The sequence below is a fragment of the Nomascus leucogenys genome, chromosome 10, assembly GCF_006542625.1.
Source record: "Nomascus leucogenys isolate Asia chromosome 10, Asia_NLE_v1, whole genome shotgun sequence".
NCBI lineage: Eukaryota > Metazoa > Chordata > Mammalia > Primates > Hylobatidae > Nomascus > Nomascus leucogenys.
In genome coordinates, this window is record NC_044390.1 from 76444986 (window position 1) to 76731345 (window position 286360).

The 286360-nt window shown below is 46.8% G+C and overlaps 5 protein-coding genes and 1 non-coding gene across 14 annotated transcripts; 3 read left to right on the top strand and 3 right to left on the bottom strand.

Annotated features, from left to right (window-relative positions):
- Window positions 1-51544: 51544 nt before the first annotated feature.
- On the top strand, window positions 51545-110588 carry MYO1H (myosin IH). Its single transcript, XM_030821337.1, has 31 exons — window positions 51545-51670; window positions 56160-56275; window positions 59176-59374; window positions 60490-60570; window positions 63842-64021; window positions 66653-66751; window positions 68588-68701; window positions 69424-69495; window positions 70428-70547; window positions 72129-72196; window positions 72534-72639; window positions 73230-73310; window positions 74738-74829; window positions 78361-78455; window positions 83571-83617; window positions 87313-87393; window positions 88494-88599; window positions 90001-90118; window positions 95148-95261; window positions 97301-97377; window positions 98751-98819; window positions 100812-100896; window positions 101931-102090; window positions 103040-103123; window positions 103911-104004; window positions 104804-104859; window positions 105734-105869; window positions 106436-106506; window positions 106655-106752; window positions 107739-107838; window positions 109369-110588. The coding sequence occupies exons 1-31, from the start codon at window positions 51545-51547 to the stop codon at window positions 109390-109392; spliced, it is 3069 nt and encodes a 1022-aa protein (XP_030677197.1). The 3' UTR covers window positions 109393-110588.
- A 286-nt stretch (window positions 110589-110874) lies between these two features.
- KCTD10 (potassium channel tetramerization domain containing 10) lies at window positions 110875-139624 on the bottom strand. Of its 2 annotated transcripts, none has more exons than XM_003279652.4 (7): window positions 139516-139624; window positions 131785-131998; window positions 122928-123097; window positions 120283-120369; window positions 119921-119973; window positions 118383-118578; window positions 110875-114054 (listed from the first exon to the last, which is right to left on the bottom strand). In XM_003279652.4, exons 1-7 carry the CDS (start codon window positions 139516-139518, stop codon window positions 113830-113832), a joined length of 948 nt encoding a protein of 315 aa, XP_003279700.1. In that variant the 5' UTR covers window positions 139519-139624; the 3' UTR covers window positions 110875-113829. The 2 variants fall into 2 exon arrangements, with proteins under 2 accessions (XP_003279700.1, XP_012365442.1); XM_012509988.2 differs by having other exon boundaries at window positions 112197-114054; window positions 120283-120372.
- A 260-nt stretch (window positions 139625-139884) lies between these two features.
- UBE3B (ubiquitin protein ligase E3B) lies at window positions 139885-200159 on the top strand. Of its 6 annotated transcripts, none has more exons than XM_030821338.1 (28): window positions 139885-140341; window positions 143888-143992; window positions 145758-145939; window positions 146086-146206; window positions 148219-148278; window positions 148678-148782; window positions 150768-150864; window positions 152116-152201; window positions 153240-153322; window positions 160003-160108; window positions 160419-160539; window positions 161824-162001; window positions 163557-163720; window positions 165199-165366; window positions 171182-171353; window positions 173202-173320; window positions 173955-174069; window positions 174818-174917; window positions 180722-180841; window positions 184959-185135; window positions 185252-185362; window positions 187798-187935; window positions 188257-188322; window positions 190121-190179; window positions 193327-193509; window positions 193983-194094; window positions 196896-196988; window positions 198041-200159. In XM_030821338.1, exons 3-28 carry the CDS (start codon window positions 145779-145781, stop codon window positions 198230-198232), a joined length of 3207 nt encoding a protein of 1068 aa, XP_030677198.1. In that variant the 5' UTR covers window positions 139885-140341; window positions 143888-143992; window positions 145758-145778; the 3' UTR covers window positions 198233-200159. The 6 variants fall into 6 exon arrangements, with proteins under 6 accessions (XP_030677198.1, XP_030677201.1, XP_030677200.1 ...); XM_030821341.1 differs by having other exon boundaries at window positions 197243-198134; XM_030821339.1 differs by having other exon boundaries at window positions 139904-140020; window positions 198041-198470.
- A 10881-nt stretch (window positions 200160-211040) lies between these two features.
- MMAB (metabolism of cobalamin associated B) lies at window positions 211041-230767 on the bottom strand. Its single transcript, XM_003279653.3, has 9 exons — window positions 230585-230767; window positions 228868-228929; window positions 225978-226071; window positions 222369-222426; window positions 219028-219100; window positions 218667-218764; window positions 218286-218350; window positions 216375-216434; window positions 211041-214421 (listed from the first exon to the last, which is right to left on the bottom strand). Exons 1-9 carry the CDS (start codon window positions 230698-230700, stop codon window positions 214313-214315), a joined length of 735 nt encoding a protein of 244 aa, XP_003279701.1. The 5' UTR covers window positions 230701-230767; the 3' UTR covers window positions 211041-214312.
- Window positions 225182-225322, bottom strand: LOC115837188. Its single transcript, XR_004032205.1, has one exon. It is a non-coding gene; the product is annotated as a U4 spliceosomal RNA (small nuclear RNA).
- A 147-nt stretch (window positions 230768-230914) lies between the features above and the next one.
- MVK (mevalonate kinase) lies at window positions 230915-252808 on the top strand. 3 transcript variants are annotated; one of them, XM_030821344.1, is made up of 11 exons: window positions 230915-231090; window positions 232018-232109; window positions 233198-233345; window positions 236996-237140; window positions 238599-238754; window positions 241552-241655; window positions 242289-242334; window positions 246294-246384; window positions 246764-246880; window positions 250577-250730; window positions 251974-252808. In XM_030821344.1, the coding sequence occupies exons 2-11, from the start codon at window positions 232032-232034 to the stop codon at window positions 252123-252125; spliced, it is 1191 nt and encodes a 396-aa protein (XP_030677204.1). In that variant the 5' UTR covers window positions 230915-231090; window positions 232018-232031; the 3' UTR covers window positions 252126-252808. The 3 variants fall into 3 exon arrangements, with proteins under 3 accessions (XP_030677204.1, XP_030677205.1, XP_030677203.1); XM_030821343.1 differs by having other exon boundaries at window positions 231017-231090; window positions 233198-233369; XM_030821345.1 differs by lacking the exon at window positions 238599-238754.
- The last annotated feature ends 33552 nt before the right edge of the window (window positions 252809-286360 follow it).

A 286360-nucleotide genomic window follows, 5' to 3' on the forward strand; every position in this document is an offset into this window, starting at 1 on the left:
TTCTAGGTACCCTGTACTCCACTGAAATCTAAACGTTGGCTGATTTTTCTACCAATTTTCTTTTCTTTTCCTTTCTTTCTTTCTTTCTTTCTTTCTTTCTTTCTTTCTTTCTTTCTTTCTTTTTCTTTTTCTTTCTTTCTTTCTTTTTCTCTCTTTCTTTCTCTTTCTCTTTCTTTCTTTTTCTCTCTTTCTCTTTCTCTTTCTTTCTTTCTTTCTGATGGAGTCTTGCTCTGTCGCCCATGCTGGAGTGCAGTGGCGTGATCTCGGCTCACTGCAAGCTCCGCCTCCCGGCTTCACGCCATTCACCTGCCTCAGCCTCCGGAGTAGCTGGAACTACAGGCGCCTGCCACCACGCCCGGCTAACTTTTTGTATTTTTAGTGGAGACGGGGTTTCACCATGTTAGCCAGGATGGTCTCGATCTCCTGACCTCGTGATCTGCCTGCCTTGGCCTCCCAAAGTGCTGAGATTACAGGCGTGAGCCACCGCGCCCGGCCTTCTGCCAATTTTCTAGTTCCCTTTGCCTCAAATCATTTCCTACCCCCGTCCTTCAGGGACCATCTCATATATCCCCTCCTGCATGAAAGCTTCAGATTGTTCTTGACCCTGACAGCCATTTTGCTCATCTCTTTCCCTTGCCCTGGTATGTTGGTGACTTGTATTCTTGCCTCACCCAATCATATTGCATTTTTATGCTCTTCTGTCGTGTTTCTGTATTTCCTGCCTCCTGTAGGGTAGTTGTTTAGTAAATGGGAGTAGCTGACATTGTCCCCACTTCCATTTAAATCAGTAGCAGTGTGTTTGTGATGAGCCAGGAATCATGCTACACTCATGGGTTAATTACCTCATTTAATCCAAAGACAACCCTGCACAGTAGGAAATATCATTTGCTCCCATTTCACAGACATAGAAACTGAGGCTTAGCATGATTCAAACACTTTCCAAAAGCCACTCAGGGAGGAAGTGGTGGAGAGAGACCTCACACCCACCCTGTTGGATTCCAGAATTCTTAGGCCTCTGACCCTAGAGCCTGCCCTTATTTCTTGAAGTGAATTGATAAAGTCTTGTCCTTTTGTGGGGAAGCAATAGGGTTCCTGTTACGATGCTCAAGCTTAGAGGAGGCTTTCAAAATCTTTATATTTTTCCATAAGAGAATAGTTTGTTCATAACACTATTGCTTCATATGTAAATTTTCAGGAGGAAAGAAGTGCTTCTCATTAATAAATAAACATTTCCGGCCAGGTGTGGTGGCTCATGCCTGTAATCCCAGCACTTTGGGAGGCCAAAGTGGGTGAATCACTTGAGATCAGGAGTTGGAGACCAGCCTGGCCAGCATGGTGAAACCCTGTCTCTACTAAAATTACAAAAATTAGCCAGAAGTGGTGGCAGGCACCTGTAATCCCAGCTATGCAGGAGACTGAGGCAGGAGAATTGCTTGAATGTGGAAGGTGGAGGTTGCAGTGAGCCAAGATAGTGCCATTGCACTGCACTCCAGCATGGGCGACAGAGTGAGCCTACTCCTCAAAAAAATAAAAATAAGTTAACATTTCCACTTTTAAGCTATTGTTATGCTTAAAAGACTACAGAGAATATTTGGAGTGGCAAAGTCCTTGACGAACAAAATTCTAACCTAGAAACCATTAAGAAAATACCTCTGACAAAATTTATGTACAAATTGAAAACAAATTTTGAAAAATCCTAAATAATGTTGAAGGGAAGAAACAAACTGGGATGATTATTTGCAGCACATGACAAATGACTAATTGCCTTAAGATATAAAGAGCTCTTGCAAATAAATGAGAAAAAGACCAACAATCCAAAAAAGTTGGGAAGAAGAGAGAAGACAAAAGCAGGGAGAGGAAGGCTTAAAGATAAATTCAGATGGCTTTGAAGCATAAGAAAAGAGGATCAGGCTTCCTTACAATTATGAAAATCCTGAAATAGGCAACAGTCAAGACTTGGTAATACAAAGTGATAGCCAGAGTATAGAAGACAAGTATCTTTGTGCACTGCTGGAAATGTCAATTCGTTCATCTTTGATGTAAGGCATTATGACAGTGTTTAGCAAAATAATAAATGTCATGTAAACTTTGACTCAGTAATTCAACTTATAGGAACTCCATATCCTACAGTTTTCCATATATGTATGTCTTAGAGTCAGATTACAGCATTGTTTATAGTATTAATAGCAAAACTTGAAACAATTTAAACACTAACCTCTGGGACCTAGTTCAATCTTCTGTGGAGAATCCACACAATATCCATTTAAAAGTACATTAGGCAATACAGTGGCATACCTACAGTATCACACACCTGTAAGAGTTCATTTTTTAAATTTATTTATTTTAGATGGAATCTTGCTCTGTCGCCCAGGCTGGAGTGCAGTGAGTGGCACGATTCTTGGCTCACTGCAACCTCCGCAACCCTGGTTCAAGCAATTCTCCTGCCTCAGCCTCCCAAGTAGCTGGGATTACAGGCGCCCGCCACCACTAATTACAGGCGCCCGGCTAATTTTTGTATTTTTAGTAGAGATGGGGTTTCACCATGTTGGCCAGGCTGGTCTCAAACTCCTGACCTTAGGTGATCCACCTGCCTCGGCCTCCCGAAGTGCTGAGATTATAGGCATGAGCCACCGTTCCTGGCAAGAGATCATTTTTAACACCCCCCTGTTCTCTACAACAAAATTGTTTTCAGCAATGGTCATGAAATGAAATAAGTAACACTAATACCCAGAAAAGAAGTAGAGACAGTGAGATGTTTCATTGAACTTTGGATATATAAAATCATGCAGTAAAAGAAACAAATTCAAAATTAAATATTGCAGTACAAAATGGGAGAAGTAGTAATGGATTAGTCTTTTTAAATTACATTCATGTATTTTTTTGACAAAAGATTAAAAAGTTGTATCTACGTATTCGTCATTAGTTTCTGTTTTCAATTCTGGCAAATCTGTCAATGATTTTTATCAATATTGATCCTTTTTGCATATGCATGTTCAGTAAATAGAAAGCAACAGATATATAAATGGTTGGGGGAAGTCTTAAGGATAGGTTGGTAGAGATTCATAAAAATTCCTGTTCATGGCCAGGCTCGGTGGCTCATGCCTGTAATCCCAGCACTTTTGGGAGGCAGAGGTGGGCGGATCACTTGAGGTCAGGAGTTCAAGACCATCGTGGTCAACATGGCGAAACCCCATCTCTATCAAAAATACAAAAAATTAGCCACGCGTGGTGGCAGGCACCTGTAATCCCAGCTACTCAGGAGGCTGAGGCAGGAGAATTGCTTGAATCCAGGAGGCGGAGGTTGCAGTGAGCTGAGATTGTGCCACTTGCACTCTAGCCTAGGTGACAAAGCAAGACTTCGTCTCAAAAAAAAAAAAAAATTTTTCACAGCACATTCCAGAAATGGTAATATCGTCTATGTCTTTGTTTCTTCAGATTAATTCTTGCAGTTTTCACATGCCTCCATTGTTGAAAATTTTCCACTAAGACATCTTCACTACAGAATTCATCATACATTTCTATTATATTTGCTAAGAATTTCTGCAAAAAATCAGATAAAATGGCTGAATGACAGCAATTGTGGAAATAAATGAAGACCAACAAAATGAGAATAAGCAAATATTCAGAGTTTGCTATAGCAAGGGAGTCAGCCATCATCGCATGCATTTGTGGCAGAGACTCAATGGCAGGCAGAAGAGTAGGAAAGTTTCATACTGGGAAAGAGGAAGGCTTCAGGTGTGCCCTAATTGGAGGCTGTTTGCAGGGAGGAAGCTGCAGGTGGACTAGCCAGAAGCAGGGCATCCTCTGTGATGGGTTAGGGGTGCATATTTGGGCTACTCCAGTTGATCCTAAGTAGAAAGCAGGGAAAAAAACTAGGGAAGTTGTCAGTGATGAATCAAGTACTGGCTACCTTGGGTTGATTGTTCTAAGGTTATTGTTTGACTCCCTGGGTTGTTACTAGAGTTAGTGGTCTGATTTCTTACAAGTGTAACGTGTAGTTTGCTGGCTTCCTGGATTGGTTGCTGTAGACAACAGGCTGGCTTTCTGGGTAGGTTGCTGCAGGCTGTGGGTCAGATTTCGGGTTTTATATATGGCCTGGTCATTGATAATCTGTATATTCAGTCCTTCATGGCATTAATATTATTTTGTCCTTTGTTTCAGAACATGTTTCAGAAATGATCAAAGCATTTAAATACTTCATTTCTTTCAGTAAAATCAGTATGTTTTGTTGTTTTTCTGCCATGCTGCTTTGAAATTTGATTTTTTTTTTTTTTTGAGATAGAGGCTCAAATCTCCATCTGGATGACTCTGTCACCCAGGCTGGAGTGCAGTGGCACTCTCTTGGCTCACTGCAACCTCCACCTCCTGGGTTCAAGCAGTTCTCCTTCCTCAGCCTCCCAAGCAGCTGGGACTACAGGCATGTGCCACCGTGCTCAGCTAATTTTTGTATTTTTAATACAGATGGGGTTTCACCATGTTGTCCAGGCTGGTCTTGAACTCCTGACCTCAAGTGATCTGCCCACCTTGGCCTCCTGAAGTGTTGGGATTGCAAGCGTGAGCCACTGCATCCAGCCCTGATTTTTTTTTTAATGTATATATTCATTTCCTTTTATTTTTCTGTTGGGTGGTTTATGGTTTTCTCTACAATTTCTGTGTGAGGATCTTCAGGAGACTTTTTTTATTTTTTCAGACAGGGTCATGCTCTGTCGCACAAGCTGGAGTGCAGTGGTGTGAACATGGCTCACTGCAGCCTTGATCTCCTGTGTTCAAGCGATCCTCCCACCTCAGCCTCCCAAGTATCTGGGATCACAGGTGCACACCACCATGTCTGGCTAATTTTAAAATTTTTTGTAGAGACAGGGCCTCTCTATGTTGCCCAGGCTGGTCTCGAACTCCTGGCTTCAAGTGATCCTTCCACCTTGGCCTCTGAAAGTGCTGAGGTTATAGGTGTGAGCCACTGTACCTGGCCCAGAGATAATTGCAAAGGTTGGTGGTCAGGCTAATTCTGCCTCTTCCCAAATATTTTTATGACTGATTAACCTCATTTAAAACATCACATAAGGACCAGGCATGATGTGCCTGGTTATCCCAGCACTTTGGGAGGCCAAGATGGGGAGGATCACTTGAAGCCAGGAGTTCAAGACCAGTCTGAGCCACAAACCAAGATCCCATCTCTTTAAAAAAAAAAAAAAAAATCACATAAGCAAAAATTAACTCAGAAAAAAAATTGCATCTAGCTATCATGATTTATTTCTAGTTTAGTGTATAAAGTCAAAAATATGTAGTATCACAGGGACTAGAAACACAAATCGTGCCTGAAGTAAGCTCAAACAATGCGAATTTGATAAGATCTTGCTCAGAAAATGAACACACATAGGTAAGTTTGTATGTGCCAGGGGATGTTAGCATAACTAGAAATTCTCCAGAAAAACTTCCGTGTAGAATGCAATGCTTTTTAAGGGATAATCAACAAAGTGAAATCATGTGAAGTTTATATGTCCATTATTATAACTCAACAGAAACCACAGCAATCATTCAATTCAAAACCACAGCAATGATTAATTCAATGATTAATCATTGAATTAATCATTCAATTAACAAAAAAATTCTTTTTAGGGAGGAATATTTTTATCACTGACATTGCTTAGAATTGCTAGTGCCTGGTGATAATAAAAAGCAGGCTGACTTAATTGTTTTATTATTATTTGTAAATTTTCTACAGACACCTAAGTACTCCTGCTATCCCCAACCCCCAACCCATATGCCACTGGAGATACTTTAACAGAATCGAATATCACAATGAGAGAGTAAGGAAAAAATTCAAAAGAAAGGACTAGAGTATGTGTATATTATATGCTCCCACTTGCATATGTTTTAAGCAATAAATGTACTTACATACATACATATTGATGAATGGAATGACTGAAAGAACATAGAAGACATTATTGAAGTGGTCACTTTTCAAGAGGAAGTGTGGGAAACAGAAGTGGGATGGGAGCTAGTCTGTGTCCTAGCTGACTCTCTGGGGACTTCTGTTCATTGAGCAATGTACAAGGCATTGCACTAGGTGTATTACATAAGCTATTTCTTTAGTTTGTACCTAATGTCCTTTTTCTGTTCCATGATCCCCTACAAGGTACATTCCATTTAGTCATCATGTCTCCTTTGGCTTCTCTTGGCTGTGACAGTTTCTCAGACTTTCCTTGTTATGGATGACCTTGACAATTTTGAGGAGTGCAAAGCAGGCGTTTTGTAGGTTGCCCCAATATTTAAATTTGTCTGATATTCTTCTCATCATTATATTGGTGTTATGGGTTATTGGGAAGACCACAGAGGCAGGGTGTTATTTTCATCACATCACATTAAGGGCACATACTGTCAACATTATATGTAACAGTTTATGTTGACCTGACCTCTTTTTAAACTCAAAAATATATTATGACACCAAGAAAACTGTTACAGCTAATAAATGATTTCAGCAAGGTTGCAGGATACAAGATCAATACACAAAAGTCAATTATATTTTTGTATGCTGGCAATGAACAATCTGAAAATGCAATAAATCTACTTACAAAAACATCAAGAAGAATAAAATACTTAGGAATAAAGTTAGCAAAAGACGTGTAAGACTTAACACTGAAAACTATAAAGTGTCATTGAAAGAAATTGAAGAAGACCTAAATAAATGGAAAGATATCCTATGCTCACAGATTGGAAGACTTAATATCATTAAGATGTCAGTACTCCCCAAATTGACCTACACATTCAACGCCATCCTTATCAAAATACTATCTGGCTTATTTGCAGAAATTGATAGACTGACCCTAAAATTTATGGAAATGCAAGGGACACAGAATGGCCAAAACTATCTTTAAAAAAGGAAATGAAATTGGATGTTTTACATTTCCTGATTTTGAAACTGACTACAAAGCTACAGTGATCAAGACTGTGTGGTACGGCTATAAGGACAGACATGTAGATCAATGGAATAGAATTAAAAGTTCAGGTGTAAACTACTATGTTTATGGTCAGTTGATTTTCAACAAGGGAGCCAAGATGATTCAATGGGGGAAAGAATAATTTTTCAACATGCCACATGCAATGTTATAAAGTTAGATGTCTCCTTCACATAATGTACAAAAATTTACTCCAAATGAATTAACTATAAAACTATTAGAAGAAAACACAGGTGTCCATCTTTGTGACCTTGAATTATGCAATGGTTTCTTAGATATTATACTTAAAACACAAGAAACCAAAGGGCAAAAATAGATAAATTAGGCTTCATCAAAGTTTAAGTCTTTTGTGTTTCAAAGGATACTATCAAGAAAGTGAAAAGACAACCTGCAGAATGAGAAAATATTTGCAAATCATATACAGTGTCAGATAAAGGTCTAGTATCCAGAATATATAAGGAGCTTCTGCAACTCAACAACAAAAAGACAACCCATCTTGAAAATGGGCAAAGGATTTGCATAGACAGTTCTCCAAAGAAGGTATAGAAATTGTAAATACACATGAAAAGATGCTTAGCATCATTATCATCAGTGAAATGTAAATAAAAACCACAAGGAGATACCACTGCACATCAACTAGCTTGGCCAGAATAAAAAAGGTGAACAACAATAACAGGTGTTGGCAAGAATTCGGAGAAACTGGAAACCTCATACATTGTTGGTGGGAATGTAAAATGACGTGACCAGTTTGGAAAACAGTTTGGCAGGTCCTTAAAAAGTTAAACATAGAATTAACACGTAACCCAGCAATTCTACTCCTAGGCATATACCCAAGATAAATGAAAGCAAGTCCACACAAAAATTTGCATGTGAATGTTCATAGCATTATTTGCAATAGTCAAAAAGTGGAAAAAACCCAAATGTCCATCAACTGATGGATAAACAAAATGTGGTATATCCATACCAGAGACATTATGTGGCGATAAAAATGAAGTGTACTGGTTCATGCTACAACATGGATGAAACTTGAAGACACAATGCTAAGTGAAAGAAGCCAGTCATGAAAGGTCACGTATTGTATGATTGTGTTCATATGAAACGTCCATGATAGGCAAATCTATAGAGACAGCAGATTAGTGGTTTCCAGGTGCTAGGGTGGGGAAAAGGGAGATCATAGATAATGGATATAGGATTTCTTTTGGGGGTCATGAAAATGTTCTTGAATTAGATAGTGATGATGATTGCACAACACTGTGAATCTATAATAGTCCCTCCATATTTATGGGTTCCAATTCCATGAATTCAATCAACCTTGGATCAAAAGTATTCGGGGAAAAATTTTCATCTGTATGAAGATGTACAGATATATTTTGTCATTATTGCCTAGACAATATAGTATAACAACTATTTACATAGCATTTACATTCTATTAGGTATCATAAGTTATCTGACAATGATTTAAAGTGTACAGGAGGATGTGTATAGGTTATATGCAAATACTATGCCATTTTATGTCAGGCAATTGAGCATCCATGGATTTCGAAGGTCCTAGAACCAATCCCCCACAGACACTGAGGTACAACTGTACTTCAAAAACAATGAATTGTATACTTTAAATAAGTGAATGTTATATGTGATTTATATTTCAATTAAAAATATATTTCAGACATGCAAAAATGTATAAAGAATCAAATAGGCCAGGCGCGATGACCCACACCTGTAACTCCAGCACTTTGGGAGGCTGAGGCGGGTGGATCACTTGAAGTCAGGAGTTCAAGACCAGCCTGGTCAACTTGATGAAACCTTATCTTTACTAAAAATACAAAAGTTAGCTGGGCATTGTGGCGGATGCCTTGTAATCCCAGCTACTCAGGAGGCTGAGGCAGGAGAATCACTTGAACCTGGGAGGCAGAGGTTGCACTGAGCTGAGATCCTGCCACTGTGCTCCAGCCTGGGCAACAGAGCAAGACTCCATCTCAAGAAAAAAAAATTAAAAAATTAAAAATATATATATATATAATTATATATTTTTAAAAAAACATTTTTAGTATACTATTTCTGGTTGTCCCTTTGTAACCAAATCAAGGATATGCTATATTACCTATTCAATTACAAAAATGGAATCATTTCTTTAAAAAAGTCGATTGATCAAAAATTAGAGTGTCCAAAGAATTATTAGCATGTTTCTGCTCTTGTCAGGGCTTGTGTTAGGGGTTCTCCAATAGGATATATATACAGAGAGAGAGATACATGAAATGGGATCAATAAATCAAATCCTGAGGTCAGTCGCTGGCCCACAGTCCTCCATCCAACAGGGGGTGCTATTTAGGTTTGAGTGAACCCAGCACTGAATCCACTGTCCATACTCTTAGCCATGATCCTGTTGCAGTAGCAGGCTCAAGTTTGGGGGCCCGAGGCATACAATGTGGTGAGTAATGGGTGGGGTTGTCTGAAAGAACAAGAATAGAACTTTATAAACATACGATGAGGTCCAGACCAGGAAGGGGTGAACTCTGAGCTTCATGGTAAACCCATCTGTAACTGAACAGCCTCCAGTATAAGCAACCTTGTGATTTTTTACAAGATGATAGTACCCCTGTATCACTTTAGCATCTGAAAATAATAATAAAATGAAAGTAAAGTCCAGGGTCTCCGTATTATGAAACCTTGAAGTTACCCAGTCAACTTGATTCCCTGAAGTTTAAGGATGTAAAGTTTTTCAAACAGAGCTAACAGGTACTTCCAGCAGGGGTTCCCTGGAGCTGGATCCTAGGCTAAGAGATTGGGAGAATTTTCTTTTCTTTCTTTTTTCTTTTTTTTTTAAGCATAGCTCACCGAGGGTCCTGCCATTATTTCAATAGTCAGCAACTGGTCAGGAACATAAGCAACTAATCAAAGATCAGCAGTGTCTGTAACGTAAACTCAAGGGAGGTCGGGTTTCCAGTTCTTATCTCCCTGGAGCAGCCCTGTGTGCCTACAGGCAGATGGCCATAAGATGCATTCTCTTCCTCCCACTGTAAATTATTAACTTAGCTCCACCCCGCAAGCTAGAATAGCCTCATACCTTGTTGCTGGGTGTCCAGCATCACAGAATCATAAGTCAGTGGGAAGCAAGTTTTGAGTGGCTCAAGAGGAATAGTTGTTAACAACCTGTTCTCCCTCTGTGCGTGATGGAATCCAAGGTAATGTGACTTGAACACTTGAAGGTGGTCACACCTGGTGACCTCTTTTCTACCAAGAACTTTCCAAATGACTATAATGCTGGGCCTCTGCCAGGCCTGGAGAGAACTGGGCTTGTGAATAAGATTCTCAATTTATTTGATGAAAAATTGTATGTAAGATGATCATGTAGGTATCTCCCTTCTGTTGGTGGGGGCAAGTATGATGATTTAGAACCAAAGCATGGGAGAGTTAGTGATTCATTTCACATTGGTCTAGAACAGCGTGCTGTGAAATAAAGACAGAAATGGTCTCTGTTAGCACTGCCTAATGCAAGAGCCATTGGCTATGTGTGACTACTGAGTGGTTGAACTGTGGCTGGTGCCTGGGGAACTGAATTGTAAATTTGACTGAATTTTCATTAATTTAAATAGCCACATGTGGCTAGTGGCTACTGCATTAGCATGGTTGGGTCTTAAATAATAGATGGTGACCTCATGTTGAAGGAAATTGTAGATGATAATTGGCCTTACATGTAAGACTATTGGTACATTTTCTTCATTACCCTAGATACTTTGTGTTTCCTTTTAAATGCGATAAGCCCAAATTGTCCCAGGTAATGATCATGTTAAGAAGCTAAAACAGCTGTTTTTATTATCAGATAGACAATGGTAAAGCTCTCCTGGGAAGATGGAAGACAGAACTTGAGTGTCAAACCTATTGCCTCTTCCCAGGAGTTAATTATAAGCATAAAGACTTCCAAGGACAGGTTTTCTGGGTTTCGATAGCATAATCATCTCATGTGTTCTCTGTTTAGAAAACATTATCTGCTGAAGGATTGTTTCTCCTCTTGCCTAGACAGCCAAAAAGCTTACAGAAACATTTATGGATGTAGTTAGAATAATTTAGTAGCTGTTCACAGAAGCCTCAGGCACCATGAAGAAACCCTAGCTACAGCTTGTCATTGATCCATTCAGTCGATTACCCATTTCTATAGCACTGAATACTGTCACCTTGGCAACTGGTAACTCAAAATGGCACTGTCCTTGACCGAAAATGTATCTGAATGCCCAGAACAAAGTCCTGGTTTTAGTTGCCATTCTTGCATGATATCTCAAAGTGGTAACTCTAGGAAGCGTGATTCATAGGGAGAAAATAATTTAGTTGATGGACAGAGAGGAGTATTTGCTGTAGGTCTTGCAGTGAAACACAACAGATAGGTCTGTCCTCAAGGTCACATGTGCCTTTTTTTTAATTGTCATGGCTTTACAAAATGCATGTAGAAGTAACCATGCAGATTGACTTATACACAGTTACACTTTTTTGAAAAATGGAGGAAGCTCTTCCTTCTTTTGAATTAATTCCCAGATTCCTTTGGTGAAACATTGTTTGGATGGAGTTTACTCCAGATTAAAAAAGAGCAAACTGGGCTGGGCATGGTGGCTTGTGCCTATAATCCCAGCACTTTGGAAGGCCAAGGTGGGAGGATCCCTTGAGACTAGGAGTTCGAGAGCAGCCTGAGCAACGTGGTGTGACCCGCCCCCCTACAAAAAAATTAAAAAGTAGCTGGATGTGGTAGCACATGCCTGTGGTCCCAGCTACTCCAGAGGCTAAGGTGGGAGGATCACTTGAGCTAGGGAGGTCAAGGTTGCAGTGAGCTGTGATCATGCCATATGCACTCAGCCTGGGTGACGGTGTGAAACCCTGTCTCAAAAAAAAAAAAAAAAAAAAAAAAGGCTGGGTGCGGTGGCTCATGCCTGTAATCCCAGCACTTTGGGAGGTCGAGGCAGGCAGATCACGAGGTCAGGAGATCGAGACCATCCTGGCTAACACGGTGAAACCCCATCTCTACTAAAAATACAAAAAAATTAGCCAGGAGTGGTAGGGGGCGCCTGTAGTCCCAGCTACTTGGGAGGCTGAGGCAGGAGAATGGCGTGAACCCGGGAGGCAGAGCTTGCAGTGAGCGGAGATTGCGCCACTGCACTCCAGCCTGGGCAACAGAGCAAGACTCTGTCTCAAAAAAAAAAAAAAAAACCCATGTTAATATTATTATATTATTATATAATATTATATTAAATATTAGAGATGGAGACATTTAGAAATGACCTCGGAAGGAGCTGAGTTTGATGAACAAAGCGAAATGAAGAACTGAAGCACCATGAATAACAATGCTGATTTTAGCCAGCATTTGCTTCATGCTGTTGATTGCTATTGATTGCCATTGCCCACGTGGTAGCATATTTAGTTCACAGGTGATTCATTCAAAAGTTCACTTTATGCAAATCATCTGGGCAGTTGCCTCTTCTCTCCAAGTTAGTTGGGGTGTAGGGAATCCATAAACTCCTGATATGGTTTGACTTTGTCCCCACCCAAATCTCATCTTGAATTGTAGCTCCCATAATTCCCTTGTGTTGTGGGAGGGACCCGTGGGAGATTATTCAATCATGGGGGCAATTTCCCCCATACTGTTCTCGTGGTAGAGAATAAGTCTCATGAGATCTGATGGTCTTATAAGGGGAAATCTCTTTCGCTTGGCTCTCATTCTCTTCTCTGCCGCCATGTGAGACATGGCTTTCACCTTCCACTGTGGTTGTAAGGCCTCCCCAGCCACATGGAACTGTGAGTCCATGAAACCTCTTTCCTTTGTAAATTGCCCAGTCTCAAGTATGTCTTTATTAGCTGTGTGAAAACGAACTAATACAGCTCCCTGTCAGATAATGAGGAAGAGACTCATGGCTTATATCCATGTTCATTCAATGTTTATAGAAGGTGGCTTCTACTGTTTCAGATGAGCACTTTTCCATGGTTCAAATATATTTTCATGACTTTATAACACATCAAAGAATCAAAGTGATATAATTTTTTTAAAATTTTTATTTTAAAATAATGATAGACTCACAAGAAGTAACAAAAATAATACAGAGAGGTCTCAAATATCCCTCAATGGTTACGTCTTACCTAATTAGAGCACAATATCTAAACCAGGACAAATAATGCTGGTCCAATGTGCATATACAGTTACATGCCATTTTGTTACATCTGTAGATTTATGGAGCAACCACAGTCAGTAGTAATTATTTTTACCCTGAGTGTCTTAAGTGCTAATTAATTAAGCTCATTAAGCCTTGAATAGACTCATTCTCATGTTCCATTAGTAGGCAGGTTCACTAGAAGATGGGTGAAGTGGTGTACAAGTAATATGTTGGGTTTAGCACATAACTGGGTTAGATAAATTGCTTCTTGGATCTTATTTCAGAGACCTTTATTTTTAATTTTGCAACTGATCTTACTATCGCTGATTTTCACATCAAAGCTTGAATTTAAACCTGGCCAGGATGTTTTTATATTATTACTGTAAAGACTCTTATGCCAGGTAAAAATATGAACACTTTCCTCCCATCAACCTCTACCATCTTACCTTATCTTTTGACTAACAAAATAAACATTTTATATCAAAACTGTGAGGGGAAAAAGCCAAATCACACATTTTCACCACAGACACTTATGACAATATTTTAAGTAACTTCCTAATTAACCATCTTTTTACTGGTATCTGCTTAAAAGCCATCTAAAAGATTAGACATTGTGTCCAGAACTGGTGCCTTGTTCACTGCTCCTGTAATTGCATTATATTTCTAAAGAGATTGTAAATTCCTGGGGACCAGGTACCTCCTATAATGCCTTGCACACAGTAGATACTCAGAAAATATTTGCTGATTGGTTGTTCAGCTGCTGGGTTCATTTGAAAAATAAGAAGAAAGCCCCCATGGCTAGGATGATTGCAATCACATTCATGTCCCTATTAGAGTCACTCAGATTTCCAGTGTGATCATTTGCTTCTTAAGCTGAAAACACAGATTCTGGGGTAAACGTTTCTAATAGTAGTTTTTGCAGATGCCACAAAATTATTTCATTTAGTCTCTGCTTGGTAAAAGCACCATCTAATGTGGAAGATTCCATGGTGGTTGGAGATGCTGCTTCAAATTACTGCATGCTTTTACTCATCACTGTCATATGTAGAAAAGGAAACTATTTTCCCTTCCATGTTATTTTCTAGACATTCAGGATTCCATAAGATATGCTTTGCTCTCTTTGCTTCAGAATGTAACTTTTACTAGTGAGTGGGACAAGAAGTTTCTCTCAATACAGTCCGGAAGATGAGGCCTTTTTTCTCTTTTGGGGAATAGATTCCTTGTCGTCATATAAGCCTGGCTCTGTTCATAATACCACTTTTATTTTTTTCCATAAAGATTGCTTTTTAATTACATAAATGATAAATGACCATTGTAGAGAGGATCTTTTAAACGGTATAGGAAATTGTAAGAAAATGACAATGATTTGAAATTCTGCCAGCCCTGGCTAACAACGGCATGTTGAGGCCCATGCATCTTGCATTTCTTCATGTGCATGAGCATATTCAGTCCTCACCTCTCACCTCCCACTCTCCACCTCCTTCCCCCAGAGACTTTATGTAATTGTCTTCATGGTATAGAAACATATGGGGCTATTTGGGTAGCTACCCACATACATATATGAATGTATTTTCATCATTGTTTATTCTACAAAACTAGAATCCTTATTACACACACTTTTGCTACCTCTTGCATGTCTCATTATAGACATCCCTTGAGCCTTTTAGCATAGATCTAACAGATTATTTTTCTCCCTGACACTGTATGATGAAGCGTGTTAAACATACAGAAAAGAAGAAATTGTACAGAAAACACCCACTACCTAGATTCTACCATTAACCTATTATGCTTACTTTTCATCTATCTATCCCTGTAACCACTATTCTATCTTATTTTGGGGGGATAGATTTCAAAGAAAGTTGTAGACATCAGCATACTTCCCCCTAAATGCTTTGCACACCTGCCATTAGCTAGTGTTCAACGTTTTTTCTTTCGAGGTAAATGGTATATACAATCTAAAGCATTAACCTTGGATATATCATTTGCTAAGTTTTGATGAAGGTATATACCTGTGTGACCCAAATCCCTGTTGAGCCACAGAGCACCACTATTACCTCAAAAGGTGTTCTCATGCCCCAACCCAATATAATATGACTTTTAATAGAGCCTTTAAGTGGTAACATTTGTTGATGAAAATAATTTTAGTCCTTAACATTAATACTATAATCAAGGGTACTTGCCCCAAATACTCATAAACAATATTATTGTGAGGCTGGGCACAGTGGCTCATCATGCCTGTAATCCTGGCACTTTGGGAGGCCGAGGTGGGTGGATCACCTGAGGTCAGGAGTTTGAGACTAGCCTGGCCAACACGGTGAAACTTCATCACTACTAAAGACAAAAATTAGCCGGGTATGGTGGTACACACCTGTAATCCCAGCTACTCAGGAGGCTGAGGCAGGAGAATCACTTGAACCCGGGAGGCGGAGGTTGCGGTGAGCCAATATTGCGCCATTGCATTCCAGCCTGGGTGTAAATAAATAAAGTAATTAATTAATTTAAAAAATTATTGTGGTTATAGAACTTATCGGGAAATAAACTGTTGCTTGAATTTTGATTCCTAAACTTGTAATTCTAGATGTTTCAAATCTAAATGATGTGATATTTGAAATATATTTAGGTGTGTCGTTCTTAATTTATGAAGATGAATCACGTTATTTTTAAAATGATCTAAAACCATATATAAAATGTTATCCCAGTATTATTTATACACACACACACATGCATAGGGGTGGGGAGAACTAGAAGGAATATTCCACAATAAGCAGTCTTGGTCTGTCACCCAGGCTGGAGTGCAGTGGCGCCATCTCAGCTCACTGCAACCTCCGCCTCCCAGGTTCAAGTGATTCTCCTGCCTCAGCCTCTTGAGTAGCTGGTATTACAGGCACCCACCACCACACTTGGCTAATTTTTTTTTATTTTTAGTAGAGACGGGGTTTCGCCATGTTGGCCAGGCTGGTCTCTCAAACTCCTGACCTCAGGTGATCTGCCTGCCTTAGCCTTCAAAGTGCTGGGATTCAGGCATGAGCCACTGTGCCTGGCCAGCAGTGGTAATTTCCGAGCAGTGGGATTATGAATGATTTTTATTCTCTTTGTTGCATTTTTTCCAGAATGTCTAAAATAAAGGTGTAGTTCTTTTGTAATCAAACAAAAAGATCCCATTTTAAAGAGCTTTAGGGGCTTTTAATAGCTGTTTATTTAATAAGTATATTTTTCATCCCCATCTGTCTTATCACAAATCATTCAGTGCAATAGCAAAATTCAGAAAAGTAAAATTGTAAGAATTGTACACATTTATCTTTATTTCTTGCATATTTGTCACACAAGGGGTGACTATGTATGCTCTTTCCTCTTCTTTTATTCTCTGTCTCCTCCCTTGCCATAATAAACTATAAAAATCCCAGCCTGAAGCCAGGCACGGTGGCTCAAGCCTGTAATCCCAGCACTTTGGGAGGCTGAGGCGGGCGGATCACGAAGTCAGGAGATCGAGACCATCCTGGTTAACACAGTGAAATCTCTTGTCTCTACAAAAAAAAAAAAGAAAGAAAGAAAGAAAAAAATACAAAAAATTAGCTGGGCGTGGTGGCACGCACCTGTAGTACCAGCTACTAAGGAGGCTGAGGCAGGAGAATCACTTTAACCCAGGAGGTGGAGGTTGCAGTGAGCCGAGATCGCGCCATTACACTCCAGCCTGGGTGACAGAGCGAGACTCTGTCTAAAAAAAAAAAAGAAAGAAAAAAGAAAAGAAAGAAATCCCAGCCCGCAATTCCCAGATTACCACATGCCCAGGATAAGTGCCCAAGATGTCTACCCTTTAGGGAATGAATGTTTCCAGTAAACATAGCCAGTTTCTGGCTAAAGAGCTTGTATATTTTGCTTTTTATTTAAAAATTGGGACAGAAAAAAATATGTTTCTTCAAGAAGAGGAATCTTAGGGACTAGCAGTATCTTTTTGGTTTTGGTGTCTGCCTAGCCTTAACTTTTACAGATTTGAGATTAGACCTTTTTGGCCCAACTCTCCAGAAGGAAGAGAAGAGAATAGGGGGCCTGTCCTCCCTGGCAAGTTTAGTATTACAAAAGAGAAATAGCCTGACTTGCATTTGATGTGGAGGAAAAGGGGATGGACAAATTCTAATAAGGTCTAGTTGTGGGAAAAGAAGGAAAAGCTGGCCTTGCCATCCGCAGTCAACAGGCCCTGAGTTCCTGGTAGCCAGAGCTAGCAGAAGTCTGTCCTGGTGGTTTGGTTCCTTCGTCCCTCCTCTGTGAGCCCCATTTTCCACCCCACAGTGTTTGGTGGAGTTTTCTGTCTCTGGTGGTCTTCAACTTCAATATGAATGTTTCTGTATTCACACGACTTCAAGGGAATAACAATTCTCCTTACATTCAATCTTCCTTAACTTAATCTTTAAATTTTCCCTAGATCACTGGGGAAATGTATGACTGGGTCGTATTCACACCCATGTAATTTAAACAGCAAAGTGCACCCGAATCACCTTGGGGAACTTGTTAAAATGCAGATTCTGACTCAAGCAGGACCTGAGGTTTTGTTCTATGGATGCTCGAACTGCATCCATGGACCACAATTTAAGGGCTTATGGCTATGGGCCTGGGATACCCTTATAGAAATGATCTACGATACCTGTCAAGCATGCAGCTTCCTGGCCCCTCTCTTGTGGGTTTCCTAGATCCACCAGGATGCTAAAGTTTGCATCCTGCATGTAAAATTCCTGCATGCTGAGGTTTGAGAACCACAGCCTTAGGTTTTTGGTTTTTTTGGTTTGTTTTTGTTTTTGTTTTGCTGTTTGGTTTTTGTTTGTTTGGTTTTTGGTTTTTCTTTTTTTTTTTTTTTTTTTTTTTTGAGATGAAGTCTCAACCTGTCACCCAGGCTGGAGTGCAGTGGCCTGATTTGGCTCACTGCAACCTCTGCCTCCCCAGTTCAAGTGATTCTCCTGCCTCAGCCTCCCAAGTAGCTGGGATTACAGGTGTGTGCTGCCACGCCCAGCTATTTTTTTTTTTTTTTTTTTTTTGTATTTTTAGTAGAGATAGGGTTTCATCATTTGGCCAGGCTGATCTTAAACTCCTGACCTCAAGTGATCTGCCCATCTCGGCCTCCCAAAGTGCTTGGATTACAGGCGTGAGCCACCACTCCTGGCCACAGCCTTAGCTTTAAGTGGTTTCCAAATGTGCCTCAAGTCACAACCACTTTTAACCAAGTATTATTTAAACTCCCCTTTTTGGGTGATGAATAATTTAAAAGCCATGTTGAAAGCTGTCTACTGTGTGAAGTCTACTAATTTTCTTACTAACCCAAGGGACTCAGACTGAGATGAAAAAACAAAACCCTGAAAAAAATTTGCATTTGATGGTCCAAACAGGTTTTAACATAATCCATTGTCGATATCCAATTTCTACTGAGTGTTTGCAAGGCTCCCAGACCATGAAATGTCTTTTGTTCCAGGGAAAGATAGCTGTGGATACCAGGAGGATTCTCCTTAAGGCAAGAAAAGCCCTTTTTGTTTTTTTGTTTTTTACAAGATCAGCCACAAACTGTTTTAGGTAAGCAACTTCAAAGAACTTCATGGGCTCTGGGAAAGCTTAAATGTGATCAGAACATATATCCTCTATTTAAAACTGCTATAAACTTCCAACAATCTTTTTTTTCTAATATTTATCAGTAGGAAGTAGTACAAGAAGACTAGGCTTTGCATTTAATGTTTTTTAACCCTCTATTTATGCTGAAAATGATGGTCATGTAATGGCATGTTTTTTTTCCCCTCCACCTCTAACTGCCATGGACCAATTAAGACTATGAACTGCTCTCATTTTTACTAGGAGACTATTTAATCCCTAAGGTAATTTAGAAGCACTATTCTGTTTGCTGATATTCATAATTATACGCATTCAGTGGTGATTAAGAGACTGCAACTGGATAATAAAACACCAACAGTCTCCTTGTTGTTAGATAAAAAGATAATCCTTCATTTCAACTGTAGAGCTGTCAGTGTTGGGTAAGTCAAACACATAAAAACTTGCAATATTATCATTCTCAGATTTGATTCTTGTAAATTCCATAGCTAAGACCTCTTGAATCAAAGCATCAGACCGTGCTTCTTTCTTGATGTGTGTTTGGTTTACATTTTATTGGGGACAGCACCTTTTGAGAGGCTTCCTAGAGAGCAGCCCTCTCCGTCTGATCATTGAACAAAAATGCATTCAGTTATATGAGGAAACTACTGCCTGCTCTTTGCAGCATTAATTTCTGGTTCGTGTTTAGTGAGCCAGGAAGCAGTCATGGGTCTGGAAAGATGATGTCTCAACTCGGGTTTTAAATAACATTCTTTTTCAGCACTGTTAGGTGCTGTGAACACAGAGCTGCTGGAAATAAAAAAAGGTCCTAATTTAGAAGTATCCCAACTTGAGGGATGTATTACAAACCATTAAACATTGATTGGAAAAGGGTTATATTTGAAATTCCACTTTGCTTCTCTTGGTGTGTGCAGTTTTTTGTTTTTTTTTTTTTTTTTTTTTTTTTTTTGAGACGGAGTCTCTCTCTGTCGCCCAGGCTGGAGTGCAGTGGTGCAATCTCGGCTCACTGCAAGCTCCGCCTCCCGGGTTCACGCCATTCTCCTGCCTCAGCCTCTCCGAGTAGCTGGGACTACAGGCGCCCGCCACCACGCCCGGCTAATTTTTTTTTTATATTTTTAGTAGAGACGGGGTTTCACCGTGGTCTCGATCTCCTGACCTCGTGATCTGCCCGCCTCGGCCTCCCAAAGTGCTGGGATTACAAGCGTGAGCCACCGCGCCCGGCCGGTGTGTGCAGTTTTAAAATACCATTGATTCAGAAACATGGTTCCTAAAGAAGGATGTGTGCTAAACAGGACATTGAACAGGGTTGGCAAACTTTTTCTGTAAAGGGCCAGATAGTAAGTATCTTAGGCTCACCTCTTTTTAGCATAAAAGCAGCCACAGGCAAACATAAATGTGTCTGAGTTCCAATAAAACTTTATGGATACTGAAATTTGAATTTCATATAATTTTGTCATGCCATGAAATACTATTCTCTTGATTTTTTTTCTCCCAACCATTTCTCATGCCATGAAATACTATTCTCTTGATTTTTTTCTCCCAACCATTTAAAAATGTAAAAGCCATTCCTAGCTCAAGGGTCATTCTAAAACAGGCAGTGGGCTGGATTGGGGCCATGAGCCATCATTTGCTGATTTTTCATGCAGAGCAGCAAAACTGTGTTTGCTTTTTGAATTTCCTTGACCACTCACTGAGTTTCTACAATTGGCATCATTATGAATATTGCTTTCTACTTAAGCATCCACTGATACCTAGTATGTTCTTAGGTTTGGCTCAATGATCAGAGGCAGTTTTCAATAACACATCATGACAATTACCAGAAGCAAATGTAATGTGCAAATATCAGGATTGCTGTCATAAAAATAACAACACAGTGATACAAGTCATTTTTTTAGAAATGTGAAAAGGTATACAAGACTGTAAACCTGAAGTCCTGGTTGGTTTTTAAGCTTTAGACATGAGGCAACCACAGGATTCTGTGTTAGGGGAGAAATAGAAACAATAATCTACCCTTTTTGACGGTATAATCAAGTTGATCTCTTTTGGTTTTGCTATTTCCCTGCTATCTCCACAAGGCTAACTAATTTTCCAGATAAAACAAGGCTTCTCACCTACTTAGCTTCCCCAACTGTAATTTTATAAAGAGTAAATTGAAAATGAAAGTGTGGACTTCGTCTCCGGGGCTGTTGTCCTAATTCTTTTCTTTGAGGGAAAATACAACCGAATTTTACCATGCAGTGTTTTTGAAAGGCTTTTTATGAAAGCCAGTTCCTATTCTGACTCACTGGTTTCCTCTCAGTGCATTCTGCAAGCATCACGAGATAGTGTGTTCTCTGCAGTATGCAGAGTGAAAGCGATACCATGAGCGTTTTAGGTCTGTACATATTCCTGTATGGTTAGTTACATCAGATAATCTGGCGAGGCTTTAAGATTTTTTTTTTTTTCCTCCACCACTTCTGGGGGAAGTATCCTGTGGTGTTTTTTTTTTTTTTTTAAATGGCTCTAAGATAAATATTTCCCAACCTTTCCAACAGGGTTTTGGGCCTTTGAGTATGAGTTTTTAGTAAAATTTTTAAACACAGGCATTCAAGGAATATACACCCAGCCCATCAGGAGCTGGCATGTGGTCCCTCGCTGATGTATAGCAAGTGTTTCAAACTGTTGTTAGCAAAGATGGTTTTCGGTGTCTGTGCCCGGGAGATGGCCTTCCGCTACGGGAGGGCAGGAGGTGGCCGGGGAGCTGTCCCCGCTCACTAACCTAACCGTGGTTCGGATTTCTGGCCTAAACCCAGACATTTGAGCGCCTCATAGCTCATGGGGAACCTGACAGGCAATTGTATTATGAAAGCTGACATGCTGAATGGACCCTTCTTAACGATATTCTTTACCTGTCTCTTTGTGTTAAAGTGGGGACAAGCAAAGTAGCAGAGGAGAGAGTCGACCGAGGCGGGAGGGAGGTGGCAGGTGGAATGAAATATCGGGCAGTTTCATGTGTGGAGCTGATGTCGCCGGCATAACAAGAAAGGGTTGCACAGAACAAATCTCTATTGTTCCCTGTCATCTTTAAATGAGTGTCAAAGTAGGCAGGGGGGCTTTGACCGTTAACCGCACAATTTAGCCTGCCTGTTGTGTCCCGCGGGCCCCACCTCCTTGGAGTTTCTCAGATTAGAAAAGAAGGCCCCAGCCCCTTATAAATGGGCCATCTCTTGTTCTTTGTGTCCGGACTGCCTAGTGTGAAATCCACAGTGACGTTAAATGTTTTCTAATGAATAATTACTGAAAGGAAATGGAGGGCTATATGTGTAATGGATTGTAGCGCATTAAAATGTTTTATTTTGCGCACAAAAATGTTGTCCTTCACAAGCACCATGATTGTTGCGAAAAGGCCTTTGTGCGGACCTGTTTCAATGGATTATCTGCAAGCGTTTCCATCCCAAATGGGAATCAAAGGGCGTCTTTGGCAAACTAATGTTTTTCAAGATGGCAGCCATGAAACGCAGTTAGTATTTAAAGTTGCGGGGTTTAAAGGAATGTTTGAACTCGGGAGATTTTCTCACTTACTTTCCCCCCTTTTGATTCGGGAAAGTGAAGCGACTCCCCCCCGCCCTCTGTCCTGTTCCGGCGGCCGGACGGTCAGCCCTTTACAAGATTCTTGGAGCCTATTTCTTAGGAACAAGCAAGAGGTCCCAGGAATGGGTAGCTGGCACTTTCTCTTGGCTACTCTTCTTTTTTCTTTTTCTTCTTTCTTTTTTTTAATTTCCTGCATGTATGTGGATAAATATGAGACTGCAGGGAATTTCAAATGTCACCTCGTTGTAAACTTATTCAGAGTTTCCCAGTGGGTTTTACTGGGGAAAGTATTGGGATTTGGGTGGCTATTCATTGCCTCTCTAAATACTGAGACTCTTGAGTTTGTGTACCAGCTCTAATCGGTTTATGACAAAATTAATGGGAGTTTCTGGTGCCTCATGAATCAACGCAAAGATGTGAACTTCAGAGTTTCAATGGTGTTTTGTTGCCAATTAGGCGACCACCATAGCCAGGGTCTAGCCTGCCCCTATCTCTCTTCTCTGTCTCTGTCTCTCTCTCTTCACTAATAACATTGAGGACTGAAGACAAGAATAGCTGTTGTTTTCTGATGACTGGAGGCTAAATGTTTTGTGGAACACAGTTTTCTAACTTCTCAAGCTTCTGCCTTCGTGAGGGTAGAGAGTAGGTGTGTTTGTTCCGTGAAAAATATTTCCTTAGTCCTTATGGAAGATGTGTGAACTGGAGTCAAAAAAATCTATAGTCTTGCTCTTTCTCCATGAGAATAATCATACTGAACTCCATAAAGAAAAAAACAAATGAGCATTTCTCAATTGTGAATTAGAGAGGTTAACAGAAATAGGTCTTGTTTACAAGACTGCCTAAAATCTTGGTTGGTTTTTACGTTTTAGACATGAGACAACCACAGAATTCTATGTTAGGGGAGAAATAGAAACAATAATCAACACTTTTTGAAGGTATAACGGAGTACTGATAGAGTCTCCTTCCCAACCTATGAACACAACTCACGCCTGTCAAGTTGTTCTCCTTCCCTTTTGCTATTTCCCTGCTATCTCCACAAGTCTAATTTTCTAGATAAAATAAGGCTTCTCACCTACTTGGCTTCCCCACCTGTAATTTTATAAAGAATAAGTAAAAAATCAAAGTGTGGCCTTTCTCTGACCATTGGAACTGTTGTCCCAATTCTTTTCTTTGAAGGAAAATACAACAGAATTTTGCCATGTAATGTTTTTAAAAGGCTTATTATTGTAGGACATAATCCACACACTGAAAAGTGCATAAAATAAATGTGCAACTTAATTATTATAAAGCGTACACCCATGTAGTAACCATCCAGGTAAAGAAATAGAAGGTTCTAGCACCCCAGAAGCCCCTCATATACCTCCTCCATTTAACTCCCTTCATACCCACTAAAGATAACCACTATTCGGATTTTCATGACTCGTTTTTGAGTCATTTGCTGAGGATTTACCCCCCAAAAAGCTTAAAAAAATCAAACTAGTTTCACAAAGTGAAAGTATCTAGATGATTCTAACTGGCATAGAGATGAGCACAATTATGTCTTAATATGTGTCATGAAAACTAGCAGGCCAGGTGCAGTGGCTCATGCCTGTAATCCCAGCACTTTGGGAGGCCAAGGCAGGCAGATCACTTGAGCTCAGGAGTTCATGACCAGCTTGGCCAACATGGCAAAACTCTGTCTCTATGAAAATTTTTTAAAAATTAGCCAGGTGAGGTGGGACGTGCCTGCATGGTCCCAGCTACTTGGAGGCTGAGGCAGGAGGATCACTTGAGGTCAGGAGGTCGAGGCTGCAGTGAGCTGTGATTGTGCCACTGCACTCCAGTAGCCTGGGTGACAGAGCAAGACCTTGTCTCACAAAAAAAAAAAAAAAAAAAAAAAAAAAAAAAGAAGAAAGAAGAACTACTAACCAGCAAACCCAATGCTTTGCTGTGCAGACACTATTACATAGAACAAGATGAAGGGAGGCCCTGTTGTTGTTAATCTTGCATCAATGCAAAGAAAACAATTGAGTCAGTAACAGAAAAGATGAGATTTGGACAGGGCAAAAATCGGAAGTGAATCACGCAGCCATGGGAGTCATTAATAATTGTCTTTGGATTGGGGCAGATTGCCTTCTGTTTAAGTTTGGAAAAAGAAAGCAGACAGCCAATATCATTTATTGCTCAGCCACCCAAAGGTTTAGTAATTATGTCAGCAAAAATGAGAGCTCTTCCCTATAAACCACAAGTCACCAAACGATTGTTGGGTGACATAAACGTGAGCTGTGTGTCCTTGATTATTTTGTTGAGAGAAGGCAGGACTCCGTTGACTGTGAGATGTATTGAAAGGACATCTTTCTGTATTCAGCCTTCTAGTTTTGATTTGATTTGAAGTCTGGTTTGAGCCAAAACATAATCTGTTTTTCTTCTGCATTTAAATTTTATTATTGAAAATTATGTCATACACTATGTTTTGTTTTGTAGGGGAGAAAAGATACTATCTTTTTTAACTTTGCAGGTTAATGACTGAGAAACCAATTACAAAAGACAGATTAACAAGAGAAAAGTATATAAATTTATTGAATTTGTTTAACACATCACAGGTGCCTTCAGAAATGAAGACCCACAGAAAACTGTATATTTATGCTTAGGTTTGATGAAGAGGGGACAGTCATGTAGAAGTAGGATTGGACAAAAGAGGATGGGTTTGATCTAATGGTAATAAACCAGGAGAAACTCAGCAAGGCCTGTTTGTCTACATTCTTCTTGGTATTTCCGTGTCTTCACAGATGAGGACATTCCTTTCCTCTATGTATAGTAAAGACCTCTCTGGAATGAGGGTCTTAATCACCGACTTTTTAAGGCAAGGTCACCCAGTTTCTATGGCCTGCTTTGGCTCCTCTTTCAAGTGCCAACGTGCCATATTTTGCCATAGCATATCTTGAAGTCCATCAGTTCCATTGGTTGCTAGCGATAGAAACAACCTAACTTATGCCAAGAAGGAATAAGTTGTTTTCTTTTGGCCTTAGATGCAGGGAGTGACGTTGGAGAGTCCCTCGTTCATAGCACACAGCCGTTTTGCTTTTTGCAAAGCCTCTCTCCCAATTTCTTTTCCTTCTTTCATCTCCCTCATAGTTATCTCCGCAATTAGGGACTCTCTTCCTCACCAGCACATTTGATATGCATCCTTTAATATGCCCATATTGGCATGCAGCATGTTGCTTTGTTTGACACACAAAAAATTACGTGCTAGTTAAATGGTAAATTGTTTCTTTTTTCTTCATAATGCATTTATTATCTTTCCTAGATGTTGTGAGTACATTTCGTTTGTTGCCCCTGACCACGGGAGAGTATTCCCTAGGGTGCTTCTCCCACTTACCTAGTCCCAGTGGCAGGTGTCTTCTTTCTCCATGCCCCTGAAATGCAGATCTAGGTTCCTGAAGAGAGGAATCCAGAAGTCTAGCTGTGTTTTCCACCTTCCTCGTGGCTACAAAAGAGGGAGCGTTGGCTGGGTGCAGTGGCTCACGCCTGTAATCCAGCACTTTGGGAGGCTGAGGCGGGTGGATCAGTTGAGGTCAGGAGTTTGAGACCAGCCTGACCAACATGGTGAAACCCCGACTCTACTAAAAATACAAAATTAGCCAGGTACGGTGGTGCATGCCTGTAATCCCAGCTACTCGGTAGGCTGAGGCAGGAGAATCGCTTGAACCCGGGAGGCAGAGCTTGCAGTGAGCTAAGATCACGCCATTGCACTCCAGCCAGGGCAACAAGAGAGAAACTCCGTCTCAAAAAAAAAGAAGAAGAAGAGGGCGCGTCTTGCTGGCCAGTCCCACCTGCGAGAAGACGCACCTCTGGGAGAAGTCAGAGGAGGAGGTGTAGATGCTGGTGGAGGAAAAACAGATAGGTAACATAGCAAGACAAAAAAGAAATAAAATACTCTTGGACCCAGTGTCTGACAAGTCAGTGGGGAAAACAGACAGACATCAGAAGTGGGTCAGGCTGGGTGCAGTGGCTCAAGCCTGTAATCCCAGCACTTTGGGAGGCTGAGGTGGGTGGATCACTTGAGGTCTGGAGTTTGAGACCAGCTTTGCCAACATGGTGAAACCCCATCTCTATCAAAAAATACAAAAAAAAAAAAAAAAAATTAGCCGGGAAGTCTGAGGCAGGAGAATTGTTTGAACCTGGGAGGCAGAGGTTGCAGTGAGCCAAGGTCACGCCACTGCACTCCAGACTGGGCAACAGAGAGAGACCATGTCTTAAAAAAAAAAAAAAAAAAAAAAAAAAGAAGAAGAAGTGGGAACAGCATGGGCAATCCAGTACCTGTACCTCCTGCCTCATGTAACTGTCTGTCCAGTCCAATCTGTGTGGATAAGCATACACATACATACATATTTAATAATCATAGTGTCCATATACATTGTATTCTGCTGTTCTTTTTGAGCAGGGTCTCACTTTTTTGCCCAGGCCTGGAGTGTGGTGGCGTGAACACTGCTCACTGCAGCCTCGACCTCCTTGGCTCAATCCTCCCACCTCAGGTCCCCAAGTACCTGGGACTACTGGGCATGCACCACTATGCCAGGCCAATTTTTGTATTTTTTGTAGAGATGGGGTTTCTCCATATTGCCCAGGCTGGGCTTGAACTCCTGAGCTCAAGCAATCCACCTGCCTCGGCTTCCCAAGTTCTTTTTTAAAAGGCAGAAAATATTGGTTACGTAATGTTCGTAGGTATTACTATTATGTCTTATTGTTGTAAATTTAATGTAAATCACCATTTTAGATAACACCAAAGAAACACAGATAATTTTTGTAATTGCCTAAAATATTTCCCTAGTCGAAGTCCTAAGGAATAGCAATACATTTTTTTTCCATATGATAATGTTACCTTTCAAAGGGATAATCAAAATTTACAATGCTATTTCCAGTGTGTTTGGGTTATAATTTCACTTCAACCTTGTCAGGATTAATTAATGGGCAAGTATTATTCTTTCCCTTACTTGTCACCTTATGGTAATAACTTGGTACCGCTGATTTAATTTGCATACCTTTAATTATTACTGATGTTGAGCGTCAAAAGGCAATCTTCAGGCAGGGTGTGGTGGTTCACAACTATAATCCCAGTGCTTTGGGAGGCCGAGGCGGGAGGATCACTTGAGGCTAGGAGATCAAGTCCAGCCTGGGCAACATAGTAAGACATTGTCTCTACAAAAAATTAAAAGCAAGACAGCTTGATGTGGTAGTGTGTACTTGTAGTCCCAGCTACTCGAGAGGCTGAGGCAGGAGGATCACTTAAATCCCAGAGTTCAAGGCTGCAGTGAGCTATGATTGTGCCACTACACTCCAGCCTGGGCAACAGAGCAAGATCCCGTCTTTTAAAATAAATAAATAAACAAGGTAATCTTTGAACAGGAACCAGCAACTGAGCTAACAGTAACATAGCTCAGCATGGGCCAATTCCATCCCTGTCATGAAACTGAAAATACTTCCCAGGCAGATGGCTGTATCTAGGTAAAACTGAAGTAGATCAAGCATCTATTTAGAATTATGGCTTTGGGGCTTTCTTCTCAGTCTCTTTCTTCTGGTACTTTTCCCCTCCCTCGGACACTTGGAGCCTCAGTAGAGGTGGTGAGCTTGGTTGGAGGCTGGTTGGGAGCACAGGCTCTGGAGTTCAGCTGTTAATTTTGAATCCTGCCTTCCTTGCTTACCATCTGTGGGTCTTAGATAGTTAAGCCTTAGTTTGCTCTTTTGAAAAATCGAGATGATAATACCTATTTCACAGGGGGTTTGTGAGGATTAAATAAGATGATGAGATGATCAACGTAAGACCATGGCCCAGAGCCAACATGCAGGCTGCATGATGGAACGGGAGGCCTAGATGCTTCTATGAGCTCCTACCATTTACACCAGGGGTACCCAACCCCTGGGCAGTGGACTGGTACCAGTGGTGGGTGAGCTAGCATTACTGCCGACGCTCCAGCTCCTGTTAGATCCGTGGCAGCATTAGACTCTCATAGGAGTGTGAAGCCTGTGGTGAACTGCACATTTGAAGGATCTAGATTGAACACTCATGAGGATCTAATGCCTGGTGATCTCAGGTGGAACAGGAGTTTCAACCTGAAACCATTCCCTCCCTCTTCTCCCGTCCATGAAAAAATTGTCTTCCATGAAACCAGTCCCTGGTGACAAAAAGGTTGGGGACAACTGACCACTGACCTAGACCACCCAGATGTGCCTTCTTCAGAACTTCTTATGCCTTTTCTTTCCAATCATTTCTTTTTGCAAAATATCCCAAACCCGTGTTCCATCAACTTTAATCTGTGTACCAATGTCCCATTAACTTCAATCTAAGTCCTGTCAACTTCAGTCTGTGTACCAATGGCCCATCAACTTTTAAATGCCTGAAGTAAAGGGATCCAGGGGTGAATTGTTAGCCAATGCTATAGTTTATTCAAGGTGGGGGCAGGCTTGGAGAAGTCAGGGGCCTCTCAGTAACCCTCAAGGCTAACCATGTAAGAATCCTTGAAACAAATGTGGAACTGGCTTGAGACCACATAGCTGTGGGGTTTGTTTCACGGTTTATGAGGACAAGAAACCATACTCAGGTGCCTCCTTCTGAACTTCCAGAACAATCTCCTTGCCAAAGAACGGGAAGCTCCCTGTGCCAGACTAATCAGTGACTCTCCTTCAGATGCAGAAAAACTTAATTATAGATGCAAAGCAACAAAGTGCAAAATTGAGCAGTGAACAGATGTAGACAAAATATTTGCATTTGATATATAAAAGGCCAAACTGAGTAGAGGCAAGAAGGATGAGCAAGAAGCGTGATGGATGTGGGTTGAATCTCAGCTCTGCCACTTACCAGCTGTAGAAACATTGTCACTTATTATTACAGATTGAACTTCCCAGATCCAAAAATCCAAAATGCCCGCAAATCCGAAACTTTATGAGTGCCCACTTGATGCTCAAAGGAAACGGTCATTGGAGAATTTTGGATTTCAGATTTTCAGATGTGAGATGCTCAACCAGCAACTATAATGCAAATATTCCAAAATCAGAAAAAAGTTCAAAATCTCATGTATTTCTGGTCCCAAGCACTTCAGATAAGGGATACTCAACCTGTACATCAATTTTTATTTTATTATCTGCTACTTCCAGGGGAGGAAAAACTTACTTTTACGTAGTTACCTTCATCACATATTTCTCTGCAGGCAAAGTTTCATAAGCAAAGTCAAAAGACAAACGGGAAAATGGGGAAAAAATATTCACAGTGCACAGGAAAAGGCTAATTTCCTAACTTTACAAAGAGACTGTACAAATGAAAGACAAAAATAAGTTCTCATTAGACCCTTAGGAAGGATATGAGTAGGTGGATCATAGAAAAAGAGATACAAAAGCCCATTATCTATACAAAAATATGTTCTCTCCCGCTTGCAATTCAGGGAATGCTTCCATCTCCAGCTACGTTGCTGGAGAAAATTTTTTAAAAGACCCATAACACGAGTACTAAAGAGATTTGGGGGAAAATTGCATTTTCATACCCAGTTTGTGGAAGGGGAAGTTGCGGCAATCTTATTTATTTATTTATTCATTTATTTATTTATTTCGAGACAGAGTCTTGCTCTGTCGTCCAGGCTGGAGTACAATGACACAATCTTGGCTCACTGCAAGCTCCACCTCCCAGGTTCACCCCATTCTCCTTCCTCAGCCTCCTGAGTAGCTGGGGCTACAGGCGCTCGCCACCACGCCCAGCTAATTTTTTTGTATTTTTAGTAGAGACGGGGTTTCACCGTGTTAGCCAGGATGGTCTCGATCTCCTGACCTCATGATCCGCCCGCCTCAGCCTCCCAAAGTGCTGGGATTACAGGCGTGAGCTACCGTGCCTGGCCTATTTTTAAATTATTTTTTAAAGACAAGGTCTTGCTCTGTCACCCAGGCTGGAGTGCAGTGGCACAATCATGGCCCACTGCAACCTCAAACTCCTGGGCTCATGTGATGCTCCCGCTTCAGCCTCCTGGGTTGCTGGGACTACAGGTGTTGCACCACCATTCATGGCCAGCAGCAATCTTTTTGATGAATATTTGCTAAGTAAGTTCTCCATTGTCTTGACCTAGCAATTCCTCCTCTGCAAGTATCTCCTACTGGTTCTCTCAAAGAAGAGGCCAAATAATAAGCAGTAAGATACCCATTACAAGACGGTTTGTGACACGCAAAACTAAAAACACATTAAAGTTTGTTTATAGGACTGTCCGCTCCTCAAGGACAGGAATATCTTTCTGGCTTGTTCACTGAAATATCCCAAGCAAGTGCCTAAAGCAGGGCTTGAGATATAAAAAGAGCTCAATAGATGTTTGGCAGATGATTGAAGATAATAAACAATGGGACAATGTACAGTCATTAAAAAGAATAAGATAGGCTGGGTGTGGTGGCTCATGCCTGTAATCCCAGCACTTTGGGAGGCCAAGGCAGGCGGATCACCTGAGGTCAGGAGTTTGAGACCATCCTGGGCAACGTGGCGAAACCCAACCTCTACTAAAAATATAAAAATTAGCCAGGTGCAGTGGCACACACCTGTAATCCCAGCTACTTGGGAGGCTGAGGCAGGAGAATGCTTGAACCCGAGAGGTGGAGGTTACAGTGAGCTGAGATCAGCCTGGGCAACACAGCAAGACTCCATCTAAAAAAAAAAAAAAAAAAGAATAAGAGAGTTCTTGCTGATAGGAAAAGATGTTAAGGATATATTGGGGTTTTTCCAGCTTTTATTTTAGATTCAGGGGGTACACGTGCAGGTTTGTTACCTGGGCTTATTTTGTGATGCACAGTACCCAATAGTTAGTTTTTCAACCCTTTCCCCCTCTCTCCCTTCCCCCCCCAGTAGTCCCCAGTTTCTGTTATTGCCATCTTTATGTCCATGAGTACCCAGTGTTTAGCTCCCACTTGTAAGTGAGAACATGCCATATTTGGTTTTCTGTTCCTGCATTAATTCACTTAGGGTAATGGCCAGTAGCTGCATCCATGTTGCTGCAAAGGACATGATTTCTCTTTTTTTTTTTTTTTTTGAGATTGAGTTTCACTGTTGTCACCCAGGCTGGAATATAGTGGTGTGATCTCAGCTCACTGCAAACTCTGCCTCCTGGGTTCAAGCAATTCTCCTGCCTCAGCCTCCCAAGTAGCTGGGATTACAGGCATGTGCCACCACACCCGGCTAATTTTTGTATTTTTACTAGAGACAGGGTTTCACCATGTTGGCCAGGTTAGTCTCAAACTCCTGACCTCAGGTGATCCACCCGCCTCAGCCTCCCAAAGTGCTGGGATTACAGGCATAAGCCACCATGCCTGGCTCATTCTTTTTTATGGCTGCACAGTATTCCATGGTGTATATGTACCAAATTTTCTCTATCCAAGAGAATACATTGTTAAGGAAGAAAAAAGCAAAATGCAGTATGCTGCATCTTATGTGATTTTGTCTGGGTAAATACAAAAACCAAATGATATCGAGGCATAAATTTTCAGGAAGGATGCACAAGGAAGGGTAGTAAACCTCTGGGGAGAGACTGAGGTTCAAAGAGATGAGAGTGGCTTTTGCTGTTCAGACTGTTTAATGCTTAAAAATTGGATGGGTATTAATGATAATATTTAAAAATCTCTCTCTCACGCACATACACCCATACACATGCATGTACATGTGTGCCATGTTACAGGACATATGGCCAGATCTCATGGGAACCAAGAAGTTACGAGGTTGTAAGAGTCTGTGTCTGTCTTTCTATCTCTGGGATTGCAAATTGATGTCTTTGCCTATGCATTGGCCAGTATGGTCAGCAGCATAGGTCGTCATAACCCTGTAATTCACTTCTCCATGACAAAATGAATTAAGCCTCACAGGATCCCCTGTATTAGTCCATTTTCTTGCTGCTGATAAAGACATACCTCAGATGGGGTAATTTATAATTATAAAGAAAAAGAGGTTTAATGGACTCACAGTTCCATGTGGCTGGGGAGGCCTCACAATTACGGCAGAAGGCGAAAGGCACGTCTTACATGGCAGCAGAAAATAGAGAACTTGTACAGGGAAACTCCCCTTTATAAAACTATCAGATCTTGTGAGATTTGTTCACTGTCATGAGAACAGCACAGGAAAGACCCGCCCCCATGATTCAATTACCTCCCACCGTGTCCCTCCCATGACACATGGGAATTGTGGGAGCTACAACTCAAGATGAGATTTGGGTGGGGCACAGCCAAACCATATCACTCCCTGACCCAGATTCCCAGGCCCATTTCTGTCTTGCCAATGTAGGTCTATTCCCCTCCCTGGCTGAAGCCAGGGTAGTGCCATGCCCTTGTCTACATGTGACCAGCTCAGCTCACCCCTTCAACAGGACTGAGCAGGGGAAGGATTCTCTTGGAAGAGGATGTAGGTGGGAAGGTAGTTCCTGGCATCTCTATCATGCCAAGGTCCAAAGGAGGCAGTGACATTGGTCAAAGTCACATGTCTACCCAGCAGTGGGATGAGGCTGAAATTCTGATCCCTTCCACAGCCTCCCCCATCACTTAGCTTCCCTGTTTCTACTTTCATAAAGAGGAAAATACCATCTGGCTATGGAGTTGTTGTGGGTAATACATGAGACAGAGATTTGTAAACTGCCCAGTTACTGGGCTCTGTGCACAGTAGAAACTCAATAAATAGGGCTACTACCCATTTTAATATTACATTTGATTGGCAGGGAGGTACATTTGGGTAAATCAATGTTGATTTTCCTTCTTTAACCTGTGCTCACTCTCAGACCAGTGGCTTTAGTTAGAATGCTTCCTCTTCGAATTCTCTAGATTATTTCAAATCTATACATGGCACGGAACTTATTCACTCATTTGACAAATCTGCTGAGCACCAATTATGTGGCAAGACTTGAGCTAGAAGCTGGGGACACACAATGAACAAGACTTACCCCTGAGAGGCTTCTAGAAGGGCTCAGCCTAAGATCAAGGAATCAAGTAATTAGAATCGCTGTCAGCAGCAGTTATTAGGATAATGGCAGTTTCATAACTGTAAGTTGTACAAAATGCTATAAAGAAATAGGGTGAAGAGATATTTAATAATGGAGGAATTTGCTTATTTTATAAATGTTTCAAAAACAAGTTACAAAATTTAGAAAGAGCTGGCAGGTATATATAACAAAGCTTAAGCCTTCTTTTCCAGAAGCAACTACTGTTTTCAATTCCTTGGGCATGCTTTTAGGGAGATGTTGTGACTTTATAAGCATCTATGTATGCACACGTACGTTGGTTTTCTTTTTTGTCTTTCTTTCTTTTTCTTTTTCTTTTCTTTTCTTTTTTTTTTTTGAAATAGGGTCTCACTCTGCTACCCAGGCTGGAGTACAGTGGTGCAGTTATGACTCACTGCAGCCTCTACCTCCCCAGGCTCAGATGATCTTCCTACCTTGGTCTCCTAAGTAGCTGGGACTTCAGGTGTGTGCCATCGCACCTGGCTAATTTTTGTATTTTTTTGTAGAGATGGGGTTTGGCCATGTTGCCCAGGCTGATCTCAGACTCCTGAGCTAAAGCGATCTGCCTGCCTCCGCCTTCCAAAGCTCTGGGATTACAGGTGTGAGCTACCATGCCCAGCCTTGTTTTTCTTACAAATGGTAGCATTCTATTTAGGAGGTTCTATAGCTCTATGGTCTTTCATTGGATGTATGAACCATAATTTAATTTACCTATTTGTTTCCTATTGATGGCTATTGAGGTTACTTATTATTTTGTTCACATGAGAGCATATCTAGAGGATAAATATCTACAAATGAAATTATTGTGTCAAAGAATATATGTCTAATTTTTGAAATATACTTTCAAATTACATTTCATAAAGATTCTATAATATACATACCTTCTCACCTGTAGTAGATGCTAGTAATTCCTTTCCACACTCACTGAGAGTGTATTCTCAAACTTAGCTATCATAGTGCCAAAAATGAAAATGGTATCTCAGTATATTTGAATAGCATTCTTCTTTTGAGTGAAATGGAGTATCTTCTACATATATTTAAAACACAAAGTTGTATTTTCTATGAATTATTGTTTACATCCTTCATTTTTGGTGTATTTGTATGGGGTGTTTGGCTTTTATTGATTTATGGAAGCTTTTTATATATTAAGAAAACTAATGATTTATCTGAGCTATAAATTGTAAATATTTTTCCCAAAATTGATTTGTCTTTTAACTCTGCTTATAATGTTTTTTTCTAGGGAGAAATATTTTCTTTTTTTTTTTTTTTTTTTTTTTTTTTGAGACGGAGTCTCGCTGTCGCCCGGGCTGGAGTGCAGTGGCGCGATCTCAGCTGACTGCAAGCTCCGCCTCCCGGGTTCACGCCATTCTCCTGCCTCAGCCTCCTGAGTAGCTGGGACTACAGGCGCCCGCCACCGCGCCCAGCTAATTTTTTGTATTTTTAGTAGAGACAGGGTTTCACCGTGGTCTCGATCTCCTGACCTCATGATCCACTTGCCTCGGCCTCCCAAAGTGCTGGGATTACAGGCGTGAGCCACCGCGCCCGGCCTAGGGAGAAATATTTTCTACGTAGTTGAATGAACAGTCTGTTCTTCTGTGGCTTCTGGTTGTTTTTAGTCATACTTAGGCCTGTCTTGCTTCATTCATATTTTCTTCTAGTACTTTCCTTTCATTATTTTTTAGTGTTTAAATCTTTGATCCTTCTGAAATTGTTTTGGTGTAAAATATGACATAGATGTCCAGCCTTCCTTTTATAGAACTATCCATTGTTTCCAACATTAATTTTGAAAATTAGGTTGATAAATGTATAATTTACATTCAGTAAAATTCACACTTTTAGATGACATTTCTCTGAGTTTTTACAATTGCATAATGCCATTTATTGAATAACTCATTTTCTTACCATGAATTTGAAATGCTACCTTAACCATTTAATAAATCCCCCTGTATGTTTGGGATAAATTCTATTCTTTCCATTTAGCAACATTGAATTGCTTGTCGATTCATGTGCAAGGATATGTTATTGAATTTATGTCTTAATTAAAGACATATGTCATTATGTCTTAATTTATGTCTTAACATTGAATTTATGTCGTAATATCTCCTAAGGCTGGTACCTTCTCATTAATCTTTTTGTTTCTTTCAGAAATTTCCTGGATATTCTTACTTATTTTTCTATATGAGCTTTAGACTCAATTTGTTTAGCATGCAATAAATCATGGCAGTATTTTAAATGGGACTTTATGGTTGAACTTAGGTAAATTAATAACTATATGATATTGAATCTCCCTATCCAAGAACATAGTGTATCTTTCCATTTGTTTGAATTTTTTGTGTGTTCCTCAAGAGTGTGTTAAAATTATTTTTATAGAAATCTGGCACATTTGGTGATAAGCTTATTCTATACTTTATCTCTTTAGTCAATATCTTAAGGGGAGTTATTTCTACCATTGCATATTTGAACTAATAATTATTTGGTTACATTAGAGCTATTGATTTTTGTTTATTAACTTTGTATATGGCCTGAATTTACATATCATATATAATGTTTGGATTTTCCTTGTAAATAGTAATCGGCAGATGCTTTTCTTCTCCAATGTTTCTATTTTTATTTCCTTCTCTTATCTAATTGCATTGGCCAGTACTTCCAATTAGGATGATAAAGAAAACTTACGTCCTTTTCTTGACTTTAAGAGGCGTGCTTTTATGTTTATTAAGTATAGTGCTAGCTTTTGAGACATAGCTGTATTTTTATAATGTTAAATAAGTGTCTACTGTTTTTGTAATTATCGAGAATGTAATATAATTATAATTATCAAGAATGAAAATTGAGTTGATCAAATGCTTTTTTAAAATTTATAGAGATGTATAATTTTTCACATCATCTATTGATTTGGTAAATCTATTATTAATAGGTTTTCTAATATTGTATCCCTAGAATAATCTATTTTATTACTAGATTTTCTGATATAACATTCCTGGAATAAATCCCATTTGGTCATATTTTATTATTTCTTTATGTTTTGTTGAATTCAACTTGCTAATCACTTATTGAGGAATTTGGTTTTGACATTCCTAAGATGAGGTTGGTCTAGTTTCTTTTATATTTTTATTACAAAATATCACACACAGAAAAGTATATATGAGTATGTATAACTTAAAGAATAACAAACACTCATATGCCTCCACCCAGTGAAAGATACAAAACCCACCCTTGGTTTTCTTTGTTGTTTTACCACCTGTAAAAGTATTCTCTAGCCAGAATGGTGGCACATACCTGTAATCCCAGCTACTTGGGAGGCTGAGGCAGGAGAATCACTTGAATCTGGGAGGTGGAGGCTGCAGTGAGCTGAGATCACACCACTGCACTCCAGCCTGGGCGACAGAGTGAGACTGTGTCTCAAAGAAAGCAATAGATTGCTTAATTTTGCTTATTTGGGGCCCTTGTTATAATAGAATTAAACTACATATACTCTTACATAACTAGCTTTCTTTGAACAATGCTATTCTTTGAGACTGAACCATGTTTATCAGCACATGATGCATTCACTTCCACAATTGTACACAGCATGATTGAATTAAACATTTTTGTTGAATCCCAAATTGGCCCGTTTTTCCATTTCTATAAGTCATCTTTTGTGTCCTTCTGGAGTGTGTTAAAAAGAATATGGATTCTGGAGTCAGGCTGTTTAGTGTCCATCTCAGTTGACATGTACTAGCTATGTGGCAAGTTATTTAACCTCTCTGGGTCTCAGTTTCCCCATCTGTAAAATGGGAGCTAAAATACCTACTACCTCATTAGGGTTATTGAAAGGTTTCAAATGAATTCATATATAAGAAGCACTTGGGGCAGTGCCTGGCAGGCTGTAAGTTCTATATAATTGTGATATGACTATACCACTGTGCAGTCGTAATAGTAACATATTCTTTTATTGGTGGAAGTTGAGTGTGTTTCTTGTTTTGGAGTTGTTATAAATAATGCTGCCATGTAACTTCCTATGCTTGTCTGCCACAGCACATAAACAAGAGGAATTAAGTGGCTTGGTCAGAGGATATGTGTCTTCAACTTTTCTAGGCTATACTAAATTGTTTTCCAAAGTAATTGTACCAATTTACATTCCCATCCATATAGTATAAGAGTTTCTCTTGCTCCACATCCTTCCCAGCTTGTCTTGTTAGGCTTTAAAATTTTTGTCACTTTGGTAAGTATAAAATTGTATTCCGGTGCATATTAATTTGCACATTTCATATTTGTATTGGCCATTTGATTTTTTTTCTTTTGAGACAAAGTCTGGCTCTGTTGCCCAGGCTGGAGTGTAGTGGCATGATCTTGGCTCACTGCAACCTCCACCTCCTGGGTTCAAGCGATTCTCCTGCCTCAGCCTCCTGAGTAGCTGGATTACACGTGCCTGCCACTGTGCCCAGCGAATTTTTGTATTTTTAGTAGAGACGGGGTTTCGCCATGTTGGCCAGGCTGGTCTCAAACTCCTGACCTAAGGTGATCCACCCGCCTTGGCCTCCCAAAGTGCTGATATTACAGGTCTGAGCCACCGTGCTCGGCGGATTTTTTTGTTTTTTTTTGACAAGGTCTGGCTCTATTGCCCAGGCTGGAGTGCAGTGGCACAGTCTTGGCTCACTGCAGCCTCCACCTCCCAGGCTGAAGCCACCCTCCCACCTCAGCCTCCTGAGTTGCTGGGGTTGCAAGCGTGTACCACCACACCCAGCTAATTTTCATATCTTTTATAGAGATGGGGTTTTGCCGTGTTGCCCACGCTGGTCTCAAACTCATGGCCTCAAGCGATCTGCCCACCTCGGCCTCCCAAAATGTTAAGATTACAAGTGGGAGCCACCACACCTGGCCAGCCATTCAATTTTTATATAAAATGCCTGTTTGCCACCATTCTATTTTTAGATTGGACTGTTTGATTTTTCTTATTCATTTCTAGATCCTTTTTATGTATTGGAAATAGCTTCCCCAACTCCATAGCTTTGTGCTTCACTCTTTCTATATCTTTTAATAAACAAAATATATTGATTTTAATGTAATCAAGAGTGTACATCATTCCCTTTATGGCTAATGCTTTTTCATGTGAATTATGAAGAAATCCTGGCTGGGCATAGTGGCTTATGCCTGTAATCTCAGCACTTTGGAAGGCCGAGGCAGATGGATCACTTGAGCCTAGGAGTTTGAGACCAGCCTGGGCAATATGGCAAAACCCTTTCTCTACAAAAAAATACAAAAATTAGCAGGGTGTGATGGTGAGTGCCTGTGGTCTCACCTACTTGGGAAGCTGAGGCAAGAGGATCATTTGAGCCCAGAAGTTTGAGGCTACAGTAATCTATAATAGCACCACTACACTCCAGCCTGGGCGACAGAGCAAGACCCTGTCTCAATCAATCAATCAATGGAAAGAAACAAATTATTTCCTACCCCAGGGCCATGAAGATATCTTCTATATTCTCTTCTAAAGCTTTATAGTTTTGCCTTTCACATTTAGATTTTTTTTGGTAACCATCTTACTGAAATACAATTCATACACCATACAATTTAGAGTAGATAACCTCAAGGTTTTTAGTTTATTCACAGAGTTACACAACCATCAACACAATCAATTTTAGAACATTTCAGCACCTTGAAAAGAAATCTCATGCCCTTTAGCAGTCACCTCCAACTGCCTAGCACTTGGTAACGACTGATCCACTTTCCATGTCTATAGATTTCACTGTTCTGGATATTTCATATAAATGAAGTCATATAGTAGTTGTCCTTTTGTAACTGCTTCTTTCACTTAGCATAATGTTTTCAAGGTTCATCCATGTTGTAACATGCATTAGTACTCCTTTTTATTGCCACATTTAGGTCTTTAATCCACTGAAAATTACTTTTCTGTATGGTATGAGGTAGGCATACAGTTTTTTTTTTTTTTTGCGCACACCTCCTAGTGTCCCAGGATGATATCTGGAAAAGGCTGCCCTTTTCTCACTGCTTTTGCTCTGCTACCTTTGTCAACATAAAGTGTTCATTGATTTGTAGGTCTGATCCTGGGCGCTCTATTCTGTTACACTGGTGTCTTTATATCCCCATACCAATATCATACTATTTGGATTAATGTAGTTTTACAGTATGGCTTGGTAACTTAGTAGAGCAAGTCATCAGACAACAATAAGCTGTTCTGCATACAGATTATCTTGGCTATTCTTGGTCCTTTGCAATTTCACAAAAGTTTCAGAAACAGCTTGTCGAGTTTTACTTAAACTTGTTGGGATTTCGATTGCGATAGTATTGAATCTAAGGACCAGTGTGGCAGAACATAACATCTTTAGAATACTGAGTCTTTCCATTCATGAATATGGTATACCCTTTTATTGTTCTTTAATTTCTTCTAATTGTTTTCCTTTAAAATGTATTGAGGTGAAATTCACATAATGTAAAATTAACTATTTTAAAGTAATCAGATTCAGTGGCATTTTGTAAACTCACAATATCGTGCAGTTTCAATATGTTTGAAATAGTTTCAAAACATTTCCATCACTCCAAAGTAAAATATCTTCCCATTAAGCAGTTTCCACTCATGTTCCCTCCCACTATCTCTTGCTGTCTTAGTCCATTTTGTGCTGCTATAAAGGAATACTTGAGGCTGAATAGTTTATAAAGAAAGAAAGGTTTATTTGGCTTACAATTCTGATGGCTGGAAAGTTCAAGATTGGGCATCTGCATGTGGTGAGGGCCTCATAGTGGAAGATAAAGGGAAACTAGCATGTGCAGAGATCACACGGTGAGTGAGGAAGCAAGAGAGAGGAGGTGGAGTTATCACCTCATGGGCTCTCTCTTTTTAAATAACCAGCTCTTGCAGGAACAAATAGAGTGAAAACTCACTCACCCTGAGGGAGGGCATTAATTTATTCATGAGGGATCCATGGGATGGAGCCTATGACCCAAGCACCTCCTAGAAGGCCCCACCTCCAACACTGGGGATCAAATTTCAACATGAGACTTGGTGGGAACAAACCATATCTAAACCAAAGCATTTGGCAACAACCAATCTGCATTCTGCCTCTATGGCTTTATCAATTCTGTTTATCCAATAATGTCTTATCATTTTCTCCTATAGCAGTCTTATGTATCTTCTGTTAGATTTATTCCTAAAGAATCTTTAACTTTATTGTGAAACATTTTAAATACGTATTATGAAAAATAAACATTCTATATGTCGTGCAACCAATAAGCTTTGTATAAAAGTAGAAAGAATAGTATAATGAATCTCCTAGTAACTGTCACCACCAGAATAATAATCAGCTCATGGCCAATGATGTCTTACCTCCTTCCCCACTTATTTCCCATAGCCAGGTTACTCTGATACAATTCCAGACACAATGTCATTTCCTCCCTATTTCAGTATTTATTTCTAAGTGATACAGAATCTTTTAAAAACATAACCACTATGCCATACATTGTGATTATTGATAACCCTTTGTCATCTCTTTTTTAAAATAACAGCTTTATTGAGATCTAATTCATAGGCTATACAATTCATCTATTTAAAGTGTACAATTCACTTGTTTTTAGTATATTTGCAGGGTTGTGCAATCATCACCACATCATGGACATGTTTCCATTTATCTTGGGTAGATACCTAAGAGTGGAACTGCTGGGTCATATGGTAGCTCTGTTTAATCTTTGGAGGAACTACCAGAATGTTTTCGAAAGTGGCTGCACCATTTTCTTTTGTTTTTCTTTTTCTTTTTTTTTTGAGATAAGGTCTCACTCTTTTGCCTAGGCTGGAGTCCAGTGGTGTGATCACGGCTTACTGCGGCCTTGACCTCCCAGACTTAAGCAATTCTCCCACCTCAGCCTCCAAAACAGATGGTACCACAGGTGTGCACCACCATACCCAGCTAATTTTTTTTTTCATTTTTTTGTAGAGATGGGGTCTCGCTATGCTACCCAGGCTAGTCTCAAACTCCTGAGCTCAGGCCCCCGCCTGGGCCTCCCAAAAGGCTGGGATTGCAGGCATGCGCCACTGTGCCCAACCTGCACCATTTTATATTCCCACCAACAATGGATGAGGGTTCTAATTTTTTTACTTCCTTGCCGACACTTCTTATCTGATATTTTCCCTGGTGACGGCCTCAGGCTGCTTCTACTCGTAGTGGAAGGTAAAGGGAAGCTAGCATGTAGAGAGATTACATGGTGTGAGATGAAGCAAGAGAGGGAGGGAGGGAGGGAGGGATGGGGATGAGTGTGAAGTGGTATCTCATTGTGGTTTTGAGTTGCATTTTCTACTTTTATCTCTTTTAAAATATAGGTTTCCTTGTAGTTTTCTTCAACAAGTATTGAAGAAACTAACTAGATTTTCCTGCAGCATCTCCCAGTCTGGATTTAGGTGATGGTATACTACAGCATTGTTTAATGTCGTTTCCATTCCTTACTGTCCTTTGAATTGGAAGTTAGATCTGAACCTGTGCTCCCTGAGTACTAGGCACTGGTCACCGATGGCTATGTAAATTTAAATAAATTAAAATTAAATACAAATTTCAGTTCCTCAGCCTCACCACATTTCAAGTGCTAAAAGGCCACGCATGTGGCTAGTGGCTGCTGTACTGAACAGTGAAGCTATCAAACATTTTCATCATGTCAGAAGATTCTATTTGACAGCGCTGACTTAGGGGCTAGATCAGATTCAGCTCTATAGGATTTCAATCTTTTGAAACTTGAGATTTACTTTATGGCTGGGAATAATGTCCATTTTTAAAAAGTTCTATGTGCTTTTGAACTAAAATGTATACGCTCCAGTTGTTGGGTGCAGTGGTCTACATGTGTTAGTCGATTGTGGTGTTTGATTTTCTATGTGCTATTGAGGGCTTTTTGCCATTGGTTTCTGTCAGTTTCTATCAGAGAGAGGCTAGTTACGATCCCTCACTATGGGATTGTTTTGGTAAACTGCAATATAGTAAGCACAAACAGTGAAATACTTTGCAGTTCTAAAAAAAAAATGAGGAATATCTCTCTAAACAACTCCCAAGGGAGCTCCAAAAAAGACAAGATTGAAAAATAGCATATATAGTTTGCAAACATTTGCCTAAGAAAGGAGGAAAACAAATCTACATGTAAATTGCTTATATTTAAAAAAGAAACTTTTAGCAATTTTAATCTTTTTTTTTTTTTTTTTTTTTTTTTTGAGATGGAGTCTCACTCTGTTGCCAGGCTGGAGTGCAGTGGCGCAATCTCGGCTCACTGCAACCTCCGCTTCCCAGGTTCAGGTGATTCTTTTGCCTCAGCTTCCCAAGTAGCTGAGACTACAGGCACTCACCACCACACCCAGCTAATTTTTGTATTTTCAGTACAGATGGAGTTTCACCATGTTGGCCAGCATGGTGTCAATGTCTTGACCTCGTGATCCACCCACCTCAGCCTCCCAAAGTGCTGGGATTACAGGCATAAGCCACCACGCCCGGCCAGCAATTTTAACTTTTTAAAATTTTTATTTCATTTTTTACTTTTTGTAGAGATAGGGTTTCGCTTTGTTGCCCACGCTGGTTTCAAACTCCTGGCCTCAAGTGATCCTCCTGCCTCAGCCTCCCAAAGTGCTGGGATTACACATGAGAGCCACCACACCCGGACCAATTTTAACATTTAAAAAATAGTTGTTTACAGGAGGAGGAAGAGAATGGAGAGGAAAGGGTAAGAACAGGAGCTAGTTCTCTGAATATGCCCTATTTTATTCCTTGGCATCATTAAATATTCTACATACTTATAAAACAAAATTAAATTTAAAAATCAATCCCCTGACATAAACAGTAAAATGAAAAAAAAAATGTATATCTGGTTGCTAGCATAGAAAGAGAGATTGACTATTTCAAGGGAACCTAAAAAACACAGTAATGTGTCTCTACAATTCCGGTGAGGTTTACCCTGAGGACAAAGAATTCAAAAAGTTTTAGATGGTTTTCAGTAATCCCATTGGTGACAGTGTTGGTATTATTATTTTGAGACTGTTGTGTGTATATTGTTAATAAAGCCAATGAAACATTGCTCATGTCATTGAACTAGAATTTTTGGATGGGAGAAAAGAGAAGAGATAGAAAACTAAGGTTAAGGCTGGGTGTGATGGTTCACACTGGTAATTCCAGAATTTGGAAGGCCAAGGTGGGCAGATCACTTCAGGTCAGGAGTTCGAGACCAGCCTGGCCAACATGGTGAAACCCCATCTTTGCTAAAAATACAAAAATTAGCCAGGCATGGTGGCCCACACCAGTAGTCCCAACTACTTGGGAGGCTGAGGCAGGAGAATCACTTGAACCCAGGAGGCAGAGGTTGCAGAGAGGTGAGATCATGTCACTGCACTCCAGCCTGGGCAACAGAGCGAGACTCTGTCTCAGAAAACTGAGGTTAAGTTCAAACCTCTTCATTCTATATTAAATTGATAGAATCAGAATAAACTCATAATATATTTTATTTTAAAAATACTTTCTTGTGCTATTGAAAAGGTCTAGAAACAATGATCAACCCTGCAACAATGGCCACTCGTAGGGTATGAATGTGGTATCTACCATCTACCCACGCAAAGAAACTAGAGCTCATTGGAGAAATGAAAGATTCAAGCTCTAGGTTGAAAATAAATAAGCTTTGAAACAACTCGGCATCCTGATAAGCAAGAAAGCTCATAAAAACAAGGCCATGTCAGAAGGACTCAAATCACTCAGGTGTGACAGCATGCACCTGTAATCCCAGCTACTTGGGAAGCTGAGGAGAGAAGATGGCTTGAGCTCAGGAGTTCAAGATTACAGTGAGCTATGACTGCACTTCCGCAGTCCAGGCTGGATGACAGAGTAAAAATCCTATCTCCAAAATAACAATAATAAATTAAACTAAAAATTATTCAAGAGCCTACTTGATAGGTTCCCACTGGCCAAATTTGGGATAAATAGAGCATCAATAAGGTTAACTGTGGGCTGGGCGCAGTGGCTCATACCTGTAATCCCAGCACTTTGGGAGGCCAAGGGAGGCAGATCACTTGAGGTAAGGAGTTCGAGACCAGCCTGGCCAACATGGTGAAACCCCATCTCTACTAAAAATACAAAAACTTAGCTGGGTGTGGTACTGTGTGCCTATAATCCCACCTACTTGGGAGGCTGAGGGACAAGAATTGCTTTAACCTGGAAGGCGGAGGTTGCAGTGAGCCAATATCATGCCACTGAACTCCAGCCTGGGCAACAGAGCAAGACTCTGTCTCAAAAAAAAAAAATCTTGGCATGAAACATAACCAATACATATAAACCTTTAATTTGTAATGATATTAAAAACTGATTGTCACCTTGGGAGGTTGCAGGGGAACCAACTCATTATTCTGAAAACTAGCAAATCAAACATTTATCCTGCCTTTCCCTTACAAACTGTACCACAGGGCAACCAAATAGTTAATAAGGGAAATTTCTGTTTATATAACAGTCTTATCTAATAAATGAAGAAGGTTTGATAGAACTGGAATATCAAACTCCTAAGAAAATGTGGATTTGGGCAGTGTGTATCAGAGAACACTGACATCCTGAAAAGACAGCCAGCCCTCATGTGTCTCCTTCTGGAAGTATAATATGCTGCCTATGAAGTCTTTTTTTGCCAAAACCAATCAATCTTGTATCTGATTGGACCTCTAATTCAAACGACCAGTTTGCAGGAAATGCAGGAGAAAGTCATGTTAAATGACTCCTTAAGAATGCAATTAACAAAACCCAGAATGTGGGAAATTCTACAGGACAAATTGTCCAATTTTCTCTATGAATAGATTGCAAGAAACAAATGGAGGGAACCTATGGAACAAAAGAGACTTGAGAGACACGTTGGCCAGATGCAGTGTGTGGACCTTGTTTGGATCCTGATTTGAGTAAACCAATTGTAAAAGATACATAATTAGAGAAATTTGAACACTGGGTATTATAATTTGTATTAAGGAATTATCATGGTGCTTTATGATAATGGTGTTGTGATTACATAAAGGTATGTAAGTGCATGTATATTTTTAGAGTTCCTATGTTTTAGAGATACCTACTAAAATATTTACACATAAAGCGATATAATGTTTTGTGATTTACCTCGAAATAATCGAGTGCTGGGAGAGCAGTGAAACACAGCTGGAATAGGGGAACGCATACGTTCATTGTTGAAGCTGTGTATATTAAGTTTGTTGTACTTTTGTTAGTTTTGTGTATGAGAACTTTTCAAAATATCTTTATATATATATTTACAGGAAAAATATATTTTAAAAATATGAATTAAAATAATGATATATATAAGTAAATATATAAATACATAAAAAATAAATATAAAGAAAAGATGAAGTAAAAAATAGTACTGGCAGTACACAGACAATGACAGTACATGTGAAGGAAGTGCCCAAATGATGGTGCTTGGGCAATAAAGGCTCAGGGGCTATGCAGTGGTTTGCAAACTCTCCTCTGCCCTAGGCTTTCCCGAGAACCTCTCCCATGTTTCTGTGGGGCAACCCAGTGAAACTCTCACCCCCTACTTCAATCAGAAAGGTCTGCTTTCCTCAATTTTACATATTAAGGTTTCTTATAACATTTCCCTTGAACAAACGATTTTGACATTTCAAATAAAATTCAAAAATGACAGCTTCAGGGCTTATCGTCCACCCTCTTCTCCCCTTAAAAAATAGCCCTTACTCTTCCTCCAGAACTTTAGGGTAGTAGCCAAAACAGCTGGCCAAGTTTAACTTGCAAGAACTGTGGCTCACATTCAAACTGCTGTCCTCCCAGTGGAAAAGTTCTGTTCTGCATGTGTATTAGTCAAGATAAGCAGTCTTCAACTACAATAACAAACAGCCCCAAAACTCAGAAGTTTCCCATAACAGGAGTTTATTTCTTGCGTACACAAACTCTACTGTGGGTCTGGATGACTCTTCAGGACATCTCTCCTCCATGTGGTGGCTCAGGAATCCAGGCTGTTTTGATCTTGTGGCTTGTCCATTCAGCAAAAGAAATTGTCAGTCATTGCAGTATCAAAGAAGTTCTAATAACACTGGAAGGGTCTTGCACAAATGTCACTTCTATTTACAGCCAGTTGGCCAGAAGTAGTCAAGCAACTCCACCTAACTGCAAGGGAGTTTGTAAATGTGGGGAAGTCCACGGAATGGCTGGCAGGCATTTCTGCCTCTACCATGGCATCTCACCACCTTTCCACATATTGTGGCCTCCCTGTCATCTCCCCACCACAACTCCACATACTGGGTCAAGCATTAGATTATGTAGAAGTGATCAGATCATCACTGAGTACATGATACTTCCAAAATAATGATGCTGGTTTGAGTTTTTCCTTGAATCCCTTGCTTTTAGATGAGTGACAGGTCTAAATCATCCAAGACAAAGAGTGGCTTGCTGCAGAGGCTACAAAATAGTGTCCTGCAAGGGTAAATTGTACGACAGGACTGGGTATGTAATTCCAAACTTCTGACTTAAATAATCGGAAGTTCTGGCAACACACGCTCTATATTTCTGCCTGATGTCGACCAGCTGGAGCCAGACCGTAGCTACACACCAGAGATGGCCATTGATTCCCAGGTCTAACCCAGTCCCCATCACCTGGCAGCTTGACTTAGTCATGGTACCTGCTTGGAACCCTGTAACAGGCAGAATCTGTGATCCCTGCACCATGGGTATGCACAGTTAGGATCCTCCACAGTTTTATCACCCCAAAGATAGAGTTCTTTCTTAGATGTAACTTAACTTGATTTGATTTAATTTAATTTTCTTAGGTGTAATTGAAGATCTCTTTAATTTCTTCCCTCTTATTTAATCTGGATTTAATGCTCTCTTTATAAATCTCTTAGTCATCTTTTTGGTCAAGGCTGAATCACTAACTTCTTGATTACCCTTCTCCCTTATGTCCCAATATTCATCCCTTTGACGGTCTATGCCAATCTTATTGGGACACTCTCATTTTCCCACGCCCTTTAAAAGGTAACTGGAAATCAACAAACAAAGGAATCGAGGTGTTAGAACTGAAATACTGCAATAAGCAAAACTCTAGTCTGAAGTGAATGGAGTGTGCTTTGACCCTTTCAAGTTAAAAATCATTGTCATGTTCCTTAATCTACAAGCTTTTGTCAAATTTCTTTGGGCTTCAAGTCACATCAGTTCCTAGGCTGACTGCAGGAGTACACCACCCTCCTATCCTTAGGACCAGGCTAAGAGAGAAACTTGGTTAATCTCCGCATCCTCTGCCTGCAGCAACCTGACTGCAGTAATATTTCTGGGTGCAGCTCCAGACATTATTTCAGACACCAACCCACCTCCAATTTAACAGAGGCTCATTGACTCCTAATCAGCAGACTTGCTTTACTATGTTTCTATTTCTAATAATCGTGATTATTGATACTAATGATGACAAAAGCAAGCACTCACTGAATTTAAATTGTACCTGGCATGGTTCCATGTGCTTTCCATGGTTCTGGTGAAACTGACAACCCTATGAGGTAAGTACAATTATAATTCCATTTTATAGCGATGAAACAGAGACTTGGGACTCTCCCAAGATTATACTGCCAGGAAGCAACAGAGATAGGATTTGAACTTGGAAATGCTCGTGTACCAAAGTCTTAATCATTATGCTCTGCTATATGTGGTAGAGCATGGGAATATTTGGGATTACTAAAATATTTCTTTTTTTTTTTTTTTTTTTTTTTTTTTTTTTTAGACAATGTCTCACTCTGTTGCCTAGGCTGGAATGTAGCAGTGCAGTCATGGCTCATTGCAGCCTCAGCCTCCTGAGGTTCATGCGATCCTCCCACTTCAGCCTCACAAGCAGCTGGGACTACAGGCATGCACCACCACACCCAGCTAGTTTTTGTATTTTTAGTAGAGACAGTTTCAACATGTTGCTCAGGCTGGTTTCAAACCCCTGGGCTCAAGTGATCCGCCTGCCTTGGCCTCCCAAAGTGCCGGGATTACAAACATGAGCTACCACACCCAGCCTGAAATCATTTAAATATTGTTTGATCTAAATGCATTGTTTTGAACGTTAGGTTGCTAGTGATTAGGCCTCTTCTAGCTCCATTTGGCTAGTGTAGGGAGACATCTGGTGGCCATTCTAGTTCTTAAAACTTTTTTTAATGGAAAACTTCAAATTTATACAAAGTAAACAGACTTCATAGTATCATAAACCCCCCTCTACCCACCACCTAGCTTTAACAATTAACATTCTGCCATTTGGTTTACATTCATACCTCCAGCCAATCCCTACCTCTTCCCCACTTATTTTTTACGATTCTTTTCCAAAAATAAAATTTACATATAGTGAAATGCACACAATTTTAACAATTTATCTTGACCAATAGATACACCCATGTAACCCACAGCCCTATCATGATATAGAACGTTTCCATCACTCCAAAAATGTCCTTTGCCTCACAGCTCCTCAACTAGGCAACAATTGTTCTGATTTTTCACTGTGGATTAGTTTTGCTTGTCCCAGATTGCCATATCAATGGAATCCTACAGTATGACTCTTTTGTGTCTGGGCTCTTTCACTCAGCATAATGTCTGTGAGAGTCATCCATGCTCTTGCGTGTACCCGTTTTTTCTCTTTTATTGCTGTCCTCCTTCTATTGTACAGATGGGCCACAGCCATTCTCCAGTTGATGGGGATTTGGATTGTTTCCAGTTAGGGGCCATTCTGAATAAAGTTGAGCAGGAGTTGAACTTCATGTTCAAGTCTTTTTGTAGACATATGTTTACATTTCTCTTGTGTAAATACTTAGGAGTGGAATCGTGGATCAAAGAATAGAGGCATGGTTAACTTCATTAGAAACTGCCAGATCTTTTTCCCAAAGTGATTCTCTTTGCATTCCTACCAGCAGTGTGAGAGAATTCTGTCTGCTCCGCATCCTCACCAGTATTTGGTGTTGTCAGTGTTTCTAATTTTAACTATTCTGGTGGTATCTCATTGTGGTTTTAATTTGTTTCCCTGATGACTAACAATGTTGACCATTTTTCTATGTGTGTATTGCCAATTTGTCTATCTTCCTTTGTGAAGTGTCTGTTCAAGTCTTTTGCCAAGTTTTCATTGGGTTTCTCTTTTTGTTATTGGACTATAGGTGTCTTTTATTCTAGATACAAATTCTTGTGGCTATATATTTTGTGAATATTTTCTGCTGTTCTGTGACTTGCCTATTTTCTAAACAGTGTCTTCTAATGAGAAGCTTTATATTTGGTGAAGTCTGATTTCTTATTTTGTGTCTTTTATTATTATTTCTTCCTGGCTCTCATCTAAGAAAACTTTGCCTTCCCCTAGTTACAAAGATGGTCCCCTTGTTTACTTCCAGTAGTTTTATATAGATTTTAAATTTGCATTTAGGTGTAAGACACATCTCAAGTTCATATGTGTGTGTGTGTGTGTGTAGTGTTGTGTAATGTAATACAGGGACTGAAATGCATTTTTACTTTCTTTTTCTATTTGTATATTTTTAAGCAGAGATGGGAGTCTCCCTGTGTTGCCCAGGCTGGTCTCCAACTCCTGGCTTTAGGCAGTCCTCCTGCCTCAGCATCCCAGTGGGCTGGGATCACAGCTGTGAGCCACCACACACAACTGAAATTTTTTTTTTTATAAATATCTAGTTCTGCACCATTGGATGGAAATGTTTTCCATTTCTGTGCTAAATTGTTTCAGGACCTCTACTAAAAATCAATCAACATGCAGTCTTATTAAACACAGTCTTATTCTAGCTTTGTTTTTCTTTTGCAAGGTTACTTTGGCTGTGCTAGGACCTTTGCATGTCTATATGTACCAGTTGTCAATTTATTGCCTCTCAGATCCAAATTCACCCTTCATTACCTGCTGAGCAATAACAAACTGCACGCTTTAGGCATTTCTCCTTAAAGTGAACACGATGTCACTTTTGTCACTAGAGGGCACTGGAGGGACATTGCAAAGGCAGGTGGCTTCTCTTCTTGATGTCCTTTGCTATGTTTTGCTTTTTCTTGTTTTCAGGCTGTACATTCTGCTGCACGTGGTATGTGGGTGGGACACACACTAACTATATGTAAAATTTACATATAGTGAAATGCACACAATTTTAACAATCTATCTTGACCAATAGATACACCCATGTAACCCACAGCCCTATCGTGATATAGAACGTTTCCATCACTCCAAAAATGTCCTTTGCCTCACAGCTCCTCAACTAGGCAACAATTGTTCTGATTTTTCACTGTGGATTAGTTTTGCTTGTCCCAGAGTGCCATATCAATGGAATCCTACAGTATGACTCTTTTGTGTCTGGGCTCTTTCACTCAGCATAATGTCTGTGAGAGTCATCCTTGCTCTTGCGTGTACCCGTGTCACAGCCCTCCTGACGCAGACATCACACACTCCAGGCTTCATACCTACTCCTGTTCCCTCTCCCAACGCACACCTGCCCTCTGGCCGCAGCTTGCCTGAGCCCTGGAAGGTTGATTCCCTTGGCCCCCTCCATGGTCTCCCATCCAGCAGCGCCTGTGCTCAGGAAGGTCATGCCTGGTGCCTGCCCAGTGACCGAACCAGCTCTCTGGCCCTGGTATCCTGGTGAGATTCTTTGCCATCCAATGGGCTGTAGCCACACCTTCTCCAGTGACATCCGAAGCCCATCCTTGGAGAGGAACACTCCAAGTTTGTCCTTCCTTAAATACTCCTCTGTAGCAAGAATTTCCCTTTCTGTCCCAAACTCCTCACCACTCATGTGGGAATTACAAAGTGAGTTTACACAATTAACATTTATTGAAATAAAGAAAAATTAATTTTAAAAAAAGAAAAAATTCAAGCTTGACTAATCAACATAAAGGAAACATTAATTTTAAAAAAAATTTATTGAGTGCGTGGTTGTCAGGAAAGCAAGTCTGGGTATGATGTCTAGGTTCATTTTCTGGCTCCGTCTTTTGGCAGATTTTGGGCATGGCTTATGATATTCCTATGCCTCACTTTTCTCATCTGTAGAATGGGCATAATAATAGTATTTCATAGGGTCAGAATGAAGATCAAATGAAACAGTATAAGTCAAGTGTTTAGAATAGTACCTAACAGTAAATACTTGGTTCCTGTCAGCTGCTGCTATTCCTATTTTTTATGATTATGATCTTGTATCCCCAACCCCCTATTGTAAACTCTAAGTGAAGACGGCATAATTTAATGCTGGCTCTCTACTATCCCAAGGTTTAGCATCTTGTTATTTCCATGCATTAGACGTGTAATAGATATTACCAAATAGATGAGCTGCTGAAGAATGTTCTATTTCCCGTAGAAAGAAGACGTGAGGAGGAAACACATCCGTCTGCACATGGAAGGGGCACTGACTGCCCGGGACAAGGTCGGGGTTCAGGATTTTGTGCTATTGGACGCGTACACCAGCGAATCTGCCTTTGTCGACAACCTCCGCAAGCGTTTCAGCGAGAACCTCATATACGTAACGTGACCCACTTCTCAGCTGTGTTTCTAGGGTGGTTGTTCCCTTCTTGCCTTCACGACTTTGATGAGTGTGAATAATAGCACTCTATTAGGTTAGACATTAAAGGGAGATACTGAGGCGCCACTCTTAGATGCACTTCGATCCTTTGTGCTAAGACGTTTATGGCTGCCCGTGACAGAGACCCAACTTACACCAGCCTAAGTCACTAAAGGGAATCTGTCCATGTCTGTAACTGTAGGTCCCAGGACTAGATCTAGGGTTTCAGATGATGTCTGGCGACTCTTTCTCCATCTCTGCTCTGCTTTCTTAGGCATCCATTTCCTTCTCAGGTGCATGGCAGCAAGATGGTTGCCCTCAGATCCAGGCTGTCATTTTATCAGCTTAGGGTTGCCGCAGAGAAGCGAGCCCATCCTCTGGCGATAAGCTCTAGTAAATGGCCCAAGCTGACATTGATCAGCTCTGATTGGCCCACTTTCAGTCATGTGCCTGTCTCTGAACCAATCCCATGGCTAGAAATGAAGACTATTCTGATTGGCCAGGCTTTTACCAGGCCCACCCCTGAAGGTGAGGGGTGGAGTCGGAGCCCCAGATGGTATAGACAGAGAGCTTGTGAAGAGGGTTCCCCCAAGGACTCTGTTGGGAGAAAGGGGCAGAGATACCAAGCAGGCAGAAATAAGCTGTCCACCACACCTCACGAATAGTCAAGGGTCAAGAATGCAGCACTTACCAAACTCTTCTCAGATCTTGTCACATCTAGTTTTTATTCAAAAGCCAGTTTTTGTTAAATTCCCATTTATCACCACACTCTGATTTGAGGATCATTTTTCAGGTAAATTCCTCTAGGGTAAACTTCATAGTGTCCCTGTGTGTGTCGTGGGTGTTATTAAAGTTATTTAATTTTTTGAGATTTTATTAGCTTTTGCCAAGAGTAAATTAGACAGTCAGAAGCGGTTTAAATATAATTGCCTTATAGCTATTTTGTTTGTAATGGTGCCCGTGACTTAATCTATATGTTGAAACCAAGGATACCAGAAGAAATAAACAAGGTGTTTCTTAGAGTACATATCCCAGATCCTAACTTTCAGACTTATCACCCTTAATTGTAGAAATAGAAAAACTAATTTTATGTACAGGAAAAGGAAAAAATAGCATGGTACAGAGAAGTACAAATGACATGACAGGATCATTGTGATTAAGCTAAACATTTCTGATTTGAACTGATAAATTTCAGAAACTGTCTTCCACCCTGAATTTCTACTGATTGAAGTAATGTGGGGTTTTAGTGAAAATTCTCTGCTTTGGTTCTCTGTTTGATTTTTGTCCTGGAGATTGGAGAACGATTTTAGGGTAATTTTTTTTTTTTTTGAGTTGGGTCTTGCTAAGTTGCCCAGGCTAGTCTTGAATTTCTGGGTTCAAGCACTCCTCCTGCCTCAGCCTCCCATGTAGCTGGGATTACAGGCACACACCACCACACCCAGCTATTTTAGCATAATCTTAATATATACTTTAGTGCGTCCTGTATTTGAAACAGCTACACACTGAGAATCTGAGAATACCAGATGTATTTTCCAAGGAGTACATTAATTTTTTTCTATATAAGAGCTTGGAGCTCTTTGTTTATTCATAATTGTATTTCAAAAGCCTTATGTTAGTGGTTATATTATAAATATAAGTAAGTACTTGAAAAACTTGAATATGAGTAGAGTTTAATGTTGAAATCTAGGAATATAAGTGCCAGTAGCAGGAGTGTTTTGCCCAATTTTAGAAGATTTGTAGGTATACCCATCCTATTTTCTTGTTTGTTTGTTTTTTTCTTTTTCATATGGAGTCTCACTCTGTCGCCCAGGCTGGAGTGCAGTGGCCCGATCTTGGCTCACTGCAACCTCCACCACCTGGGTTCAAGCAATTCTCCTGCCTCAGCCTCCCGAGTATCTGGGACTACAGGTGCCCGCCACCACGCCTGGCTAATTTTTTTGTATTTTTAGTAGAGACGGGGTTTCATCATGTTGGCCAGGCTGGTCTCAAACTCCTGACCTTGGGTGATCCACCTGCCTCAGCCTCCCAGAGTCCTGGGATTACAGGTGTGAGCCACTGCGCCCGGCCCACCCATCCTACTTTCACTCAATGCCAGAGAGACCTTTAAGAACCATAAATCAGGTTACGTGCTCCCCTCTTAAAGTTATCCATTCATGTAATAGTTTAAGGAGGTATTTCTCTTTTTTTGTATCTTCAACTTTTATTTTAACTTCAGGGGTACATGTGCAGGATGTGCAGGTTTGTTACATAGGTAAATGTGCTGTGGTGGTTTGCTGCACAGATCAACCCATCACCAAGGTATTAAGACCAGCATGCATTAGCTATTCTTCCTGATGCTCTCTGTCCTCTGCAACAAGCCCCAGCGTGTGTTGTTCCCCCCTCCCCCACAAATGTGTCCATGTGTTCTCATCGTTTAGTTCCCACTTATTAGCAAGAACATGCAGTGTTTGGTTTTCTGTTCCTGCATTAGTTTGCTGAGGATAATGGCTTCTAGCTACTTCCACGTCCCAGCAAAGGACATGATCTCGTTCCTTTTTATGGCTACATAGTATTCCATAGTGTATATGCACTATATTTTCTTTATTCATTTTATCATTGATGGGCATTTGGGTTGATTCCATGTCTTTGATGTTGTGAATAGGGCTGCAGTGAACACATGTGTACATGTATCTTTATAATAGAATGATTTATATTTCTTTGGGATTGCTGGGTCAGATGGTATTTCTGCCTCTAGATCTTTGAGGAATTGCCACGCTGTTTTCCACAATGGTTGAACTAATTTACACTCCCACCAACAGTGTAAAAGCCTTCCTTTTTCTCCACTGCCTTGCCAGCATCTGTTGTTGTTTTACTTTTTAATAATCGCCATTCTGCCTGGTGTGAGATGATATCTCATTGTGGTTTGGATTTGCATTTCTGTAATGATCGGTGGTGTTGAGCTTTTTTTCATATGATTGTTGGCTGCATGTATGTCTTCTTTTTGCAAAGTGTCTGTTTATTTCCTTTGCTCACTTTTTGATGGGATTGTTTTTTCTTGTAAGTTTGTTTAAATTCCTTGTAGACTGGGTATTAGACCTTTGTCAGGTGGATAGGTTGCAGAACTTTTCTCCCATTCTGTAAGGTGCCTATTCACTCTGGTGATAGTTTCTTTTGCTGTGCAGAAGCTCTTTAGTTTTAATTAGATCCCATTTGTCAATTTTTGCTTTTGTTGCAGTTGCTTTTGGCATTTTCATCATGAAATCTTTGTAGGGCAGGTATTTCATTTCAGTAGAGGAGGGTGGTATCTCTGCCATCCACCGCATTTGGAATAAAACCCCAGTTCCTCGTGGGAGCCTACAGAGCCTGTATGATCTGAGCCTGCTCCATCTTCGACATCCTCTCTTGCTAGTCTCCATTCTGCCCTCACTCGGGCTTCAACCACAATGGCCTCTCGTGCCCCTAGCCTGCCTCATGTTTCCCTTCAGCCTGAAATGCCCTTCCTGCCTACTTTGTTCACAGCTGGCTCCTCATCCTTCAAGCTCTGCTCAGGTGTCACCTCCTTAAAGAAGTCTTCCTGGCCAGGCGCGGTGGCTCATGCCTGTAATCCCAGCACTTTGGGAGGCCAAGGCAGGCAGATCACCTGAGGTCAGGAGTTCAAGACCAGCCTGGCCAACATGGTGAAATCGCATCTCTACTAAAAATACAAAATTAGCTGGGTGTGGTGGCGCATGCCTGTAATCCCAGCTATGGGAGGCTGAGGAGAATCACTTGAACCCGGGAGGCAGAGGTTGCAATGAGCCGAGATCGAGCCACTGCACTCCAGCCTGGGCAGCAAAGTGAGACTCTGTCTCAAAAAAAGAAGAAGAAGAAGACTTCCCCATGCCTGCTAATATGGCCTGCCTTTATTGTTTGTACCCTCGTTATGCTATGTATACCTTTCTTTTTATTTATTTATTTAGTTAGTTTTTTGAGACGGAGTCTCGCTCTGTCACCCGGGCTGGAGTGCAGTGGCTGATCTCGGCTCACTGCAACCTCCGCCTCCTGGGTTCAAGAGATTCTCCTGCCTCCGCCCCCCGAGTAACTGGGACTACAGGCGTGCACCATCGCGCCTGGCTTATTTTTTGTATTTTTAGTAGAGATGGGGTTTTACTATGTTAGCCAGGATGGTCTCGATCTCCTGACCTATGATCCACCCGCCTCGGCCTCCCAAAGTGCTGGAATTACAGGCATGAGCCACCGCGCCTGGCCATGTACACCTTTCTTAACACTGATCTCTTCCTGCAGCTGTCTTCATTCCTCAGCTGTTTGTCTGCTGTCTCCCTCATACACCCTCCATGTAAGCTCCCAGCAGAGACCCCGCCTGATTTATCATTTTAAATCCTCCATGTGGAATGAACACATGGGGATCATCATGTGTGACAGTCTTTCGCACCCCAGAATTCCTCACTTGTGCTTTGGTCCATTTCTCTAGACATATATTGGCACCCTCCTTGTGTCCGTGAATCCATACCAGGAGCTCGGAATCTACACTGTGAGCCAGATGGAACTTTATCAAGGGGTCAATTTCTTTGAACTGCCACCACATGTGTAAGTAGCATCCACAGGATCATCACTAGGAGGATTTTTCTTTTTCCACTTTCTCTCTCTCCTTCCTTCTCACCATGCATCTGTCTGTCTATTCATCCATCTATCCATCTACCCACCCGTCCATTCATCCACCTATCCAACAACCTGTCTATCCATCCACCCACATATCCATCCATCCACCTATCCATGCATCCATTTACCTATCCATCCACCTACCTATCCATGGATACATCCATCCATCCATCTAAATCCTTGATGCATGTTTATTAGGTTCTGTACCTCATTTAAGCCCTTGCCTTCTTGTGAAGTAAGTCTTCCAAAGTACTAGAAAACTTTAGAGGGTCTTTATGGAATCTCAGCTTAAATATGAAAAGAGGTGCAACCTTTGTGTAACTGCTGAGAAATTTAAGAGTGTGGCTAGAGAGATGTCTTCTCCGGGAAGAGGGTTGCTATAGTGCCATCTACTGGTGCCTGAGTATCATAGCGGCTAAGAAGACTGCTCATTGGTAGAAACTTCCCAGGGCTGTGGAAGCTTAAGAGGTGCAAATTTCATCATTCCTCTCCCCAGTGTATAACCTATGGTAATAATAATTTGTAGAGGGTGATTATATTTTTAGTACATAACATTTTATTCTGTTTTATGCAAATTTTTGAAAATATATACTCGCCTGCAGTATGACCAGAATTTGTTTTTATGTAACACTATAAGCTGACAGGGTAGAATTATTCACCTGAACTCAGATCTCTTGTCTCCAAACACCATGTTTCCTTCTTAACACGTAACTGACTCTGTAAAAACAATCTGTTTAGATTTCTCATTTAATTCAGAAGTTAATTAAAAGGGATTGAAATAAAAATCTGCATGTAGTTAGAGATTACTGGTTAGTTATACTTTAATTCAGAGTTTCTGGAGCCATTTCACAGAAGCTAGAAAATATAACCACTTTGATATCAGTTTTCACAAACTTGAGGACATTTTTAGGCCTTAAAACCTTGCCATTTTAAATAATTTCCCTTGTATTTGAAAATAATATATAACCCATATTTTCTGCTAAATAATGCTGTTTGTTTGTCACTATGCCTAACTGGCCAAACTTTCTAAAAGTTATTTAACATTCAAAACAACAACTACCAAAAAGAAGGAAAGATGAGCAATTTTTTCTTGCCCAGGCTTTGCTGAATTTTCTAGTTTTTCTCTCTCTTGACTTCTAGGCTAATATTTAGATTCTGCCTCTGTTGTCTTGGTGACTCAGCTGTTCCACTTTCTAAGGCACTTATAAGCCTTTCTGCATCACCGCCATATATATGTTGAGACAGGGTCTCGCTTTGTCACCCAGACTGGAGAGCAGTGACACAATAATGGATCCCTGCAGTCCCCACCTCCCAGAGCTCAGGTGATCCTCCACCCTCAGCCTCCTAAGTAGCCAGGACTACAGGCACACACCACCACCCTGGCTAAGTTTTGTAATTTTTGTAGAGACAGGGTCTCAGTGTGTTGCTCATGCTGGCCTCGAACTCCTGGGCTCAAGCGATCTGCCTGCCTCAGCCTCCCAAAGTGCTGGGATTACAGGTGTGAGCCAGCATGGCCACCACCATGTATTAAAAGCCGAAATGGCTTTGGAACTCTGCCTCCGTATTCAGGTTATATTCCTGGGGTACCTTCATGCTTTGGTGTCTGATCTTGAAGATAAAGTGCTTCTCATAGTTTTACCTCTTGTCCTAAAGATATCACTGAAGTTTGTTAATCTCTTTGGTTTCCTGCCACTCCACTTTTAGTATTTTAGGTTTTGAGGGAAAAAATACATGAGATCTTATTCTATTTATTGAATTGAATTATTTAGTATTTAGACAAGATTGTTATTTTCACCTACAGTTAATAGAACGTCTCTTAGAGATGTAACTTCGTAGCTGGCTTATTCTTATAAAACATGTTGATGGATTAAAAACATAAATTTGGTGAACTTTAAAAAATATTTTCAGGCCAGGCACAGTGGCTCACGCCTGTAATCCCAGCACTTTTTGGGGCTGAGGCAGGTGGATCACGAGGTCAGGAGTTCCAGACCAGCCTGACCAACATGGTGAAACCCGGTCTCTACTAAAAATACAAAAATTAGCCGGGCGTGGTAGTGTGCACCTATAATCCTAGCTACTCGGGAGGCTGAGGCATGAGAATTGCTTGAACTTGGGAGGCAGAGGTTGCAATGAGCCCAGATCATGCCACTGCACTCTGGGCTGGGCGACAGAGCGAGACTCCATCTAAAAAAAAAAAAAAATTATTACTGCTCAAATTCTTCCTTTTAACTCTTCTACTATTTGAGTTTTGATATCTAGTACACTTTATATTTGATTAGTCAGTGGGTCGTGGTAGAGGATTTTTTGTTTTTTTTGTTTTTCTGGTTTGGGTTTTTTGTTTTTGTTTGTTTGTTTTGTTTTGTTGTTGTTTTTGTTTTTTTGAGACAGAGTCTTGCTCTGTCGCCCAGGCTGGAGTGCAATGGCGCAATCTCGGCTCACTGCAACCTCTGCCTCCCGGGTTCAAGCAATTCTCCTGCCTCAGCCTCCCGAGTAGCTGGGATTACAAGCGTGCACCACCATACCTGGCTAATTTTTGTATCTTTTTTTAGTACAGAGGGGGTTTCATCATGTTGGCCAGGCTAGTCTCGAACTCCTGACCTCAGGTGATCCACCCGCCTCAGCTTCCCAGAGTGCTGGGATTACAAGAATGAGCCACTGTGCCCCGCCTATGGAAAGGGTTTGATATGTGTTTGAGCTCATTGTCCTTGTACCACAGTCTGGATGTGGCTTCCCGGAGATGGAGCACCTCATTTTTCTTCTTTGGTGGGTGTCAGAGTCAAGGGAAGTACCATTAAAACCAATTTGTTTCTGTCTCACTCCTCCTCCAGCTACGCTATAGCCGACAATGCTTACCGAATGATGTGCTCTGAACTAAAGAACCATCTCATCCTCATTTCTGGAGAGAGTGGGGCAGGGAAAACAGAGGCCTCCAAGAAAATTCTCCAGTATTTTGCAGTGACCTGCCCAATGACCCAGTCACTACAAATAGCCCGTGACAGACTGCTGCTCTCCAACCCAGTGCTGGAGGTAAGCGATCTCTGGGAACCAATCGAAGGGAGTTCCAGGGAGGTCACTAAGTGAGACAAATCCTGTCTGGACAGGTCAGTCAAAATGGGCAGGTCACTGTTAAGAAAAGGGCTCACACAGATAGTGTCATAGTTAAGGGTGTGACCTGGAACTAAGCCCATTTCCCCATTTGTTGAATGGGTCTGCTTATGGTACCTACCTTTTAAGACATTTGGTTTTTGTTTTGTTTTGAGACGGAGTCTCTCTCTGTCACCCAGGCCTGGAGTACAGTGGCACAATCTCGGCTCACAGAAACCTCCGCCTCCTGAGTTTAAGCGATTCTCCTGCTTCAGCTTCCCAAGTAGCTGGGACTACAGGCGTGTACCATCATTCCCAGCTAATTTTTGCATTTTTAGTAGAGATGGGGTTTTGCCATGTTGGCCAGGCTGGTCTCGAACTCCTGACCTCGTGATCCACCCACCTTGGCCTCCCAAAGTGCTGTAATTACAGGCGTGAGCCACCACACCCAGCCTAAGAAGTTATTATTTATTAAGTGAAACAGATGCACAAAAAGCACACAGCAGAATTAGGAAGCACCAAAAATAATGTATTATTTATTAATAGTTTTCTTATTATTGAGTTAAAATTATTTTGGTTATGATTACTTCCACTATTGCAATTCACTGACTTGCTGAACAAGTCATTTTCTCCTGTGTTTTTGTGGCCCTTTCTATAAATGAAGATGTTTATAGTTGAAGGAATTTTCCCAGTGGACCCTTTGAGCAGAACAATGTGATATAAAAAGAGGTCTGGTGATGGGAGCCGTCCACTGTACCTTCTAGAACAGCATGGGGCTAGGGTTCTATGTACCTCTCCTGAGACCATTTCCAATATATTCCTAGATTGGATTCTAGGAAGAAGATATTGTTCCCCTTTTCTCCCTGGGTCCAGATCTAGTATTTGGCATTAAATTCTCTGTAGTTAGTGATTCCTTCTTAGAAGATAAAGCATGCCTTTCCTCCCTGGCTCCTTCCGCTCTCTCTCCTCCATTTTCGTAATAAGTGTATTATTTGGGGTCAGGAATTTGACATGCATGGTGAGCTTAAATGACAGTGAATGACACTTTGTATTCCAAGGCTTTTGGAAATGCCAGAACGCTCCGGAATGACAACTCCAGCAGATTTGGGAAATACATGGATATACAATTTGATTTTCAGGTACACTGAAGCTCCTGTTACTGGTTCATGGGGACCCCTTATTTTGCCAGTGATGGAACCCAAGACAAGGCCCCTTAAAGGGAGAATGGCATTTTTTGGCTCAAGCCATTTAAAAAAATATCCAGGTTTAGTGCTAGTTTTAGGAAATGCAAATAAAGACCACAATGAGATAACATTTTAGACCATCTGGATGGGCAAAAACTAAAAAGTCTGATCTATACCAGGTGTTGATGAAGATATGGATCATAAGGAATTCTTACACATTGCTGGTGGGGTGTAAAATACTGGAAAATTATTGGAAAATAACGGGTTGTACCAGAGATATGATGCTATCTTAGGAAGCTGAAAAAACATAATCTAAGGTGCAACCATCCCGCTCCCAGGGATATCTCTACAGATGCGTAAGCATGTCCATAAGAGAACTGCTCATCATCATGGGCAAGTAAATGGACTGAATAGCACCAGCACATCTGGAGAGAACTGAAATGTCCATCGACAGGAGAATGACTACATCGTGGTGTGTTCACACCATCAGGCGTTACACTGCAGAGAGCAAATGAACCACAGCTACACCTCATGTGGATGGGTCTTGGGAACATACTGTATGCCAGCATGATATCATTTTTCCCATTAAGCTTAAAAACAAATCACCAGGGCCAGACGCAGTGGCTCATGCCTGTAATCCCAGCAATTTGGGAGGCCAAGGTGGGTGGATTACCTGAGGTCAGGAGTTCAAGACCAGCCTGGCCAACATTGTGAAACCCCATCTCTAAAAAACAAAAAATACAAAAAATTAGCCATGCATGGTGGTGTGCACCTGTAATCCCAGCTACTCGGAAGGCTGAGGCAGGAGAATTGCTTGAACCTGGAAGGTAGAGGTTGCAGTTGGCACCACTGCACTCCAGCCTGGGCAACAAGAGCGAAACTTCGTCTCAAAAAAAAGACACAAGTAAACGATATATTGTTTAGGCATGCCTGCTTACCTGGCAGGGGACAGCACTCTTTTTTGGATACAGCCAGATAGTAAATATTTTAGGCTTTGCGAGCCATTCAGCCACACAGTTGCAATGACCCAAGTCTACTCTTGTAGCATGAAAGCAGCCATGGACAATGCGTAAGTGAATGAGCGTGGCTGTGTTAGACACAGAAGTGGGGCTAAGACAAGCAGGAAAGGAAGGCAGAATTCTCAAGGGCTCATAATTCCAAGTGGTAAAATGACACAGGGGGGAGCAGCAGCTGTATGAGCATGGAGCTCAATGATGAGGACAAACTGGCTCAAGGATTTCCCAGAGGCTGGGATGTGGGCCTCTGGTGGAGTGGATTTGGAAAGAAATTTAATAGCTATGCGTATTTGAAATTTTTTTTTGGAACTTCAACACATATACGGAAAGGGCTGTAAAACATGAGGATAGCCCAGTAAATTTTTACGTATGTGTCCACCTCTGTAACCACCACCCAGATCAAGACATAAAAATTTCTAGCATCCGGGCCAGGCCTGGTGGCTCACACCTGTAATCCTAGCACTTTGGGAGGCCGAGGTGGGCAGATCACCTGAGGTCAGGAGTTCGAGACCAGCCTGGCCAACATGGTGAAACCCTGTCTCTAATAAAAATACAAAAATTAGTGAAGCGTGGTGGCGCACGCCTGTAGTCCCAGCTACCTGGGAGGCTGAGGCATGAGAATCACTTGAACTTGGGAGGCAGAGGTTGCAGTGAGCCCAGATTGCGCCACCGCACTCCAGCCTGAGCAAGAGAGTGAGACTCTGTCTCAAAAAAAAAAAAAAAAAAAAAAAAGGCTAGCATCTGAAGGCCAGGCATGGTGACTCACACCTGTAATCCCAGCACTTTGGGAGGTCGAGGTGGGAGGATTGCTTGAGTCCAGGAGTTCAAGACCAGCCTGGGCAACATAGTGAGACCTCGTCTTTACAAAAAACAAAAACAAAATAGCAAGGCACAGTGGTGCACACCTATAGTCCCAGTTACTTGGGAGGCTGAGGTGGGAGAATTGCTTGAGCTCAGGCATTTGAGGTTATAATGAGCCATGATCAGGCCACAGCACTCTAGCCTGGGCAACAGAGCAAGACCCTATCTCTTAAAAAAAAATTCTAATACCGAAAAGCTTTTCCTGCCCTTCCCCAACACACTCCCCGTTCCCACTGCCCACTGTTCTGACCTCTGTGATCACAGGTTCATTTCACTGGTCATTGGAGTGCATATGAATGAAATTACACAGTATGTTCTATTTTGTGCCTGGCTTCTTTCAATCAATGTATCTGTCAGATTCATCCATGCCCTTGCATGTAGCAGTTGTTCACTTTTTGATTATATGACTATGTCACAACTTATCCGTTCTACTTTTGATGGACATTTGGGCGGTTTGCAATTTGGGACCGTGACATATAGTGCTTTGAACATCCTTGCACATGCCCTTTAGTAGATTTATATTGGATTAAAGAAGTGGAATTGTGGGGTTCTTACCAGCAAAGCAGTGTTAGGATAATTAATGATGGTTCCAGTTGCTCCATACCCTTGCCAACATTTATATTTTTCATCCTTTTGAGAAATTCTGGTGGGATATAGTGGTTTTTCACTGTGATTTAAGTTTGTATCTCCCTAGTGATTAATGACATTTTGCTTCTTGGCCACTTAAAGGCTTTCTTTTTCATTCAAGTCTTTTGCCCATTTTTAATTGGGTTGTCAATTCTTTCCTATTGATTTGCAAGAATCTTTATATATTCTGGAACAAAAATCCTTTATTGGATTTATTATTGAAAATATGAATTAAGGCAGTGTGATATTGACACAAGGATAAAGAAGACAATGGATCAGAATAAAGTCCAGAAAGGATAGAGTTCACACGTACAGTCAGCTGACTTACAACGAAGCCATCACTATGATTCAGTAGAGAAAAGATCATCTTTCCAATAAATGGCACAGATCAACTGGATATCAACATGAATAAAAAGACCTTTGACCACTACCCCTCTCCATATACAAAAATTAAATAGTGAGGGATCATTATCCTAAACAATCATGCTTCTAGAAAAAGACATAGAAACTATCTTCGTGATAGTTTCTTGGGGTAAGCAAAAATTTTTGTAAACAGAACCCAGGAAATACTAATGATAGAAGACTGATAGGTCCAAAAAAAAAAGAAAGAAGATTGATAGATCAGACTTCATTCAAACTTAGAACTTCGGGCCATCAGGAGATGTCAGGAGGAGAGTGGCTTGATTGTTGTTGTCACTGCTGCAATTTTTCTTGTTCTGAAGGGCATCCCCGTAGGTGGGCATATCATCAGTTACTTGATAGAGAAGTCCCGAGTTGTCTACCAAAACGAAGGCGAGCGGAATTTCCACATCTTCTACCAGCTGCTGGCAGGTGGCGAAGAGGAGCGCCTGGCTTACCTGGGACTCGAGCGAGACCCCCAGCTGTATAAATACCTCTCACAGGTGGGACGGACCAGCACCTGGCTTTGGTGACTCTTTGGAGCAGGGGATCAGAGGTGTTTATACGGGCTGCTGTAGGATGTTTGAGACATTCTATTACCATCCTGCTATGTGTCCTATTGGCTGATTTCTCAATATTTATATCACAAGCAATCCATCTCCTCTTACACCTGGCAGCTGTATCACCTTGGTAAAGTAACCAATGTCTAGGCAAGTGGTTCTCATCCCTGGCTGAAACTAGAATCACCTGAAGAGCCCTTTAAAAACACAAATACCTGGGCCATACCCTCCAGAGATTCAGATTTCACTGGTCTGGGGTAGGACCTGTGCATCAGAATTATTTTAAATGTCCTTCTGGTGATTTAGTGTACAGCCAAAGTGAGGAGCGCTGATCTGGATGTGATAGAAACTCACTGTCCAACTATGTCTCAAACCTATGCTATCTCATTCTGCTTTCAAACTACTTTTTTTTTTTCTTTTTTTGGGACAGGTTCTCTCTCTGTCCTCCAGGCTGGAGTGCAGTAGCATAATAATGGCTCATTGCAGCCTTGACCTCTTGGGCTCAAGCGATCCTCCCATCTCAGCCTCCCAAGTAGCTAGGACTACAGGCGCGAGGTACCATGCCTCGCTAATTTTTGTAGTTTTTGTAGAGACGGGGTTTCTCCATGTTGTCCAGGCTGGTCTCAAACTCCTGAGCTCGAGAGATCTGCCTGCCTCAGCCTCCCGAAGTGCTGAGTTTACAGGCGTGAGCCACTGTGAACTACTTTTGAAAAGATCTTTTCCCGCATTCCTGCCTTCCACCTTGACAAATGTTTGCTGCCAAATGAACACACCACCTTACAGAAATAGTTCAAGCTATTCCTATAAGCAAGCCTAGGGTCTAGTGTTATAAAATTGACTGTCAGAATATAACCTTGCAATATTTGTTTTTCTGCAGCCTGCCCTAGCGTTCTACAACGCGCAGATTGTAAGGCACTTCTCAGTATTTGATGTCATTAACACCTTTTTAGTCCCAACATTTTTTTATTTTTCTCTTCTCACTTGGCCTGGCTTTGAATGGAGGCCACCTTGTAGAATGGAGATGAAGGCATCATTTAAGAGCGAAAACGAGGTCTTATAAAATGAATCTCATAAAATGACGATCAACACTTTCTAGAAATCATGGAAGAAAAGAAGCCTTGACAAAATTTCACCTTGAAAAATGAAGGCAGGCTGGGGCATGGTGGCTCACGCCTGTAATCCCAGCACTTTGGGAGGCCAAGGTAGGAGGATCACTTGAGTCCAGGAGTTTAAGACCGGCCTGGGCAATATAGCAAGACCCCATCTCTAAATGTATTTTAAAAACAGAAATAAAAAAGAAAAGTGAAGGTAAATAATGAAAAGAAAGAATCTCATAATCTAATTTTATACTAAGCAAACTCAACTAATTACTAGAACAAAGAATAAATCAAATGTGATGTTTTTTTCTTTTTGGAGGGCTTAATTTTCCCAACAAAGCTGTATGGTCACGTCATGTTTGTATTCCCATAGCATGATCAGAAAGGGTCAATTTGTAAAAATATTTGAGGGCTTAATCCGTTTTCCCAAGGGCTTCTCTAACCCTTTGATAAATCCTTCTCTCTTAGAATATATCATGTCTTTATTCCTGTAGATTTTTTTCTGGCCACATTAATTCAACTAGATCTTTACATCAGGGGCTTTGGAAATGGGTCTAGCAATTTGCCACTATTATTTTATAACCAATTTCATGATCTCTCATAACTTTGGTAAACTTCATGGCTTCACTTTGCAGTATATTTGCGCTGCTTTCAAACCAACAGGTTTTGGAGAGGGACTGATTTGCATAGACCCATCCCTTCGGGGGCAGGAGCAGATGTTGCTGGTTGTGCGGGAAGGTTTGTGAGGTTGCAAATTTTATATCGGCCACTTCACTAGGAAATATTTTCATAGTATGACACATCTGATCTCCCCCATGCAATGAAGAAATCTTTTAAGAAAACAGATCTCCAGATAATTAGGAAACTAGGAACACCCTGTACCACAAAAGCAAAATAATAAAAAACATTTGTCTAGAACATTTTCTCTTTAAATCAGTCTGTTATTTAAAAGACAACCTCTGGAGTTCATGGGGAACATCCCTGCTTGTGATCATTTTCACAAAACCTCTGTTTCTCTAAATGCTAGCCTTTGATTTCCTTGCGGGAAAGGCTTCTTTCATCTAGTCCTGCAGTGAAATTTTTGTTGGCAATCTCTAAGTGAGTCAGGAGTTTCTGATTTTAAGCACTTTAATATCCCTGCATATTTCAGCAGATATTTCTTGAGACAAACACCTTCAATTTATTTAGCAAAAATGATAAGAAAACTGTGTTTAAAAACACGTACAAAAAGATATACCACTTACATGTAACTTGGAATGTTTTCCCAGAACAGAGATTTTTAAACAAAATTCCAAATAAATTTGAAAAAAAGCAACAGTTGTCAAATCATTACATGCTAGACAATTAGAGTAAAATCTATTTTTTATTTGCAATTCAGTACATTATAGGACTAGCTTTTGCATCTTCAGAGAGGAATAGACATGCTTAATTGCCCCTATAAAAATGACATTAAGTGACTCAAACTTTTTATCAACAGGGTCATTGTGCCAAAGAGTCATCCATTAATGACAAGAATGACTGGAAAACTGTTTCCAATGCCTTTTCTGTCATTGATTTTACTGAAGCTGACCTCGAGGTATGTGCTTTTGCAGCAGAACTGATAATTCCCCCTGGGACTGAGGAAACATTCCTGATTTTTTGGTGTTTGCAGAATACAGTGGCCAGATTCAACAAATAAAAATACAGGATGCAGCCGGGTGCGGTGGCTCACACCTGTACTTCCAGCATTTTGAGAGGTCAAGGCGGGCGGATCATGTGAGGTCAGGAGTTTGAGACCAGCCTGGTCAACATGGTGAAACCCTGTCTCTACTAAAAAAGTACAAAAATTAACCAGGTGTGATGGCAGGCACCTGTAATCCCAGCTACTCCGGAGACTGAGGCAGGAGAATCGCTTGAATCCGGGAGGCAGAGGTTGCAGTGAGCTGAGATTGTGCCACTGCACTCCAGCCTGGGTGACAGAGCGAGACTGCGTCTCAAAAAAACAAAAACAAAAGTAAAAATACAGGATGCCCAGTTACATATGAATTTCAGATAAACAGTGAAGAATTTTTTAGTATAATCATGTTCCAATTATTGCATGTGGGCAAACTTATACTAAAAAAATTAATGTAAGTTTGAAATTCAAATATTAACTGTGGGTTCCTTTATCTGGCAACCCTAAGTTTTCCTAATATTGTGTGCAAGGAGGAGGAATCGGGTTTTTTTCTCCTGTTAAGTAAGTCCAGTCTCAACAATTTAGATGCCATAGAATTACAAGATTCTCATTTATTGAGGCTTCTGTTTTGGCACAAACTGGAACAAATTGTAGAATTTATAAACACTTTGTTTTTACATCTTTTAGTCTTTTTTTGTTTTGTTTTGATTGTTAAACTACCAGTCTTTCAAGGCCCAGAATGTAATTTAAAAACATCTATATTTGAGGCCGGGTGCAGTGGCTCACACCTGTAAATCCTGATGCTTTGGGAGGCTGAGGTGGAGAAATCACTTGAGACTAGGAGTTTGAGACTAGCCTGGGGGACATAGTGAGACCCTGCCTCTACGAAAAACTTTTAAAAATTAGCCAGGCATGGTGGTGCATGCCTGTAGTCCCAGCCACTCAGGAGGCTGAGGTGGGAGGATCGCTTGAGCCCAGGAGGTTGAGGCTGTAGTGAGCTATGATGGCACCATAGCATTCTAGCCTGAGTGACAGAGCAAGACCCTGTCTCTTAAAAAAAGGATAGATGGATGGATAGATAGATAATGTTATTTGAAAATTAAATGGGTTCATTAGTGAGGTTTACTTTAGAAAGTATTTTATAAATTTTTTTTTCTTCTTTTGAGACAGCCTTGCTCTGTCACCAGGCAGGAGTGCAATGGCGCTATCTCGGCTCACTGCAACCTCCGCCTCCCGGGTTCAAGCAATGCTCCTGCCTCAGCCTCCTAAGTAGCTGAGACTACAGGCACATGCCACCACGCCCAGCTAATTTTTGTGTTTTTAGTAGAGATGGGGTTTCACCATGTTGGCCAGATGGTCTCGATCTCTTGACCTCAAGTGATTCACCCGCCTCGGCCTCCCAAAGTGCTGGGATTACAGGCATGAGCCACCACGTCCGGCCATAAAATATTTTATAAAAGTGGTTTATTTTATTTTATGAAAATTCCATGTATGTATTTGTTGTTGTTATATGAAAATAAAGTGTTTCGTGCTGGACACTGAGTGAGGCTGTTTCCCTCTTCCCTTAGCACCTGAAGTGAATAACAGGGCCGATTTCTGGGGAAGGAGGAGGGCTTGGTTCTGTGAGCTCAGGTGTGGAATTGGGGTGGGGGTGTTTTTCCTTCAGGTGTCTCCACTAATGACATGTATCAATTAGGTGGCCACCATTGTCTTTCCCTGTCCTGATCTCCTGTCTCTGAACACTTCCCATGTTCCCAGAATCTCTTTGGAATTATTGCCAGCGTCTTACACCTGGGGAACGTTGGTTTTGAAGAAGACGACCAAGGCCGTGCCACTATCCCAGACACCCACGAGATCAAGTGGATAGCCAAGGTGATGTTCCTCTTTTGGAGAGGACAGAAGGAGGGGGAGGGGTGGGAAAGAAGAGCAAGGCAGCTGGGTGCCCACAGTTAGGCCAGATGTCTGGTGCCATGCTCTTTTGGCTGATATTGGTTAGGAGGTTTTAAGAGTGGGGGTTTGAAGGAGAAGGTGGGAGTAAAAGCCAGTTGGTTGAGGGAGCTATTGCGGCCTGTTTTGTACTAAAGCGCGATGATCAGACTGGGCAGATAACCTTGGGCCTGGATACTCCATGAACTCTTTATAAGTTAGTGAGTAGGCTGGGCGCAATGGCTCATGCCTGTGATCCCAGTGCTTTGGGAGACCAAGGCAGGAGGATCGCTTGAGGCCAGAAATTCAAGGCTGCAGTGAGCCATGATCATGCCACTGCACTCCAGCCTGGGCAATGTAGTGAGACCCCATCTCTAAAAAAAAAATAGTTATGAATGGTGGCACACACCTGTAGTCCTAGCTACTCAGGAGGCTAAGGTGGGAGGATCACTTCAGCCTGGGAGGCAGAGGTTGCAGTGAGCTGAGATTCTGCCACTGCACTCCAGCCTGGGCAACAGAGTGAGACCCTGTCTCAAAAAGTTACAATGAGCTATGATTGTGCCAAAACATTCCCACCTGGGCAACAGAGCCATACGTTGTCTCTTAAAAAATAATAAAAAGCAAGTAAAACTGTGTCGCTAAATAGCACTTTTTTCTTTTATATGCAGCTCCTGGGGGTCCACCCATCAGTTCTCCTGGAAGCTCTCACCCACAGAAAAATTGAAGCCAAAACTGAGGAGGTAAAAATGGCTCTAGGTGGAAATGTGCCAGCCCTCCCTGCTGCTGCCTCCCTCTGATAACAGCAGGGTGGTGGCCTCAGGGGAGCCCAAACCTTTGATCCTAGCTCACCAGGCCCTGTGTGGTCCAGCTCCTGCAGGGTCTCCTGCCTCATCCTCCCCAGTCACCATCACCACCACCACACTAATGCTAGCAATCCACGCCTCATACTGTCTATGTCCTCCCTCCACAGGAGTCTTTGCACATGCTGTTCCTTCTGCTGGAACACTGTTCCCAATGCTTTATCTAGTTAACTGCTCTTCATCCTTCATTTCCTGGGGGTCACTTCCTCAAAGGAGCCTTCTCTGATCCTCCTACCTCTACCTCAAAGCACCATGTGTATCTCCTTGTAGCCCTTTCAACATGACTGTGTGATTCTGTGAATGTTTCTCCATCCCTCCTTACCTCCAAATGAACTGTGAGCCCATGAAGGTCAGGACTGTGTGTCTGGGTTACAGCTGTATCTCGGCAGCCCAGCACAGTGCCTGGCACACATGGGCACTCAAGAAAGAGCCATCATATGAACCAAAGGCAAGAGTAGCATCTTCCCAGCATGTATCTGTTGCCAGTCATTATTAAACACTAGTTCAAGACTGTGTGTGATGGCTTATACCTGTAATCACTTTGGGAGGCTGCAGTGGGAGGATTGCTTGAGTCCAGGAGTTCAAGACCAGCCTGGGCAACATGGCTAGACCACATTTCTACAAAAAATTTTTTTAAAAAAAGTGGGGCATGGTGGTGGGCACCTGTAGTCCCAGCTACTGCATTCCAGGCTGGGCAGCAGAGCAAGACCCTGTCTCAATTTTTTTTTTTTTTTTAAGAAAAAAGACTTCTTTGAACACTCTGGGGGCTTCTTTTTTCCACCTATAGTGATGCACCTTGCTATTCTTTTCAGGTGATCTGCCCACTGACACTAGAACTCTCTGTCTATGCTAGAGATGCAATGGCGAAGGCTGTTTATGGACGAACGTTTACTTGGCTGGTCAACAAAATCAATTCCTCCTTAGTTAACAAGGTTGGTCAACACATTTTGGATACCTTGCTCTCGCTAACGTGGTGATGTTTTATAATCATCATCGTTTCTTTAAAGAATTTGGAAGGGAGAATGAACTGTGGGTGCCTCATGGGCAGAGATGGTGTCTTTCCCTATTCACATTGCCCGTGTCTAGCATACAGTATGAATGCATGCTGAATGGCTTATACGGTGTGTCCCAAAGCTTGCTATGCATAGCGCTTGTGGTATGCCGGATAGCTTCAAGTGTACACAGAAACTTTTTATGTTTTATTTTTATTTTTAGAGACAAGATCTTGCTCTGTCACTCAGGCTGGAGTGCAGTGGTGCAATCATAACTTGCAACTTCCAGCTCCTGAGCTCAAGCAACCCTCCTACCTCAGCCTCCCAAATAGCTGGAACTACAGTTGCATACCACCATGCCCGGCTAATTTTTAAAAAATTTTTTGTAGAGAGGAGGTCTTGCTATGTTGTCCAGGCTGGTCTCGAACTTCCAGGCCCAAGTCATCTTCCCACTGCTGCCTCCCAAAGTGCTGGGATTACAGGCATGAACCACCACAAATCTTTACATTTCAACAGTAATATATTCACCTGACATTTTTAAAATTTCAACAGAAGCATATTTTAACATATTTAAGAAAAAAAATATAGCCCTTCAAACTCACACTTCAGTCATGTTTCCTTTTCAAGTGGAATGATTTAAGTAAAAAAGGGATTTAATCCAAGCTAAAAATTAAGGAAATGATACATGGATGGGGAGGGGATATGTGGATGTGACAAAATTCATGGAGGTAGGACACAAAGATGATTTTGGAGGCAGTGACTTAGGACACTCATACAGAGTATTTAATTGTGTCCCTTTAAATCTAAATAAATACTTTTTTTTTTTTTTGAGACGGAGTCTTACTTTGTCATCCAGGCTGGAGTGCAGTGGCACAATCTTGACTCACTGCAACCTCCACCTCCGGGGTTCAAGCAATTCTTGTGCCTCAACCTCCCAAGTAGTGGGATTACAGGTGTACGCCACCATGCCTGGCTAATTTTTGTAATTTTTTAGTAGAGATGGGGTTTCACCATGTTGGCCAGGCTGGTCTGAAACTCCTGGCCACAAGTGATCTGCCTGCCTCAGCCTCCCAAAGTGCTGGGATTGCAGGCGTGAGCCACCACACCCGGCCTGAAATAAATACATTATCTTTAAATACCCACCCTGGCCTGAGGGTACTTGGTCCTCTTACTTGGATAGGCATCTTCTCCTTCTCCTCCTCATTTTTCTTCTTCTTCTTTTTTTTTTTTCTTTCTTTTGATTGTACATGGGCTTGGGAGGCTGAGGACACCTGAAGCAAAGAAGTGAATCAGAAGGGGAAGGTCTCACCACACAGGTGATGGCTATGGAAGCCGCAATGGGGTCTGAGCAGGCAGGAGCAGGCTGGGGAAATTACTTCCACCCAAAGGTTTTTCTGTTTGTTGGAGACAGAGGAGACATGAGCTTTAGTGCCAAGTCCCAGTTTGGGGGAGCAGCAACAAAGTTTTGAGTAGCACAAAGGAAAAGATCTAACTATGAATGGGATGTGTTATTTTGACCAGGATTTCACCAGGAAAACTGTAATTGGATTACTGGACATCTATGGGTTTGAAGTCTTTGACAAGAATGGGTATGTTTTGTCATTACCTACCTACCTGTCTTTTGCCCTTTTTTAAGGTTTCAGTTGAGATTTAAATCATTTGCTAATGTTGCTAGATTGATTTCCCTGTCCCCAGAAAGTCTCTAGATGTACATAGTTTCTAATTCACAGACCATCCTAGATGTGGACTAACCATAAAAATGCAAATATATTTTCACTTGACTCTTATGATCTATTTAGTAAATTATTTCATTAATAAGGACTTTGCTTTTTCTTTATTAAAAAGCATCCCTAAAAAGAATATAATTTTTTTAAAAAATTGTTCTCTTCATATAACTTTAGTTATTTAAATCTTTTGTATCTCTAGTTTTGAACAGTTCTGTATAAATTACTGCAATGAGAAACTCCAGCAACTGTTAATTGAGAGGACTCTAAAAGCAGAACAGGCAGAATATGAAATGGAAGGCATAGAGGTAAACATTTTGATGTTTTATCCTCATCTGATTTCTTAATCTAGCTAAAGACTTTTTTAAAATTTAATTAATTTTTTTTTTTTTGAGACAAGGGAGTGCAGTGGCACAATCATGGCTGGTTGCAACCTCCACCTCCTGGGCTCAAGTGATCCTCCTGCCTCAGCCTCCTAAGAAGCTGGGACCACAGGCACATGCCATCATGCCTGGCTAATTGTTTTATTTTTTGTAGAGACAGGGTCTGTCTATGTTGCCCAGGCTGGTCTCAAACTCCTGGACTCAAGTGATCTTCCTGCCTCAACCTCCCAAAGTACTGGGTTTACAGGTGTGAGCCACTGTGCCCAACCGCTATAGACATTTAACTGAAGTATTATTTCATTGGAGATTTTCCTGATTAGTACTGAGGATTAATTTTTAGGCCTTCTCTGCTTATTTCCTAAGAAATTATTTTGATATTCAGAAAATATAATTTGTTTAAGGTTGAATATAAAAACTAGATTTTGAAAAAAGATGTTTTAGAAAACCAATTTAAAACCAACTTTTATGCTCATCTAAATACTTCTTGGAGAATTCATTCCTCTTTGTCATTTTAGTGGGAGCCAATTAAATATTTCAACAACAAGATCATCTGTGATTTGGTAGAAGAGAGACATAAAGGAATCATATCCATTCTGGTGAGAAAAATTAATGTTGCATTAGAGCTATTCACCTGGCATTTACAATTCTTGGAAGAACTTTTTCCCAGGCTTAAAAAGGGTTGAGCCAGGCCAGGCGCGGTAGCTCACGCCCGTAATCCCAACACTTTCGGAGGCCAAGGCGGGTGGATCACCTGAGGTCAGGAGTTAGAAAGCAGCCTGAACAATATGGTGTAACCCTGTCTCTACTAAAAATATAAAAATTAGCCAGGCATGGTGGCATGTGCCTGTAGTCCCAGCTACTTGGGAGGCTGAAACAGGAGAATTGCTTGAACCCCGGAGGCAGATGTTGCAGTGAGCCGAGATCACACCACTGCGCTCCAGCCTGGGCAACAGAGGGAGACTCCATCTCAAAAAATAAAAATAAAAATAAAAAAAGGGTTGAGCCAGGGTGGTCTGTTAACTCCTGGGCTCAAGCAATCCTCCCACATCAGCCTCCTGAGTAGCTGGGACTACAAAGGTATACCACCACACCTGGCTAAATTTTAAAATTTTTGTAGAGACAGTGTTTCACCATGTGCCTATGCTGGTCTCCAACTCCTGGGCTCAAGACATCCTCCGACCTTTGCCTGCCAAAATGCCAGGATTATAGGTGTGAACCACTTCACCCAACCACACCTGTAATTTTTAAGACGCCAACTAAATGGTATCATTCTTGAGGGCGAAAAATAGGAAATAGAAAAATGAACTTAAGAAATATAAAAGCTTCGACTTGACTGGTTTTATACCTTTCTTTCATGAGGGCTTTTTTTTTTTGAGACGGAGTCTCACTCTGTTGCCCAGGCTGGAGTGCAGTGGCGCAATCTCGGCTCACTGCAAGCTCTGCCTCCCAGGTTCATGCCATTCTCCTGCCTCAGCCTCTCCGAGTAGCTGGGATTACAGGCGCCCGCCACCACGCCCGGCTAATTTTTTGTATTTTTAGTAGAGACGGGGTTTCACTGTGGTCTCGATCTCCTGACCTCGTGATCCGCCCGCCTCGGCCTCCCAAAGTGCTGGGATTACAAGCATGAGCCACCGCGCCCGGCCCCATGAGGGCTTTTCTTCTACAACAAGAGGCTGTACACATGGTAATCATGGTCAGTGATGACTGGTTTAGAGAAAATGAGGTTGGCATTAAGCTGGTCGTAGTAGCTGTGGAGTGTCCTTGGGAAGACTTTGAGTCAGATGGTCGGAGAGTTGCCTTTTCATGGGATATTCAGGCCCTCTGGTTCCATGGTCTCCTTATCAAATCTTAGAAGCCAAATACATGGATTAAGCCCCTTTCTTCCCCCAGAATGTTCACCTGCACTTAGATGAAATAACAGTCTTTAAGTCCAGTACTTTCTGTTCCAGCTGGTGAAAGCATTTAAACTTGGCATTGATGGAGTGTGGTGCTGTGGATTGAGGCTTCTCTTTTGCTTTTGAAGGATGAAGAATGCATTCGGCCTGGTCCTGCTACAGACTTGAGTTTCCTGGAGAAATTGGAAGAGAAAGTGGGCAAACATGCACACTTCGAAACGTACATACTTTATTTGACCAGATTTTGCAAGGGGGAAGATCATTGTGTCTCCATTTTCTTTAGTATTTGGATAATGTTCTTCAAGAGAACAACTACTTCATACATAAAAATATCTTTATGATATACCACCCATAGATGTGCCAGACCTTTGTTAGTAGAAATTAAACCTAAATGAATTATAATTTTTTTTTGAGACATGGTCTCAGTCTGTCACCTAGGCTGGAGTGCAGTGGTGTGATCACAGCTCACTGCAGACTCAACCTCCCAGGCTCAAGTGATCCTCCAACCTCAGCCTCCCAAGAAGCCAGGACTACAAACATGCACCACAATGCCTTGCTAATTTTTATATTTTTTGTAGAGACAGGGTTTCACCCTATTGCCCAGGCTGGTCTGGAACTCCTGGCTTCAAGTGATCCACCCATCTTGGCCTCCCAAAGTGCTGGGATTATTGCTGTGAGCCATCATGCCCAGACACAAGTATCATTTTTAAAAAAGATTTTGTATCTTCCTTTATTCAGTGATCATTATATTTTGGACATGTCTATGTACATGAAATAATCTTTTCAAAAATTCAGGTATAAAATACAGCGATATGTGTAGATCTGAAATGTACAATCTGATAAATTTTTGTATTTGTACATGCCTGTGTAACCACCATGCGGATCAGATATAGAGTACCACATCCCACAAGATCAACTAGACATTTAACTTATAAGGAGGAGAGAATTTAAGAGCATATGCCGGAGTCATTAAGACCTGGTTTGTTTGCTTGTTTCTTTTTTGTTTTTTTGTTTTGTTTTGTTTTGTTTTGTTTTGTTTTGTTTGAGATGGAGTCTCACTCTGTTGCCCAGGCTAGAGTGCAGTTGTGCAATCTCTGCTCACTACAACCTCCGCCTCCTGGGTTCAAACGATTCTCCTGCCTCAGCCTCCCAAGTAGCTGGGATTACAAGCACTTGCCACCACGCCCAGCTAATTTTTTATTGTTGTTGTTATTATTATTATTATTTGAGACAGAGTCTTGCTCTGTTGCCCAGGCTGAGTGTAGTAGGGCGATCTCGGCTCACTGCAACCTCCACCTCCTGAGTTTAAGTGATTCTACTTCAGCCTCACACGTAGCTGGGACTACAGGCATGCGCCATCATGCCTAGCTATTTTTTTGTATTTTTAGTAGAGATGGGGTTTCACCATGTTAGCCAGGCTGGTCTCGAATTCCTGACCTCAAGTGATCTGCCCACCTCAGTCTCCCAAAGTGCTGGGATTACAGAAATGAGCCACCGTGCCTGGCCCCAAGACCAAATGAATGCTCCTGCATTAGTGTTTCTCCTGCTACAAGATGTGGTTATTAACATACCTACCATCCAGTTTTGTAGATGATGCCATAAATTGCCTAGTGCAGTTTCTGGCCATGGTAAAGACTTAGTAAATGGTGGTGGCTTTCTCAGACCTGTTGTAGAATGCTGAAAGGATAAGTAAATGAAATTGCAAAGGATAAGTACATGAAATTGCATAGTGAATCAAGAATGGAAAAATACATTGGGGTACATTCACAAATGGAATAATATATCACTGTGCAATGAATAATCTATAACTGCATGCAATGATGTAAGTAAATTACACAAATGAGTACATACTGTGTCAGACACCAAAGAGTACATACTGTGGTCGGGCATGCTGGTTCATGCCTATAATCCCAGCACTTTGATAGGCCGAGGCGGGTGGATCACCTGAGGTCAAGAGTTCAGGACCAGCCTGACCAACATGGTGAAACCCTGTCTCTACTAAAAATACAAAAATTAGCCGGGCATGGTGGTACACACCTGTAGTCCCAGCTACTCGGGAGGCTGAGGCAGGAGAATCGCTTGAACCTGGGAGGTGGAGGTTGCAGTGAGCCGAGATTGCGCCACTGCACTCCAGCCTGGGCAACAGAGCAAGACCCCATCTCAAAGAAAAAAAAAAAGACTACATTCTATGTAATTTCATTGCAATGCAATGCATACAGCTAGGTAAAAATTCACTTATGCTGCCACATGTCTGGTTGCAACTGGAAAGGGCTCAAAGTGGGGGTTCTCGGGGACTGGTAATGAATGCTCTGCTTCTTAATCTGGGTGCTGGTTACGCAGGCATATTGTTTTCCAAAATTCATTGAGCTGTATGCTTAGAATATATGTGTGCTGTCAATATATATGACAGATTTAAGTAAAAGTCATTTTAAAAAATTAAGAATCTGGCCAGGCACAGTGGCTCACACCTGTAATCCCAGCTCTTTGGGAGGCCGAGGCGGGTGGATCATCTGAGGTCAGGGGTTCAAGACCAGCCTGGCCAACATGGTGAAACCCCATCTCCACTAAAAATCAAAAAAATTAGCCAGGTGTGGTGGCTCACGCCTGTAATCCAAGCTACTCGGGAGGCTGAGGCAGGAGAATCGTTTGAACTCAAGAGGTGGAGGTTGCAGTGAGCCGAGATCACAGCACTGCACTCCCGCCTGGGAGACAGAGTGAGACTCCATCTCAAAAAAAAAAAAAAAAAAATCAAGAATCTGTAGAAACTGAAAACTGATGTTTTATGAGTATTTTAGTCTCTCAACATCATAAAAATGTAAAATATAAAATTGTTACATCACCTAGAAAAACAGAAGTTAATTTATTATGCAAATACATGTGTTTCTGTGGCTCAGTTCTATACTTTTATTTCTCAAGGTTTATGGGAAGAAAGGATCTAATTTTATTTTTTAATTTTTTGAGACAAGGTCTCTGTTGCACAGGCTGGAGTCTAGTGGTATAATTATAGCTCACTGCAGCCTCAGATTCCTGGGCTCAAGCAATCCTCCCACCTCAGCCTCCTGAGTAGCTGGGACTACAAGGCACATGCTACCACTCCCAGCCAATTTTTTGTATTTTTTTTTAAAGACAGGGTCTTGCTGTGTTGCCCAGACTAATCTCAAACTCCTGGCCTTAAACGATCCTCCTGCCTCAGCCTCCCAAAGTGCTAGGATTATAGGTGTGAGCTACCATGCCTGGCCAAAGGATCTAATTTTAAAGAAATCTTGGTCTATGGCCAGAAAATAAGTAACAAAACTTCTGGGAGCCTCCCTGTGTGGTGGCTTTCAATGTGGACCTAACTGGTTGAAGACCTCTCTCTCTCTCTCTCTCTTTGCTTCAGTTATTGGTGCCATTTTGTCTCAGTGAAGTAGAAAGTTCAACTCATGGGCTGGGCGCAGTGGCTTAGGCCTGTAATCCCAGCACTTTTGTAGGCTGAGGCAGGCAGATCGCGAGGTCAGGAGTTAGAGACCAGCCTGACCAATATGGTGAAACCCCATCTCTACTAAAAATACAAAAATTAGCCGGGTATGGTGGCACTTGCCTGTAATCCCAGCTACTCCAGAGGCTGAGGCAGGAGAATCGCTTAAATCCAGTGGGGCAGAGGTTGCCGTGAGCCAAGACTGTGCCACTGCACTCCAGCTTGGGCAACAGAGCAAGACTCCATCTCAAAAAAGAAAAGAAAGTTCAACTCATGTCTATTTCTGTCTCGTAGCCGTAAGCTGGCTGGTCCAAAGGGCCGAAAGAGGATTGGTTGGATGGAGTTCCGACTCCTCCACTATGCAGGAGAGGTCACATACTGCACCAAGGGTGAGTGGCCGTGGGGTACAGGTGACAGCCATGTATGTGCCCAGCCTGGTGTCTTACAATAAGCTCCGAGTCCATGGAGGAAATGGTGCACAGCCATCCCAAATGTTCCCTAACCTCGCATTCAAGCCATTTGAAAAAGTCTTTCTAATTGTATTGTATTTAATATTTTTGTAAATAACCACTCTGTTGGGATGCAATTCACATATCATCCATTTACCTCATTTTAAAATGTACAATTCAGTAGTTTTTAGTATTAATATATTCAGAGTTGTGAACACATCACCACCATTCATTTTATTTTATTTATTTATTTATTTTTTTATTTTGAGAGAGAGTCTTCTTGCTCTGTTGCCCAGGCTGGAGTGCAGTGGCTCAATCTCAGCTTACTGCAACATCCGCCTCCCAGGTTCAAGCCATTCTCCTGCCTCAGCCTCCCAAGTAACTGGGATTACAGGTGCCCACCACCACGCCCAGCTAATTTTTTTGTTTGTTTGTTTTTTCCATGTTGGCCAGGCTGGTCTGGAACTCCTGAGGCCCACGTCAGCCTCCCAAAGTGCTGGGATTACAGGTGTGAGCCACCGTGCCTGGCTACCACCATTCATTTTAGAACATTTTATCACCCCCAAAAGAAATCCTGTACCCATTAGCAGGCACTCTCTGTTTCCCTCTAACCCCACCCCTTCCATACAGCTCAAGGCAATGAGCTGATCTACCTTCCCTTTCTATAGATTTGACTGTTTGGTTTTTTTTGACATTTTTTATAACTGGAATCATGTAGCATGTGGCCTTTTGTGTCTGGTTTCTTTCACTTAACATAATTTTGTCAGGGTTCATCCATGCTTTCATTTCTTTTTATTGCCAAATAATATCCCATCATGTGGATATGCCACATTTTGTTCATGCATTCATCAATAACTCATGGTAGGCACTTGGGTTGTTTATACCTTCTAACTATTATAAATAAGGCTACCATGAATATGCCGGTATGAGTTTTAGTATGGGCATAAGTTTTCATTTTTCTTATATATATACCTAGGAATGGAATTATTAGATTAGATATGGTAACTCGGCCGGGTGTGGTGGCTCATGCCTGTAATCCAGCACTTTGGGAGGCCAAGGGGAGCAGATCACCTGAGGTCAGGAGTTTGAGACCAGCCTGGCCAAGATAGTGAAGCCTCATCTCTACTAAAAATACAAAAATTATGTTAAAAATACAAAATTAGCCGGGCGCAGTGGCACATGCCTGTAATCCCAGCTACTAGGGAGGGTGAAGCAGGAGAATCGCTTGAACCTGGGAGGCGGAGGTTGCGGTGAGCTGAGATTGAGCCATTGCACTCTAGCCTGGGCAACAAGAGCGAAACTCCGTCTCAAAAAAAAAAAAAAAAAAAATTAGCTGGGCGTGGTGGTCGATGCCTGTAGTTCCAGCTACTTGGGAGGCCAAGGCAGGAGAATTGCTTGAACCCGGGAGGCAGAGGTTGCAGTGAGCTGAGATAGTGCCGCTGCATTCCAGCCTGGGTGACAGAGCAAGGCTTCATCTCAAAATAAAAAATATATATGTTAACTCTATGCTTAACCTTTTGAGGAATTGCCAGGTCATTTTCCAAAGCAGCTGCACCATTTTACATTTCCACCAGCAGTATATGAGGGGTTCCAGTATCTCCACAGCCTCACCCACACTTGTGTTATATCATTCTGTATATCTGTTATGTTCTATATGTGATGTTCTGCTCTGTCTCCCAGTCTGGAGTGCAGTGGCACGATCTCGGCTCACTGCAAGCTCCGCCTCCCAGGTTCACGCCATTCTCCTGCCTCAGCCTCCCAAGTAGCTGGGACTACAGGCACCCGCCACCACTCCTGGCTAATTTTTTGTATTTTTAGCAAAGACGGGGTTTCACCGTGTTAGCCAGGATGGTCTCGATCTCCTGACCTTGTGATCTACTCACCTCGGCCTCCCAAAGTGCTGGGATTACAGGCGTGAGCCACCACGCTCAGCCTATATGTGATGTTCTTCTAACCATTTTAGTGGGTGTGAAGTGGTATCTCATTGTGCTTTTGATTTGCGTTTCTCTAATGACCTATGATATTAAACATCTTTTTATGTGCTTATTGGCTGTTTCTCTTCCTTGGAGAAATGTCTACACAGATGTTTTGCCCACGTTTAAGATTGGGTTGTTTTTCATTATTGAGTTGTAAGAATTCTTTATATATCCTAGATACTAGATCCTGATCAGATATACAATTTGCAAATATTTTCTCCAATTCTATGAGCTGTCTTTTCATTTTTGTGATGGTGTCCTTTAGTTTTGATGAAGTCTAATTGTTCTTCATCTTCTTTAGTCACTTTTACTTTTGATTTGAAATTAGTTTTACTTTTTTTTTTCTTTTTTTTGAGACAAGGTCTTGCTCTGTTACCCAGGCTAATGTGCATTGGCGTGATCTTGGCTCACTGCAACCTCTGCCTCCCGGGGTTCAAGCGATTCTCCTGCTTCAGCCTCCCGAGTAGCTGGGATTATAGATGTCTGCCACCACGCCCAACTAATTTTTGTATTTTTGGTAGAGACGGGGTTTGCCATGTTGGCTACGCTGGTCTCAAACTCCTGATCTCAGGTGATCTACCCGCCTCAGCCTCCCAAAGTGCTGGGATTATAGGCGTGAGCCACCACACCCAGCATTATTTTTACTTTTAAATAAGAGTATATTTCTAAGAATCTTTTAAAAAGTAATAACATGTACAGGTATTAGGGTTTTTTTCTTTGAATGCAAAGTGACAAAAAGAAAAAAATTTTAAATAGGATGAGTCTCTTTGTGTAGATAACCCCTTGATTTTTGTTTAAAGAATAAAGATAATACACATGTAGAGCTATAAACTGCTGACAGCACAGAAAAGAACAAAAGGAAAACAAATGCCTTTTACTCTCAGTCTCTCCTTCAGGAGGGACCACAAGAATAAACAGTTTCTTGTAACTACTTCCAGGAAAATAGAAATGTTTTCTGCATATACCCATGTGAGGATACACACACACACACACACACACACACACTCATTCAGTCTACCTGGATCTCACTTTTTTCCATGTAGAGACTGTGTGTTGGTGGAGAGTTTTCCATGTGCTTCGTGCTAGGCGATGTGGTGGGGTGGGGGCATCGTGGATATGGAAATCTGATTCTCTTCCCATCTGCTCTGAGTTTTTCTACTTCTCTGTAGCACCAGGAATTATATCATCCTCATATTTGAGTTCTGGGATATTTCTGGTAATAATCTCATGCTATATTATTTGATTTTGGTTTTCTGTGGGGGGAGTGAAGCCAGCTTGCTTCTATGCCACCATTTTTTTTCTTAAACACTTTTGATGCATGCCTTTTTTAAATTTTTATTTAATCATTTTTCTGGAAACAGGGTTTCACTTTGTTGCCTAGACTGGAGTACAGTGCGCAATCGTGGCTCACTGCAGTCTTGACTTCCTGGGCTCAAGCAATCCTCCTACCTCAGCTCCCCAAGTAGCTGGGACTACAGGCATGCACCACCACACGCAGCTAAGTTTTTAAAAATATTTGTGTAGAGACAGGCTAGTCTCAAACTCACTATGTTGCCCAGGCTAGTCTCAAACTCCTAGGCTCGAGCAATCCTCCCACCTCAGCCTTCCAAATTGCTGGGATTACAGGCATGAGACACCATGCTTGGCTGCTCCCCCAACTTTAAAAAAAAAAAAATCTGGTTTTGCCTTTATAATGCCATTTACTTTCTAATGTAATTATTAACCGATTAAGTTTTAGGTAGACAGATAAGCCAAGTTTTAAACCTGGAAATGACATGTCTGTCTTTGCCTGAAGATGCTGTTGGGTATCACCAGCCATGGTGCTTGAGTTTGTTTTTTCTCAGTCGTGGGGAATTTTCTCATCTATTTAGAGTCCTAGCTGGCTGTCCTTGAGGTTCAGTGTCCCCTCTGTTTCCTTTTTTTATTTTTTTATTTTTATTTTTTGAGATGGAGTCTTGCTCTGTCACCAGGCTGGAGTGCAGTGGCACAATCTCGGCTCATTGCAACCTCTACCTCCCGGGTTCAAGTGATTCTCTTGCCTCAGCCTCCCGAGTAGCTGGGATTACAGGTGTGCACCACTACGCCCAGCTAATTTTTGTACTTTTAATAGAGACGGGGTTTCACCATGTTGGCCAGGATGGTCTTGATCTCTTGACCTTGTGATCTGCCTGCCTCGGCCTCCCAAAGTGCTGGGATTACAGGCTTGAGCCACCACGCCCGGCCCCCTCTGTATATGCAGTGTATGTGTGTTTCTTTGCTATTGGACTAGGGCAAGTGTGCAATACTTAGTGTAAAGACTATGCATATTTATATGACAGTTCATCAGGGTTGAGTATAGCATTTGTGCCATGAGTTCAGTTCTGAGCACCTGGTTCTCAATGAGGGACATGTTACCCACCCCCCGCAGGGATATGTGGCAATGTCTAGCATATTAGTCCATTCTCACATTGCTATAAAGAACTGCCTGAGATTGGGTAATTTATAAAGAAAAGAGGTTTAATTGACTCAAAGTTCATCAGGCTGTGCAGGAAGCATGGCTGGGGTGGCCTCAGGAAACTTACAATCGTGGTGGAAGGTGAAGGGGAAGCAGGCATGTCTAACATGCCTGGAGGAGGAGGAATAGAGTGAAGGGGAAGGTGCTACAAACTTTTAAACAACCAGATCTCCTGAGAACTATCATGAGAACAGCGAGGGGGACATCTGTCCCCATGATCCAATCACCCCCAACCAGGCCCCTCTTCCAACATTGGGGATTGCAATTTGACTTGAGATTTGGGCAAGGGCGCAGACCCAAACCATATAATTTAGAAATATATTTGGTTGTCACAACTGGGGAGAGTGTTACTGGGATCTAGTGTGAATAGAGGCCAGGGATGCTTCTCAACATCCCACAATGCACAAGACAGCCCCCACCACAAAGAACAACCAAGCCCCAAATACCCATAGTGCTAAGGTTGAGAAACTATGAGCTAATCCTAAGAAATTATTTTTCAGAATTTCCCTTTGCAATGAGTTGGGATGGAATTGTATTTTTAGGCAGAGACATTGATTCAAAAAATTTTTATTCAATGTTTTACAGGATTCTTGGAAAAAAACAATGATCTTCTTTACAGACATCTGAAAGAAGTAAGTCTGACACTTAACTGTACGTGTTTCTGATTATTTTGAAATATTACCCATGATAGTGATTTTGGTAGAATTCGCCTTCTAGATTTTTTTTTTCCATGTGTTGTATTAGAACTCCAGCATGTCATGGCCAGAACAGACATTTAAGATCATCCGTGTGGACACTTCACTCAACAAACCATTCAAATGTGTATGATGCCCCCCGGGTACCAGCTCTGGAGGTCATCAGTGAACAAGATGGAGTTCTTGTTCTCGTGGGGCTCACAGTCAGGAGTTGGGGAAGCAGATAATAAATATATACACAAATAAGTTATCCATTAGTGAGAAGTGCTACAAAGAGAATAAACAAGGAACTGTGATTGAAGGGGACATTTTTAATTTAGGTGATTAGAGAAAACACCCCTTGGAGGTGACTTTGAGCTAAAACCTGAATGAGAATGATTTGGGCCATAGAAGGATCAGAAGTTATTCCAGGTAGAGAGACCAGCATGTGCAAAGTTCCTGTGGCCTGGACAAGGGGAAATGTTAGGAGAGGGGGCTGAGAGCTTAGCAGGGGCAGGTCCACAGGGGAAGTAGAGATTTCATTCTGGTGTTATGAGAATATACTAGGGTGACATGATCTGAGGACGAGGAAGCTGAGACCCAGACAGGTCACAGCTTGCACAAGGTCACATCATGAAGTGGGGGCTGGAGATGGTATTAGCCCCCAGGGCTGCCGGCGGAATTCCCAATCTCTTTGCCTTTCCGTATATCTCATCAATCTGAGAAGTGTTGCTGCTGCTGCTGCTGTTGTTTTTGAGACAGGGTCTCGCTCTGTCACCCAGGCTGGAGTGCAGTGATGTTATCATTGCCCACTGCAGCCTCAACCTCCTGGGCTCGAGTGATCCTCCTGCCTCAGTCTGAGTAGCTAGGACTTCAGACACACACCACTACACCCAACTAATTTTTTTGTCTGTAGAGACAGGATCTTGCTATGACACCTAGGCTGCTCTCGAACTCCTGGCCTCAAGTGATCCTCCCACCTCACTCTCCCAAAGCTGGGACTGCAGGCATGAGCCACTGTGCCATGCCTAAAACCTTGAGTTTTTAAGGCCCTTATTTTGTATTAAAAGTTAACTGTTTTGTACAAAATTAGATTTTATTAGCTTGGTTAATAAAAAGCTTAACCCTAAAGGTAACATTTTCGGAGTGAGCAGGAGAACAGTCACCTCAGGAGTGTTTTTTCTGCCTCCCCAAACTTTCTCTACCACTTCTGGGACTGCTTGTCTCAACCTTTTTGGACTCAGGGTTAGACGAGCAACTCCTAACTTTGGATCCACCAGACAGACAGTCGCTCTCTGGGTCTGAGTCCCAGCCCAGCCCCTTCCCTGCTGGGGACCGTGTGACAGGTTTCCCATTGGCAAAGTGGGGCTGCTGCTGTCTGCCTCATGGAGTAGCTGTGGAGAACACGGGAGTGGACATGTCTGGTTAACAAATGGGCGGCAGCATTTCTCTAACGGCTTCCCCTCTGGGGTCATAGTCATCAACTTCACAAACCAATCCATGGAGAGGACATCACATAGGGAAGAAGTCTCCAAATCTCTCCCTTCACCCACCAGGGCTGAAGCTCCCTGAACTTTTTGACTTCAGGACGGACCACTTCTCATTTGTTTCTGTACTATTTGCAGATTACTCTTCCATATCACTGTAGGTTTAGAACTGCAATGGGTTAAACAACAAAATTCAATTAAAAAAATTGGGGGGCCAGGCACAGTGGCTCATGCCTGTAATCCCAGCACTTTGAAAGTCCGAGGCGGGTCGATCGCTTGAGCCCAGGAGCTTGAACCCAGCCTGGACAACATGGTGAAACCCCATCCTTACCAAAAAAAAAAAAAAAAAATTAGCTGGGTGTGGTGGCACACCCCTGTGGTTCTAGCTACTTGGGAGGCTGAGGTGGGGGGATTGCTTGAGCCCAAGAGGTGGAGGTTGCAGTGAGCTATGACGGTGCCATTCATTGCACTCCAGCCTGGATGACAGAGTGAGACCCTGTCTTGAAAAAAAAAGAAAAAAAATTTTTTTTGAGATGTGGTAAACATACATAACATAAAATTTAGCATTTTAATCATTTTATTTATTTATTATTTTTGAGACAGAGTCTCACTCTGTCACCCAGGCTGGAGTGCAGTGGCATGATCTCAACTCACTGCAACCTCTGCCTCTGGGGTTCAAGCAATTCTCCTGCCTCAGCCTCCCGAGTAGCTGGGATTACAGGCATATGGCACCAAACCAGTCTAATTTTTTTGTATTTTTAGTAGAGACAGTGTTTCGCCTTGTTGGTCAGGCTGGTCTTGAACTCTTGGCCTCAGGTGATCCAACCGCCTTGGCCTCCCAATGTGCTGGGATTACAGGCGTGAGCGACCACGCTCGGCCACATTTTAATCATTTCAAAGTGTACAATCCAATAGTGTTGAGTAGATTTACATTGCTGTGCAGTTAATCTCCTGAACTCTTTTCATCTTGTAAAACTGAAACTCAGTCTCCACTAAACAACTACTCTCTGTGCCCCCTCCCAGCAGCCCCTGGAAATAACATCTACTTTCTACCTCTATGAACTTCACTCCTCTAGGAACCTTATATGAGTGGAATCAGACAGTGTTTTTCTTTTTGCAACTGGCTTATTTCACTTAGCTTATTCCACTTAGCATAGTGAGCATAATACTTATTTCACTTAGCATAGGTTTATTCGTGTTGTGGAATATGTCAGAATCATCCTTTTGAAGATGGAATAATATTCCATGTTATGTATATAGGGAAAATATTTTTCTGGTAAAGAATTAAATATTTAAAAAATTAAGGACTTTTGGTGATATAGATTATTTTAAAAATACATGCACAGGGGCGAAAGTCAGACAGTCCAAAAGCTAGTGCCCTGGGTCCCTTGTCAGCAAGTCTCTCTCCCGAGAGCCAACTGCTCTCACCTTTGTAATGTGTGTCCTTCCAGGGATCACACAGGATGTGTGTATGTGTATCTCTTTTTTTCTTTTTCTTTCTCTTTGCACAATAATAGCACACTGTATGTGTGGTTCTGTGTCTTGCTTTTTTCACTTAACACCACTAACTTGGAGATCATTCTTTTTTTTTCTTTTTGAGACACAGTCTCAGTCTGTCACTCAGGCTGGAGGGCAGTGGCGCAGTCAGAGTTCACTGCAGCCTCGACTTCGTGGGCTCAATGATCCTCCCACCTCAGCCTCCTGAGTAACTGGGACCATAGGTGCACACCACCATGCCTGGCTAACTTTTTTGTAGAGATGAGGTTTTGCCATGTTGCCCAGGCTGTTCTCAAACTCTTGGGCTCAAGCCATCTTCCTGCCTTGGCCTCCCCAAGTACTGGGATTATAAGCCTGAGCCCCACCATTCCTGGCCTGGGATCATTTCTTAAAGAGCCAGTTTATTCTGAAGCAGCTGCACTGAACCAGGGACAATGTCTGAGAAAAAACATCTGGCCCCAGCAAGCAGAGAAAGCAGTGGATGTAGAATGTGAACATGGCCTTCCATATTTGACTGTGTTGTTCCCCTTTCTTTACATTCGGAACGTCTTCAAGCATTCGAGAAGCAGATGGCTCTGTTGCTTCATGCACACTTCTGTGAGCCGTCCTGACGGCCCTGTAGTGATTTCTGAAACAGCGAATGTGGTACTCATTTCTCTTCACTTACAGGTGCTGTGCAAGTCCAAGAACGTCATCCTGAGGGAATGCTTCCTGCTGGCCGAGTTAGAAAACCGGAGGAGGCCCCCAACAGTGAGTGGGAAAAACACCCATGCAAAATTGGATCTCACCAGAGGGTGAGATGACCACCAACTACCTACGCTTTTTAAGCCACCTTCCCCTTTTCTGGAAGTATTACTCTCTAACAGATTCTACTAAATATATGCACCTGTAATCTCACACCTGTAATCCCAGCACTTTGGGAGCCTCACATCTGTAATCCCAGCACTTTGGGAGGCCCAGGTGGGAGAATCGCTTGAGGCCAGGAGTTCAAGACCAGACTGGGTAACATAATGAGACCCTGTCTCTACAAAAAAATGAAAATAAAAACAAATCAGTCAGACAAAACTTCGGTGCATTAAAAACATAAAGAAAGAAAAAATCAGCCAGATGCAGTGGTGTGCATCCATAGTCCCAGCTACTTTGGGAGGCTGAGGCAGGAGGATCCTTGCACCCAGGAGTTTGGTTACAATCAGCCATGATTATGCCACTGCACTCCAGACTAGGTGACAGAGCAAGACCCTGTCTCTTAAAAAATCACTTGGTACGTGGCTTATGATATATACATTAACTTGGAATGTGATATTCATGTTCCAAGTTTAGTCCCAGTTTGTTCATTTGCAGACATTCATTGAGCAGCACCTACTATGTATATGTGGCAGGCACTGTGCCAGGCACAGGGGTTTAGCAATAGCAAGCCAGATGAGGTCCCTGCCCTCAAGGGACTTACAATCTAGTGGGAGAGAGTATAAGAAAATACCATCAAATAAAGAAGTTATAATAATACCAGCATCATGAAGGACACATGTCAACAAAGAAACACAAAGGAAGGTGGCAGAGAGTGACAGGCCTAGGGGCAGAACTGGTTCCTTCTGGGCACTCACTCGTTTTTGCTGAGCAAGTGAGGCATCCTAGACAGAGGCTTGTCCAGCTTCCACGTGACCAGACCAAGCTTGGCCTTCTCAGGTCAGGACATCCAAAGCCACCTCTTAATGGGCCAGATGGCCACTAGGAAGAAAATCTGTCAATAGTTCAGCTCTATAGGGCTGACACCTCGAGCCCTGGCCAGTCTTTTTGTATTCATTGGAAGCAGCAGTATCTCTCTGGCTCGTTCTCTCTCTATCTCTCTGCAGGTGGGGACTCAGTTTAAAAACAGTCTGAGCAGCCTTCTAGAAATCCTCATCTCTAAGGAGCCCTCCTACATCCGTTGCATCAAGCCCAATGACAGGAAAGAACCCAGTGAGTTGTGGATCATTATGAACTGGGCTCAGGGAAAGGAGGCCGGGAGGCAAAGCAAGGTGGCAGTGGGTTGGGATCCTAAACACAACCACAAGCTTGCTCGATGTCCTCTGGATTGAATCATTTTCCTTTCTAAATAATATTAGCTGGCCAGGTGTTACAGGCTTATGCCTGTAATCCCAGCCCTTTGGGAGGTTGAGGCAGGCGGATCACTTGAACCCAGGAATTGGAGACCAGCTTGGGCAACATGGCAAAACCCTGTCTCTACAAAAAATGCAAAAATTAGCCAGGCGTGGTGGCATGTCTCTACTAAAAATGCAAAAACTAGCTGGGTGTGGTGGCACGTGCCTGTAGTCCCATCTACTTGGGAGGCTGAGATGGGAGGATCAATTGATCCCAGGAGTTCAAGGCTGCAGTGAGCTATGACTGTGCCACTGCACTCCAGTATGGGTGACAGAGTGAGAACATATCTCAAAAAATAATAATAATGGGAGGTAAATGAATGCCTTTGGTGGTTCAGAGTGAGCATTGCTCAGAGCTTGGTCAGTTTCAGGAGCAACACAGCTGAGTCAGGCAGGTGTCAGAGGTGAGGGGAGTCAACATCACTCTTTTCCAGCCAAGGAAAAGTCTTTGAAAATGATCTATGACTTGGGTAGTTTCTAAGCTCTTGCCATGGTCTATAATGTAGTCGTTAGGAACCATTATAACGAACTATAATGGACCATCAGAGGCTCACAGAGGCTAGGCAGGAAAAGCAAATGACTGAAGCAGATAGGTTGTAAGGCAATAGGCAGTCGGGGGGGTGTGGCAAACTGGAGAAGGCACATTCTGTCTAAAGGGGCGGCAGCGCCACTCCTCTCCTGCCAGCCGTTGCCATGTGGGACTCTGGCCTCAGGATAGCCAGCTCTCAGGACTTTTCAAAGGAACCAGAAATTTAATTTTTTCCCATAAAATTCCCCCATTTAAAAAAACACAATTGGGCTGGGCACAGTGGCTCATGCCTGTAATCCCAGAATTTTGGGAGGCTGAGGCGGGTGGATCACCTAAGGTCAAGAGTTCGAGACCAGCCTGGCCAACACGGTGAAACCCCTTCTCCACTAAAAATACAAAAATTAGCCAGGCATGGTGCTGTGCACCTGTAATCCCTGCTACTCGGGAGGCTGAGGCAGGAGAATCACTTGAACCCAGGAGGGAGAGGTTGCAGTGAACCGAGATTGTGCCACTGCACTCCAGCCTGGGCAACAAGAGTGAAACCCCATCTCAAAAAAAAATAAGACCTCACAAAATGAGTCTGGGGCCAGACCCAACCCACTGAACTTCAGCTTGCAGCCTGTGATCTGTCTTGGTTGAAATGAAGCCGTGGGATCCTTTCCTGTCATTCTCTGTTCTATTTCTCCAAAGGCAAATTTGATGACTTCCTCGTAAGGCATCAGATCAAATACCTGGGGCTGATGGAGCACCTGCGGGTGAGACGGGCCGGCTTTGCATACCGGAGGAAATATGAGCATTTCTTGCAAAGGTAAAATGTGCTTTATTGATCTGAAGCCAATAGTCATGTGCCTACTACAAGAGAATCTCTGGGGTTTAGTGGTAAATAAAATGGCATCCCTTAGGAAGGCTCAGTTTGGTTCTTAACTGCTGTAGTTATGACAGCTAAAAACACTAACATTTGGGAGAATATAAAAACCCAACCCTGGCTGGGCGCAGTGGCTCATGCCTGTAATCCCAGCATTTTCGGAGGCCGAGGTGGGAAGATTGTTTGAGGCCAGGAGTTCGAGACCATCCTCGGCAACATGGCAAAACCCAATCTCTAACCAAAAAAAAAAATTAGCTGGGTGTGGTGGTGCACACCTGTAGTCCCAGCTACTCGGAAGGCTGAGGTGGGAGGATCACCTGAGCCTGGGAGGTTGGGGCTGCAGTGAACTTGAGATCGCACCACTGCACTCCAGCCTGGGTGACAGAATGAGAACCCAGTCTCAAAAATAAATAAATAAATAAATAAATAAATAAACTCACAAAAATTCAGTTTACCATCTTCTGTTCATTTCACTAATCCCTGACTGTTTACAGTCAAGGACAAGGCCAAGTGCGTAGATCTGCCACCAGGGGGCAGCCGTGGGCAGTGCCCCACAGGCCTCTGAATTAGCAGGGAAAGCTAAGTCCGTTTGTGACCATAGGGCCTGGTTTAGTGCCTTAGCCCAACAGGCTGTCAAGAGCAGCAGGTTAGCGGTGGGGACACGGGTTTTCAAACCACATGAACTTGGATCATAATCCTCATTCTCTTATAGCTGGGACCTATCATTTCCCTTATCTGTAGGATTAAATAAGGCTCAAGGAGTTTGTAAAGATTTAATGAACTATTTCTACGCCTACTTTCACCATCCCCAAAATTGCTTATACACCAACACTTCTTCAATGATGGGCTGTGCGTGAATTTATGCTATGAAAATAGCAACACACTCTCAAGCATAATAAATGGTCACTTTGGTGGGTCAGAATGGTTGAATAGCAGAAATTTCATGTGGTTCAACCTAATATTTTGAGTGTAGTCATTTGAGACTCTTTGCCTTTATTTTTCCTGGATTTACCTCCTTTGCCCACCATTTTTGCCCATCAGCTACTTATTCATTCATCCTCATCCCAAATCTGACTTCGGCGGCAGATGGCAGGGGCAACAGTCACTGCCTACCTCACCCCCCAAACACATACGCACTTGATGTTCCCATCTTACCTGTGTTTTTTTGAACTTCATATATCTCTTGTCTATTTTTGCTGCTGTCTGAGGCTCATTCATTCTTTCCATAAAAACTAGTGAGCAGGCCAGGCATGTTGGCTCACACCTGTAATCCCAGCACTTTGGGAGGCCGAGGTGGGCAGATCACTTGAGGTGAGAAGTTCAAGACCAGCCTGACCAACATGGTGAAATCCTGTGTCTGCTAAAAACACAAAAATTAGCCGGGCATACTGGCGCATGCCTGTAATTCCAGCTACTCAGGAGGCTGAGGCATGAGAATCAGTTGAACCTGGGAGGCAGAGGTTGCAGTGGGCTGAAATCACACCACTGCACTCCAGCCTGGGTGATAGAATGAGACTCTGTATCAAAACAAACAAACAAACTGGTGAGCAGCTATCTGAGCTAGCACTGTCCTAGGTGCTGGGGTGACAGCAGAGAACAGAACAGACCCCATCTCTGTCCTCATGGAATTTACTTTCTATGGGGAAGACCAACAATAAGAAAGATGTAAAGTTGGCCCTCCACATCCATGGTTTCCACATCCACGGGTTCCACATCTGAGGATTCAACCAACTATGGATAGAAAATGCCTTTAAAAATACAATAAAAATAACAGTACAACAATAATAATACAAATTAAAAAGCAATACAGTCTAATAACTATTTACATAGCATTTACATAGTATTAGGTACAATAAGTAATTTAGAGATGATTTAAAGTGTGGAGGATGTACTCAGGTTATATGCAAACACTATGCCATTTTTTATCAGAAACTTGAACATCTGTGGATTTTGTATCCATGGGGGTCCTGGAACCAATTCCCCACAGATGCTGAGGGGTGACTGTATAAGGCCAGGCAGGGGTATGTTATTTGAAGAAAAGTGAATCCAGGTAAGGGGAAAGAGTGGCCAGGCTCCCTCCTTAAGTAAGGGGTCACTCTCTGAGTGAGGGAGTGAGCCATGAGGACATTTGGTGTCTTAGTCTGTTTGGGCTGCTGTAACGAAACACTAGACTGGGTGGCTTCCAACCAACGGAAACTTTTCACAGTTCTGGAGGCTGGGAAGTCCAAGATCAAGGCACTGGCAGACTCAGTGTCTGGTGAGGGCCAGCTTCCTTGTTTGTAGATGGTGCCTTCTCACTGTGTCTTCACATAGTTGAAGGGGCAGATGAGCTCATAAGGGCACTAATCTCATTTATGAGTGCTCCACCCTCATGACCTAATCACCTGTCAGAGGCCCTGCCTCCTAACACCATCACATTGGGAGTTAGATTTCATCATACGAGTTTTGTGGGGACACAGACAATCAGTCCATAGCATTCAGGGAACATCAATCCAGGCAGGAAAGCCTGGAGGAAGGAGCAGGCTCTAGGGCAAGCTGAGAGGCCAGCATGACAGCTGGTCAGTGGCTGGGGACAGAGAGGCAGGGGGAGGTTCATGGGACTGAGCTGGAGCTGGCCGAACCCCGTGCACCTGTCTGGCACCACTTCCCTTGATCAGGGAGCAACCATATCACAGAGTTGAAGAGGACAGAAGGTACTAGTCCCTCCAACCTGCAGGCATTTAGGGCCTCTCCCCAGCCCCTCCATATCTGTCTAGCTTTGGCGGTGCGTGCTGGTATTGGGCAAGGTCTGCATGGATGAAAGCAGGGCCTGAGGCTGTGCTGTGTCCCCTGGGGGTGGTGGAGACCCCGTCTTCTCCAGCTTTCCCTGGAGTTCAGGAAGCACACATCCTGTACCTTTGTGTAGGTGGCTGAACAGAGGAAGAACATGGGACACTTGATACCCTTAAAGAACATGCTCATAAAGTATAATTCCAGGAAAATAAAAATACTTTTCACCGGACATGGTAGCTCATGCCTATAATCCCAGCACTTTGGTAGGCCGAGGCAGCTGGATCACCTGAGGTGAGGAGCTTGAAACCAGCCTGGCCAACGTAGAGAAACCTTATCTCTACTAAAAATACAAAAATTAGCTGGGCATGGTGTCACATGCCTATAATCCCAGCTACTCAGGAGGCTGAAGCAGGAGAATCGCTTGAACCCAGGAGGCAGAGGTTGCAGTGAGCTGATATCACACCACTGCACTCCAGTCCGGGTGACAGAGTGAGCTCTGTATCAAAAATATATATACATGTATTTTTTTAGCAGTTTAAAATCTGATTTTAGAACCTGGGAGGTGGAGCTTGCAGTGAGCCAAGATCACGCCACTGCACTCCAGCCTGGGAGAGAGAGGGAGACTCCATCTCAAAAAAAAAAAAAAAAATCTGACTTTAAAATAAAGTATGAGGCCAGGCGCGGTGGCTCATGCCTGTAATCCTAGCACTTTGGGAGGCTGAAGTGGGCAGATCACGAGGCCAGGAGATCGAGAACATCCTGGCTAACACAGTGAAACTCTGCCTCTACTGAAAAATACAAAAAATTAGCCGGGCGTGGTGGTGGGCGCCTGTAGTCCCAGCTACTTGGGAGGCTGAGGCGGGAGAATGGCATGAACCTGGGAGGCGGAGCTTGCAGTGAGTGGAGATTGTGCCACTGCACTCCAGCCTGGGTGCAGACAGCAGTGGGTGCAGGTGCAGCCTGGGTGCAGACAGAGCAAGACTCTGTCTCAAAAATAAATAAATAAACATAATATGAAAGGAAGGAGCATATTGGGAACACCACTGCTAGCACTCATTGAGTCTTGGACTGGGACCAAATACCTAGTGTGTATTATCTCGTTTAAACCTCATGAGAACCCCATGAGGAAGGTCCTGTTACTGTTGACGTCACACAGGTGAGGCGGTGACTCCTCCTGCTCCGGAGCTGGGCTGGAACCCAGGCATTCTGTTTCTACGCCAGTGGCTCCGGTCGTGTTGCTTCCAGCCTTGATCCATCTGCACCTCTGAATTCTGTGTTCACTTGTTTCATTATACTACAGACATCGCTGTTCTTTCCAGGGACTGCAGGGTAGAAGGGAACTGCATGCTGGAATCAGGTTCTTAACACTGGAGCCAAAATTACCCCTGGGGGCGGGGGAAGCCCTCATCACTTCCCAAGCATGGAACCCTTTCTTTCTCTTCTCTCCTCTTTCTTGAGACAGGGTCTCTGTTACCCAGGCTGGAGTGCTCACTGAAGCCTCAACCTCCTGGACTCAAGTGATCCTCCTGCCTCAGCCTCCTGAGTAGCTGGGACTACAGCCGCACACCGCCACACCTGGCTAAAAAAAAAATTTTTTTTTTTTTTTTTTTTAAGTAGAGATGGGGTCTGCCCGGGCTGGTCTCAAATGCCTGGCCTCAAGTGATCCTCCTGCCTTGGCCTCCCAAATTGCTGGGATCACAGGCATGAGGCACTGTACCTGGTCTCAAGCATAGAACTTTTTCTTCTGGTGCTAGACTACATTTGTTTGTCTGTTCAGTTTTCTGTTGATGGACATCTGGGTTGTTTCCACCTTTTGGCTATTATGAATCATAGCACCATGCACTGCTACACCCAGTGGCTGCTATGAACATTCAGGTATGAATGTTCGGACACCTTTTCATTTCTCTTGGACAGATACCTAGGAGTGGAATTGAGTCACTGGGTTGAGCGTCTGATGATGTCATTGTTCTACAAAGACAGGTCAAACTCCCTACTATATTGAAACAGTTTCTCTCTTCTTTCTTTCTTGCAAAGCGCCCATCTTTGAATTCGAGAAAGTTCGTGTGATGGGACTACTACATACACTGAGTGGCTGACATGACACAGCAGTGCTCAGCAGGCCCCTGGGGCCGGGGATGTCGGGGAGGGCTGAAGGAAGGTACAGTCACAGCTTCTCCATGTCCATCTCCTCTCCTGCTAGGTACAAGTCCTTATGCCCAGACACCTGGCCGCACTGGCACGGGCCTCCAGCAGAGGGCGTGGAACGGCTGATCAAGTACATCGGCTACAAACCCGAGGAATACAAGTTAGGCAAGTAAGTGACCAGAAGACCACCAAATGGTCTCTTCCCTTGACGTCAGAGGGTTTTGTGCATTGATCCGTATCCATCTAGAGCCTGGAGACTCGATTCCTAGGGATTTATGGAGATTTGCAAGATTTATGCTTCATCTATTCAATGTAAATGCGGCTCTTAATTCTTTAGAAGAGCTATGGTGCTGCCGGTGGGAGGAGATGAAGTTATAAAGGAACCCTCCACACTAAACTGACTTAGCAGATGGGCCTCCTTGCTAGCAAAACAAAGAGGGAACCAGAGGGGCCACCCAACCTCTGTGTGCCTGGATTCTTTCACTGTTGCCATGTACGCGTGACCTGCCAGAGGAGCCATTGGGACCTAGACGATGTGAGATCATCTGTAGCATCTCAGGAATGGTGTGCTAGAACCCTTAACTGTAGAGTCGTAGTTGTCCATGAGCAGAGAACTTTCGTACACACTGAAAGCTTTCAGGCACCACTCAAGGGACATGGATCGGGAAGAGCTGAGTCCGTCTTGTTAGTCATTTTGGTCAGGGTTAATGAGGTTGCAGGGAAAGGTGCTTCAGCATGAAGATCTATTCCCCGACGGCAGGGCTTCCCCACTCCAGAGATCTCTGCCTGTGATCCTGTTCATGGGCTTTCCCCACTGACTCCTAACTCCCACTTTTACATGGTCTTCTGGGCCGCCTTGGCCTCTCTTCATCTTTAGGCTCCTATTCTGGGCCTGTTCCAAGGATCAGTTACTTATTCAATCCAGATCTCCAAGGGGATTCTGCAAGGCTCAGCACATCCTGAGGGAGGCAGGGCATGGAGGTCAGAGGTGGGATCTGTCTGTCCCCTGTTCATAAATTGGAACAGGGACAAGGGAGAGTGGGATCACCAGGCACCCACTGCTGCCCCCAGGGGCTTCCCTGGGAACTTTCCCTCACTATGCCGGGGGTCGGGGCAGGCAATGTGAGGTCAGTATTTGTAACTTCTCTCTGCTGGCTAATGTGATCTTCTTTTTTGTTTTTTTATTTTTTGAGACAAAGTCTTGCTCTGTCACCCAGGCTGCAGTGGCACGATCTCAGCTCACTGTAACCTCCGCCTCCTGGGTTCGAGTGACTCTCCTGCCTCAGCCTCTCGAGTAGCTGGGATTACAGGTGCACACCACCACACTGGGCTAATTTTTGTATTTTTAGTAGAGACAGGGTTTCACCACGCTGGTCAGGCTGGTCTCAAACTCCTGACCTCAGGTGATTCGCCTGCCTCGGCCTCCCAAAGTGCTGGGATTACAGGCATGAGCCACTGCACCCGGCGTGATCTTCTTTTAAGCTTAGATCCACATTCCTTGTCTGGCTGGGCGTGGTGGCTGGTGCCTATAATCCCAGCTACTCGGGAGTCTGAGGCATGAGAATCACTTGAACCCGGGAGGTGGGGGTTGCAGTGCGCCGAGATTGCACCACTACACTCCAGCCTGGGCAACAAACTGAGACTCTATTTCAAAACAAAACAAACAACAACAACAAAAAACAAACAAAAACACCCATATTCTTTGTCGTCACTCTTTAAAGCCCGGCAACATAACTTGAAGCAACTTCAGTTTAGGATGGTTTATTCATTTCCTAGGACTGCGTAACAGATGAGCACACAGTGGCTGATTTAAAACAAATCTATTCTCTCCTAGTTGTGGAGGCCAGAAATCCAAAAATCAAGAGTTGGCAGGGCCACGTTCCTGCGGGAGCCTCTTCCAGCTCTGGCGGCTCCCGGCATTGCTTAGCTGTAGCCGTGTCCCTCCAGTCTCTGCCTCTGTCCTCACGTGGGCTCCTCCCTGTGTCTTTCTGTGTGTATAGGGACACTCTCAATGGATTTAGGGCCCACCCTATTCCAGGATGATCTCATTTCTATCCTTACCTCAATCACATCTGCAAACACCCTATTTCCAAATAAGATCGTATTCTGAGGTTCTGCATGGACATGAATTTTTGAAGGGGGCACCGTTCAACCCACTAGATGGTAAACTGACCAATTAATAACAAAAACATTTCTTTTCACTTCTAGAACCAAAATATTCATTCGTTTCCCCAGAACTCTGTTTGCTACTGAAGATGCCTTTGAATTTAGTAAACATCAACTAGGTATGATTTATTTTTCTGTCCTGATTTCAATAGAATATGAAATGAACAAGTAGAGCTTGGGGGTAAATCTTAAACACGGGTGTCTGATATAGTGTTAGAAGCATTCGCTGTGGAAACTAGGAACGAGATAGGGGATTATGATAAGATCCCTGTGAATTTCTGCTTTAATGAGTCCTTGGAGGTCAGTCACAGATGCAGGCACATATATAAACGTTGTTCCGCCATTTCAGTTCCGTTTGGATCAGATCCTGTTGTTTACTACTAGGGTGTAAAACCGTGAGGGACCAGCCCCTTTAAATTAACGTTTCCAAAACTTCACTTGTCTGCGTGTCTGATGTTGGAAAGTGTAGCTTCAAAGCCTGCAGCCTGGGTGTTTGCTGGGAATGGTCAATGAGAAAAGTTAGATGGGGAAATGCAAAAAGTAAAAAATCAAAACTGCGGGGGGAGGGAGCTTCTCCTTTGAAATGTAACCGGTCTGTCAAGAACTACGCTTGAGTCATTTGAGGGCCTGCTGTACGCCAGGTGAACAGTAAGTCCTTTATACCGTGGTCTCATTCTGTTCTGAGAACAGACCTGTGAGGTAGGTGACATAGGTGCTATCGTCTCTGCTTTCTATGCAGGGAAACTGAGGCATGGAGGTGTTGGTAACTTGTTGAAGGCTACACAGCAAGTAAGCAGCCGAGCTGCGGTTTGAACGTGGGACTGTCTGGCTTCAAGGCTTGGTGGCCTCATTTTCTGACCTCCGTAGCAGTGGGCACCAATGGCTGGGGATCTGGTTGAAGGGCCACAGTTAGGCCAGTGGGGCCTGAGCCAGCATCTCTAACCAGCTCGTGGGGAATAGGACGTGGCTGCTCTGCAAGGCTCTTGATGAGCTTGGCCTCTGACAGGGCCTAAATTGCTGTGTGGAGGAGGTGGATGCAGGATGTAGAAGCCGAGGGAGAGTGTTCTGTGATCAGACCAGGATTCATGCTCCTCCTTAGCTGTGTTGCCCGGCAAGTGTCTTCACCATCTGTCTGAGCCTGCATGCCCATTTATCAAATGAGGTGATGATGCCTGCCTTGTGGGGTGGGGTGTGAGAATGAAATCTAATGTCTGGCATGGAACTGGGGGGCTCTTAGCACTAGGTCTGTTCCTTGCCCTGGGAAAAGGAAAGGCAGGAAGGAAACTCCAGTTCCCAGGCAGCATCTGGGAGCCAGGCATCATGTAACCAGCCAGCTCTCAGGTCTGCAGTGCTGAAATAGCTTCCTGAAACATCACTACACCACAGGCCTTTGATGCCCCCTTCCATTGTCCCCCAAACACCCCCGGAGGTCACAACCACAAAGATGCACAAATGCAAAGCCATTTCACCAAAACATCTGTTTTATTTTAAGTTGCAAGAATCCAAGCCACATATAAACGCTTCCTAGGAAGGAGAGAATACGTGAAAAAAAGACAAGCAGGTAAGAATTAAATAGAAACAAACGAGTTTGCTCCCTTTCTCATCTGCTTGGCACCTGGGGACACATTTGTGAGTTCCCTCCCCCTGCTCATCCTTAAAACCTTGGTGTGGGGCTATCTCGGGGTCCAGTTCTGGGGCCTCTTCTCATTTTTACCTTATTGATTGGAGATTATAACATAGTGGCCTGTATGTGTTCCACAAGCATATTTTATTGGACCTACAATATGCGTACATTTAAAGAATAATTTTGTGGGCCAGTCGCGGTGGCTCATACCTATAATCCTAGCACTTTGGGAGGCTGAGGCGGGTGGATTACTTGAGCTCAAGAGTTCGAGACCAGCCGTGGCAACATGGTGAAACCCTGTCTCTACCAAAACAAAACAAAACAAAACACCCAAAAATTAGCTAGGCATGGTGGTTAATGCCTGTAGTCCCAGCTACTTGGAGGGCTGATGCAGGAGGATTGTTTGAGCCTAGGAGGTGGAGGTTGCAGTGAGCCACGATGGAATCACTGCACTCCAGCCTGGGTGACAAAGTGAGACCTTGTCTCAAAAAAATAAAAGAATAACTTTTGAAAAAGGTTTCAAACATACAAGTACCCTTGAAGCCCTTCCATTTTTTGGTCCCTCCCCAGTCATGTTCTCAAACAACACCCCCACCCATACGCATACATTTCTTGGGAGTAACCACTGTCTTGAATTTTGCATTAATCATTCTCTTGTTTTTCTTCAATAGTTTCACTATCTATGATGTATCTCTAAATAATCTGTTTATAATTTGGCATGTTTTAAACTTAAGAGAACTATACTCTTGGTATTTTGGGTGACATTTTTGCACTCCAAATTGATTTTGAAATTCAACCAGGAGATGTGTGTAGATTTAGTTATTCATTTGCTCCTAGTTACATAGTATTCCACTGTAGCAGAGGCCAGCACTATAGCAAGTATTTTAGACTTGGGAGTCTTATGGTCTCGGTCACAGCTACTCAAGTCTGCCATGGTAGCAGGAAAGTAGCTTTAGATAATATGTAAATGAATGGGCAGGGCCGTGTTGAAATAAAACTTTATTTACATAAACAAGTGGCAGGCTGTAGTGGGCCAGCCCCTGAGCTATGAGTATGCCACAACTTAGCTGTTCTGTTGATGGACGTTTGGGTTGATTCAAGTTGCTTGTTTTTGTAATAGAAACAATGCTGTTCTGAGGATTAGAAGAAAAGCATTTAAAAAATCTGAATACTCAAAAATCAAAAAATCTGAAGAGCATTTAAAAATTGGGAAACAGGCTGGGCATGGTGGCTCACACCTGTAATTTCAGCACTTTGGGAGGCCGAGGCGGGCGGATCACCTGAGGTCAGGAGTTCAAGATCAGCCTGCCCAACATGGTGAAACCCCATCTCTACTAAAAACACACACAAAAATTAGCCAGGTGTGGTGGTGCACACCTGTAATCTCAGCTACTCGGGAGGCTGAGGTGGGAGAATCGCTTGAACCCGGGCAGTGGAGGTTGCAATGAACCAAGATCATGCCACTGCACCCCAGCCTGGGTGACAGAGCAAGACTCCGTCTTGAAAAAAAAAAAAAAATTGGGAAACAAGCCGGAACCTAAGTTTTATGTGCCCTAGTTTGTGTACCCCAATTTTTAAGTGTAGACAACTAAAAGTAAACCCCAGTAATACTAAACATGGTGGTAAGACTAATCTGTACCATCACAAGTGCCGTTGCTGTGGCTGAAAAAGACCCTGGGAAAATGACTCCCTCATGGAATTTCGGGGCTTCCCTGGAAACCTTCCATAGCCCCCTCTGTTCTGTCTCCCCCTGGTTCAGTTGTTGCCTGAGTGCTCCCAGGTAAGAACTGATGACATTCATCCGACCTTCCATCTCTGAGGCTAACAGAGTACTGCGGTGGGCGTCCAGATGTTTGTTGAATGGACAAAGCCTTCTGTATTTCCATACGATTGTGCTCACCTTCTAATGCCAGCAGTGAACTCTTTCAGCCATCAAACTGGAAGCCCACTGGCGTGGGGCCCTGGCTCGGAAGGCAATCCAAAGGAGAAAGTGGGCCGTGCAGATTATCAGAAAGTAAGTTCTCAGGGACAACAGAGAGGACAGGTCACTAAACGCTGGTACCCTGCAGGGGATGGTCATGGAGGTAGATGAGTTCTTTGTGATTTTTGGATTTGTGCAGAAAGGAAAAACTCCCTTCAGAATGCCGTTAGGAATTCAGGTCCATCCCTTTGCTCTGAGCTGAATTTGATGGTGATCGCAACTCAATGTATTTGGAATTTCTCTTAGCCTGGCTCAAAAGTCACAAAGTCAAATGCCTTCTGATGCCAGGCAGGTAAAGTGAGTGAGTCTCATGAGCTGGGATAAGACAACAGGGCATGGTGGAGACTGCAGCAAACTGGAACGTTCAGTCTACCTCAAGGTGGGGCAGTAACTAGCCCATTCCAGTTTACTGCTGCTGTGGGGAAATGTAGCCAGATGGCTTGAATTTTCAAGGAACGCTGAAATCTGGCTTTTGGGGTTTTGTTGTTGTTGTTGTCTGTTTTTTTGTTTGAGACGGAGTCTCACTCTGTCACCCAGGCTGGAGTACAGTGGTTCGATCTCGGCTCACTGCAACCTCCGCCTTCTGGGTTCAAGAGATTCTCCTGCCTCAGCCTTCCAAGTAGCTGAGATTACAGGCACACACCACCACACCCGGCTAAATTTTTTGTATTTTTAGTAGAGACGAGGTTTCACCATGTTGGTCAGGCTATCTCGAATTCTTGACCTCAGATGATCCGCCTGCCTCAGCCTCCCAAAGTGCTGGGATTACAGGCGTGAGCCAGCATGCCCAGCCTTGAAATCTGGCTTTTATGCACTACTTCCTAACTTTTTTAAATTGGCAGCTAATTAAAACTCCTCAAAACAAAACAAAAGCCCGTGTGGGTGAAATCGAACATATGTGTGGGGCAGATTTGGCCTGTGGCCTCTACATTCCAGGCCTCTGGCCTATGTGGTCCTCTCAACAGCCTCTACCACTTTGGCCGCCTCTGAATCAAAGAAGGGGGAACAGAATGTAAATCTCGGTGAAGAAATGGTCCAGAAAAGTAAGAAAACATTTTCCTTTTTAGGTTCATTAAAGGATTCATCAGTCGCAACAAACCCCTCTGTCCTGACAACGAGGAATTCATCGTGTTTGTGCGGAAGAATTACATCTTAAATCTCCGGTATCACCTTCCAAAGACTGTCCTGGACAAGAGCTGGCTGAGGCCTCCTGGCATCTTGGAAAATGTAAGGACTAATCTGGGATTTCCAGTGTTGTAAGTAACATGGGCACTGACAAATCTTAACTCTTGTATGTCTTTGTGCTGCCTCCCTTTGGCTTGAAAGGGCTACCCTGGCAAAGCCCTTCTTCCCAAGGATGCTGCACAAGAAATTGAACTCCTCAGAATTTGTGATGTCCTTAGTAGCATTATAAAGCCACTGGAGGTTGTTTAAACAGCACTTTTTTTTTTTTTTTTTTTTTTTTTTTTTTTTGAGATGGAGTCTTGCTCTGTCACCCAGGCTAGAGTGCAGTGGTGCGATCTTGGCTCACCGCAACCTCCACCTCCTAGGCTCAAGTGATTCTCATGTGTCAGCTACATTTCCTCACAGCAGCAGTAACTGGGATTACAGGCGCCCACCACCATGCCTGGCTAATTTTTGTATTTTTAATAGAGATGGGGTTTTGCCATGTTAGCCAGGCTAGTCTCGAACTCCTGACCTCAAGTGATCTGTCTGCCTCAGCCTCCCAAAGTGCTGGGATTACAGGTGTGAGTTGCCATGCCCAGCCGACAGAGCACTTTTGAATCATTTCTATTCCTGACGTAGCCTTCCTAGAATAGCACCCCTCGAGAGATGGTCTGAGGACCCTCTGTATCTGGAACTTAGAGGCAGGGCTGTTGTAAGATTCCCGGGCTCTACTTTGGACCCACTGAGTCAAAATCTCCAGGAATCTCATTATAGCCAGTTCTGCAGGCGAGTCATAAACATATTCAAGTTTGAGAATCATTAGCTAAGCAACAGCAAAAAGTTGGGAGAGGATCAGGTTAGCTGCTGTAACTATAAAATATAAAATATTAACACTGTGCTTGAAATCAAACTGAATTCAGCAGTGTTTTTTTAAAGCTTCATTTTGATCGCCACAGCCCCAGACAGGGAGTGAGTGAGGCAAGTGGAAAGAAGTGTGTTCTCCACACAGGCATCAGATCTGCTCAGGAAAATGTGCGTGAGGAACCTGGTCCAGAAGTACTGCCGGGGGATCACAGCTGAGCGGAAAGCGATGGTAGGGACGTGATGTCTGCGGTGGCCGGTGGTGGGGGTGGGTGTAAGAGTGGGTCCTGAGTGTCAGTCCTCCTCATCCACCATTTCACCTATAAGCAGGGGGTCATGCTAGTCCCATGCCTCGAAATGTTCAAGATAATTGCAGGTAGACCGGCAGAGAGCCCTGGATGAATGCCAGCTGTTACTGTAATCAGCATGGCTCCCTTTGTTACCATGGGAACACAATCGCAACTGCTCCTGCCATCCATCTAGGGAGCAGAGAATGTAGACCCCTTTCTGCTGGAGATCTGTTTTTCACCGTGCTCACCTGCGGGTCTTTTGTGTAAAGGGCTAGAAGAGTAACTATTTCAGGGTTTGTGGCCTTTCTCTGTTGGAATTACTCAACTCTGCTGCTACAGTGAGAAAGCAGCCATGGACAATGTGTGCATGAATGGCAAGGCTCTGTCCCAATAGAACGTTACTTACAAACATGGACAGCAGGCTGGGTTTGGCCTGCAGGCTGTGGTTTCCCAATCCCTGATCTACAAGAAACTGCTCTGGGAACTCTGGAAAATCCACTTTCAGGAAGGTAGTAAGGGAACGAGCAGAAATGTCAACCCAGTCTCTACCAATTTGACTTTCAGGGCATTTTGGCCAAAGCCAGGAAGGTGTTCTGACTTGTGTGCTCCAGGGTAACAAGGCTCCCACAGTTTATCCAGCAAAGGATGTGACCTCAATGGGTCTAGAGCTCCTCTATCCCAAAGAAGCCCGTGGCTACCATTTTTATACTTCCAATTGTGTATTACCAGATGCAGCAAAAGGTAGTTACAAGTGAAATCTTCAGGGGAAGGAAAGATGGCTACACAGAAAGTTTAAATCAACCCTTTGTCAACAGTCGGATAGGTAAGTACGTTTTCCAGCCTAGGTACTTGGCTTTCCAATTCTAAAAGGAGTTAAAGGGTGGGGTGCGGTGGCTCATGCCTGTAATCTCAGCACTTTGGGAGGCCAAGGTGGGCGGATTGCCAGAGCTCAGGAGTTCGAGACCAGCCTGGCCAACGTGGCAAAACCCCATCTCACCTAAAATACAAAATATTAGCAGGGTGTGGTGGCATGCACCTGTAGTCCCAACTACTCGGGAGGCTGAGGCAGGAGAATCGCTTGAACCCAGGAGGCGGAGGATGCAGTGAGCCGAGATCATGCCACTGCACTCCAGCCTGGGAGACAGAGCGAGACTCTGTCTCCAAAAAAAATAAAATAAGTCAAAAGCAGATGCTCAACTTTGCAGCATTTCCTGATGGCTATTTCCCCAGCTGAGATCTTAGCCCAGAGATGCATAACAAAACTAGCAGATACGCCGGGCGCGGTGGCTCACACCTGTAATCCCAGCACTGGGAGGCCGAGGCGGGTGGATCACAAGGTCAGGAGTTCAAGACCAGCCTGGCCAAGATGGCGAAACCCTGTCTGTACTAAAAATACAAAAATTAGCTGGGTGTGGTGGTGGGCACTTGTAATCCCAGCTACTCGGGAGGGTGAGGCAGAGAATTGCTTGAACCCGGGAGGCGGAGGTTGCAGTGAGCCGAGATCATGCCACTGCACTCCACCCTGGGCAAAGAAAAAAAAAAAACAACTAGCAGATACCAATGACTTTTCCACAGGATTGGTATTTTAGTGATGATTCATGGCCTTCTGGTTCCCTCTCTAGATGAAGGAGACATTAATCCGAAAGTGCTTCAGCTAATTAGCCATGAGAAAATCCAGGTAAGGGGATGTGTGTCCTCAATCTCAAACAGGATTCCCTCATCGAGTCTAAGAGCACTTTCTCCATAAAGGGCGCACTATTTAAATGCAGGGGTGCAGTTGAGCAGCCGGGGCTCTCAACTGTGATGCTTTGGGTATTAACTAAGATGATGGGGAACAAATGATGATTAGATAATGGCTGCTGTTCTCATGATCCCTCCGTCACCCCAGAAACTGTCTTGGTTTGCTTTCCTACAAAATTGAATGAAGTGTAGCCATGAACTTAATCATGAAACACCCTCTTATTGGTGAGAGACAGTGTGGCATAGTGCCTGGGCGCTGACACTTGCTTTGAACGTAGCAGCTGTGAGATCCTGGGCAGGTCACTTAAGCTCTTGGTGCCTCTGATCTTCTGTGAATGAGGAGAATGGGTTTACTGAAAGGATGAATGAGTCGGTGGACGAGAGGTGCTCAGGCTGCTGCCTGGCATACAGCAGCAGGTGAAGCCCTGGTGATCGTGTGTGCCAGTGTCTGCTCTGCTTTTTTTTTTTTTTTTGGTTCCCTGGGGAATAGAAGCCACTGTGACTGGATTGGATTACACTGTGGCTGTGAGAGTTTTCATCTCTGACCATCAGAGCAGACCTGCCTTGACTTCCTCAGAGGGCAACGCAGGTAGGCAGAGCTAGGGATCAAAATCCCCACCATGCAGAGAGCCAGAAAAAAAATATATATACACACATATGTGTGTGTATGTATGTGTGCGTGTGTACATACATATATGCAAAATCTGTTTGAGCTTCTCTAAATGCTTGACATCACTTTACCGGGGTCTAAGTAGCAAGAAACTCGGTACTCTGCCCCACCTCCCCGCATTGAAGTCACCTTCCCCTTGCAGTATGGTGTCCCGGTCATTAAATATGACAGAAAAGGCTTCAAAGCACGGCAGCGGCAACTCATTCTTACTCAGAAAGCAGCTTACGTGGTGGAACTTGCCAAAATCAAGCAGAAAATAGAGTACTCAGCTCTCAAAGGTAAGAAGTGGGCAATCTTAAAACAATGCACTGAGTTGACTCAACTACTGGAAAGCCCAGTGATGAAGCTCCCAAATGGGAAACACAAGTGCAGGGTGCCCATAAACCCCGGGGTAGTGACGCACACCTGTAGTCTCAGCTACTCGGAAGGCTGAAGCAGGAGGATCACTTGGGCCTGGGAGTTCGAAGCTGCAGTGAGCTATGATTGTGCCACACACTCCAGCCTGGGTGGCAAAGTGAGACTCTAGCTCAAAAAAACAAACAAACAAACAAACAAAACCATCTGCCCTCCTCCCCTGGCATTGCCCAGCCTGGACTGCACCCCTTATTCTGGCATAAATATTAATAGCACCACTTTACTCAAGTACCCAGGTTGGGCAATAGTCTCCTTCCACGGTGATCAGAGCCCACTAGCAGGCTGATTTCTAAAGTATGCCCTTCATCCTTCTGGGCCCAGCTAGGAGAATGAAGGGTGGGGTTGGGCAGCCCCTGGGCGTATCTCTTCTTCCTCTGTACTGCCATCAAGCTCTCCAGTTCTTGGCTTCTAACTCTGGATCTGTCTTAAGGTGTCTCCACTAGCAATCTGAGTGATGGAATCTTAGTCATTCATGTTTCACCAGAGGACAGCAAGCAAAAGGTAATTGACAGCCACCAGTCTCTACTAAAAGACAGAAACAATACACTGCCAAAATGTTAAGTTGACCACCATGAAACTTCTCTATTAGAGTGTCTGTTTCTTTAAGCTGTGAATACTGAAATTATGCCTTGTCTCCTCCCCACCCCAGGGGGATGCCGTTTTGCAGTGTGGACACGTGTTTGAAGCAGTTACTAAACTCGTCATGCTTGTTAAGAAGGAGAACATTGTCAATGTTGTTCAAGGAAGGTAGGTGGCTTCATCTTCAGCTCAGGAAGTAATTCAATGCTAAAATGTTTATTAAGGCCGAGGGTGGTGGCTCATGCCTATAATCCCACTACTTTGGGAGGCTGAGGTGAGCAGATAACTTGAGGCTAGGAGTTCAAGACCAGCCTGGCCAACATGGTGAAACCCCGTTTCTACTAAGAATACAAAGATTAGCCGGGTTTGGTGGTGCACGCCTGTAATCCCAGCTACTTGGGAGGCCTGAGGCACGGGAATCCCTTGAACCCAGGAAGTGGAGGTTGCAATGAGCCGAGATCGCACCACTGCACTCCAGCCTGGGCAACAGAGATAGACAATGTCTCAAAAAAAAAAAAAAAAAAAAAAATTACAGATCAGGGAAGATGCCAATATTGTTTTCACTCCTGCTTGCCTCCTGCTTCCAACATAATCAAGCACCATCTCTGTCAGTAAGGGGTGAGAAACCTCTAGTGTTACATCCTCGCCCCCTCCCATAAATAACTTTTTTCCGTCTTCATCCCTGTGATCTTGGGCTTCGGAGAATGAAGTCAGTGAAGGCAGGATATCCTGGAGAGCTGTTTCTTTTCCCTCATCCTGTGCTGTTCCAAGTTTTAACAACCAGAGCACATTTGTAGGTGGAATAAGGAGAGAGAGTTGAGTGCTTCGAAATGTGTTGTCTTTGGGTTGCTGTACCTGAGGGAATACTCAGCCCCTCAGAGTTTCAGTGTGATATGGAAGTAGTTCCATAGACATCAACTGGCCCTTTGAAGAACTGAATGTGCTCGATCTCACGGTAACTACAAAAACATGTAAGTTGCCCAGCTGTGGCAACGGCATTCTTCCTTTCTGCAAATATGCAATAAAACACTGTAATAAAACAGGAATTTGATCTTGAAACTAGTAGAGTTTAATAAGTGAATTTCTTTTGCAGACCAAAGGTTGAGAGAAGAAAATACAGTATGTCAGTAATGTGTCACTTTGTGTATTTTAAGTTTACAGTTTTTTATTAGTCCGGGAAAAGAAGGCACAATAGTTTTCGACACTGGACCGGAAGAACAAGTCTATAAAAATAAAAATGGACAATTAACAGTGGTGAGTGGCCGTCTCTGGGAGGGAAGTAAGCCGTTTTAGATGAGAATATAAGTTAAAGTTCTACCAATTTCAGTCCTATAGATTGACTGGAATCATAAGCTATTAATAGTTCATTTCTGCCCTCTATTCCTAATTCTACATCTGTAAGACAGCAAGAAATTGATATAGAGATATATACATCTAAACACTGAATGAGAAAAGAAAAAAAGCCTACCATCCTTGTCAGTGAACCAGAAGCCGACATAAGACACTTCTCAAATAGTAGAGTCTAACTTTTCACTGGATGAAGGCTTTATGCTTATTACAGTGGCTATCCATAACTTCCCTCCACGTTGAAATCAGTGCACTTGTGTCCCACCCAGATACTGAGACTTAATTGGTTGGAGCTGTGGCTTAGGCTTCAGGATGCAAGAAAATATAAACGTAAGAAAAATATGTAAGAAATATGTAAAAAATATGTAAGAAAATATAAAGTTGCTTTTTGGAATACATGTGTCAAAGGCTGCCCATGTTAATACCTTTGGCATAAAACGGATCTAACAAGCACAGAGGTTTGGGAACAATGGGTATGTTAGGGAGAAGTCTAGCCTGAGCACACAAGTACGCTGCCTCCTGGACTGTGCCCATGCTGGGCTGAGGGTCCCAGTGGTCCTCACTGGCTGGTAGTACACGGAGCTTGTTTTGATCCAGTTTTGCTAAAAAATGACATGTTAAAAGCAGAGGGAGCTGAATCTTTAAAATGTATCTTGTATTATACGAAGAATTTTAATACAAATTAATTAAAAAATGGTCTGTGAACATGGAGTGTCTCATACACATTTAAATTTAAGTGGATTTACCTATAAAGTCATTTTGCAGGCCGGGCGCAGTGGCTCACGCCTATAATCCCAGCACTTTGGGAGGGCGAGATAGGCGGATCACCTGAGGTCAGGAGTTCGAGACCAGTCTGGCCAACATGGTGAAATCCGTCTCTACTAAAAATACAAAAATTAGTTGAGCATGGTGGCGCATGCCTATAGTCCCAGATACTCAGGGAGGCTGAGGCAGGAGAATTGCTTGAACGCGGGAGGCGGAGGTTGCAGTGAGCTGAGATCACACCACTACACTCCAGCCTGGGCGATAGAGACTCCGTCTCAAAAAAATAAAATCATTTTGTAGATATAAAATAATTGCCCCTAGACACAATGAACTCCTTTGGGGACAAGTTAAAATAAGGATCATTTTGGGTGTGGACTATAAGGTGTCTTTTTAGTTTACACGCTGTCTTAAAAGTGACACCCCAGAGACTGTGTCTCTCTCCTCTGGAGTCACACGGAGTCCATCTTCCTCCCTGACTGGTTCTGGCTGAAGAGGCTGACAGGCCTCGATGAGCCAGTTTCTAAGTCTGGCTTGTCTCATGGGAGGTGGCGCTGGCTTCTCACAGGCCCTCCACACCCACCTTGCTAATGGTGACAGTTGAGGTGATAACTCTTTCCTTTTGCGCAAAGGGAGCGGGGAAGGGCTGTAAACCGAAGTGTGACTCTCTCCCAGGTGTCAGTCCGGAGGAAGTCCTGATAGAGGATGACATCTAACCTCTACCATCGCCATTTTTGCTCCAACTGAGGAAATTACAGGGGAGGTGGGGATTGGATCCAGTCAGCTACCTCTTCAAGGAACCAGACCCGCAGCACTAACAGATCACATCTGAAGAAACTGAGGGGCGTTAGGCCAAAGCCTAATCCCAGCTTCTCAGCTGCCCCATGGCACCTTATTAAAATGTCACCTTCTGGAAGCAGACCCCAGGTCACCCAAAGGCGTAATTCTAAACACCCTCGACAGGCTCTATGTTCAATGCGCACTCCAACGTGTCATCAGAGGGTGGGAAAGATTCTCTACCTCTGTCAGTCAAGCTGCCCTGAGACATGATGAAATACTGTGTACAGCAAGTTCTCAAATAACATTTCATTATACATTGATAAGACATCCGATTCCTGGGCAGGGCCACTGTCTGGGTGGAGTCTGTACGTTCTCCCCATTGTCTCTGGGATTCTTCTGAGTGCTCTGGTTTCCTCCCACGTCCCCAGCGTGTGTGTGTCAGGTGCACTGGTGTGTCTATGCGGTCCCAGTCTGAGTGAAGTGTGGGTGCATGAGCCCCGTGAGAGGAGGACATCCTGTCCAGGGTGGGTCCTGCCTGGTGCCCTGACCTGCTAGGATTGGGTTCTGGCCATCTGCAACCCTGAACATGCAGGTTGGAGAACGAATGAATACAAATTTTATTGTAAAATAAAAATGTATATAAAGCATAAGAGCACACAAATGGACAACAAATGCCACAGCGCAAAAGCATGTAGCGAGCCTGCCACGCTTGTGACTGGGGAGGGGCTCCTTATAATTTCACCTTTGCAAGCGTTTATTCAGTGATTGATTTATGCGGCCACCGCTATGACCACCATCACTCACTGATTCACCAAAACTTAGGTAATGATCTTATTTTTAATGTAATTAAATATACGTGTAGCTCATTTATTTCACTGTTTAATATGAGAAGTGCTTTGGTCTTTATTTAGAAGTTGGGTGATGTTTTTGTGCCCAGCAACATGCTGTAGGAATTTAACTCTTGTTTACGTCCATTAGCCTCATGGTTTTGCTTCAAGTCTCAGCTTCCAAGAACCTATCAAGGACTTACTGTGCATGGTCTGAGACTAAGTAAAGGAAATTTTCTAAAGCTGCGAAATTTGAATTTTGCTTTAAATAAATGGAACTCAGATGTGTCAAGGGATTGGGTTTGGTGAACTGAAGCCCTCTGCCCCATAATAGTAAATCAGTGGTAACACCAGCTGATTCACTCTTTTTCATGAGCCAGGCAGCCTTTGACCTCAAGACTTCCTTCTGGTGTTTGAATTCAAACACTACAGAAACATGACTCGTCTTTCCCTTCTACCTGGAGCGACTTTAAGGGGGTGAGGCAGAACGTGGGGGCCCTGCCTTTGTTGTAAACCGTATTTTAGGGGCCCGGTTATGCCGGGCATGTCTGAAAAGACCCAGAAAACAGAAGTATTATGACTTTTATTTTACATGTCCACAAATGTTTGCACACCATACAGTGGCTACATCTAAAACTTTGAGCATTTTTTTATGGTGCAAAGAGACAGAAAGGTTAATGACACACTTAACTGTGTTACAGTGACTTTGGGTAGAGCCCTAAAGACAGCACACGCTCCAGAGGGCAGGCTGAGTGTTGTTCACACTCGGGTCCTGAATCGCTGTTGTACAGAGACACACTTTAATTGGGGAATGGGGTCCCCGCACAGTGATCGCCCCACAGGAGAGTGACAGAATATGCCAGGAATTGTCTTGGACATGGGCCCCAGTCACCACAATCAGATGGCTTATTTGAAACAAAACAAACAAAAAAACCCCTTGATTACAACACACCAAAGCTGTTCCAATTTGTAAAAAATTGTAGTTATTACATTGCAATGAAATCTGACTCTTTACCAAATCTTGGGCCAATGTTTTACTTGGATAGTGCTTACATTATAATACTGGTTTTTGCCCTTAGTGCTAACGTAAGAAAAATCAGTTCCTTGTATACTCAATAACAGAGCTTGGACCAGCCAATGCTGTCTATCTACTCATGGCTATAATGCAGCCGACAGAATTGTTCACCATGGAATGTTTTATAAACCTGTTCATATTCCAGAGACAAAGACTCAAAACTACAAGTGCAAAGTTGGAGAAAAAGTGAGGATAGAGAGAGCTGCCAGAAACACGAGCTCATTAGGCATAGAGGCCACAGCAAATCAAACTGTTCCACAAACTCATTCTTCACACAAACATTTAAAAAACTATGCAGCCAGGTGTGGTGACTCACGCTTGTAATCCCAGCACTTTGGGAGGCCAAGGTGGGCAGATCACAAGGTCAGGAGTTCGGGACCAGCCTGGCCAACATGGTGAAACCCCATCTCTACTAAAAATACAAAATTAGCCGGGCATGGGCTGACGCGTGCCTGTAATCCCAGCTACTCGGGAGGCTGAAGCGGAAGAATCGCTTGAACCTGGGAGACGGAAGTTGTGGTAAGTGGAGATCGTGCCACTGCACTCCAGTCTGGCCAATAGAGCAAGACTCTGCCTCAAAAAAAAAAAAAAAAAAAAAAAAATCTATACAATGGCGTTTCCATTTTCCGGGCCAACATTCACTTCGACTTTCTAAAAAAGCTCAACCCAAAAGGCAGGGTTGGTGTTTAACACTTAAACAGTATAAAATATTTATGAAACATTATTTTGTAAGCCCTCTTTCCTTAGCACTTAATAAAATCCAAATGGCCTAATATAAAAGTTTCTCACACAAGTTTAAAAAGCATCTGCCCAATACACGATTTTGACATTCAGTCATGATTGCTTTAAAGTTTTATTGTAGACTTTGCTGTTGGATACAAAATGAAGGCATACAACTGTCACAGGCAGGGCAGTACGTACAAAGTCTAAGCTGTAAAAACCGTTTGAAAATATAAACTCGCTTTTTGGAATACATGTGTCAAAGGCTGCCCATGTTAATACCTTTGGTATAAAACGGTAACGATTCCCTTGACAAACCCATCCATCACCTGACGCACATTCACATCTCCTGGTAACTACTCTACCTAGTCTAGTCTCAACCACCCCTGTCAGTCACGACTCACTCCTGTTCCTTTGCAGGCGCAGAGGAGCCTGGGAGGTAGGTCACTGAGAACACACGTCCTACATGGGCGCTGTGCCCAGCCGGGCTCCAGCAGGGGCCACCTGTGCCCCACAAGCACACGTCCCCACCCACAGTCGCATACATCCCTTAAACATGAACACAGACACAAACCAGACCCAAAGGTATCTATCTACCCACACATCCTCAACCTGTTCACTGCTGGCCACTCTACACTGTGTAAAAATCAGAGGCAAAGACAAGGGGGTCTGTGTTTACAGCAGGGAAGCTCCCTGGGGCTGGTGGTGTGAGGGTGTCCCTGCCTGGATGCCAGGCTGGGAGGACAAAGGGTATGGGCCACACTGAATTTCTAAGCAAACTGACTTAGAAAGTTAGCCCAGCTTCATGGGGAAGGAGGCTGAAGAGGACTGGGATCCCAGGGAGGGGTAGTTTATGAGCTATGCCTGTCACAGGGTCAGATGGCCTTCCTGGAGTGGAGTCGGGTCAACCAGGAGAACAACTGGAAGGGGCTGGAGTTGGGGAAAGAACCAGAAACAGAGCTGGACACTTACTGCCATGGAAAGTTCTGCTCCTACGCAGACATGTGGGGTCCCAGTGGGCACCAAGCCAAAGACCAGCCCAAGGTGGCAAAAGGCTTGCTCCCTAAACAAAGCCTTGCACCCAAAGTTGCACTGGTCTCAACGATTTAGACGCTCATTCAGCCACATTTCCACTGCCACAAGCTGCAATTATCAACAAGCTCTAGGCCCAAAGCCACATGGCAGAAAGCACTTCTAGCAAAGCAGTGGGGATTGTGCCCGGGCCAAACACACAGGAACCAGGAGTGGACCTGCTGGGGCTGGAGGATTATGAAATAGGAAGCAGGGAGCTCAGATACCTCTGGTGGTCTCCAACTGCAGAACAACTCTCAGAATTGTCAAACTGAACCCTTAAGGGAGTGTCACCCAAAAAGCCCATATAGGAAGTCGACACCCACAAAAATAAATAACTGCAAACAAAAGTTCTCACATACACTTCACACTCATTCATACTTTTCCTCTGAGAACCGAGAAAGCCTGGCTCCAAAGAGTCTCAGATTCTCATGAAAAGTAGAGATCTTAGACACAGCTTGTTCAACAACAGGGGTCACATGCCTGGGTCAAGACAATCAATTTGCCTTGTCAAGCAATACCAAAATAATCATCTGGCTTGTTACAAAACTATCTCCAGGCTCCAAGGGAAGCAGAAGGGGCCCGGCAGCCTGCACAGGATCTGGGTGTAGCATGGCAGGGAGTGGGGGCAGTGTGAGGAGGGCGGCTCGGTCTCTTGCCTGCTCACTGGTGGAGATGGGCCCGGTCGTCGGGGCGCTTGATGTGGATCCTCCGCACGCGCTCGATCCGCTCCCGCTCCCGCTCCTCGTCCTCATCCAGGTGGTGAGAGCGCCCTGCCGCCCCGCCTGTGGCCTCCAGGAGCGCATTGTCAGGTCCCCGGCCATCCTGGGCCTCATACAGCAAAATGTTCAGGGTCTCCTCATAAATCCGGGCTTCGGGAAACTCCACCTGTACTCCCACAATACACAGGGCAGGTAAGTTACGGCCCACCCCCTCTGCCAACACCTGGACTTTATACAGGGCCACCAGGCTAAATCAGGCCCCTGGGATTCCGCTGAAGGCCACCAGTATTATTTTTAAATAAACTGATATTTTCAATGGCAACACTTATATGTGGCGCTAAATGCACAGAAAATCAAGGGGATGCAGAGAAACAGGTCTCCCTGCCCCTAGTATCCCTTCTTAAAGGTACAGTTTCTCATCATTTTACCCTCTCAAAGATTCTGTGCATGTAAATATGTGTAATACACATATTTATTCACACACTTCAAAAAACAAACAAGGTGGCCCACCACACAGAGTTGTACATGTCTTCCTCTTGTCCCTAACTTAACCTAGAGATCATTCTGTATCAAGGAATTATAAATACAACAATGCAATTAACCATACTTGGATGGACATTTAGGTCAGTGCTAATATGCTTCTCCTAACAGAGCTGCAACCTTGCACACAAGTCCTTCCACACCTTAAAGCAGTCTCTAAAGCAGTTTTTTGTACAGGGTCCAGCTGGGGACTCCCACGAAATGGACATGAGCCCTCCTGCTTGGCAAATCATTGTGTTTGCTCATTGCCCTTCAGGGTTAAGGTGTGATGAACAGGAGGAGGGCCACATAAGCAGGTCCCACACATTTGATCAGATTAGACTCCACTTTCAGGGTGGAATTCAGAGGTTCCGGTTCTGGGAAAAATGGAGCAGGCACACTCTACCCCGTCTTCCTCACTGACACTACAAAGCCAGGATGGGATGCACACAGCAGCTAACTGTGGCCTCAGAAGTAAATCATGGCAGGTGGATGGGGGAAACAACAGAATTTGAAGTAATGCCCACCAGTGAGTTTACTGTTTGCTGCTGCCAGCACTGATGCAGCCTGAAACCCTGAAATGGCACCAGGACAGAAGACCTCCAGAAGGTCTCTAGTGGCCAGGGAGGCCAACAGAGTCTAACACGCAGAGGGGCTGGGAGGAAATCCTGGTTTTCTTTCCTTTTTTTTTTTTTTTTTTTTTTTTTTTTTAAGATATGGGATCTGGCTAATTAAGCTTTAAAATTTTAAGGCTTCTCATTTTTAGAGCTTAATAAGGAGCAAGGGGATTTAGAGACCACGTGGTCTGATCCTGTTTCTTGATTCACAGACCAGGTTCAGGAGTGGCGTGTTCTTATGTTTGTGAAGCTGGTTAGTGGCAGAGCCAGGATGGGAGGCCAAGGGCCTCTTTCTTTTCTCTTTTTTGTTTTGAGAGAGAGTGTTGCTCTGTCACCCAGGCTGGAGTGCAGTGGCACAATCATAGCTCACTGCAGCCTTGAACTCCTAGGCTCAAATGATTCTCCCACCTTAGCCTCCCCAAGTAGTTGAGACTATAGGCATGCATCACCATGCCCAACTAACTTTTAAAATTTTTTTGTAGAGATGAGTGTGTTGCTATGTTGCCCAGGCTGGTCTTGAACTACTGGGCTTAAATGATTCTCCCACCTCAGCCTCGCAAGTAGTTTAGACTACAGGCACGCACCACCATGCCCAGCTATTTTTTTTTAATTTTTGGTAGAGGCAGAGGTGTTGCTATGTTGCCCAGGCTGGTCTTGAACTCCTGGACTCAAGCAATCCTTCTGCTTTGGCCTCCCAAAGTGTGGGATTACAGGTGTGAGCCACCATGCTCAGTCCTTTTCTTTATTTTCTTGCACCCAGACCTGAGCATTCCCGTGGCAGCAACCAGAGACTGCAGGAGTCAAAACTCTGAGGGAAGAAACCTTGTTTTCTGATGAGAAGAGCTGTGGTCTCAGCAGGATTGGGTGAATCTGGTTGCTTTTTCTATCTTCATGCTCCTGGGCCCAAAATATAGGTATGGTCACAGAAAGTGGGTGGCAAAGGGGGAATAACTAAACCCCCAGCTTTCTGGCTGGCTGATCAGAAAAGGGGACTCCAGGGAAGCTTAGAGAACTGCGGAGAAGAGGAGCTTGAGAAAGCAGCCTGTGAAGTTGTATATGAACTCCTAGACCCACACCCAGCTGCAAGATCTGCCCCTAAACCGCATACGCAGACTGAAAGAACTGAATGCTGCAAGAGATACTGCCCAGGACAGATGGGCCACAGCGTGGCACACAGCTGGGACAGATTTGAAGGCTTTGAAAACCAAACTGTCACCCCAACTGCAAACTACAGAAGGCTGGTTAGAGCTTGCAGCCTGAGCCCAACTGGGTCAATTGCCTGCTAAAACAAAAACATCAATGTTCTCCCTAGGATTTAAACAAGGCCTGGAGTCCTTTAACAATATTCAAAATGTTTAGGATACAATCAAAATATCTCAATACACAAGAACCAAGAAATTCTCAACTCCTGTGGGAAATAACTCACAGATGCTAGTGCCAAGATGACACAAGGTTTTGGAATTACCTGACAAAGACCTGGCAGCAGCTATTATTAACATGTTCCAGTAAGTAAGGGCCAGTGCTCTTAGAGCAAATGGAAACATAGGGAGTCTCAGCAAGGAGATGGAAAAACCAAATGAGCACTTGAGAACTGACAAATACAATAATCAACACCCCCAAACAAAAACACAACTTACCAGCAGGGCTCAATAACAGAGTGCAGATGAGAGAGGAGAGTCGAGTGATACGGGCTGGGTGCAGTGGCTCATGCCTGTAATCCCAACACTTTGGGAGGCCAAGGTGGAAGGATCACTTGAGGCCAGGAGGTCGAGACCAGCCAGGGCAACATAGTGAAACCCAGTCCCTACAAAAATAAGTAAAATGAGCCAGGTGTGGTAGCATGCACTTGTGGACCCAGCTACTCAGGAGGCTGAGGCAGGAGGACACTTGAGCCCAGGAGTTCAAGGCTGCATTGAGCTATGATTGCATCACTGTACTCAAGCCTGGGTGACAGAGCAACACTCTCTCAAAACAAAAAGAGAAAAGAAAGAGGCCCTTGGCTTCCCATCCTGGCTCTGCCACTAACCAGCTTTACAAACACAAGAACACACCACTCCTAAACCTGTCTGCTAATCTAGAAACAGTTGGGATCAGACCACGTGGTCTTTAAATCCCCTTGTTCCTTATTAAGCTCTAAAAATGAGAAGTCTTAATCTTTTAAAGCTTAATCAATATGGTGACTCTCCTCTTACTACCCAAGGGCAGAGGCAGCCCAGGTATATTTTAAAAAAATCAAACCATGACAGAATGGGGGTCTAATTACAGGAAGAATTCACAGCCTTAAAAAAAAAAAAAAACAGTTCACAGGAGAACAGGGGCATGATGTCTTGCCAGCGTGGAGAGAGAGGCAGATGATTCTGGTTCACTCCCTGCCCCCGGGATCTTTGAAAGCAAAAAGAACCTCAGTGTTTAGCCCTTCTTGGCTACCTTAAGAACAATATCCATTCTTTTAGGATAGATTTTGAATGCTTAGGAATAAAATATGTTGTCAAATTCATCCTGTGAGTGCTGGGGAGGAGGAGTGGATACAGACTGAGTGAGAGTGCCCGAGCTGATGGCCCTTGACATGGCATGATGGCACAGGGGAGATCACCGCCCTATAATTCTGTGTATGGCTTCAATTTTCTATAATAAGTTTAAAAAAAAGAGACTCTGGTTTCTACTTTGTGATGTGATTTCTTCTCATTTGCTTTTTGTTCAAGGTCAGCTACAGAATCATGCAGAACTGTGTGCCCCAAAAGCTGCAGGGACAATAGTAACCTGGGTAGGTAACCTACAGGCTCAGGCTCTTGAGACTCCTGTGCAAGGGTGACAAGAGGCATGACCGTCAGCCCACAGCAGACCTGCTGCGTGTCACTGGATAGCCAGATTTCCCTTAGACAGGTTAAAGAAATGACAGAGTGTATAGTGTGAATTAAAAGTTTAAAAAGACAGAAAACCCAATTGTAGAGCCCCAAAAGGGCAGGCAAATTCACTTAAGTGGGGGCCAGATCTCTAGCAGCACTGTGCAGAGCAATCCAGCTTTGTGGAACGGCACGGTGGGAGAAGTCGAAGGACAGGTCAAGCCTACTGGTTTGCAGAGGATGATATAAAAACACATCCCCAGAGTCCAGCCCAGTCAGGGAGTCAAGCGTGCTTGGAAGGAAGCCAGCAAGGGAGAGAGCTAAAGGAATGCCAGATGGACCCTACATTTGGCTCCTTGCAGGGCCTAAAAGATAAATATTTTAAGGATGAGCAGTCACGAGGCAAGCAAAGCATTTTAAAAGCATTTCCCTCTGTATTGGGCTCAAGTGAAAGGAAGTTCTACAGGTGTATGTTTCAGAACAGCCACTCCAAACTGCCTTCTCGAGGCTCTTACCTTGGTCTGTTTCTTCTCAGTGGCATAGACGATGGAGGTACAACAGACTTCAGCAATCTTCCGGCCCTGACCGTAAAAGGACCAGCAGCAGATTTCATCCCCAATGACATCCTTTATGAACAGTACCCTTCCGTTAAAGCGCAGAGACAGCTTATCAAACAGTTCAATGTTTTTCAACATATTGTCGTCAGAATTGCTGCAAAAGAGCATTTGATACAGTGACCACAAGCTGGTAAAAACTGCCATCATTTGCTGGGCCCTTCTACACGCAGGGCCCTACTGAGCCCACTTTCTCCACTACCTCATTTCAACCTCACAATAATCCCATGACAAAGGCACTCCAATCTCCATCGCTCAAGAAGGAAGGTGAGGATCAGAGAAATTAGGTAATTGCTCAAGACTGAACCTAATAAATGGCAGACACGCCCCCCAAAAGACAGCCCTGGCCCCTAAGCCTGAGTGCTGCTAACCATCGTGCTTGAGTGACAGCCTCTGGGCACAGGCACCAGGTGGAGGACAGCGCCTCACCGATCCCCAAGAGGAGCAGAATGGCACTGCCCAAGAGAGACTCTATATCCTAGGTCTTTTTAAAGATCTTGAGTAACCTCATTAAATCCTCCCTGCATCCCTCAAGTTCCTGAGTTAGAGCCACATGTTTTCAAGGGCCAAATGACATTCTAGAAACCTGCATATATTGCTGGTGGGAATGTAAAATGGTGCAGCCACTTTAGAAAACAGTTTAGCAGGTCCTCGAATGATTAAACCTAGAATTACCACATGACCCAGCAATTCTGCTCCTAGAGAAATGAAAACATAAGTCCACACAAAGACTTTGCATGAATGTTCCTAACAGCATTACACACAATAGCCAAAAAGTGTAAACAACCCAAATGTCCATCAACTGATGAATGGGTAAAGAAAATGTGGTCCACACTGTGGAATATTACTCTGCCATAAAAAGGAATGAAGTATTGATTCATGCTACAACATGGATAAACCTTGAAAACCTCTTAGGTAATCTCATTATGCTGAGTGAAGGAATCTGGTCACAAAAGGCCACATATTATGCAATTCTATTCATATAAAAATGTCCAGAACAGGCAAATTCATCAAGACAGAAAACAGATTAGTGGTTACCTAGGGCTGTGGGGTTGGGGAGGCAATGGTTGAAGGAAAATGGGGAGTGACTGCTAACGAATAGAGGGTTTCTTTTCAGGCGGTGAAAAAGTTCTAAAATTAGATAGTGGTGATGGCCTCACAACTTGTGAATATATAAAAACCACATATTGTGAATATAATAAAAACCACATATTCTGAATATAATAATAACTGTAACACTCTAGAAAGATGACTTTTATGACATGTGTGAATTATAGCTCAGAGTTATACCCTTGTATCCATCTGTCTACTTATCTATCCAGGCAGAGAGGTACAGAGGGGTCATCCTCATTTGAAGGTACGAAGAAGAGCTGGGCCTGCCTGGTGTGAGTAGAGGTTTTCCTAGTAAATGGAGCTGTCTTTCCTGGCTGACGCCTTACCTGGTATATGAGTATTTGTTGTTACTTCTGTTGTAGAGCAACTTCACGGCTGGCTGTGGGTTGTTTTAAAAGAAGAAGAAGAGAGTTACTTGGCAGGCAGATGCGATGAACTACTGGCTTCCCATAGGGCTGGGGCTCTGCCCTGCAGCAAAAGAGGCAGACAAGCATAGCTTGCTGGCTGGAGAGGGGGACCACATGACCCAATAGCAGGGGCACAAAAGATGACCTGTAGCTTCCCACTGTGAACCCACTCTCAGGCCTCACTCAGGCAATTACACATGTTTTTATTTCAAAAGTTATTCAGAAGAACCTCCATCATTTCTGGTAGCAAAAGAAATTCCACAAGGGTGCCTCCAACATACCTTATTTGAAGTCGCTATAAGTTTTTGTTCTTCCTTGGATGAGGTGATCACAGGGACCTTGCAGAAAGGCTCATAAGTATCTTTATTCTGCTGGAACAAAACATGCTTTCAGCCTAGGAGGCCTGCCTAGCACTGCATTTTTAAAGTTGACCTGCTGGACAGGCTCTGGCGAGGGGAGATGGGGCAGTCATGGCTGGGAAGAGAGGAGGATTCTCACCACCAATGAACTAGATGGGGGAAGACAGGGAGTTGAATTTCCCAGTAAGTCTGCTCTTTGGCTATGACCGTGATGGGCCAGGATGCTGAGTAAGTACTAACAATGATGACACATTTTCCACAGCCCAGGAAGCCACTCAAAAATAAACCCTCGACGTGGCAGCTGAAACATGTTTTCATCAAAAGCTCCTAAAACCCCACTACGATGACTGAACAGGAATTAAAAAAAAGTATAAACCCATAAGGGGAAAAGGAATGGGAGAAGTGAGGTCAGTAGACCAGAAAAAAAAAAAAAAGTCAAAAATTTGAGGGTAGAAAGGTCACAGGTGAGCGTTAACCAAGGAGAAGGGGAAAGCTGAAACCAGTGGGTGGAAGTACCAGGAAGATCCCCAAATCCATCTCCATCCCCATGCAGGCAGAAGAAAGGGCCACCTTCCTGCAGTGGTTTGCACAGTAGAGGACAGGGCTGAGCTGCGATTCTGAAAACGGGGAGAAGTGAACATCACACCAAGTGATGAGCAACCCCAGCTCCTTCCCCTTCCAGATCCCCAAAGGCAGCCGGCCAGGCCTAGACCCATCAGGCAGGAGAGAAGAGGATTCCTCTTCAGGAACACCACCTGCTTCCCCCAAAACGGCTTACAGATTCTGACAGTTGGGGGTCACGCTGAAGAAGTCTGCCTTATCACTCACAATGCAGCCCAGTGGCCAACAAGGACCATCCAAGCACAAACAGCTTTCAGAGTCTCATTCTTTCAACAGACAGCCAAGCATCATCAGATTACATGTGAAAAGCCTCTTTAACAAGAGAGCAAAACCAAAACAAAGAGAGGAAAAGAGGAGGAGTCAGATAATGAAGGGAGAAGAAAGAAAACAAACAGTATCATCGGACAGATGAGAGCAGATATGGCCTCCTAGGAAACAAGATCAGCACGCCGTGGAAAGCAGGGCATTCAGAGAGCAAGAAAAGGCTCTTGGAAGTTAGAAAGACGATAGCAGAAATGAAAATTTCGATGGGTTGAAAAGATAAAGGTGAAAAACAAAACTTCTGAGAAAGTAGAACAAAAGGATAAAGCCAGAGACACTAAGAGGAAAGAAACAGGAGGTCAGTCCTGGAGGTCTAACCTCAGACTAACAGAAACGAGACCCAGGGGCATGTCTCCAAGACGAAGATGAAACAGAACCTCTGATGTGTCTGAACATACCACTATGAGACCGCTGAGAACGTGGGGCTGAAGTAGGAACATATATTTAGAAAACCAAGCGAACAAAACAATGAGGCAGTCCCTAACTCTGGCAAACTTAAAGTTATAGAAGAAAGAAAATAATCATTGTACACTCTGTGGCTTAACTGTCAGCCATATTTACACGTCATGATGTAAACATTGAATTTAACCAAAACTGTGATGAACTGTACCGGGAGAACGGGAGAAGGAAAAGTATGCCTAAGCTTGGTGGGGGTGGAGGTAGGGGCAGTGCATGAGCTAAATTCTAGTTTTCTATAGTCATGCCAGTAGATAATGTCAAAAACTGAGAATTCAATAAAGAGCAGCTTGGCGAATTATGTGGAAACATAAATGTGAACAGAAAAAACTGCTGAAAGAATTCACAGAGGTTACCGCAGGGGTGAAGGAGTAGGAGGGGGTATGGTGGTGTTTTTGATGTTAACCTTGCAGCACTATTTGACTTCTTGAAGGATGCATGTACATCACTTTTAACAACGTAGTAACAATAAAAAAGTAAATGCTGCAACATTCAGTTAGATCTGCAGTGAGTTCAGACTCTCAGAGTAGAGGTGGTGTGCAGCATTATGGGTACTGGTCCGGTGCGGGGCCAGGCACAGACATGTGGTGTGGGGGAGGCCCAAACAAGGGCCTCATGCACACAGACCAGATTCCTACAACAACCCAAAGGGATGCTTCTGATGCTCTGCCACGTTGTAACTTTGTTTGAAATAAAGGGGTGTTGGCCATGTCTAGAAGCATTTTGGTTTTGTGGGATTTTACTGTCACCAGACCTGACCCCAGTGGTCCTGCTCTGTCCAGCTAGGGAGTGAGGGGTGTCTGTCTGTAGAGATTATGCTGAGCTCCCAACAATGACTTGTGGGACTAGAGTAAGCCCTAAGATTGGTCCCGAACACCGACCAACTTTTACACCGCGGGGTTCGCTGCTGAAGGGTTGAGATGTACATATGAGAAGATTCAACAGCATGGGGCTGCAAGGAGTGACACAGTAGTTAGGTGGCCTGCTGTTCCAGGGAGGCCTCTCAGGTGTCACTCTGACCGAAGGAATCGGGCTCCAAGGCAAACTCATTAACTCTCACAACATCTCAGTCCGACAGAAACCACCCCCATTTTGCAGAGAGGGAAAATGAAGAAGGCAGGTAGGCTTGGTGTCTCTCCACCCATATGGGAAGAAAGGGTGATGCCTACTTGTAGGGCCGCCTGGCACTCTTCTACCAGGCCTTGGACCAGGTAGTACTTGGCTTCTGCTAGCAGCTCCTCGATCTCCCGGCGGCTCTCGGGTAAAGGCACCGCCCCGTCTCGAAGGTAGTTGAGTATCGTACCAAAGTGCTTCCCACAGCGGTCAATGAGGATCCAGCCTGTAGAGGGAGGAGGCAGGGGCTGGTTACACGGGCCCTCCTCTCGTGGGAGGCCCTGAGCAGAGCTGGGGTGTCTCTTGGCTCCCTCTACCTCCCAGCAGAGTGGGACTGCCTGGACAGTGGCAGCCTCACCTGCCTACCTGCCCACTAAGGGCTGAGGAGGCCCCCACAGCCTCCAGGCCCTGTTGGCCAGACACAACCACAACCCCAGGTGACCCTGGACTGAGGCTCTGTTAGACATCCCGACTCTTGAGGCCCAAAAGTACACTTCTGAAGTAACCTCAAATATCCCTTAGACAAGGACATCCAAGAGGGGCCTCACGTACCACACCTGGGTAAAACAGGCCCAAATGGCCACATCCCAAGGACAGAAGAAAGACTTCTGGGTAAAAAATATCTACTTCCTCTTTCTACAAAGCTTCCTTCAAAATGTCACATTAACAGAGCCATTTCTAAGAATGCACAAGTCTCACCCTCGCAGACTGTGACCTCTGACTTCCAAGGCTGAGCCCTAGACACTGACCAGCACCAACACAGGAAGTCCTATCCCATAATTTCCTGCAACAAGCACTTAGTGGCTAGTGAATCACCAAGACAGACCCCACCCTCAGGCAGCTCGGTAAACACAGGGAGACAGAACCAGCTTTTATTGGATATGGAAAAAGGTCCCAAAGCTGACCAAATCCAGGCACCACGAAACATTCTTGGGGGTGGGGCCAGGAAGACTCCCTACTCTGCTGCTCAATGTCCTTTCTAATTTTGTCACTGAGCTGACATTCCTCCACCAGAGATCCTGAGAGTTTTCAAAACTCCTCTCCTGAAATGCAGTGTTTCTGGGAGTGGTATTTGTAGAAGACAGGACTGGAGCCTAGGAGGAGGAGGTACCAAAAAGGAAGGCAAGAATGGAGCAAAGACCAAATATCTCCCAACAGCAAATGTGAAGCTCTAAAAAGAAGCCAGACAGATGAGAGGGTGAAGTCGAGGCCTTCTGACAAGCAGGGCGACCTCAGGCAAGAGGCGTCCCCACGGCTCCTGCCACGCATTACAGGTGGAAAATGCCAGTGCACAGGGCCGTGAGGAGGCTTCAGTAGGAATCAGTCACTTTATGCTCCCACCTTCCTCCCCACTTTGGGAGAAGGGCCAACATTTCCACTCCTAACAATGCTGTGCCCTGTTCCACGTCCTCCTCAGACTGGGCCCTACTGATCCTGGGCCTTGGATCAGTGGCAGAGGCCAGCAAAAGTAGAGAGCAGCAAACGCATCTTTTTCACAATCCAGAGTCATAAGTCTGCCCACTTTCCCCTACCCCTTACCTGGCAAGTCCAGTCCCTGCCAAGTGCCCCCTCATGGTTTCAGGGCATAGTTTGGTATTCTTTGCATCAATTGCCAGGAAAGTTTGATAACAGGGCCGTTTCCAGGTTCCCCTGATGAAACAGCTCAGCCTAAAGTTTCTGGGCCTTTTGTTAAAGGAACGGTCTCCACCCTCCAGCGGCTTCCACTTCCTACTTCCACACTGTTCCAATTTCCTGAGTAGGTGGGAAGAATAACCCAAGTGAGGGAAAATGCAATACAAATGTGTAGCCCTGAGTCAACTCCTGGTTTCAGGGAAGAAAGAGGCCTTTCCAGGCATGGTAAATCACATCACCCTGACAGTGACCTCTAAATGTGATCCCACCCCACTTCTTTCTACATCTGAGACAACAAAATATGCAATTAATATCTTATGCAACTCAGATGCCTCAGGGGCCAGTAAGCGGCATAAATGAGTGCAGCTGGGTGGGGCTGAGGCTGGGGCTGACAGGACAGCATCTGCCCTGCCCCCAAGAGGGGCAGGCTCTTCCCACTCCAGCCAAGAGTGGCCAGGCAGGAATGTGGGCCCAAGAGCTGTGAGCTCTCATGTTCCATGCAATGCCAGAAACCCAGATTTTTCTGTGAATTCCCTGATTTTTAAAGGATGGTAAACCAATTAAAACAAAACAAAACTGTCATCAACCTACCACAAGGCAAACAAAACACATCTGCAGTTGAACTGGGCCTGCAGGCTACCAGCTTGAGGCCTCTGTGCTACCCTACACCAAGTAATTTTTTCTCAGAAGGCTGACAAGGCAGGGAAAGACTGTATTACCTTTCCACCAGTTCTTTTTTGAGGGGAGCTCATTCCATTGTATTTTCCACAGATAAAACAGAGGCTCAGAGAGGTTCAGTGCCATTCCCAAGCAGAGGCGGCAGGACTAGACCACAAAGAAAAAGTAAGGCACTCATAGGAAAACTCCTTTCACCAGAATTGAAAAGATAAATAGAATTCAACTCAGCTGTGCAGGAAAGGAACCTTCCACGTTCTGCCTTTGATGTCTGCAGAACTCAGCTGCTTGGGAAGACCCAGGGCCCTGAAATCAATTATCCAAGTGACAGCCCAGAGTTCCCATAAACGAACAGGCAGACCGTGACACTGGGCTCCGGCTCAAGAATGCTGTCAGGAAATGCTTGTGGCGAAAGAATCATACTTTGGACAAATAAGGGCAAGGGAGCCAGGCACACTCTCCAGGAGGTTTCCATCAGCGTTTTGACTTTAAGATACTGTGGTTGCTTTCAAAGCAGGAAGTGATCCCTTTGAAAGTCAGCTCAAATGCCTAGCACGTAGAAAGGCAAATGGAAGTCAAGCAGCTCCTTGCATGTGGGGGGTCTCTCTCCTGCTGCCACGGGGCACGAGGGCTATTTAGGAAAGCTGTCCAAAGTCAGGGCAGCCTGGGATCCCAGACCCATTGGCAAGGCTGGAGAGAACTGACTGGGACCACACTGGGCAGCACTGGACTTGGGCTCCAGGACGTCCTCAGCACAGAACAGCAGTTAAGTGTCGGAAACCCAGCTCTGATACGTTCTTGCTGGATGACAATGGTGCTTCAATTAACCTCTGTCTAGCAGTTTTCTCTTCTACAAACGATCTCACAGGGTTGACATAAAAATATGATGAAAGAACGTACAGAAGGCACATAGCACCATGCTGGGTCTACTGACAGCACTCAAAAGCAGCTGTGGGTCTTTGACAATCTCATCTCTCATCATTATTGCTGGAAGCAGAGCAGCAGCATCCAGAGGCAGCAAGTTCCAGCCCCCAGGACAGAGTTGGTGTTGCTTTCAGGGACCCAAGGGAGGAGAAGGCTGCTCTGGGGGTCAGGAGGATTGGGCCACTAGGTTCCCCTCCTCCCCGCCCCGTGAGCATACCATGTGCTTCCTCTCTCCCTGGATGTCTGACCTCTCCTTTCCCCTCTCCCGCCGCCTCCAGAAAACCTTCACTGACCTCTCTTTGCCATCCTAAGGTATTTATACTCTATATTTTTGTGGTTCCCAAACACCCCGATCATAAATACCACCCAAGGTACTTGTGAAAAATTCAGATTCTAGGAACCTGCCTCATTCTTGATCAGAATCCCTAGGGCAGGGTCTCCAACCTGAGCACTTTGACATTTTGGACCAGATAATTCTTAGTTGTGAGAGGCTGCCCCGTACATTATAGGGTATTTAGTTGCATCCCTGGCCTCTACTCACTCAATGCCAGGAGCACCACCATCCCCAAGATGGGACAACCAAAAATGTCTCTGGACATTGCTAAATATCCCCAAAAATCATCCATTGGTTTGGGCATCACTGAGGCAGATCAAGGACCTAAGTGTAAAAAAGCGATTTAAACTCTGAGGTATCCAAAAGCCCCATTAAAAAAGCTCAGACAAGTCAGACTGGGAGAAGATATTTGCAGCATTGGACCCCAAAGAAATAGGATCCAGTATATGAACTTCTGCAAGAGGCAAATGTGTAAGTAAGATGCAATCAAGCAGTTAAAAGATTAAACTCAAAAGACCAATACACATAAAAACATGCTCAACGTACCAGACATTAGGAAATACTGAATAAAACAAGGTACCATATCACACTCACCAGATTTGCAATAATTAAAAGGTTGGACAGTGCCAAGGGTTGGCAAAAATCCAGACTTCTGCGGGGAGTAGAAGTTGCCATAACCACTCCAGAAGGGACTCCTGCAATATCTAAGGAAGTAGAAGATGCTGTCCCAATTCCCCTCCTGAGAATAAACTCTAGGGCTGAGCTCCCAACAGTGGGTAAGATCTTAAAGCCATAGCCCTTGAGATGGCTGGGTGGGGTCTAGGGAGTCCGGAGCCCCCTCATTTGCCAAAGTGAAAATATGATTGTCTGCGTGCCCCATGATGTGGCAAAGGCTGGGCAGCATTGCACAGAGAAACTCCGACGCACCGGGGAAGTGTTCAAGGATGTGCACTTTCCTAACAGTGAACACCGCAAACCTTCTACACGATCATCAACAGAATATGGCTTCGGCAGCGGCTGTATGCTTCTAGAATGGACACTCTACCACCGGGAAATGTCTCAACGAGAGCTATTTAGTTGTGGATTGATCTCACAAGCATAATGCTACGTAAGCAAAAGCAAAACAGATACAAACTGTACAGCACCATTTACGTCACGTTTAAAAACACACCAACAGTGCCTTGTTTAGGGACACGCACAGCTATAGTAAGAGTAATACCTGGAAAGATGGACACCTGTGGTTCTCAATGCTGGTTGCACACTAGAATCACCCAGAGAGCTCTTCAAAGTCCTACTGCCCAGGCCACACCCTGGCTGGGACCCAGGCACCAGTACTGACCTCCTCAGGTGACTCCCTCTGTAGCCAAGCTTGAGATCCACCTGGTGACCCCAAATGCTTACCTTTGGAAGGGAGAGGGACAAACAGAGAAGGCACAGAGGGGCCCCACAGGTACAGGTCATACTTTATGTGCCTGGGCTGAGCCTGGTGGCACAGGTGAGTTTGTTGTATTATTCACAATTTAAAAGCTCTCAGGTACTTCAGAATTTTACCAAAGAGCATTGTCATGGAAGGCAGAAGGGCTGGAGATCTCAGGGAAACCCCCAGGAACTGCAGTTTTCCCATGGATCAGACTGGACTTCCCAGTTTTCTAGGGGAATGTGCAATCACAAAATGAATGACTCTTCAATCTAGTGTACGCACTAATTCCAAAATACATTAGCAAGACATCAGAAAACATACAACAGGGGGAAGTATTGTACGAAGCAACAGGGATGAAACAGACCACTACAGGCAAATGCTGAACAGAATGCATTGTGAAAGGTGCTACCTACATCCGTGGACCAATGGTGATGCTGACAAGGAGTCAGGTGAAAATTCTAGCATTGTGGGAACTGAACCTTTCCGGGAAGAGTCTGGAAAGGGCATGCTCACTGCCGCAGTGTCCTTGTCTTCTTAGAAAAGCCATCCCATGGGGGGTAGTGTAGAACTGCAGCACACTCATCCCTGAAGGCCAAGGCAGGCAGCCTCTCCCGACATGCTGCTAAGACCTGCTTCTCTATAGCCCCTCAGCAACACTCATCCTCCCAACATTTACACTCAGAACAAAAGCCATAATTGACAGTTCCCATTTACTGAGTTCTCCCAACATCTCAGGCCCTGTGGCAAGTGCTTTCTCATGTCCTCACTCAATCCCCAACTCTGCAAAGTATTATCATTCACAACTGGGGAAGGAGGAAAGAGGTTCAGAGAAAAAGCCACTTGTCCAATGTCACATGACCAGTAAATGGCAAATAGGCCAAAATTAGCACAACATGTAGACAGAGCTCCATAAATGTCGGCTGTGACTGTGACATGCAGCAGAGCCAGGTCTTGAACCCAGGCCTGACTAACATCAACATCCAAGTTCTTCTTGGTTTAGGAGTTACTTGCACACAGTACAAAACTCAAACAGGTAGAAGGGCCCAGAGCAAAAAGGAGACTATTCCCCCCATGCTAGATGCCAGGTCCCCTCTCCTGAAGCAATCACTTTCTTGGGCAACATGACACATCCCCTGTTCAGGACCTTCAAAGCCCCTGTCCTTTAACCAGCAAGCTGTACTGCTGGATTCACTGCCTGGCTGAGCTGCACTTGGCATTTCTGCCTATTTGTAGCAAACTTCATCGCAGCTGACAGGCTTCCAGCCTGTAGGCCAGGGTAGAGCTCCAAGATGCAGGGAGTCTATCCCAATTTGTAGACCCAAGGGTGCATTTGAGGCAACATGCAGGCCATGGGTCAGGCTATGCAGTGCTCTCTCCAAGGACCAACAGGATCGCTCTGCCAGACACAGACAACAGCTGGAAGGCCAGATACCCAGCCTACCAGCCCAGGCCTTCACGAGGGCCCCCACCAGAGGGCTTTAGCACAAAGCCAGCAGTTAAACCATAAGGATGCCACACTCAAATGATCTGGCCTGGGACCAGGCCCACATCTGGCCATGGACAGCAGGCAGTAAGAGCCAGCAAGTCCTGGGTTCAGCAGCTTCACCTTTTCTAGTCTCATCAGCTTTTGAAAAAGCATTTCACCTCTGAGATGGGGACTCCTCACTTGGAATGGTAACAACAGTATCCACCCCTCGAAGGGTTATGGTGAGGATTAAATGGCCAGGCACGTGGCTCACGCCTGTAATCCCAGCACTTTGGGAGGCTGAGGTGAGAGGATGGCTTGAGCCCAGGAGTTCGAGGCCAGCCTGGGCAACATAGTGAGGCCCCATCTCCACAAAAAATTCTAAACAATTAGCTGGGTTTAGTGGTGCATGCCTGTATTCCCAGCTACACAGGAGGCTGAGGTGGGAGGATTGCTTGAGCCCAGGAGATGGAGGCTGCAGTGACCTATGATGGCACTAGTGCACTTCAGCCTGGGTGACAGAGAAAGACCCTGTCTCCAAAAAAAAAAAAAAAAAAAAAAAAAAAAAAGCCCCATAAAATGCCATACCATGAGCTTTTCATAATGATATGAAGCAGGGGCTGAGCTCCAGTGACATGAAACAAGTCACAGTTTGCAGTGTCAAAATGACACTGTGTCCCCCGAGAACCTGTGTTTTCCAGGCAGCAGCAGGCGAAAAACATCTCATAGCAGGGATTTAGAAGGTGAGCAGTCCTGCCAGTACCACGTGTATGCTCTGTCCAGTCGGGGACAGGGGGACTGAGGAGTCCGTTTCTTTTTTGATATGGCATCAGGCCACCAAGGCGAGGCCTTTTGAGAAGAGGCATTCACTCAGCTTTCGAGGCAACTCAGCAGCCTTTCCTGAGCCCCTCCAGAGACTGGGTAGGGTATGAGAAAAACTACAACAATCCTGGTTCTCAGATAACGCCTGCTTCCTCCAGCAGCGGGGGTGCTATTGTCTTGATTTCCACAGATGCTCTCGGGGCATGCGGGGTGTGGCACAGCAAAGGGGATCCTCCCACTCATAAAAAGCTAAGTGTGAGACGGCAGCTTTGGGGCTCCAACCTCAGTTCGCTGCTGCCTGAACAGAAACCAGAGTTCACAGGAAGCAGAACCTCCAGCCCCACACCCTGGCCTTCCCCAGGACACAGAGAGAAATGTCCTCACCAGTGGGCAGCCCAAGCTTCAGCCTTCTTAGGATCAGAGAGTGAACTGTGGGACACCAGGCTTAGGTCCCCCATTCCCACCCGCTTTTGTGAAAACTCACCCACCCTCCCAAGTCAATGTCCCTGGAAAGGTGGGGCAGCAGCACAGGAGACCAGTCTCAGAAACAGGAAGGCGGGGTCAAGATCAAGCCAGGCTGTGCCCTGGCCTGGTCTTAAGCAATCTCAGGCCAAGGAATGAAGGATGGAGCTATTTTTAAACCTCATGTGACCTGCCCATAAACCCAGCCAGGTAAGGATGGAGCCCCGTTGTCAGGGGCTCTTTGATCATTCCAGGCGAGTAGGAAGTAGTTATAACGCCCCTCTCAACGATTCTTTGCTTTTTTTTGTTTTTGTTTTTTTGAGACAGAGTCTCGCTCTGTCACCCAGGCTGGAGTGCAGTGGCGCGATCTCAGCTCACTGCAAGCTCCACCTCCCGGGTTCACGCCATTCTCCTGCCTCAGTCTCCCGAGTAGCTGGGACTACAGGCGCCCACCACTACGCCCAGCTAATTTTTTGTATTTTTAGTAGAGATGGGGTTTCACCGTGTTAGCCAGGATGGTCTTGATCTCCTGACCTCGTGATCCGCCCGCCTCAGCCTCCCAAAGTGCTGGGATTACAGGCGTGAGCCACCGTGCCCAGCCGATTCTTTGCCTTTTACTAACATGACTTTCCACAAGAAAAAGAAAAACGTGTGTGTGTGTGTGTGTGTGTGTATATATCTATCTATCTACACACACACATATACACACATGCACTGAATACTGACTATGTGCCAATGGCCCCATGGCGGGGGAGGGGGGGGTACTGTCATGCCCATTTCACCAGAGGAAGAAAATGAGACCAAAAGATTCGGCCACTTGGTTAGGATCACCAGATACTAAATGGGGAGATGGGACTCAAACCCAGGTTGGCAAGTCTTTGTCAAGACCCCATCTTGGGAGAACAAGGGTCCAGGGAAGACAACTCTCTCTCTCCCAGGCTTGAGTTTCACTCTGAAGTCACAGAAGCATGGCAAAGATAAGCAAGCTAAGGCCTGGGTGAGGAAGGTGACTTTCTCAAAGTAACATAGCAAATCAACAACCAAGTCAAGATGGTGGGAGTCCCTGACAACTGCCTCCTACACATCTTCAGGTCTCGACTTAAATGTCACTTCTTCAGGGAAGCCCTCCTTGACCACATAACACATGGCCAGAGGCAAGCATGTGGCGGGTGAGCTTACCTTCACTGTCGGTGAGCACTTCCATGCGCCCGCTGAACATGGCCTTCAGCATGGTGTCCTGCTTGGTCAGCGTCTGCATGGTGGTATAGTAGAGGGCTCCACCCACATTCAGCTTCACGTATTTGGAGCTGGGGCTCGTGCCCTTGAAGGAAGTGGTGCGGGTAGCAGCCGCTGGCACCGCTGAGCTCACCACACTTTCTCCTGACATCTCTTCCTGCCAGTGGAGAGGACACAGGGTCATGACATCAGGCCTGGTTGACTGCTTTCAGCCTGTGGATTCAATCTGGCCTCCAGATGTGTTTTGCTTGGGCCACGCATACACAGCATTTACAAGTTTGCTTCCAATGCGGACAACTAAGGAGAGCTCACAGAAAAATCTGGACTTCTGGCTTCTCTTAAAATCAGAGGCCAACTGGGCTAGCAGGGGAACAACTGGTGGGAGCTGGGGTATTGGGTGCCCCCTAGAGAGGGCCATGCATCCCCTAGTTTGTCCCAAAACCCACCCAGATAGCCTCATACACTGACCTTGCCTATCGACCCTGCAGGCATAAGTGTGCCACTAACTCTTGTGTTATAAGCACTTCCTTTCTGCCTAGCACCTGTATACATGAACACCCTGGCTGCACCCTAAAACAGCCTAAAGCACTGCCCAGGTCTCTTTACATTTCCTTACTGCCATGTACCACTCAATAGCTAGCTAAGTGTCATCTTTCGCTGCATCACAGATGAAATAAGCTTTATGAAGGTGAATGGGATTCCAGCTCGCACTCCTATCACTTCCTGTGGGGAGAAGGTGTTTCTGAGGACTAAACAACAGACATGGAAACTTTTGGAACCAAGTTATTGCAAAATTAGACCTCCTAGACTAGTGCTGCCCAAAAGAGCAAGATCCCACTACCATCTCCCTGATAGCATGGCCGACTCTCTGTACATCTCAAAGAAATGGATACAGTGGCTGATTTACGCAGGCCTGGAAAGTGAGACTGGTATCCAGCACACGTGTACTCAGAGAAAACATGTCTGAAATGAACAGGTAAAATTGTAGAGGTGGAGATGTGCAAGGGTGAGCAGAATCTTTGCTGAATCTGGGGTAGGCCCCCATGGCTGGCCTTACCATTCCCATTGAACATCAACAGTTTTTCACAGCACATCACCATCAGACAAGGCCACTCTGTGACCTTTCGACAAGACAAAAACAGGACCAGTCATCATGTCTGGACACAGACAAAAACATAAACATTATCCAAAATACAAAAATGACCAAAGATCCCCTATCCTGGCTAATACGAGTTACAGCTGCTGCTTTACCAATGAGAGGTTTAGCCTCCTTCCATTCTTCCTGCTTTCAAGTCAGGAATCACTGAGACCCAATCACAGAATTAGCCCTGCTTACCAGCAGCATCCAACACAGAGCAAAGCCCCACTTCTATGAACTCTCTCTCAAATTACCCAACACAAGCCCACAGCCCTTCTCTGAGATGTCCCACAGTGCTCCCCCAGTGCAACAAGGAATAAACCCAACTTTGCTTGACTACAGGTATGCTCCTTGTGGTTTTTGGCTGCAGGGCACTGACAGCACATAACTTGTTTGAACTATTCCCTGAAACTGAAAAAGAATTGTCTAGCTTTTCCAGATTTTCTATAATAAATGGGTACTACGATTATAACTGGTAAAACACAAGCATTATTTTTGTAAATGGGACGGGGAGTAAAGGGTGGCAGCTTGCAACAGCAGAGGCAACGCGACAGTCACGGACAATATTCAATTCAAGGTTATCCAACTCTTCTGGCCAACTCTCCCCAACTCCATGGCACCCAACAGTGACCTGGATAACACCTGCCATGTCAGGGCCTTGCAGAGTGAAACAGAGAAAGAACGGCCTCCTGGAAAGAAATGTTTTCTCAATAAACAGTTCCTTTTTCATCAAGAAAAGTCATAAGAAAGTACGTTTTCAAAAGCTCAGGCTTAGCTCACCTGGAGTCTTTGCTGCCCGATGCCAAACACAAAAGATGTCCAGAGGAAGCAGTTACCCCTCCCTTCTAGCTGTCCTCTGAAATCAGTCCCCAGAGACTTCACACTAACAGTTATGACCAGCCACCTCCCTCAGAAAAATCCTTTGTCCCTGGGATGACAGGAGTAGCTTACGGAAATAAAAGTTTCCAAAAACTGTGAAGACTTCGAAGGGGGGTTAAAAAAAAAGGCTTACGGTCATGGGTGAGGGTGTGTGTTGAGGAAATTTGCCCCAAAATGCAAATATTTTTTAAGCACCCCTTTCGGATCTAATTTTATATAATGTTTGTTATGGGAAATGATCTAGCATTTTGGAAGGTGCCTACCATGAAACAGACAAAAAAGTACATAAAGTATACTTTATGTAAAGTCAAAGTACAGTAAATATGTGATATGAAGGATTTTTTCTAATGGCATACTTGTATAGGACACTTACCATGAATGGAGTGTGTAGGCCTGGAAATTGCTCCGGGTGAGCGAGTGGTGAGTAAATGTGAAGACCTAGGACATTACTGTACACTACTGTAGCTTTATCAGCATCGCACAGGGAGGCCACACTACGTTTATTTAAAATATTTTTCTTTCCATAAAAAATTAACCTTTGCTTACTATAACTTTTTACTTTAAAAACTTTTTAATTTTTTTAACTTTTGGACCCTTTTGTAGTAACATAGCTTAAAAAACATATTGTACAGCTGTACAAAAATATTTTCTTTCTTTATATCCTTATTCTATAAGTTTTCTTTTTCTTTTTTTTTTTTTACTTTTTAAACTTTTTTATCCAAAACTACAAAATACACACACATTAGCCTAGCTTACACAGGGTCAGGATTATCAGTATCACTGTCCTCCACATCCTGTCCCACTAGAAGGTCTTCAGGGACAGTAACAACCACGGAACTGTCATCTCCCATAACAATCCCTTCTTCTGGAATACCTCCAGAAGCACCTGCCTGAGGCTGTTTTACAGTTTTCACTTAAAAAAAAAAAAAAGTAGGAGTATATTCTAAAATAACCATAATAGTAAATACATTAACCAGTGATACAGCAAGTTTATTACTATTATCGACTATTATGTACTGTACATAATTGTGTGTGCTAGACTTATACAACTGGCAGCAAAGTAGTTCTGTTTACATCAGCATCACCATGAACGCGTAACATGTTGTGCTACAACTGAAACGACAGCTACACTATCACTAGGCTATAGGAATTTTCCAGTTCCATTATAATCTTAAGGGACTGTTGTATATGCAGTCTGTCACTAACCAAACTGTCATTATGTGTGCATGACTGTACCTTTTCTGGCTTTCCAATACCTTTTTAAAGATAATTTGCACATAATGAAATATACTTTAAGTACACAGTTTGATGTGTTTTGGTCAATACTTGCACCTGTGTAGCCCCCACACCAATCAAGCTGTCTTGGAACATTTCCTTGGCTCCAGAAAGGCCCTTGATGTCCCTTGACCACTTCATTTCTACCACCACGTGCCTTTTACAAATCCAAACAATGCTGGAAGACCGCTATAGTTATTTCCATTTTGCGGATTTGGATGCCACAGCCCCGACAGGGTCAGTCACTCTCAAGCTAGGAGTTGAGTCAGTGACGGGGCCAGTGAAGGACATGGGCAAGTGGTGGCTGGCCCAGAGACCATCGCACCTAGTAGATTGAGAGCTGTGATATATAAGCTGAGAAAGGCCAGCCTCACCTCCCTTCTTTAAAAAGTACAAAAAACCCTGAAAATAGTTGTGAGGTGAAGTGTGGCTAAGGGTTTGGAGTTAGACCTGTGCGTAAGGCCCCAGCCCTACCACTTAGTAGCTGTGTCCAGGGCCAACAGCCTCACCTCCCTCACAGGGCTCCCTAGCTCTGAGTAAACACTCCAAACACTCAAATTATGATGACTTGAGAATGCTCCCGAAGTCTCAAACTATCTTCTCTTTGGAAACTGTTTCCAGCTCTAATGGCAGACAGCATGACTAAGAAATAAAGGCAGGAGCCATCCTGATCTAGAATGAGACTCCAGATTAGGCAACAAAAGCTCTGAACCTTTTCAGAGCCCACCCCACTCCAAAGGTCAGTCAACCTAATAGTAGGCAAGGCCCTTGGGGGAACAGTTTTGGCAGCATTCATGTCCTTGAGCCCAAGTTACAGTGAACTGAGGACACGAGGCAGTGGACCAGAAACCGCCCCCCCCCCGCCCCCCCCACAGCAAACCTCTCTAGGGAGGACTCTCCCCGCTGTTGCTACTGGAATCCTGCTTTTTTTTGAGATGGAGTTTTGCTCTTATTGCTCAGGCTACAGTACAACAGCACAATCTAAGCTCACCGCAACGTCTGCCTCCCAGGTTCAAGCAATTCTCCTGCCTCAGCCACCCGAGTAGCTGGGATTACAGGCATGCACCACCACACCTGGCTAATTTTTTATTTTTAGTAGAGATGGGGTTTCACCATGTTGGTCAGGCTGGTCTTGAACTCCTTACCTCAGGTGATCCTTCTGCCTCGGCCTCCCAAAGTGCTGGGATTACAGGCGTGAGCCACTGCACCCGGCTAATATTTTGTATTTTTAGTACAGATGGGATTTCTCCATGTTGGTCAGGCTGGTCTTGAACTCCCGACCTCAAGTGATCCATCTGCCTCGGCCTCCCAAAGTGCTGAGATTACAGGCATGAGCCACCATGCCTGGCCAGGATCCTGCTTTTTGACTTGTTTCAAAGGTTTGATTTCATTACTAATGAAGCTGGGGAGGTGAGGCAGGAGACAGCAAAATTGGTTACATGAAACAGAGAGGCAATGAATACTTGAGATACTGGCTAGGGATCTGATTCAATCAGAAGTTTATTCCAGTTAAATGGTCAGTCTCTCTTCTCTCCATCTCACCTGAATATAATGTTGCTGATTCTAAACAGTGGCTCTCCAGTTGGTGACAATCGAAATCAGCTGGGAGCTCAAAACTCCTGACACCTAGGTCCTACCATGAAAATTCTGATGTAATTGGTCTGGGATGTGAACTAGGCAACAGAATTTTTAAAACTCCCCCAGCAGATTTTAAAGCCCATCAAGATTACAGCCCACTATTCTAAAAAGCACTGTACCCCTTATTTAAGCTACCATTAACTCCACAGTCTTGGCCCAGTGAATTCCTGACCTGACACATAAAAACAAACCAAAACACCATAAACCAAAGCCAGCCCCGGCTTCACAGCTTCAGAGCCACAGGGAGGAAGCAACTGTATGCATGCATGAAAATACAAAAATCAGCTGAAGGGGGAAAATCATCGACTAGAAAGGAGGCTCAGGCAAGTACAGTAGGAAAAAACGCACCAAATCCCTGACCCCACATTTTCTATATGCTTCTCTGTAGAAGTCTTGTGTGCCTGTGTGTGTGTTAAGGAAAACTGGATAGTCTTGGCAAACCTGGATTGCAATCCAGTTCCACCATTTCCTTCGTGAAATTCAAGCAATTTAACCCAAGTCTCAGTTTTCTAACTTGTAAAATGGAGTGTTAAAGCCATAATCTTCAAAACCCTCAGAGAATGAATGCTAAAGTATTTGGCACCTAGTCCTTTGTGTAGTTTCCTTTGGGCCTCTCAAACTTTGGGATCAGTGGTTCCCAACCCTGACTACTAGAATCACCTGGATGTGCTTAAAAAACATGATGCTAGACCAGGCACAGTGGCTCACACCCATAATCCCAGCACTTTGGGAGGCTGAGGCAGGAGGACTGCTTGAGCCCAGGAATTCGAGACCAGCCTGAGCAACATAAGACCTAATCTCCACAAAAAAAAATCAAAAAAATTAACCAGTCATGGTGGCACACACCTGTAGTCCCAGCTACTCGGGAGACTGTGGTGGGAGGATTGCTTGAGGCAGGGAAGGTGAGGCTTTAGTGAGCTGAGATCACACCATCGCACTCTCCAGCCTGGGCGACAGAGCAAGACCCTGTCTCAAAAAAACAAAAACAAACTCACACACACCTGTGCTTGCCTGGGCTACACCCCAGATCAATTAATCAGTATCTTAGAGATGCAGAGGGGTGGCTGATCAGTCACTAGTGTTTAAAAAGCTCTTTGAGGGATTCGGATGTGGGACCAGGGCTTACTGCCACATAGCTAAGGTGTTTAACCAGCTTTATCTAAGAGTTGCCAGGGATGTGAAGCAAAGCATCACCTCAGGGGATTCCTACAGCAAAGTTTAAGAAACACTGTATTGAGGCTTGTTATAAAACCTTCCCAAACTGAGGGCATTTCTACAACTCAGAAAAGTCTGCTGTTACATTTCAACTAAACTAAGTCACATAATTGCAGCATTTTACATCCAAAATTTGCTTATAAGACAGCTACAGCCAATTTGAAGTGTTACATCAAATGACATTCTCTTCCTGTTTTTAATACACAAACTCTTGGCCTATTTCTCTCAATGTTCTAGTGAGAAAGATATTTATCATCAACCCTACTTTTTAGGGGAGAAAACTAGGAATCACACCTATAAGAGCCCTCTGACTCCCAACTCCTATGCCCCTTTCATTACACAGTCCAAATCAAGAAATCATTAGTCTAATCCCTTGCAGGACTTGTTAAAACAGATAGATGGGCTCCAACCCAAGAATGTCTGATTCAGTAGTCTGTGATAGGGCTCGAAAATTCAGCCATTTTGAATAAGTTACCAGGTGTTGCTGCTGGTGGGACCAGAGATTGAGAACAACTGGTTTAGGCTGCCTTCTTCCCCTCCGCTGGTACTTATTTTGCACAAAATGGAGCAGACTAGTCAAAGTCAGATACAGGATAACTGATTTTTCTTCAGCAGCGTCACTGGGACTGATTTTCCCTTAAGACTGCACTTTCCAGGGACGTGACAAACAAGCAAGCAAGTAGAAAGAAGATCTGGGCCAATCTTTGGTCATCTTTACCCAGGGACAATGAGCTATTCAGGGAACAGACCCTTGAGGATCCCAAGCAGACAAACCCCACAGCTGAGAGACAGATCTTGAAACATCCTCCCCTCCTTAGACGTGGTCACCTCTGGCCTCAATGGAAGTTACAGATAGATACCCAGGCGCCAGCTGAGGCACTGAACTCCGTGGAGCAGGTATCCTAACCTCAGGCCCCTGGCATCTCTCCCCAGAATTCCAAGCACTGAACGCACATCCGCCTGCTGGTCTCCCTCGATTTCTTTCCCCCACTGGCCCGTGTGTTCAGACGCACCTGGGAGCCCCTTCCCCACTTCCTGAAAACCCAGCGACTCCAGCCACAACCTCCAAAACCCCAAACGCTCCGCCCCAAGGAATCCTACCTCACCTTCTCATAACCTGCCCTTCTCTTTCATAATCCTCCAAATCCTCATTTTCCACCCCCAAATGTCCGTTTTCAATTGACATCTCTTTGTTCTCGCAATCACCAACTCCCATCTCCAACCAGCACTCAGGACTCATTCGGAGACACCCCCTTCCTCACGCACACACGTATCTACTCCCCAAGTCCAAATGTGCTTCCCGGATTCCTAACTGCCAGGGAGCCTCCCCACCACCACCACCCCTAATTCTCCACCCAAAGCCCTTCCCCCACCCCCGGCCTTTCCCCCAGCCAATCCCCTAAATGCCTCTCCACTATCGCGACTGCCCCTCATCGCACCCCCTCCTCTCTGTCCCTTCTTATACTCTGCTGCTGCCCAGCTCCCTCGGCCGCCCTCAGCCCCTAGTCGGTGGGCACCGCCCTCCCTACCATGAAAAGTCGGAGGACGCAGGAGTCTCCAAACCCGGACTGAGAGAGGCAGGAAACACCCAGCTCACGCCAGCCGGGGGCGGAGGCGGGGCCGGAGCGATAACTTCCGCTGTCCGCACCCCACTTCCGCCCCGCAGAGAGCAACGTCTTAAACCGTCCGTTGTGCGGCTAGGGGCCAGTTTTCTTTCCAGCCTCCCCGGCCGGAATGGGTTCCAGCTTCTCTCGGCTGGGTAGGGCATTTATCCCACCTCCGCTATTTCAGCTGCAAGAGGGGAGGCAAGGTGTGGGGAAGTTTTCCTTCCCGGGCGAAGAAGCTCTGCGGAACTGTCATTTTCCGGAACTGGATGCTTGCTTTCTGGCGGAGTTCTGAAAGCGAACACCCCGGGGCAAGATGGAGGTTGTGCGTCGGCTGCTGCCCCGGGTCTGGCAGAACTCGGGTGTTTTGGGCTGAGACAGTGGCAGCTGCGGCCCCGACCCCGAGTGCGGGGACCTCCAGCGAATAAAGGTCGGCCTGCGAGTAGCGAGTGACAACTGGGTCTTCAGTTCTCCGAGTGGTGGGGCTGGGGACTTTGAGGGAGGTGGCTGTAGGGCACAGTCCCTGCCTGGCCAGGTCGGAGGAACAAGTGCTGGGATCTGGTTTGTATGCTCCAGGGGCTCTCTCCGCGGCCCTTTCCACCTCTTTTCACTTTTGGGACGCTAGGCCTTTATAAACGGACTAATGCTGGGTGATTTGTTCCTGTGGTTGTTGATGCCGAGGAAAGACGCCGGGCCCCAGGACTCACCTAAACTGGAGTTCGAATACTGTTCGCTCGCTCTGTGACCTTGGGTGAGTTCCCTCACCTCTCTGAGCCTCAGTTTCCTTCTGTGTAAATGGAGTAATTAGCAGGTTTCACAGAGGGTGTGAATACGTTTTAGTACCGTGCCTGACACCTAGTTCTGAATAAAGAAAAACTTCGTCGTAATTTGACTCCAGCTTAGCCTCCACAGGCAATCTTGCACTCTCAACTTCTCTTTGCTTTGCCATTGTGTGAACGGGGGAACCCTGGATCTTGTTTGTTTTACTTAGTAATAAATAACTGCTTTGGATATAGATGGATTCAGATTCAAAAGCATCCACCTAGATAGGCTGTAGCTTTCAATAAATAATAGCTGTTAGTATGAATAGTCTCTTTAAGTCCTGTTTCCTATTCTTTAAATAGAAATTAGATTATTGAGGCTGGCCACGGTGGCTCACGCCTGTAGTAATCCTAGCACTTTGGGAGGCCAAGGCGGGCGGATCACCTGAGGTCAGAAGTTCAAGACCAGCGTGGCCAACATGGTGAAACCCCATCTCTACTAAAAATACAAAAATTAGCCGGGTATGGTGGCGGGCGCCTTTAATCCCAGCTACTTGGGAGGCTGAAGCAGGAGAATCACTTGAACCTGGGAGGCGGAGGTTGCAGTGAGCAGAGTTCGTGCCGCTGCACTCCAGCCTGGGCAACAAAGTGAGACTCCGTCTCAAAAAAAACAAAAGATTATCGAGACCTGATAGAGCTGTTGAAAAGATAAGTTGGTTAAATATCTGTACAGTGTCTGATACACCGTCTGCCCAGAGCAAATGGTGGTCATTAAACCTGGTGGCCCAGCTTTTCCTACTGTACAGGGAAAATCCTCTTGGCTTAGTCAGCAGTTGGTATTTATGATGCTTCAGCTTTGGAAATACAGAGGTAAGACAAGAGTCTGAATCCTGCCTCTTAGTTATTACAGCCTTGACTCTGCCACATACTAATGGTCTAGACTGGACTAGATGAGATCATGAATGATCTTCTCATAGGACTCCTGTCCTTATTGGATGAGATCACTTATAAAGGACTTGACACATAATGGGTACTCATTTACTTTTTTAAATGATCTTGGTTATCACCAACCTCTTATTTTCTAATCTTTCTACCTATATGATTCTTGTTTCCCTAACTAGATTGCAAGCTTCATAAGGACAATACAATAAAGCTCACTTACATGCTACATGCTTTTAGATATCCCATGTTAATATTTTCCCATTTAATCCTAATCACAATGTTGTGATGACTAAATTGAGGTACAAGAAGGATAAATGTTGCATTTAATCCTTTCAGCAACCCTAGGACATAGACACTATTATTACCCTCGATTTACACATAAGGAAACTGAGGCCTAGAGAGGATAAGTAACTTGGCCAAATGTCAGATAGAATGAGTACTAAAAAGAACCAAGCCCGCTTTCTCTGATGCAAGACTTTTTCTGCTGTGCACAGCCTTTTCTTTGGTTCTCCATGGCATTTAGCAAAATAAGTACTTAATAAACACTTGATTGTGTGTTTCATTAATTGATGAACTATATAAGGTATACACTATATATATACTATACACAGGTATACACTGCAGGTGGAGAAGGTATATAGGAAAGGATGAGAAAAATGGTAAAGTGTAGGCTATTATGTGGTATGGACAGAAATCAACCAATAACATTGCTGAAGGGATGATAATCTCAAGGAAGGGGATGAGAGTAATTTCTTATCCTGGGAGGCCCCCTGGGAGAAGTGAAAGTTTTAAGATCGTCTTACAGTACTTAGGTACAGTTTGCATGCAACTTTGTTTTTCTTTTGGGAAGAGGTTCCCTCTTCCCCTTCTAATTCCATGGACCGTCTGCCATTGAGGCACTGTCTGCATGTCATGGAGGGAGCATATCATTGTGCTGGTGGCTTGGGCCCTGCTCTTTTGCAGCCCTGAGGAGCTTGAATCTGTTACTCACTCTAAACAACAGGGCCAGGAGTTCATAGCCCAAGGGACAGGACTGGTGAATCTTAGTGCACTTAAGATAGGAAAAAGGTTAATGGGTGAGAAATGTCAGACTGCCAGCATTATTTCCTACCCAGAGAACCTTAGTACCTTTTCAGGTGGGAGCCTCTGCTGAAGAGTTTTTTTTTTTTTTTAATCCTTGTGTTTATAAAAATAATACACCAGTTAGACTTATTGACTATACACTCTACAATGTGCACTCAAGTACCTCCATAGGTACCTGATACACATCATCACATTTAGTCCTCATTATCAACCTCTAAGCCAATTAATAGATGAAGATGGAAAGACTCAGGGCCAAGTATGGTGGCTCACACCTGTAATCCTAACATTCTGGGAGGCCAAGGCAGGAGGATCTCTTGAGCCCAGGAGTTTGAGACCACCAACCTGGGCAACATAGCGAGACCCCACCTCTACAAAAAATTTAAAAACTAGCCAGATGTGGTGGTGTGTACCTGTGGTCCCAGCTACTTGAGAAGCTGAGGTGGGAGAATCGCTTGAGCCTGGGAGGTAGAAGCTGCAGTGAACCATGACTGCACCACTGCACTCCAGCGTGGACGACAGAGCGAGACCCTGCCTTAAAAAAAAAAAAAAGGACTTAGACATTCTCCCTATAGTATGTGGCAGAGCTAGGGACTGGCTCCAACTCCGGGTGACTCCCAAAGCCCGTGTGCCCCTCACTGTGCAGTGCTGCTTCACCATGTGCATGCTGTGGAAAATTTAGAAAATACCAATTAAGGAAAATTTCCCACAGTTTCAGTACCTCAAAACAGCCACTGGTAACATGTTGGCATAGTTCATGCTGGTTTTGTATGTGTGTGTGTGCATTTTTCTTTAGGTAATTGGGATCTTATTGGTCCACAGGCAGCCGTTTATTCACTTCTAAGGCATAAACATTTTTCCATATCATTAAAAATGTCAGACACGCTGAGGCAGGAGAATGGCATGAACCCAGGAGGCGAAGCTTGCAGTGAGCCAACATCACGCCACTGCACTCCAGCCTGGGCAACAGAACGAGACTCCGTCTCAAAAAAAAAAAAAAAAAGTCAAACATGGCCGGGCACAGTGGCTCACACCTGTAATCCCAACTGAGATAAGGTGTGGTGGCACACACCTGTAATCCCAGCCACTTGGGAGGCTGAAGCAGGAGAATCGCTTGAACCTGGGAGCAGAGGTTGTAGTGAGCTGAAATTATGCTGCTGCACTCCAACCTCAGCAACAGACTATCTCAAAAAAAAAAAAAAAGGAAAATGTCAAATATAATTTTCAATAGCTCTTTAACATTCCATGACCTCTAAGTTATTTTGCTTCCCATCACAGCTTTAATTCAGCAACAACTTTGGGATTTATTTTCAACATATTCCCTTTAAACTGTGAAGATTGAAGAGATACAGTATAACATTTAGATGAGACATTAAATAAAGAGGACCCAGTGGTGTTTTTAAAAAAACCATTGGCATTGTAGTTATTATTTTTACTCAGTGAGAAAGATGTATGATACCACACCTATAAAATCTAACCCTGAGTCTGGATTTTTTTTCTTCTGCTTCTGCCAGAAAAAAATAACAAGCTTTTCTGAAGAGAAGCTGTTCTTAGCCACGAGTCCTGTGCAAGATCACTAATGATTACCTGGCATTTCTGCGACACAGGCAGGTCCTCAGGTGAGATCTCCAGACTTTACTGCTGGGGCAGGAAGAGTAAATGATTCCAAAGATGGCTACCTTTTCTCTCCAAGCCTTTTATAGGTTGATGCAAAAGTAATTACGACTTAGTGTTTTTTTAAAAAAGTTGAAAACCACAATTACTTTTGTACCAACCTAATACCTTCCCTCCTGTGGTCAAGTGGGCTCTGTTAGTTTGTTTCAAGGATTACTGATGATGTTTGACAGATCACTGTTGAGAAGGAGTCACAGAGGTCCCTTGACATGTTCATGTGGTGGGAGGTTAGCACCAACTTTTTTTTGATTATAAAAGGGTATTATTTTATTGTCCTTATTAATACTAATAATAGAGCACACTTATTAAATGCCTTTCAGTAACATGTAATTCATTTAATACCTCTAGGAGATAATATTATGAAGTCCAATGTTTATTTTAATAATTTTTAAATTTCTTTGTATGGATGTAGGTGGTACAGGTTTCTTATATTCATATGTTATATAATGGTGGAGTCTGGGCTTTTACCTGAATGGTGAACATTGTACCAATAAATAATTGTTCAATCCTTACCCCTGTCCCATCTCCCACCTTTTGGAGTCTCCATTGTCTTATTCCACTCTGTTTGTCCATGTGGGCCCATTGTTTCGCTCCCACTTCTAAGTGAGGTCATGCAGTATTTACCTGTCCGTTTCAGAGTTATTTCACTTAGGATGGATGGCCCCTAGTTCTAGCCATCCATCTTTTTACTCTGGATGATATTTTCACGTGGGTGCTACTTTGAGTAAAGTAGCCTGGTAGAGAAATTGTTTTCTGGAAGTCTGGATTTCTGAATACTTCATTTCAGTGTTTTTAACTGGGCTGATGGTGCATCTTGTATAGAATCGCAAAGTCATCAAGCATCTAAAGAAATCATCTCGGTATGGGAGCCTCCGTGGGTCAGTGCTGTGTGCTTTAGGCTGCTAGCAAAAGCCGTTCACAGTTACTGGTGATTTAGATAAAAACTGAGTATATAATTTAGAGCTTCTCTTCAGAAAAGTGCCTGTTAGTGGACAGGACCAGTTCTGCAGTAAAGTCTTCACTGGTTCTTGGCAGGATGGTAACTGTTAAGGAGAGTGGAATAAGCTATACATAAAACCAAATATCTTCAATGTAATGGACTGTCTTGCATTCTGAAGTGTGTACCTTTTGCTTTGTTAATGTTAAAATGGCCCTTTCTTTTTTGTGTGCTGTCAAAAAGTATGCACTGGTAAATATTTGTTTAGTGAATGGATGAATACAATGATGATGACAGCAAATAATCATGTTTGATTTTTCCCTCGAGTCCTTACTTGGCAAAATAAAAGCTGAGTTCTCAGTTTTGGTTTCCCAAATACTATGGACTACTCCAGAAAATTCAAGTATCTGGGAATCTTTGACCTATAGGATACCTGGTTTGAATTAGAGCTTTACGGGTGGGACTGATTCATTCTTTGTTAATTCGTAAAGCTGGGCCTGCCCTTATCCTATGCCAGGTGCTGTGCTCTTTCCCTTAAGAAAATGTGATTATTTAATATAGGATGTAGCATCCCTGGTCTTGGCGAGTTGCATGAAAGAACCTATAGGAGGTCGGGACTTGTGCCGGAGAGCTGTTAGCACTTTGGAGGGTGTTGACAGGTACTGAGTATCTCTGCTGCCCAGGTCCCTGCCCACACTCTGCTCTTGAGCCCCTTTCTATGTGTGTTTTTCACACAACAATCTACAACACCTACTTGCCCATTTTCCTTGCAGGGTTTGTGCAAGTTTGCAAACATGTTCACCTTGTCTCAGACCTCGAGAGCATGGTTCATCGATAGAGCCCGTCAGGCACGAGAAGAAAGGCTTGTGCAGAAGGAGCGGGAGCGGGCAGCTGTCGTGATCCAGGCCCATGTCCGGAGTTTTCTCTGTCGGAGTCGACTGCAGAGAGATATCAGGTAAGGGCTAGGATCTCCCTAGCACATGCTTCTCTGGCTCCCAATTAATAGCAGATACATGAGTTTTTTCCTAGAGCACTTGAAAAGCCTTCCAGGTCCTACAAGCTCTTAATTTAAAATGTCTTTTTTTGCCCTTTCCTTTCTAGGAGAGAGATTGATGACTTTTTTAAAGCAGATGACCCTGAGTCCACTAAAAGAAGTGGACTTTGTATTTTTAAGATTGCCAGGAAACTGCTGTTCTTATTCAGGATCAAAGAGGATAATGAGGTAAAACGATAATAGCAAACATGTATAATACTTCCATATGTCAGATCTTCTGTAATTATTGATATTAACTCAGTTCTTATAGCAGCTTTATGAGGTAATTACTGTCACCCTCACATCCTGTCTCTTTTGTTTTCTTGGGACCTGTTTTGGAGGGATTATGCCCAGTGCTTTTAGGAATCTTTTCACATTGACCGTTATAAGCACAAGTTGAACTCAGATGCATGCAAGAGCCAGGAAGTTTAGGTAAATGAGTAAAAAAAATATATGAGATAAAACATAATACAAAATACAAATCATATTAAACGGTAACTGACAGGCAGCAGTGGTGAGGACATCAAAGGGAATAGCAGGGTCTGTGGCCTGCCGCATCCACGGGGAGCAGCTACTACACAGCTCGGTGGTGGACTCATACTCTGATTTTTTTTTTGAGACGAAGTCTCGCTCTGTCGCCAGGCTGGCATGCAGTGGCGCGATCTCAGCTCATTGCCAATCTTCACCTCCCGGGTTCAAGCAATTCTCTGGCCTCAGCCTCCCTAGTAGCTGGAACTATAGGCGCGTGCCACCACGCCCAGCTAATTTTTGTATTTTTAGTAGAGATGGGGTTTCACCATCTTGGCCAGGATGGTCTCAATCTCTTAACCTTGTGATCTGCCTGCCTCAGCCTCCCAAAGTGCTGGGATTACAGGCATGAGCCACTGCACCCAGCCTCTGATTTTTTTTTTTTTTTTTTTTTTTTAAAGAGATGCCAAAGATCTGAGTCTTTATGCTCGATGTTCATTCGTTCATTCATTTTCTGAGACAGGGTCTCACTGTTTCCCAGGCTGGAGTGCAGTAGCACTATCACAGCTCACCTCCCAAGGCTCAAATGATTCTTCCACCTCAACCTCCTGAGTAGCTGCGACTGCAGGTGTGTGCCACCATGCACAGCAAATTTTTGTATTTTTTGTAGAGGTAGGGTTTTACCATATTGCCCAGGCTTGTCTCAAACTCCTGGACTCAAGTGATCCACCTGCCTCAGCCTCCCAAAGTGCTGGGATTACAGGCGTGAGCCACCATCAGTGTTCTAATTTGTAAATCTTGGCAATCAATTTGAAATTTTTTAAATATCCTGCAAATCATACAAAAGGTGCCATTTTGCACCTTAGGGATTAGAATGATCAGCCTGAAAAATATAATCCTAGAAAAGCAGCTAGTTATCTGTAATAGTACTAACAATGCCACTGAGGCATGTCTCCATGTTACTAGCTGTTAGACATTTGCTATTGCTAAGCTTCACATTGTGCCAACCCTCTCTAGGCACTGGGCCCTTGGGAGGAAACAGGATGGGCAAGATCTCTACGCTTATGGAGCTCATAGCCCAGCAAGAGAAGGAGGACTATGCAGGCAGTGAACACATGATTACGTAGATGAGGACAGATAAGCTGGAGGAGGTGACCCTCATCTTACAGAGAAGGAGACTGCAGCTCAGCGTGATAGGGCAGCCTGCCCAATATCACGTGGTTTAAGGGCGGATCCAGGATTGGTGTAGCCAAAATGGAACCTGTTTTCTAGTTTCCACTTTTCTTCCTTTGGCATTACAGGATAAAAGTGATGATACAGCAGCCTTTGGCTACTGTCTGTGAGGCAAAAGTCAGTATCCATGGTGCTTAAGAAACGGTAAACTGGCGAACACAGTCGAGGAGACAGCAGCAGACCTGCAGGAATCCAAGTCCAGTTTGCCAGATTGATACTGTTTTTTGAAAGAAGCCTCAATTTGGATTTTTATGTGAAATATACCAGTTTCTAAAACATTTCTATAGGGTTCCTCCAGCTCTTGGGCCACCAGATGGAGAACCCTTTAGTCTTTATGATCTTCAGTGTCCTCATCTGTAGGAAGGAACTGCATGTGATTATGTGTGAATCACCTGGCATAATACCTGCACGTGCCAGGTACCCGCCGAAGGCTTATTTTCTTTGTTTTCACTTTTTGATGGGTTGTGGGAATGTATAATCCCCAGTGTGTCTCTTTGCAGAGATTTGAGAAGTTGTGTCGCAGCATCCTGAGCAGCATGGATGCTGAGAATGAGCCTAAGGTAAGTGGACGGGAGCCGCAGTGTCTCCCACAAGCTCTTAAGGGCCAGCCTACTGGGCTCTGAAAGTTCCTGTTGAATGTTAGGCCCAATTCACACACAAATGCAAATAAGTAGTGGATGGAAAACACTACCGAAGTACAAATGATTCCTTAGTTTCTTCGTGATCCAAGTAGCTACATTCTGCTCTTGCCACAACACAGGATAGTAAATTTTCTTACTAGGCTATTTTGTCTTTGCATTTAGTGTTAAAATAAGTCCTGTTTACAGCTTATTCATCCATTCAGGTACACTGCTTTATCTGGCACTGGACCTAACTAATAGGTCCAGTTCCAACAGTTAGAGCATATGTGATATGATCTCTATAATAGCCCATGACATTCCTCTTTTTCCCACCTATAGGTGTGGTATGTGTCCCTGTCTTGTTCTAAGGACCTCACCCTCCTTTGGATTAAACAGATCAAGAGCATTCTGTGGTACTGCTGTGATTTTCTCAAGCAGCTCAAGGTAAAAAAAAAAAAAAAAAAAAAGGCAAAACCAGAAACAGTAAATATGTCATTTTCACCCGTAGACTTTAGTTGATATTTTCAGAGTCCCTATCAACCAGAGTTGCTAGTTGAGCCACTGTTCTGAAAGAGAGGAATTTTGATGCTGTTATCAATATGAGCCCTCCTTTGGTGTGTGTTGGACCCTTAACCCGCTTGCCACGCCACAGCCTCCATGCCAGGGAATCTGTCACTTTCCTTCACGTTCATTTAATGTAATCGGTACTTTATGATCTACATTATTACACTAGTCAGGCCTCTTGTTAAAAGTACAGAAGCCCAACGTGAGCACAGCTAGTATCACCTACCGGTTAAGCAAGGAAGGGAACGTTGTGCTGTAGAATATATTCAGTAACGTGGCAGCTGGGGTAAGGAGAGCCAGGGGGTTCTGGATTCTCCCTCTCATTCTTTTCTCTCATCCCTGCTCCCTTTTGGGGTCACCTTGTCCTTTCCTGCTGTAACGATGGCAACCAGCAGTTTTGACTTTATATTGTTACTCTGTCTTGACCAACGGAAGGAGAGGCCTCCCGACCAGTTCAACAATCCCGGTTTCTTGTAGGTCCAGTGGAATCCTGGGTTCATCTCTGAACCAGTCACAGTGGCAAGAGGAATGGGGTGCTGCCACTGGCCCAGCCTGGTCCTATGTTCCCCTACCCCCTTCAGTGTTCTGAAAAGGATGTACGGGGGTGTGAGCAGACATATACAGGGGCCTCTTCCACTTTGCATATAGGGAGAGAGAGGTTTCAGGGACAAAGGCTTGGCAAGGACACAGATAGCAGCTCAGTAATGGAACGAAAGTCCCCGGACTGCCCCCCACCCCAATAATAATCCATTCCCAGCCATCCCTCTTTGGGTGCTCAGGAATGGCTCTTGCCACGCCTGGCTTGTCAGGTGAGACATGGCTCAGGGCAGGGTTTCCACACTATGTTCCTCGGAGCCCTGGGAGTCCACCAGAATGCCTTAGGGCCAAGTGGGCAGGGTATTTCCCTACCTGCACGCAAGCCAGGCAGATCCTTGCTTATCTGCCCTCTGTGTGTACATTCCACAACAGACTGCTCTTTGAGGAGAGGCTTTTCTATTTTGGACAAACAAAAAAAGTTTATGCAAAGAAACAGACGTCAGGAGAAAAAGGGCCCTGACTCTGGAGCCAGGAATATGTGAAATTCAGTCCTGATTCCGCTGTTCATTTCCCACATGGCCTTGAACAAGCTGCTTCCCCTCTCTTACTGTTGATGAGCTTAGAGATTTGAACTCAGTGGTCTCCAAGGTTGTCTCTGAGGTCCCTTCCAGGTGGACCTGCTATAGGGTCTGTGGGCCTAGAAAGCAGTCAGGCCTTTTGCTTGACTTACACTTGGTGAAACAATGAACTGTCATCAAAATTAGAACAGCAGCCAACATTACATGGAGTTATCTATGTGCCAGACACTGTTCTTAGTGCATCGTATGCATTAATCCATTTATTTCTCACAACAACCCTATGAGGAAAGCAGTGTTACTATTTCTGGTCAACAGATGAGGAAACTGAGGCACAGAGAGGTTAAGAAACTTGCCTAAGCTCACGCAGCTAGTAAGTGGTGAAGTCAGAAGGCTGAGCCCAGAGTCCCAGTCATGCTCAATTGCATTTCTGCTCTGTTGCTGCAGAGTTCAGACAGACAGGCAGGCATGTGTACATACAGAAAACCAGCCCTGGTCATCTTGTTTCCTAGGGATTCTCAATTCTCCATTCCCAAGAATATATGATTCCATGGTCAGACACTAGAGTGCCAAATTCCCTGTTATTTAACTCCTGGAGTGGTCACTGCCCAAGAGAAAAAGAATTAAGACTGACTTATAATCCTGACTCAGTGATTCCAGGCTGAGTGCCTGTAGAGCAGTTGTAAAGTGAACACTTCACTGTCTGGAATCAGAGGACATGTGTCTCAATCTTGCTGTGTTTATTGTTTCCAGCCTGAAATCCTGCAGGACTCCCGACTCATCACCTTGTACCTCACGATGCTTGTCACCTTCACAGACACTTCAACGTGGAAAATTCTTCGGGGAAAAGGTCTGTGGGACTTGCTTCAAAATGTTCTTTAACCAACGTTTCCAGAGAGCTCGGGGACCTTTTTTCCTTTGTAAGAAGCATTTTTGCCACAAGCCTCAGGGAAGGCCCTGAGACCATACAAATGAGGATGCCCTTGGCACTGACCATCAGACTGCATCGCAGTATCCAGAATCCATTCAGCATTGTATGTTGTACTTGACCCTTCTTTGAATTTACGTTTAAAGACATGGTTCTTCTGATTTTAATTTTTATAATTCCCACAGTGCCTTAGCCTCCAAGTGATAACATTCACTTAAGCCTTGTCATTTTACTTGGAAAATCATTAGGTTGTGAATAATTCTATTTTGCCCATAAAATTTGCATTATAAACTGCTTCCTTCCCTGGTAAGTGTCGTTAGCCCCATGTGTTTCATATGGTCATTTCATTCATCTGTTCAACAAGTAGCCCATACATGCCAGATGCCTCTAGGCGCTGAAGACAGAGATAAACAAAACAGAAAGGGGCATTGCCCTCCAGGGACTTCAGGTGCCCCCTTCCTCACAGAACTTAAAGTCCGATGAGGAAAACAGGCATTAAATAGATGTTGCTCATAGATATAAAATGACAATAATGTGGTAAGTGCTTGGAAGGAAGCATGCAAGAGAAATGAGAGTGTCCAGTAGGGTGGGGGGGCCTTGCTTGGTCTGGGGCTCTCGCTTTCCTGAAGAAGTGGTGTGTGAGCTGAGAGCTGGAGAGAGAGCTAGTATTCACAGAGCGAAGAGCAGGGATGAAACGGAAAGCAGGGGAAACTGTATGCAAAGGCTCCAGGTCAGCAAGGAGGGTTTATTTCAGGCATGACCCTGGCCTCTTGGGGGGAACCCAAAAATTGTTGAGTTCTGGGCCCTGCCGGGAAGCTCATGTCCCATTGAGGAGAGTAGGCATCCCCCTGGAGAAGACAGTGCCAGGCCCTAGGAGGGAATTAGAAAAGGTGCTACAGGAGCTCAGAGGCCAGAGACGTCACTTCTGGCTAGGGGTGTGAGAGGACCCATCACCCAAGAGGTGACACTTGAGCCAGGCCTTCCAGGAGAGAGAGAGTTCCAGATATGCATTCCCTCCCTGTGCTCTGGCACCAGACCTAAGGGAAAAGGGAGGCAAGCCAGGGGGTATCTCATTTCTTAGGGCCTCAGATGTGGGACACAATTTCCTGTCCCACATAAACAGGTCACATTATGGCAAGAGACTTTTTTGTTCTCACTGTTTTCTTTCTTTAGGTGAAAGTCTTCGACCAGCGATGAACCACATTTGTGCAAATATAATGGGACATCTCAACCAGCATGGATTTTATTCTGTGCTGCAGGTCTGTGACTCCTGCCCCCCAATGTGCGACTTCTCCACTCTCCAACACTTGCGCTTGGATTTTTACATTTGCGTTCAGCATACCTGGTGCCCTCCTCAGAAACGCTTTTCATAGGAAGAGCTTGATGCCTGCTGTCCTCTTCTTCCTTCCCCTGCCTTGTCTCACTTGTGGGTCAGGTAAAGGGAGGACAGTGGTGCTGGGATCCCTTGAATGCTCTACATTTTTGGCTACAAGGGTAATCCAGTCTTTTGACATTTAAACTCTGGAAGGAGACCTCAGGGCTTGTTCCCTCAGATTCCTTCTTGGTTGATGCCTAGAATCGTATTTCTAGCTCTGTGTCCTCAAACAGCCCTTTCCACTTTGTACCTTGTTGTGCCAGATCATACCTCTAGGGAATTGTTAAGAAAGCCTGATTGCTGTTTAAAGGTACTGTGGAATTCTTGAGTTTGAGAAGTAATGTTGACTTTGCCCTTCCTTCTCCCTAGTGCTGTGATGGGCTGTTTCCTGATTTGGTTTCATATGTTCCTCACAACAACCCTGTGAGGTGGTCTGTTGGCAGAAGCTGGTATGACTGGCAGTTGTTTCGCTAGAGGAACTTCTACTTCACACCATAATTAAACGGCTTCTAAAATAATATGGTGTCTTTAAATTTTAAGTCTGGCATTATTTTTATTAGCTGTTTTTTTAACTTTATTATTAAAGAATTTCTAACCATAATATTTAGAGAAAGAGTGGTAGAGTTAACCTCGTTACCCAACACTTTCTTCCCTTTCCTTTTATAAAAACACTGCATACGGTTTTTTTTGTTTGCTTGTTTGTTTGTTTTTTAAGAGACAGGGTTGCTCCGTCACCCAGGCTGGCCTCAAGGAATCCTCCTGCCTCAGCCTCCTGAGCTGGGACTCTAGGCACAAGCCACCATGCCTGGCTCACGATACAGTTTTTTTTATCTGAAGCACTCAGTTTACTTTTTTGCTTTTTTATGTACAAATGAATATAAAGTTGGTATCATCGTCTGACCCATTAAAACGTTCTTTTCAGATATTGTTAACCCGTGGCCTGGCAAGACCCCGTCCTTGTCTATCCAAAGGCACTTTAACAGCAGCCTTTTCTCTAGCGTTACGGTGAGTAAGAAACCATAGCTGAGGTGTTGGCATGTTCTTGAATGCTTCCTCCTCTTGGTTTTTCTTTCTCTCGTTACTGGTGTTAGATATAGACTTGCCCACTTTGTCAGAATTTACGGGAAGCATTGTTCTTAATGAAAGTGAACACATTTGTGACTGCTCAAACTTTTTCTTAATCTTCAGTCTTGAATATTTCTTAATCTTCAGCCCTGAATATTATTGCATTGTGATCTTTGGAAACTATTCAAAATGAATTTCGTTTATCTAAAAGAGGCCAAGATGCAATCATATTTTCTTTTGAAGTTTTAATTGACTAAACAAAAAACCTAGGAGCCAGAAGAAGCCCAGCAAAGGGCAGGGTGAGAGGATTAAGGAAATAATGTGAACACGCATGTAAAATGTTAGAATTTGGAGGACCAGAGAAGAGGTGATATTTGCCTTCACTTAGTTTGGAGATGTCAAGTACTGAAGAAGCTAAGTAATTCCTTGTGGAAATTATACCTGCAATTCTGAGAATTGCCAAATGTAAAACACTATGCTTGTTCATAGGTCCAGAACATGTTTAAACTGTCGAGGGGAACACTAGCTTGGGGAGATGTTAATAAAAGATCCTGGAAGGAAGAGTGTCATGGTGGAACCAGCTTGGTGAAAGCTGCCTGCTCTGCACCCATCTATGGATCTACAGTACACCTTCATGCTGAGAGCTCTGAGAAGTCCTGCTATGCTAGCAGGACCCCATGGGCTTATTTAACCCGGGGTTGGCCCAAATATATCTGAGCATGGAATACCCCTGCCTTGTTTTTTGGATGCTGTTGATATCTCATGAAATCATTTTCCATGGAAAACCTATTTGGAAAATGATGGGCTAGAGCATGGATTGGCCAAATTTTCTGGAAAGAGCCGGATAAATATTTTCAACTCTATAGGCCATACAGCCTCTGTCACAACCACTCTGCCATTGCATCTTGAAAGCAGCCGTAGATTGTACGTACACAAATGAGCATGACTGTGTTCCAGTAAAACTTTATTTACAAAAATAGGCCATAGTTTATAAACACCTGGTCTAGACTGTGCTTTCCACTAACCACTAGCCACAGGGAGCTGTTTAAATGAAAATTCATTTAAGTTAAATAAAATGAAGAATTCACTTCCTCAGTTGCATTAGCCACATTTCAAATGCTCAGCGGCCACATGTAACTAGTGGCAATTGTTTGGGACAGCACAAATATAGAAAACTTCCAGCATCACAGAAAGTTCTGTTGGACAGGGCTGACCTAGAGCAGGTCTGTCCAATGGAAATATAGTTAGAGCCACATTTAAAAAGCCAAAAGAGGCCAGGCGCGGTGGCCCATGCCTGTAATCCCAGCACTTTGGGAGACCGAGGTGGGTAGATCATTTTGACCTCAGGAGTTCAAGACCAGCCTGGGCAACATGGCCAAACCTTGTCTCTACAAAAAATACAAACATTAGCTGGGCATGGTGGCATGTGCCTGTGGTTCCAGCTACTCAGGAGTCTGAGGTGGGAGGATCACTGGAGCCAGGGAAGTCAAGGCTGCAGCTAGCCATGATTGAGCTTCTCCAGCCTGGATGACAGAGTGATACCTGGTCTCAAAAAACAAAAAAGTCAAAATAAAAGGGAAATTTAGTATAATGATATGTTTTTATTTAAATTAATATATCCAAAATGTTATTTTTACATGTAATCAATATTTTAAAATTATTTTAATTAAAATTAAATAATGTGTTATATTTTTCTCTTCATGCCAAGTCTTCAAAACTGGTATGTACTTAGAGCACATCTGAATTTGGACCAGCCACATTTTTAAGTGCTCAGTAGCCACATATAGCCCGTGGCTACCATGTTAGACCACATGCCTCTAGAGGCTAGACCCTCACACAGAAGAATAGGATGTAACCGGTTATGCTATCATGAGTTACGGAAGTATCTTAACTAATTATCTAATCAACAATTGTGCCTTCATTTCATACTTTTAGAGAAGTTACGTGAGTTGTATTTAATAAGCCCTAATGTCTAGATACAAATAAGTTTTCCCAGAAGCCTAAGAAACAGATTCACTGCAACTGTCCCTACCCAAGTCACCTTGTGGGGCAGCTCTTTCCAGCAGCATTGCCCACTGTCCTCTGGCAGACACAGTGAAGGTCAGCACACTGAGGCCTGAACTCTCAAGCTCAGGAGCAGCTCTGCATCCCCCTCCACCTCCAGAGACACAAGCTCTAGGAGCACCTCACCTTTCTTTCCTGTCCAGCATCCCTCTCCTGTCCCGGTGTGGTTGTAATTCACATATGATTCACCAACATGCTCACATCCAGTCATTCTGCCACACTTAAATTCTCCTTTAAGAATATAACCAGCAGCCATCCTTGTAGTTTTTCTTCTCCGTATGTATTAGATTCCATTGAATCACTTGTTAAGGCCAGGCTAGTCTAAAGCCTTTTTCCCAAATAGTACTTTTCCCCTCTGAATGTTTGTATATAATTGAACACAATCAGGACCTTTTAAAATAAGATATCAGTGGTTTCATCATGTAGGAATATAGTGAAAGTCTATAAAATCATCAGTGCTGTGCCGAGATGTGATCACTAAATCCTGAAATATGAATAGCTAACATTCATGGGCCACACATTGTTCTAAAACTTTTACACATGTTAACTGACTCCTCACCACATTCTCTTATCTCCATTTTATTTATTTATTTGTGAGACAAGGTCATGCTTTGCCATCAAGAGTGGAGTGCAGTGGCATGATCAGAGCTCACTGCAGCCTCAAACTCCCGGGCTCAAGCCATCCTCCCACCTCAGCCTTCCGTGTAGCTAGGAATACAGGCAGATGCTCAGCTAATTTTTTTATTTTTAAAATTTTTGTAAAGACAGGGTCTCACTATATTGCCCAGGCTGGTCTCAAATTCCTGGCCTCAAGCGATCCTCACTCCTCAGCCTCTCAAAAAGTGCTGGGATTATAGGAGTGAGCCACCACACCTGGCTTTTCTCCATTTTATAGATAAGGAAGCTAAGGCCCAGAGAAGTTAAACTGTTTTCTCTTGGTCACACAGCAGGGAGTGGCCAGGCCAGAAACTAAACCCAGGCTATTTAACTCCAGAGCTCATACTCTTTCTTCTTATTCTTTGTACTTGCCTCACATGTTGGACACATTTTGTATTCTAAGAATAATATATATTTTTTTTAGTAAATAGAACCTTCCCAAACTTGCCCTGTCCATCACACTGCCATGGCATTGATTATCTGGACCCCTAGTTTGCAGGCACTTAGTCATGTACCCACTAGCCGTGGCTTCTGTTTTTCCCCATATGCCTGCCCAGCTCCCTGGTTGTACTCTGAGCTCTCTGTTAGCAGGGACTGTGGGTCAGTCATACCTCTTTTGTTTATCCTTCTCCCCAACCCCCCACCATGTCTAGCCCTGTTAAACATTCAAGTAAGCAGTTCACTTAGAGACTTTGTCACCCAGGGGTACTTAAATGCAACAGCTACAGGTGGGCTAAAGAAAGATTCTGTTGACCTCATGCTGGGGAAATCGGTAATAAGAAATTGAGGGAGTTGTAGGAGTGTTTGCAGTGTGTGTGGTTTTTTGAGTCTGGCCTCATGCAGACTAAAAAGATCACACCCCTCCAAACATTGAGGCAGCCCTGCAGTCTTATAATGCTTCCACTGATACGTCGCTTCCAGTCAGTCAGGCCAAGTTACTTAGGGATATGGCCCAGGATGGAATCCATAGGTTTCTGTGAGAACCCTTAGAGAATGCCACAGCCGTTTGTGCCCTTATAATGATGCAGTCCTTTCCTTGCAAATGCGAAGTGACTGGTTGTAGTTTTAGCAGCATTCTCGTGGTTTGCTTTTCTTCTGTTTAGGGAATTGTGCTCTTCTGTTTTAAACTTCTTTCTAACCTGCAGAAAATAACATGGTTCTCTTTTCATGTGCCCCACTCAGATCAGAGAGGTTAGCTCAGTTGGTTAGTCTCACCTAGACAAGTGGTGAACATAGGTACTGATATTTTCAGCATTTCAGCCTCATAAAACATCCTTGTCCCAAAAGTGGTACTCTTGAAAGTGAAAGTATATAGTGTGAATTCTGAGAGCCTAAATACCACTAACACCTCTGCTCATTGCTATTGGAGCACGTTAGCTAGAAGAAACCTTTTTTCCCCCTCTGTAAGTTGTTCACTTACCTTTTTTTCTGCATGACCTCTGAGTGATTTTTAAAAATAACTTTATTGAAGTCTAACTCACATCTCATACACTTTATTCATTTAAAGCATACCATTCCCTGGCGTTTAGTATGTTCACAGAGTTGTGCAACCATCACCTGCTGAGACCAGCTTGGTCAGGGAGACCCTAACCCAGCGGCGCTAGAGGAATTAAAGACACACACACACAGAAATATAGAGGTATGCAGTAGGAAATCAGGGGTCTCACAGCCTTCAGAGCTGAGAGCCTTGAACAGAGATTTACCCACATATTTATTGACAGCAAGCCAGTGATAAGCATTGTTTCTATAGATTATAGATTAACTAAAAGTATTCCTCATGGGGAAACAAAGGGATGGGCCAAAATAAAGGGATGGGCTCTGGCTAGTTATCTGCAGCAGGAGCAAGTCCATAAGGCACAGATCGCTCATGCTATTGTTTGTGGTTTAAGAACTCCTTTAAGCAGTTTTCCGCCCTGGGTGGGCCAGGTGTTCCTTGTCCTCATTCTGGTAAACCTACAACCTTCCAGCCGTGGGCATCATGGCCATCACGAACATGTCACAATGCTGCAGAGATTTTGTTTATGGCCAGTTTTGGGGCCAGTTTATGGCCAGATTTTGGGGGCCTATTCCCAAAAATCACCACAATCTAATTGCATAATATTTTATCACCCTGAAAAGAAACCTAATAACCATTAGCAGTCACTCCCTTTTCCCCTCTCCCCAGAACCCCTGGCAACAACTATCTACTTTCTATCTCTTTGGATTTGCCTGTTCTGGACATCTCACATGAATGGAATCACATCACATGTGGTCTTTTGCTACCGGCTTTTTTCACTTTGCATAGTATAATCAGAGTTCATTCATGTTGTAGCATGGATCAGTGCTTCATGCATTTTATGGCCAAATAATATTCCATTATATGGATATACCACATTTGAGTTGTTTTTACTTTTTGGCTATTATAAATAGTGCTGCTGTGAACCTTTATGTACAAGTTTTTGTGTAAACATGTGTTTTCATTTCTCTTGTGCATATTCCTGGGAGTAGACTTCCCTGGGTCATGTGGTAACTCCATGCTTAACCTTTTGAAGAATTGCCAAATTATTTTCCAGAGTGCCTGTGCTATTTTACATTCCCAGGAGCAGTGTTGTGTGAGGGCTTCAGTTTCTCCACATCCTTGCCACCACTTGTTATCTGTCTTTTTTTATTTAGCCATCCCAGTGGGTGTGCAGGGGTAACTCACTGTTGTTTTGATTTACAATTCACTGGTAGTTAGTGATGTTGAACATCTTTTCATGTGCTTATTAACCATTTGTATATCTTCTTTGGAGAAATGTATGTTTAGATCCTTCGTCTACTTTTTAATTGGATGTTTCATCTTTTATGAGAGTTGTGAGTTCTTTATATGCTCTAGATACAAGTCCCTTTTCAGACAAGTGATCTGCAGGTGTTTCCTTCTGTTCCATGGGTTGTCTTTTCACTTTCTTGATAGTGTCTTTTGAATCACAAAAGTTTTAAACTTTGAAGAAGCACAGCTTACCTGTTTTTTTCTTTTGACTCTTGTGCTTTTAGTGTGATAACCTCAGAAATCATTGCCTAACCTGAAATCTCAAAGCTTTACTCCTGTGTTTTCTTCTAAGAATTTTATAGTTTTAGTTATAAAACTAGCATTTAGGTCTGTTGCTCATTTCATTATTTTTTATATATGATGTGGGATAGGGATCATTATTTTATCTAATAGTATTTATCTTTTTTTGATTATGGAAGCAATACATGCTTATTGTAGAAAACCTAGATAAAGCAGAAAAACATAAAAAAGAAAAAAATTTCTCATGATTCTACAACCAGAGATACATTGTTAACTTTATCTGTCCTCAATCTTTTAAAAATGTATCTATATTTGTGTTTATATTTCCGAAACATTATACAATATATATACTTATATATAGTATATATACTATAGGTACACTATATATGTATATATTGTATATCTATAGTGTATATATACTTTTAAATAAACTGCTTAACTGAATTGTGAGTTATTGGTGAATTATCACAGAGTGAATGTAACTGGGTAAGCACCACCCAATAGAGAAATCGATTATACCAGCACTCCAAAACCCCCCTTTTTTCCCTCCCTCTCCATCACAAACTCCTTCCTCTTCCATGTATATAGTTTTTCATCTTGCCTTTTTTTAAAGTTCATTATAGCATGAGCATTCTCTCATGTCAGTAAAATTTCAAAACTGGTTTTTCATAGCTGCACAGTATGGCATCAGCAACTGTACCATCACTGACTTGCCCATTTCCCTAGTGTGTGTCCCCAGTTTCAGCCTTCAGTCTTCTCAGAAATCCCATGCAGAATAATTTCTAGGAATTTGAGCACGTTGGTGGGGTTGTGCTTTTGTTCTGGATGCACACAGAGACCTGTCTGAATGAGCGGATCTATCTGTGTCTAGCCCTGTGATTGCTGCACAGTTCTCAGACAATCTGATTCGGCCGTTCCTCATCCACATCATGTCTGTGCCTGCTCTGGTGACTCATCTCAGCACAGTGACCCCTGAGGTAAGCAGGCTCTGTGAGTTCCCCACGAAAACCCAATTGTGTTTTTGTTTTTCTTCTTAGACATTAGAAAGTAAAATGGCTTCTCTGCTTATTTCCACACCTCCCTTTAATTATTCTTTGGGACCAGTGGCCGTGATAGACACACTTGTGTTAGTAGCCCAAAGAAGTGGGTTCTCGTCTGTCCATTTTCTTCTTGGTGTTTGCTAGCAGATCCCGCATAACCACGGGTGATCTGCAAGTGATCAAGTTCACTCTCTACAGGAAACTGTTCCTGGCAGTTTCTGATTTAACGATCTGCCATTCTTTGCAGCGCCTCACTGTTTTAGAATCCCATGACATGCTTCGTAAATTCATCATATTTTTAAGAGACGAAGATCGATGCCGTGATGTATGTGAAAGTTTAGAAGGATGCCATACACTTTGTCTAATGGGTAAGTATCCGTAGCTGGAACTTGATTGTGTCCTGGCCATCAGGGAAAGCCCAAGTGTTTTGCCTGTCACTATTCTAGAGATTTGGTTGTTCTTTGTAGTAATTGGAAGTGCTTACAATAAAAAACACATATTTAGATAGACAGTTAAAATAGACATGTAAATTAAAATCACATGGAAAATATACCAGCCTGGCAAACTAGTTAAGTGACTGTTAATGAACATTAGATGTCAGCCTTTAGCTTCCTGGCAGTCAAGGAAAAAGTGAAAATGTGGTGAATTGCCTGGATAATTCTCATCTCAAGAGAGAAGGGAGGGAGTAGTTAGGTGGGGCTTATATCAGAGCAGCGCCTGCTTTACCTATTTTATAGTGTTTTCATTGTAGATGGAAGAAAGGGTTTGTGAATAGAAGCATTTGAGGCAGAGGCACAGAATTCTCCTTGCCTACATTTATTTTAGTTAGGAAAAGCTTTTTTTTTTTTTTTTTTTTTAAGACAGGATCTCACTTTGTCACCCAGGCTGGACTGCAGTGGCACAGTCATGGCTCACTGCATCCTCGACCTCCTGGGCTTAGGTGATCATCCCACCTCAGCCTCCTGAGTAGCTGGGACTACAAGCGCACACTACCACGGCCAACTAATTTTTGTATTTTTAGTGGAGACAGGGTTTTTCACCACGTTGCCCAGACTAGTCTCGAACTCCTTGGGCTTGAACAATCCACACGCCTCAGCCTGCGAGATTACAGACTTGAGATAAAAACTTCCCTGGGGCCAAATTTCATGAGGATTTTATGGTGCAAGTGTTCACACGAGTGACGTTGACTAACTGGTGAACGTTGAATAACAGCAACTTCCCAGGACACTCAGATATTCTTCAAAGACCATTTATTATGTTGACCCTTGATTTTTAAGCATTAATATAATATTAAAATGTAATACTAACTAAATATCACTTACCTCTGTGTGCCTGACATTTTACCTGCTACTTCATCCTCATATGGAGAGTAGGGATCATCATTCCAATCTTACAAATGAAGAAACAAGTTTGAGACATGGGTTGGCGGCCACGGCTCACCTTGTCTGTGGCATAGCCAGGATTTGAAGTCAGCTCAGCCCGTTTCTTACCTTTGCACCACACAGCAGCCTCCGGCATTGACAGGTGCCCCTTATGTGGAAATTTCTTGCTGCACATGGGATGTGGGCACCTGAGCCACAGGCAGGGAGCAGGGCCGGGAGGCACCAAAGTGTTTGTCTGGGCCCATCACACCCAGCCTTCTCTCTCTGTAGGCAACCTTCTACACTTGGGCTCCCTCAGCCCCAGAGTGTTAGAGGAGGAGACAGATGGGTTCGTGAGTTTGCTCACCCAGATGCTGTGCTACTGTCAGAAGTACGTGTCCCAGAAGAAGTCCAACCTGACCCACTGGCATCCTGTCCTTGGCTGGTTCTCCCAATCTGTGGATTATGGGTGAGTCCTAAATGCAAATCACTGTCTTTCCTGCCTCTCTCCCACCATCTTCTTCTTCCTTCTTTCTTTCTTCCAGCTTGTGGTGTTTTGTTTATTATTACAAAAATAATACGTATTCATTATATATTAATGAAGTGTGAGTGAGAACAAAGGATAAAAACCAGCCCATTATCCTGTAAACCAAAGATAACTTGAGTGAACATCCTGTCAGTTTTCCTATCTAGAAATACTGATCCTTTTTTACAAAATTGAAATCCTATTATTTTGTATTTTGTTCCTTCCATTCAGTTATGGACCTTATCAATGTTTTTTCTTCTTCACTGTCACTTTTATTGATTGACTAGACTGCCATATTTTGGAGATGCTAAAACAAGACAAATGATTCAAAGGGAATAGAAATCACCCAAAATCCTTTTCAAGAGGTGGAATATAAATTTTTAAAAGTGTAATTACGAACTTAAAAACATGAGAAATACTAGACTAGAAGAAGGGAGATCAAGTAAGGTGCAGCTTCATGAATTTGAAATATCTACCTGAGCTGAGACAAAGTGGTTTCTGGAGAGGAACTAGCTCTGCTGCCCAGCTGTTTTCTTGTTCACATATCTCCTCAAGACTTGGGGCCCCTGGCAGTTACCCTTGCAGTAGAAAACTAAAGGCCTGGGGAGGAAATCCCCCAATTTTTCTTTTGTTGTACCTGAGTGATATCCCTGGGTCCTATCTAGTTAAAAAGACTCATTGCTAGGGAACAGCCTGTCCCAGCATGACACCTCAGCCTGAAGAGGATGGGGCGGAGGTGCTGAGAGTCAGGAGGCTGTGGGAGGTAAGTGAAGCAGAGCAGCACCTCCGCAGACAGCCTGCTCTCCGCTCCACTTCCTCTTCTTGGAGGGACTTGGACGACTTGCTTTGCCTCGCTTTCCTCATCTGAAACCTGGGGATAATTTTCACCCTCCCTTTGATATGCTTTCTAGAAGGATTGAATGAGATAATGCATGTGAAGCACCTACCAGCAGGCAGGCCTGGCCATGCTCGGGGTGGTGGCTATTAATAATATGATGGTCAATGTGGGAACCATTAGGGGTGTCATCTCACCTTCTTGAGCAGGAAGGTGACAGCAGATTCCAGGAATTTGAGGGATGCTGAGTGCAGTGTGGAGTCAGGCAAAGAACCCCTGGAATGCAAGGAAACACTGAGGAGGCTGCTAGTCATCTAGATTTGGCCCCCACCACCTGCAAGCCAGCTGTGAGGAGGGAGGCAGTGCAGGGGGTACAAGATTGTTTTTGTCACTTGGGTGGTAGCAGGTGTCTTCAAGAAGAGTGTGACTCATGGAGCCTGGGGACCTGGGGAAAGCAGACAAGGTGAAGAGTCAATGCCCTTGACATACCAGCCCCTCAGCAATGATTTGTTAGTTCCACTTTTTATTTTTGTAATCTTTGCCATGTTGAGTGCCAGGTCCTAGCTACAGCTCCCAGTGGAAGGCCGTTAGGAGCTGGGTGGGGTGGCCCTGGCCCTGCATCAGATGGAACTAACAGGCCAGGTCTCCTCTGCTCTCTCCTAGCCTTAACGAGTCAATGCACTTGATCACCAAACAGCTGCAGTTCCTGTGGGGGGTGCCTCTGATCCGGATCTTCTTCTGTGACATTCTGAGCAAGAAGCTGCTGGAGAGCCAGGAGCCAGCCCACGCACAGTCAGCATCCCCTCAGAATGTGCTCCCAGTGAAGAGTGAGTGGCGGGAGCAGGCCCAACCCTGTAGCTCCGCTTGGCTGAAGTACAGCTCCTGTTTCTTCCTGTATGGATGTTGTGCTGTGTTTGTGGGATGCTCTTTGTTTTTGTTGTTGTTGTTCTTGTTGTTAGAGATAGAGTCTCACTGTATTGCCCAGGCTACAGTGCAGTGGCACGATCATAGCTCACTACAGCCTCTAACTCCTAGGTTCAGGTGATCCTCTCATGTCAGCCTCCCAAGTATAATAGCTGGGACTACAGGCGTGTACTGCCATGCCTGGCTAATTTTTTTTTTTTTTTTAATTTTTGTAGAGATGGGGGCCTTACCTTATTGCCCAGGTTTGTTTCCAATTCCTGACCTCAAGTGATCCTCCTACCTCAGTCTCCCAAAGTGCTGGGATGACATACATGAGCCACCACACCTGGCCTCTAGCTTGTTCCACAACAATTTTGAGGCTTGTTAGGTCACTAAGTTCATATATAGCGAAACAAAAAACCCATAGGAATAGAAAACAAGGATTGGGGAAATAGAAATAGGTGAACACAATCAAGATTGGGTCATAAAAGCATGTCCACACACATATGTTCCATTAGGGCCACTGTAGCTACCTGTGAACTTCAGTTTGGCTGTGAACCAACATGAAATGTTTCAGAAACCAACATGAAAAGGGATCTGTGGATGCTTTCTTCTAATTTCTTAGAAGTAGAGCTTTTCTGAGTTCTTAAGAAAATAAATCTCCCATGTGGGACTCCTTATAAAGGAGCCACTCACTGAACCACAGGCGGGGCTATGGCTTTCCTATCGCAGGGTCGGTAATGGGTTCCATGGGAAGGTTCTCGTTGCACACTCTTATTAAAAGTTATGGAAAGGCCACTAACGCGTAATTTGACAGAGTTACCTGCCTGTGGTGGGTTTTCAGGTTCAGGGTGTCTGTTCTTCTACTGAGTGTGTTGCAAAACTCTGTCTCATAGCTGGCAGTAAGCATGGGCTCAGCAAATGTAACTCCAGCAGGATATCAATGGGAAGGTTGAAAACAAAGGTGGAATATCATTCAAAACCAGGTGTCAGAACTAGAGGTTGTCACGCCTTACTTCCCTCTAAAGGCACAGAAAATAGAGATGTAGCCAGGGCCCCTGCCTTTGCCCCTCTTCCCCTAATATAGTCCTCTGAATTTTTACCATTGTGGGTTTTGAAATTTGGTGATTTCCAGTATAAGAATGCCATGTAAGATTTGAATATGCCTGGCTTATTCTGAGAAATTTTGGGGTATTCTGAAGAGATCTTTGTGTTGTACCTAAAAACCTGTTGTTAATGTTTTTCTGATTTATCCCAAAGAAATGCCTTGAATTGAGTGAGTTGCCCCACTGTCTGGCCTGGCTGTGCATTTAGAGCTTTATTGAAATGCTCTTCCTTTTCCAGGGTGGGATTTGGCAGCTGGCTGAGCTGCTGCTCGCATGTCTTCTTTTCTCCATGCCAGGTCTCCTAAAGCGTGCTTTTCAAAAGTCGGCATCAGTCCGGAATATTCTCAGGCCTGTCGGGGGTAAACGGGTCGACTCTGCAGAAGTCCAGAAGGTTTGCAACATCTGTGTCCTCTACCAGACCTCGCTGACAACTCTCACACAGATTCGGCTGCAGATACTCACAGGTTCGCAGTCCCAGGGCATCTTCTTCACCTCTCACATTTGGCAGTTTGTCTTAGCAAAAGTCGATGTTTTTTTCTGGCTTCTTTGACTCTGAAAATAGATTCTGAAGGAGGGCATTTTTGAGCTGTTCCTCTTAGAGAGTGGTCCACCTCAGTTAAATTGCTCATGCTAACCTCAATCATAAGCACTTCCATCTCATTCCTGTTTTGTGACTCTTATTTTAATTATGAAGTAGAATTTACTTCTAAAAAGGTTTTGTTTTCTGAGTAAAAAAGCAAAAAAGATAGGATTGCAAAAAAAAAGAAGAAAACCACTTTTAATTCCATAATCCAAAAACAATCAACTGTGCCTGAGTGTACTGCACATATAAAATAAATATATTTAAATTGAAATATACAGCACTATCCTTTCCTTTCCAATAATCATTTTACCATGTCACAAATTCTTTGAAAACCTTATCTTTATTGGCTACATGGTGTCTCATCACATGGATATGCCCAACATTTTCCTTTTTAGCTTAACATGGAGGAAAGTCCCCTCTGTGAGTACAGAATTGGGCATCACGGGCTTTTAGGTTGCGGCACAGTTGTTGTTATGAATTGGTCTTACGAGTACAAAAGGCCTTTGTAAACCGTGGAAGCCTTTTATTACATGAAGGATTAAGAACTTCTCTGCTGCATTTTACATTTTTTAACATCATAAATCACTGCTTCTCTTTCACATTTATTTATCCATTCTTCAAATATTTATCCAGCACCCCTGGGTGCCAGGCACTGAGGATACAGAGGTGAAAGAGCCAAGTTCTTCGTTCCCAAGGGGATTGTATTCTAGTAGTGGGGAGACTGAAAATAAGCAAGTAAAAAGTAGGGGTCATGTAATGATGGGCACTGTGAGAATGAAAATGCTGAGAGACGATGTTGGCCTGGGCTACAGCAGGATTTCTCAGCCTTAGCATTATGGATGTCTTGGGCTGGCCCATTCTTTGTCATGAGGTGCTGTCTTGTGTGTTTTGGGATGTTTAGCAGCCCTGGTCTCTACTCATAGATGCCAGTAGCACCTTCCCAACCAGCATGACAGCCAAACATATCTCCAAATTTGGCATTCAGCCAAATGCCCCCTGGGAGGCAAAATCATTCCTGGTTGAAAGCCACTGGCCTAGTGTAGTAGCAGTGGAGATTAAGGCAGGAGGATTTAGATTTGTTTTAGAGGTAGAAGATATGGGTCTTACTGGTAGCTTGGATTTGGGAGCATGAGGACTAAGGGTTTTAAAGAAGATACCAGGTTGTTGGCCCAACCACCTGTGTGGATGGTACCACGGTTTGCTGAGCTGGGGAAGACTGGGGGCAGGGCCTGTGGGGAGTCTGTTGTGGCTGTGACAAGGGAAAGGGGCCTGCTGGGCATGCTGGCAGAGGTGACACTCTGGGAGCATCAGCCGAGGGATGGAGTGTAAAGCCATGGGCTTTCAGCCCAGGGCAGGTTTCCCAAAGATGAGCAGAGGGAGGAGAGAAGGGGCAAGACCATACCTGGGGCACCCCAGCGCCTGAGAGTTTGAGCAGCATCTTGAGTGAGAGGAGTTTGGGGTTATGGTTTGTGTCCAGCTTTTTTTTTTTTTTTTTTGAGACGGAGTCTCACTCTGTCGCCCAGGCTGTAGTGCAGTAGCGCAATCTTGGCTCACTGCAGGCTCCGCCTCCCGGGTTCATGCCATTCTCTTGCCTCAGCCTCCTGACTAGCTGGGATTACAGGCGCCCGCCACCACGCCTGGCTAATTTTTTTTTTTTTTTTTTTTTTTTTTTTGTATTTTTAGTAGAGACGGGGTTTCACTGTGTTAGCCAGGATGGTCTCGATCTCCTGTGGGTCCAGCTTTTTAAATGAGCTCACATTGAAGCTCATTTTCCCAAGTGAGAGAATCCAAATATAGGTTTTTTAGTCAACTTGAAAATATACACTTTAAGGATAAAGATAAACTAGTCTAAAGTGTATGTTTGATATTCAGTCTATTTAGCAACTTAGATTATAGAACATAACACTTGTTTTTAAAATACTGCTGTTTTTCTACTGACAACTTAGGAAGTGTCTATTTGTGCTCCTCACACACATCTGATAGCACTGGCGCCGCTGCTGGTCTGTCTGCCATTGCTCTGCCAGGCCCAGTGTCTCCATCTCTGTCTAAATGGCTAGATATGCAGCCCTTGTTGAATCAGTGTGTGATGCTATGAGTATTCTAGTCTACACTACATGAGTCCTTTACACAGAACTCGAGGACACTTGCTTTTCTTCTTTTATCCTGTAGCAGTGTATTTGTGATCTCCACAGTGTAACTGTTTCCTCTGTTTCTATTTTAACCTGTTTTTGAATTGTGAGATTTCCACATTCTTGGGTGTGTTTGATATAACATGGACAATTGAAAGACTAGTTATGAGTGGGGCACCTATGTCATCACCAACAGATCACGAAAGTCTTGCTTCTAAAGGCTTCTTTATAACCACATCCTCCTACCCTTGAAAATGTGAGGTCTAAGCTGTAGGCATAATCACTAAATTGATACAATTCTTTTTTTTTCTTTTTTTTATTAATTTTTTTTGCACACAAAACAATAAACATTTTCTAAAAATACATACAGACAAAAAGATGTGTATCAAACATATTAGGAGGGTTGCACATGGGAAGATGGGGAATAGAAATGGGGGGTGGGAATTAAAATAAATGAGAGAGGGACTTTGTATGGATCAATGATAATAACTCAATCCTCTATGTCTTTGACAAAGAAGAAGGAGAAGGAAGAGGAAGAAAAAGAAAGTGGGATAAAGGATCAGAAAGGGAGGAAAATAGAAAAAATTAGAGTATGACTCCAGGGTAGACCTGTTTTGTTGTTGCTGGGTTGGTTGGTTGGTTTGTCTGTTGTATTTTTCATATGTTTCGCCATGTTGGCCAGGCTGGTCTCGAACTCCTAGCTTCAAGTGATCAACCCGCCTCGGCCTCCCAGAGTGCTGGGACTACAGGCGTGAGCCACCACGTCCAGCCCTCACATTGCGTCTGGCCTCCGTGGTAGACCTCCCAGACGGGGCGGCCGGGCAGAGGGGCTCCCCACATCCCAGACGGGGCGGCCGGGCAGAGGCACTCCTCACTTCCCAGACGGGGCGGCCAGGCAGAGGCGCTCCTCACTTCCCAGACAGGGCGGCCGGGCAGAGGCGCTCCTCACTCCCCAGACAATGGGTGGCCAGGCAGAGACGCTCCTAACTTCCTAGACGGCTCCTCACATCCCAAACGATGGGCGGCCAGGCAGAGACGCTCCTCACTTCCTAGACAGGCGGCGGCCGGGCAGAGGCACTCCCCACCTCCCAGACGGGGCGGCCAGGCAGAGGAGCTCCTCACATCCCAGACGATGGGCGGCCAGGCAGAGATGCTCCTCACTTCTAGACAGGGCGGCGGCCGGGCAGAGGCACTCCTCACCTCCCAGACGGGGCGGCCGGGCAGAGGCGCTCCCCACCTCCCAGATGGGGCGGCGGCCGGGCAGAGGCTGCAGTCCTACCACCCTGGGAGGCCAAGGCAGGCGGCTGGGAGGCGGAGGCTGCAGCGAGCCAAGACCACGCCACCACACTCCAGCCCGGGCAACACCAAGCACCGAGTGAGCGAGACTCCGTCTGCAGTCCCAGCACCTTGGGAGGCCGAGGCGGGCAGACCACTGGAGGTCAGGAGCTGGAGACCAGCCTGGCCAACATGGCGAAACCCCGCCTCCAGCCAAAGGACAAAAACCAGGCAAGGGTGGTGGCGCGTGCCCACAATCCCAGGCAGCCCGCAGGCCCAGGCAGGAGATTCACAGGAGTCGGAGGCAGGGAGTCTGAAGCGAGCTGAGTACACTCCAGCCTGGGCAACAGAGGGAAGAAAAGAGAAGGAGAGAGAGAGAGAGAGGAGAGAGAGAGAGAGAGAGAGAGAGAGAGAGAGAGAGAGAGAGAGGAGGGGAGGGGGAGGGGGAGGGGGGAGGGAGGGACTAAATTGATACAATTCTTGGCCTCCTTTAGAATTCCTTCAGTTCACCCTCTAAGCATCCTTCAGTAGCTCTGATGGAGTTCCCCCAACTCCCACTGCTGGCTAATATACCTTCCCCAAACAGTTCTTTATTGAAAACTAAATAATTCAGAGAGTGCCCTATAAGATGAGAGGTATTGTAAGGGCTCAAATACAAGGTGACTGTGCTTTTCTGAGGAACACACCTTACTGTATATTCAGTGACACATGGCATTTCAGATCCAGCCTAAGTCAATAGCTGCGTTATTAGATATAAACTATACCAGTGATGTGGCCTGTGTGTCTGAGGCCTTGTAGCCATCAGGAAACAAACTTAGAATGTCCTCTGTGTCCCCTTTTGCTTCCTCAGGGTTCCATTTTTGTATATTTCAGAGCATCCTACCACAGTCATTGACTGCATTTCCACTTTTAACATAATAGAATAATAGAGGTAAATGGGGGGAAGCTTTGCCAAAGGTGGTGTGCCTGCAAGATGGTTTTAGGCAAGGGTCAGCAGACTACTGTGTGGAGGCCAAATCCAGCCCGCTACTTGTTTTTGTCAATAAATTTTTATTAGAACAGAGCCAAATCTGTTTCTTTCTTTCTTTTTTTTTTTTTGGAGACGGAGTTTCGCTCTGGTCACCCAGGCTAGAGTGCAGTGGTGTGATCTCGGCTCACTGCAACCTCCGCTTCCCAAGTTCAAGCAATTCTCCTGCCTCAGCCTCCCGAGTAGCTGGGATTACAGGCGCTGGCCACCACGCCCGGCTGATTTTTGTATTTTTTAGTGGAGACAAGGTTTCATCATGTTGGCCAGGCTGGTCTCAAACTCCTGACCTCAGATGATCCACCCGACTCAGCCTCCCAGAGTGCTGGGATTACAGGCGTGAGCCACAGCACCGGGCTGCCAAATCTGTTTCTTTACACATTGTCTGTGGCCGCTTTTGTGCTGTAGTGGTAGCACTGAGTAGTTGTAACAGTGTTAGACTAAATTTGGCCTGAGGATGCCTCCATATTTTGAGTCCTTAAGGAACTGCAGCCTAACTTAGTATGTAAACTGACTAGAAGTCTAACTTAGGACTATTCAGTATTTTTGTAACAAATAGCTGCCAATCACAGCAGCCTAGCTTCAATCAATCACAGGTGGCCATCTGATCAGACCACGTTCAAATAAGGCAAAGCCAAGGTATAACCAGTCAAGCTGTCTCTGTACCTCACTTCAGTTTTGCCCCTAAATGTTGCCTGCCCAGAATGCGGACTGGAGCTGTCTGAACCTCTTCTGGTTCTGAGGGCTGCCTGATGGATGAATTGTTTTTTGCTCAGACTTGGCTAGATTTAATTTAACAGCAGAGACCCTCTGGCCCACAGTGCCTAGAAATATTTACTCTTTGGCTGTTTCCTGAAACAAATTGCTGATCCCTGATTTAAAGCATAAATGCTAAGTCAGACCTGAGTTCTATTCATGGCTCTGACATACAGGCTGTGTGATTTGGGGCCAATCATTTAACCTCTCTGTGCTTCAGTTTCCTCCTGTATAAGATGGGGATAACACTGGGCTTCAGAAAGTGGAAAGCAAACAATACATATGGAGTGCCTAGAATGGTGCCTGGCACATAGTCAGCACCCACTGACTACTGGCTCTTATCATTGTTACTCTCGTGGTGATAATGCTTTCCTCCATAATCCCACCTTCTTTTCACGCACATTAAATGTTCATGGATAGGTTTAAGTGTTTTGGTTTCCCACTGGATAGGAGAAATAACAGACCAGGTGGAGTCTGCACCTGAAGCTTGGGTTTCTCTGTCTTTTTTCCAGGTCTCACTTACCTTGATGACCTGCTGCCCAAACTGTGGGCATTTATCTGTGAGCTCGGGCCCCACGGAGGGTTAAAGCTCTTCTTGGAATGCCTGAACAATGACACTGAAGAGTCCAAGCAACTCTTGGCCATGCTGATGCTGTTCTGTGACTGTTCGCGGCACCTCATCACGTAGGTTGACTGCTGTGGGACTGAATTCCTCTCCTAGAATATGGAGAGACCAAAATACAGTGTCAGTAAGGAAGTAATTGCTAATGTGATTACTGCAAACATTTGGACCTATGTGGCAGGACATTGTAAGAACTAGCCATTTACCAAGTGAGCAGTGTGCAGTAAATGTTCAGCAGTTGTTAGGGTGGGGCCTGGGAGTTAAAAGTTCCCATCCTTTCAAGGAAGCTGATCATTACCACTGACTGTGGCTTGGGGTCTCCTGGAGATGGGTTTAGATCATGGCTCAGCCATTTATTCACTGTGCTAGCTAGATTCCTGGAAAATTCCAAAGTCAGAGCCAGGGTGCAGATCCTTACTGAGCAGATCTTGAGACACCCTGGGCAAGGGATCACGGATTCAACCTCTCTGAGACTCAGTTGACTCATCTGTAAATGGGAATAACAATAGCACGTACCTTGTAGGCACATGGTAGAGATAATTGTTGCAAAGTGCTTATCACAGTCCCTGGCACATAGGATGAGTTCAATACATGCTGGCTTTTATTATTATCAAGCCGACCCTGAGCAAGTTTCTTAACCTCTTTGAGTCTCTATTTCCTTATTAGAATGTAGAGAATATTACCAGTTCAATAGAGGGTAAGTGAAAAAAACAGCGTCAAATACTTAGTGCAGTGTCTGGCACAGAGTGGGAAATTAACAAACATTAGTCCCATTTAGTTGCTTTAGTTTTTAAGCTTATGCATCTTGTGTGTTTGGTATTCTTTTCATTCCACCTTTTCCAAAAAGGTTGGTGAAGAATTATAAGATACAATGGACCTCAGGCAGTTATGTTCAGGCTGGAAGACATTAGCGGGAGAGGATCAGGGACATGTAGGCGGCAGATTGGGTGAGGATCATGGAAGAACTCACTGAGCAGTTGGAGGCAAGAGCAGGGGTCTAGCTGCTGGTGAAGACATCCTTAATCACTGGATGGGGGTAAGCCAAGAGTGAATCTTATTCTAGTGTATGGAGCAGTGTTAGGAAATGTTCAGATAGAGCTATGTCTTAAATGGCTCATTTATTCATATGTTCTTTCAAACATTTATTCATTTACTCACAAATGCTTCCTAAGTACCTACTAAGTGTCACTAGTATGTGTCTTAGATATCGAATAAGATTCTATAGCTTTCCTCCGTAAACATCGACTCCCAGTCAACGTTCCTTGATATGCAGACGTGAATAAGGAAGGCGTGAATTGAGGTGTGAATTAAGAAAGTGTCACAGTCAGATCCTTATAAGAAAAATATAGAGTACAGATTTTTTCTTAATTGTATTTTTTAACTTTTTACTGTGGTCGATTTCAAATTAATAGAAAGTAGAAAGGATAATATAATGAGCCCTCATGTGCCCATTATCAGCTTCAACAGTACCAACTCACAGCCAGTTTTGCCTCATCCAAATGCCCACCTGCTTTTCTCTCCCACATTATTTTGAAACAAATCCTAGACATCATATCATTTTTTTTCATTTTATTTTTATTTTATTTGACTTTAAGTTCTGGGATATATGTGCTGAAAGTGCAGGTTTGTTACATAGGTATATATGTGCTGTGGTGGTTTGCTGCACCTATCACCCCGTCATCTAGGTTTTAAGCTCTACATGCATTAGGTATTTGTCCTAAGGCTCTCCCTCCCCTTTCCCCCTACCCCTGATGATATCATATCATTTTATCTGTAGATTTTACAGTAAGTATCTTTACAAGATAAAGCTTATTTCTCAACCTTGTTTATTGGCTATTAAGCAGTACAGATTTTTTTTCTCTTCGCCTTTTTTCAGTGTGGAATTCTGGGTAATTTTCTCTCTGATTTAGAATCCTTGATGACATTGAAGTTTATGAAGAACAGATTTCATTCAAACTGGAAGAGCTGGTCACCATCTCCTCTTTCCTGAATTCCTTTGTGTTTAAGATGATCTGGGATGGAATTGTAGGTAAGAGAAAAGGTGTCTGCTGTTGTTTGGTTGATGCTGCACCTAGGGAGGCCGAAGAGTCTATATGCTATAATCAACTGATTCTTAGCCTTATTGTCTCTCCAAGTTAATAGAAGGTGCACATTTATTCCCATAATTAGAAATTTTCTTTCTTCACTCTCTGTGACTTCTTAAGATAGTGGTGTGGTTATAGAAGTCTTGCTCTCCCAGGCTCCCTTCAGGATTTGCATGTATGTGTCGAGGATTATTAATGATGATTAATTTTGCCCTGAATCTCCTGTTGATTCTTCCATTTGATTTCTATGAAGATAAAACATGTGCCAGCGCACGCTTGAGATGAGAGTCCACCTCCCGAAGTGTCTCCAATTGTTCAGGACAAAGCTCCTTAGATTAAAAAGACTCTTCAGATGACACACTAGTGGGAGGCAGCATGAGTGATTTTGTCTGAGAGGTACTCAGGCCCTGCAGACACTTAGCACGTACCCAGGGTGCCTTTTAATTCCGTCGGTTCCACATATAATTCAGAGCGAGGGAGATCAAGGACTTGATGACAACTGTAGAAGACAAGAGCTGTCCTCCCCCTGCTCTCTGGCTCTGACTCCTCCTCTGACTTTCCTGTTTGTTTGTCCCACAGAGAACGCCAAGGGCGAGACCTTGGAGCTGTTCCAGTCTGTCCACGGGTGGCTGATGGTGCTGTATGAGCGGGACTGCCGGCGGCGCTTCACCCCTGAGGACCACTGGCTGCGAAAGTGAGCTCCAGGGGTGAGGAGGGCTCCATGGAAGCCAGCCTGCTCCAGCACGCTGCCTGAGCACTCAGCACTCATGTTCTAGGGCAGAGAGGACTTTTTCCCTCTGCTTCATTTTGTCTGTTCATTTGGGTAAAGAGAGCTGCTGTCCCTGTGAAGCACCTGTCAGGACGCTTCTGTTAAGAGATGTTTACACCAAATATAATTAGAGTTAATTAATGACGACAGAGCCAGATTATATTTAGCATACATTTCTCATCCAAACTAGGAAGAGGTCTTTTAGCTGAGCTGAGCAACAGAACATGAGAGTTAAAAGGCAGTTTTTATTAGCAGAATTACTAGAGTAAAAACTGCTTTTAGGTTTTTTGGAGAGTAATGGGGTGGGGGAAATCCTCCTATCACAACTGAACATAGGCACGTATCTGCGTTTTTGTCAATGAGTTCAAACTTTATGGCAACTGCTGAAGCTGTGGCACTAGAGTAGCGACTGGCAAACTTTTTCTGTAAAGGGCCAGATGACTTTAGGCTTTGTGGACCAGACAGTCTCTGTTGTAGCTACTCAACTCTGCTCCTGTAGCACAAAAGCTGCCATAGGCTATACATGTATGAATGAGTATGGTCATGTTCCCATCAGACTCTTCAGAAACAGACAGCAGGCTGCATGTGGCCCACATGGTGTCATTTCCCAGCCTCACACTAGAGGATAGTTTCCTTCTTTTAATTCTCCCAAACCCATGTCTTTCTTCTCAAGGGATCTCAAACCTAGCGTGCTCTTCCAAGAACTCGACAGGGACAGAAAACGGGCACAGTTGATCCTGCAGTACATCCCACATGTCATCCCTCACAAAAACGTGAGTTGCACTCAGAGCTGGGCCCCGATGTGTCTTTCTGTTCCCCCACGTGGTTCCTGCCTTTCCATCCTTGCTACAGCAGTTGGAGGTGACTAAGTGGGATCATTCATTCAGCACAAGGAAACGGTGGTTGCTATTACTCTGGTGGGGTTACACCAAGTGCTGGGGTACGGAGCTGGAGAAGACAGTGTGAACTGGCAATTCTGGTGGAGTGGCAGCCCAGGTGCGGAGACCTGACCAGCTGGAGGGAGGGAAAGGGGACAGGAAAGGGTCCCACAGGCAAAAGTGGACAGTGTTGAAAGGCTGAGTTAGAAAGGATGAGGTGCTTTTGGAGAGCCAAATGTACAGTGTGGCTGGAGAGAATAGAAAGGATGGGGTCAAGAGGAAGCCAAGGAGGGTAGTAGGAACTAGAGCAAGACAGCCTTAGAAACCAAGGCTGGGAGCAAGGGCTTTCTGCAAAGCCACCAGAGGGCTGGACGCTTAGGAGGCACCTGGTCAGAGCCATACTTCAGGAAGGTCATCCTGGCTGCAGTGTGGAGGGCTGGCTAGAGGCGGGGTTGTTAAAGCAAGCTGTCCTGCACTAGGGTGGGCCCTGGGAGTCAAAAGATGAGCAAGTCAAGAGATTTTTTTTTTTTTTTGAGACAGAGTCTTGCTGTGTTGCCCAGGCTGGAGTACAGTGGCGCGATCTCGGCTCACTACAAGCTCCGCCTCCCGGGTTCACGCCATTCTCCTGTCTTAGCCTCCTGAGTAGCTGGGACTACAGGCCCACCACCACGCCTGTAAGGCCCGCCACCACGCCCAGCTAATTTTTATACTTTTAGTAGAGATGGAGTTTCACCGTGTTAACCAGGATGGTCTTAATCTCCTGACCTCGTGATCCACCCGCCTCGGCCTCCCAAAGTGCTGGGATTACAGGCGTGAGCCACTGCGCCCGACCAAGTCGAGATTTTTAAGGAGGCCTCGGAGAATGGTCACATCCCGAGGGGAAGGAAAGGAAGAATTCAGGTGATAATCAGGTGTCTGGCTTGGGTGCTTGGGGGGTGTTTTCCTGAGGTGGAAGAGCAGGACTGGGACATGGTGGAGAGTTCAGCATCGAGCAGATAGGATGTGAGATGTCTCTGGCTCTTGGAAGCCACTGGACAGGGGATCTGGCATTCAGGAGGGAGGAACTTGTGTGGGGAGAGCACCCAAATCTCCTGACTGCCCCCGTGGACTGGGTGAGGTAGTCAGGGTATCAGACAGCACCCAAGTCTCCTGACTCCCCCCATAGCCTGGGCGAGGTGGTCAGGGAGTCAGACGGAGTGAGAAGTCCAGGGCACTGAGGCAGAGCCCTGCAGGACCCGTCCCACAGAGGGCCAGCATGAGGAGGGAAGGAGGGAAACCAGGAGAGTGCCACACACCCGGGGGATGAGAGAGACTTGGGGAGGATTGGACTGTGGCAGGAGCATCCAGGAAATGAGGGTAGCAAGCATGGCTCACATCCCTGGTGAGTGGCAGGCACTCTGGAAATGTCCGATGCTGTGACAACACTCAGCTCCTCTCAGAAGAGGCTTCTAGGAGTCTAGGTTGTGTCCTTTATTTTTCTCCTGTTCTATTTTTTCTTTTTTTAATGAAGTAGACATATTTTTAGAAAAGAGCATAGATCACATTTTTGTAAATTAAATCTCATTTTTCGAGGTATTTCATCCTCACTGCTGTCTGATACTGTTCTGTCCTTGACTTTAATACTTATGGGTGCTATTCTTTCCCCTCAAGCAATGATGTGCAAACAATGTGGCTGTTTAAATTCTTACTGCACTTGGCAAACTCTCAGAAGTGAAGGGCCTTATGGCAATTACTTAATCAAATGTGCCCTCATTGAGGGAGCCCCTGCTATGATGTCCCTGACCTTGCTTCCAATAGAAAATGCACAGCTTTGCAAAACAGGCCGTTCTGTGGCTTTACTTTTCCAAAAGATAGAACATTCTTCCTCATCATGAACTGTGCTTCTCTGTAACTTCTACCTTTTGGTCCTTGAACAACCCCTAAAAGTGGCTTCTTTTATCTTCTGTGATCTGTTGGCAGCTCCCGTTTGCATCTGGGGCTTGTGTTTTCCAAGTGTAGTATCCTTAGCCTCTCCACCTCGTCTTCGAAATAGGCTTCAGCTTTCATCTCCTGGGCCTCATCTGGTTTGGTGGTGTCTGGTTTAAAATGCAGCCCCTCATCCCGGACCTGCGTGTCTGTGAAATCAGCCTCTGACCATTGCATTCCCATAACACATAGTCTAGACCCTCTGCTCTGTTTCTCTATGGTTCACATGTGCTGTGGCCACTGGAGGTGCTGCATGATATTTTAGATTTCTGAGGGGAACACAGTGAGACACCACACGAACTACTAGTTCAGAGCAGTTTGTGATTTCAACATGAGATTGCACTACATTCTTTTTAATGATGTTTGCAGAGCTGGCTTGTAAGAACGAAATAAAAATATTTTATATTTCAAAGTATGTGTATTTGTAAAATAACAGCGACTGAGGTCTTAGGACATAAATATTTGGGACCTAACTACCTAGTAAACGGGACTGCTAGGGATTTCTTTTGGCCTAGGAGTACCATGAAAAAAATTACTGCAGTGATAGAGATGCTGTGAATAAGAAAGTTTGGGAACCGCTGAGATAAATTGGAATGACTTATAAGTCCAGGGTATATAGTAATCCCCACATTTTTTTTTCTTTTGGTAATTTTGCTTAAATATGTCATCAAGATTGTTTGTCCTTAGTTCATAAAATTTCCTCCCTCAGGAAAATGGGGCCCTCCTCATCTCCTGCCCCTTCCTGCTCCGTGATTGCAGGTCCTGGGGGAGTATCTAAGGCTTGGTGTTTTCAGAGCAGATGGGCTGTCTTGTTGCCCCGCCGCCCATCTCAAGCTTCAAGCTCCCCTTAATGGCACGTGTGCTGCCCTCTGCCATTGAAATATTCTTGCTGGAGCACACAGGAGGGTAATAGGCTCTCTCTGCTCTGTTACCATTATACCATCTGCCCTAAATGTTGAACCTCTCCCTTGTTCTTGATTTCACTATAATGCCTTTCTTGTTTTCCTTAACATTTGTTAAAGCCTCAGCTCTGCCTGGCTCATGTGCACAGCACTTCATTTTCTGCACCCTCTTACATCGCTTTTACCTGTTTATGTGTGACTCATCCCCTGGCTGGCCCTTAAGTCCTCTCTGCCTTTTGTTTTTACCCAGAAGGCCTAAGCATTGTGGGGTGGGCAGAGGCTATGTAGTATGGGGGCTGTGTGTGGGCTTTGGATTTCATTCCATCCCCCTGCCCACCAACTGTGTAGCCTTGGGTGAGTAAGGTCTTCATCTGTAGAATGGGGAGAATGATCCATACCCAGCTGTCCACTGTAGTCGCTGAGGTTGCCCAGCCCTTGCAGCCTGGATAAGCTTGCCTCAGACCTTCTTCCATGCCCCATAGAAATCCAGAGCCCTATCCAGGCTTTCTGTGGTCACTTCTGTCTCTTTAGTTCTGTTTCTGTGTCTTCTGCTATCTCCACCCCATGCTGGATTGACCCAGATGTAACTCGCCGTCCGCCTGTGTATCACCAAACAGCACCCCTTCAGGTGGTCATGCCAAAGATTTGGGGTCATAGGAAGTAGTTGGGTCACAAACTACATGACTCCACGTGATGAACACCTGTTCTCAAAAGTCCTACAGTTCCCCTGCCATGGAGGGGAGAGGTAGGAGCACCCTTCATTCCTATCACCAGCCTCCCTCCCTTTGTCCCGTCTGTCCCCTCTGTTCTGCATGGCCCTGGAACCTCTCAGGGCTTTTGGTCCTACTCAGAGCACGTCAGTCCTGTCAGGTCTAGATCTGTCAACCAGCCTCAGCGAGATGCTTCACTGAACAGTAGTTCCTCCACTCAGTACCATCCCCTTTCTTCTTCTTCTTTTTTTTTTTTTTTTTTTTTTTTTTTAAGACAGAGTCTTGCTCTGTTGCCCAGGCTGGAGTGCAGTGGCACGATCTCAGCTCACTGCAAGCTCCACCTCCCGGGTTCACGCCATTCTCCTGCCTCAGCCTCCCGAGTAGCTGGGACTACAGGTGTTCGCCACCACGCCCAGCTAATTTTTTGTATTTTTAGTGGAGACGGGGTTTCACCGTGTTAGCCAGGATGGTCTTGATCTCCTGACCTCATGATCCACCCACCTTGGCCTCCGAAAGTGCTGGGATTACAGGCGTGAGCCACCGTGCCCGGCCCATCCCCTTTCTTCTTAAGGGGCTGTTGGTCATTGCTTTTTTTGTTACAACCATATTTGCCTAATAGAGTTAACATAATAATTAAATGAAAATGTACTAGCACCCACTGGTATATAGTATTTCCTGTTGTCATTACTATTATTACTGTTCTTTTTTTTTTTTTTTTTTTGGAGACAGAGTTTCGCTCTTGTTGCCCAGGCTGCAGTGTGATGGTGCGATCTTGGCTCACCACAACCTCCGCCTCCCAGGTTCAAGTGATTCTCCTGCCTCACTCAGCCTCCCGAGTAGCTAGGATTACAGGCATGTGCCACCACACCCAGCTAATTTTGTATTTTTAGTAGAGTTGGGGTTTCTCCCTGTTGGTCAGGCTGGTCTCGAACTCCTGACCTCAGGTGATCCGCCCGCCTCGGCCTCCCAAAGTGCTGGGATTACAGGCGTGAGCCACTGCGCCTGGCTGTTACTGTTCTTATTTGTATTTAATAAAGTTCTTGACTTTGGGGGAGATTCCCATTTTTAAAAAACAGCTGTAGTTGGATTTATGTATTCATTCAGCTGACTTGATTTAAATGGTATTAGGGTGCTGATTCTCGAGCCCAGGATGGGGCAAAGAGTCATGCTCTTTCTAAATAGGTTTAGCAGAATCTTAAGAATAAGGAGAGAGGGTTCTTTTCAAGCAGTAATTGAGAAATATTACTGGTGGGACTGTGGTGGGCTTGAAGGCACAGAGGAGGCAGGTTGAAAGGTCAGGGAGCTGTATACTGTAGGGTCATTTTTAAATTTTCTGACAGTAGGAAAAGTTATCTTTGAATTATTTTTGTTCTTAGGATTCATAATACTGATTTCCCTTAAAGCAGGCACAGCTAGATAAAGAAGCCTCTGTAACTTGTTCTGCCACCAAGTTTTTATAGTGGATTATTGACTGAATGAGGAGGATTTTCTTTTTTCTTTTTTTTTTTCCTGTTTTTTTTTTTTTTTTTTTTTTTTTTTTTTTTTGAGACAGAGTCTCGCTCTGTCCCCCAGGCTGGAATGCAGTGGCGCAGTCTTGGCTCACTGTAACCTCTGCCTCCTGGGTTCAAGTGATTCTCCTGCCTCAACCTCCCAGTAGCTAGGATTACAGGTGCACGCCACCACGCCCAGCTAATTTTTGTATTTTGTATTTAGTAGAGATGAGGTTTCACCGTGTTGGCCAGGCTGGTTTTGAACTCCCGACCTCAGGTAATCCACCCACCTGGGCCTCCCAGAGTGCTGGGATTACAGGCGTGAGCCACTGCGCCCAGCCTTGAGGAGGATTTTCTCGTGGGCCGTTCCCAACTGGACCCTAGCTGCAGCCAGACCACTCTTTCCAGAACATTTTTTGCTTGACGTGTATTCAACAATATTTCTAATTCCCACAAGTGTTCCAGGGAATGCTTCTGTTCTCACAAGACATTTCTAACCGGTAGCACATGTTAAGGCATCCCATTTTGCTTGCATCTCATCTAACTTCAGTTTCAGTCATTTTTGCAGGGTGTTTTTATGGAATCATCAGTTTGCTGACCCTGTTTTCTGGTCCCGCCTTTGTTCATTTTAGAGAGTTCTCCTGTTTCGAACCATGGTTACCAAGGAGAAGGAGAAACTGGGGCTGGTGGAAACCAGCTCTGCCTCCCCGCACGTCACTCACATCACCATCCGCCGGTCCAGGATGCTGGAGGTGAGTGTGAAGCCTATGGAATCCTACCACAAGGAAGTGGGCCCTGCAACATGGAAGCTCTTTAGTGGACGATCTCTGGCTTTTGAACTGTTCCTGTTACTCCTTGATCTGAAATCAAGGCTCTAGGAGCAGGAAAGGGGTCATTTGTCCTGTTGACTGCTCTGAACAGCTGCTGCACTAACACTCTCAGGTCTGTGCAAACTCCATTTGTCCCAGCAGGCACTTTGCTCAGACTCTCAACTGTGATTGTAGTATAAGTGGAGTGGAGGTGTTAAATTTACTGAGTTATGTAGAGAAATACATTTATCACAGAGCCAGAAGTTCTTTGTAGACAGAAACTTACAAGATACCACTGAAGTGACCCACCTGAGCTACTGGGTAGTGTCTGGGACTACCACTATATGATGACTCCATGTAAATTAGAGATAGGTACCCAGTCCTCATATGTCAGAAGATTGTCATACATTGGTTTTGCTGGCACAAGACCCTGACTCCAGTCGGCTGGAACATGGTTGTCAGAAACTTAACTACCTACGATGTCTGTGTTATCCATGCCACAGCCTCCCCTGGGCTTGTATAGTGCACAGCCTACCCATACACGCTCATCCTGCCAGCGATAGAATTGGTGACTGAGCCACAGTCCCCATTCCCTGGAAAGGCTTGGCTTCATTTATTTGCCGTGTTTGCACTTCAGACCTTTTTATCACACTCCAGCCGCAGTTCCTCATGAGCCTGTCCTGCAGTGTAGGACAGTCATAGGATCCCCTGAAGCATGTGGCCAGATAGCCACCCCCACCAGCAGATGGCTCCCGGCAGCAGCTGTTCCTCCTCACGTGTCTTCATTTTCTCCCGCGGTGCATCATACCTTGTTTGTGTCACTCCTTACTGGAGAGCTTGTTTGAGTGCCCCTGGCCACTGGTGATCAATGCCAAGAGCTGCTAGAAAGGCAGTGTGTGCTGAACAGTGGATGTTTCTGACATTCTTCAAGGTAGGCATAAGGAATTGAAGGGCCCACTGGGCCCTGCAGGCCATGTGAAGGAGTAAAGCTGGCTAAGTGGGTCTCATTACAGGAGCATTCTGTTTGCATGCTAGACATATAGAAATAATCTCCACTTCTGCGCCCTCCTGTTCTTGAAACAGCCCTCTTGGTCTGTGTACCTCTGCTTGAGAAAAACAGCCCCCATGAGTGAGTTGATAAATGGCAACTGACACCCAGCCTCAGTGTTGGGGAGCAGTTGGAAGCACGTGCCTCCCCAGAAGAGGCCACCGCCACTCAGCTCCTCCAGACCCACCATGTGATGAGGTGGGCTCTGTAATGCTCTGAGTTTTTAAGAGAAGGCCAAAATTCAGATCTTCCATGTTGTGAACTAATTGAACTCTGTAAAGTGCCTATAAAGTCAGATAACACCTGTCTTTCCACCAAATTCAACCTGTGGGCCACCCATTTGCAACCTCTGCTTTTGACTCAGAAAAAGCCCAATTGTGTAGTAGAGACTCCCTTTCCAGCACTTTCCTCAGCAGACCCAGATGCACCTCTCTTGTCTCTAGAAATCCTCAGCCCCACTACCCATCATGCCTACCCAGACGTGGCCAGCACCCACCCACGGGAAGAGTCTGGGGTGGTGTAGATTGCAGTATCTCCTGAGAGTGGCAGAATCCCGACTCCCTTCACAAATATCATTGCTTATTGGAAATTCACTTGACATCCCAATTACTCTGGCCCTACTTTTTAAAGCATATCCCTCAGGGATGGCAAAAGAGATGTCTGTCTTAGGCTTTAGGCAAAGTCCCTTTTCCTCTTTACTTTCCACTGGAGAAGGAGAGAGGTTGTTCGTTGTTACCCCAGTTGTCGTAATCTGGTGGCTTGGTTATTAGAATGAGAGCCCAGGGGCCTTTGCTGGATTTGGACACAAGGGGGAGTCAGTAAGCTGATCTCAGACTCATGCTCTCCTGGGCATTGTTTCCATTTTTTATGGTTAGTATTGAGGGCTATGCTTCTCTATTAGGCTTCCAGATATTAAAGTCCTGTAGGAAGGCTCTCCTTCCCAGAGGGTGAGTTTGGGCTGGAACTCTAGCACTCAGAACAGGAAGGATCCTCAAACATACTCTTACCCAGTCCTTTCCCCTGTCTCTGTCAAAGGCAGAACTGAGGCCAGAGAACTTCAGTCAAGGTCACTCGGATATCAGTGACAGAGCTAGGCCTGGAAGCCAGGCATCCCTTTTCTAGCTCAGTATTCCCTGTGTGTGCACGTTGAGATGCAGTGAAGAAGAGGAACGCTGACTCACATTCACCTCCCAAGAGGCCTGGATATAATCCTCACACATCCATGCCAGTTCCCAGAAGGGAGGAAATGTATCACAAGAGGCAGTCCCCTCTAAACTTTTAAATGAAGAGGCTGGTATGGAGCTGATCAAGCAAGACTGAGATTTGTAAACGCTCCTTGAGCTAGGCCATGTGCCACGTGCTTTCACATGTACCATCCCATTTCATCCACATAACCACAAACGCATCTACTAATGCGTGTAAAGGCTGGGGAGGCATAATTTTAAAGCAAGATGGAAGAACTCCTGCAGGCAGACGGGAACTTGTTGGAATTCTCCATCTGTTCTCATCTCAGTGCCAAGATAATTATCTTAAATTTAGGCAGAATGGCTTAAATGCTGTTACAGCTGCCTGGTGACTTCCTGTTTCTCCCTTTTGTCATCTAACTTAATGATTCTCAAACTTTATGTACATAAAAAGTCCTTCTCAGGTTTGCCTCCACAAAACTGCGCTCCTGTTCCCACATGTGACTTAGGAGTCTTGAGAGGTAATTTTCCCTGGCCCACTAACTTTGAAGCCTAACCCCTGAATAAGATTCAGGGGCACCATAGGATAGTCCTTTGGGGATCACTGAGTGAGCATGGCAGGAAGGCAGCAAGGGTTCCCCAAAACAGGTCTTGCCACACTGGCATACTGCTCGTTTGCTTTGTGATGAGGGGACCAGACGGCAGCTGAGTGGATGCTGCGGAGACGGCCTGTGTAACCTGTGAAGCATGTGACAGTGTTACAGTTGTAGCTGAAAGGGAGAAATGTGGCATGGCCTTCATAGGACAGCAGGGTTGATTGGTCACTTGTTCCATCACAGCATCTGAAGACATCAGTTTCACCTGGTGATGGGGCCTCTCAAGTCGGGCCAACAGACTCTTCCCTGGGCCCTGGGCTGTTCAGCACTGTTTTTATAGTCACTGCCCTGAAATAAAAACCTCAGCACCCCAAGTACTAGGAATGCATTAGATGATGGAACCAGAAGCCAGGAAGGCCTCAACAGATTAGAATCAAGAGACAAACTAAACAGATGATTTAGTAGGAGAACTCCGAAGTTGTGGTTCTGGGGCTGTGCATGTTGAGGTCTGGATGGAGAAGATGTGCTGAATGGCTGTGTCCTGAGAGAGCTGACCACCAGCCAGAAGTCCAGGCCCAGCACCACCCCCACATCTCGGTCTCTGCTCCCTGCCTTGGTCCCTGCCATCCACCTGCTCTGCTGCCAATCGAAAGATCTGACAGAAAGTCAGCCGTATTACTCTTTGCCTAAAACCTTCTACGGCTCCCATTACCTTCAGGATGTCCCCTAAATTCCTCAGCATGACTTGCAGGCACTTCATGATTGGGAAGGCAGCGGGAGATGAGGGGTGATGGGTAATTCTTTTCATTTTATAGTGTTCTGTAGGTTTGATTTTTTTCTTTTTTCTTTTTTTTTTTTACCATGAGCTAAAGATACTCTTAGCATTGAGAGAGAGAGAAATGCATCTTGTCCCGGTTTCTTTCATCCTTTGTCTGATGGCCAGGAGCTTGTCATGACTCATTTTGTCTAACTTCCCCATCTCACTGCTCTGTCCCCTTGAGGTCAGTCTCCCCTTGCCAAACAGTGATACCGTCACATCCCCAAATGAATCTTTCCTTTTAATCAGCGCTCATTCAAAAGCAGGTGAGAGCGGCTCCTGTCATGCACCCATGTTTCATAATTTGCACATTTGGTAATGATGCTGGGAGAGCTTCGCACAGAGGAGAGGGAACCCCGAATTGTGTGTGTAAGGCTTTGGGCTTCCTAATGGGCTGTAATTCTGCTCTTGGCAGGACGGCTACGAGCAGCTTAGGCAGCTCTCCCAGCACGCCATGAAGGGGGTCATCCGTGTGAAGTTTGTCAATGACCTTGGGGTGGACGAAGCAGGGATTGATCAAGACGGTGTTTTTAAGGAGTTCTTGGAAGAGATCATCAAGAGAGTGTTTGACCCAGCACTCAATCTGTTCAAGGTATTTAAGGGGAGCGACAGCAGGGCTGACAGCAGCCAGATTCAAGAAGTGAAGAGCTGGGCTTGCTCCTTGCAAGGCACTTGACCTCTGCCTCTCCCCGTCTTTTTGCCTTGCAGACAACCAGTGGGGATGAGAGGCTGTACCCCTCACCCACATCCTACATCCATGAGAATTACCTGCAGCTCTTCGAGTTTGTGGGGAAGATGCTGGGGAAGGCTGTGTATGAGGTAGGAACATTAAGAAACAGAGAAATGTAAAATAAAATGTTAACAGTACCATGGGCTTCTTCATATACACATATGTGATCAGGCTTGGCCATGTAAACTGTCACTAGGATACAAGCGAGGACGGGCAGGAACCAAGATTTGTTGTACACCAGCGCTAGGTAGTTTGCCTGTGGCATCTCTTCTCATCCCATCGACAGCCCTGTGACAGGGCTGCTGCTATCCTGGCTATTTAAGGATGGGAGACCTGAAGCTTTGAGGAGTCACCTATCCAGAGTTTCATTGCTAGTTAAGTGGTAGAGGCGGAATTTGAACCCAGGCCGGCCCAAGTCCTAAGTAAGGCCAGCCCTCTTCTTTCCTGAGGCATGAGGAGTGGTGTGCAGAGCCAGATGGCCACACGGAGGCTGGGTCCCCATTGTAGGAGGGCAGCATTTTGTGGAGTTTGATAGTTTTAAAATCTTGTGCTGTTTGAGTGAGTGCTTCCCAGCCATGGCAACAGGTCAGGACCAGCTGTTCCTAGTCAGCTATGTGACCGTGTGCCTTCAAGTTTCTTTAGTTTTTAAGCCGCGTTCTCGCATCAGTAAAGTGGAGATAAGAAAAGCCACATTCCTGGGTTGCCGTTAATGTTAAGTGAGGAGGGCCTCCTACGGTGCCCAGCAGCTGCTCACCCCAGGTGGATCGGAGCAGTCATCCTCACCTTACTAAGAGGAAGTGAGTCTGGGTTTCCACTCTGCGGCCTGATGGGGTCAGGGTGATGTCGTGGCCCACACAGCTCCTCCTGTCCATTGAAACCCCCGTCCATTGAAAACCAAGGTGGAACTACCTTGAGTGGGAAATCACCGCCTGTTTCTGGGGAGAGTCCTGCTTCCCAGGAGGAAGGAAAGCTGCAGCACCAGCCCAGCCAGTCTGTGTGGCCTTCGCAGCGGGCTCCAGAGCTGCAGGGACCTTGCCTGGGTCTCAGGCTCTGCTGAGCTTCTGGCCCAAGCACGGAGGAAGCGAGCCACCTGGGCAGCACTCTTCGCATGCCCCAGGAACCTGGAGAAGGCAGATGCTTTCCAAACAGAAAGAGCCAGCAGCTGGGCCAAGCTGAGCGGGAGGTCTCAGGGCCAAACTCCTTTCACTCTCGAATAATCCATTGTTCTCTCTGTCTGGAAACAGTCTATGTGCACGGGCCTCAGTCCCCGGCCATGATGGAATCAGTGGCCCATCTGAGCCCCTGCCCAAACACCGTCCAGTCTTCCTTGTGCCCTCCAGTGATTTGGGTCCTGGGCCCATTCTCTGTGCCTCTGTTTCCTCATCTGCATAATGGAGACAATTTCTCAGTTGATTGCCATTGAAAAAGTTAAAAATCCCATTAGAACCCACCCGAGCACATGGCATATTTTTTCCTTTAAACACGTTGCTGTGATGACACTCAGAAGAGCCTGGGCTACCTGGAAAGCATGGCCTCCTGGCTTTTCTGAATGTCATCCCATTTCCCAGGCCTCGCCTCTGTGTCCTTTCCCTCCCTCACCTCTGACAGTAATTGTGCTGACGAGAGAAGATGGGACCTGCTAGGCCCTGCGGGAGGAGTGGCATGGATTAACTCATTTACCCCTCACGGTCCTCTGACAGGCGTCATCAAGTCCAAGTGACTGTCCCCTCTCAGCCTCTCCAGTCCACATGTCTCTCTCCACCCTCCCGCCGCTACCCTGGCACAGTCTGTCGGTGTTTTCCCCTGGCAGCATGCCACAGCCGTCTGGCTGTGTCTCTGCCTCCTGTCTTCCTCTCGCCAGCCCATTCCCCACATAAAAGTGCAGCTCTGTCCCTTCCCTGCTCAGAGCCCTCTGGACAGAATCCAGCCTGCAGCGAGGCTTATGGGCCCTCCCTGACCTGGCCCTGCGTCCTCATTGGACATAGCTTCCATTGCTTCCGTGCCCTCCATCCCTGGAGTACGCCTGGGGCCTCGTACCAGTGCCTGGCTGGCTCCTTTAGGCCTCACTTAGCTGGCTTTTCCTCCCGGAAGCTCCCCAACTCTGCCTTTGCGGGAGAGCTTATCCTCTGTGCTCCTCTGGCGTCTGCCCATGCCATGGCTGCCCTGAGAGCTTGGGGGGGCTAGTACTGTGCACGTTCCATCCTCTTAACTGAGAGGCTGGTGCTGCCCCCGACTGACAGGTAAGACAGCTGAGGGCCCCTGGCCTGGCAGCAGCCCAGCTAGGATTTAATCCCTGAGCGCTGTAGCTCCAAACCGTGTGTCCTGACCACTGCGCTGTCCCCAGGAGGCACTCAGTTGTATTTGGTAGAGGATGGGGAGATACTGCCCTCCAGATTGGAAACTTAGGAGGGGCCTGGAAAGGCCGATGGCACCCTCAGGCCATGTCTGCACCCTGAGCCATCCCGATTGAAACACTGCATCAGAATCCTGGCTGATGGACAGCTCTGCTTCTCTGCTCTCCCAGGGAATTGTGGTGGACGTGCCATTCGCATCCTTCTTCCTGAGCCAACTGCTTGGGCACCACCACAGCATCTTCTATAGCTCAGTGGATGAACTGCCTTCTCTGGACTCCGAGTTCTATAAAAACCTCACCTCCATCAAGGTAAGCATGGAATGGTGGTTGAGCTAAGCCGACTACTGGTGTGAACTCACAGCTTGCAAAGTCCCAGAAGGAGATGGCCTGTCCTCTCTTATTGCTGTTGCTGTAGCTGCTGCAGGCCCCTCACATCCCCCTGTGGGCAGTCCCACTCGAGGCTGATCCTCACAATCTCCTTCCTCAAAGTCACGAATGACCTTCTTTGCGTCAAGCTGTTCAGCAGCCATGGGTGTTCCCAGCACCAAAGCAGCGCCTCAAGGGAGGGTTAAACCTCTAAGCACATAGTGCTCCATGGCCCCAACACTTTCCCGTTCTCTGTTACATTAGCGCTATGACGGGGACATCACTGACCTGGGCCTGACGCTGTCTTACGACGAGGACGTCATGGGTCAGGTAGGTCCGCCCTTTGGCTGAGCTCCCTTTCCACTGCCCCCATGGGTTCCTGAGACCTGCCGTGTTATTTGTGTTTTCCTCAGAAAGAGCCCCAAGCTGAGGCTCTGTCTGGTCCCTTGTCCTCCCCACCCCTCGCCCATCCTCCTCCCGTCTTGCCAGGAAGGAGGGCCCCCTCCTTTCCTTCCCAGTTGACCTGGCCTTTGAAGCTTCCTGCAGAGACCCTGCTTTCTTATATCGCATTTTAGGGTAATTCCCCATTTGTAACATGGCTTTTCGTTACCATGGTGAGGATTAGCCGTTACAAATGGAGGATTATGTCTTAAAGAAGGGGAAGATGCCACCCGAGAAGCGCCTCAAGCAGAAGCCTGTCTTGTTCATGCTCGGCATGCAGAGCAGAGCAGGGAGCAGAGACCCTGGTCTCAGGGCCGCAGCACGTCTCCTCCCACGGTTCCTTCTGGCTTTTCTCTGTAGTGGCCTCCGCCCCCTCTGATTGTGTCCTGGTGGAGGTCCCTGCATGAGGCTCTGGGAGTGCAGGTCCAAGGGCTGCTCGGGAGAAACTGCGCCATGAGCTTCTTAATGCACAGCCGACTTCTTAGACTCACGCTTGGGCACCTCAGAGAGAACCCCCAGTCTCCCTGAGCCACACTTTCCATATCCATTTGCCAGATGCGAGTCCTGGATGGGCCCAGTCTGTAAGCACCGCTGGGAGCCCTGCGTGGCCTGTCCTCCTGAAAGGCCCCTGGGCAGGCTGGCATGTGAAGGCTCTGAGCAGCCTGTGAGGAGGAAACCACAGTGGAGCTGAGTTAATCTCAAGCTTCCCTAACTCCTCGGACACAGAACTCTTCTTTGAAGGAAGGAAAGAATGCTGTCTCGCAGGATCGTTCTCTACAGAATAGCTCACGGGCAGGGTGTTCCTGGAATCAGGGGAAACCTCAGGCTGGCTGATTCTTAAGGGCCCTTTCAGCTTTAAAACCCACTGGTGCCACCTGAGATGCTGACAGCAGCGGGAGTGGGATCACTGTGTTCCTTTCTAGATCTGTAGGGTTATAGAATCTTCACAGAATTTCTATTAAAATTGGCTTCAAATGATATGTCCTTTGATTTTTAGGTGATCCACAGAAGTATTCTTGAAGTTGAAAGAAGCAGTTGATTTTACAGAGTTAAAAATAAATCTATAATCAGATGTTGAGGCTTCCTCTTGACATAATTTTTCTCCCGACTATAAAGATAATGAAACTTCTAACAAAAAAAAATTAGCTCTAATATGAGCAAAAGATGAAAATGCAAGTTGCCTGTAATGCCAGTGCCCACAGGGTGCCCGTGATAGTGTGTTACTTGTGTCCTTTGAGACTCTCTCCAGAGTCTTTCCCTTTCCAGAAATGATGCCATTCTGTGCATGTTGTTACATCAGTGGCCTTTTTTCACCTTTTTAGTAAACGCACATTTTCATCATATTGTTTAGTACCTGCACAGTATTCCAGGGTATGGATGTACCAGTGTTTATTTAACCGTCCTACTCTGCTCCGAAATGCCAACACATTCCCCTCCATGACATCCCGAAGTCTTAATACAAATGTTTGAACAAGGATTGGGTGAGAAAAAACCTTTCATATCGATCATGCAGGGTCTACTTGTTGATATTTCAGCCTTGACTTTATTGAGAAAGTATGGTTCCCAAGCATGTGCCATCTTAATTCCATCATTATCATGGATGTTTCTGCCGGGCCCTCTCATCTCCAGGAAGCTTTATTTCCCCATTAGAGTCCTCCCTAGTAATTATTCCCATCTTCTCCCCCAGCTTGTTTGCCATGAACTGATTCCTGGAGGGAAGACCATTCCTGTTACAAATGAAAATAAGTGAGTATAGCAATTAGGTTTTTAAGGTCACCACTTGAAAAGACTTCATTCTGGCTCTCTGGGTTTATGTTGAGAATTTATTAAGATAGATTGAGGTAGAAAGAGGCCATAAATATCATAATGGAATTTACCGGTTACAGTTCATAGGCTAGAATTGTATTAAATTCAATTTGCGGCCGGGCGCAGTGGCTCATGCCTATAATCCCAGCACTTTGGTAGGCTGAGGCGGGCGGATCACGAGGTCAGGAGTTCGAGACCAGCCTGATCAATATGGTGAAACCCCATCTCTACTGAAAATACAAAAATTAGCTGGGCGTGGTGGTGCGTGCCTGTAATCCCAGCTACTCAGGAGGCTGAGGCAGGAGAATTGCTTGAACCCGGGAGGTTGCAGTGAGCCAAGATCACACCAGCGCACTCCAGCCTGGGCGACAGAGTGAGACTCCATCTCAAAAAAAAAAAAAAAATTGATTCGCAAAATAAGAATTGACCATTTATTTTTTGCAGTAGCACTTCTAAGGTCAGAGGCACCCAGGCCACAGTGTTCTTAGGAGTTTAATAACGGCCCTAGATGCAGACAGATGGATTCTGAGCCATTCAGCACACTGTCCTGAACCCAGAGGGCACAGAGGTGGAAAGACACCTTGGCGGGGAGGGGCAGATCATTTTGGATGATAGCACATGGCAGTTGTACAAAACAGTGTTCTTGAGAAGACACCGTGATGAATTCAGATGCCACAGACGGAGGTCCTTAGACATGGGAATTGGAGAGACTCTGAGGCCCAGCACCTATTGTCACAGATAAAGGGCTCTGCAGAATCTATCATAAATGTCAGCCTTTTTGGTCCCTAGAAGCAAAACCTCTCAGTGCATGGTCTCCACTCGGCCCTATTGTCACCTAATTAAAACAGTGGAGCCTGGCATGAGAAGCAGACATTGGCCCCTTTGTCAGTTTATCAATCTCCCACCGCCAGGCTCAGTTGAGCATCTGAACTGTTAATTGGAGCATCAGTCTCTTTAGTGACAAGTGAGGGCTCAGTCCCACCTGGTGAGTCATTTGAATCAGATGCACGTCACAGTCCAGTGTTCCCAAGCATGATGTTCCTCTCGGATCAGGTGGTTCGGTCAGTCTGCAAGCTTGGGACTTTTTTATTTAGACTGTCAGAAACGTCAGGAGAACAGACCCTGTTTTCATAATGATTGAAATACACTAGCCTTGCTCCTTGGCCACAGGGCATTAGTTGGAAAACTTAGAAGGAAAAAAGTGCAGATTGGGAGGGACTGCCTGGGAGAGTAGAGAGGGCCCAGCCAGGGCCAGAGAGAGAGCATGGTGAGTCCTGCCCCTGCCTGCCATGTAACCTGTAGCCATTCCTTTAGGGGGGTGCTTGTAGGGCAATGTGTATAAAGTACCTTCCTGGGTGTCAGGCTCAGAGGAGGGCTTAAATGACAGCAGTGATGTTTACCATCCTTAGATGGGTGACATGTCACATGGATCCTGCCACCCCCTGAGAGGACACACATTGCCAGGTGTTGCAGCTTGGGGGTGACGGTAGGTAGTCACTCACTATCCCCACATAGACACTGGCTGCTAAGTAGAGCACCCAGAGGAGGTAGGTGGGGGCAGGCTGTGCTGGAGGGAGAGTCCTGTCCTGCTGGGAAACCTCCTATGTGGAAACTTGTTTCACAGATTCTTAGCATTTATAGCATAAAGCCTCAGGTCAGGGTAAGGACACTCAGTTCTGCATACTAACTCAAAAGGCCTGGCAGTGCCAGTTTCTCCCTCTTTAGGGGTGATACTTGATCTTGCACTTCATGAGTGTTGGATGTTTCCCATCCTCTCTTCTCTCGTATCTCCCTCTTTCCTTCCCTCCCTCTCACCTCCTCCCTTCCTCTCCCCCTTTCTCAGTAAAGTGGAGCAGTACTCGTCACCTGCTTCAAAGTATACCTGGAAGGAGGAGCAATGATAGGAAAATCATATTTGTATGTATTAATGTACAGGTTTGCTGCTGGAAAATTTTTTTAAATAGGGATATTTTCGAGATCACTAAAGCTTTAGCATTGTAAAACATTTATTTGGACTCTACTAATTTGGAATTGGTGAGAGTCGTACCTGGGCCGGGCTCAAGTTCTTTGCTAAGAAATCAGTGATGCAAGGCTGGGTGCATTGGCTCACACCTGTAATCCCAGCACTTCGGGAGGCCAAGGCAGGTGGATCACCTGAGATCAGGAGTTCAAGACCAGCCTAGCCAACATGGTAAAACCCCATCCCTACTAAAAATACAAAAATTAGCTGGGCATGGTGGCAGGCACTGTAATGTCAGCTCAGGAGACTGAGGCAGGAAAATCACTTGAACCCAGGAGACAGAGGTTGCAGTGAGCCGAATCGCGCCATTGCACTCCAGCCTGGGCGACGGAGTGAGACTCTGTCTCAAAAAATAAATAAATAAAAAGAAAAAAGAAATTAGCGATGCTAGCAAGCCTGTTGGAATGTATGTAACCTGTTGAGAGGATTATATGCTTTATGCAGTTGTAGTTGAGGGCACTGTGTTCATCAAAGCAGACCCCGAGACCCTCTGCTTGGAAACATTGTAAGTTGCTCTGACTTCCCAGTTGAGTCCACTCCTAGCCCAGCTGCGTGTTTAAAGCATCTGCAGGTCCGCCTTGCCATAGCATTAGACTGTTGATCCAGATTAGCAAGGTTTTGATTAAAGTTTTGACATGAAACAATTTTTTTCTATTTTAAAACTTATTAGAGGACTGAATGGTATCTTAATTGATTTATATCCAGAAGAATGAGATTAAATGAAAGTCCAAAAAGCACCCTTTGTACTAAGAAGGGCCCTCTTCCTACCTGAGGAATGTCTCCTTGTGATTCCCGACATAGTGGGGGCTTACCCTGAGGTGTGACCTGTGGGTTTTGGGGAGGAGTGAATGATGCAGTGCCCTCGAAGGCTTGATGTGTTCACAGTGGCGTATGGTGTGCAGTTCGTGAGTGCTGTCATCATTGTCGCCATTGTCATTGTTATGATGAAACACTCTGGTACTATTTGTGTTTTTTCCAGAAATGACTAGACTCATCTTTCAGCCCATTGGTGACAGCCTTCCCCATCCTGTTAATTGTCATTGTTTTCTCTTCCTTGTTGGCAACAGAATTAGCTACATCCATCTGATGGCACATTTTCGAATGCACACTCAAATAAAAAACCAGACAGCTGCCCTCATTAGCGGATTCCGTTCCATTATCAAACCCGAGTGGATCCGAATGTTCTCAACTCCTGAACTGCAGCGTCTCATCTCCGGCGACAATGCTGAGATTGATCTGGAAGATTTAAAGTAAGAGGCGGGTCGGGGGAAGGGTGAAATTCCTAGGCCTCCTGGAAAGCCAGCTGCTCCCTCACTGGGTTCCTTTTGGAGAGTTGTTTTAGGAGCCTGTCTCCAGATCTCCTTCTCCTCCCTGGACTGGCTGGACTGCTTTGGATTAAAAGCTTGACCACTTATCTGCCTAGAGATAAGAAGTGGAAGCCGGCCTGAGGACTGGGGGTTCTCTGAAGCTCTAGGAGATGGGGTCAGAGGATCTGGGGTTGGCCTCTGCTTGGGAACAGCAGGGCCAGCTCTCAAATTCCCCACCCTTTTAGCTTCCCAGGGAGATGGAGTTACTGAGGCATGAACTTCTGGCTTTAAGAGAAATCAGTAGTGTTCCCCAGGCCTGCCAGAGTGGACTGTGCCAGCTGTCTGCATGACCTGCCTGTCTGTTCATAAGTGCCCACCCTAGCACGTTGCTGAGCCCAGGTCTGTATTGCTTTCAGGAAGCACACAGTCTACTACGGTGGTTTCCACGGAAGTCACAGAGTCATCATCTGGCTCTGGGATATTCTGGCCTCCGACTTCACGCCGGATGAGAGAGCTATGTTTCTGAAGGTATTTTTTTTATTACCTATGCATGCATGCATGTATTCTCATAAACCTGGAAGGCCAGTTGATGTAATAATTTACGTTGAAGAAAATGAAATTATCAGGAGGACCTCAGATAGTCAGCACATCCTCTCCCACAGGCAGGCCTCCCGGTAGGCCAAGCAGTAACCAGAGAGGGGCTCGAGGGGCACGGCCGAGCCTGCTATGTGTCCCTGGCTGCAGGGACAGGCCCCCTGCACAGGTGGGCATACCTGTTGTGCTCGGCACTCCGTCCACCCCTTCGCCTATGCTGGCCTTGATAACATCTTTTTTCTTTATTTCCTTTCATTATAGAAGTAAATGGCCCTCTGCTTGGAACCTTACCTTAGGAAAATACAGATAAGCAAAATTTTAAACAATTGCTGTTCCTCCAGTATGGAATTGTCAACTCTCTACACTCCTACTCACCAGGGACTATCTCTCTATACCCATTTTCTCAATAGCGTAAGACAGACATACACACCCACAGTGTCCCAATAAAACACACACAATTGCTTAGGCTGATATCAAGATGTATTTTTGCAAATAAAGTGGCTGACGTTAACTGGTTCCCCTGTTATGGTGTCTGTAAAAGTTGTAAATGTTCAAAATATTCCCCTAATGCCACTGCATTGTTTTTTGTTACTGACATCAGCAGTGTGTAAGTATTTTCTAGGACGCTGGATGGCACACACACTTCTCTGTGTATGTGTTATATATGTGTATATTTCTCTAAAAATATCATTTCCCACCAGCCTTCCTACTTGACAGAGTATCAATGAACATTTTGCCATGTTCTCGGGGTAAATTTAGTGCCTTGAAATGTTTTCTTTTGGAGGTTTGGGCTTGAACAATCTCATGTGGCCTCATCTGTTGAGGCAACCTGGACAGTGTCACTGGCAATTAAAATGACAGCTGGTTTCCTCTCTCCTGGGTGGTCATTCTGAGGAGAGTTTATTCCTGTTGAAGAGGCCCTCACTCAGTCCAGCAGATAACACAAATGCCCCACATCCCCACAGGTCTCCGGGGATTTAGGGTGGACAGGCAGACAGAATCATCCTCCCAGTTGATTCTGGGAGAATCAGTTCAGTTTTCCCAGAAGTGCCTCATGGGCAAAGCAGTTTCTGCCGAGCTATAAAACGGCTCACACTGGCCCCTCCTACAGAGAGGATTACCAGTGTCTCATCATTGTGCAGGTGCCGCCCCACAAAACAGGTGTGTTTGTGTCTTTGGATAACCTGTCACCAAACCTACAGTTCCCTACCATGTGCCTGCCCTTTTATGCAGCTGCAGACAGGCCCCAGAGCCAAGCAGAAGAAATGTAACCCTTGCCCAGGAATGGATGTGAACACGACCACGCTTCTCTTAAATGTAAAGCAAGCAGAGCATCCAGGGGTTTCCTGTGTCCTCCGCCCCGCCCCGCTCCCAGGAGCGGGAAAGCTTCCCTCCCTCCTTTCACCCACCTGAATTTGCAGCAGGCAGACCTGAGCCGGCCTAAATTGGGATGTACAGATACTTCTGTGTCCGTCCCCTTATTCTTAAAACAGGACTAACCACAGCCCCGACACACAGCATCCGTAGAGTGATTGGATGAGGTTGCATTCAGGGAACGCTCGTCAGAGTGTGGAAACACAAAAATGCTTCCTGCATTGATGCTGCTATGGTTTTTATAAATAAAACATATTAGAATAGGAATAGATCTTGTTAATACTCTTTTGAAAACTTTTTTGATGCCTGACACACATAAACTGTCTTTGGATGGTCTCAGGAATCTCACAAACATTTATAACAGACCCAAACCCTCAACTTGCCCCTGAGTTTTGGAGGACAGCTTGATGATGTAAGTGACAAGCCCCTGTATCCCCTAGAGAAGGGAGAACATTCTTGGCTAGTGTTGAGTTAAAGTGAATGGTTTCTTGGGACACTCCTGTGCAAGTTTATCACTTAGATTTCCAGGCTGGTCAGATGCCTCTCTCCAGGCACGAGCTAGCACATTTGCGGGAATAATGCATTATTCTCTGCTTGGAGAACGCCGGGAGTTCCCAGGGGGTAGCAGGGAAGTGTGGCTGGCTGCCCACAGGCCCCACTTGGGCTGCCAGCACCTCGGCCTGCTCTGCAGCCTCACTGTCTCTGGGGCCTCATTTTTGTCAGTGTGCTGAGAGGTTATTAGTCTCTTGCAGAGGGGTCCCCCTGGGCCCCAGCACATAGACCACTCTAAATCAGCAAGCCCAGGGCTCAGGTAACTGCACCTGTGCAATCCCCGCTGCATGAGTAAGGGGCCGGCAGGATGCCAAGTGCAAGGCCAGTGAGTGCGGGTCTCCCGGGCTCCCTCTTCGCGCCACGTGCAGTGGGTGCCACCAGTCTCCGCCTCGCCCTCACCGTCTCCCATGTTCTCGTCACATAGTCTCTCTGTGGGAAGGTGTCAGCCACTGCTCTGTTCCTCTAACAATCCTACAGGAGACCTGCCTCCTTGGGACGCCTCGCCAGTGCCCTGGCTGGGCATTTGTGCTGTTCCTACTATGCAGTCACACGTGCTCTCACAAGTGGCCAGTCGCACCTGTTGGGTATGGGTTTCGTGTGTCTTATCCCCCGAGAGCAGCACCCTTGAGAGAGATATACGGCGTGTGCCAGTTTTTGGGCCAGATCCACCCCGCCACCCAATACGGCTGGCTAGACAGCAGTTACAACACAGTAACAGACAGAGCAAACACATGCTACACAGCTGCAAGGGCCCGTCCTGGAAGAGCAGGAGCCTGCCCCGTCCCCACTGACCCTGCTTTGTGTTGCAGTTCGTGACCAGCTGCTCCAGACCCCCGCTCCTGGGATTCGCCTACCTCAAGCCTCCCTTCTCCATCCGCTGCGTGGAGGTGTCGGACGATCAGGTACCCCCACGGGGTGGGTGGGGAAGAGCCGGCCTTGGGCAGTGTTCCTTGACTTCTCTCTTGGTGGTTGTCTGCTGTGCCCACTGTGTAGGGCCCTTACCTAGTCCACATCTCAGCAAGGCAGGCAGCCGGACCCCTCAGAGCCAAGTGAGGAGGGCCCCACAGTTCTCACGGCAGGAGAACCAGCCAGCCCCAGAGAGACTGCCCACGGACTCAGGCCTCTCTCGGCAGCCCCTTTCTCTTTCCTTCCTCAGGGAAGGGTACCCAGAATGAGGATGGGTACGTGCTGTTTTTAGTGGCGTCTGGCCTCACTGGGGCTCCAGATCTGAGGCAGCATGGGAGAAGGTGAGAGAGTGGGCTCAGGAGGCGGACAGACGCAGACTCGAATGCTACTCCCACCCCTGCAGGCTGTGCACGTCCAGGCTCGCTGCTTCATTTCCTCATTGGCCAAAGGAGAAGGAATGCCTTCAGGGTTACCGAGCTCTGTGTGTCCCAAGCATGGCCCACTGTGGGTGCTCAAATGAGAGTCCTACTCCCCATAAAAACCCAGTGGCCGTCTCTGGGTGTGGCTGCCTCTCTTGATGCAGTTTGAGCCCCTGAGGCCGCCTTGTGCAGGGAGCTACACAGTCCTTGGCCTCCATGCTTAAGGGAAAATTGGCCCAAGTCATGGTGTGCCACCGGCCACAGCACCGGTGAGGAGGGAGGAGTGCATTCGGAAATGTTTGGGCACCTAACAGAGTTTTTACAGCATTCTACTTTTTGACAGTTGGTTAACCAATAATTTGCTGTGAACCGGAAGGCCCCATTTCCAAAAGCTTACTTAGTGCAGGAATTCTCTGTGCAGGCCGTAAGGAGAAGGGGTTCCTTCTCTGGAAGCCAGTCGTCTTGTGTCTGGGGCTTGATCTCAGGTAGTGGTGCCAGGGCAGCGCCCTGCACTCTGCCCAGCATCCAGGCGCTGGCCAGACCCCCTCCCTGGGCTCCCTGGCCTTGGCATCTGCCTGGGCTCCCAAACTGGGCCCTTCCCAATCCAAGGCCATGATGTGTGCCTTCAGGACACCGGGGACACTCTGGGCAGCGTCCTCCGGGGCTTCTTCACCATCCGCAAGCGGGAGCCAGGCGGCCGCCTGCCCACCTCCTCCACCTGCTTCAACCTGCTCAAGCTGCCCAACTACAGCAAGAAGAGCGTCCTCCGCGAGAAGCTGCGCTACGCCATCAGCATGAACACGGGCTTCGAACTCTCCTAGCTCTTGTCCCGGCCCTGCCTCCAGGGCTCCTGGGCTGCCAGGGACCTTCAGCTCCCAGAGGCAGTGTGGTCCCTGGGAATGTGACCAACATTCCAGGTGACGTTGGCCCCTAGACCCTCTCTATAGCCATGAGACTCCCTGTGGCCTCAAGAACTTTAGACGCCCACGACAGCACTACACAGCATCTCCAGATGATGCCCAAGGCACAGGGCTGCAGAAAATAAACCTCCAGATTCCATCAACACAGGTCCATTCTTCCTGGTGATGGCAGAGGGGCTTCTTTTAGCTAGTTTGATCTTTTGGGAGTCTGTCTTTCCTTAGCCCTCTGAGTGAGCTGTGTATGAACAAGTCCCAGGAATTCCAAGAGTCTAGAGTGGTTTTTGCAGCATGGGTCTGAGTGTACAAAGCCTACTGTGCGTGAGATCCTCTCCTTCCGTTTCTGAAATCTCTTACTCAGGTAAGGCCTCGCCAAGCCTCTATGTACCCCACAAAGTTTCTGCCTCCATGCTGTCCACAGCGCCTCTTCCCAGACAGCCAGGCCCATCTGCTGCCCAGGGAAGCGCAGGCACCTGCTAGGGACGCTATGGAGCACCGTAAGTCCAAGGCGCTGCTCCTGCCTTGAAGCCACGCGCTCCACTCCGCAGCCCTCCCGCTTCCTGCGTCCTCAGCGGGCTGAGCTGCCAGGGAGCCTTCCCGGACCTGTTCCCGTCCTATGCATTCACATTGGCATCCTGGTTTGGGAGAAGAAAAACATTGGCCCTTAGCAGCAGCCCCGTTTCCAGAACGTGCTGGCTGTTACCCAAAGCCTGCTTGTCCCGCGGAGGACAGCTGCCTTTGACCCTGCTTGTTTGCCTCACTGGTTATCTAATGAGGAACAAACACTAACCTAAGGTACACATCCCATCTGGGCGGTGACTTCACTCCAGAGACTGCAAAATCCCAGGAAACTTGGGTCTTGCTGCCCATCCTTCCTCAGCACAGGGAACCCAGAAGCCCGTTGCACTGACAGAGGCTCACACCCTCTGGGTTTTTTTTTTTTTTTTTAACTTCATTTCTCTTCCAACCCATTATGTTCCTCTGCCGTCATTCTTTACCTTTGTTGTAAGAACTTTAGCTCCAGGGAACTGAGGCAGAGGCCCTGTTTGTGGTCTGTGTTGACAGCCACCCACCCTCTCCCACCTCATGCTCCTGCACCTGCACCACCAAGATTGATGCCAGATTCAAAGCCAGGAAGGCCCAGTCCCTCCTCTGCTCTCCTCAAAGACGCAAAACATTTTCCAACAAGAGCTGTCACGGTGGCAGCAAAGCAGGGGCCACCCATCTCCACAGTCCTTCAGAGAGTTTCAGCTGCATCCTGGTGTCCCACCCAGGTCAAGCCCCCGGGCTTCTGGAAAACAGTGTGTGCTCTACTTTGATGGAAACATGGCAAGGAATTTAAAGACAGGAGTGTATGAATATTATTGAAGGTGTGTTCGTAACCTCTGATTCTGTGGACTTGCCACTTCTCCAAACGCTCGATTCCTTTGAAGATTTCTTCTGAACGTGTGTGCGCATGCTGGGCGGGTTTGTGCATGCGTGTGGGGACCCCAGACTGTCAGCCTGCACAGGGAAGATGGATCCCATCCTGATTTTTATAACCTGAAGGTTGGAGCCAGTGAGGGACTGGGAGAGAGTGATTTATAAGCACCAATATCAACTTCATGTGGATTTTTGACAAGGAGAGGTAGTTTGTAATTTCATTTAAATTATTTTCAGCAGCTGGAAATATTGCACTATCTGAAACACTGAATCTCCTTTTGTAACTGGTGTTCACTGACACCTTGATGGCTCTTGATGGCTCTAAAAAGTTGTAGGATTTTTTGTTTTTGTAGCTAACTTATGGATTGAGATGTGATCAAAGGCTTTATTAAATTTGTACTTCAGCATATGATGGCTGCGTTCTGCATTTCATTCCGCCATATGCCTGGACCGTTCACGCTTGGGTATCTGGGCTTAGGAAGCATGTAGGCTTCCACAATGGAGGGAAGATGCAGAGGGGTGCAGAGCACATGTCCTCGCCTCCCTGGCCAGAGTTCAGAGTTGTTGGCAGTCTGTCCTATTTGCTTCCAATTGTGTTTCAAGAAGTAACACATTTCAGTTGAGCACCCTCTGTGGGCCCGTCCCTCTCACCCACTTCTCAGAGGCAGCTGTCACCATAGGTTGGGCGTATATCTTTGCAGTCCATGTTTTACACAGTAATATTCTTTTTTTTTTTTTTTTTGAGATGGGGTTTTGCCATGTCATCCAGACCAGTCTCGAATTCATGGGCTCAAGTGATCCGCCCACCTTGGCCTCCCAAAGTGCTAGGATTACAGGCATGAGCCACCATGCCCAGCCAGTAGTAACTTTAAAAAGTGATAAACAGATGTTGAACAAACCCAGATAAGTGTCTGGAGTGAAATTTTACAGCTACCTCTGGGTGTGCTGGGCATTGTTCGCTTAGTGAGGACTGCACTTGCTGTCTCCCCACAGGACACGTAACCCTTCTCACTGCATTCCCCAGCCAGGTTTCCTCGGCGGAAAGCCCTGCACCGGGAGCCCGGGTCAGACCTGCCAGGTGTTTGCCCTGCCTTGGTGCTTCTGCCCTGACCCTCGGCAGCTCTGATGTCCCAGTGGCTTCTCGCTGCTCCCCTGGCCTGGGAAGCCCCTGAGGATCAGAGCACAAACTTACTTGTTAGGATCCAGTCAGGAAAGAACCCTCGAGAGGCCTGTGGCCTCTCTGGAAGTCAGATGTCTCAACACCTAAGAAGAATTCACGCACGCAGGCGTCCTCACAAGGAGCATTCATGCAGCTAAAAGAAAAAACAGTGTAACCACCCGCCTCCCCAAAACACACATCGCCAGCCTCCAGTGTGAGGCACACCCACCTAAAACTAAAGCTTTATTCTGTGACATTCTGGCTTTTACTTATAAGTTATCACTACAAAGAGAAAGGATGTCTTTATAACCAGGAAAAATAAGTGGGTTTTTAAAATTATTTAAATGAAAATATAATTGTAATATGCTGACAGAACTTGCAAGTGCCTAAGAATAATTAGCTGGAACAGAGTTTGAGAAGTGCTGGCCTCCACTGTTCTGACAGCAGCAGAGCCTGTTAGCAGACAAGGCACTGCTGAAAGCCACAGGGTCTGGACAGCTGGGTTCTCACCAAGCTTGGCTGACGAGTAAATCCAGGACCCCCTTAGGCCTCAGGCTTATCTCCTGGAAATTTATTAAATTGGCCAGGGTGGCCGGAGAACTGTGGAAGTGGTTCCTTCAATGCTGTTTTCCAAGAAGCAGAGCATGGGCTCTGGAATCGCAGAGACGTGTGCGCAAACCCCAACCCTCCACTTCCTGCCCCATGTGGAGGGCAGCCTCCCTGTGTGTTCCTTATCTGGAACACAGGAATCTTGATGTCCCCTCCAGAGCACGTGAGGATTAAATGCAGTTACATATAATGCACCCAGCACAGCACCTGGCACCAAATACGCATCCGTTAGTCCTCTTCCTACATTTCCTCACCTTTCACTTTAAGAAAACAGGGCTGCCCATGACCCTGGAGATCAGGCTCGGATTAAGCTTCCAGAGTGGCTCCTGCTGCTGCTGACATCCCAGCAGGGTGAGGAGATGCTGGATGGAGAGCAGTTTTCTGTTGCACTCAGGCACGATCGGAGGAAAGTCACATTCCCTCATCCACACTGCCGCCTCTGAGGAATCGTCCGAGTGGCACAGAACAGAAGCAAAGTGCCTTTCAGCCAGAAGGATCCAGACAAGGCATTTCCAGGCCCGTGTGGCCCCAGGGCACTTCACTGTGCCCCCTACACTGCACACACAATCACTTGGACTGTGATTCAGAAGAAGCTGCATGGCCAGGCTTGGTAACTCATGCCTATAATCCGAACACTTTGGGAGGCCGAGGCGGGCAGATCCCCTGAGGTCAGGAGTTCCAGACCATCCTAGCCAATACGGCGAAACCCTGTCTCTACTAAAAATACAAAAATTACCTGGGTGTGGTGGCGCACACCTGTAGTCCCAGCTACTCAGGAGGCTGAAGCTGGAGAATTGCTTGAACCCAGGAGGCGGAGGTTGCAATGAGCCAAGATCACACCACTGCGCTCCAGCTTGGGCGAGAGAATGAGACTCCGTCTCAAAACAAAACAAAACAAAAACAAAAACATACACAAAAACAAAACTGCACGGCAGCCTAGGCGGCATTCCTAGTTCTCACCGCCCTCTGGAGTGTGGGGTCAGAATGGCATCCTTTGCTTCACGGCAGTCATCCTAACTGTTACACTTGTTGAGGGCATGTGCTCCAGAGCCCCAGCTGAGTGCAGATCTCACGAGGGCATTAGAGAGAGCAAGAGCCTCAGAGCATCCTGCCACTGGGTGCAAACCCCAGCTCCGCCGCCCACTAGCTGGGAGGCCGGTGGAAAGTTTCCTGGCCCCTCAGACCTGCAGTTTCCTCTTCCATGAAACGGGGATAGCAGCACCCACCATGCAGTCTTGCCATGAACCACAGAGAAATGGGCTGAAAAGCCCCAGTCTGTGCCGTCTATGAGCCATCAATGGCTCGTGGCTGTGATAACTGTCATTATTTTGTTCCAGGGATCGAATTGACATTCCTTCTGGAGTTTGTTTTTGAAGCTCCTTGCAAGACGCTTTGGCTGACATTAACAGGACATCCGAGGAGCCTCTGCTGGGCTTCGCTCAGCCCCTGGTGTGCAGGCTCCCTGTGTGCCCACGCCCCAGCTATTCCCGAGCTTCCATTACACACTGGGCGGCAGCAGCTCCTCCACCCGGAGACCAGCAGTTGCAGTTCCGTCACGCTTTTCTTACCGTGACAGTCCAAGTGTTTTCTGAGCTGTAGGGAGACTCAAAGGCTTGGGCATACTGGGATGGGGTCTGTGTCAGCTTATAGACCTTCCACCAAGAGAGCCAGCCTGCTGGAGCCCACCAGCAACGACAGAGAAACCTCTCTGGGAGCCTGCAGAGGAAGCTGAAGGCGTCACTCTGCTGCCGAAGGCTTCTGCTCCTTGGCTGCCCCGGGCCCTGAGTCTGCCTAGATGTATGTGCAGGGTTTGAGTGGGGAATTTTTGGTTTTTGTTTGTTTTTTTGAGACAGGGTCTTGCTGTGTTGCCCAGGCTGGAGTGCAGTGGCTCAATCTTGGCTCACTACAACCTCCACCTCCGAGGCTCAAGCAATCCTCCCACCTCAGCCTCCCAGGTAGCTGGGACCACAAGTGTGCATCACCACAACCAGCTAGTTTATTTTGTATTTTTTGTAGAAACAGGGTTTTGCCATATTGCCCAGGCTGGTCTCGAACTCCTGGGCTCAAGCAATCCACCTGCCTTGGTCTCTCAAAGTTCTGGGATTACAGGCATGAGCCACTCACTACACTGGGCCCCCTATGTGCAGGGTTACCAGTCAGGCTGCCTTCTCCAAATGCCTCTGAATCTGGCTTTTATGGGGCCATGGCAGTGGCCACTGAGTAAAGGAAGACACTTGTCCGAATGGCACATGGTTGTTTAAAAAACTCAGTGTTCTGGAAACCCAGTGTCCTTGGCCTTCAGGCCATGGGCATGTGAAAGAGAAGCTATTGTGAAGTCATTCTGGCCCTTCCAGGACTGCCCCTCACATAGAATCCTCTCACACAGGGGTCTTTAGGGAAATTAAGAGGAAAATTCAGGGATTGCAGTAGACTGGGCAAGGCACTGATGTCATTCATTCTTTCATACTCATTTCAATAAATACTTTTGGGCACCTGCTGTGTGCACAGCCTGTTCTAGGCACTGGGATTCAATCCCATTTTGTTGTTTTTGAGACTGAGTCTCATTCTGTTGCCCAAGCTGGCAACGTGGCATGATCTCGGCTCACTGCAGCTTCTGCCTCCTGGGCTCAGGTGATCCTCCCACCTCAGCCTCCCGAGTGGCTGGGACTACAGGTGCGTGCCACCACGCCTGGCTAATTTTTGTATTTTTTGTAAAGACAGAGTTTTGTAATGTTGCTCAGGCTGGTGTTGAACTCCTGGGCTCAAGCGATCCTCCTGCCTCAGCCTCCCAAACTGCTGGGATTACAGGTGTGAGCCACCGCACCCAGCCGGATTCAGTGTATTTTGAGAGAGACAGACACCAAAGGAGAAACCAGTAAGATAATTTCTGGTGTGTTGAAAATGAGACCAATAAAGAGCCCCATGGAGATTGTATCCCATGGGAAGAAGTAAATCCTCAAAAAGAAATTGAAGCAATTGGATGGTGGGTCCCCAAACAGCAAATATCCACAAGAGGCATCTTGCCCATACTGGCCCCAGGGCAGTGATCAGGATTCAGATTCCAGAACTAGACTAGAATTCGAATCTAGCCTCAGCCACTTTCTCATCACGACCTGGAGCAAGTCACTTCATCTCTCCAAGCCTGCAAAATGGGGACGATCACTCTTCCTTGGTTGCTGAGATCAAACGAGGTCATACATGCAGTGCCGGCCATGCAGGGATCATCAAATTCCATCCTGAGAACTCGATCACGTCCTGGGTGCATGTGCGCACACACACGTACACACACACATGCATGCATGCATGCACGGTGGGGCATCCAAGCCAATGCCCGCTCTTCGAGGCTGGGGGCTACGCCTGCCTGACCCTCTGGTGTATTCAGTTATAGTTTTAGCCACATTCATTCCTCCCTCCTTCTAGGTAAGATTTATTAAAATACCCAATCACAGAAATAGCCCTGCTCCCTGACAGCAGCCAACCCACAGCGAAGCCACGCTTCCTTGAACCCTCCTCCAAACCCCGACACACACCAAAACCCTATAATAAGTCCTTGCACAGACCCTCTTCCTGAGGCACCCCAGGTTCCCCATGGTGCGTGTGCTTCCTTGTTGCAACAAGACAATAGATCTGACTTGGTTCGACTACAGGTGTGTTCTTGGTGATCTTTGGCTGCAGGGCACTTGAAACTCTAAATCCAAAAATGTCCCCTGTACAAAATGTTTGCAGCCACCTCAGGGGAGGGGAGCTGGAACTGGTTTGTCACACAGCTGGGAACAGCACCCCAGGGAACAATGCAATCAAAAGGAGGTGGTTTCCAGAGCTGCAGTCCCTAGACTGGGGATGGAGTGGGGGTGCGGGATGTCACGCCATTTCTTACTGGCTTTAGTCTTAACTTTTCGCGCTTTAATGTGAAATGTAATTACAGATTCAGAATTATGGTGGTGAGCTCGTCAGGGCTAATTAATTAGTCAGATTTATAAGTATTTGGTTCTCAGAGATCAATGACCCTGATGGGTCGCCTGAAAGCTCTGAGAAATCCCCTTCCTGCTAGCTAGTTCTCTTGGGGAGCGGTGGGGTTGGGAGAGCTGCTTTTGCTTTGGGGGCTGGTTCAGAGGGACAACCTGACCACTCTCAAGCAGCCTGGAGACCATAGCTGCCTCTGAAGTCCCCAAACCTTTGAGATCTGTGAGGGCTCTGCCCTAGGAATCAGAAATGTCAAATAGAGGCTACTCGCCCCGCTACTTCTCCCAGAGGCCATGGCAGACATTAGTAATGGATTCCCAAACCCCTCCCTGTTGAATCCGGACCCAGCAAAGCCTGCCAGGCAATCACTTGGAATTGGCGTCTCTTTCCTACCCCTGGGATAAGTCCTTCCCTGCTCTCAGCAGAACAGAAGAGAAAGGAAACTGGATTTTGACCCCAGAGGCTGGGATTGAGGAGGGTTTTGCCACTTGCTGACTGGCACACTGGGCTCATCACACTACCTATTGGGGTGCCATTTATCCAGGAAAAGTTACGGTGATAATCCAGAATGAAAATCTCTATGAGATCACAAACATGAAAGTTCTTTGTCTACTCTCAACCCCTGTACAAGATAAAGATGCAGCAACCAACAGAGGAGGAAGAGAGATGCCAGCGTCTCAACAGAGTGAGGAAAAGCTGGCACAGTGATCCCCGAGGGGCAGCTCAGTGGGGGCAGGTTCATTTTTCTTCCCACCTCTGTTGCCCTAGAATGGAAGCCAGGCTTCTACATGCAGGCTGGACTCTGCACAGCCAGCTGCCTCCGACAGGGAACACGGTGCACATTCTCCAGGCTTCCAGAATTCTGGGGGCCCTGATGGCTTTGGCTACTGGAGGGCACCCTCCCCACATGAGGGGGCTGGAATGTGGCAGGGAGTATCACCCTCCAAGAAGCTTCTCTCTTGTCTCCAGCCACCCCATGGGAGGTGGATGATTTATTTACAGGCAGAGAAACCACTTGTCAGTTTATTTTCATTCATGTGTATTACACAGTAAGCCTTTTGTCAAATCCAACCCAAATTCATTGTAGAAAAATTAGAAAATCCAGACAAAATGAAAATGAACATTAAAACCACCCATCTTCCCACCACTGAGAGATACGTATTAGTAACACATGCATTTTTCTATGGTATATAAACACATGTATGTTTCTTTTTGGGATTTGGGTCATTCTATATGTAACATTTTGTAATTTGGGTTTCTTTTTTCACTTAATAATAGTGACCGCTCTTTCATAGTAGTAAATATGTAGACACCATCATTTTCAGTGGTTTTATGGTATTTCTTACAGTCCCTTATTGTTAATATTTTACTTATTTAATTATCCAGCTCCCTATTGTTGGACATTGGCTTCCAATTTTTCACTGTAATGAGCAGCACTTTTCTGCACTGGAAAAAACAAAAACAAAAACAAAAAACCCTTGCAGTTTCACCAGTGGGTCTATTTCCTGCACTGAAAAAACAAAAAAGCCAAAAAAAAAACTCTCGCAGCTCCACCAACGTGTCTATTTCCTTCACAAAAATTCTCAGACACAGAGTTGCAGGACCGTAAGGTACACACATCTCTAGGACTTTGATTCACATTGCCAAATTGCCCTCCTGAAAGTTCATACTCATCTCCACTCCCCGCAACTGTGAGAGAGAGTCAACATTTCTCTCTCCCCGCTGAAGTTGGCAGGTGGAAAGCCATAGGCTCAGAACTCTTTCCAGCTGCTGGGATCCTGCAGCTGGACCCCCGAGGGCCATAGAAATACAGTTCTCTCTCTTCCACTCCCCAGTCAAAGCACCTTGAGAGAGTCCCTGGCCAGGCGGGGGCAGGGTCCTGAGGCCACCTGGCATGCCCACTCACAGACCTTACCTCCTCCCTCTCCCTGTGCACGCCTGGATGTCTTTTCTCAAGGCCTGATGCTCACACCTCGTGGCAGGGTAGCAAGCTTTTGAGTTATAGTGAACCTTATTTCCCTCTACAGCTCCCATGGAGTTAACAGATGTACGCACGTCTGAGGCAGTCATGCGGCAAGAGACTTTGGGCCCAATCCTTTCTGTTTTGACAGTGTGTAATCGAGGTGAAGCCATAAATTTTATAAACAAGAATAAACGACCCTGAGCAACATATGTCTGCTCGACCCTTCCAAGGTGATTGTAAATAAAGGCACCTGCTGACCAGTGAGGGCCATGGGCAATGCAGATGGCCAGTGATGAGGGCCGAAGGACCGCTGCCTTGGGAGCTTGCACTGGGAGGCATTTCAGCAGTGAGGGGAGGAAGAGGTCACCTTGCCCCCCGCTCTGGTCCTGAGTAAGACACCTTCATGCCACTTATGCACTCTGTTCTCCAGGGTGCCTTTGCCCCAGGCTGCCTTGAATTGGCACTTGCTTCTTACCCTTCTTCAGAGAGGACACTTGTAGCTGTGGCAACTAAGTTCCTCCTGGGGGTTTGTTTTTGAGACAGGGTCTCGCTTTGTTGCCCGGTCTGGAGTGCAGTGGCACGATCATAGCTCACTCGGCCTCAAGCTCCTGGGCTCAAGCAATCTTTTCACCTCAGTCTCGAGTAGCTGGGACTACAGGTGCGCACATCAATCCTGGGCTTTAAAAAAAAAAAAAGAAAGAAAGAAACGGGGTCTCACTATGTTGCCCAGGCTGATCTCAAACTCCTGGCCTCAAGTGATCCTCCCGCTTAGGCCTCCCGATGTGTCAGGATTCCAGGCAAGAGCCACTGCACCCAGCCCCTTCCAGGTTTTTGGTAGTCCCTTCACTTCCCCAGAGAAGAAGCCCTGCCCCACTTGATTGCCAGACACGCTGTCACTGCCAACTGTGCCAGGGTGGCCACCCCAGGGGGACCTGAAGAGCAGGGTCCTTGTCTTGGCTTTGCCGCTGCCCACAGGGAGCATGCTGGAGACAGGCAGATCCAAGTTCAAATCCAAGTTGGACCTCTTCCTCTCTGCGTGACACCAGCCAAGGTGCCATCTCCCTGTGCCTCGGTTTCTGAGTCTATGACGCAAAGGTACTAACATCCACTTGGTGGGGTTGTTATGGGGAATACATGCCAAGCATGCAAGGAAGGTGCTCTCCAAGGTTAGCTATGCTGAGATGGTTTAAAAAGCTCTGGTGGTAAGGAGAGCTCAGTGTTAGCTGTTGACAATATCATTATAATCAGCGTCACCCCCGTGGACACTGTGTGACTTTGAGCAAGTGACTTCACCCTTTGAGCCCCTGTTTCCTCACCTGTGAAAGGGGGAGGATAATTGTATGTACCTTGTAGGGTTCTGAGAACTAGAAAGACATGAACACCCTGGCATTGTGGTACAATTGAGCATAGAGCTAGGTGTTGAGGAAATGCCTGTCATGGTGCTTGGAGGCACAGAGCCCTGATTTAAAGCCTGGTTCTGCCTCCTAGAGCTGTCTGACCTTGAGAAACTCCTATCTCCTCTCTGGGCCTCAGTTTCCTCATCTGTAAGTTGGGGGTGATAATATTAATACTTCCACCTTCATGAGCTCTTGAGATAATTGAATGTAAGGTTCTTAGCAAGATGCCTGGACATAATCAGTGCTCTATGTGTGGTCCTTATTAAGATTTACTTATTAAGTTCTCCTCTCTGCTGGGCAAGGTGGCTCACGCCTATAATCTCAGCACTTTGGGAGGCCAAGGCAGGTGGATCACTTGAGGTCAGGAGTTCGAGACCAGCCTGGCCAACATGGCGAAACCCCGTCTCTACTAAAAATACAAAAAAAAAAATTAGCCAGGCATCGTGATGCATGCCTATAATCCCAACTACTCAGGAGGCTGAGGCAGGATAATCACTTGAACCCAGGAGGTGGAGGTTGCAGTTGAGCAGCGATCACGCCACCGCACCCCAGCCTGGGTGACAGAGCGAGACTCGGTCTCAAAAAAATAAAAAAAGCTCGGGCGCTGTGGCTCACACCTGTAATCCCAGCACTTTGGGAGGCCGAGGCGGGCAGATCACCTGAGGTCAGGAGTTTGAGGCCAGCCTGGCTAACATGGTGAAACCCCATCTCTACTAAAGATACAAAAAGTTAGCTGGGCGTGGTAGCATGGGCCTGTAATCCCAGCTACTCAGGAGGCTGAGGCAGGAGAATCGCTTGAACCCGGGAGGTGGAGGTTGCAGTGAGCCAAGATCATGCCATTGCACTCCAGCCTGGGTGACAGGGTGAGACTCCATCTCAAAAAAAAAAAAAAAAAAAGTTCTCTCCAGGCCTCAGTTTCCTCATTTATAAAATGGGAGCAATGCTGTCTGAGACCGTGTTCAGCTCTCATTGTCCTGCAAGTCACTCTCCCTTTCACTTTGGCCCTGTGTTGCTGGAGCCTCATCCCCACCTTCTCATCTGATTGTGTCTGGCCACCTCTGGAGGCCACCTGTCTCCCCAACCCACTCGGCAAGCCTGAGGGACCAGAGGTGCTGCCCGGCTGTCCTCAGCATCACCTGGGGATGAGCTTTTAGAACGTGCTTTGAAAAGGGTCAAATATGATTGAACAACAATAGCTATTTTTTGGAGCTGCTATCATGTCTGGGGCCTGTGGACTTATTTCTGAACTCTTGGAAATTGGTATTATTATCCCATTATAAAAGATAAAGAGGCTTTGAGTGGTTAAACCATTTGCTTAAGGAGATGCTGGAAGTGATAAAGATGGAATCTGAATTCAAATAGTAATAATAGCAAACAACTGTAATAACAGGAGCTAACATTTGCCAGGGGGCAATATTACTCTTTTCAGTATTACCTCGTTAAACAATCCCAGTGATCCATGGGGTGGATGTTATGATTCCCATTCTATAGTTGGAGGAGCAAGACCAAGAGAGATGGAATGACTTGCCCAGTCACCAAGGTAGGAGGTGACAGAGCTGGCCTTGAACCTGAGCCTGCATAGGGCCAATGCCCAAGCCAGCTGTTTGACAGTCCTTCCCTGCACCCCGCAACCCTACAAGCATCAAAGGTCACCCAGCAGCCTCTCCCAGCCAGCCCCAAGTGCACCTTGTCACCCTTCCAGGCTGGGGCTATCTGACCCTGAAACAGGCTGCTGAAGACAGCCTTGGGAATCCTGACTTAGCTCCCAAAGAGGGTCGCATGGGTTCTCTTAGAAAAGGGATTCTTACCGGGAGGTTCCATGGACTTCCTCTGACTGGATGCAAACTTGTGAATATGTGTGTGTGCATTCCAAAGGTGACAAACCACAGCTTGAGAAGTTTCTGATTCTGTGGAATGGGAGAACACAAGGGATGTCCCCAGAGTTTCTGGGTCTCCGCAACCTGCCTGTCCCTGCCTCTGTTGGACTTTAGCACTATCTTCCAGGAGGACTCTCAGAGAAGAAAAGCAACAGACCAAGGCAAGTTAAAACTGTGCTGCCTTCCCCTAGCTGGACTGACTGCAAAGATGCATTTATTCCAGCTTGTGTCAGTATTGCCAGAAGATTCCCAGGCCCCGCCAGAGGGGAGGGATGAGCCACAAATCCTTCCAGGCACTGATTTATGTAGCATTCATGCGGAATTTATTATACAAAGAATTTTATTCAATTAAACTTGAAATGCATCTGGATTCTTAAAGGTTCAGTAGTGATCACTGGGACAGGGCGATCATAAAACTGAATGGGCTGTCGGAAGGTGTCGAGGCAGCAGCGAGGGTGACATTGCCGCTGACAGGGGCTTCCGAACCTGGGACGTTTGTCATTGGGATGTGTTACAAGTTCGGGCTATGGAAATTACTCGGTGAAAAACGCACATTAACAATAGCCATGAAATATCAGTTAAGGGAAACTAGGTTGAGAAATGAGACAGCAGGATCTATCAGAGCCTGGCATTGTTCGCCACAGCCCAGGTAGTGATTAAAATGACTGTCAAGCGGCAGTGGGTGGGAGCTGAGGAACACCGGGCCGTGAGTGACGAGGCCGCGTCCAGGGCCCACATCTTGGCACTGACTCCCCAGGACAACTCAGTTCCCCACCTAATGCCTCCTTCCAGGGCTGCTATGGGGTTCAAATGAGATAATGTCTGTGGAACACTTGGCTCAGGGCACTGCACATAGCAAGCCCTTCCATGGTGCGGGTTGGTGTCACTGTGACTGTGGGCTTCTCTCTGACGGAAGAGCCAACTGCCAGCTCGTCTCTGGAAATGACACTAAACACCCTATTCCAGGGAGCCTGACCTGGAGGAGGGGGAGGCATTTTCATGGGTGCAAAATGTAAGGAAGTGCCCACAAACTCCGTGATCGAGTAGTATTTGTGTGCAATATTTTCCAAAATCAAATTATGAAAAAAATCTACGATAAGCAAGGGATCACGACTTTAAATAAAAACAGGCTGCTGTTTGTTTCAAAACCTCACGTTCCCATGCAATGGGACTGATTGTTTCTGAGAGTTGCCAGTGATGTGGCAAACACTGGGGCAGCGGGGGCTTCGCAGTCATGTTTCCTGATTTGTAGGGCTTTTATTAACTTTTCCCAACTGGTTCAAAATGTGGGAGGACATTTGCTCAGTGTACAGAGGAGTGCGCATCTTTTCTTTTGCCTCGGGCTCTTGATAGAGCTTTTGAAAGGCACTGCAAAAGAGCAAATGTTTTAAACACCCCATCCTTCCAGCCCCCAAAGCAAGCCTTCTCCATTTTTCCCAGGTTGGTAGCACAGGAGAGAAACACCTGCTGAGTGGTGGCATCTGCCCTGCACCCGGGTGGTTTCTCAGAGAAGTGTTTGCTGGTGAACCGGGACACAGATACAGAGGCGGGGGTCTGAGAACACGACTGTTAACATCCAGCCTGTGACACCTGGTCCTGGAAGGACAGGACTTGGCAACAGGTGAACAGCCTTGTTTCAAAGATTGTCACTTTAGGGTGTTGTATGTACTCAAAGAGCTTTCCTTATCCCTTGGAGGCTGTGCTTTCCCATGGCTAGGCATGCAGGGCTGCTGTGTTATTTTATATATGTATATATATATTGCAGGAAGATTCTGAGGTATAGACAGAACTGAGTGATTGGCTGCAAAGCTCTTTGAACATACTCCCTGACCGAGCCTTACTGATTGCGTTTTCAGGGTTTTTTGTCGTTGTTGTTGTTGTTGTTGTTTTGAGACAGAGTCTCACTCTGTCACCCAGGCTGGAGTGTCGTGTCACGATCTTGGCTCACTGCAGCCTCTGCCTCCTGGGTTCAAGTGATTCTCCTGCCTCAGCCTCCTGAATAGCTGGGATTACAGGCACCCACCACCATGCCCAGCTAATTTTTTTTTTTTTTAGCAGAAATGGGGTTTTGCCATGTTGACCAGGCTGGTCTCAAACTCCTGACCTCAGGTGATCTGCCTGCCTCGGCCTCCCAAAGTCCGTTTTCAGCTCTGTTTTGCAAACACTGAGCACTGACTCCGTACCAGACCTGGTAGTGACTATGGGGGCAGGGAGGCACAGAACAAAGCCACCTCCTGGAAGGCATTCACACTCTCCTGGTCATCTGCACCTCACCCACCCTGCCCAGGGCTCGAGAAGGCCATCACAGCCTGTCAGCAATGAAAGGACCCAGAAGACACAAATGAATATACCTGGCCCTCCTGCAAACTTTGCAGGCAAGGTGGTAAGAATGAAAGCAAAAATATGCATGTGACTGAGAATGTAATGTTTGCTGACTTGCCAGCAAGAAAGATGGCCGGAAAGACCAGCTGTCCCGAGCTTCGCGCGGTGGCCCATGCTAAGCAGCCACTCAGTCAATACGTGACAGCTGAATGGAGTTCGCCAGGCATTTCAGCCCTGACACTCGACAAGAGCCTGCCCTTCCAAAGTCATTTCCTGCAATTAGCAGCCTGCAGTCTTTAGGTTTTTGGGGCTGCCTCTTCTGCCCTTCATAAATATCGCCTTTCCCAAGGACACTGCTGGCACTGGCAGTGTTGTTTCATAGCAGGAGGGAGCAGCAGTGACAACTGAAATAAATACAGCCGTGGCATAGATCTCAGAGGCATAAGCCAGCCAAGTGCAACATCGGAGAAATCAGTCTGGTGGATGTCAGCCTCACTGGAAACTGACAACCTCATTTTCTCAAGCTGAAGATGCTGCACCGCAGACCCTCGACTCAGTCCAACCAGACAGGGAATGTTCACCTTCAAGTGGTAGTGTTGTTCTCACCAGGGTCTCCATCCCTTTCAGAGCGGGTCCTCTAAGCTGCACCCCCATCACACACACTTCAATCTAAGCCAGGAGTTTCTGAGCCTCGCCTGTCAATCTGCAGCTATCCTTCCCCCACACTTTGGCGGTGTTGGGTGGCTCAGAGGTGACTAAACTTCCAAATCCTGTCCGCCTTCCCCTTTACAAATGTGACATTTAAAGCCCCTTTGGCACAGGTAAATCACAATTACATTTTCAAGGGCCTCTGGTCCCTTTCCAAATCTGTGAACAACCTGAGCTGGCAGTGGGAGGGCTCTCGCTCTCTCTCTCACACACACACACACACACACACGCGGCTCCAGCCTTTCCCACTTTTATTCTTTTTCCGCACAGCTCCTTCTTATTGCAGCAATCACTTTACCTGTCTTTCCTGCAATGACAATTCATTCCCACATCCCTCCAAGACCCAGGAGAGCTTGAGGAAGCAGGGTCAGGGAAAGAATCACCAAACGGTCACAGTCCCTTGAGGAAGGTGGCAGGAGGTGTAGAGCAAAGCTGAGCTGGGACAAAAGGCTGCTTTAAGCCTCTCTGGGTGAGCTCTTCAGGAACCAGGACCCCAGAAGGGCAAGCTCCTCTCTCCACGGCCATCACCATGGAGGGATCCTCCAAGCTCCCATTTCTGTGATTTCAGAGTGCCTCAGACTCGGCCAATGGGTCATTTTTCTTGTATATTTTCTCTTGATTCCCCTCCTTCATGGCTGCATATCTGGCTAGCGTGAAGAGATAGTCACTGAGTCTGGAGGGGCAGAGAGAGAGAAGCAAACAGAATGGTTTGAAATGAGAGACCAACGCTAACTGGGTCTTCCCATATCCGCCTACAAGGAGGAGATATAAATGACGCGCTCTGGGCACATTGTGCAGGGCGGGCGGGGGCCCAGCCATCTTGCACTTGATGGATGGCACACGAGGCCAGCTGCTGTGAATGCCAAGGACTCTACTCCAGTGTCAAGGCTGGGGCCATTCCTGCAGGATGAGGCCATTGCCCCGGCCCTACCCCATGGGGCAGATGACTTTGGACTCCTCTCTGAGCTGGTTTCTGCACCTTTGAGTGATCAGGGCTCAAGTGCGTGATCAGTTTGGGTGTTTCCCAAACTAGAGTGTGCACAGGCATCACCAGGGGATCTCAGCGACATGCAGATTCTGACTCAGGAGGGCTGGGCCAGGCCCGGGGCTCTCAGGTCTAGTTCCCGCCCTGGCTGATGCTGACACTGCTGGACTAGGCCCTACTGACATTCTGGATCATTCTCTGTGTTCGGGCCTGTCCTGTGCATCCTGTGCAGTGTAGGATGCTGACAGCACCTTTGGTCTCCACCCACCAGGTGCCAGTGGCACCCCTGCACCCAGTGTGACGACTAGTAATGCCTCCAAACATCGCCAAAGGTACCGGGTCAGAAGCACAGGCTGGAGCACTCTAGAGACCAGAGCCCAGTCCCTTTCGCGCCTCCTCCTTTGAACCAACAGCAACGTTCATCTGTGCATGAGGCCTTCTGCAGGGGCAGCAGTGGAGGGAACTAGGAGACGACGCCACGGGCCCCACAAGGCGCTTACGCTGACAGCTCTTCTACCTTCTGCTGTCCGCACCTTTTGCTGTTTCACTCCCAGCACGAGGCACCACGTTCCTCCCTCTCTCTCTGCCCCAGTCTTGCCCTCAGAGGCCAGCTCCACACCACATCCTCCTGAGTCCTCCCCTGACTCAGGCTCCCTGGGCCCCACGGCTGGCTCTCAGGAAGAGCGAAGGGGAGGTTGTTCAGGGTATTTTACCCCTGGGTTGCATGCTCCTGGAGGGCAGTGGCGTGCCTGTTGCTTGTTGGCTCTGTTGAAGCCTCATTGAGGAGATGAAATGGCCTGTCCCATGCAATGCTATGGGACCGCAGGGTTGCTGCTTTGAAGGTGAAATAGACCCGCTCCTCACTCCCGGAGAAACCCCCCTCCCAGAAGGAAAGGAGCTGCTCAGGACCCGTCAAAGCGCCATGTCTGTGGGAGGAGTGGCCACAGTTAAGGCCTGAGGTCACTTTCTAGACACCCAGGACAGCTCCTGGGGTGCAGACCCGCTCCCCCAGCTCTTTACCTGCCCCCAGGCTCTGGCCTTGCCCACACTGATGCCACAGAAGCCAGGGCTGGGGCAGGAGCCAGCAGAGCAGGCTTTGGGCCAGGTGTGGCTCCAGCCTCATGGGCCGGCCGCGAGGCAGAGGAAGCCCTCCCTGGGCTAGCCTGGCTCTCTGGGGCCTGCATGGGGTCCCCTGAGCGCAGCGTGGCCTGGCTCTCTTGTTGGTTCATGCTGCCCCAGGCCCTCTCGGGGACAGGAAACCGGCTGAGAGGGGGCCTGAAGCCTGGCTCCCTGGTCAGTCACCACCAAGAGGCCTTCCCTGAGCACCCAGCCTCTAAGAACGCCCTTTGCCCCCGCAATGTCACTTTGCACTTAGGTTTTTCTTCCTGGTTTTTATAGCAGCCTCTCCCGATAAGATCTAAATCTTATCGGGACAGGCACAGGGCCCACCTGGTTCACCACTGCCTCCCCTGTGCCCAGCGTGGTGCCTGGCACAGAGCAGACGTTCATAAACACTAAGGGAATTAAGGAGGGGGTGCGGGAACGCTGCCCCATGCTGCTTCCCGGACCGCTGCACCGCTGCTACTTCCCACAGATGAGCCTCGGCTTTCAAAGAGGCACCCCCAGGTTCCATGCGAGTACCTGTTTAAGAACTTGGCCACGTTCGCATCGGTCTCTCCCATCTGGACAAGAGGCACCACACTAGAAAAGGAGGAGACAGTCACGTGGCATTATGGGGCTCAACAGGCTCTGACCTGGGGCCTAAACCTTGAGCAGCATTTCACATCCTGCCACCGCTCAACCTGAACCTGCACAAGCTCGGCCGGCACTGGAGATGACAAATCCATCACAGGTGGGTTTAAACAGGCCATCGGCCCCCTTTCCACGGGCACATCGCAGGAGGGCCTGGCCAAGGAGGGATCGAGGATGGCCGGTGAGTTGAGGGAGCCGCCTGGCCTACACCACACCCCAGCCAGCCAGCTTTTGTACCACTGGACCTGGGTCTGGGTGGGATGAAGTTGGGGTGGTCGGCCTCTAGCCTTCAAAGGAAGTGGGGGCCTGACCCTTAATTCCCAATGGGCTAAACTCTAAGCCCCTTGTACATCATGACTTAGAACAACTTCACAGGGGAGAAAAAGACCCAGGCAGACCAAGCTCCTGATTCCGCAGGATTCTGGATTCCTGGGGTCCATGCCAGTCTATTTGCAGATACATTAGACACTGGACGGCCATCTGCTGGGCACCAGTGTGGTGGCAGGCCCTTGCCGAGCCTTTCCCAGGTATCACCCTGTGGCATAGGCCTTGTTGGCATGCCAGCTACCCAAAGTCCGGCCTCAGGGTTCTCATCCCCACCCAACGCCATGCACCTGGCTAGCGGCCCAGCAGGGTGTGCGCCCAGGCCTGTCACAGAGCTCCAGGCTGTCTCTAGTGGGCACCGCATGCTCAGCGAGGAGCTTCCTCACCCGAGGTGCCCCAGGTGTGTGTCCCCACCTCAGGACAATCTGCACCTTGCCACTGCCATGGCTGCGTAACTCTCTGCTGCATTGAGGACCTATCAGCTGCTCCGCCATGCCTGTTGGGCCTTTGGGTTGTTTCCAGTTTCTTGCTATTATGAGCACTGCTGATGGATGGCTTTGTACAAGTGACAGTTTTTTCTTTCGAAGCCAAAGCTTTTTCTGTTACCTGGGATCTCTTAGGAGCTATCTGGGCCCGAGAGCCTTTCATAAAGAACAAAACCTTAGTGGTGTGGGACTGTGAAAGAGCTCAGGCTCGGCCCAGACAGTCGTGGACTCCAATCTGGATTCTGCTATCAACCATGTGGGGGACCGTGGCTATGGTGTCATTTCTCTGAGCCACAGCTTCCTGACTCCTGTAAAGCAGAGGCCACCACCACCTCTCTCCCAGGGCTATCAACAAGGAGTAAATGAAATTATGAACATAAAGTGCCGGTCCATTGGATCAAAGTAGGGCTTGCTTTCTCTTCTCTGTAAAGCTGGCTGGCAGCCTGGTCTCTGAGTGGTGTAGATAGAGACTTTGCTCATTTTCTTCTAAAGATTCCTCAGAAAGGCTGTCAGTAGCTTTGGAGGGGGTGGTGGCTAGTCTGCTGACAGCGTCTACCTGGGTTCCCCACAGCCGTGCAGGCCTTTCAGGAGCCTTATGCACCCAGCAGCCAGCAGGGTCCTTTCACGTCTACCCCTGTCCCCAAGATGGCTGAGGCTGAGAACCCAGCAATAACTTCCCGCTGTTCTCAGAATACAGGGCTCACAAGCAAGGTGCAATTGTGTTGTCTGATAGTCTATTTGGTCACATGTCACTGTCTCCACTCCACAACATGGTGCTCTGAGGACAGGGACTTGGTCTGTCCTGGTCCCCGTATGGCACAGTGGAGGGGCCCAGACAAAGTCTGTTGATGTGTGGCTGGATGGCTCAGAGATGGCCCTGCTGTGCCTGCCTCCTGCCCGCTGTGCAGAGGCCCCTCTCCCTCTCCCCATCCCCGTCCTCCTCTCCCTCTCCCTCTCCCTTGGGCCCTCTCCCTCTCTCCAGCCCTCTTACCGTCTCTCGGCCCGGCGGCACACGGCCCGGCAGAAATGCAGCGCCGAGCTGATCTTGCCTCCCGACTGAAAGGAGAAAGGGACATTGCCTGAGCAGGGTGGGAAAGGTGTGCCCATTGCGGACAGGAGCTCCTCTCAAGTCCAGCCCTGCCCCCCAAACCAGGCAACGTTCTGCCTCCAGGAGCCCTGCCATGGCACACCCACCGGGCACACTGCTCCAGAGTGGGCAGGGCTGGGAGGGACCGGTGAGGACCTGGAGGGACTTGGGGGAACTGGAGGACAGCGTCTGTCACTGTGAAAAGAGGGATTTACTCAGAGCCCATGTGTGTCTGTCACTGAACCTGCCTGCAGCCGCCCCTGGTTAAGCCTGCCCAGTACCTACAGGCAGGATGAAGGCCGTGAGTGGTGGAAGCTGGCTGGTGTACTTGTCAATCCACTGCTCCAGCTCCAGGACGGGCCCCGCCTCGAACGTGGTATACTCTGAGAAGCCAAGGAGCAGAGGGAACTGCCATGAGGCCATCACCCACCAGACTATGGCAGGAACCACCCCCGCCGCCCTTCCACCTGGGTGTCCCGCAGACTGCTTCCACTGGCTCAGAAGGTACCTTCCCTCCCAGGAGCTACGAGCAAGGCTGACTGGCCCACCTGTGGGTCCCTGGGGGCCTGGGCTCCCAGATGGTAACCCCTAGGAGAGTCCCCTGACCCTAGGGCCCTCTGAACATCCACAGGAGGTTGAGAATTACTTAAGTGAGCCTCCCGGGCCGAGGAGCGTGGTGTCGCCAGGGCCGAGCCGACGTCCTGCAATGTGCACTGGATCTGGGGGGCAACAGAAAGTGACAGTCAAGATCTATTTGAGATGGGCTGGACAGAGACAATGTGCAGAGGCGCCACCTAACACGCCGGCAAAGCCTGTGCCAGCTAGCTCATGAAGGGCTGTGATATGGTTTGGCAATGTGTTCCCATCCAAATCTCATGTCAAATTGTGATCCCCAGAGTTGGAGGTGGGGCCTGGTGGGCGGTGATTGGATCATTGGGGTGGTTTTGAATGGTGTAGCACCAGCCCCCTAGTGCTGTCTTGTGATAGAGTTGTCATGAGATGTGGTTGTTTGAAAGTGTGTAGCACCTCCCTCTTCACACTCTCTCTCTCCTATCAGCCATGTGAAGATGTACCTGATTCCCCTTTGCCTTCCGCCATGACTGTAGGTTTCCTGAGGCCTCCCCAGAAGCAGAAGCCTGTACAGCCCGCAAAACCATGTGCAGATTAAACTTCTTTTCTTTATAAATTATCCGGTCTCAGGTAGTTCTTTATAGCAGTGTGAGAACGGACTAATACAGGCTGTCAGACCTTGAATTGGCTGACATTTGAAGGCAAACTCTGAACTTTCAGCACAACATCTTCGTTGGACACCCAGCCCTACTGAGGGGGACCTGGTGTGGCTCTTTTGCAGTCTGAGGGAGGAAAAGACTCCCATGGGGCAGCAGCTGGGTTAAGCAGATGACATGCATCATACACCCAGGGACAGTCAAGAGGAACCGTCTGGGCTCTGTCCACGTCTCCTGTGCGCCTCGGCCTTGTGAGGTTTTCTTCTTTTCTCAACATTTGACAGCTTTGGTTTTCTAACCTGTAACAGTTGGGCCAAGAGGTCAAATGTGACAGTACTTTCTAAACTCTAAAGGACAAGGAGCTTGGAGAATGTAGTCAGCCAAGGCGTGTGGGGATTCTGGGAGCAGGAAGCCTGGCTGGGTGAGGCCTGTGCTCTGTCCAGGTGGGGAGTGGGTTTGCTTGGAACAGAAGTGGTCTGTTAAGGTCTGCTGCAAGGACTCCAGGCCCCTGCATGACAAATGTCCAACAGCTCCCATGCATGTGAAGACCACAAGTACCACCTCTGACTTTGTGCCCAGCCAGGGTCCACTCAAACTGGATGGTGGGCGACCAGGAGGGTGAAGGTCTGCGACTTCTGACCTCTCCTAAGATGGCCACTGTGACAGCATTCAAGAAGCAGGCCATGGTGTGTGAGAGCAGAGGCTGCCCATCCAGCACTGGGCTGGAACCTTCCTAGGGCTTCTGACCAGCAGACCTTGGGCAAGCTGCTTCCCTGCTTGGGGTCTCTGCGCTTTCACAGTCAAAGCGGGAATGATAATACTACCCACTTGGTTGGCCATGTGCAGCATGTATCCCCGGGGCTGGGGAAAACTGGCACCAGTTTGGGAATCAGATTCCAGCTCTACTGATGCCTGGCTGTGGGGGCTGGGCAAGTCAGCCTTTCTGAGGCTCAGTTTGGCTCCCTATAAACTGTGGACATTAACTTCCACCTCATGGGTGTCTGTGAGGGTGAAATGGGTGATATGAGGAGAGCAGTGGCATTGCTGCCCGGCTTCATCCACAGGCCCTGCAAGCAGCTACCAGGCCAGGCCGGGCTCCCAGGTGAACCAGACACTGTCCCTGCCCTCACAGTGCCAAGGCTGGGTGGGAGGCGGATGGGTGAACAGGTTAACACCCCTTGTGATGCCTGTGGTTAGAGGATGTGGAAATCCAGGAGCGGTGCCTAACCCAGCTGGAGATTAGGTAGCCAGGGAAGGCCCTGGAGGAGGTGACGTGACAGCTGCGACCCAACGTGTACAGCAGACAGAAATGACCGCTGCTACCGCGGCTCCTCAGGAGGTTGAAAGCCTTCCTCCACCACACAGAATGTTCTGGCAGCTGAGGCTTCCATCCTCCTGCAGCCACAGCCTGTGGCAGCCCCACCTACTCCCCTCCATCTGCTCCCAGGGGCCTGAGTGGGCTCCAGCCTGGGCTTCAGAACGGAAGTGGGAAGGGCTGACCCTGCGGGGAGCAGTTTCTGGGGACCTGGGTCCATGTGGAGTTGGAAAGTGCGGCACCCTGGGCGTTCTGGGGTGGTGACCCTATCTCCGTGCTTGAAGTTCTCTGTGTGGGTCAGAGGCCCCCTCCTTCTTAGGGAACAGAACAGTGACACTGTGACGCGTGAGTCCCACCAGCTGAGGGCTCACTGCAGCTAGGCTTCCCAGGTTCCCTCTGCATCGGGCACGAGCGAGGCACTTCACACCAGCTTTCTCAGCCTCGGTGCTACTGCCGTTCACGGCTGGGTCATTCTTTGTTGACAGGGGCTGTCCCCTGCATTGCAGGATATTTACATGCCAGCAACACCCCCCACACCCAGGTGTGGCAACCAAAAATGTCTCTAGATATTGCTCAGCGGGCCCTGAGGGGCAGAATGGCCCTGGGTTGAGAACCGTTGCATTTTAAATTCCCTTATTTAGTACAATCCTCACCACTCGCCTGTGAAGGAAGATTATATGTCTCCAATTGTTTGTTTTGGAGACAGAGTTGTTGTTGTTGTTGTTTTTAAAGACAGGATCCCACTCTGTTGCCCAGGCTAGAGTGCAGTGGTGTCATCACAGCTCACTGCAGCCTCAACCTCTAAGACTCAAGCGATTCTCCTACCTCAGCCTTGTAAGTTGCTGGGACTATGGGTGCATGCCACCATACTTGGCTAATTTTTAATTTTTTTTTTTTTTGTAGAGACAGGGTCTCCCTAAGTTGCCTAGGCTGGTCTTGAACTCCTGGCTTGAAGTGATGCTCCCACCTTGGCCTCCCAAAGTGCTGGGATTACAGGCTTGATTGAACCATGGTGCTCGGCCTGAGACAGGGTCTCTATCTCTTGCCCAGGCAGGAGTGCAGTGGCATGATCACAGCTCACTGCAGCCTTGACCTCCTGGGCTCAAGAGATCCTCCTACCTCAGTTTCCTGAGTAGCTGAGGCTACAGGCGTTCACCACCATGCCTGGCTAATTTTCAAATATTTTGTAGAGTCGGGGTCTTATTATGTTACCCAGGCTCCTGGCCTCAAGTGATCTTCCTGCCTCAGTCTCCCAAGTAGCTGAGACTGCAGGTGTGAGCCACTATACCTGGCCTGTCCCCATTTTACAGATGAAGAAATGGAGCTCACAGAGGGAGAGTGACTAGCCCCAGGTGATACAAAGAGGAACTGATGGCTGGATGCTGAGTCCCGTGATGGCCACCAGGGATGAAGATTCCCAGCTTGGGGTGAGATGGTGTTACTCACTTTCTGAAGCTCTTTGGCAAATGTGTGGCCCTTTTCTGTGACTAATTCCAGAGCAAACCTATGAAGAAAAAGGAAAAAGAATTTGCCTGTAATGTAATGTCCCTAGGCCCTGTCTTGCCGTAAACAATAGATTCTCAGGTGGCAGGCCATTTAGTTAATTTAGCTATAATAGCCATGTTATTTTTCTTGCTAACAGTTAGAACATTATAGCCTTCCATTTGGGGCGGGGCGGTGGTATTTGTTTCTTGAAATGCCTTTTCAGATACCCATTATTTCCAGTCAAGAATTCCTTTTGAACAGCTACTCTGGCCAGGCCCAGGAGAGTCAGTGGTGAACAGAAGCTGACCCAGGCTCTGTCCAGCAAGTTGGTGACAGGGTGAGCAGTGACAGTCTCAAGTGCTGGATCCTGAGCTCTGACCCGCAGCCCTGTGGTGATAGGTGAGTGGGAACCAGACAGACCCAGGTGCAAATTGTGCACTGCTGCTGAGTGTCTCTGGGACTTCAGGCAAAGCTTACACCTTCATGTTCAGGAGCATGATATTCAGGAGTGTGATAGGTAATCAGATTAGACATACTCCTGAATGTGAAGGTGCAAACTGAGATCAGTGCTCTGAAGGAAAGAGCAACAGAAGCCTAATCTGACCTTGGCTAGAGAGCCAGGGAGGGCTTCCTGGAGGAGGTGATGCTGGAGGGAAGACTTTGAAGGCTGGGGAGGACTTCCCTCATAAGGCAGGGAAAGCAAACTGCCCCCGACACAGGTCAGGACCCTGGCTCTGCCTCCCTCAGAACCCTGCACTTCCCTCCTGCACCAGTCAGTGCCCCAGCAGGAGACAGTGGCGCGCTGCAGGGATTCCTGGAGGAGGGCTTTGGGAAGGGACAATTCACAGATGTGTGAGCAGAGTTTCAGGGAAATGCAGGAGCCTGAAGGGCAAGGGTCGGGGAAGGTACAACTCACCCTGGAGGGAGCTGGATTCTGGAGTCACTCAGCAGGGAGGGAGTTAGGTAGGGAGCCCAGCTGCCACCAGAGCCATGCACCACTGGGGAACAGGGTCACACACACTCCTGAGGTCCCTGCACTCACTCTCCCATCACCTGCTGGTGCATCCCACTGGCTGGACCCACCTGAATGCCAGAAGACCAAGGAATGGAGGTGGCACAGCCACCAGGTGAGAAGGTCAGCCTCCCACGCATAAAGAGAAGGGATTTGAAAGGGCCAATGGAGAATATCCAGCGCATCTTCCTGGCACATCTTACAGTTAGAACGAAACACACCAGTATGTGATTCCCGCCTGGCGTGTCTTTCCCTCTGGACCAAAGGGAGGGCTGTGCAGGCTGGGACACAGTCTGTCTCCATCATAGCAGATGCCCCATGCCTGCCTCACAGGAGGCGTGCAGAAGTATCTACTTGCCGAGGGATGCCCCGTGACCAGGCCAGTGGCAGGCCCCACCCTGGGCGCTTGCCCCAAGCCTGCTCCCACCCTCGTAGCTGCCCAGTGAGTGCTGCCTGCTCCCTGCACTCTGCAGCTCAGGAAGGCGGGGCTGAGGTTCTCTGTTGAGCAGCGCCTGGCACTGCAGATGCTTGGTCAATATCTGACCAAGGAAAAATCCACAACTGAGGTTTCCCCGACCTCCCGCTCCTCCTCAACTGAGAGACGATGGCTCGTGATTTAGAGCTCATTAGAATAGCTGATGCGAGAACTGGCCTTTTCTCCCTTTGCCCACTTGGTCTTGTGTCTGTCCTCTTCTGGACCCCCTCCCACACACACCAAGGGGTTTGTTTGCCTTCTCTACCCAGCTGGCTATCTATACCTCCCATTATCTGTCCCAAAAATCTCACGTAGTGAGGCCCGCCATGGAGAAATGGTAGCCAGGAACAGGTAAGTGTTAAGAATAGTAATAATGAGGAGACTCGCTTGAACCCGGGAGGCAGAGGTTGCAGTGAGCCGAGATCGCGCCATTGCACTCCAGTCTGGGCAACAAGAGTGAAACTCTGTCTCAAAAAAAAAAAAAAAAAAAAAGAAGAAGAAGAATGATAATAGCTAACATTATTTTTACTTGTGCTAGGCACTGTCCTCAGGGTGAAACATGCATAGAATCATCTCATTTAAGCCCCACAAGAACACAGTGAGATGGGAATTATCATGATGACTACTTGACAGAACAGTAAACTGAGGCTCACAGAGGCCACGTGATTTACCTGACATCCCAGAGACAGTCAGCAGCGGTGCTGAATTTGCAGCTGGGTCTGTCTGGCTCCCACGCACCTATAACCCCAGGGCCCTGGGGTGAGATCTCAGGATCCAGCACTTGAGACTGTTGCTGCTCCCCCTGTCGCCAGCTTGTAGGGCATGCTGGGCAGACTGTGCTCCTGCTTGCAAATATTTGCTGCCCCTCCCACCCCACTGAAGTCAGGCACGTGCGCGTGACAGGCTCTGGCCACTGAAATGTGAATAAATGGAAGGCATCACTCCCAAGAAAGGTTTGTCTTTTGGAGGCAGAGTCGTACTCTGTCGCCCAGACTGGAGTGCAGTGGCGCAATCATGGCTCACTGCAGCCTCAACCTCCCAGACTCAAGTGATCCTCCTGCCTCAGCTTTCTGAGTAGCTGGGACTACAGGTGTGCACCACGCCTGGCTAATTTTTAAATTTTTCTTGTTAGTAGAGATGAAGTCTTGCTATGTTGCTCAGGCTGGTCTCAAACTCCTGAGCTCAAATGATTCTCCCACCTCGGCCTCCCAAAGCGCTGGGATTAGACATGTGAGCTGCTGCACCTAGTCATTTTTTTTTCAACTTTTATTTACCAACAAAGTTTAGTCTTCATAAAGACTGTCAAAAACTGCCAATGTCGACTATATTTCAAGTCATCATGGTGGGGTAGTGGGAAAAGTTTTCAATCAGCAATAAACACATCTTGGGTAAACCTCATTGGCGACAATACTGCCACTGCACAATCCCCTGGCAGCGTCAGGAGCCACTGTGAGTTTCACCATGACCTCTTTTCCCTCTGCCACAACGAGTGATAATCGCCCCAGGCAGCGGCTGTCCTAGCAGCCTGTGTCTCAGAATGAAGGCCACATGGAGCCAAAGAATATCCACCCTGTGATGGGCATGAAGTGGGAGCAGCAAGTCCATCTTTGGTGTCATAAGTCAGGAGATTTTGGGGTTGTCTGTGATCATAGCATGACCTGGCCCATCCTGACCTGGTCCATCCTTGAGTCCACCTTCTAAACTTTGACTTATGTAAAAAACAACATTCACAAAAGGGATCACATTGGATGTACTGCGCATTATACTAACTCACCTCTTTCACTCAATATACTAACCTCAGTGGCACACACAGGCTCACCTGAAAAGTGAGGGATGAGAGGGAGGCAGCTTCACATGGCATTGGCCAGAGGCCAGCGCAGGCACAGGCAGGGCCAGAAGGGAAAGGAGTCTGCAGCCCCGCAGCCTTGTGGAGCTGACCAGCCTGTGCTTCGGGGCTCAGGAAAGTTCAATAAGGGCTGACAACCTCTGAGGCTGCTGCCCAGCATGCATGAAAGCTTCATATTCATTACATTTACTCATACTCGACCAAACACAACCTCAAGGCCAATCCTGTCCCCCTTACCCAATAGCTGAACTTAATTCATCTGTAGTTCCCACGGCTTCAAACACTTGATCGTCTTTGGGTCTCCTTTCTCCTGTGAAGGTACTAGAAAACCCTGTGGAAAAAAATGTTTAGCCACCCAAATTAAGATTCTGTTTTCCTGATATGCTGTTTTTTTTTTTTTTAAACTTTCAAAGATTTTAAAGAACTTTCTCTCTCTTTTTTGAACAGTCGCTCTGTCATCCAGGCTGGAGTATAGCGGCGTGACCTTGGCTCACTGCAACCTCCGCCTCCCAGGTTCAAGTGATTCTCGTGCCTCAGTCTCCCAAGTAGCTGGGATTACAAGCGTGTACCATCATGCCCAGCTAATTTTTGTATTTTTAGTAGAGACAGGTTTTCGCCATGTCAGCCAAGCTAGTCTTGAACTCCTGGCCTCAAGTGATTCACCCACCTCAGCCTCCCAAAGTGCTAAGATTATAGGCATGGGCCACCGTACCACCCCTTAAAGAACTTTCAACTTGAAGTATAGCATATACACAGAAAAGTGCTCAAATCATAAGTGTGCAAGTTGGTGAATTACTACTAACTGAATATACCTCCTTGATCAGCACCTAGCTTCATAAACAGAACATGACCAACACCCTGAAAGCCCCCCATGTAACCCCTTTTAGTTGCCATTCCCCAAGGGTTAGCCACTATGCTCACTTCTTTCCTGATGTGCTTTTAAACTTAAAAATCACACACTAACCATCCTGATAAAGAAATAAAACATGTTCTATATTTTATATCATATATACACTACCACTATATTTCACATGAAGTCAAAGTCCTCTGTGCCTCTGCCTAGCTCACAGTCCCTGCCTTTCTCCCCCAACCTCTGAGAAAGTGAAAACTGCCCCTGACAGTTTGGAGCTGGCTTTCGCTATCGGGCAGGCTTTGGGGTTGTCAGGTGCCAGCCTGGCACTCACAGGTAGACTGTGGTGGTCTGCTGAACACAAACAATTTCACAGAAAAACGTCAGACAGGCCACTCTATGACATGATGGTTCGAGACCAAGACAAGGCCACTGTGGAAGAACGTCTGCGCACAGACGACTGTGTCCAAACTCCAGAAGATGACCAAACCTCCCCCTTCCCTGGCTAATGTGAGTGACTGCTGCATCTTTATCCATTACAGCATTAGCACCTCTTTGTCCCTTCTGTCTTCTAGAAACAAATTATTAACATACCCAATTACAGGTCGGGTGCAGTGGCTCACACTGTAATCCTCGGACTTTGGGAGGCCATGGTGGGCAGATCACTTGAGGCCAGGAATTCGAGACTAGCCTGGCCAACATGGCAAAACCCTGTCTCTACTAAAAATAGAAAAAGTTAGTTGGGCGTGGTGGTGCATGCCTGTAGTCCCAGCTGTTCGCGAGGCTGAGGCATAAGAATTGCTTGAAGCCTGGAGGCTGCAGTGAGCCGAGATCATGCCACTGCACTCCAGCCTGGGCAACAGAACTAGACCCTGTCTCAAAAAACAAAAAAAGATACCCAGTGACAGAAACAGCCCTGCTTCCTAACAGGATTCAATCTAGAACAAAGCCCCACTTTCTTGCAACCATCCAACACAAGCCCAACCCTATAATAAGTCCTTTCCAACATCCTCTTCCTTCTTTTTAATTGTGGTAACGGATGATACATAACAGAAATTTTACCATTTTGACCCTTCTTAAGTTTACCATTCAGTGGCATTGAGTATGTCCTGTACATGCTTTTATACTTTTACTATACAAGTATATATCCAAAAAACAATACATACTAGTGGTCTGCATGTTTTTGTACTACAAAAAATGGTATACTGGCTGGGTGCGGTAGCTCATGCCTCCTGTAATCCCAGCACTTTGGGAGGCTGAGGTGGGAGGATACCTTGAGCTCAGCAGTTCAAGACCAGCCTGGGCAACACAGCAAGACCTCATCTCTACACAAAAAATTAAAAAGTATTAGCCAGGCATGGTGATGTGTGTCTGTTGTCCCAGATACTCAGAAGGCTGAGGTGGGAGGATTGCTTGAGTCCAAAAGGTGGAGGCTGTAGTGAGCCATGACTGAGCCACTGCACTCCAGCCTGGGTGACAGAGTAAAACCCTGTATCAAAAAAAAAAAAAAAAAAAAAAAAAGGATCATAGCAACACATTCTTCTGCATCTTACTTTTTTCTATATAACATGTTCTAGCATTTTAAAACCTATTAAAGTAATATATACTCATTATAAAAAATAAAATAGAATAAAAGTATGTAAATAGTGAAAGTTCTTCTGTTTGTTCCCCTCTCACAACTTAATTTCTCTCCCAGAACAGTCCCAGGTGTAAACTTCCAGACTATTCTACACATACCTGAACACACATATATGTACATGCTTATCCAGACAGATTCAGGCTTTTGTCATTTAATATCTCTTGGGTGTTTTTCATTTCACATTACATTTTTGTAATGTATTTTGAGATCTGTCAAATATCATACTTTTTTTTTCTGAGACTTTTTTTTTTCTGAGATGGAGTCTCGCTCTGTCACCCAGGCTGGAGTGCAGTGGCATGATCTTGGCTCACTGCAACCTCTGCCTCCCGAGTTCAAGCAATTCTCCTGCCTCAGCCTCCCAAGTAGCTGCTGGGGTTACAGGCATGGTCCACCATACTCAGCTAATTTTTGTATTTTTAGTAGAGATGGGGTTTCACTACGTTGGCCAGGCTAGTCTCAAATTCCTGGTCTCAGGTGATTAGCCCAACAGGGCCTCCCAAAGTGCCGGGATTACAAGCATGAGCCACCGCTCCTGGTCACATATGATACTTTAAAGTGGCTGCAAAGAATTTGGAAGAACTTTAAAATGGTATATGCCATGAGTATTTCTTTGCATTTTTCACCTGTCCCCACCCTACCTTTGTCTCCCGTTTTGGTGTAAATCTTGGGGATCCTGGGTGTCTTCGAGGAAGGCTGTGGCCTAATGAGAAATAAACATCAGTATCTGGTGAGTGGGGATGGCTTACACAGAGGGTCAGCTCCTTCAGAGGGTCCCAGCTTGCTGCTTGTAACCTCAGAGGCAGCACTTACCCCTTACTGCTTAGATGGTCATCTCTTGTTGATTTCTTTCCCCTAGATCCCTTCTAACAGCAAACATTTTGTGGGCAAGACCAGAGCTTGATGACAGAATGTGTAGAGTAGCTGAAGTAATGCCTTGGTCAACATAGATGCTCAATAAATATTTGCTGAAGGACTTGATTGATCCTTTGCCATTGTCCCTGTACTATGCCAAGTAGTTTACAGGCATTATCTTCTGGAATTATCCTGGAATCTTTCCACAACCCCAGAGGCAGCCACCACCTATTCTCTTCATTTTACTGAGGAGGAAACTATGGCTCAGATGAGACTCACCTTCCTAGGTCATCTAAGAAGAGGCAGGAGGGGGATGCCCAAAACTGTCCTAGACCAGAGCACAAACTGTAACTTCTATCCTACCGAAATGCTTTATTTATTATTATTATTATTATTATTATTATTATTATTTTGAGATGGGGTCTCACTCTGTCGCCCAGGCTGGAATGCAGTTGCACGATCTAGGCTCACTGCAACCTCTGCCTCCTGGGCTCAAGCAATCCTCCCACCTCAGCCTCCCCAGCAGCTAGGAGCACAGGTGTATACCACCACACCCGGCTAATTTTTTTTGTTTTTGTTTTTGTTTTTGGTAGAGACGGGTTTGATCATGTTGCTCAGGCTGGTTTTGAACTCCCGAGCTCAAGCAATACGCCTGCCTCAAACTCCCAAAGTGTTGTGATTACAGACGTGAGCCACCGTACCTGGCCTATGATTATTTTGTTCACAGACAGGGTCTTGCTCTGTTGCCTAAGCTGGAATGCAGTGCAGTGGCATGATCATAGCTCACTGCAGCCTTGAACTCCTGGGCTCAAGTGACCCTCTGCCTCAGCCTCCCAAGTAGCTAGGACTCTTAACTCTATCCTACCCAAATTCTTATCTTATACTCCACCAACTCAGGGCCTCTTGCAGGAAAAGAAACCTGAGCCACTTCCATACTATGAGGCTTCGAGTGTACTCAGAGATGAAGAATTGCCAAAATACAGCAAAAAAAAGTGGCATTTTCAAATAACGATGTAAACAACTCAAGGACATAGCTCAAAATTAAAATGTGACATTACAAGCCCATTCGAAGGTTAATTTCCTGGATCTGTGAACTAAATTAATCCATTATTAATCCACGGTACTCTAGAGGTTCTGAGGTCTGGGTTGGGGTGCAAGTTTCAAGGAATATGAGGAAAGCCATCTTTAGAAGGTGCTGGTGTATCTGGGACCTGGGGGATGAACTGCTTTGGAGATTGGTCACAATCTGAGTTGAGAGCCCTCTTGGCCCACATGGGATATGCCCTTCCCTGCCCGATGATAGCGGGGCTTCACTGGGACTTAGGCAAAGACTACCTGGTCTCTGGCGCCCACGTGGCCCACGTTGCCATGGTGACGTTAGACCAGCGCGGAGACGTCACCCGACGGTTGCCGCGGTAACCTCACGGCGGTGTGACATACCCATGGCGATAACACCACGATTCACGGCAGGTGTTCGAGTTATCCTTCCCGCCGGCCACTCACCTGTCCCCGTCTTCCACGCCCTGCGGGCCGCGGCTCTGGAAACGGGGATACAGGACCCTGGCGGCGCCGAAGCACCCGCGCAGGCCAAGACGGCTCCCCAGGCCCCACACAGCCATGAGCCCGGCAGCTTGACGGGAGCTGACCCCGCCAGGTTCCCGTCCAGTCCCCGGGGTGACTCCACCCACAGCTGGTCGCGCCACCGCTCAGCTGTCAATTTTTATTGGTTCGCGGTTCTCGCCACAGGGCGGGACACTCCCAGGGACTTGTTTGCCATTGGTTTAACGGAAGAAGCGGGACGGGAAAACCCCTGTCGGCTTGGCTGCAACACCTATTGACCAATGTTCAAGCCTATTGGTAAAGGCACTCCGGGCTCGCGCGCTCTGATTGGCTGGCCTGAAGGACAGCACCTCCTCCCCTTGAGGCACGGGCGCTCTGGGCTGCCGGAGTTGGGGAGCTGTTCCGGCTCCGGCGCGGAGGGGCGGTGGCCGGGGAGGCGGCGGCGGCAGGTGAGAGGCCGGGGTCGCGGGGTCGGGTGGCGCGAGGTCCTAGACCCAGGACGACCCTGAGCCAGGCGTCCAGCTTCTGTGTCTCAGTTTCCCCAGCTCTGAGAGTCTTGCCCCGAGGGGTTGGCGACCTCAATCCGACAGTCGTGATTTTGAGCTTGACAAGCAAGGGGATTCCCTGCTCTGAGCCTCAGTTTTTCTAAGAAATGGGGATCACGATAGTACTTAGTTCATAATACACTTGAATCTTAGCGTAAGGTAATCTACGTAAAGCCTTAAGCGGAGGGCAATTTTGCGTTATTTATAAAAGTGTAAATTGCACACACCTATAGACCCTGCAAGCTCCTTTCTAGGACTCTGTCCTGCAGAAATACTCATTTAAGTGTGCAAAACGAGGCGTACTGGGTGTTTTCTGCAGCCTTCTTTATAAAATTGTGACACATTGGAAACAGCCTAAATGTCCAGCAAAGAGTTCTTTCTGCTCCATGATTTCATGTAAATTTCTACCTTTAATAGTAGTAGTTGTAAAAGAAGAACAGAGCCAGTAATAAGTAGCTCTCAGTAATTGAATGATTAGTAGCTGCCAGACACTGCTAAGTGTTTCCCTTGCGTTAATTTAACCTTCCTAACATCCACTGAGGTAGGTACGGTTGTTTTCTCTCCATGTAACGTGTGGGGAAACCGAGGTTCATAGCCGTTTAAGTGAGTTAACCAAGATGACATCACTGGGGAGTGGAGGAGCTGGCATTTGAACCCAGATCTGTTGGATGTGTCCAGTTGATCCTGCATTGCCTTTCTGGCACATAGCAAGTGCTGGACGGTTACCTTTTTTTGTTATTATGATGGGCTTGAACTAGGTGTTCTAAGATCTCTTTCTGCTGGTTCTGACACCTAGAGATCTTTGCTCTTCTCACTGGCTTTCCCTTTTAGGATTCCCAGGAGCCATGTTGTCAGAAGTCCTACTGGTGTCTGCTCCGGGGAAAGTCATCCTTCATGGAGAACATGCCGTGGTACATGGCAAGGTACAAAGCGGTTAGAGCCTTTAAGGATTGGGTACCCCTTCTCCCTGATGCTAATTTCGTAAGAAGGTAAAAGGACACCCTGAGGCACAGCTTGGGAGCAGATCAGAGAGATCAGTTTCTCCCCCGCCAGGCAAGGAAAAGATTTCTTATGCCCACTGAAGGGATTCTTGGGCCTCGCTCGGTATGATAGCAAAAAGATGATATATAAAGCCCTGTGAGTGGAATGAGTTCACCTAGGAGTGGGCTTTGATGCAGAAGGAAAGAGGCTCGAGCTCCGGGGCACTAAGACATTTAGAAGTTGGAAGGATGATCTAGCAAAGGAGTTGGAAACATCCATTATCTCATTTTACCCTTACAACTACCCCCAAGGCATACCCTTTTATTATCCTATTTTACAAATGTGCAAACTGAGGCTTAGGAGAGAAGTGGTAACCTGATCCAAGTCCTATATACTTTGGTAGAGCTTAGTGTGAACCTAAGTCTGTCTGAAACCACCCCTGCTGAACTCTGCTATTTTTTTTTTTTTCCTGAGACAGAGTCTTGCTCTGTCACTGGAGTGCAGTCTTGCAATCATGGCTCACTGCAGCCTCCAACCTCAGCCTCTCAAGTAGCTGGGACCACAGGTGTGCACCACCATGCCCCACTAATTTTTTTCTTTTATTTTTCTGTAGAGACGTGGTATGACACCACGCTGGTCTCGAACTCCTGGGCTCAAGTGATCTTCTTGCCTTGGCCTCCCAAAGTGCTGGGATTATAGACATGAGCCACCACACCTGGCTTCTCACTGCTATTCTTTATGTTCTTATATTTCTCATTGAAAACATGGTGATTATTGGGAAATGATTCCTTGGTGTTGAGAACCTCTGAAATTTTGCAGGCAGAGGGAAAGTGGATGTTAATTCTTAGCTGATCGATGGTGGCTGTGCCCAGGCTTAGTGGGAGAGCATGCCAAGGTTGATTAGCAGTGTCTGGCAAGGGCACGGCTAGGGGTGGCCTCTGTGCTTATGTTTGCTCTCTTCTTAGCACGTGGGTCCTGGCCCCTTTGCCACCCACCCTCAGGCTTATTGCTTTTGTCTTTTATTCTATAGGTAGCACTGGCTGTAGCCTTGAACTTGAGAACATTCCTCCGGCTTCAACCCCACAGCAATGGGAAAGTGGACCTCAGCTTACCCAACATTGGTATCAAGCGGGCCTGGGATGTGGCCAGGCTTCAGTCACTGGACACAAGCTTTCTGGGTGAGGGCAAGGAGGAGAAACCAGGTGTGGTAAGAGCCTACAGAGAGGGCAGCTGGCCAGGTATTCTGGGCTGTCCCCAAGGGAGCCAGGGGCCAGCTATTTCCAGGGTGTTTTCTACCCTGACCTCATAAAATTAGCTTCACTCATTTTATCTTTTTTTTTTTAATTTATAAGTGTAAAACAATGCATTGGATCTCTGGGGGCTGTTGTGGACAGATCATCAAGGCCTATTGTTGAGTGAAAAAAATGCAAAACAGCAAACATATGTATTTAAGTATAAATATGTGTATAAATGATGGAAAAGGTCTCGGGGGCATAGACATCAGATTGGCAGTGGTGATTAGTTCTCCTGGGAGAGACCTAGGACCAGAGAGTAGACAAAGTGACACATGTTTTAAATGAGGAGACTATATTGGCATTTTGTATAATTAAAAATTGATAAAAGTAGGCCAGGCACAGTGGCTCATGCCTGTAATTCCAGCACTTTGGGAGGCCAAGGCGGGCGGATCACCTGAGGTCAGGAGTTTGAGACCAGCCTGGCCAACATGTCGAAACCCTGTCTCTACTAAAAATACAAAAATTAGCTGGGTGTGGTGGCACACACCTGTAATCTCAGCTACTCAGGAGGCTGAGGTAGGAGAATCGCTTGAACCTGGGAGGCAGAAGTTGCAGTGAGCCGAGATTGTGCCATTGCACTCCAGCCTGGGGGACAGAGCAAGACTCCATCTCAAAAAAAAAAAAAAAATTTTTAATATAAGTACAAGTTACCTATGCTTATTATTGGAAAATATAGTCAATACTGGGACATTGTAATTTTAAAAATCACCTATTATTTCCCTTCTCCTTTCCCTGACCCCAGTAATGACTCCAAGCATTTAGGCATTAATCCTTCTGGGTGATTTTCTGTAGATTGATGGAAAGATTGATAGAGACAGGGAGATATCTTGGTTTTTTAACCAAAATTGGGTCAGGCCATATAAACCATTCAGAAGTACCAATTTTTTCTTTGCGTGTCAGGTGTGTGTGCTGATTTTTGACAGCACTGTGAAGATTTCATCCACTCATAAGCAGGCCAGCTTTTTCCATCAGTGGAGTCCCCTGCACCTGCCCCAGAGCTGACGTGTGTTTTCTCTGTTGTCAGTTTACTGTCTGCTCCCTGGGCTGAAGCCTTGCTCTTTGGAACAGTGTTTCTCAGCCAGAGTGGGGTAAATGAGAATCTTCTCGGGTTTTTTCCTTAGACTGCACCTGAACCCTTGACACCTGCTTCCCATTCCCCATGAGAAACCACAGTCACTCCCATACGCCGTATGGGGATGGAGGAAAAATTGAAAATTCTCATTTCACTTGTTGAGATGGGGTCTCGCTGTGTTGCCCAGTCTGGTCTGGAACTCCTGGCCTCAAGCAGTTTTCCACTTTCCCACCTTGGGCTCCCAAAGTGCTGGGGTTTCAGGTGAGATCCACTGTGCCCGGCCAAAATCCTCATTTTAGAGCAGCCCTTTTTAACCTCATCATATCTTGGAATCACCCAGGAGTTTTTTGTGATGGTGGTGGTTGTTTTTGTTTTAACCAATACGGATGGATGGGCTCCTGGCTCTGCCCCTCTCTTATTGGGAGTTGGTAGTGGTGGTAGGAGTTTTTGAAAGGGGTTCCTTGGGTGATTCTGGGGACACCTCAGTTAAAAGCTACTCCTTTGGAGCGTGCATCTGAAAACAACCAGCCAGAGCACATGGAACTTGCTTTCCATGGTGGACAGGGCCGCCCAGCCAGACCAGAAATGTCTCCTGAGAACCAGCTGCAACTTGTGTATGTCAGTAGCTTGGGGTAGAAGCAGCCAGGTGTGGGGGAACATGTCTCAGACCACTCCAACTACCTCGGTGAACCTGGGGCAGGTCACTTCATCCTCTGGGCCTCGGAGCAGAGACCTGTTTCCTGACTGAGGGCTGCCATGAGGATCTGACGACACTGGAGGCAGGCACTAGGGGTGCGACACAGAGTGCGTTATGCAGGGAAGGGCTTGTTAGTTTTGGAGCGCTGGGAGACATACCATCTTCTAGGTTGCAAAGATCTACCATCTTTCTTTCAGTGTCCTTTTGCTCCCTCCTGATAGTAATAAACATTGAACTTTTTTTTTTTTTTAAGAGGCAGGGTCTTACTATGTTGCCCAGGCTGGTCTCAAATTCCTGGGCTTAAGTGTTCTTCTGCCTCAGCCTCCCGAGTAGCTGGGAATATAGGCACATACCACTGCACCCTGCTACTACAGTGAACACTTATTGGGTACTTATGTGTGCCAGGCACTAAGTGTGTTCACATATGTTAGCACTCTTAGAATTCGCCAGCATTCCCTGGAAGTAGGTGGTGGTATTCATCCCCATTGTACAGATTTGAAAATTAAAGTTCAGAGGTCAAGTGGCTCAGGTTACACTTGTTGGTAACACTGAAAGGATTCAGACCCAGGTTTCTCCTAGCCCCGAAGTCCAGGCTCTTAACAGCTGTTCCATCTCAATTACAAAGCTCTGAAATACCTGAGTTCTCAATGATGTCATGACTTGGCCATTTGAGTATATCATTAATCCATTCAACATATATTTACCCAGTACTTAACCGGTGCCCAAAGTTTCCTAACACACACACACCCAATTCCATTTCCCAGTCCCTTGAGAATGTGACCCGAGGCTCAGCGAGTGATTTGTAAAGGTGAGCTGGCCAGAAAGGCTCTGCCTTCTCAGTGTCTCAGAGGAAAGTGGCCCAGGTTCCTGTACATCCCTGGGAACAACCTGCCTCACCCTCCCCTTCTGCCCAGGTACCGCCTCGCATTTACACTGTCCTATTCCTCACGATTATCTTTTGGAGGAGGGAAATATTTTGGGGGGTTAACTTAATACTCTTTTGATTTTGGTTTTATACAATGGAAGGTGAAACCTAGGCCCTTGTGTGATTGAGCCAACATTCTCTGTGTGTGTCTGTGTGTGTTTGTTTTAAGACTACAATTTTTTTTTTTTTTTTTTTGAGACAGGGTCTCACTCTGTTATGCAGCCTGGAGTGCAGTGGTGCAAGCACAGCTCACGGTTTCCTCAACCTCTTGGGCTCAGGCGATCCTCCTGCCTCAGCCTTCCGAGTAGCTAGGACCACAGGTGTGCACCACCATGCCTGGCTAGTTTTTGTACTTTCTGTAGAGTTGGGGTTTCGCCATGTTACCTAGGCTGGTCTCAAACTCCTAGGCTCAAGTGATCTGCCCACCTCAGCCTCCCAAAGTACTGAGATTACAGGCATGAGCGCCTGCACCCAGCCTTAAAACTACTGTTAATTAGCACTTACTACATGCCGGGTGCTGTGCTAAAGAGTTTACACCCCTTATTTAACTTTACGTTCATGACAACTGTATGAAGAGGCACTGTTGTTATCCCTGTTTTACCAAGGTCGGAAACAGGTTCAGGGAGGTTGAGTCACATGGCCAGTAAATGGCACAGTTGGGACTCAAACCCAAGTCTGCCTAAAGCCAATGAACAGACATGGGTGTGGGGTTCAGACCATAAATTCATGTCCATCCATGTTCCGATTCCAGTGACTAGTCGATTTTCTGTATTCTGTTGTTTATAAAGCACCAAAGTCCCTCTCACCCACTTGTGTTTGCTTGTTTGCCTGTGGAACAGAACAAGGTGATGTCACAACACCCACCCCAGAGCAAGTGGAGAAGCTGAAGGAGGTTGCAGGCTTGCCTGACGACTGTGCTGTCACCAAGCGCCTGGCTGTGCTGGCCTTTCTTTACTTATACCTGTCCATCTGCCGGAAGCAGAGGTGTGTGCGTGGTCTGGGGAAGGAGTCCAGATTCAGCCTCCCATGGAGAAAAAGGAAGGGTTTCTGTCATTGCTGCTGGAGAATGCACATGCTCTCTTCTAGAGCGGCAGCCATTGGCTGTCCTCACCATGTGCCAGGCACCCTGCCAGACACGGTATATATGGCATGCCTGTTTTTTAGACAGGGTCTCTCTGTCGCCCAGGCTGGAATGCAGTGGTACGATCTCAGCTTACTCCAGCCTCGACCTCCCAGGCTCAAGTGATCCTTCTGCCTCAGCCTCCCAAGTAGCTGGGACTACAGGTGCGCACCACCACGCCTGGCTAATTTTTAAATTTTTATAGAGATGGGGTCTCACTGTGTTGCCCAGGCTGGTCTCAAACTCCTGGGCTCATGTGATCCAACTGCCTTGGCCTCTGAAAGTGCTGGGATTAGAGGCATGAGTGACTGCACCCAGCCCCAGCCTCTCTGTTGTTGTTGTTGTTGTTTTTTTTTTTTTTTTTTTTTTTTTGGTCCAGAACCCAAAGGGAAAACCTCAAGGGGCAGCCCTTCCCTTGAGCAGCAAATGCTGGTTCAGTCAGGCTCTATGCTGAGGACACATTTGGAAACGGCCTGATACTTGCTGTCCGAAGCAGAATTTCAACACAAGAGAGGCACGTCCCCTTAAGTGGGTGAGGGGCATTCCAGAATCTTCCAGGCTGGATGGGGTGGGTATGTGGAATTTGAAGATGCACATTATTACAATTTTTATATTTGGGAAATGGGAAAAGCACTTCGTGGAAATTACCAAACACAAAGTTTGACAGTTCTCACTTGGGGGAAATACATGTAAGATGTAGCAATTCGGACCTTTCTGGTGATCAAAAGCAGACCCCGTGTTACACATGGTTGGGGAGCACCATCTGGTGGGAGAGGCCCCAGTGAACACACAATCCTAGTGTGCAGTGGTGAGGCAGTGGTGGAGGGAGGGAGGGCAGGCAGGGGGTCCTAGAAAGGGAGCCAGGAGGGTCTTTGTGGGTAGCTACGGAAAGTATCACAGTGGAAGCGACATTTGATAAGGCCTTGAAAGATGGGTAGGGATTTCTCTGGGGGATAAGGAGGTGCAAGGCTATTGCAGGCAGAGGGGCCAGCCTGTGCTCAGAGCAGGCCCACAGAAAAGCCTAGCATGTGGGCACAGGAAGGAGGTGGGAGAAAGGGGTTGACGGCTTGCCAGGTGCTTCTGGGAAGGGCTCTGGTTGGATGACCCAGGGATTTAAATGAACCTGGTACCTGTTTTCTAGTTGTCTGATTCAGCATGAGTTCCTGATGTTCAATAGGGATACATTTGGGGTCGGGAATTCTCCCCCAATTGAGAAAACTGAACCAGATGCTTGGAGTCAGGCCTGGGCCCGGCCCCTGGTTCAGTGCTGGCACCCCACTGCCCTGCGGGAGAGTCATGTTTCGCGCCCTGGTGTGTTTCAGGGCCCTGCCGAGCCTGGATATCGTAGTGTGGTCGGAGCTGCCCCCCGGGGCGGGCTTGGGCTCCAGCGCTGCCTACTCGGTGAGTCTGGCAGCAGCCCTCCTGACTGTGTGCGAGGAGATCCCAAACCCGCTGAAGGACGGGGATTGCGTCAACAGGTAACCATGGTCCTTACCTGGCCAGTGTCCCTCCCGCACGGCAGGATGGGGGCGTGGCTTCTCCCACTGAGACCTCACCACCTCCCTGTGAGGTGAGAGGTGTCATAGTGGCCATATTTAAGATGAGGAAGCTGAGCCCCGAGAGGTCAAATGGCTGGCCCAGGGCCACACGGCTAGTGCTGGCAGAGTGGGATTTGAACTCAGAGTCTGAGCTTTTCTCTCCTGCTCTCTACCACCTCTGCTCACCCCCGTCTTGGCTCTGTTGGGTTCAAGCGCCCATGGTATGGTAGAAAGAGCTGGAGTCCAGATCTAGAGGGCAGCGGGTTAGATGAACCCTCCCACCTCTGCATGGACTCAGGCTAGGACAGTGTCCTCCTCTGTATGGCAATGACAGTGCCCTAGGGGTGATCGTCCAGTTTTACCACACGGCTGTGAAAGAAACTACAGTGCGCTGAGAAATCCCCATTAGGGGGTGTGCCCATTAGACTAGGGCGTCTCTCCTCCTACAGGGCCGTCTGCATGGAGGGCATGTCACCTCTCTGCCTTCCTACTGACCACGTGAGTCAGTGAGGCCTGTCCAGACAGGCTTGACCACAGACCATTTCTATCATTAGGAGAATGCTCCTTGAGAAACCACCCAGTGCGCAGAGGTTATGCAGTTTGTCCCAGGACCAGGAGTTGTGGATGAGGCCCCCAAATGCAGAGCTGTGTCCTCCTGGGCTTGTTTTTTGTTTTGTTTTGTTTTGTTTTCTCAGCTTAGTTTTTTTGTTTGTTTGTTTGTTTTTTGAGACGGAGTCTCGCTCTGTCACCCAGGCTGGAGTGCAGTGGTGTGATCTTGGCTCACTGCCACCTCTGCCTCCAGGTTCAAGTGATTCTCCACGGGCCAACAGACTGGCCCTGTCTTTCAAAAGGTGGAGGGTGACTGTGTGTGTGCGCCTGCACGTGTGTGTGTTCTTATGCTGCTTCTAACCATTTCTCCCACCTTCCCCTGAAGGCCAGTCATTCCTTCTCAGAACCCTTAGGGAGAGTAGACCTCCCACCCCACCCCACCCATCATGTGTTTCTGAGTCGGAAAGGACTGGAGCCCAGTCTCCTTTGAAGACTCAAATCTGAGCCCCATAAAAAACAAACTGTGTAGAGCAGGAGGAAGACTCACATTTGTTGAGAGGGCCAGGCCCTGGGCTAGGTCAGCTGCCTGAGCTACCTTCCCCCACCTCCATCACTCATTTCTTCCCAGGCACACTGCCACCTGTTGGTCCCTGGGAAAGGCCAGCCAGCTCTGGTGTGGTTCCAGTGCTGCACAGGTGGTGTGTCTGGAATGCACCCCTCACACACACCTTGCCTAGCTGGCTCCCCTTGTCCTTCAAGCACCACCACCCCCCACCAGCGCCCAGCAATTCAGCCCATAGTGCTCTTACAGAAACACCTGCTTTGAAGTCACATATCGCAGTGTCATGGATTTGTTTGTATTTGAATACTCATTGCTTACTGACCTTCACTTTCTCCATTAGACTCTAAGCTCCAAGAAGTCAGGGACCTTGTCTGTTTTGCTTCCTACTAGGAGCTTAGTCACAGGCACATAGCAGTTGCTCAATAAATGCTGAATGAATAAGTGAGTGTATCTTGTTGGCACCATTAAGTTAGTAGCTAAGAGCTTGGGCTCCAAGTCAGCAGATGTGGTCCTGACCCACCAGTGAGTAGCACTGTGATCTCCAGGATGCTGTTTGACCCATCCAAGCCTCAGTTTCCATTTCTATAAGAAACAGGATAATTATTGTACCTTCCCTGTAGGGTACAATTGGGAGGATTATGGACCATTTCTCAATGGTCCATTTGAGAAAGCATTTAGCACAATGTTTGGCACATGCTAATCAATAGTATGTTAACTGATGTTAACTCATTATTAATCATAGTCTCACAGCTACCATGTGAGTTGCCAAGTCCATAAAAATCCTTATTTGGCAGATGAAGAAAGAGACTTAAAGCAGGTAATTGACTTGCTCAGGGCTCCACAGCAAGTAAGTGATTGAACCAGGCCCCCAGGCACTGTGACCCCAGACAGCCTATTTTGAGGGGAGCACATCCTATCTCCTGGGCATTACACAAAGCACTTGTGTGTTTTTTGCATCTCAATATCCTCAGTGAGATAGACACTATTATCCCTGTTTTATGGATGAGAAAACTGAGGGTTTGAGATGAAGCAGTTGCTCACAGATGCCCAGTGAGTCAGTGGTAGGATGGGCTCCAAAAAGGGCCCACTGGCTGGGCATGGTGGCTCACGCCTGTAATCCCAGCACTTTGGGAGGCTGAGGTGGGCAGATTGCTTCAGGTCAGGAGTTAGAGACCAGCCTGGCCAACATAGCAAAAACCCATCTCTACTAAAAATACAAACATTAGCCAGGCGTGGTGGCAGGTGCCTGTAATCCCAGCTACTCAGGAGGCTGAGGCAGGAGAATCACTTGAACCCAGGAGACAGCGAGCTGAGATTGCGCCACTGCACTCCAGCCTGGGTGACAGAGTGAGACTCTGTCTCAAAAAAAAAAGAAAAAAAAAAGAGGCAAAGTAGGACCACTGGAGTCCAAAGCCCAGGCTGTTTTGACTGCACCAGGTGGGCTTCAGAGGGAAGGGCGCACACTTGGCACACTCCGTAGCTGGAGAGGTTCAGAGTGGACTTGTTCTTTCTGAGCTCAAGGGCCCAAGCTCCTATGCCCCTTGGCCTCCCCAGCACAGCCCCAGGCGACCCCTCCCCAGCCCCACTCCTCACTGCCACAGTAAAGATGAACATCTATGTCTTCAGGTGGACCAAGGAGGATTTGGAGCTAATTAACAAGTGGGCCTTCCAAGGGGAGAGAATGATTCACGGGAACCCCTCTGGAGTGGACAATGCTGTCAGCACCTGGGGTAGGTGTGGCCTCGGGTTTATTTTATTTTTGTTATTTTAAAAATTCTTATTACAATGGTTAGGTGCCCAAGAGTCTGTGCTGGTTTGGGAGGAATCAAATCAACGGATTCTGGAAAAAATAGCATTTTCCTATTTTGGGGGGAATGGGGAGAAATCTTGGGGCCCTGCCTCACGCCCCCTGAATCAGAATCTTTGGGGGTGGGACTGGGGCCTGGGAAGCTGCAGCTTCCACGAGCTCCCCAAGGGAGCTGTAGGTTCAGGATGCAGAGCCGTTGCCGTGGAGTTTGCACACCACACCACCCAGGTGGCCTCCCCTCTGGCAAGGACTCTTGCTTACAGGGCCCAGGTGCTGTGTCCCGGGCCTCACCTTCACCATGTGGCCTGTCGGGGGAAGCTGGACAGTCTGGAGGGAGGGGGACCCAAGAATCCAAGGCCTGGCGAAAGCTTCCTGGTGGGGCTTCGGGGACCTTTTGCCCTCCTGCACCTTTTGTAACTGAAGCTGGGCTGACTCATTACTTAGCCTCTTTCCTGAATGGGGCAAAATGAACCCAACCCAAGGTTCAGCCTCTCTCCCAAGTGCACAGATGTGTTAGCTTTTCCCACAGCTCTGACCCGCTGGTTTTTCTCTTTAGGAGGAGCCCTCCGATACCATCAAGGGAAGATTTCGTCCTTAAAGAGGTAACCTGGGGGTGGAGCAGCACATTCAGCCATGGTTGCATCGATGTGTGCAAGGGGCAGAGCTCTGCACCTTTGGGAAGTACCATAGGAGGCAGGTGTCCCTGGCTCTTCATCCCCCAGTGTGGCCCTCACAGTCCACTAGCTGCAAGGAAGCAGGGGTGGTGGGGAAGACCGGGTCTTTCCTTCTCCCCTTCAGCTCTTAAATTGCAGAGAGATCAGAAAGGGAAAGTCATGCCTGGCTGTGCCCGTAGACCCTTAGCTGCTCATTCATTCATTCCTGTATTTGCTTAGTAAACAAGAATCCATTACTTCTTGTGTTCCCGATGATGCTGCACTGGGGCGTAGGAATGGAGAGATGAAGCTTGGGTACAGTTTCCAAGGGCTCTCAGTCTGCTTGGAGGGTTGGGACCAGACACACACACAAAAGCCACCACCGGACAATGTGAGAGTCACCATAATGGAGGCACACAGGGCAGAGGCAGGATGGAAGCCGGAGGGAGGCTTGGGAGGGGCTTGGAGCAGAAGTGACATTTGGAGACTCTCAGCCTGTTTTATGTTTCTGTGTCCCTCCCACTGGAATCATTGGAATCACAAACGTGCACGTGCGATTTCAGCATCCTCTGTTCTGTTTGCACCCACGGCGGAATTGTTCTGTGCCTGGAATGAAACACATGGCAGAGGGGAGCCAGGTGCCTTTTTGGCTGTTCCCTAAGCCCTTGATCAAGTTGTGGGGTGGTGTTTGTCCCAGGGCACTTTGCCACCTCCATGGGCCTTTTCGCATCAGTAAGAGTCCTGGGGCTCTCTCTTCTTTACTCAGGGCGGTCTTCATGGATGAGTGGCAGGTCCTGGCCTACAGCCCCCGCCAGCTGGGCCACTCCATTAGTGGCTCAATAACCTAGCCTGCCACAGCGCCACACCTGGGCCCCCAGCTAGTTCTCTGGGATCTTTCTGTCCCAGCTCAGCCACGCCTCCCTTTCCAAGGCTGTACGTCAGGGTTGTCAGCGTTGGCACTATTGAGATTTGGGGCTGGGTTATTCTTTGTGATGGGGCTGCCCTGTGCATTGTAGCCATCCCCAGCCCCAACCCACTAGATGCCAGTAGCACCCTCAGCGTGGCAATGAAAAACATCTCCAGACATTGCTCAGTGTCCCCTGGAAGGCAGAATCACTCTTGCCACCAACCTCTGCACTCCGCAGAAGCCAGTAGGAGTGTGGAACAGCTTCCTCGGGTTGCTCCAGCAGTCGTTGCCAGGAGAGCCTCGGGCGCCCAGGTGGAAGCTGGTCTGCCACTGCCCCGGATCCATGTGGAACCAGAGCTAGATCATGTGGAAGAGTCTCAAATGCACGGGCCCCAGCCTGTCTTCAGGAGCCCACAGTCTGATGGGGAAGGCGGTCACTGTAATCGTCAGAGAGAGGACACCTGAAGGGTTGTGAAGCTGCTGTGGGTGACAGTGACAGGTGTCATAGATCTGGCTGCGAGCCTGGGGAATCATTCATGGAAGTGGTGGCATTTCATTCCTTCAATGTCTCCTGAGAGCCACTCGTGGCCTAAGCACTGGACTAGGCCCTGGAGCTGGAAAACTGATGAAGATCTGGGCTAGGCACTGAGAGTACAGTCTACTGGGGGCATCAGGAGGTGAATGAGGAGGCTTTCCAAGGGGGGCGGGCAGGCGAACGGCCAGGGGAATGGCCAGGCGTTGCTGGTGTGCTGGGTGGAGGCACTGGGTCCACAGGCCTAGGTTTGAGTCCAGCTCTCCCACCTGCCAGCTGGTGCCCTCGGGTGAGTCACCTCTCCCAGACCTCCAGCTCCTCGTTTACTTAAGGGGATCTCGAACACACAATCAGAAGCAGTGGCTTTGAAGTGCTTACCTGTTTGCTGGCCGAGTTCATTCATCCTTTCCACAAGTATCATTAAGCACCTACTGTGTGCTGAGCACCGGGGCCTCTGCAGGGAACAAAACAAAGCCCCGCCTCCCTGAAACTCATACTTTGTTGGGAGAGGAGAAAAAAATCAGTTGTCTGTGAGAGCGTATCAGCCAGTCTTAAGCACCTTTAGGAAACAAGGCAGGGTCAGAGGCTACAAAGGGAAGGAGGGGGCCGATTGGATGGGGAGTCGGGGGCTGCTGATGAAGGAACATTGAGCAGAAACCTGAATGAGTCACGCCGCTATGGGGCAGGGCTGGTCCCTGGCAGAGGAAGCACGGTGCCAAGGTCCTGAGACGAGCACACTGCCTGGCGTGTCACACAGTAGCTGGGAGGTCAGGGTGGCTGAGTGGAGTGAGCAGCCTGGGGAGGGAGGAGAGAAGAAGAGGCTGGGGCAGTGGCCAAGCCCGGATCACAGGAGCACTTACCAGGCTTACCCTCTGTGTGGTGGCCGCTGGATAGGTATGAGCCCTGGATCTGGTGAGGCTGGTAACAGGCCTGTCAGCAGAGGACTTATCTAAGAAAGATGAAGATACAACACCGAAACTCCTCCCACCTGGCTGGATGGGAGCATGGAGCAAACCAACCTTTGCTGCCTGCTGTGGGGTGCCACAGGAGCAGATGGCGGCTTCGCGGAGAAGCTGGGGGCCGGAATCCACGTTAATCCCATGGATGGCTTAAGGAGCTTCCCCCCACCAACCATGCGTGGTGCCTCTCTGTAAAGAAAAAATGCATTGTTTGTGAAGTGGATCAAGATGCGGCCTCCCAGAACGCTGCCCTTTTGAGGAATGGCTTGTCTTAGAAGGGAAGAGAAAAACCAAATAGAATGTTCATCTTTTGTAAAGTTAAAAAAAAAAAAAAAGCCAGCCTCCAAGGCTGAGAATCGATATTAATTTCATGGGCTTATGGGCAGTGAGATAAAGCAGGTTTCTGGCAGCCCTTTCCAGCCCTATTGGATTTTACAATCTTGAACTGTGAAGAGAGCGAATAAAGGTATCAAGGGCTCTGCCCGTCTCCAGCTGTCTCGGGCCAGAGCTCATCCAAATCCCCCACCCTCCATCCCGGCCTGTCGCCCTCTGAAAGACAGGTTGGATGGCAAGAAATGTCGGCTTGAGCCCTCGAAGATGGCTCACTACAAGGACAGTTGGGATTGTGGCTTTAGGAGGGATTTATGCAGCTCCTCCGGGGCAGGTGAGGACCACGGGGTCATGCTAGAGAGTCAGCTCAGCGTGGCTGCCTGAGACATGTCTGTGTGCCAGGGGGCAGCCAAGGGGATGACTGACTCTAACCACATCTGGTTTTAGACCAGGGCTGCTCATCTGGGCACCATCAAGGTAGGGCAAGAGTGGGCTCAGTGTGCTGGGGACCATCCTCCTCTGCAACCCTGCCCTCCCCGCATTTACCGAGCCCGTGCGTGGTGCTGCCCGCACCAGCTAGCCTGGGCATCTTCCGTCTGTGTGATCCATCTCAGGGCCTGTTGGCTTGGTCTTTCTAAAACTCCAGCTTCGTGGGGGTGACCCACACAAGTGAACCTTCGCCCCCCCTTGTACTCTGCCATAGCCACTTTGAATTTCTCACTGGATGACTGTGCCGGGTTCCGCCACCTCCAGGCTCACACAGGCTGCTCCGACTGCCAGAAATCCTCACCCTTCTAGCTTTGCTTGGTGGCTTCTTACCCTTCCTCAGTTCTCAGTGTCCACATCATGCCAGGAAAACCTTCTCAGACCTTCTCCCCTATCCCCTCTCTGGCCCCAGCCCCAAGGCCAAGCTGTGCCTAGCATGTTGTAGGTCCCAGTTGAAGTTGAATGAATAAATGAATGAAAAGCCAAGGGAGAATGGCCACCCAACCGGGGCCTGGGATGGAGGCGCAGCTGTGGCCATCAGCAGGAGCCCCATGCTCCCCCAATCCAGTGTCACCTCTTGTGCCTCCCTTCTTCCTCCATATCAGGGTGGGGCGGCTTCCTGGACTGCTCCCAGTCCTGACCCAGCTCCTCCGTCTTGAGTTCAGTGTGGACCTGCCTCCTCTTCACCCTGCAGGCCGCCAGCTCTCCAGATCTTGCTGACCAACACCAAAGTCCCTCGCAATACCAGGGCCCTCGTGGCTGGCGTCAGAAACAGGCTGCTCAAGGTGACTCTTGTTCCTTTCTTGGGCAGGTTTCAGGAAGGCCAGGACCCAATCACATCTGGATTTTCGAGGTCTCCCTCTGGCTGATGGGTTATAGGGAGTGTGGTGGGTGTTGGAGGCCCTTAGGGAGGTGGTTTTGGCAGAAAAGAAGGTACCGTCCGTGCCCGTAGCCTGGCCAGGAAAACGATAGTGGTCGGGCTCGTTAGACACACTGACTTTGCAGCTGGGAAGGCAAAAAAACAGGCTCAGAAGAGAGGCGGTTTCCCCAGAGGATGGGCACGGGCTGTGTGAACACCTCCTCCCTCCACCCCACTGCTGGGGCAGCTGTCCTGCATCTGCCTGCCCCCAGGCCTCACCAGCCATTCCTTCTTTTTTTCTCCAGTTCCCAGAGATCGTGGCTCCCCTCCTGACCTCAATAGATGCCATCTCCCTGGAGTGTGAGCGCGTGCTGGGAGAGATGGGGGAAGCCCCAGCCCCGGAGCAGTACCTCGTGCTGGAAGTAAGAGCCTGTCTGCAGGAACCGGGGTTACTGAGTCCACACCACTGTCCAAGGCAGTGGCTCTGCAATCTGGCTGTGCTCAGAATCCCCCAGAAGCCAACACATAGAGGCCAGGACCTGCCTCTGGCCTATTGTCTCAGAAGCCCCTGGCCTGGGCCCAGGTCTGTGTGTGCCATATAAGCGTATCTTATTTGCAGGCCTCTTCCCGGGTGATTCTGAGTAACTGGGAGAGTGCAGGGGAGGCCAGGGCCTGGCTCGTGCTAAGTGCAATGGAACAGGTTTGGGGTCACTTCTAAGGAGCTCCAGCCCACGTAGGTAGATGGGGATCTGGCTGATGCAGAGTGCTCTGTCGGTGCAGGGGTGACTTCTTGGTCCCTCTCCTGCTATTGCTAAGTTCATGGGTGCAGTCAACGACTACTTGTCAACTGCCTGCTTTGGGTCAGACAGATCCTAACATTGTTTTTTCATCATCGTAACCCCATCCACTGCCATTTGCATAATTCTAGTGTAGAGGTTGTGACCTCGTACTTTGGGTGTGATCAGGCCTGTGTGTGAATCCCAGCTCCACTTCTGCTGGACGTGTGGCCTCGCTAGAGTGTCTTAAGAATGCTCAGATTAGATGGGCGCAGTTGCTCACCTGTAGTATTAGCACTTTGGGAGGCCAAGGCAGGTGGATTGCTTGAGCCCAGGAGTTCGAGACCAGGCTGGGCAATGTGGTGAAACTCTGTCTCTACAAAAAATACAAAAGTTAGCCAGACGTGGTGGTACGTGCCAGTAGTCCCAGCTACTCGAGAGGCTGAGGCAGGAGGATCACTTGAGCCCAGGAGGTCAAGTTTGTAGCCTGGGCAACAGAGTGAGACCTTGTCTCACAAAAAAAAGAATGCTTGGAGTCTCATGGGTGACATGCAAGCACAATGTCTGGTGTGCCATGAGCTTAGGGAACCAAAGAGCCCAGGCTCCCCCTGGACACAGTCCACCTAGCCTGGTGAATATGGGCTGTTAGCCATCTGGCTGCCCTTGCAGAATGAGAGGATCGGGTGGCCCCTAGCTGCCATGGCTGTGCAGCAGCCGTCAGTGAAGGTACAGGAGAGGACCCCTTTGAGGGGCGTGCGGTCTCCATGTCACCACAGTCCCTCCCCCCGCCCTGCACTCTGTAGTCATTGCCTGGTTCCTCCCGGTCCCCCTGTGGGCATTCGAGTCTGTAGCCCCTGTGCTGAGTGGAAGCTGCCACTAAAGCAAGCCTTTTACAAATGATTCTTTTCACTTGATCTTCACACCCACCTCCCTGTAAAGTAGGTGTCTTATCCCTATTTTACAGATGTAAAAACTGAGGCCTGAAGAGGGACTTCCCCCAAGGTTATCCAGCTAGTGAGTGGCCAAGCCAGGGGTCCAGCCGACAGACTGATCTGCCCCCTTATTCAACAGATCTGTCATGAGCACCTACTGTGTGCCAGGGCAGAGCCTCCATTGAATTCCTGTGTTTCTGCCCTCATTCCCTCAGTCTTTATCTTCCTAGCTCTCGATTCCTTCCACGTAGAAAGGAGGGAACACAGTCCCCCTGAGTAGGAAATTAATAATGATGGAATACTGCCTAAAATACACCCTGTCGAGCCCCTGGAGAATGCCACGGAACAGCACGTTGATTCTACATTGTGTGTATTTTTGGCTGTGGCAGCCGCTGAAATGTGCAACTCGGCTCCTGGACAGCTTTGCACTCAAACCAGCGAACTGTTCTCCTGTGTCACAACCTGTCATCTGATCCTTGACAGATTTTGGATCAGAATGTGACAGGTGTCTGGAACCTGCCTCGGCAACGTGACACCTGGTGCTCAGGCGCAGAGAGCGGCCCCCAAAAGTCTTTTCTCACATCCAGCCCATCAGGCTGGTGAGAGGCACCCGGAGCTGCCACCAGGCCATCATGCCTGTCTGCTCATTTGTCAAAAATGGTGAGCTTGGCGCAGAGCGAGGTATGAGGCAGGCTGTTGGGGAGGGCCACCCCAACCCTGCCGGACCGGCCGTCCCCATGCGGGAGAGCCAGGTGGGCCTCCGCAGAGATGCCTCAGTGATGGCAACTCCTGGTATACAGGCAATCCAGGTGCCCCGGAACAGAGCTTCACACAGAAGTGAGGAATGCCAGGGGTGCTCTCAGAGGCAGGGTAGACAGGAGCTTTATGTCAGGCAGACCCACCTTCCAGTGCCAGCTTGGTACCTACTAGCTCAGTGATCGTGGGCAAGTCACTTCTTCTCTGAGCCTCCGTTTCCCCTTTTGTAAAGTGGGGATGATGGTAACGTACCCATAAAAATACTAATAGCACATATCTCATGCCAGGCATTGAACAGAAAACTCACCTTGTTTCATCTCAGGGCAAAGAAGCAGATTTTTTTTTTTTTTTTTTTTTGAGACAGAGTCATCTTGCTCTGTCACCCAGGCTGGAGTGCAGTGGCACAATCTTGGCTCATTGCGTCCTCCACCCCCCAGGTTCAAATGATCCTCGTGCTGCAGCCTCCTGAGTAGCTGGGATTACAGGCGTGCGCCAACATACGTGGCTGATTTTTGTATATTTAGTAGAGACGGGGTTTCGCCATGTTAGCCAGGCTGGTCTCAAACTCCTGACCTCAAGTGATCCACCCGCCTCGACCTCCCAAAGTGCTGGGATTAAAGGCGTGAGCCACCGCACCCTGCTGAGGCAGATACTCTTATGACCCCGGTTTACAAGCAGGAGATAGACCCAGTGCAGAAGACCTTGCCCAAGGACACACGACTAAAAAGGGGCAGAGCTGAGACTCCAGCACAGGTCTACTTGACTCCAAATCCCATGGTTTTTACTTCCTGATGGCTGGGACCATGGCTGGGCGCCCATTCTTAGAGCCCCAGCACGTTGTGGGTGTTTGGTAAATGAAATCTAACTACTGGGTGCCTGGGCAGTGGAAGCTGTGAGTTTTATTTTTTCATCCACATGCATCTTGTTGGATCCTTAAAGAGCAGGAAGTTTATCCTGCATAGTAACTGAAGAAACCTAGACAAACAGCTGTTCCCCTGCTTATGGCCTTGCTGGAGTTATACCTAGTTCTTATTCTGAAACCAGTCCCCAAGGCAGCTGTAGGGAGGCATATTATTTGAAACTTTTTCTCTTGCAAATGGCAGAAATCCATTTCAACCAGACTTTTGTAGAAAGGGAATGTATTGGCTCTCAACTGAGAAGACCAGAGGTAAATGGCTTCAGGTATAGCTCGATCCAGGGGCTGAAACAATGTGTCGGGAATCTGTCCATCTGCCACGTAATCTCTGACCATGTGGCAAGATAGGTCATCTTGGCGACTTGTGTCTGAAGTTAATTATTTTAGCACCTCTAGTGGGAAGGGGCAGAGGAAACCCTGGGAGGGCCATGATTGACCCAGCTTGGGCCACATGCCCATCCCTGATCAGTCACCAGTGCCAGAGGCTTCTGTGACCAGCCCTAGGATATGTGCTCACTGCTATGGTGAAGGTATGCTCAGCTCTACCCAAGCTCTATGAGAAACGCTGCAGAGCAGAAGGATTCTTTTACAAGTGGAGAGGGCCAGGGTGCCAGGTAGGCAAAGCCGTTGGCTGTCTCCAGCCAACAACTGTCAGATGGACAAGGCAGGCTCAGGGGTGGGCATAGGACCTTGGCCTCAGGCAGGCCAAGTGGGAACAGATGGAACCTTCTCTCCTAGGAGCTCATTGACATGAACCAGCACCATCTGAATGCCCTCGGCGTGGGCCACGCCTCTCTGGACCAGCTCTGCCAGGTGACCAGGGCCCACGGACTTCACAGCAAGCTGACTGGTGCAGGCGGTGGCGGCTGTGGCATCACACTCCTCAAGCCAGGTATCCCGGGGGTAGGTGGGCCAGGCTGCCAGCCTGGGCTCCTAAGAGGGGTCCACCTGGAGAATTCCCTTGAAAGAAAAAAGAGACCTGGAAACAGGTCTCAGCTCTGCTCTGTGGCCTTGGGCAAGTTAATTAACCTCTCTGGGTCTTTGCTTCCTCATTGGTAAAATAAGGGTGAGAGTATCTAGCTTGCAAGATCATTGCCCAGATGCAAGCAGGAAAGTGCACCTAGAGAGCCTGGTGCAAGGCTGGGCTGTGGCTGGGGCTCCTGTCATCGGGGCTGTCCCCACAAGCTTGGGAAGCAACCAGGGCATTGTCACTCTCCACGTCTGCCTCACCTTGCCCCACTTGTACCCCTTGACGTGGTCAGGATGGGGTTGATCTTGCTACAGAACGAAAGGGTTTCCTTCCCGTTGGTCTGGGGAAAGAGCAAGACTGAGTAATGGGCTTGGCTTAGGAAGCCCCCTGCGCTGGTGCCTGGGGGCCTGGCAAGGGGCTTCCGCTAGTGTTTAACCACCTGACACCTAACTCTCCCTCAGGCTCCCTCCTGGCCTACAGTAGGCACTAACCATTCCCACCTGCCTCCATTTCCCTCTGTGCTCCTTGTCCCCTCCTTCCTTCCTTCTTTCTCTTTCCGTCTTTATCTCCTCCTCTCTGTTCTTCATCCTTCCTTTCCCCTCTGCTTTCCACTAAGCCCCCTTAAGGCTCCAGGCATCTCCTCACCCTCCATGATGGCTCCCGGGCCTCAGGAGGTGGCCACATCCTCACTCCAGCCGACCCCAACTGTTGGTTCCTAGTTCAGAGCCCGTGACGATGGTGGGACTTGATATTTCTGGAGTGTGCCTGCTGTGCCAGGTGTTGTGCCAGGCACTTTACCTGCATTATTTCCTTTAAGCCTCCCTGAGGTCTGCACGGGGAGGCATCATTAGCCCCATTCCCAGATGAGGAGACTGAGACTGAGAGGGGAAGTCACTTGTCTGAGGCCACACGGCCAGTACAAGGCAAGGCCGAGTCCTGTGACTTGAAAGTCCATGTTTTTAACTCTTGCTCCTTAAACCCCTGGGGGTGCAAGGCTGGGCATTCCAGTGCACGGGGGGGCTGCAGGTAACCCTAGGCCTGTTGGCTCAGGTGGGTCACAGCCAGGAAGGCACAGCAGGAAGGCCCGGGCTTTTGCCTTGAATATGATGAGCTTCTCCCATGGAGCAGAGAGTTGTCAAGGGTGACCTGCCTTCCCTCCCCGCAGGGCTGGAGCAGCCAGAAGTGGAGGCCACGAAGCAGGCCCTGACCAGCTGTGGCTTTGACTGCTTGGAAACCAGCATCGGTGCCCCTGGCGTCTCCATCCACTCAGCCACCTCCCTGGACAGCCGAGTCCAGCAAGCCCTGGGTGGCCTCTGAGAGGAGCCCACGACACTGCAGCCCCACCCAGATGCCCCTTTCTGGATTATTCAGGGGGCTGCAGTTCGACTCTGTGCTGGCCAGCGGGCACCTAGCTCCTGACACTGCTGGAGAGGCCCCAGCCGCTTGGCGATGCCAGCCGAGCTCTGCAGTCCCAGCGGTGGGACCTAGGGAGGCATGGTCTGCGCTCAGCAAATTCTGGAGCCAGCCGAGCAGGAGGCCCAGGAGGGTCCTCTGAGACTCCAGACCTGAGACGAGAAGGGCTGCTTCCCCGAAGCTCCCACAGGCCCATCTGCTTCGGGCCCCCGCCTTGACCTGTGTTCTCCCTGGCCGCCTGGGTCCGATGCTCAGATGCTAGGGCCTGGTTCCTGGAGAAGTGTGCCTTCTCTCTCCCTCTTCAGGGACCTCCCCCTGTCTCTCAGGGCCAGGCCTCTCCCTCCTCCTCCAGGAAGCCTTCCCCTACCCCTTGTCCTCCCTCCCTCCCAGAGCACCTGCTGTCTGGGTGGCTCACTCAGCACTTGGTGTGGCTTTCCCTTCTACCTAGCGGATGGGGCTCCCCCAGGGGCTGTCCCGGAGGCGGTGGGCCTGGTTAAATAAGGCCGGGTCCATGTGCAGTTTCTTCCAGTCTGTACCTGAGAGGTTTGTGGAAAAGATGGGAATAAAAAGATTTTGTGTCAACAGTAGAGACTCCAGGCCACCAGCACCTTCCTCTGTCCCTGTCCCCTCTCCAGCTGTTTCCTCCATGGAGCTCTTCAGCAATGGGGGGAAATAAGGGTTTGGGGTCACTTTGTTGTGTGTCTTGGGGATGAGGTGGCTTTTCCCAGATGGCCCTTGCTGGAGAGGGACTGGGACACGGCTCTCAGTCCATCAGCACAACTCCAGGCTGCTGCTGCGGAGGGAGAAGTTGAGCTTCCTAGCTCCAGAATCACAAGCACCCACGAGAGCACAGACCTGTGTAAGACAGGAAAGCAGAACCTGCCATCGCTCCTGGGGCGCGCCTTCCTTTCTGAAATGAACTGGCTGGATGGAGAAAACAGACTCAAATGTTCTAGCCTGGGTGCCTGGCACTCCCCACCCCCACCCCCCACTGGCCCTATTTGAACTTTATATTGCAGTCAGCTTGGTGCTTTCCGAAATGCCAGTAGCCATCAGGAAACCCTTGTAGTTGGCGCCTTGCCAGCCAGAACCTCTGGGACCCACGGACCTGCAGAGAGGCCGAGTGGAAAGGTGGGGGACGGCGCAGGGATTTCAGGATGAGGTGAAAGCGATTCAGTGTGCGTCTGCCCTTGGCCACTAGGGGGCAGCTGGCGGCTTTCCCTGCTGTTGTCTTCACGGGGAGGGTGAGAGGAGCAGGAGCCGAGCTCCACCCCCACGCCAGCCTTGGGCCCGGCCTGGGGTCACTGCTGGGAACGTGAGAGTGAAGGGAGGACGCCTACCCCAGCTTAACTTGTAGAAATGGCCCCAGATCACTGATGGCTGTTCCCTGCCCCTTCCCTTCAAAACACAACGCATAAAGCAGTAATATTAATACTGAATGCTCACTGTGGGCTAGGCGTGTTTACGCATCACCCCTTCTCATCTCTGCCCCGACCTCAGTGTCGTTGCTAGTCTCATCCCCGCTTTACAGACCAGGAAACCTAAGTTCAGAGAGATCAAGTAACTGGTACAAGGCCACACAGCTCATCAGCATCTGAGGCCGGATTCAAATTGACTCCAGAGCCTGCTCTTAGCCCCTTCCTGTGTCTGCGGGGTGCGGCTCTGTGTGCAGGCTCACTGCAATTTTTTAGCCTTCTGTACTCAGGCTCGTTTTTCTGGATTCGCATGTACTTGACCGGGGTGGGGCTCGGGCCTGCATGTATTCCTCCCCACGCGATTTGAATGAACAACCAGGCCAGAGGCTGCTATGCCCTCAGTGATGGCGCTGGCTGACAGCCTCCAGCCTTTAGGAGGTGGACCTGGGAGCCTCCCCAGGCTTCCATAGATGTCCGCGGCAGCAGTGAGATGGGTGCAGGGGACAGAGGCTGAGACCCCCCAGAGCCTGTCTGCCCCTTGAGGCCCTCTCTCTCTCATTCCCTGGGGACAGAATGTCACTCCCGGGGCAGGGGCCAGCTCAACACTCTTGCTCCAGTGAAGCGGCTGCCGGTGTGCTTTGGCCAGAGCAGCCTTTCAACCCAGCCACCACTGCGGCCATCGTGTGGGCCTGGTGTCACACTCCTGGCTACCTTGCAGCCAGTTGGCACTTGCGGCTGTCACCCCTTCTCATTGCCTATTGCAGTGGTTCTCGCTCTCAGAGCTGCACCTCGGAATCACCTGGGGAGCTTCTAAAAGACCCACGAATTCCTGACCCCACCCCAGATATTCTGAGTTAATCTGTCTCAGCGGTATCTTTTTAAAAAGATAGCTTTTAAAAGCTCCCAGCTGATTCTAAAGTGTGACCAAGCATCGCATGGTGCTGCGCACCTGTAGTCCCAGCTACTCAGGACGCTGAGGCAGGAGGATCGCCTGAGCCTGCAGGAGTTGGAGGCTGCAGTGAGCTATGATGGTGCCACTGCACTCCAGCCTGGGTGACAGAGTGAGACCCCGTCTCAAAACTAATATTTTTAAAAAATAATAAAATGCAGCCAGGGCTGAAGATACCGAACAAGATGACCCCAAGGTCATCTCTGCATGCCATTGTGGTGGTTGAGCACTTCAGCCCTGCCCACCCCCTGGCCATGTGACTTTGGGCAAGACAGCTTACCTCTGGAGGCCACAGCTTCGTCATCGGGAAAGTGGGATTCACTAGTACCCACCTTATGGAGGTTTCATGGGGATCAATGAGAAAATATACAGAAGGCCCTTGACACAGTGCGTGGCACATGGTAAGTGCTCAATAAATACTCATTATTATAACTGTGTTATGCTGAAAGATAAGGGTGTCTCCCAGAGCCCCAGAACTTCAGAATGGTGCACAGAGCTGGCTCAAGGCCCCCTGCCCAGATGGTCCAAAGCCCCTAGGTTGAGACCCCTTGGGTCGCTGTTGGAGAAACACACCTAATGCCCACCGGCTTTCCCACCTCCCTGCTTCCTCTGCAGAGGCAGTCACGTAGCACCGACGCCCTCTTTGCGAGGGGAACAGCAGCGCCTTTCAAGTCATAAGCTGGAGCCGCTCCCAGCCTCTGCAGCCTGAAGTTCTCAGAGAATTTGCCTGGTTCTGGCAAGGATCTCACTTTGGGAGGCAGGCAGGAAATATTGTGGTTCCTTTCAGACAGAGTAGCTGCTATGGTTGCACTGATGTCGTTTCTGTCAGTGAGGAGTCCTTTTACTTATTTTTAGACAGTCTCACTCTGTTGCCCAGGCTGGAGTGCAGTGGCGCCATCTTGGCTCGCTGCAACCTCTGCCTCCCGGGTTCAAGTGATTCTCCCACCTCAGCCTCCCAAGTAGCTGGGATTACAGGCGTGTGCCACCACGCCTGGCTAATTTTTGTATTTTTAGTAGAGACAGGGTTTCCGCCACATTGGCCAGGCTGGTCTCGAACTCCTGACCTCAAATGATCTGCCCACCTCGGCCTCCCAAAGTGGTGGGATTACAGGCGTGAGCCACCACACCCGGCCTCGTGAGGAGTCTTTCCTCACCAAGAAGGTTTCTGTGGCCTGCTGGCAGCCAGTCGTGTTGGTGGCTGGCTCCAGGTCAGCAAGGAGGGGGGTGGGGGGCGGTGCGGCCCTGCCCTTCGCTTGTGCTTGGCCCAGCCAGCTCCTTTCCCCTCCATGGCTGTTTTCCTCCTTGTTTCCTCAGCTAGCGCCCTTTGGAAGATGCCTGGCTCAGGGGCCCACACCTCGCAGGTGCTTCCTTCCCCAGCCGTTCCTGGTTTCCAGCTAATTTTGGACAAGTTCTTTGGCTGTCTCTTAGCACCTACTGTCTTCTAGGAAGGGGCAGAGAGCTAGATTTGAGGCCAGGCGCTCTGGTTCCAGAGTCTGAGCTCTTTAGTTCTCAAATTATAATATTTTTACTATTACAAAAACAGTGTATATACACTGTAGAAAGAAAATACAGATTAGCAAAAATCACATCAAAGCACTGTGTTTTTGCCATACAGAGATTACCCCCATGAACAGCTGCCACCTTTCCCTGTGTGTGTGTGTGTGTGTGTTCATGCTGTTTGATAAAGTGAGATCATACTGTACATGCTATTTTGTTACCAACCGTTTTGGTTTCCAGTCACCTTTCTCTGTCAATATGTTTCATCTCTAATGCCCAGGCTATAGTCACATTTCCTCCAGTTGGGCCAGGTGTCCGGCACCCTGTCTAATACCACACACCTAGCTGTTACAGCCCTGGCTTCTCTTTTAATCTAGCACAGCAGCCCTGCACACACACACACACACTCACACACACACATTCACACACACATTCACACACACACATTCACACACACACATTCACACACACACATTCACACACACACATTCACACACATTCACACACACACATTCACACACACACATTCACACACACACATTCACACACACATTCACACACACATTCACACACATTCACACACACATTCACACACACACATTCACACACACATTCGCACACACATTCACACACACACATTCACACACACATTCACACACACATTCACACACATTCACACACACACATTCACACACACATTCACACACACACATTCACACACACACATTCACACACACATTCACACACATTCACACACATTCACACACACATACACACACACATTCACACACATTCACACGCACACATTCACACACACATTCACACACACACACATTCACACACACATTCACACACACACATTCACACACACACACATTCACACACACACACACACACACACACATTCACACCTGTTTTTCTCCATGATATGACTTGCTCAAGAGATCCAGCCAGTCATTCTGCAGAATGCCGTGTCTTCTACACTGGTCATTCAGAATCCAGCCCCTCCGCATGGCTTTTGGAGGTCTTGAACCCTTTACGGAGCACCTACTATGTGCCCAGCATGGTGCTAAGTGCTTTGTGTGCTTTATCCCTGTGAATCATTTCAGTCCATTGAGCTAATTACCGTGCTTATCCCCATTCTGTTGGTGAGTAAACTGAGGCCCAGAGTAGGGAAGTAACTTGCCCAGGGTCACGTGGCAGAGTGGGATTTGCACGCAGTTCTGTGTGATTTCAGGGCCCTGCTCTTAGCCCGTGTCTAGACTCTCCCTGGGGAGGTGACTGGTGACCTCCCTGAGCTCCCTCTCCCCGCCATACCTAATTGACAGAATTGAGTTATCACATCCGCCCCAGCGGTGCTGGCCCAGCTCACCCCTGCTGCCTGCTTGGCCCTGGCTGTGAATACCTCAGACCCCCCACCTACACAACAAACAGGCAAAGGGAGCAACCTGCCAAAGAACATGATGTGTGGTCTCGCAGCACTGCCCGGAGCCCCCACCTCCCCACATCCAAGGAAAACCTGGCACTGGGCCGAACATCACACCTCACGTCCTCAAAACTGAAACAGACAAGGGCAATGGTCTCCCAATGGATGCTTCAGTTGCTTGTAATTAGAATCCAAAAGTGTCAGGGTCAGGAGGACCCTTGGAGATCACACAGTCCGTCACCTCATTTGCTGTGAATGGGGAGACCAAGACTCAGAGAGGGCAAGAGACCTGCCTAAGGTCACACAGTGAGCCACCTTGTTCTCTTTCTTGACATTTGGTTTTCTCCATGCAGCAGAGTTGTCACAGGAAAAGCCCTTGCAATCCAGAGACCCGTCTTCAGGCCCAGCTTCTGCACCTGCTGGCTGTGTGACTTCCAGCCAGGACTCCCCTGTACCCATAACTCTGGGCCTCAGTTTCCTCAAATGTAACATCCCAGGCAGGGTGCTAAACCCCTTAGGCATCATTCCACTTACTTCCCACAGCAACCCTGCAGACCAGGTACAACAGAACCGCAATTCCTTGTCCAAAATCCTGGGGCCAGATGTGATGTGGAATGGAGAATTTTGCAGGTTTTAGGGAGACCCCCTCCCGGCCCATGTTTCATTCCACGTGGCATCTGGGGCAGCACCACTCACCCCTGACTTTATATGAAAGGTACAAAGAGTCCCACTAAGTGGAGTGAAGGCCGTAAATAATATGTGAGCCTACGTGGCACTGGCCTTTTTTTTTTTTTTTTTTTTTTTTGAGACAGGGTCTTGCTCTGTTGCCCAGGCTGTAGTGCAGTGGCAAGATCACAGCTCACTGCAGCCTCCACCTCCCAAGCTCAAGCAATCCTCCCACCTCAGCCTCCTGAATAGCTGAGACTACAGGCATGCGCCACCACCCCGTGCTACTTTTTCTACTTTTTGTAGATATGGGGTTTTGCTATGTTGCCCAGGCTGGTTTCCAGTTCCTGGGCTCAAGCAATCCTCCCACCTCAGCCTTCCAAGGTGCTGGGATTACAGGCATGAGCCACCATGCCCAGCCTGCTGCATTTGCTGACAAATGAATTTTGATGCCAAGGTCCTGGGTTTCAGAGTGTCTTGGGTTGTGGGCCTGAATTATTTCCCCATTTTGCAGAGAAGCAGACAGATGCTCTCAGACAGGCTCAGTGACTCACCCGAGGGAGTGTGCTCAGGTTTGAACCCTGTCAGTCTGGCTGGACGCTACCTCCTGCACCACAGGGTCTGACCAGAGCCCTTCTTTGTCATTCAGGGTGAAAGGGCTCTGTACTGGCCAGTGGGGGGTGAGACGCCGTCCTGCCTGGTGCAGGGCGAGGGCGAAGGGCCCTGGGTCCCAGGTACACTGGCTCAAGCTATTAAGTCAAACCAGAGTCTTCTGTCTTATTTTTTTTCCATAAACCTTGTGACAAACGAGGCCACAGAAAAGTGGCCAAGTGACAGGTCCGTGACATCAGCTGCCGGACTCTCTTGGGGTTTCTGTTTCCTCCCAAAAACCAGGGCAGCAACGAGGGGGCCACAGCCCAAGGGAGTGGGAGGGGGCTCCCTCTCCTCCCAGACCAGCCCCTGCCTCCCTCCAGACCTAGGGAGGGCATGCGGGAGGCCTGAGCACATTGATTCTCACCACACTCAGGCTCACAGAGCAGGAGCCACTTACTTGCACAGAGGGGGCAAGAGACGGAATGCCAACTGGGCCTCTTTTACAGGCATCTGAGCCCAAACCTCCATGCTCCCTCACTCAGGTTAACAGGGTCTGTTATACATGGTTTTTCGTTTGTTTTTTAATCTGTCTCTCTCTCTTTTTTTTTTATTTATTTTTTATTTTTTTTAGAGAAAGGGTCTCCCTCTGTCACCCAGACTGGAGTGCAGTGGTGTGATCACAGCTCACTGTAGCCCTGAACTCCTGGGCTCAAGCGATTCTCCCATCTCAGCCTCTTGAGTAGCTAGAACCACAGGCTCATGCCACCGTGCCTGGCTATGTGTTTTATTGTTTTGTAGAGACAGGGTCTCTATGTTGCCCAGGCTGGCATGTTGTCCTGGGCTCAAGCGATCCTCCCACCTCGGCCTCCCAAAGTGCTGGGATTACAGGCGTGAGCCACTGCACCCAAGCTGTTAGACATATTTTAAATCTGATCCGGAAAATATCCATTTTGAAGTATTTAGGTAATGCACTGGCTGAGGCCACGGTGGGCCCCTTGGATGCTGAAGGGGCACCGAGGCTGTCCTAGGCACATGGGCATCCTCCCTGCCCAGAGAAAGCAGCTGCCAGACTCCACAGCCACTGCAGGCAGGATCCAGCCCCTTCCTCATGAGCACTATCCATTCAGCAAATGTTAAATGCACATGTTCTATATGCCAAGAACTGGGCCAGGCCCCAGGGAAGTGAGGTGACTGACCAGAGCTGCTCCTGCCCCTCTTCGGCATGCTGGCCGTGGTTCCGGAGGCTTTCACGTCACTTCCTCTGCCCATACTCATGGCGAGCCCAGGAGGAAAGTGTGGTGAACCCCATTTTACATAGCAGGAAACTGAGGCCCAGAGAGAAAGTCCCTGCTCCAAGTCATGCAGTCATCAGGTGCAGAAGCTCGGCCCTAAGAGGTCTCTGGATTCCAAGCACAGTGCTCTCCTGTGTCACCCTGGCTGTCTTGGCCCCAGATGTGGAGGTGAGCATTTGTGGGAGAAGGGAGGTGAGCAGGATGTGGAGAGGGGAAAGCAAGGAGAAAACCAAATGAAAGAGGACAAGGTGGCTTGCTGGGTGACTTTAGGCAGGTCTCTTGCCCTCTCTGGGCCTCATTGTCCCCATCCATTGAAATAATGGTGTCTGTTTACTCTGCCAGAAGCTCCCAAGCTCTCATTTAATCCTCCTAGCAATCAGTATTTTGTGGACTCTGGGCTCAGACAGATCTGGCCTTTGATCTGTGGCCTGACTACTTCCAGCTATGGGGCCTTAGGCAGGTCACATTATTTCTCTGAGCCTCAGGTGCCTCATCAGTAAAGTAGAAATACTAGGAAATAATGCACATCTAAAACGTAGCTCAGGCTGGGCGCGGTGGCTCATGCTGTAATCCCAGCACTTTGGGAGATCGAGGCGTGCAGATCCCTTGAGCCCAGGAGTTGGAGACCAGCCTGGACAACATAGCAAAACCCCATCTCTACCAAAAATACAAAAAAATTAGCTGGGCATGGTGGCACATGCCTGTAGTCCTAGCTACCTGGAAAGCTGAAGTGGGAGGATTGCTTGAGCCCGGAGGTCAAGGCTGCAGTGAGCCGAGATCGCGCCACTGCACTCCAGCCTGGGCGAAAGAGCAAGACTCCGTCTCAAATAAATAAATAAATAAATAAAACGTAGCCTGGCACCTAGTACTTAGACCCAGCACCTGGGGGATAGGAACTATTGTTATTCTCAGAGAGGGGAAAACTGAGGCTCAGAGAGGCGACGCGACAGCTCAGAAGTGGCCAAGCCAGGATTCGAATCCAGTAGGACTGACTCCAAAGCCTGGGGCCTCCTCCCCTTTCATCACTAGGCAAGGCTAGGTTTTGCTGACATATCCTGTCCCCAGAGGGAGATTAGAGGGAAGAGCCACCCCTTTCAGCCCTGAGGGACTTAAGCAACTAGTTGGATCTGGCTGGGCTGCCTGAGACCACAATGTGAGCCAGTGATGATCACAGGTCTGGAAGCTGGAGGACACAACCTTGGAGGAAGAGACTCCCCTCGAACCGAGCACCTGCCTTCTATTGTCAAGACAGCCACATCTGCTCCATTCCCCCTTTGACTTCACTGGGCGAGGGATGTTTTGTGCACACAGCTGGCCTTGTCCTTGGCGGGCATCAGAGCGGCTCTCACTCGCCCCACGTTACCATCTCCTACCATCTGCCTCAAAGAGGCACATCTACCACTTAATGGACATTGGTCCATCAAGATCATTCCCCGATAGAGCCACAAGGACCTACACTCTGCAGATGAGGAAACTTAGGCACAGAGATGGGTCACGCAGCATGGTTGTGGCAGAGCTGGGACTCGAACCCAGGCTCTGAATGGTTGAGGGTGCTGGGTCAAGGTGGGGCATCCCAAGGTCAGGAAAAAGAGCAAGAGGGCTGCTAACGTGTCCTCGCTGGCCCTGGGAGATGCTAGTACCTCTGCTGATGCCAGTAGTCAGTTTTGACCAGAGTTGGCTCCACGGAGGGCTGAGGGCACATGGATGCAAGAGTCACGGCTTTGATGAGGAGTAGGGTGAAGGTGTGTGGCGAGGCCAGGATTGGGACTCCCTACCTCCCCACCTGCCTCGTGTGGTTGAGGAGAGCACTGTGCAGGGAGCCAGCATTTCTAAAGGCTGTGTGACTTAGGTGAGTGGCTTCCCCTCTCTGGATCTCGGTCTCCTTTTCATATCTGAGATATTATTCCCAGACCCATGAGAAGCCCCCGGGGGCCGTGGCCTGTTCTTGTTCCCCGCCTGCATCTCAGCATCACTCTGATAACCTCTCCCTGCTCAGGGGTCTCAAACTCACAAGCCTCCAGGGACCAGGCAGGCAGCCACCAGGCCAGGCTTGGGGAGGACGCGGCAGGCCCCCGGCCCCAGCTCCAGCCAGCTGTTGCCCTGCCAGGTGGTGGACCCACCATCCAAACCTTTCTATTTAATTTTTAAAGAGAATTCAGAAATCTGGAGTTGTGGATAAAATTTGATTTTTAAATACTGTTCAGTAATAAAACCAAATTTTAAGCAATAACAAATGATTATGTCACGCCCGGGTGCAAAATGGAAACCGCCCCAGGGTTGGGACCTTCAGAAGCCGGGCCCCCCTGGCTCTGGGGAGTGAGCTGGGGCATGGGGGTCACCCCCAGGGGTGGGGCCCCCCTGGAATCTGATTACCCCTCAGTGCCCCACGAAGCAGCAGGCCGGCGGGTGGCGGGGCGGCGGGGGCACCGGCGGCTGGGTTGCGAGCTCATCCCCGGGAGGCACAGATGGTATTTTTTTTTTATCAGTGTCAGCACGGACTTCTTTCTGCTCTGATGACTAGATTCTAAAGAGGCAGTGACATTATTTGAGATAACAGAGGGAGCAGAAAAAGGGTCAGCGATGGAGAGAAAACGGCACAGCCAGCAGATAAAGGGGAGGCCGGAGGGGCGGAGCACCCTGGCTGGGGGTGCACCCCCCCATTCTTGTGATTCCTGCTCCCTAAGCCTGGCTCCCTGTGGTGGGGGCTGGAATGCCGCCCGGCCCAGGGCAGCGGAGAGGCCCAGACAGCTGCGCCGAGCCGCCCGCTCTGCTCCCCGGCAGCCCTCCTTGGCTGCCTGGCCACCCATTCCGCCTTTTCAATTGGATTCAATTAGGCCGTCCCGCTCGGAAGCTTGTCTCCTCTGATATCCAGTTTAACTGACAGAGGATTAGTGCTGTTTGTATTACACACACACTCTCTCTCCGGCTGCCAAACTGCCGGCAGGGCCCTGGGACCTGGGTTATTTATGGAGCTGGCTGGCCATGCTGCCCCTCTCAGACCTGCTTCCTTTGGAAGCAGGGGGCTGGGGGCCCTGCTCTGTGCTCACCCTCCATCCCAACCCCACCACTTCCTGATCCAGGGGCCTGAGGGCCTGGGCAATGGGGGGGAAGAGCCCAGATAGAACTGGGTTCGAATCTCAGCTCTGCCACTTCCTGGCTGTGTGACCTTGGGTGAGCAACATTGCCTCTCAGCCTCATTTTCTTTATGTGGAAAATGGAGACGAGGAACCGGCTCATCAGGTGGTTGTGGGAATAAAGCGAGGAGGCAGGGGCAGGGCATTGAACACAGGGCCTGTGTATTCACTGTGCATGTTCACTCAGCACATGGGACGGGGTGACGATTCTGCACTGGGTGCTGTGCTGAGTCACAGAGGAGGTAGTGGTGGGCCATGCTGATCCAGCCTGCCTTCCAGAAGCCCACACTCAGGTGCAGGAGAGAAAAATGAACATGGAGTCCCTCCCAGTGCTCACACAGGGAGCCCTGGCTAGATGGGAGCAATGATGACAGTGATGATGATGGAGATGGAAGCAAGTGCCACCCCAGGCCCTTTGCCTCTGCTGTTCCCTCTGCCTGGAACATCCCCCCCACCCCACCCCCGCCACACACACACACCTCCCTCGCGCCCTCACACTTCACCTGGCTGGCACCTGGCCTCAGTTTACCACTCACTTCCTCCAAAAGCCTTCCCTGACCCACCCTCCTCCTAATGCAGTTCTCCCCTCTTGCCCTCCATCTCTCCCTTTGCTTTATGTCCAAATGTGCCATCTTTTGTTGACTTGTTGCATCACCTGTCTCCTTAGGAAACTGCACCTTCCCGAGGGCAGGCATCGGAGCCCACTCACCGGTCCCCCTGAGTCTAGCACAGTGCCTGGCTCATGCTAAGAGCTTGAGTCTTTCTGGATGAATGGATGCATAAAGGAATGAATGAATGAGCAGAAAAGTAGACAGACAAAGGCCCGCTTGCCTGCAACGTGGCCATCCTGCTCAGCTCAGTACATCTGGCGGCCCTAGGCCACCTGCCCAGCCCTCCAAAGGGGTTTGCTGGGTCTTGGAATAGGTGGAGGTCAGGTGTTGGTCAGAAGCAGGTGGGGATGCTTCTCTTCTTATCCTTGCTTTACTCAAAGGGAAGGAAGGGCCTTTATAGACCTTTCCTCTCAGTCTCCAGGGGACTAGTGAGTCCTTTGAGGTGATGGGCTGGAAGGCCCCAGGCCTAGGAAATGTCCTTATTTTGGGGGAGGGCCTCATGCTGCCAGGTCCCGTCTGCATCCTCTCCCTCACTCCGTTTCACAGATCTTGGGCGTGGGGGCACTGGCCCTGACAAATGCAGGTCTGAACGTTTCTACAATTCAGTGCAATGAAATAGTAGCCATTACTTACTGCACACACTGGTGCCAGGCTTAACACCCATGACCTCATTTCATTCTCACAAGAGCTCTCCACTCCCCAGAAGAGAAACCTGACAGTCAGAGTTGTGGTGGGGTGTGCCTGACATCACCCAGCCAGGAAGGGGTGAAGCTGGGATCAGCCCCAGGACTCTGAGGTTCAATATCTTCTCATTCATCTAACATCTGCTATGTGCCAGACACTTTGGTGTGTGCTGTCTCCCAGTATCCTGAGAAGTAGGTATTCTGTGCCCCACTTTGCAGAAGGGAAATTCAAGACTCAGAAAGGTGAAGTGGCTGAACCTCAGTCTCACAGCCTGCTAGGGGCAGAGCTGGCTGGAAACAAGGGTCTGCTTGACCACTCATCCAGTTTGTAACCTCCACCCTGTGGTTTCTTCTGCAACTCAAGGCCCTGGCCCTGGGGTGTTTCAGATCGATATAGGGCCTGGGTGGGCAGTGAGGGCACACATCTGTCAAGCAGCAGGTGCTGAGTTTCTCAGGAGCCCCTGAAATATGACACAGTCCCTGCTGGTAAGGGATGTCATCCAGTTACAAGAATATCAAATAAATATGTGAAGAGTTACAAGAATTCAATGACATAGAGGAATGTTGAGTACTCTCCCAGGGTGCATGCGTGACTCACAAGTCTGAGTAGTTGGGCAGGGAAGGCAACCTTGAAAGATACATGGATTTGGAAACAGAAGCCCACAAAATAATCATTACAATTACAATGAACTGATTATGATGATGATAATAATCATTAATAATGACTACAATTCAGCCCCATATTTGTAGGTCTTGCTGTTCCCATTTCACAGACAAAGATAATGAGGCTCAGAGACAGGAAGCAGCATGCCTAAGGCCAGCCAGCAGGTAGATGGGGCTCAAGCCCAGAGCCTGTGATCCCAAAGTCAGTTCCTGTTCTCCAGCCCTGGACTCGCAGAGTGTCACATTCACAGAGTGTCACAAGCAGCAGGTGGTCTGGCCTGGGTCTTGATGGTTGAGCCAGCATTTGTTCCAAGGGCCAGCTTCTTGGCCAAGGGCCAAGTGTGGCTGGGGCAGAGGTAGCCAGTGGATGTACTGCCTGAGCTCAGATGAACTCTTCCCTGCCCTCCAGGGCTTACAGGGAAGAGCAAGCTAAGCAAACTGATGATGACAGTGAAGAGCAGTGGATTCTGAGTTACCGTGGGAGCCAGGGAAGAAGAGGGGTGCATATCCCAGCCTGGTGTGGGATCAAGGAAGGCTTCCTGGAGGAGGAGGTACCTTGGTGGAATTTTGGCTGGGCTAGAAGGTGAGAGAGGGCATTTGAGGCAGCAAAGGCACTGAAGTGAGCAATACTGTGGTGTGTGCAGAGAATCCAAAAGCTGTTCTGTGTTCAGTTGGAACCTACAGTAAGTATGAGGCCAACATAAAGCAAGTTTTATCCTGAGGGCCCTGGGGAGCCAGGGTGGGTGTTAGGCAGGGATGGTGGGGTCATAATGATGCTTTAGAAAGTTCTCTGGCTGTGGCATGATAAATGGAGGGGGCAGGGGGAAAGGAGTCAGGTGAGAGGTACAATGGCTGGAGAGGGGCAGTGGCATTAGGGACAGATGGAGAGGAGGTGACAGGAAGATTTTGTAGGTGCCTGGAGCAGCCTTTAAGTTTTGGAGTCCACCTTGTCACTCTGTTCAAGGAGGGGGTATACCCTGCTCCCTTTTTTTGAGACTGGTTCTCACTCTGTCACCCGGGCTGCTGTGTGGTGGCACAATCGGAGCTCACTGCAGCCTTGAACTCATGGGCTCAAGCCATCCTCCCACCTCAACTTCTCAAGTAGCTGGAACTGGTCATGTACTAGCATGCCTGGCTAATTTTTTACTTTTTTTTTTTTTTGTAGAGATGGGGTTCTTGCTATGTTGCCCAGGGTGGTCTGGAACTCCTGGGCTCAAGCAATCTCCCACCCCTCGGCCCCCTAAAGTGCTGGGATAACAGGCATGAGCCGCTGTGCCCGGCCATATACCCCTCTTTTGATAGTCTCCAGCTGGAGGTGGGGCCTCTTTGCTGATGCCCTAGTTGGCATAGAAGCCCTTTATATTGGTGTTCTAGTTAGGGCTCCCATAACAACGTACCACAAATGTGGCGGCTTAAAACAACAGAGATTTACTCTGTCATGGTTCAGGAGGCCAGAAGTCTAGAATCAAGGTGTCGACAGGACCAGGGACCCTCTGAGACACTGGGTAGAACCCTCCCTTGCCTCTTCCTATCTTCTGGTGGTGGCTGGCAGTCCTGGGCTTGCAGCTGCATCACTCCAGCCTTGGCCTGTTGCTGACACTTGGCCTTCTCCCTGTGTGTCTGGCTTCACATGGCGTTCCCTCTTATAAGGAGACCAGCCACCCTCATGACCTCATCTTAACTTGATGACATCTGCAAAGACCTCATTTTCAAATAAAGTCACATTCGTGGGGATCCGGGGTTAGGACTTCAAAATCTCTTTGTGGGGGACACGATTCCACTCCCAATAACCCCTAAGGGGCTGGGCATGGTGGCTCATGTGGGTAATCCCAGCACTTTGGGAGGCTGAGGTGGGAGGATTGCTTGAGCTCATGAGTTTGAGACCAGCCTAGGCAACAGGGTGAAACCCCATCTATACAAAAAATACAAAAATTAGCCAGGCATTGTGGTAAGCGCTTATAGTTCCAGCTACTTGGGAGGCTGAGGTGGGAGGATGGCTTGAGCTCAAGAGTTCGAGACCAGCCTGGGCAACATGTAGAAACCCCATCTCTACAATAAAATACAAAAATTAGCTGGGTGTCGTGGTGAATGCTTGTAGTCCTGGCTATTTGGGAGGCTGAGGTGGGAGGATGGCTTGAGCCCAGAGGGTAGAGGTTACAGTGAGCCGAGATTGCACCACTGCACTCCAGCCTGAGTGATAGAGCCAGACCTTGTCTCAAAAAAAAACAAAACCAACCCTAAGGGCAGGGGTTTTGCTGGTTGTTTCTGCCTCTGTGGTCTCCAGCCAGAGCCTGGCATATGTCTGTGCTCAGAGGGGAGTTGTGGATAGAGTCAGAGTGACCAGTCTCTCCTCCATGGGTGACCGCAGCCCCTGCTGCCAACAGCAGCAGCCACAGCCCGCTTGGCATCTGGGCAAGGCAGGTCTCTGGGAAGCCCCCTCCCACGAGCTGTTCTCTGAAAGAAGTGGTGTTGATGTCAGCAGGTGCCTGTCACTTCCCTTCCCCAGCAAAGTCTCAAACTGTCAGAATAAGTGAAATAGTCATTGCCTATCTCTGCGTTTGAGACTTTATTGGCAGTTTCATTGTCACCCAAAACAACCTCCTTTTCTCCGTTGGCGTTTTCATCAGGTGAGTCTGTGGGCAGGAGGAGGAGGCAGGGCTGGCTCCTAAAAACAGGCCTGGGCAGGTCATGGTGCTGGCTCCACTGGGCTGGAGTCAGCAGGGGCAGAAGACCCATGCCTTGGCTCTTGCAGAAAGCTGCTGGGCACTCTCTCCAGGGAGCAAAAAGGAAGAGAGACAGAAGGTAAAAACACCCTGAGGGCCCCTGGAGATGGTCACGATGGCCAGATGGGGCAGCCCAGACCGCACAGTGGGTCCTCAGGCTCTTCCCCAGCCCTCCCTGCTGGGAATTAGGAAGGCATTATGGTCGTGGGGTAGGAGCATGGGCTGTGGCGTCAGACCCACCTGGCGGCAGGCACCTTAGAGCAAGCACTTCTCCCTGCAGAGCCTCAACGTGCCTATCTGTCAAATGGGGTGGTAACAGGTACCTTCCATCAGCTGAGGGCTTGATCTGGGCCATGCACCCAATTATCCTGTTCAGTCCTCCCCAAAACCCAGAGAGGTGGGTGTGCTCAAGCTCCTCATTTTCTTGATGTGGAAACTGAGGCAGCCCGGCCAAGGTTACCACAGCAGGCAAGTTGCAGGGGTTGGGTTAGAACCCAGGTTTTGAGACTCCGAGCCTGGCTGTGAATCCACTTCGGAGGGTTAGTGGAAGGAGTGTAGGTGATATTAATTTATTTTTTTTTTTGAGACAGGGTCTCATTCTGTTGCCCAGGCTGGAGTTCAGTGGTGCGATCACAGCTCACTGCAGCCTCGGCCTCCCAGGCTCAATTGATTCTCCTACCTCAGCCTCCCAAGCAGCTGGGACTACAGGTGTACACTACCACACCCAGCTGATTTTTAATTTTTCATAGAGGCAGGATCTCTCTATGTTGCCCAGGCTGGCCTCGGACTTCTGGGCTCAAGTGGTCCTCCCACCTTGGCCTCCTGAAGTGCCAGGATTACAGGTGTGAGCCACTGTGCCCACTGGTAATAAAGTGTCAACACAGTACTAGGCACATGGGACAAAAAGCCATCTGTTATTATTGTTGTCTGGGCATGGGGTAGAATCTGGGCCCCTTGGCAGTCACTCTCTGTCCTGGGACTTTCTGGACATCACTGGGTAGTTTTACCCACAGGGTGGCCTAAGGAACCTCCAAGGGTATGGGGTGAGCTCAGAAGTTCCACTGAGTCTGGGGGTCCCTGTGTGGGGCTTAATCCTGCTTCATGCTGTGATCCTGCTGGCACACTCTGTCCCTGGCCCCCAGCAGGGCTGGGTGCCACTCTACCACATCCAAGCATCACAGAAGGGAATCTGAGGCCCAGAGAGCTATCCCTTGCTCAGGGCTCCTGAGCCAGGGAGGCGGATACAGTGGTTAGAACCACAGATTCTGGAGTCAGTGAGCTCCATGTTTGAGTTCTGGTGTGGCCACCTGCTGGTTGGTTAACAAGTTGCTGAGTCTCACTGAGTCTCAGTTGCATCCTCTGTACATTGGGATAATAAAAGATTCCCCTGGAGACTGGGTGCTGTGGCTCTCACCTGTAACCCAGCTACTCAGCAGGGAGGCTGGCTTGAGCGGGGGAGTTCGAACCTATAACCCCGGTACTACTCAGCAGGGAGGCTTGCTTGAGCCCGGGAGTTTGAGGCTGCAGTGAGCTATGATCGCACCACTGCACTTCAGCCCGGGTTACAGAGTGAGATAGTCTAAAAAAAAGCAGATCCCCCTGGTAAGGCCGAGGGGCCAAATGATGCTACACAGAAGACATTAGCACACAGAGAAAAGAAGACAGAGTTTTGGCATCTACAGGCTCCTTGTAGATCTCAGACTCCAGCCCGTTCTTGGTGCAGAGGAAGAAACTGAGGCCCAGAGATTAGGGAGGGTTTTCACTTAGCCACCCCACAGAGCAGGGGCTCGTTCCTTGGCCCTGTAACTCTCGATCCAGAACATCAGCCACCTCCCCAGCTGGCGGCGTCCCGGGAGTCCCCCCCGCCCCTCACCTGCCCTTCTCCCCGTGTCTCTGGCTTCGAGAGCCCAAGCCGTGGGCCCACAGTGAGGAATGCCATTCTCCCTCTCCCCGGCACACTGAAGGTTTTGAAAGTTAAAGTATTGCCGTCGGCTTTGTTGTTGCCTAACTACGACAGACAAATTGAGAACCAGTTGTCAAAATGTCAGTGCACAACAAATCAACATGCAGAACGAGTCTCAGCGCTCTGCGGTGTATAATTAAACAAAAAATCCCTTTTAGAAATTTCAGCGAGCGTTGGTTCCACTTTATATTTGTCTGTGTGATTAATAAAGGCAGCTAATTTTCAGACTTTAAAAACAGCTAGAAAATAGCTCCTAATTACATATTAGGTTCCTCGCGGCCCCCGCTGCGCTCTGCCGGCATTGGTGGGCCGAAGAATTTGGCAGAGTCTTAATTGCATTCTGAGCATCATCTAATTTTAGTTAAATGTAATGTAATCAGCAGCAGATGTCTGAAATAAAATATGAATTATGAATATGATGAAATTTCATTCTTGAATAAAAAAGTAATTTGCTATTTAGTTCATTAAAGTCATAGAGGTTTATTAGGAGCAGGTATATATGGCCCGATGAGGATATATATTAAGTGATATCTGGGAGACAGAAACCCCAAAGGGATGGGAAACTTCATCCAGGAGAGTTCAGTTATGATTAATGACTGTGGGGGCTGGAGAGGCTCCTGGGGACCCTGAGTTTACCCAGCTGGAGAATTCCCTCGGGCTCTTTGAGGCAGGCCCTGAGTTTTGGAACAAGGGGACTTAGAGAGGAAAGCCCTGGGTGCTGCCTCTGAGCCCTGTCCCACCCCTGACACCCACATCCACCTCCTTGCCGCTTCCAAGATGGACACAGTGGAGAGCTGGCTCCTTGGACACTGCTCTATGCGGGACCCTCACCTGGGCCTGGTGACACAGCATGAGGTGGTGATCAGCTTCTTACGCACTGAGCAGAGATTGGGGCTTTGCCTCTCACTGTGTGACCTCAGGCCAGAACCTCAGTTTCCCTTTCTATACAAGGGGACTAATCATAGTACCTATCAGACACTCTGAACAGTACCTGGAATGTGGCAAAGCCCTCGTTTAGCGTTAGCTGCTGGAGTTGCTGTTATTAGCTGTAGAGGTCATATTTTAAATTAGTATTAAAATGCCTTCTTTTGTTTTCAGTGTGTGTGTGTGTGTGTGTGTGTGTGTGTGTGATGGAGTCTCACTCTGTTGCCCAGGCTGGAGGGCAGTGGCGCGATCTTGACTCACTGCAACCTCTGCTTCCCGGGTTCCAGTTATTCTCCTGCCTCAGCCTCCCAAGTAGCTGGGATTACAGATGTGAGCCACCACACCTGGCTAATTGTTGTATTTTTAGTAGAAACGGGTTTCACCATGTTGGCCAGGCTGGTTTGGAACTCCTGACCTCAGGTGATCCACCTGTCTCGGCCTCCGAAAGTGCTGGGATTACAGGCATGAGCCACCGCACCCGGCATGTTTTCATCTTTTTTGTTTGCTGTTTAGAGATAGGGTCTCACTCTGTCACCCAAGATGGAGTGCAGTGGTACCATCATAGCTCACTGCAGCCTCTCAACTCTTGGGCTCAAGCAATCCTCCTGCCTCAGCCTCCCAAGTAACTGGAACTACAGGGCACACACTACCACACCTGGCTAATTTTTTATTTTTTATTGTTTTGTAGAGACAGGGTCTCACTATGTTGCCCAGGCTTGTCTTGAACTCCTGGCTTCAAGTGATCCTCCTGACTTGGCCTCCCAAAGTGCTGGGATTATAGGAGTAAGCCATGGCACCTGGTCTGTTTTGTCTTGTAAGCAGCCTGTGATGCAGATCATAAGTTCTAGTCTGTTTTTTTAGTTGAGGCTGAGGGAGGTTAAATGATGTGTCTGCAGTTGCACAGTGAATAATTGCCAAAGTCGAGATTTGACCCAGAACTGTCCTGCTCCCGGTGTTCCCTGCTACATCCAGAGCAGTGCCAGGACAGCTGGCGGGAGTCCTGGCTGAGGATTCTGGAGGAGGTGGCTCATCTGCCCCAGAAGGAGACAGAGAAGAGTGAGGAACAGGCGGGTAGGATCTGCTAGAAGATGCTCTGGGCAGGTCAGGGACAGAGGCTGCTTCTCCAATCTCCCACTTCACACCAACGAATGATTTCCTGCAATTATCTGGAAAAGATTAATTAGTAAAGTGCACCATATTGACTGAAGGCTGCTCTGGCGATCGATAACTTGGGAGAGTCTCCCAGGTGCCCAGAGAAAAAAACAAACTGGAAACTGGGGGAGGAGGCTCAGCTGTGGCGGGTCTGAGACTCATTTTGCAACACTGGGGTTGTCCACTCGGCTCTCTGGGTCGGGGACAGCTCTGCGTGACTCCCTCTTGGCTTCAAGCAAGACCTTTTTGCCTCTCTGAACCTCAGTTTCCCCACATATAAAGTGGGAGGCTGGACTGACCCCTATCCAAGGATCTTCCTTCTACTGGAGGGAGTTCTGGGAGGAGAGCAGGCACTCTGGGGGTACCGGGGGCTGATGGGGCGGCTACTGTGGAGGGAGCCCCTTCTCTAGGGCTTGACTTTCCGCTGCTGTTGTGGAAGACAGCTGGAGACCAAGTAAGACTCAGGGATCCGTGGTGGCTGCCATCTGAGGGTGAAAGAGAATGTCTGGTCTAAGGAAGACCAACGTCTGCTGGCTACGGTTTCTGGCAGGGCAAAGAGTCAAGTGTGTGCATCATATGGGTTAAGATGATAAGCCAGGGAGACAGGGGAATAATAACCCCAAGCCCCTACTTCCCCAAGCAGTGCCCTAAGGGTCTCCTTGCCTCTTTGAACCTCAGTATGCTTCTCTGTAAATAGTGCAGTCCTGTTGAGCTGCTGGGAGTCTCCGAAGGGTTGGTGTGAGCCTATGGCTCAGCCCGGTGCCTGCACAGAGCAGGTGCAGGGTCAACAGAAGCTGCTGTCACAGTGAGCTACTATAGTCTCCCCCAAGCCCCAGTCAGTATCCCAGCAGGACATGGCATTCCACTGGGATGGTACCAGCGAAGAGAGTTTAGTAAAGGGAGTTCTGTAAACAGAGTTGCAAACCAAACAGGGATGGTGAGACCCTCAGGGTCTGGAAACAGCAAGGACACCCCTCCTCATTTCCAAGGTCTGATGGGGCAGAAATGGAGTTACTAGATCCCACTAGGAGCTGGAGCCATGGAGAGGGGTGCCACCAGATGAGCAGGAGTCTTCGTCACAAAGGGACAGATTATTGCCAGGAATGCAGCACTTAAGCCAGCTGAGCTGGACAGAGACACCCCAAACTCTCCCTCTGCCCGCTCCCAGCCTCCCATTGGATGATTCCACCTGAAAGTTAGAGGACAAGTCACCCCCGGATGCTGTCTATGGAGGTCAGCTTCCCAGGGTAAAGAGCCAGGCAGGGAACAGGAGAATGGACCAATGGTAAAAGGGAAAAGCCTACTGCAGCCCTTCTTCCCAGAAATTTGGAGAAGTGTTTTATGGGAGGAGGCTTCTGGGTGGCAGTGGGCAAGAGGGGGTCTTCACCAGACGTCACCCCATGTTGCAGACCCCGAGTCCCATGAGGCCTCACCCTGCCCGTGAGAAGAATCTCACTTCACGCCCAGCACTCCCGAAACAGAGCTCCTTGGGAGTTGCAAGGATGTCAGACACGCCTGGGTTTGCCAATTTCCAATTCATTTGCTTATGCCCTGGATGTAGCGGCTTCACCTCTCTGAGATAAAATGACACCGCATCAGCAGCGTCCCCAGCACGGTGCTTGATGTGTAGTGGGGGCTCACAAAGCACTCCCTCCTCCCTTTTCCACCCTCTTTCTAATAAGCCACCCGTACCACCAGCCATTTGTCTAATAGTGATTGGGCTCCTGCTACGTGCCAGGCCTGCACCGGGCCCCAGCCCAAGCTGCTGCAGAACTGAGAATCATTTGTCCTGCAACAAACACCGTCTGAGCATCTCCTCCGAGCCAGACTCTGGGGACACAGTGGCCACAAGACAGCTCTGGCCCCTGCTCCTGTGAGGTCACGGTGTCTCAGGGAAGCAGACTGGAGGCTGGAGTTTGGGTGTTTGGGGTTTTAATGGGGTGTTGGGAGGGCCTGGATGTCAGTCAGCGCATCCATCAAGGAAAGAACCCCTCCAGTATTCTCAGCCCAACATCTGGGAAGGAGTCCTAGATGGGGTTCTCAGTGTGCAAGACCCCAGCACACAAGTCCAAACAGCCCTCAAATCCTGGGCGTGGAGGGGTCTGGGAGGGCTGGACCACTCAGATACTTTCCCTCCACTCACCCCCAGGACCACAGCCCACCACCTCACCTCCCACCAGGACTGGAGGGCGCTGGCCTGACGCCCCCTGGTCACTCCCTGGCCCAGGTCAGCCACCTGCCCCTGCTCTATTCATCAAGGGCATGACAACTAAAATTCATTTGAAGATGAAGAAAGTGCCCGCTAATCCGTTCTGCAAGACATTGATAGACTAGCAGCTCAGGGAGAATTGCACGGCAGTAATGAAATTAGGCTAAAACTGCTGGCGGATTGCAGATAATTGCCCTTGTCTGTCACTAGGAATAACATCTCCCAAATCCAACACAATGATTGTTCAAGTTGCAGGAATTTCTTTTCTTTTCTTTTCTTTTTCTTTTTTTTTTTTTTTTTTTAAAAAAAAAGGCAGGAGAGGCAAGGCCAATCCGGGTCTTGGAAGCTTTGCCTGAGCAGCAGCCTGGGGTGTGGGAAGTGGGCATCTGTATACTCACCACCTCCCCGCCCAGCCTCAGCCAATAGGGATGGGGGCACAGGGCAGGAGGAGGAGGTCAGGACATTTTTCCCTGGATGCCCCCCACTCACATGTTCCAGCCAGTAAGGTCCTGGGTGGAAAGCAGAGAGGGAGCAGGGAATCTTGGGGAGTGGGGCCTAAACAGTGACAGCTCTGGATTTGTTTTTGTTTTTGTTTTCGTTTTGAGACAGGGTGTCACTCTGTCACCCAGGCTGGAGTGCAGTGGTGCGATCATAGCTCCCAGCAGCCTCGAACTCCTGGGGCTGAAGCGGTCCTCCTGCCTCAGCCTCCCAAGTGGCTGGGACTACAGACACATGCCACCAGACCCAATTGACAGCTCTGGATTTTTATGAGATTGAGTCTGGCTGGAAGAAGAGTCATAAAGTCCCCCTTCCATTTTGTTGAGACAACATCCATTCTGCACATAAGAGAATGGACTGAGGCAGGGCAGCTCAAGCCCCACTAAGCCACTCCCCAAGGCTGCTATGGGGTCTAGATTCTTGGAGAGGAAAGTTCTGAAAAGGGATTCTTTATGGACTCAGAGGTTTCCCAGGCTGTTGGCATGATCAGCGCATGGCTGGCTGTAGTTAATGCTGCCTGAGTGAATGATGTCAGAGAGCATTCAATGTCAGCAACAGCACGTTTGAATGTCAGCATGATGGGCTTTTCATGTGTTAGCATTATGGCATGTGTGCATGTCATCGGATGATGTCATAGAACATTTGAATGTCAACATCGTGCTATGTTCCAATGTCAGCAGCCCAGAAAGCTTGACTGTCCTTCTCCTAGGTGGTTGGAGTGTCAACATCATGTTTTAGCATGATCATTGACTCACAGAACGGGGAGCTGTAAGGAGTGCTAGGGATTGGTCCAAACTTCACTTGACAGATGAGGAAATGGAGGCCCAGAGAAATTAAGTGATTTGCCCAAGGTCACACAGCAAGAAGGATCCTAAATGTAAGCTTCGTCAGAGTCACAGTTTAGGCTAGGTCAGCCCTTAGAGAACTTGTAACCCTTTCTCTCCACCAGGTCCCTCTGGTCCCAGTCCCCCTGGGGTGCTGGTTCCTGGTCCTCAGTTCTTGGAAATATGCCCATGCTCTGAAATTAATTGCAGGAATTCCCAGAATCCTTTGGCCTGCTAACCATGGGTTAGTCAATTTCGCTCATCAGCCCCAGCCATGGAAGGAGTCACGCTTTCCCTATCCTCATTCCTTTTGATCAAAAGGAGTCTGTTGAGGGCTTCTTATGTCCAAGGAAGGGTGCTGAGAATGAGATGAGGCCATGAGGAAGATGACAGAGTGGACTGGAGCTGTAGAGAGGGAGACGTGATCCCCATTGAGGGCTTATGTTTGGGAAGACTTCAGGAAGAAGTTGACTTTTGAAGGGGGTTTTGAAGGAGCCAAAAGGTTTTCACCTGCAGCCTCAGCCAGAGTTGGAATTGGGAGAGGGGCTAGGTATGGGGATAGAAGACATTTGCCCCCAGAATGGGGAGGAGGCCCAGATAATGGGGGTGGAGGTGGTGGTGCAGTACCCGATGATGTAGAGCCATTATTATGGTCTTTCATCAGATTTCATCCAAAACCTCCAACACCCCTGGCAGCCCTGGAAGAAACAGTGATTGTCAAAGTGTGGTCCACAGACCTCTGAGGGTCCCCAAGACTCTTTCAGGGTGTCTGGGAGGTCAAAACTATTTTCCTCATAATGCAAAGATGTCCTTTCATCCAAGTACTTGCCAGGCCTGACCCTATGTAGCTTTGGAGATGCAGACACGATTGGGCACATTCAGGGTAGCACGGCTACAGACAATACAGAGATATTACTGGCCTTTTTCACCATGTTGACATTTGCACTCAGGGTGCAAAAGTCATGGGTGGCTACAACTGCTGGCTTCGTAGCATTGACCAGAGCAGTGGAACCACACTGGGAGAGAAATCATCTCTTTCTTCATCTTAAATACTCTTGGCGAAAAAGCCAGTTTCACTTAAGAATGCCCTTAATGAAAATTTAAAGGGTCTGGGTGTGGTGGCTCACACCTGTAATTCCAGCACTTTGGGAAACTGAGGTGGGAGGATCACTTGAAGTCAAGAGTTTGAGACCAGCCTGGTCAACATGGTGAAACCTTGTCTTTAATAAAAACACAAAAATTAGCTGGGTGTGATGGCGGGCGTCTGTAGTCCCAGCTACCGGGGAGGCTGAGGCAGGAAAATCGCTTGAATCCGCGAGGCAGAGGTTGCAGTGAGCTGAGATCACAGTATTGCACTCCAGCCTGGCAACAGAGCAAGACCCTGTCTCAAAAAAAAAAGAGAAAAGAAAATTTAAAGATATTAATTTAAAAAATCTCAACCTTTGAACATACCACATCTAAATATTCTGTGTGACAAAATGGGAAGTATGTACAAGAACCCCCACTCCTGGCTCCGTCGTTGCTTGAGACAAGCACCGTGTGACTGTGCTGCAAGCTGCGCTAGCCACTCTTCATGGAACACCATTTGTACTTGAAAGAACAACCAACCGACAAACTATAGCCTTTCAGACTTGGACATTGGCAGATAGTCTCCCAAAAATGAACAAAGTTGCCTGTCAACTGACAGTATTTGTTGCCAGTGATAAAATTTGACTTGCAAGCAAAAATTAGAATTTTGGAGAACTTGTGTCTGCCACCGTGGGTTTGACAGCTTCCTACTTAAATACTTTCCCAGAGACTGGTGGTATATTAGTGAATGTGACTTTTTTGGATATTGTATTATGAAATGTGACATCATCTAGAAGAGATGCATAATTCAGTAAACCAGTATTTTTTCCAATGACCAATGCATCATGTTACAAAATGAATAAAAGACCCATTCAAAGTGCAAAGCAGACCAGTGGGTTTTAACAGAGTAGGAAGAGCTCATTGATGTGGTTTCAGATACCGTATTGTAACAAACCATTGAGAAACTACCACTTGTGAAGATCTGGTTTAGCATCCAAGAAGGATATCCATAATTATCTGAGAAGGCTATTAAAATACTCTTTCCTTTTTGAGCCAAATATCTGTGTGAAGCCAGATATTCTTCCCACACTTAAACCAAAACATGTTGCAACAAGCTGAATGCAGAAGCACATATGAGAATCCAGCTGTGTTCTATTAAGCCAGTCATTACAGAGATTTGCAAAAATGTTAAACAATAAATGAATTCCCATTTTATGGGTGCTGAAACTGGGGCTTAGAAAGTGGTAGAGCTGCGCCTTGGATCAAATCCCTTTCTCTGCTGTGCCTCAGTCTCCCCATCTGGTCGCTGGCCTAGAAGCTGATGAGCAAAGGTCTTCTCACATCTCCTGCCCAGGCATCAGTGCCAGGCTCTGGCCCCTTGGCCCTCTTCCCCACCTGCTGCCCAAGGTAGGCGAGGTCCAGGCCCTGGGAGGCTGGTGGCCAGCCTCACGTCCCCAGGCCTGGCGAGGAGATGACCAGGGTCATTTGCAGTAATGAATTGCGGGCGGGTGGCGGCCGGGTGAAGGAGTGCGCCGGCCATGGCCCGTAATGCCTCACACGCCAGGTCTGGCACGGGTAATTTACTGCCACCGACAATAACATATTTCACTTCCCGTCGCCCCGATGAAGATTAGTTGTGTTTGAAAGTGGCTGAGTACACAGTCAATTCCGCTTAAACGTTTACAGTCAACTGAGCACAGATAATGCCCCCTCCATGTGTCTGTGCCTCCTGCAGCTCGGGGAGGGGCTCACAGCAGATGAAGGGGGTCTCTGCCCCAGGAAGGGACTGCAGCTGCTGCTGCACTGAGACCCAGGCTGTGTAGTGGGATGGATTTGGGAGCTGGGGGCTGGGCTGAGATCTATAGTTTCCTTTGATGCCCCCCTCGCCCACCTCTTTTCAGATTGTCTTTTAAAATCATTCATTCAACAAACACTTTGCTAAGGACCTCTGTATAGCCTTTGGGTACAGGGAGAATTCAAAGCCATGATTATATTTGATTCTAGTGACATCCTTAGGAGGCATATTTGCTCTCCAGTTTCCAAAAGAAGGGAAGTTAAGGCTCAGGGAGGCTCAATAGCTTTCCTGAGGTCACATAGCTGGTGCCATGCTATTGGGGTGCTTTGAGCCTGAAGGCATTTGAGGCTGGACAGAGGAGGCCTGGAATTTTTCTTGTCAGGTGAAGGAGGTTGCTCCTGAGAAGCAGGCTTTTTTTTCTTTTTCTTTTTTTCTTCTTTCTTTCTTTCTTTCTTCCTTCCTTCCTTCCTTCCTTCCTTCCTTCCTTCCTTCCTTCCTTCCTTCCTTCCTCTCTCTCTCTCTCTTTCTTTCTTTCTTTTCTTTTTTCTTTTTTTTCACAGGGTCTTACTCTGTCACCTAGGCTGGAGTGCAGTGGTGCAGTCATGGCTCACTGCAGCCTCAACCTCCTAGGCTCAGATGATCCTCCCACCTCAGCCTCCCAGGTAGCTGGGACCACAGGTGCACACCATCATCCCCCGCTAATTTTTTTTTCTTTTCTTTTTTCTTTTTTTTTTTTTTTTTTTGAGATGGAGTCTCACTCTGTTGCCCAGGCTGGAGTGTGGCGGCTCCATCTTGGCTCACTGCAACCTCTGCCTCCCACGTTTAAGTGATTCTTCTGCCTCAGACTCCCGAGTAGCTGGGATTACAGGTGCCCACCACTTACGCGCGGCTAATTTTGTATATTTAGTAGAGATGGGTTTCACCATGTTGGCCAGGCTGGTCTCAAACTCCTGACCTCAAGTGATCCACCCACCTTGGCCTCCCAAAGTGCTTTGATTACAGGCGTGAGCCACCGCGCCCAGCCCAAACAGGCTTCTTGATGAGGGTTGCCCAGTCCAGTCCTGGGGCCCAGCTCCCCACCAGACCTACCCCTGACACCTGCAGGGTCTAGAGTTGGTATGCATGGAGGCCCTGGCCCCAGGCCACCCAGCCCTGTCTTCCCAACATGGCCTGCAGCCAGGACTGGAAAGAACTTGCTTACATGTATGTAGATGCCAGCCTGCCAGGCCCATCTCCAGACACACCCACTCCCTGAAACGGCTGCCCCTTGGCCAAGAGGCCTACTCTTACTGGTGGCAGATTTGTCCTGGGAGCATGGACCTTGGATGGGCTTAGGGAAGGGCCCCTCCAGGCCATAGAAGGGGGCTGAGGGCTGTTGGAGAAGGGGATTCCAGGATCTCAGCTTCTGGATGCGGTCAAGAGAGGGGCAGGCTCCCGGTGGGCATGTCCCCTGTGGGAGGGGGCTCAGCTGGGTCCTCTAAGTAGCAGGTAGTCCAGGTCCAAGGTGATGCCATCTCCAAGCTATCCTTGCTCATGGCCAGGGGGGTGTTGGGGAGGCCGAGGAAGTGATCTTGGGCCCCTCCATTCCACACCGCTCCCCATCCAAGGCCAGCCTCTGAAGTCCCTGAGAGGCTTCCGTGCCATGGTGACCTCGCCGGCACTGCCCGTCCAAGGCCTGCTATGGAGAAGCAGAGACCCGCTGTGCCTCACCCCAAGGCTGGGCCTTCCATCGCCAGAATCCCACTGCAAATATCAGACTTTCATGTCTCACTGAAGCCCCGTTACCTGGCGGGTGGCCATTCTCTCAGGGAGGAGCTGCGACTCACAGAAAGGAGGGTACACATGGGGGAGGGAGGGGCCAGGGCCCAACTTCAGGTCTGCATCCCCAGGGGAGGTCCCGGCCCTCTGCCCTGGACCTGTGGTGGGAGGGAGTGTGTGTGTGCACGTGTGTATGTGTGTGTATGTGCGTGCATGTCTGTGTGTGTACAGGTATATGTGTGTGTCTGTGTGTGTGTGTGTGCATGTGCATGTGTATGTGTGTGTGCGTGTGTGAGTGTGTGGTCCTGGCCACACATGCACATGTGATAGGGTCCCACATTGTGTCACACTATGTCAGGGGCATCATGCCAGCAGATGCCGTGGGACATTGTGTCTACTGGGGTGACACTGTACCAGACACAATGTGTCTGTCCATGTCTGCGGACACTGCTGGGTGCCTCTCTTGTCTGTGACGCAGTTTATCTGTGGCAGTGAGACACTGTCCAGTTGACCCTGGCGGGTGGATGGGCATTGCTTACCTGTGTCTGTGCCACTGTCTGCTGCTGCTGTCCTGCAGACACTCTCTTCTCTATCTGTTTGGGACTCCATGGGTATCTCTGTGACACTGTGGATGTGTCTGCAAGGCACAGTCCAGGTGACCCTGTGAGTGAATGGAGACACTGTCCCAGAACACTGTAAATCAGACTGTGTGTGACACTTCCCCTAGGAGCCTGAACAGTCGATGTGACACTATCTGTCTCTGTGACATCATCTGGGTGGCCTGTGTGTGTCTCCGTGACACCAGCCAGATGGCCTTGCTGGATCCCTGTGGCACTCTCTCCTTGTGACTGTAACTATGTGCCAAGGCTTGAGACACCCTGCTGGACACTGGCTGCTGGTGACTGCTGGACTCATCCTTGAGTCTCTGAGTCATCCAGGCCACTCCCCTCATCCACCCAGATCCTGAGAAGAGGTCTTGCGGCAGCAGAAGTCACCACAGGGACCTTAGTCCTCAGTGACCACAGACCAGGGTGCCCACTGCTGGACGGATCTGACACCCGTTGTCTTGTCCACCCTCCTGCCTCCCAGCAGGGATGCATCTGTCACCCTAAGCCCTCTCTGTCCTCAGGGGCAGCAGTGGCAGGGCCTTTCATCCTGGACTGGACCCCGCCCAGCCATTTCCAAATCTGGGAGCCTCTCCGGGGCTCCCAGGACACAGCACCTGTCCAACTTTTGAGCCCCTACAATGGGCCAAAACTCTTCGGACACTGGGGGTGCAGTCAAGTCCCTGCCTTTGCCAAGCACACCATGCTGTGATGTGTTCCGGCCAGGAGCACCCCTCATGAGAGCACCCTTGGATGCAGAGCCCCATCTAGCCCCCGCCCACCAGATGCCTAAAGCTCTGCTGAAGCCTCATGTTCTGGGGGAAAAACAGCCTAGGACAGGAGTTTGTGAACCTGGCTAATGACTCCTTTGCTGTGTGACCCTTAGATATCTTGCTGAACTTCTCTGGGCTAAGACCTGAGATGGCCTAAGGAAGGGCTTTGATGGTTGGGAAGTGCAGTAGTAAAAGCAGAATGCCCTGCACTGGCACAGGCTCCTTGGTGCTCAGAGGCCCCTGCTTCTCTTAGAACAGCCTCTGAGTCAAGTGCTGTACATGCCTTGTCTCCTCCGAGCCAAGCCCCCTTTGATTTCCACTTTGCAGATGCGGAAATAGGTTCAGAGTGGACAAATGGCTTGTGTGGAGGCCCCACAGATAACAGAGCTAGGACCAAACCCATACTCAGAATAACCCCTAAGCTCCCAACTATGGTCTCCAATATGGAGGAGGCATGGCAGAAATTATCTTCCCCTTTTACAGATGGGGGAACTGAGGCTTGGAGAGGGGATGTGATGTTTGGGTGTTTCTGGACTCCCCAGCCAGTGCTCCCCCACCCCTCCCTAATCCCTCTACCATCCTGAGTGCCACGCACAGTGATTAGTGTGAGGGGAGGGTTGGGCAGGAGGAGAGAGCCTGTTGGGGACAAAGGATCCCTGTGGCCACACAATGGTGACAATCAAAGCCAGATGACAGGCACTGGGCTCAGGAGCAGCTTGGAACCCACCTGCAGCTTCCTCCAGACAATGGGGTGCCTGTGTTCCTGGGAGGGGCACAATAGCCCCCTGTGTTTGGGGGCCTGCCTCTCCCTGCACCACTCTGGGGGCAGGAGACGGTCATGGCAGCCTCGCCTAGAAGCCAGGCGGGAGGGACTGGGTAAGTCCCCACATGGTGGAGGCAGGAAAGGGGGAACAGGCAGCCCACCCGCCTGGTATGGTTTGGAAGATCTCTCTTCTCTGACCCAAACATCTCACCAGCAACAGCCTGTCACCATGCCTAGAAGTGTGCAACTAGCTCTCCAGTCCCTTGCCTTTTGAAGAAGCAATTTACACATCTCAGAGCCTCAGTTTCTTCATCTGTAAAATGGAACTGATAGACCTTAGTTGGCAGAAGTGCCATGAAAATTCAATGAGAGAGGCACATTGAGTGACACATAGTAATGGCTTGTTAGTAATGGCTTGAGATGAGTTAGTTCCTTTGCAAGATGGATGGATGGATGGACAGAATAGATGAATGGAAGGATGGGTATGAGATGAGGGCCTGGGTAGCAACTGGAAGGATGAATGACATGGAATAATGGCTGGGGTGATCAGGGAAGGCTTCCAGGAGGAGGCAGACAGGCAGAGAGGAGGGTACTCCAATTCCCTAGCTCCTGGCCTGGATCCTCATACAGAGCAGGTGCTCAGATAACCTTTCTTTTTCTTTTTTTTGAACACTCTGTCACCTAGGCTGGAGTGCAGGGGCAGGATCTCAGCTCACTGCAACCTCTGCCTCCCAGGTTCAAATGACTCTTCTGTGTCAGCCTCCCAAATAGCTGGGACCACAGGTATGTGCCACCACTTCTGGCTAATTTTTATATTTTTAGTAGGGACGGGGTTTCACCATATTAGCCAGGCTGGTCTCAAACTCCTGACATCAAGTGATCCACCCGCCTCAGCCTCCCAAAGTGCTGGGATTACAGGTGTGAGCCACCGCGCCCAGCCCAGAGAACACTTGTTGAGTGAATGTGTGATGTGCTGCCAACAGGGCGCTTCTCCTTGGATCCCAGGTCTGTGCTGATCAGGCCCTGGGGTTTTTCTGTCCCTCACCAAAGCCCGTCCAGGGGGCATGACAAGGACTCCAGTCCCTCTCTGTGCTGGGGAGAGGTGGCAAAGGCACGAGACTTGGCATCACGTGGTCCCAGCTCCAAGTTCCAGCTCTACCTCTTCCTGGCTGTGTGACTTTGGGCCAGTCCCTTTCCCTCTCTGAGCCTCAGCCGCTTCTACTCTGTAAACTCGGTGCATCACCCTGACCTCACCCTGGTGTCATGGGCAGCGAGAGGTGATAGAGATGGGTGTCTCCAGTGCACAGCAGGTTCACAGTCTGGCTGCAGCGCGATGGCCATGAAGGGCTCAGGGCCCAGAGTCAAGACCTGAGTCATGGCCTCTGGAATCCTAACATCCCCCTAACTTCTGTCCTCCAGCCCCTGAACCTTGAAGGGGCCGATGGGACATTTCATAATATAAAGAGACCAAGTGAGAGACTCTCGAACCACAGCCACCTCTTAATGGAATTACTGAAAAGGGCTTTTTAATTAAAAACAAGAAGTTTGGGACAGGTTCATATCCATAATTCAGGACCCTGGCACTGCAGCCTCCCGTGATTTCATTTCCCTATATTTATGTCTCTCTCTCACAGTGATCTATATAGTTAAAATCCTGCATGAAAAATGGGCTCAGCTTTTCAGGTGGAGTTGTAAATATTTACCCTTCCTAATGCAGGTCCCCCCACCTCTGTCTCAGGAAGCTTAGGGGCTTTTAAATGCAGCTTAAGACATCCCAGAGATGTCTCATTAAAATTTAGTCTTGCTTTTCCCTCTGCTGTGTTTAGCACCTACAGGGCAAGGGAGAATGGCTAGGAGGGGGCGGGGAGGTGATGGGGGTTGGGTCAGGGGACCCTAGCTAGGTGGGCCTGGAGACTCCTGCAGAATCTCCAGAGCCCCAGCCCAGAGAAGAGCCTACAGGGCAGGGGAAGTGCCCAGAGCTGGCTCTTCCTCGGGGAAGGTCATGTCTGCAGTGTTGGCCGTGCTGGCCATGGGCTGTTCCATGTCGCCCCCTTTCAGCCCCAACCTCACAGAGCGTGGAGGGCTTCCTGAGTCACTCCCTTCCCTCCCTCTCTCTGTCTCTCTCTTTCTCTTTCTTTCTTTCTTTCTCTTTCCCCTTTTTCTGTTTCTTTCTCTCTCTACCCTTTCTTTTCTTTCTCTTCTTTTTCTTTCTTTCTTTTTTTCTTTCCTTCTTTCATTCCTTCCTTCCCTTTCTCTCTTTCTTTTTCTTTTCTTTCTTTCTTTTTCTCTTTCTTTCCTTCCTTCCCTTCCTTCCTTCCTTCTTTCTTTCTTTCCTTTCTTTCTTTCTTTCCTTCCTTCCTTCCTTCCTTCCTTCCTTCCTTCCTTCCTTCCTTCCTTCCTTCTTTCCTTCCTTCCTTCCTTCTCTCTTTCTTTCTTTCTCTCTCTCTCTCTTTCTTTCTCTCTCTCTCTCTCTCTCCAGGGTCTTGCCCTGTCTCCCAGGCTAGAGTGCAGTGGCACAAACACAACTTACTGCAGCCTCTATCTCCTAGGTTCAAGTGATCTTCCCACCTCAGCCTCCCAAGTAGCTGAGACTATGGGTGCCCACCACCACACCTCGCTAACTTTTTTAAAACTTTATTCGTAGATACAGGGAGTCTTGCTATGTAGCCCAGGCTATTCTCAAACTCTTGGCCTCAAGCCGTCCTCCCACTTTAGCCTCCCACCTTCCCCCTTTCCTTCCCCTGAATTTGCCACACTCTCATGAGCCTCCAGGCCTTCATACCTGCGTGGAATACTGGAATAGTTTTCTGCCCTGAGTCACTTTACTTCTCCTTAGTTCCTTCGAGTCTCTGCCTGCACATCTATTTCTTGGGAGAGTGTCCAGGCCTTGGGCTGGGTTAGGGGCCCCTCTCTACATGCTTGCCTTGATAGTGGCAACGTCACAAGCGGCTGTCGTGTCCTCCTTGCCACCACCCCCATCTATCAGCTTCCTGGAGATGGGGAGTGTTTCTTGCTCCCCACAATGTCCCCAGCACCAGCACAGGGTCTGGAAAGCTATAAGCCCTCAGCAAGAGGACATTCAATGAGGGTTGTACAACAGAGGAGTCAGGGATTTGCCCAGAGGGTCCTGGGTGATAGCTTCCCTAAACTGCTTTCTGGGCTATACCACGTGGCCCTGCCCAGCTCTGGTGGGAGATTCTGAAGGTCTGGGGTGGCCCCCAGCTTGGTTTTCCCCTGACCACAGGTTCAAGGCATGAATCACAGACACCTGGGGCAGGGGTCTACTCACAAGGTTTTTGTACACACTGGTGGGTAGACAGTGCAATGGCTTTAGTGAGGTGTAATTTACATACTGCAGAAGGCACACACTGGAAGTGCATCATTCAATGGTTGTCTGGATATTCACAGAGTTTGCAACTAGCACACTATCAGATAATTTTAGTACATTTTCATCATTTCCCTCAAAAGGAAACTCCCTCACTAATAGTCACACACACACACACACACACACACACACACACACACACACGATCCATGGCAACCACTAACCTTTCTGTCTCTCTGGATTTACCTATTCTTGGCATTTCATATAAATGAAACTATGTAACATGTGGTCATTTATATGGGTTTCTTTCACCAAATGTGCTGTTTTCAAAGATCATCCATGTCTTCACATGTATCAGAACTTCATGCCTTTTTAACAGCTGAGTAATATTCCATTGTATGGATAGACCACATTTGATTTATCCAGCCCTCAGTTGATGGACGTATGGGTTGTTTCTACTTTTTAGCTATTATGAGTAATGTTGTTATGAGCATTAGTGTACAAGTCTTGATGTGGACACATCAAGTCTTCATTTCTCTTGGGTAGATAGTGGAGAGTAGAATTGCTGGGTCTTGTGCTTGGATTTTTTTTTTTTTTTTAAGATAGGGTCTCACTGTGTTGCTGGAGTACACTGCCTACTCACAGGCACAATCATAGCTCACTGCAGCCCAGAACTGCTGGGCTCAAGTGATCCTCCCACCTCAGCCTCCTGAGTATGCCTGGGACTACAGGTGCACCTTGGCAGGTGTACTTACTTGTATACTTGGGACTACAGGTACACACCCAGCCTTGCTGGGGTTTTGTGATGGCATTTTGGCACTCTGCAGCT

Bases quoted from the DNA above. Each gene is read 5' to 3' on its own strand.
- MYO1H (XM_030821337.1), top strand. From the start codon at position 51,545: ATGGAAGGGGCACTGACTGCCCGGGACAAGGTCGGGGTTCAGGATTTT. The intron at 56,276-59,175 runs GTAAGTAGCATC...CTCCTCCTCCAG, and splicing joins TTTGAACTGCCACCACATGT to CTACGCTATAGCCGACAATG. The intron at 60,571-63,841 runs GTACACTGAAGC...CTTGTTCTGAAG, and splicing joins ATATACAATTTGATTTTCAG to GGCATCCCCGTAGGTGGGCA.
- KCTD10 (XM_012509988.2), bottom strand. The intron at 118,579-119,920 runs GTAAGGCGTCAG...GCTCTTTTGCAG, and splicing joins AACAAATACTCATATACCAG to CAATTCTGACGACAATATGT. The intron at 114,055-118,382 runs GTAAGAGCCTCG...GTGGGAGTACAG, and splicing joins CTGAGAAGAAACAGACCAAG to GTGGAGTTTCCCGAAGCCCG.
- UBE3B (XM_030821338.1), top strand. From the start codon at position 145,779: ATGTTCACCTTGTCTCAGACCTCGAGAGCATGGTTCATCGATAGAGCC. The intron at 146,207-148,218 runs GTAAAACGATAA...GTCTCTTTGCAG, and splicing joins GGATCAAAGAGGATAATGAG to AGATTTGAGAAGTTGTGTCG. The intron at 185,136-185,251 runs GTATTTAAGGGG...TTTGCCTTGCAG, and splicing joins CAGCACTCAATCTGTTCAAG to ACAACCAGTGGGGATGAGAG.
- MMAB (XM_003279653.3), bottom strand. From the start codon at position 230,700: ATGGCTGTGTGGGGCCTGGGGAGCCGTCTTGGCCTGCGCGGGTGCTTC. The intron at 219,101-222,368 runs GTGAGTAACACC...GTTGCCCCCCAG, and splicing joins TTGCCAAAGAGCTTCAGAAA to ATCCAGTGCACATTGCAGGA. The intron at 214,422-216,374 runs GTACTCGCATGG...CTGCCCCTCCAG, and splicing joins GTGGCCAAGTTCTTAAACAG to ACTCAGTGACTATCTCTTCA.
- MVK (XM_030821343.1), top strand. From the start codon at position 232,032: ATGTTGTCAGAAGTCCTACTGGTGTCTGCTCCGGGGAAAGTCATCCTT. The intron at 232,110-233,197 runs GTACAAAGCGGT...TTTATTCTATAG, and splicing joins ATGCCGTGGTACATGGCAAG to GTAGCACTGGCTGTAGCCTT. The intron at 246,881-250,576 runs GTAAGAGCCTGT...CTTCTCTCCTAG, and splicing joins AGCAGTACCTCGTGCTGGAA to GAGCTCATTGACATGAACCA.